This window comes from Oncorhynchus mykiss, chromosome 25, assembly GCF_057628025.1.
Source record: "Oncorhynchus mykiss isolate SJ-2025 chromosome 25, ASM5762802v1, whole genome shotgun sequence".
NCBI classification, from domain to species: Eukaryota; Metazoa; Chordata; class Actinopteri; order Salmoniformes; family Salmonidae; genus Oncorhynchus; species Oncorhynchus mykiss.
The window spans coordinates 39777409-40037362 of record NC_143046.1 but is presented as its reverse complement, the minus strand read 5'-3'; the positions used below and the strand labels follow the sequence as shown (position 1 = coordinate 40037362).

The following is a 259954-nucleotide window of genomic DNA, read 5'->3' as shown; positions in this document are numbered from 1 at the left end:
GAGATCCTGGTGTGTTCCTTGTTCCTTGTTCTTCATGATGCTCTCTGCGCTTTTAACGGACCTCTGAGACTATCACAGTGCAGGTGCATTTATACGGAGACTTGATTACACACAGGTGGATTGTATTTATCATCATTAGTCATTTAGGTCAACATTGGATCATTCAGAGATCCTCACTGAACTTCTGGAGAGAGTTTGCTGCACTGAAAGTAAAGGGGCTGAATAATTTTGCACGCCCAATTTTTCAGTTTTGGATTTGTTAAAAAAGTTTGAAATATCCAATAAATGTCGTTCCACTTCATGATTGTGTCCCACTTGTTGTTGATTCTTCACAAAAAAATACAGTTTTATATCTTTATGTTTGAAGCCTGAAATGTGGCAAAAGGTCGCAAAGTTCAAGGGGGCCGAATACTTTCGCAAGGCACTGTACATTGAGTGTACAGAACATTTCCAAGACAGATTAACCAGGTAAATCCAGGAGGAAGCTATGATCCCTTATTGATGTCACTTGTTAAATCCACTTCAATCAATGTAGATGAAGGGGAGGAGACAGGTTAAATGATTTGTAAGCATTGAAACAATTGAGACATTGATTGTGTACGTGTTACATTCGGAGGGTGAATGGACAAGGCAAAGTATTTCAAGTGCATTAGAACAGGGTAGGATAGAGTAGGTGCCAGGCGCACCGGTTTGAGAGTGTCAAGAACTGCAACAATGCTGGGTGTTTCACGCTCAACAGTTTCCCGCGTGTGTGGGGGGTTGCAGCTCAATGTTAGGAAGGTGTTCCTAATGTTTTGTACACTCCGTGTAAGTTCTAAGATTGTACTGTCTATTCCCACAGAAACATCATTACAGTATGGTATATGAACTCATACACAGTGGACCAAATAGGAATGATTGACAAGCCGTTCCAGTACTGTTTCGGCTCCAATCCCAATTCACTAGCAGCATCCCAATCCGTGGTACATTACTGCATGGTGCTTCAGCCTGCGGCGGGAGTGGTGGGATACGGGATAAGACGACAGAGCAGCAATGGCCTCATGTGCAGATTATTCCTGCAGTTCAAATGGGATTACCATGTACGCAGATTGTAAACGTGTGTCGCCGCGCCATTGAATTGTGCACAGACAAGACCACATCCTGTCACATGGTTGTGGTAATTATGGTTGTCATGCAGTATTCTGAACAGGTTGGGTTCTGTTAAACACTGAACGAGGATCTCATTATTAGCTGTGCTGTTGTTTGTTCAACGATTTGTCATTGTGGATGTTTGTCTTTTCGTTTGTATTGCTTGTAGCGCACAAGAGAAGGGTTTTCCATTCAATCTTTTTAGTGATGTGACTTCTAAAGGGTAATTGTCTTGGTATTCTGCTCGGAGTATTAAAACGGTTGCCTTGAGAGGTTAAAACCTTGAGATGTTAAGTATGTGCGCTAATCTTATACAATAGCAAAAGTACCACTATTTTCCATATGGCATCATAAATACAATTTTTTTTAGGTAAAGAATATAGACATTTTAGTCACAGGGGTAGGTTTGGTTTGGTTCCTTAGAACTACCTCTACCCACAGACAACCCTCTCCCAGCAGCTCCTATCCTTCCTGTTTGAAACAAGCAGAGGCTCCATCCGCTTTCCTTAGGATTTAAGCCTGTTTTGAAATTCCTCTTTGGATTTGCAGGCAGCGCAGACATAGCTTTTGCTTTCCGCCCCCACACCCCCCTCCCCCTCTCTACCCCCCCCCCCCCCCCCACCCCCACCTCCTCCTTTATTTTTCTCACTCCCCTCCTCCACCCCCTCCTTCTCCTCCACTCCTCTCTCAGCCTACTCTGCAGATGTTTTGGATATTTCTCAGAAGGGGAATGGTGCCCGTTGCCAAGAACCAGAATGCTCCTCTGTGTTACAGCAGCACCATGGCCCACTGGTGACAGAGTGGGAAAAGATGTTGCCACAACATTGGAGTGACACTAGAGCAACATTGGCCTATATCGCATAAACCAAGCATACAGAGAGTTCATGTAGTGGTCAGTGATCACCCACCTTTTCTGAGTCAAGATCACTTTAAACATGACTTAAAAACATAAGCCTATGCAACATTAACCATTTAAAAACATAGGCCATAGGTCCAATAATTTGTCACTACATATTGGTTATGCTTGAATTGCCCTGCCAAATGTTGTTCTTCTCCGACCGTTTTGAAATGATATTTTTAAGTTTATATGATCACACTGGGAATAGATAATTTGTTGTATTTCTTGTGAGGCACAGCCGTGAGCATAATGATTTGCTTTTTTATACTGGACTGATGGCCGGCATCTGATGGCCAGTCTGAGGGGATGGAGGGAGCAGTGGTGAGGCTGCCTCTCACCCGACTCACCGTCCCGCCGCTCACCGTCCCTCCGCTCACCGTCTCGCCGCTCACCGTCCCTCCGCTCTCCCTCCGCTGAGAAAAGGGGATACTTCCAGCTGATGGTGAGACTCAAGTCGCACCGCATTATTTCTGCCTCTGGCACCAATTCATGTTGTTACTCCTATGACCAGAGAAAGTGAAATATTCCTTGATATAAAAAAAGACACAAGCCGCGCTAATAATAACAACGCAAGCATATCGAAACATTTTTCTATATTCATTCATTGCAGCTGCAGTGCTGGTTGTAGTGTGAGTGGAAGTGGGGAGAACGCATGTTTCATGGCTTATAAAAGTGTTGAACAAAGTGTTGATAGTGCTGAATAACAACTTAAACATGATCTTGCTCATAAAAAAAGCAGAGTTCTATCTTCAGATACATGAAATGGTTCACAATGTGAAGGTGAAATTACAGAGGAGGAACTTCTTGACGCAATTAAAGCCTTTAAGTCCGGGAAAACTCCAGGGCTGGATGACATACCAGTTGAGGTATTCCAAACCTTTTTGATATACTCAGAGGACCGTTATTAGCATGTTTTAACCACTCCTATGTAAATGGTAGTTTATCAGACACTCAACAAGGTCTGATTTCATTATTACTGAAACAGGATACAAGTGGGAAATATAAAGATCCAGTCTAATTAAAAAAATGGAGGCCCATTACACTTCAGTGTTGTGATGCAAACATTCTAGCAAAATGTATAGTGCATAGAATTGTGAAGGTATTGTCGGACATTATTCATTTTAATCAGACGATCATGAATGATCCATTGGCGATAATATAGGCAAGTACTGGAAACAATAGAACATTATGAAAAATCAGGGAAACCAGGCCTGTTATTCTTAACAGACTTTGAAAAGGCTTTTGATAAAGTATGACTGGAGTTTATATATAAATGCCTGGAACATTTCAATTTTGGAGAATCTGTTAGAAAATGGGTTAAAATCATGTATGTGTAAAATTTTAAATAATGGCTACTTCTCAGAAAGTTTTTAAATGTAAAGAGGAGTAAAACAAGGTTGTCCACTATTGGCGTATCTATTTATTATGACCATCAAAATGTTAGCTGTTAAAATAAGATCCAACAATAATACCAAGGGATTAGAAATGCAGGGCTTAAAACAAAGGTGTCATTGTACGCTGATGATTCATGTTTTCTTTTAATCCCTTTATGTTTTCTTGGATCGATCCACAGCCTCATAGAGGATCTAGATAACTTTTCTAACCATTCTGGATTACAATCAAATTATGATGAGTGTACGTATTGGATCACAAAAAAACATAACTTTTACATTACCGTGTAGTTTACCAATAAAATGGTCTGATGGTGATGTGGATATACTCAGTATACAATATCCCGAAATAAATAAACCATCTCACTCCAATACATTTTTATAGAAAATTAGCAAAAATAGATAAACTCTTGCTACCATGGAAAGGTAAATACCTTTCTATTTGTGGAAAAATCACCCTGATGAACTCTTTAGTCATATCCCAGTTTACCTATTTGCTTATGGTCTTGCCTACACCTAATGATTTTTTGTATTTTTATTATATGAGAAAAAATATTCAAAATTAAACGGGCCTATTTATTTAATGAAAATGAATTCAGAAATGATTAAATATTAAAGCATTAGACCTCTCACTAAAAGCTTCAGTCATACAAAAATTATACTTAAATCCAAACTGGTTCTCTAGCAAATTAGTAATAATGTTCACGAAAGGCCTTTTTCCCTTCATTCAGATTACAACCTCTCACTTTCAGTTATTGGAAAAGGAAATAATCTATCAAATATCGTTATTTTTAAAACAAGCCATATAAAGTTGTTTGCAATTTCAATTTTATCCACCAGAAAAGACAGAACAAATAATACAACAAATATTGTGGTTAAACTCATATGTACTCATTGAGCATCCTGACCGGTTGCATCATTGTCTGGTATGGCAACTGCTCGGCTTCCGACCGCAAGGCACTACAGAGGGTAACGCCAATACATCACTGGGGCTAAGCTTCCTGCCATCCAAGACCTCTATACCAGGCGGCATCAGAGGAAGGTCCTAACAATTTTCAAGGACTCCAGCCACCCGAGTCATAGACTGTTCTCTCTGCTACCGTATGGCAAGCGGTACTGGGGCAGCAACTCTAGGTACTAGAGGCTTCTAAACATCTTCTACCCCAAGCCAAAAGACTCCTAAACATCTAATCAAATGGCTACCCAGACTATTTGCATTGCTTCCTCTTTTACGCTGCTGTTACTCTCTGTTTATTATCTATGCATATTCACTTTAATAACTCTACCTACATATAAATATTACCTCAATTACCTCATCTAACTGGTGCCCCCTCACATTAACCCCTGTATATAGCCTTGCTATTGTTGTTTTACTGCTGCTCTTTAATTATTTGTTACTTTTATTTATTTATTTTGTATTTTTGTATTTTTTTCTAACAACTGCATTGCTGTTTCAGGGCTTTTAAGTAAGCATTTCACTGTAAGGTGAAAACCTGTTGTTTTCGGCTCATGTAACATTTTTATTTGATTTTATTTGATTTAAAAAAAAACATATTTTGAATAAAATAACAAAGTATAATCTTTGTAAATTATATCATAAATACAACTTGTGGAGTTGTCATACATGCAGCTAACTAAAACATATGGAAATGTCTGCTCTACCCAAAATTACAACCAACCAATTGCAGCATTACCGCAACAAATGGAAGAGGAAAGTGGAAGGGGTAAAAAGTAATGAACTTGTCTGTCGGCCCTGCATTAAAGACCAAAATTGGTTAAAGAAAATTGTGATAAATAAAAAAAGTATTCCAGTTTCATTTAAGGACCAAAAATTGACAAAATATAGACTGCAAAATAGTTGGGAAAATATTTTTGACGTACCGATTCCATGGCACATGGTTTATGAGCTGGTACGCAAAACGACGCTGGATTCAAAACTTTTGAATTTTTCAATTTAAATTATTATACAGAATTCTTGCAACCAACAGAATTGTATTTATATGGGGGATACAACCTTCCCAGCTCTGCAGACTTTGCTGCGAAGAGGCAGAATCATTAGATAATTTGTTTTTGCTACTGTCCATATGTAGCTTGTTTTTTGGTCACAGGTCCAGGAATGGCTGAAGAATTGCAATATTTACCTGGAGCTAACCCTGCAGATGGCACTACTGGGTGATCTGAAAAGTCATAGTCAATCGATCAATAACATAATACAACTTTAAGAAAAAATAGATATTTTCAATTTACATTCTGTAGAAACAATGACAATAGAAAGGTTCAGAACTTTTGTGAAACATCACAGCACAGTTGAAAGATGCATGGCAAATAGAAATCCAATATGAATGGTGTTAAGAGATAGGTGGGAGGGGTTGAATGGAGCTACAAGTTGGGACTAATAACAACTAATAACAGTAATACATGAAATATATGTATTTTTTAAGACATGTATATTTGCAAAAAAATATATGGGGGATTGGAATAGATGCAGATAATTACATTGATAAAAGCTACAGTCTATCTGCAATATTAAAGCTGATCTACCCACTAAAAATAAATAACAATAATTAAAACACTGCCTTCCTGGCGTTAGGGCTGCTAACTACAGTGCCTTGCGAAAGTATTCGGCCCCCTTGAACTTTGCGACCTTTTGCCATATTTCAGGCTTCAAACATAAAGATATAAAACTGTATTTTTTTGTGAAGAATCAACAACAAGTGGGACACAATCATGAAGTGGAACGACATTTATTGGATATTTCAAACTTTTTTAACAAATCAAAACCTGAAAAATTGGGCGTGCAAAATTATTCAGCCCCCTTAAGTTAATACTTTGTAGCGCCACCTTTTGCTGCGATTACAGCTGTAAGTCGCTTGGGGTATGCCTCTATCAGTTTTGCACATCGAGAGACAGACATTTTTTCCCATTCCTCCTTGCAAAACAGCTCGAGCTCAGTGAGGTTGGATGGAGAGCATTTGTGAACAGCAGTTTTCAGTTCTTTCCACAGATTCTCGATTGGATTCAGGTCTGGACTTTGACTTGGCCATTCTAACACCTGGATATGTTTATTTTTGAACCATTTCATTGTAGATTTTGCTTTATGTTTTGGATCATTGTCTTGTTGGAAGACAAATCTCCGTCCCAGTCTCAGGTCTTTTGCAGACTCCATCAGGTTTTCTTCCAGAATGGTCCTGTATTTGGCTCCATCCATCTTCCCATCAATTTTAACCATCTTCCCTGTCCCTGCTGAAGAAAAGCAGGCCCAAACCATGATGCTGCCACCACCATGTTTGACAGTGGGGATGGTGTGTTCAGGGTGATGAGCTGTGTTGCTTTTACGCCAAACATAACGTTTTGCATTGTTGCCAAAAAGTTCAATTTTGGTTTCATCTGACCAGAGCACCTTCTTCCACATGTTTGGTGTGTCTCCCAGGTGGCTTGTGGCAAACTTTAAACAACATTTTTTATGGATATCTTTAAGAAATGGCTTTCTTCTTGCCACTCTTCCATAAAGGCCAGATTTGTGCAATATACGACTGATTGTTGTCCTATGGACAGAGTCTCCCACCTCAGCTGTAGATCTCTGCAGTTCATCCAGAGTGATCATGGGCCTCTTGGCTGCATCTCTGATCAGTCTTCTCCTTGTATGAGCTGAAAGTTTAGAGGGACGGCCAGGTCTTGGTAGATTTGCAGTGGTCTGATACTCCTTCCATTTCAATATTATCACTTGCACAGTGCTCCTTGGGATGTTTAAAGCTTGGGAAATCTTTTTGTATCCAAATCCGCCTTTAAACTTCTTCACAACAGTATTTCGGACCTGCCTGGTGTGTTCCTTGTTCTTCATGACGCTCTCTGCGCTTTTAACGGACCTCTGAGACTATCACAGTGCAGGTGCATTTATACGGAGACTTGATTACACACAGGTGGATTGTATTTATCATCATTAGTCATTTAGGTCAACATTGGATCATTCAGAGATCCTCACTGAACTTCTGGAGAGAGTTTGCTGCACTGAAAGTAAAGGGGCTGAATAATTTTGCACGCCCAATTTTTCAGTTTTTGATTTGTTAAAAAGGTTTGAAATATCCAATAAATGTCGTTCCACTTCATGATTGTGTCCCACTTGTTGTTGATTCTTTACAAAAAAATACAGTTTTATATCTTTATGTTTGAAGCATGAAATGTGGCAAAAGGTCGCAAAGTTCAAGGGGGCCGAATACTTTCGCAAGGCACTGTATGTAGCGCAAAACGGGAAAAGGGGGGAGGGGGTTGGAAGAGGCTTAATCGTGTTTTTTTTTTTTACAGAACTGTTTGGTGATTGACTAGGGATGCCTCACTGGTTGGTGACCACTGACGTAGGGGTTGCCAGTAGTGTGAAATGGTGTGATTAGGGCAGAGCTACCTGGTGACATGGACCACCTTCTGCAGAAGTAAGCTCCTACCCCCAATTGTTTCGGAATTCAAATCCCATCAGGCACCAAACTGAAGGAAATTCAGGGGTAGTTCGACTAGTCCAACTGGGATTCAAACCCAGGTCTGTGAGAGTGTCTGCCCACCTCCATAGCCATTAAACCCCAGAGTCTCTATCCTCTTGACAAGGTTGCTAGGTGATGTACTAAGGGGGCTACAATACTCCATCTATTTATTTCATTGACCTTTATTTGACAAGCTAAGTTGATTGAAAAATGCCGTCTCATTTACAACAACAACCTAGGGATGAATAGATGAGATATGGGTTGAATTATGAAGTAAATGATGAACAGCCCATTTTAAAGACTGTAACTGACTGAAACGGTCTTCATGTTTAGTCAATATTTAGTTTTGGAGGGATGCCTTTGGAATTCAGAGATGTAGGGAGATGGGAATATTAAATCGGACAAGGTTGAAATCAAACCAAACTTCACATTCACAGAAAAAAAATTATATTTGCTCCCATCCTTCATCTCACAAGCATACAACAACTGTCTGCAGATGCGGACATAGATGCATACATGCACACAAACGCACACAAAAACAACAACTCTCACCTCTTTGACACTTGGACAGATACACATACCACATACACATACCACACATATCCATACTTACAACACAGATTCTCACGTAGGATTTATAAAGCATCAAATAACCACAACATTCTGTACTTGACAGCCCAAAGACCATCAGCCAAGGTAGGGAATGACAAAGTCATCATGCCCATTACCCCTGACTTAGATCCCCCAATTTCATCCATTTGTATGATAATAATACAAGATGTAGTTAGAAGTAATTCAAGGCCTTCAACCCCCCCCCCCCCCCCCCCACCCCCCACCCTCTTAAAACAAAATGGACCTTTGCGCCTCTGACATCATTGAGCTGCCAGTAGACCCTGATTTTTTTCATTGAACTCAGAACAGAGGTGGGCCAACCAGCTTGTTGCTGCTGAGGTCTATTCCTAACAGTGCCCAGGTGTGACACTGGAATGGATAGATGCTTGAATGGGAGCCAACAGCTTCCAGCAATTCACATCCAAATCAATGCATGAGCCGTAGCATTATACAAATGGTTCTCCAGCCAGATCTCGATTCTCAGTGGGTTCCATCATGTACATATGTGAAGGTGGAGTGATTTTGTGTGTGTCTCAAAAGGCATTCCCTATATAGTGCACTAGTTTTGTCCAGGGCTCTGGTCAAAAGTAGTGCATTATAAATAGAATAGGGTGTCATTTGGGACATATGCTTCTTCTCTAGCCTCTCTGGACTGATTTCCGTTTCACTTTGACTGGCTTTTCTCCCAAACTGAGATGAGTGAAAAGTGCAACAAACTTGGGGGTTTCTTTCTGCTTTCCTAGTTCCCAACGTGCTGCTGTATCAGCCCGAATTTGCCTATTTATAAAAAGACCTCCCACAGAATATGAATACCAGCAAAAATGCAAATGAGCTCAACAGAATTTATTATTCTGCATATGCTCGGAAACAAAAGGCTTTGGAAAACGGAGAGAGAGAGGGGGAAAAAAAGTGAAACGACGCTCCACTCCTCTCGCAGAAAAAAAGCAAGCGAGAGAAAGGGAGAGAAAAAAAGACAAGATTCCCGGGCCCTGGGTTTTTCGCGATGGCATCCTGTGTTCTTGGATGTGTTGTTGCCATGGCAACTGTAACTTGGTGACCTCGTTATTTCTGCCTAATCCAGCGCTGAAATTATGGTTGCTCCACCCTTTTGCCTGGCTGACTTGATAACATAATCATTGCAAATGAGGCAGGGGAGGAGAAAAAAAGAAAAGAAAATGCAGCAAAACATTTGGCCCAGCATTGACAGAGCTATATCATGCAATATCATAGACTACAGAGACGCCACATAATAACAGCATTCAAGCTCACCATTTTCCAAAAAAAACCTTTGTAGCTAGTTATAATTGGAGGTTGTTTTGGCCTGATAAGGTGTGGTACTGTATGATGCATGGGTTTAGCTTATTGTTGTGATCGAAACAAATCAATTGCTAGTGAAAGTCTAAACACCCCTTGCACAGTCTTCACATTTAGCTGCCTTTAAATGTTATCTAAAAAGGAATTACATTTGATTGTTTTTCCTATGGATATCCAAAACCTACTCCATATTTTCAAAGTGAAAGCAAAATTCAAAAAAATATTCCAAATGAATAAAATTCTAACAATAATGTATTGTTCTTGTATGTCTTCACATCCCAGAATTATCACTTGGTGGAAGGATTGTTGACAGCAATTACAGCTGGGAACCAGCAATTACAGCTGGCATCATATATCTATTATTTTCTGTCAAACGATTTTTAAATGGTTATTCCTCAGATCTTAAGGTTCCTTGGAGAACTCTTGCCTGATAAATAATCTTTGACATACGTGTGGAGGTCTGGACATGGCATCTACAGTTCTTCAGAGTTAAACAATTCTGAAGATGTGTCCCTTTCATAGCACTCAGCAAATTGTCCAGTATTAGCTAGTGTTGAACATTTCTAGTGTTGATTCAAGAGTTCATTAACACTGCAAAGAGTTAAATTAACACTCAGTGGTGTTAAAAAAAAACAGTGTTGTTAATAACCAGAGTTGAAGCAAAACCACGTCCATCATTATCATATTTCCCAGAATGCTCTACTGCAGGTTGATTTTCAACATAGTTTGTTTCAATATCATGTTTTTGCATTTCTATTGAGTGATTCATTTATCTTATGCTACTCAAGCATGAATAACATACATTTTTCAAAATTATTGCAATCTGTTACTTGGCCTTATTGAACCTGTTACTGAAATGGTTGTTCCAGGTTAGATGTTTAAGGTAGTCTCATATCTTAGTATCCCCAACCCGGCAGTCTGAATGCAGGTGATTTTTTTTCCTCCAAAATGTTGGTTATCCACACTCTGGTTGGATACTCATAGGATTTACACATCACTTTGCAAGCCAGCATAATGTGATTTGCAGGCCTGATGAGGCCTGTACAGTGCCTTGCGAAAGTATTCGGCCCCCTTAAACTTTGCGACCTTTTGCCACATTTCAGGCTTCAAACATAAAGAATATAAAACTGTGTTTTTTGTGAAGAATCAACAACAAGTGGGACACAATCATGAAGTGGAACGACATTTATTGGATATTTCAAACTTTTTTAACAAATCAAAAACTGAAAAATTGGGCGTGCAAAATTATTCAGCCCCCTTAAGTTAATACTTTGTAGCGTCACCTTTTGCTGCGATTACAGCTGTAAGTCGCTTGGGGTATGTCTCTATCAGTTTTGCACATCGAGAGACTGACATTTTTTCCCATTCCTCCTTGCAAAACAGCTCGAGCTCAATGAGGTTGGATGGAGAGCATTTGTGAACAGCAGTTTTCAGTTCTTTCCACAGATTCTCGATTGGATTCAGGTCTGGACTTTGACTTGGCCATTCTAACACCTGGATATGTTTATTTTTTAACCATTCCATTGTAGATTTTGCTTTATGTTTTGGATCATTGTCTTGTTGGAAGACAAATCTCCGTCCCAGTCTCAGGTCTTTTGCAGACTCCATCAGGTTTTCTTCCAGAATGGTCCTGTATTTGGCTCCATCCATCTTCCCATCAATTTTAACCATCTTCCCTGTCCCTGCTGAAGAAAAGCAGGCCCAAACCATGATGCTGCCACCACCATGTTTGACAATGGGGATGGTGTGTTCAGCTGTGTTGCTTTTACGCCAAACATAACGTTTTGGATTGTTGCCAAAAGTTCAATTTTGGTTTCATCTGACCAGAGCACCTTCTTCCACATGTTTGGTGTGTCTCCCAGGTGGCGTGTGGCAAACTTTAAACAACACTTTTTATGGATATCTTTAAGAAATGGCTTTCTTCTTGCCACTCTTCCATAAAGGCCAGATTTGTGCAATATACGACTGATTGTTGTCCTATGGACAGAGTCTCCCACCTCAGCTGTAGATCTCTGCAGTTCATCCAGAGTGATCATGGGCCTCTTGGCTGCATCTCTGATCAGTCTTCTCCTTGTATGAGCTGAAAGTTTAGAGGGACGGCCAGGTCTTGGTAGATTTGCAGTGGTCTTATACTCCTTCCATTTCAATATTATCGCTTGCACAGTGCTCCTTGGGATGTTTAAAGCTTGGGAAATCTTTTTGTATCCAAATCCGGCTTTAAACTTCTTCACAACAGTATCTCGGACCTGCCTGGTGTGTTCCTTGTTCTTCATGATGCTCTCTGCGCTTTTAACGGACCTCTGAGACTATCACAGTGCAGGTGCATTTATATGGAGACTTGATTACACACAGGTGGATTGTATTTATCATCATTAGTCATTTAGGTCAACATTGGATCATTCAGAGATCCTCACTGAACTTCTGGAGAGAGTTTGCAGCACTGAAAGTAAAGGGGCTGAATAATTTTGCACGCCCAATTTTTCAGTTTTTGATTTGTTAAAAAAGTTTGAAATATCCAATAAATGTCGTTCCACTTAATGATTGTGTCCCACTTGTTGTTGATTCTTCACAAAAAAATACAGTTTTATATCTTTATGTTTGAAGCCTGAAATGTGGCAAAAGGTCGCAAAGTTCAAGGGGGCCGAATACTTTCGCAAGACACTGTAAACTATGAGTTTCAAGACACTGTAATAGGATCAAATGAAGGCCTCAAAAGAAGGTTTTATGAAATATGTATTGTATTATCTTAAATAATACCATTTCAATAACAACATTTTGTCTTAGGTTCTCACTTGGTGAAGGCCACGGGGCTGAATTTGAATGAATACAACAACCATGTCTCTGTCACTAGCAAACACAGTCATGGGTGGTACTGGTAACTCTACAATCCACTCACAAGTCACCCTGGGAAATATGCAAATAAGGCTTGAAAGCCGGGTTTTGGATTTTTTTAAGGTTCTTCAAAGAACCATCACATTTATGGATCTTCAGAGACCCTAAAATGGTTCCCCTATGGCATCGTTCTCAATAACCTTATGGTTCCAACTTGTGCCTTCACTGTGACAATTACACAAATTTGAATGGCAAACACAGACCAGAATGGCTTTCCAAGAAGTGTTGAGTGTTCTTGAACTGTCCAGTCTCAGTTCTGATTTAACTTTGCTTGAAAATCTGAGACAAAGTTGAAATATTGCTGTCTATCAATGATTCCCAACCAAATTCACTGAGCTTGAGCAATTTTTACAAAAACAATGGAAATACAGTGCATTCGGAAAGTATTCAGACCCCTTGACTTTTTCCACATTTTGTTACGTTACAGTCTTATTCTAAAATGTATTAAATCGTTTTTTCCCCCTCATCAATCTACACACAATACCCCATAACGACAGCTAAAAAACCTGAAATATCACATAAGTATTCAGACCCTTTAATCAACACTTTGTTAAAGCACCTTTGGTAGTGACTACACAGGGTAATGTCGCCAATCACTGCCCTGGGACATTGGGATATTTTTTTGGGACCAGAGGAAAGAGTGCCTCCTACTGGCCCTCCAACACCCCTTCCAGCAGCAGTTTGTCCCCAATCTAGGGACTGACCAGGACCAACCCTGCTTAGCTTCAGAGGCAAGTCAGCAGTGGGATATGCTGCTGGTTCTTGAGGACTTCAATGCTGCGGAAATGTTTTGATATCCTTCCCCAGATCTGTGCCTCGACACAATCCTTTCTCGGAGCTCTACGGACAATTCCTTCGACCTCATGGCTTGGTTTTCACTCTGACATGCACTGTCAACTGTGGGACCTTATATATAGACAGGTGTGTGCCTTTCCAAATCATGTCCAATCAATTGAAATTACCACTCCAAACAAATTGTAGAAACATCTCAAGGATGATCAATGGAAACAGGACGCATCTGAGCTCAATTCCGAGTCTCATGGCAAAGGGTCGGAATACTTATGTAAATAAGGTATTTATGTTTTTCATTTTTAATACATTTGCAAACATTTCTTAACAACCTGTTTTCGCTTTGTCATTATGGTGGTATTGTGTGTAGATTGCTGAGGAAATGTATTTTTTTTTTTATAATCCATTTTTCAATAAGGCTGTAACGTAACAAAACGTGGAAAAAAGTCAAGGGGTCTGAATACTTTCCGAAGGCACCGTATTTTGCCCGAAGAGTTGTGCATAGTTGGTAGAATCTTCTTCAAAATGATTCACAGCTGTAATGGCTGGCGAAGGTGCGTCCACCAGGTATTAACTCCGGGGTGTGAGGACATATCCAATCAAGACATCTTTGTTTTTGACATTTTTTATTCAAAATATTGTATAATATTTGAAAATGTGGACTAGGTTGTGTAGACCTGTAAGAATAAAATCTAATGTAATCCCTTTTAGATTAGATTGTACGGCACCAAAATGTGAATACTGTGCAAGGGGTGTGTAGACTTCCACTAGGCACTGTATACATTATTCATTTAGCTTGATGATGACTAGGTGAAACATGCCATTTAAAAAAAAAATATGAGTTGTGCCTCAAGCTGTAGGACACAAAGTTTGTAAGTTCGCAAAGTACTGCAGTTTCGTCTCACTTACACAATGTGGAAAATAATACATAGGCTTACTGTACACAGACGTGCGCGCACACACACTTAAATGATTAATTTAGACATTTGATTACATTCAGTTATCAAATAGGCCATAGCGCGCGAGGAGTATTTTGAAAATGTATGCTCCTTTGAAATAAACATGGAAACGAATATACAATCTTCAGTCATGCCTTTTTTAAATAATTCACCAAATATACATATTACTATTGGCATATCTCACTATTCATGACCAAGACACACTTAAGCTACATATTCAAAACTATCATTATTCTGGTATTCTGTTGCATACATTTACATGAATAATGAAGGATGATGGCCCCTGAAGTCAAGATTTGAAGAAGTGCTCTTGTTGTAGAATTCATGTATGAACATGAGGCTACATGTCTTTGAAAATGATATTAATGCCCATTAATTTAAGACAAAAAATATTTTAAAACAACTACCATACATAAAGGGCTAAAGCTTAAACTAAAAAATTCAGAAATTCATATTTATGGTTTTCAGTCCAGTGGTGACATAGGAAAGCTACATTTAACATTATATTCTATTCAAAATGGGTTGTACTGTGCATGTCTTGTAAAATAAAACGAACCGCCTGTATCAAAAAATGACCTGGGTTTGAAAAAAGAGCAAAACTATTATCCCATTCCCCAAACTAGCGCCCCCTTTCTCAGACCTTATACACAGGATCTGTGTGCTTTGGAGAAGATCGAAATGAGATACCTATGTTAGGGTGTAGGTGTGTGTTTGTGCACATGAGCATGCGTGTCTGTGTGTGTTGGTGTGTGTGTGTCTGTGTGTGCATGCATGCTTGTGTGTGTTTGCATCTCGCGCATGCTTGCGTGACGGGGCGGACATGACAGGGAAGTCTGTGCTTCCAAACTAACCTCTTTCAAAATAACCTCTTAGGGAACAAGGGCATCTCTTGGACCTCCAAAACATTCTGGACACTCCACTCCCATTCCATAGTAGGGGTCATAGTGGGAGAAAGATGGATGCCATTGCTAAGCCCTTTAGCAGACCAGAGAGGACCATGCACACAACTCCCAAGAGGCTTATCTTGGGTCCCATACTGTAGCTACTAGCTAGTCTCAATCCGGTCACAGCATCAAATCACCGCCCCCCCCCCCCCCCCCACACACACACACACATGACCTGGATTCCACTGGCTTGTTGCTGTGCTGTTGGATAGACGGGCAGGCAGCATCCCAAATGGTACCCTATTTTCGATGTCGTGCACTACTTTTGACCAGAGCGCTATGGGCCCTGGTTAAAACTAGGGCACTACATAGGGAATAGAGTGTATTAGGGATGCAACGCAGAGTTCAAGCTCTGAAAACAAAATGGCTACAGCAGACTCCTATTTCGGTTGTATGGTTGTATTGTTGGTTCATGGTTTATTGTTTTTTTGTCATTTTGAGACCACATTGTTACAACTAGCTACATTAAAAAGTGTTGTGTACATTGCACAATGGTTGTACAATGGTTGTTGTAGTGCTGGGTAGATTCTGTAATGGTGTTTCCATTTTCAAAGCCTATTGAGGTCGTCATTATACATGTCGTATTGGTGGATGACTTCAACTCAAGAGGACTGAGCTACTGAGCGTTTCCACTTCTACAGAGTTTGCTCTTGATTGTTCCCAGTAGGAATAGAATGTGAAAAGTAGAAAAAATATCTATATTAAAGATGCATAAGGTTTTATTTATTGTCTATACGTTCTCCTCTGGCGACGGTGCATCTGTAAATATGGCTCTTAAAAACAGGCACTGTGTTAATTGCAGACCGCTGAACTGTCAGGTAAAAGTGGCACCCTCCTAACCCACCCTTCACCTTCCCCCAAGCTGAGCTTGTTATGACAGCCGTCCCCACCATCTCCTTACCATCACCATATTAATAACAACTCCTATTGTCTCTAACGTCTTCATCCTCTTCACCCCTCCAGTAATGGGACCTGTCAATGTTTGGGAATCAAGTGGCGGTTTTGGTGGTCTCTCTTTTTTGACAGGGGTGTAAGTATTAACTTACTGCCTCAGGCATATTCTCTCCAAATGGCACTGTTATGTGAGCCAAGTGCCCTCCACATTTAGCTGGGCCAAGAGGGGTGCGGAGAACTAATGTCCTTAATTGTCTTAACTGCGTCTAGAGACGTTTGGAACCTCTGAAAAACTGCAGTAGGACAACTGACTGCAGTGACAGCTATTATAATCCAATTTCTAATTTAACTTAGGAAAACCTCAATATGAGGTGTGATTCAGTGCTTTTTTTTATTGCATACTGTCTAGCTATATTAATAACTCTGTGTGTATTAGGTATTTGTTGTGAAATTGTTAGATATTACTTGTTAGACATTGCTGCTCTGTTGGAACTGGAAGCACAAGCATTTCGCAACACCCGCAATAACATCTGCTAAAACACGTGTATGTGACCAATGACATTTGATTTGATTGACACCTTCTGATACAATGCGTTATATGTCAATCCTATTTTTTTTTTCATTGTAACTCCACCCCCAAAAAACAATATTTTTGTATTTATTTAATTAGTTGTCAATCCTTTTTTTAATGGTAACTCAACTCAAAAACAGTTTTTTTTTGTCATTTATTTTATTAGTCCATTGCAAAACACAGCATCACGTGATCCAAAATGCATAATACGGGACAGATCTCTGTGTTTTGAAAGTTACATATTTTGAAAACTTGACTGCTGACATGCAAAGCATTTTTGAGACTATGTCAACAATGGACTAATGAAACAAATACAAAAAAGATTGTTTTTGGCTAAAGATTTCCTTTAAGGCTTTCCAAGCATTGAGTCATAATTCTATGCTATCTGTTGCATGACGACACGCTCTGTTATTGTAATAAAAGCAGACCTTACATTCGACCTAAATATGACAACATCTGGTAATATGACGTGTGGGATACATGTAACAGCTTACGACAAAATCCTTTCAACCCTAAGGGAAGTGCAATCTGGTTGATAAGACAGGTAATAAATGTGTCTTTGACAAATAAGCCAACACGACGAGGAGTGCACACCAAGCACGAACCAGTGCTGCCATTGTGATCCTGTTCTTAGCTGTCATGTCATTCCATTTACGTGCTACATGTCATAGGCTACGTGTGCATTCAAGTGACACTCATACGTCAAAGATTTGCCTTGGCTATCAGCGCTGTGTATTTCTTCCTTCAGTGGGGTACAGTGTACATTCTATGGTTGCTTCCTAAGGATAAGAGGTGAACACAACGTTGGTACAATAGGTTTTGAGATGGTATTCTCCTTGCATACATATCACAACTAACCAAATGGAAGACAACCGAATATGAGCCAAATAGTGAAATTAAATCAGACAGAAGTCCTATTTTGATTCAACTCTGCGAAACCTTTCTGTAAGGGAATATATGCTGCTTATGTACCGAGTGTAATTATAAGAAACAGCAGGAAGTATTCAAGGTATTCAAGAAAATAAAAGTCGATCAATTCTCACCCTGGGCCACTATTTATTGACGTAAGGTCAATTTAATTACCGGGAAATACTTATCATGCACATTTTAATTACGTTACCTTACCTTAAACAGTCCGGCTAGGACGTAGCACCATCTAGCGTTGGACTACGGGGATATAAACACTGAAGGCATACCTCTCCTATTTAGGGAAACTAACTCAATAGACTTTAAAATTACTAAAGCCACATCGAAACTGTGCAGAGATGTGATGGACATATGTTCATAGTTTCCTGATGAACTGTGCACAGTCTTAACTGTCCAGCTTGCTAATAATCAATCACTAGAGAGTCAGGGAGCGTAATTTATTTATTTTTAAATCCAAAAACGATGCTAATAATCAATCCCTAGAGAGTCAGGGAGCGTAATTATTATTATTTTTTAAATCCCAAAACGATGGATAGGACTATTTTTAGGCTAATTTTGACAGTAAGGGATATATAACACATTTTCAGTGCAGCCCTCCGGACCTCGTTGAAGACCGAATGGGGCCCCTGGAGCCAAATGAGTTTGACACCCCTGCTGTTAAACATTAGACTACTGGGGTAATCTGATTTCAAAGTGAGTGACCGTTCATAATTGCTTTTGCAAGAGTAAGGATATAGTAATACTCTATGTTACAGCTTCAGCTATTATTTGATCATATTATCAATACTACAAATATTCCTGTACAAGGATAATTGCTATGAGTAATTTCAGGTTAAACAGGTTAAACATACTGTATACAGTCTTCATTTTGTCTATTTTACCCAAGATCTTGTTTTCGTAGTACTCTGTAGAAAAAAAGAACACTCCCTCTAAGAAGTGCCTGGGAGTAGGCAGATGTGAACATCAGAGGCATCAGCCACCCCCCCCCCCCCCTCTCTCACGTAACACGTGTGCGCTTAGGTTTTTAGGTTCTCAGAGGTAGTGGAGGGGTCTAGTCCCATGCAGGTCATATAACTGTGTAGCAGGCTAACCACTACCATCTGTCCTCACATTACACACATGCACACCCCACCGCACTCTCTCGGGGCTCAATGGCTTCCACGGCGCCCTACCATTTGAGACATGCCCTCCCCTCTCTAACCCTGTCGCCACCCCCCAATAACAGCAACATTTAGAAGGGGATGGGAAAATGGGGCTGGAAGGTGGAAAGGGGGTCAGTTTAATCCAGACATTTATTTCCAGGGGTTTGTTTCAGGCCTTTGGTGGTGGAAGAGGCTCAGATGAGACCCTAGTGAAACCCCCACCGCGAATGTTCAAATTCTGTTCTATGACTGGTGTCGCTAACAGGGCTCTCCAACCCTGCTCCTGGAGAGCTACCATCCTGTAGTTTATCATTTCAACCCTAATCTAGCGCACCTAATTCTAATAATTAGCTGGTTTATAAACTGAATCTGGTTAGTTACAATGGGGGTTGAAGTGAAAACCAACAGAAGGGTAGCTCTCCAGGACATGGTTGGAGAGCCCTGCTAAACGGTGTATCTTCATATCCTCCATGTCCATCTTGTGGAGAGGCCATAAAACAGCAAGGTGGTCAAAACTGCAATAATGTGTAGCATATGATATCAGCTAAAATGGCCATAGAAATGTATTCACAATGCCAAGTTTTAAAACTGAGTGGTCACACAACTGTAAGTCCACTTTAGTCTTGCGAGCTAGACACCTTAACCTCGATCTCCATCTTCCTATCTTCCTCATCGAAAACAAAACTATGATCTCACAAAAGTAAGGAAGAAAACACCCAGGAGTTTCATCTCGGCAAATGCAAATTTCCCGTTCCCTCAACGAAAAATGGGAAACCATCCATTTCAACCATTCTATTATGATAGATGGACTTTTCTAGTCCTTCCACTCTAAATAAATAAACCAAACAATAACCCATTTATATATATATATTACTCTCGTTCCGTCAACCTATAAATCGTCCTATCGGTTTAGCGGATATGTGCGAATTCAAATTTACCCTAGGACATTTATTAGGCCTTAGGCTAAAACGCTGCTGTTTCTCATAGTGAGCTGCAGGAGCTACAGTTATAAGGCCTGGGCCCTGGTGATGACACACACCATAATAAATCACAACGCTGAAGAGAACAAGGAGGTGGTGTTCAGTCCCTCTGATACGTACTTATGCAGGGTGGCGGGGCAATTCATCTAGGCGTATTGTGTGAGGGCCCCCAGGCACATTCAACACGTCCCGGCAGCATACATTAGTTCCCATGATGTTGTAGTGCTATAGAGTGATTGCCCATGGGAATACATGGAGCCATTGTTTATCACAGAAAGCGCTTCAGCTGATCGAAGATACCTGCCGGTGATAGCTCCTTGAACATGAGAGCGACACGGACTATCTTCTCATAATGCTACCAATGCTATTGCTCTGTGTAATGTGTGGTAGGCCTATGGGGGCCAGCCGTTGTGTTCTGTCATACAGTGTACAAAACATTAGAAACACCTGATCTTTTCATAGACTGACCAGGTGAATGATAAGATCCATTATTGATGTCTCTTGTTAAGTCCACTTCGGTGTAGATGAAGCGGAGGAGACAGGTTTAAGAAGGATTTTAAAGCCTTGAGACATGGAATGTGTATGTGGGCCATTCAGAGGGTGAATGGGCAAGACAAAAGTCATTTGAACGGGGTGTGGTAGTAGGTGCAAGGCGCAACGGTTTGAGTGTGTCAAGAACTGCAACGCTGCTGGGGTTTTCACGCTCAACAGGTTCCTGTGTGTATCAATAATGGTTCACCACCCAAAGGACATCCAGCCAACTTGACACAACTGTGGGAAGCACTGGAGTCAACATTGGCTAGCATCCCTGTGGAACGCTTTCGACACCTTGTAGAATTCATGCCCTCACAAATTGAGGCTGTTCTGGGGGCAAAAGGGGGTTGCAAGTCAATATTGGGGAGGTGTTCCTAATGTTTTGTGCACTCAGTTGTTCTTAGTAAGGATATTCACTGATCAGTCGTTTTATCAGCAGCCTGGGGTTATAATATGAAATGAAACCAAGAAACTTGAATCTATAATGAACTTTTTTTTTTTTAAGGAACCGTAATGGAAATCAGTCTCTGATTTTGTGATATTCCAGTCACATTTTTATACTGTGTATGTATTTCTTTCAACTGGCATATAAAATCAATCAATAAATCTCAGACTTTCAGTGGAGCCCATTTATTGTATGTTGCCTTTTCTTCATTGACTTCTGTTTTCGGCCAAATTCACTCATATGTTGTATGTGTTAACATTACTTTATAGTTACTTTTGTGACCAACACATTTACACAGGCAGCCCACTTCTGATCTTTTTCTATTACTTGGTATTTTGACCAATCAGATCAGCTCTTTTGCCCATAATTGGGCAAAAGATCAGAATTGGGCTGCCTGTCTAAACGCACTCATATTCCCTTAGGCACACAACGGCTAATTTGACTGGTGAAGTGAGTTGTTATCCAGGGGCACCACCTGGTGGTGAAGGCTATAGCATGTCACTGGAAATGACCATGCACTAGAACAAGTCAAACAAGGCAGGTGAAGAATTTACTGTAACTGGTCTCCAACCCCATTCAAAATGGTATGTATTTAATGGAAGGCAAATAAGTCTAATTATAACCAGTTAAATTCAATGAAATATATTATTTGGGGGTAGGGGTGGGCAGGCATTAAATCAGGATTTCGACAGTGGTGAAACTGCTACAAATCCATAATCCCCAAAATGTGTTGCTTTTCTATGATTGTTTTCAGCAGATGTGCATTAGATTTCCACTGTTTAAAGTACCAAGGTTACGGTGATGTTGTAGTATCTTGATTGTCTCTCACATATAATTAAATCAGATTATGATTCATATGGAGTTTTATTCAAATTGAGACCGAGGAATAAAACCACATCAAAAGACACAAAAATACAAACAATTTGTTATGAGATACTGATAATAGTTCTTAGAGGGAACATCTTCAACCAAGCATTCATTCCCTCTTTCTCCCTGTGACTCATTTTAACCCCCCCGACCTGCCCTATCACCATCTCTCCCAACTATCCCGCTCAACTAGCCCTCCCTCCCTCTTTCTCCCTGTGACTCATTTTAACCCCCCCGACCTGCCCTATCACCATCTCTCCCAACCATCCCACTCAACTAGCCCTCCCTCCCGCTCTCCCTGTGACTCATTTTAACCCTCCCTCCCGCTCTCTCATTGTCTATCTCTCCCTCCCTCTCCTCTATTGCGTGGGTAGTGTCTGTGTCTTGCCTCCCACAGTAGTGAGCTGCATCAGACTGCCCGATGCTGGACGATCTGCACCAGTGGCCCAATTGAAGAACGTTCTGGAAGACAGAAAAATAAGACTGAGAAAATAAGAAAATTAAGAGGATGAGACTATGGAGATAGTGTTGGCTAATGTTTAACTATATAAAATAAAAAGTGTTAAACAAAACAATATGTATTTTATACTTGAGATTCCTCAAAGTAGCCACCCTTCGCCTTGATGACAGCTTTGCACACTCTTGGCATTCTATTAACCAGCATCATGAGGTAGTCGCCTGGAATGCATTTCAATTAACAGGTGTGCCTTGTTAAAAAGTTAATTTGCCGAATTTCTATCCTTCTTAATGCGTTTGAGCCAATTAGTTGTGTTGTGATAAGGTAGGGTTGGTATACAGAAGATTTGGTAAAAGACCAAGTCCATATTATGGAAAGAATAGCTCAAACAAGCAAAGAGAAACGGCAGTCCATCATTACTTTTAAGACATGAAGGTCAGTCAATGTGGAACATTTCATGAACTTTAAAAGTTTCTTCAAGTGCAGTCGAAAAAAACATTAATGTGCTTTGATGAAACTGGCTCTCATGGGGACTCCACAGGAAAGGAAGACCCAGAGTTACCTCTGCTGCAGAGGATAAGTTCATTCGAGTTACCAGCCTCAGAAATTGCTGCTCAAACAAATGCTTTACCGAGTTTAAGTAACAGACACATCTCACCATCAACTGTTGAGAGGAGACTGCGTGAATCAGGCCTTTGTGGTAATTTGCTGCAAAGAAAACACTACTAAAGGACACCAATAATAAAGAAGAGACTTGCTTGGGCCAAGAAACACAAGCAATGGACATTAGACTTGTGGAAATCTGTAATTTGGTCTGATGAGTCCACATTTGAGATTTTTCACTCCAACCGCCGTGTCTTTGTGAGACGTAGAGTAGGTGAATGGATGATCTCCGCATGTGTGATTCCCACCGTAAAGCATGGAGGAGGTGGTGTGATGGTGCTTTGCTGGTGATTTATTTAAAATTCAAAGCACACTCCACACCACCTCCTCCATGCTTCACGGTGGGAATCACACATGCGGAGATCATCCATTCACCTACTCTACGTCTCACAAAGACACGGCGGTTGGCTATCACAGCATTCTGAGGCAATACACCATTCCATCTGGTTTGCGGTTAGTGGGACTATCATTTGTTTTTCAACAGGACAATGACCCAACACACCTACAGGCTGTGTAAGGGCTATTTGACCAAGAAGGAGAGTAATGGAGTGCTGCATCAGATGAGCTGGCCTCCACAATCACCCAACCTTAACCCGGTTGAGATGGTTTGGGATGAGTTTGACCGCAGAGTGATGGAAAAGCAGCCGACAAGTGCTCAGCATATGTGGGAACTCCTTCAAGACTGTTGGAAAAGCATTCCAGGTGAAGCTGGTTGAGAGAATGCCAAGAGTGTGCAAAGCTGTCATGAAGGCAAAGGGTGGCTAATTTGAAGAATTGATTTGTTTAACACTTTTTTGGTTACTACAGGATTCCATGTGTCATTTCATAGTTTTGATGTCTTCAATATTATTCCACAATGTAGAAAATATAACAATGAAGAAAAACCCTTGAATGAGTAGGTGTGTCCAAACTTTTGACTGGAACTGTAGATACAGTATCTCTCTGTGCCTCTTAGTGTGTTTTGAGTTATCCTGTTAGCCAATTACCTATTTCAACAACAAATGATCATGAGCTAGCCTATTCCAGTGATGTAGTCAAGTCACTAAACCTCGAGTCCGAGTTGAGTCCTAAGTCCCTTATGTTCGAGGAAGAGTCCTAGTCAGAGTCTTTATACTCGAGTCACGAGTTCCTTGTTAGTGCTAAAAGTGAGACCTACTGTATTGAACATTGGTAAGGCTAGGAGCTACAGTAGCTATTCAACATGTGCCGTTGTAGCTAGCATGTTGAATTATGCAATGGAGAGAGACTTAAGAAAATTACATTTTATTTGTCACATGCCGTGAATACAACAGGTGAAATGCTTACTTACAAGCTCTTTAATTAAAAAAAAAAACAATACAGTGCCTTGCGAAAGTATTCGGCCCCCTTGAACTTTGCGACCTTTTGCCACATTTCAGGCTTCAAACATAAAGATATAAAACTGTATTTTTTTGTGAAGAATCAACAACAAGTGGGACACAATCATGAAGTGGAACGACATTTATTGGATATTCCAAACTTTTTTAACAAATCAAAAACTGAAAAATTGGGCTTGCAAAATTATTCAGCCCCCTTAAGTTAATACTTTGTAGTAAATATTTTTGTATCCAAATCCGGCTTTAAACTTCTTCACAACAGTATCTCGGACCTGCCTGGTGTGTTCCTTGTTCTTCATGATGCTCTCTGCGCTTTTAACGGACCTCTGAGACTATCACAGTGCAGGTGCATTTATACGGAGACTTGATTACACACAGGTATTTATCATCATTAGTCATTTAGGTCAACATTGGATCATTCAGAGATCCTCACTGAACTTCTGGAGAGAGTTTGCTGCACTGAAAGTAAAGGGGCTGAATAATTTTGCACGCCCAATTTTTCAGTTTTTGATTTGTTAAAAAAGTTTGAAATATCCAATAAATGTCGTTCCACTTCATGATTGTGTCCCACGTGTTGTTGATTCTTCACAAAAAAAATACAGTTTTATATCTTTATGTTTGAAGCCTGAAATGTAGCAAAAGGTCGCAAAGTTCAAGGGGGCCGAATACTTTCGCAAGGCACTGTATATATATATATATATATATATATATATATATATATATATATATATATTTTTTTTTAATTAAAACTTATAAATTAAAGTATGAATTTTTTAAAATAAAATAACAATAACAAGGCTATACAGTGCATTCGGAAAGTATTCAGACCCCTTGACTTTTTCCACATTTTGTTAGGTTACAGCCTTATTCGAAAATGTTTTAAATAGTTTTTTCTACCTCAATCAACACACAATACCCCATAATGACAAACCAAAAACAGATTTTTAGAAAATGTTGCTAATTTATTAAAAATAAAAACCTGACATTTACATAAGTATTCAGACCCTTTACTCAGTACTTTGTTGAAGCACCTTTGGCTGCGATTACAGCCTTGAGTCTTCCTGGGTATGACGCTACAAGCTTGGAACACCTGTATTTGGGGAGTGGCTCTCATTCTGCTCTGCAAATCTCCTGATGCTCTGCCAGGTTGGATGGGGAGAGTTGCTGCACAGCTATTTTCAGGTCTCTCCAGAGATATCTGGGCTCTGGCTGGGCCACTGAAGGACATTCAGAGACTTGTCCCCAAGCCACTCCTGCATCGCCTTGTCTGTGTGCTTAGTGTCATTGTCCTGTTGGAAGGTGAACCTTTGTCCCAGTCTGAGGTCCTGAGTGCTCTGGAGCAGGTTTCCATCAAGGATCTTTCTGTACTTTGCTCCGTTCATCTTTGCCTTGATACTGACTAGTCTCCAAGTCCCTGCCGCTGAACAACATCCCCACAGCATGATGGTGCCACCACCATGCTTCACCGTAGGGATGGTGCCAGGCTTCCACCAGATGTGACGCTTGGCATTCAAGCCAAAGAGTTCAATCTTGATTTCATCAGACCAGAGGATTTTGTTTATCATGGTCTGAGAGTCTTTAGGTGTCTTTTGGCAAACTCCAAGTGGGCCGTCATGTGTCTTTTACTGAGGAGTGGCTTCCGTCTTGCCACTCTACCATTAAGGCCTGATTGGTGGAGTGCTGCAGAGATGGTTGTCCTTCTGGAAGGTTCTCCCATCTCCACAGAGGAACTCTAAAGTTCTGTCAGAGTGAACATCAGGTTCTTAATCACCTCCCTGACAAAGGCCCTTCTCCACCGATTGCTCAGTTTTGCCGGGCGGCCAGCTCTAGTAAGAGTCTTGGTGGTTCTAAACTTTTTCCATTTAAGAATGGAGGCCACTGTGTGCTTGGGGACCTTCAATGCTGCAGACATTTTTTGCTACCCTTCCCAGATCTGTGCCTCGACACAATCCTATCTCAGAGCTCTACGGACAATTCCTAAGACCTCATGGCTTGGTTTTTGCTCTGACATGCCTTGTCAACTGTGGGACATCATATAGGACAGGTGGGTGCCTTTCAAATCATGTCCAATCAATTGAATTGACCACAGCTGGACTCCAAGTTGTCGAAACATCTCAAGGATGATCAATGGAAACAGGATGCACCTGAGCTCAATTTCGAGTGTCATAGCAAAGGGTATGAATACTTATGTAAATAAGGTGTTTTTTTTAATATATTTTTTTATACATTTGCAAACATAAAAAAAAAAACGTTTTCACTTTTTTGTTATCAAATCAAAGTTTATTTGTCACGTGCACCGAATACAACAGGTGTAGGTAGACCTTACAGTGAACTCTTACTTACAGGCTCTAATCAATAGTGTGAAAAAAGGTATTCGTGTGTGTGTGTAGGTAAGTAAAGGAAGAAAACAATAAAAATACATTTGAAAACAGTAGCAAGGCTATATACATATACAGACGGTTAGTCAGGCTTATTGAGGTAGTATGTACATGTAGGTATGGTTAAAGTGACTATGCATATATGATGAACAGAGAATAGCAGTAGCTTAAAAAGAGGGGTTGGCGGGTGGTGGGACACAATGCAGATCGCCCCGGTTAACCAATGTGCGGGGGCACTGGTTGGTCGGGCCAATTGAGGTAGTATGTACATTAATGTATAGTTTAAGTGACTATACATAAATGATAAACAGAGATTAGCGGCAGCGTAAAAGAGGCGTTGGGGGAAGGCACACAATGCAAATAGTCCGGGTAACCATTTGGTTACCTGTTCAGGAGTCTTATGGCTTGGGGGTAAAAACTGTTGAGAAACCTTTTTGTCCTAGACTTGGCACTCCGGTACTGCTTGCCATTCAGTAGTAGAGAGAACAGTCTGACTGGGGTGGCCGGGGTCTTTGACAATTTTTAGGCCCTTCCTCTGACACCGCCTGGTGTAGAGGTCCTGGATGGCAGGAAGCTTTACCCCAGTGATGTACTGAGCCGTACGCACTACCCTCAAGTGCCTTGCGGTCGGAGGCCGAGCAATTGCCGTACCTGGCAGTGATGCAACCGGTCAGGATGTTCTCGATGTTGCAGCTGTAGAGCCTTTTGAGGATCTCAAGACCCATGCCAAATCTTTTTAGTTTCCTGAGGTGGAATAGGCTTTGCTGTGCCCTCTTCACGACTGTCTCGGTGTGTTTAGACCATTCTAGTTGGTTGTTTATGTGGACACCAAGGAACTTGAAGCTCTCAACCTGCTCCACTACAGCCCGTTGATGAGAATGGGGGCATGCTTGGTGCTCCTTTTCCTGTAGTCCACAATCATCTCCTTAGTCTTGGTTACGTTGAGGGATAGGTTGTTATTCTGGCACCACCCGGCCAGGTCTCTGACCTCCTCCCTATAGGCTGTCTCGTCGTTGTCGGTGATCAGGCCTACCACTGTTGTGTCGTCTGCAAACATAATGGTGGTGTTGGAGTCGTGCCAGGCCATGCAGTCGTGGGTGAACAGGGAGTACAGGAGGGGAGTGAGCACGCATCCCTGGGGAGCTCCAGTGTTGCGGATCAGCGTGGCAGATGTGTTGCTACCTACCCTCACCACCTGGGGGTGGCCCGTCAGGAAGTCCAGGATCCAGTTGTAGAGGGAGGTGTTTAGTCCCAGGTTCCTTAGCTTAGTGATGAGCTTTGAGGGTACTATGGTGTTGAATGCTGAGCTGTAGTCAATGAATAGCATTCTCACATGGGTGTTCCTTTTGTCCAAGTAGGAAAGGGCAGTGTAGAGTGCAATTGAGATTGCATCATCTGTGGATCTGTTTGGGCGGTATGCAAATTGGAGTGGGTCTAGGGTTTCTGGGATAATGGTGTTTATGTGAGCCATTACCAACCTTTCAAAGCACTTCATGGCTAGACGTGAGTGCTACGGGTCTGTAGTCATTTAGGCAGGTTGCCTTTGTGTTCTTGGGCACAGGGACTATGGTGGTCTGCTTGAAACATGTTGGTATTACAGACTCAATCAGGGACATGTTGAAAATGTCAGTGAAGACACCTGCCCGGAGCACATGTCTTGGTAATCCGTCTGGCCCCGCAGGCTTGGGGATGTTGACCTGTTTGAAGGTCTTACTCAAGGCTACGGAGAGCGTGATCACACAGTCGTCCGGAACAGCTGGTGCTCTCATGCATGCTTCAGTGTTGTTTGCCTCGAAGCAAGCATAGAAGTTATTTAGCTCGTCTGGTAGGCTCGTGTCACTGGGCAGCTCGCGGCTGTGCTTCACTTTGTAGTCTGTAATAGTTTGCAAGCCCTGACACAGACGAGCGTCAGAGCTGGTGTAGTATGATTCAATCTTTGGCCTGTAATGACGCTTTTCCTGTTTGATTGTTCTTCGCAGGGCATAGTGGGATTTCTTGTATGCTTCCGGATTAGAGTCCTGCACCTTGAAAGCGGCAGCTCTGCCCTTTAGCTCAGTGCGCATGTTGGCTGTAAACCATGGCTTCTGGTTGGGGTATGTACACACAGTCACTGTGGGGACAACATCTTCGATTCACTTATTGATAAAGCCAGTGACTGATGTGGTGTATTCCTCAATGTCATCAGAAGAATCCCGGAACATGTTCCAGTTTGTGATAGCAAAACAGTCCTGTAGTTTATTCATCTGCTTCATCTGACCACTTTTTTATAGACCGAGTCACTGGTGCATCCTGCTTTAATTTTTGCTTGTAAGCAGGAATCAGGAGGATAGAGTTGTGGTTGGATTTACGAAATGGAGGGCGAGGGAGAGCTTTGTACGCGTCTCTGTGTGTGGAGTACAGGTGATCTAGAATTTTTTCCCTCTAGTTGCACATTTAACATGTTGATAGAGATTTGGTAGAACTGATTTAAGTTTCCCTGCATTAAAGTCTCTAGCCACTAGGAGCGCTGCCTCTGGGTGAGTGGTTTCCTGTTTGCTTATTTCCTTATACAGCTGACTGAGTGCGGTCTTAGTGCCAGCATCTGTTTGTGGTGGTAAATAAACAGCCACGAAAAGTATAGCTGAGAACTCTTTAGGCAAGTAGTGTGGCCTGCAATTTATCACAATATACTTCAGGCGAGCAAAATCTAGAGACTTCCTTAGATTTCGTGCACCAGCTGTTGTTTACAAATATGCACAGACCGCCCCCCCCTTGTCTTACCGGAGTGTGCTGTTCTATCTTGCCGGTGCAGCGTATATCCCGCTAGCTGAATATCCATGTCGTCATTCAGCCACGATTCCGTGAAACATAGGATATTACAGTTTTTGATGTCCCGTTGGTAGGATATTTGTCGTCGTACCTCGTCTAATTTATTGTCCAATGATTGCACGTTGGTGAGTAATATTGACATAACGGCAGCTTTCCTACTCGCTTTCTGCGGGTCCTGACGAGGCATCCGGCTCTTTGACCTCTGTACCTGCGTCGCTTCCTCTTGCGAATAACTGGGAAGTTGGCCCTGCCGGGTGTTTGGAGAATATCATGCGAATCTTGCTTGTTGTTGAAAAAACTCTTTGTCTAATCCGAGGTGAGTGATCACTGTCCTGATTTCCAGAAGCTCTTTTCTGACGTAAAATACGGTTGCAGAAACCTTATGTACAAAATAAGTTACAAATAAAGTGAAAACCCCCCACATAATAGCACAATTGGTTGGGCGTCCGTAAAACTGCTGCCATTTCTTCCGATGCCTATCTGGAGAGCTATGGGCTATTGTGTGCAGATTACTGAGAATATATATTTTTGAATCCATTTCGAACAACGCTGTAATGTAACAAAATGTGGAAAAAGTCAAGGGGTCTGAATACTTTCCGAAGGTACTGTATACAGGGGGTACCGGTACCGAGTCAATGTGCAGGGATACAGGTTAGTCGAGGTAATTGAGGTAATATGCCCATGTCGGTAAGGGTAAAGTGACTATGCGTAGATAATAATCAGTGAGCACCAGCTGTTTCTGACAACAATGTCACCAATAGTCAAGTCTGAGTCCAAGTCGTGCCTGGCCATGCAGTCATGAGAGAACAGGGAGTACAGTCCGAGTCATCACTGGTTGAGTCAGAAAAAAAAATTGTAACTTGAGTCCGAGTCAAGCCTGAGTCCTGGACTCGAGTACTACAACACTGGCCTATTCACACGTCAGTCAACATTCATACTCCAGTCCATCAAGCGGACATTTGAGAAGCAGCAGAGACTGTATCAAAGGGTTAATTGAATTGCCCTCTCCCATTGCTTCTATTTATACTTCCTGACCCTCATCTGTTTCTACTGTTAATCTGCAGGGTTAATGACATCCAACTATTCTGGGATTATAAAAAATCCCATCTAATCTCTACCATGATACAGAGGAGAGACTGGAGACTCAGCGGTCTGTGTCTAAGGTTACATGAATAGAGGGACACAAACTTTAGAGGCTCCATACGCTAGCTTAGAATAGACCCACAAAAAAAAGTATAGCTCATTGATGTTGGTGTATGTTAATTACAGTATATCGTTAACATTGCATATACAACACATTTGGGAAAATCCTGAAAAGAGGATATGTAAGTAGTCGAAGCCAAAAGTATCCAAGTAATTTAAGATTGGAGATAATTAGTTAATTGATATGTCCATCAAATTCATATTATTTTTTTTATCACATAACAGTATTATTCAAACCAGACATTTGGCTCTACATATCTTTTGGCAAGGTGTTGATTTTAACAATATAATTGAGTAGGCTATTTTCCAGCATTGCCATCTTCTGGCGAAATATTGGTATACACCAATTCCCTTAAAAATAAAAAGATTGTCTAGAATTATAGTCATATACTGATCAAGAGATGCATGTTCTTAACCCTGGAATACATCGAATGATGGCCTTAAAGCATAAATATACTGTACATTTCAATTCTAAGTTTGAGATCAACTAAATTTCAGATAAAACAAACAGTAACGTAAACAACCCATCATCCGCCACATCACACTCACTCTGAAATGTACTCCAGCGGTGTCCAGGAACCAAAGTCTGCATCAGGCATGAACTTCCTGTTCATCGGCGTATCCAAGGTTACCCTGTGTAATTAAGTCACATGACAGTGATCTGGCAGTGGTGGGAACTGACCCGAGGCCTGAGGATCTGGCCCTGGACTGAATGTAACAGCCCCATGTAAGCCCCTTGTCTACATATTAAAACGCATTAGCAGAGCTAAAGCGTAGAGATGATATCTCTGTTGATTTATTTACTGCCAGCAAGCATCCAACAACCTCTGATTTCACTGTTATATTTTGAGATGAGCAAGAGAATTGCTACATAAACATTTACACACGTTGAAATATGATTTTAGATATCTATTGTATTAGTTGCATGTTTGAATGTGCACAGTTGCAGTCTACAGTCTTTCTTGTGTGTGTGCACAGTTGCAGTCTACGGTCTATTCAATCTGCACAGTTGCAGTGAGCAAAGCAACCCTCATCCTATACGTATTGGTAGTGCAGAAGAACTGCAAGTCATGGGGGTAATGCTAACCATATGTGACAGCTATTAGTAGCCTGGCAGGTGGCCTCAGCCCAACCTCATGTAATTGGAATGTACCATAACAGAGCCCTGAGAATATTGACAATAAAACTCAGATACAGGCTTCTCATCGTGACATTGCAAAAAAAGTGCTTTACATGCATCAGTTAATCAATGAAACTGTGTAAACAGATGAGGTGAATACAAGAGCGACTGAGCGAGTCTTCTTCCTTTAGGACAGGCAACCCTTTTCGATCCTCCCAGACATTGAGGCCAACTACACCTACAACTGTGATGAAATAAACAATTTCCTTATTTTCATTATTTACCCTTTGACCTCTGTTTCTGCAAATAAATTAAACTCCCAACAACCTTCTAATGAGGGCAGGGTTTTCCTATTCCTAATTAGTAAATAAACTTGGCAGGCGATCAGATGACTCACGGTAGTATGGCTACAGCCACACCTCCAGGGGGCATCCCACTGTCTTCTCCGGCTAGACTCTGACAGAGCTGGTGGACTGCTGCCTTGGCCATGCCATAGCCCACCATGCCTGAGGAGAGAGAGAGAGAGAGGGATGAAGAGAGGGAGGGTGATATAGGAGAGATGGTTGGATAGGTGAGTTGTCATTTATACAAACAGCCAAATCAGATAAGCAGAAAAAAAAACACCAATAAATCTCACCATTATAACAAGGGACATGAAATATACACAATAAGTGTTACAAAGTAATACACAGTACCAGTCAAACGTTTGGACAAACCTACTCATCACAGGGTTTTTCTTTATTTGTACTATTTTCTACATTGTAGAATAGGGAAGACATCAGAACTATGAAATAACACATATGGAATCATGTAGCAACCAAAAACGGTTTAAACAAATCAAAATAATTTTGTATTTGAGATTCTTCAAAGTGCCACCCTTTGCTTTCTTGACAGCTTTGCACACTCTTGGTATTCTCTCAACTAGCTTCATGAGGTAGTCACCTGGAATGCATTTCAATTAACAGGTGTGCCTTGTTAAAAGTTCATTTGTGGAATTTCTTTCCTTCTTAATGCGTTTGAGCCAATCAGTTGTGTTGTGACAAGGTAGGGGTTGTATACAGAAGATAGCCCTATTTGGTAAAAGACCAAGTCCATATTATGACAAGAACAGCTCAAATAAGCAAAGAGAAATGACAGAGTATCATTACTTTAAGACATGAATGTAAGTCAATCCGCCACAGGAAAGAAAACCCCAGAGTTACCTCTGCTGCAGAGGATAAGTTCATTAGAGTTATCAGCCTCATAATTTGCAGCCCAAATAAATGCTTCACAGAGTTCAAGTAACAGACACATCGCAACATCAACTGTTCAGAGGAGACTGCGTGAATCAGGCCTTCGTGGTCAAATGCAAAGAAACCACTCCGAAAGGACACAAAAAAAGAAGAAGAGACTTACTTGGACCAAGAAACACGAGCAATGGACATTAGACCGGTGGAAATCTGTCCTTTTTGGTTCTAACCGCAGAGTCTTTGTGAGGTTCAGTATAAGTGAACGGATGATCTCTGCATGTGTGGTTCCCACCGTGAAGCATGGAGGAGGAAGTGTGATGGTGTGGGGGTGCTTTGCTGGTGACACGGCCAGTGATTTATTTAAAATTCAAGGCACACTTAACCAGCATGTCTACCACAGCATTCTGCAGTGATACGCCAGCACATCTGGTTTGCGCTTCATGGAACTATCATTTGTTTTTCAACAGGACAATGACCCAACACCCCTCCAGGCCGTGTAAGGGCTATTTGACCAAGAAGGAGAGTGATGGAATGCTGCATTAGATGACCTGGCCTCCACAACCACCCGACCTCAACCCAATTGAGATGGTTTGGGATGAATTAGCCCGCAGAGTGAAGGAAAAGCAGCCAACAAGTGCTCAGGATGTGGGAACTCCTTCAAGACTGTTGGAAAAACATTCCTGGTGAAGCTGGTTGAGAGAATACCAAGTGTGCAAAGCTGTCATGAAGGCGGCTAACTTGAAAAATCTCAAATATATATATATATATATATATATATACACTTTTTAGGTTAGTACATGATTCCATGTGTGTTATTTCATAGTTGATGTCTTCACTATTATTCTACAACGTAAAAACAAATGTCAAAACAAAGAAAAACCATGGAATGAGTAGATGTGTCCAAACGTTTGGTACTATATGTGATATTACAAACATAGTATATTTTGAGCTCACCAGCTGAGGAAACTATGATGTAACATACATTCACAACACATTTCCTGTTCATATACTATGGACAAATATTCCAGGTGCTTTTGGATCCCAGACTTTGCCCATTACAGTTGTATTGAGAGATGACTGCTTGTTCCACAAGCATGCTTTTGACTTCCCTTCAATGTTTGTAGCATCTGGAAACAATACGCAGCATTTTCCACTTAGAAACACTTCTTTGAAGAATGTAATATGCTCTCCCCACCCTCATATAAAACAGTGGAGGCATGCCACAGCTACATTTGAAGAATGGACCAATGGGAGAAAGGGGTGGAGAGTTAGCTCTTCCTTAAAATGGTTGTTCTGTACTACTAAAATGAACTGGAACATATTTGAAATGAAATGGAACACATAGTCTTTCGTTGGGGGAGACTGTCGTATTTGATTGCATAGATGTGCTCCAAATTGCGTTAGGATGGTTCATAGGAAGTGTGCTTAGAATCTATTACCCCAAAGAGGATTAACAGACTTGTGTGCTGAATCACCCAAAGTTAAATCAATGTTATTTGACAGTTCAACCTCTCTTTTAAATCTAGGGTGAAGGATAAGGGTCATAGGGTGCTCACATGGTTAACTAACCTCAGTCTTTAACCCCAAATCAACCCATAATCTTTTAGTCCACAATGTAGCTTACTTTTCGTCTGCCTTTGTAAGACTAAGACACCACTGGAACCCAAACTGCCCAAAGGCAGTATATCAATATTGAGAACACAGTAAATCAGACTCATAAGTAGCTGGTAAAGTATTAAAGCTAAAATAAAAGTTTAAATATAAGCACAGATAACCCCTAAACACATGCAATCTTTAAGCACTACTTCTGTCTTCCACTGTCTTGTTTTTTTTTGTCAATAGTACAGAGCATTTGTATTTTGAATAGGCCTAAGGCAATCAATGTTTGATAAGGCACGGGGGAAATGCTTTACCTACATTATAAAATGAAAAGTAGTTTTAAAAGACGTATTTCTAAAACTCACACACTTCACCTAAAGGCAGCTCTGAGCATTACCTGAGGGGAAATACTGTAGAACCTTTTTTAATACAAATAAATACTGGCATACAGATGAGTTAAACGATAGGAACATCCCCAAATAATATTAGACATACCACTGTCAAAATAAACCATCCCCCCTCAGGGAAAACTCTGCAATTTCCTGGCCTTTGTCTAGATTAGCACTAGATGCTACATTGCAATAAGAGAACAGCACAGCACACTCTAACCATGTCCACATGTGAAGAGGCCCAAATTCTGCTGACTCATTCTCCTCCCCAATCTGACAGCCAATGAGAGCGGGAGCTCGGTAGCGACTGCCAATCAGGGATTTTAGGTGCCCTAATGTCATGAGTTGTATTGTTGTCAGGGTCATCATATGGGTAACACACCACACAGGGAATGGCATGGGTGCTTGGTCCTATAGGTACCTTCACATGCACACAGGGTCTAAAATATCAGACAGCATTGTGTGAAAAAACATAGTAGGAAGAATCTCTCTCCTCATAATTGTTCGACGTCGTGAAATATCACTATGTAGATCATATTAAACATGCTACTAATATTTTAGTTCCTACGTCATAGGCTTATTTGTACCCACGGGTTACAGGTTTCACAAAGTGCTTGATGACACAAGCTGCTATTTGTTTTGGCTGCTTAAATCGTGACGACAGTAGATGTATGCCAAAGTCCCTCGGACATCAAAGTCTGAATGAAACGGTGGTCAGAACAGAGGCACAATCTAACAGGCCCAGCATGACAACATTACAAGAGAAAATATAATGCATTTAAATTACAATGCCAGTAGAATATTTTAGAACACCAGAAGAATAGAATACCAGTAGAGGTATGTGGCATCTTACCACTAGTGCCACTCAGTGATGCTTTAGCCCCAGCCAGAGTCAGCAGCCCCCCTTGTTTCAGGTGAACAGCAGCCAGGTGGCTAGAGATGGTAGAGGTCCACACACTCTGCTTCCACATCATGTCTGTGTTTTTGTACAAGTCTAAAACATACATACACAAGAGAACATTTTGTTTGAGGAGCAACATGGTAATAATGAAGGACCATGTGACTAAATAGAACACTATACAATGGCACGAACAAACATCCCCGTTGAGAATTCAGCCTAAGGGGAAATTGGTTTTAAACTATTCATATCAGTGTGTGTTCAAAATTAACTGATGATATCTCAGGGAAATGCTGTTGAACTCTGACCTTTTGAGCTGCAATTTCCTCCTGCCCATCCACCTGCCACACACAAGATGGCATCTACTTTCTGGTCCCCTAGCAACTGTGCCACATCTGCTGTCACCTGCAGCAAAGAAGAAAACCGTCTTATTTGAAAGGGCAAGACTCTGTTTTGCTAATATAACATTTGATTTGAATATATATTTTATCATTTGGAATGTCACCACTTCCCGTGTTTACAATTCGTTGACATCCAGCTGCCACAACGAAGAAATCAATTTAACCTAGCATTTTAAAAATACACATTCAATACGGCAATGAATATAATAGACCCCTATAGACCTATGCAATAGCATAACCATGGAGTACAGTTTCCGATCGTGGCATAGAAATTACGGTATGTATCCAGCGTTTGGCAAATGGAAAGTCAATGATCGTTTCCCTTGATACCGGATCATTCACTAAGCCAAAACTGTCAACATCACAGAGGGAGCAGGTGAAAGCGCGTTCCTCCTACCTGCCCCGCTTGCTCGGTAAATGACTCGGATAACTTCACCAGCACGTTCGCGTTTGCCTCCTCATTGGCAACGATATCGATGCTGGCTACCCACTATTGTTGGAAAAGAAAGAAGCAATTGAAAATAGGATGATGGCATCGAACTATCCTGCAAAGTAGGCTATTTATTCAAAATGCAAGTGATGATATGTTTTCTGAAAGTTCTGGGCTGGCATCGTTCAACGTTAAATGATGACACTTTCATATGGATGAATAGAGACAATACTTACCATAGCATCTACTTAACATGTGGTTATTGCAAATAGACACTGTGGCAAGCAACAGCGCACACTATTTAGTATTTGTATTCTTTATAAAAAAAACAACTATAGTACGCTACTCACCCATCCTTTAGATTTGAAGTGCTGAACAATTTTGCTACCTAGTGCGCCTCTTCCTCCGTAAACGAGTACCCGATTGGCAGCCATGCGTTCTTTACTATAAGCTTTAGCAATGATGATTATTTCACAAAACGCAACAGCTACCACAGACAGAAATATATATATATATATAGGGAGAGAGAACGGGCGAGACAGAAGGAAAAAAAGAAAGAGTTACACCCACCCACAAGATTTAAAGAGACACACTCAGCACATCAAGAGGCGGATCCTCTAGTTCACATATGTCAGAGTCAAGGCCCGCGGGCCACATCCGGCCCGCAAGAAGGTTTTTTACGGCCCCTGGGATGATCTTGATTTATTATTAGAACCGGCCCGCAGCAAGCCGGCAGCCCGCAGATCTTTTACACGCACCAATACTACATTTCCCACAATGCAAAGGTGACGCACCGAGCAGTAGGCTGCTTCATTTCAATATTTATTGGCACAGCAGTCGTCAGCATCACAGTAAAATTAACTTTCAGATACCCATCAAAAATGGCAAAACGGAAGGTGGATACTGAGAACCGGGGGTTTCAAACAAGGTGGGAGTCGGAGTATATGTTCACGAAGGTAGCTGGAAAACCTGTGTGTCTTCTGTGTGGAGAAAGTGTGGCGGTACTGAAAGAGTATAATCTGAGACGACATTATGAAACGAAACACGCGGACAAAAACAAGAATATGGACATGGAACAAAGGCTACAAAAGGCAGAGGAATTAAAACGAGGCCTCAAATCTCGACAGGCTCTGTTCAAAAAAGCCAAATCACAAGGCCAGGCTGCTGTCAAGGCCAGTTTTATTTTGGCAGAAGAGATCGCTAAATCAGCCCGGCCATTTACGGAGGGGGATTTCATCAAAAACTGCATGATTAAAGTTTGTGACGAAGTTTGCCCAGAAAAAAGGCAACTCTTTTTAAATGTGAGTCTGAGCAGAAACACCATTGCCGAGAGAGTAGACCAGTTGTCCATCAATCTAAAAGAGCAGCTTGTGAAAAAGGGAAAAGATTTTATTGCATATTCCTTGGCTGTGGATGAGAGCACCGACATTTCTGACATTGCCCAGTTGTCAATTTTCATCCGCGGAGTGGACTCCAACCTAAGCGTGACAGAGGAGTTTTTGGCTTTACGTCCTATGCATGGCACAACTACGGGGCATGATTTGTATGAAGAGGTGTCAAGATGTGTAAATGAGATGGAGCTGCCTTGGGAAAAACTCGTGGGTTTGACAACCGACGGAGCACCTGCGATGTGTGGACACAGGAGCGGACTGGTGGCGAAGATACGGGAAAAGATGCAAGAGGAAAACGCGACAGGTGAGCTGACAGCTTATCATTGTATCATACACCAGGAAGCGTTGTGCGGTAAAGCCTTGAAAATGGAGCATGTAATGAGCATCATCACGCGCACAGTTAACTTTATCAGAGCCAAAGGTTTGAATCACCGCCAGTTCAAGGCATTTCTGACGGAGTTAGAAACGGAGCATGGTGATTTGCCTTATCACACAGAGGTGCGATGGCTAAGCCAGGGAAAGGTGCTTCAAAGATGTTTCGAGCTTCGTGAGGAGATTTGTCTGTTCTTGGACAGCAAAGGGAAAGACACAACACAACTCCGAGACGAAATGTTTCTGTGTGAAATGGCTTTTCTGTGTGACATTACGAGTCATCTGAATGCAATAAACTTGCAGCTGCAGGGTCGGGATCGTGTCATCTCTGATATGTACAGTACAGTGAAGGCATTTAAAACCAAACTGACTCTGTGGGAGACGCAGATGCGGAAAGAAAATTTGAGCCACTTTCCCAGCTGCCAGACCATGAAAGAGAAGCTCTCTACCAGTGCGTTCCCGAGCACACAGTTGGCTGATAAAATAGGTATGCTTGCCGCTGACTTTCGACGCCGATTTGCTGACTTTGAAGCACAAAAAAGCAGGTTGGAACTGCTCGGTAACCCATTTGCTGTTGACGTGGAAAGCTCACCACCAAACCTCCAAATGGAGTTGATTGACCTCCAATGCAATGATGCACTGAGGGCAAAATATGCGGCAGTGGGTGCTGCGGAGTTCGCCCGTTTCCTCCCCGGCACAATGCCCCAGCTGCGCATCCAGGCTGCTCAAACGTTGTCTATGTTTGGCAGCACATACCTGTGTGAACAACTGTTTTCTTTGATGAACCTGAACAAAACATCACACAGAAGTCGACTTACTGCTGAACACCTCCACTCAATTCTGAGGATTTCTTCAGCTCAGAGCCTTACCCCGAACATTGATGAACTTGTGGAAAAGATGGGACACCACCAAGTATCACCCTCAACCTCAAACAAGTGAACATTACTGTGCAATCACATATTTAGAGTTTTTACTCAGTTCAAGTTTAAAAGTTAAAATTTAATATTTGTTTTCACTGCATGTTACTTCTCCTTAAACAAAGTGTTGTTTTTGATTAATAGATTTTTGCACTTTATTTTTTTGTATTTCAATCCAATTATATTTTAAAAATATTTCAGTTGAGTGGATGATAGAAAATTGCTATTATTGTTTTTTCTTTGAAGTAAATTTAGCCCACTTTTGCTAAAATAGAAAATATAGTCTACTGATGGTGCCTTGAATACCGGTTTCTTTCATTTAATGTTCATGTTATGGGGATATTTATATAAAGGAAATTTGTCTTTTGTGTCTGTTGAAAATTAAAGATTACTGACAGAGCCATAAGAAAATATTGCTTTATTTATCTGATCATATTGTAATATATTTGTTAGGTTTTCAGTAGGTTCAATTAGGTTCACTAGACTATATGCGTCATTTAAAAATTTTTCAATGAACATTCGAACAGTCCGGCCCTCGTCTTGTAGCTGATTTTTTTATTTGGCCCTCCGTCCATTTGACTTTGACACCCCTGCTCTAGTTCAATAGTGTTCTAAATTAGTTAAAGACTGTTCGAAAATTCTGAGTGCATAGGTTACACCATAATGAAAGTCAGTGGAGGGGTTGACACTAATAAGTGCCTTTAAAATGACACATGATTAACATGATTTAATGTAATCAATACTAATCATGAGTATGGGTTAATTGATACCAGGCTCCATCCAACATGCACAAAGAAAGCCACTGCACCGTGACAAACTGTGAAATTGATCATGCGTTTAATCCAGTGGTAAACACACACGATTATGTGTGAACTTATGTATTCAGATAAAAATCAACATACAGTATTTGGATACAGTAGCAGTGAGACAGCAACATCTTATGACACCGGCTTGGCCTGTGTGGGAACACGTCCTAGTCATCCTGAGTACAGCGTGTCGGAATCTGTCACAGCAACACAGCTCATCGTAATGTCATCAAAGGATTTTCATGCTCTGGGATATCCCTCACAGTCAAACATACTAGATGTATCATTGCACGCTGATGGCGTATGGCCTAGCTTCTGCAGTAAATTGCACATCCAAGGAATACACATTTGAATCAACACCAGAAAATGAGGCCGCAAAATTCCAAATGTTTATTCGCATAGACTAGTACTTGATCTCACGTCGCTTTGACCAGGTAATGTCTGTTACGACACATCCAATGATGGTATGAAAGCATTTCCCCATGCATTTTTCTATGATTTGTGCCGTTATTAAATAGCATGTGGTTTTTGTAGGATGCACTATTACGCAAAGTGATGATTATGATGTTGAACACACTGCTCAAAGGGAGTTGATCATTGTAGTTGCACTTCTTGACTTCAGCTATTGTTAGGAGCAGTGGCAGAACTAGAGTTTTATACATGGGGTGGCCCGGGGGTGGCCAAGGCTACTACATAGACCATGACAGAAAATGAGTGTGTAACCCTAACCTGGCATCTAAGGAGCATGAGTGAATACTATGATTGCTGATTAGAGGGAGAAGTGATAACTCACTGAACCCGGAGTTCTTCAATGTGGCAAAAGGGTTACTTCACTAGAATTCTTTAACATACTATGAATAGTCAGTGTCTCTACCTCGGAACTGCAGCTAAATTTCTTTGTCTCTCTCTCTCTCTCTCTCTCTCACACACACGCACACACACACACACACAGTACTCACATACTGGAGAGACTTGGGTCCCTCTGTTTTCATGAATATATAATCTGGGTCTATAAGTGTTGAACATCTAAAATATTTTCAGAAAATTAAGCTCAAGCACCAAGGAGATAAGATAGCATTTGTGTGTTACATAAATTGCACAGTTTATTTACAAAAAGTACATTTACAAAAAAAACACACTGCAATTTGACATACCAGGTATCAAGTAGAAATGGACTTGAAAAATAAAAATAATTTTGGTGTCCATCAATATTACAAACTTACAGTATCATATTTATTCTAATATATATTATGTTAACTAATAGCAAAGATTTTTGGGGGGAATTGGCCTAATCAAGACCAAATTAAATCTGTGTGAGATGATACCCTTTGGATTTATCATTTTAGAATGTCAGTGTACTAGCTAGTACACAGTGCAGATTTTAATCATGACCAGAGGGACTGCCAAAGTGTCAAATTATCCTAGGTAGATTTAAAACAGCATAATTCTGCGGTTCTGGTGAGAACTGGCAAAATGTTTCACAAACTCATCCATGTTGAGGGTGTGTGCCCTCCTTGACTCAACACTGAGAATTCTGAGGTGACTTAACCTGTCATCAACCATTGTTGTCCTAACCTGGGTTTTAAATCAGTTTTATAGCTGAAGCACTGCTCTGAAGCACTGCAACACTCTCGCAAGAAGCACTGGTGTAACAACAGAAATCTTACAAAGTGGAAATAGCACATGGAAGACCTCTTTCTAAGGTTCTAGAAACACAACCAAGTCAAGGAGAGTAGACGGTCTGTCCCTTCCACTTGTCTCTCTCCTATCAAGAAGCCGCTTGGTTTGATGAACCTCGTGTTTGAGGTCCTCTAAATGTGACTCAAAGGTCTGAGCAAAGGCAAACAGAGGCTCCTCATTCAAGAATGTTGTACTCTTTGGGGTGAGAGACTGGACCCTTTGCATTATCTTCCAATTCTTCTATGAAAAAACCGCCTCTGCAGCTCAGCTGTGAGACTGTCGAGCAGCTGATAAAAGAGAGCTCTTTGGAAGCTCTCACCATCACGTTGGTCACTATTTTCATGTCCTACAGGGCTCATCATCAATGAGTCGTGAAATCTTAAGCTTGTTTTGGGCTGTCTTTCACACACTGTTCGTACACTTATTTTGCAGTGCTCTGCAATCTCTTCAACCTCTTTCCATAGTTCTCCATAGTAACCCTCACTTCTGTAGTCCTGTAATGTGTCTGTAAGGGCACCTACTAGATCTACAGCCCTTCCGGGTTGGCATCACCAGGCACTTTACAAAAGGTAACCAAGAGCCCTATGAAATGTAAATCTATCTGAGAAAGAAGGCCCCTTGCCTACACTGATGTATCACCCCTATTTTTCAAGTGTGATATCCTGTAGCACTCTCGGAACTGCTGGAAGCCTGTCCCTCAGATTATGGCATGCCATGTATCTACATGCCCACCTTACATCCGTAAGTCTCTGTAGTTCCCTGGGCTGCTGCTGTGGATACAGCTCTTTCTGAACTGCAAGCCACTTGAGATGAACGTACGAGCCAGATACAAAGTTCTAAAGCTTCTGCAGGAGAGCAAAAAAGGCACTGATTTTACAGCATCGACAAGAACCAAATTCAAACAATGATCATTGCAGTGCACATGAAATGCATATGTTGCACTGTTTTTAATCCGTGCAGACGCACCAGAATGCTTTCCGCTCATGACGGCTGCACCGTCATAGCCTTGCACCACATTAATATTTCTGTCGTCCAGACCATGTTTTTCAAGGCTAACATGTTTTTCAAGGCTGATATCTCTCCCTTTCTTTTCATGTTTAATTGACCCTATGCAAAAATAAGACCGTCTGTGGTTACATCTAAACATCCAATTGCCCACATTTTAGTCCAATCTCAATCTTAATTACAAATCCTCATTATCATAACTGTTCCTTAAAAACAACTACCAGCCTAAATTACTAGTTAGATCATGGCTAGCCCTACTCTGCAGTAAGTAACTTAGCTAGCTACACTTTCTTACACCTTTACGATAGCAAACAGGCTATCTGAAAATTGTGGTAATCTTTTGAGTAACGTCAACAGATTGATAGTAACAATTGTTCGTTTTGAGTTCAAGTACGAAAATCTAACTGAGTAAATGGATTTCCAATTGCTGAAGGTTAACTTTCTGAACAGTGACAGCGGTAGCCTACTAGTTACCCCACATTAGCTAAACATTCGTATACTGTAACTTATGACACTGCACTGTATATGCGTGTATTACTAGCACAGGTGTAAACGTAATGTTAGGCTAAATTGGGAACTGTTCTCTCTTATGTGATTAACTGTCTGTTAATGGAGCCAAAGGTCTAACATGAACTTACACAGCGACTCAACTTTCGTAAAAGTTGTTCAGGAAACCTAAACCCGATGCTTAACCTTAAAACTTACTTCAAATATGATGCTTTCGCCAATCGTGAAAAGAGCTCGTGGAGCTGTGGAAATATTCTCTCTTCTTATTCTTATTCTTCTGTATCTCGCAACCAACATTAATACTCTCTCTTCCTCGTCCTCGATTTGAAAAGGTCCAAATAAATGCTTCTTTCAACAAGAGGTGAAATGAGAAGTCATTCAGCGAATTACATTTTGGGGTGGCACCCCGGACACCCCTCTGGCTCCGCCCCTGGTTTGGAGGCCGGCTTAGCTGGTTTCCCTTCGACCAGACATAATTTATCAAGGTGTCGATGAAGGCCGAATTCACCATTACTATCAATGCTGCTTCCCCGACAGTTATATACCCCAGAATCCACATCTGCTTTGGTTCCTATTATCATGCTCAACGTGCCTCCATCCTTCCTCTCCATCTTATCAAAAGCGCGGGTAACAGTCTATTTCTGCTTTAGCCAAGCCCTGCGTCATCACAACAACTAAAGCACAAACAGACTTCCACCCAGGCTATCATTCATCCAAGTTAAATAGCCTTATGTGGTTGTCAGTAGGCTTAAGTCTGGACACACCGTTAAAGGGTCAATTAAATGGACAATCATTTGATATGACACCACTTCTTCAGTTTGACCACTAGATGTCATCAAAAGACATTGATACAATTATTCCGAATGTAAGCACAATATGGATTTCAGGATCAACAAAGGCAAACAAAAAGTGTTAACTCTCAAGTTAAGAAGATATAAAAATGGCCTCAGGGATCTAATGACTTAATTTAAAAAAAAAAGTGTATAACCTTTTCCAGTTTGATAGCTTTTGTCTTATGCTGACATACTATACATTTACCAAGCATTAGGCCCTACCAGTTTTATAGATTTTATACATTTACTAATAGATAGAAATCTGTCAAGCTAGTTAGGCCTACAGCCCAATGGCCCACGGGTGAATTGACCTCTCATATTGTGAGGTAGGCTGTCGCAGAAAGGAGGCAGACAAGGGAAGCCGGTGCAAATCCCCACAATGAATATCTCAAAACATATTAACAGCCAAGGAGGGGAATGAGCTGAGGAGACAGTGGCGACAGTGCAAGATATATACAACAAAGATAACAAACAGGATGTTGAAACAATAACCAACTGACATGAATTCTATAATACAATATTTTCTTTATTTCCCCATAAAACTAAAATATATATATATTTTTAAGGAACTAAGTCCGGCTTTAAACATACTCTTAAAAGTTGTAATAGTAGAATGCACAAGGTGCAATTTCGAAATTGGGTAGTGAATCATCAGTGTCATTGTCATGTTAGTCATTGCATACCTTATGTACAAGCTATGTATAACTTGTCAGAAATGCCCAGATCAACTAGCCCATGTCAGCTAACGTTTTTTATTTCGTTTTTTTTAGCCCATAGATTTTGTTGTAATTTATTTTGTCACTTAAATATCACATGAATACAAATTAGACATGGCAAGATGTATAGAATTGCAAGAAAATTGGCTTTAAAACTGCAACATTTTCTTTCCACCCCATGACAAAATGTGTAGAATTGCAGGAAATAAGCTTTAAACATGCATCATTCTGTCCACCAACAAAATGGTTGTGATCAGTTTGTGTCATGAACAGTGTTCCGTAATGCTGGAATGGGGCCCCAAGTGAAAAGGTTTGGGAACGCCTGCCCGAACACACAGACCTGAAAATCATAGTTTACAGGCCACATCACATGTGTTTACAGGCCACATCACATGTGTTTACAGGCCACATCAGGCATGCAAGTCACATTATGCTGGTTTGCAAAGTGATGTGTAATTCCTACTGGAATCCAGCCAGTGAAGATATCCAAAATTCAGAATGACAACCAGGAATACAATGATATGAGACTAACTAAAGCATCTAAACTGGGAAAAAAAACATTTCAGCAACGTCCAACTTACAGATTGGAATAGTTTTGAAAAATTCATGTTATTTATAGTTGAGTGGCATGAGATTAATTAAATGCAAAAACATAGATATTGAAACAAATAATACTAAAAATCAACTTGCAAGAAAACATGCTCGGGAATATGATAATTAACCCCCCACCTAACTTTAAAGGTTCTTTATCAGGCAAGAGTTCTCCAATGCTTTTTTCAAAGCACTACTGATCCGACTTAATGTGCCGATGCAAAATGCTTTATTTTAATTTTATTGAACCTTTATTTAAACAGGTAGGCTAGTTGAGAACAAGTTCTCATTTACAACTGCGACCTGGCCAAGATAAAGCAAAGCAGTTCGACACATACAACAACACAGAGTTACACATGGAATAAACAAACATACAGTCAATAATACAGGAGAAAAAGTCTATATACAGTGTGTGCAAATGAGGTAGGATAAGGGAGGTAAGGCAATAAATAGGCCATAGTGGCAAAATAATAAAAATTTAGCATTAACACTGAGTGATAGATGTGCAGAAGATGAATGTGCAAGTAGAGATACTGGGGTGCAAAGGAGCAAAAAAATAAATAACAATATGGGGATGAGGTAGTTGGGTGGGCTATTCACAGATGGGCTGAGTACAGGTGCAATGATTGGTAAGCTGCTCTGACAGCTGATGATCAATGTTAGTGAGAGAGATAATAGACTCCAGCTTCAGTGATTTTTGCAATTTGTTCCAGTCATTGTCAGCAGAGTCCTGGAAGGAAAGGCGGCCAAAGGAAGAGTTAGCTTTGGGGATGACCAGTGAAATATACCTGCTGGAGCGCGTGTTACAGGTGGGTGCTGCTATGGTGGCCAGTGAGCTGAGATAAGGCGGGGCTTTACCTAGCAAAGACTTATAGATGACCTGGAGTCAGTGGGTTTGGCGACGAAAGCGGGGGCCAGCCAACGAGAGCCTACAGGTCGCAGTGGTGGGTAGTATATGGGGATTTGGTGACAAAATGAATGGCGCTGTGATAGACTACATCCAATTTGTTGAGTAGAGTGTTGGAGGCTATTTTGTAAATGACATCGCCGAAGTCAAGAACCGGTAGGATAGTCAGTTTTCAATTAAACTTTGTCTAAAGGTAAATCTGAAACTGCACAGTAACATGCCCTTTGTAATGTCACCACTAGGTGTCAACGTTAGCATTTGTCTTGAGTAGATTTACTACTGTGTTTACAACAGTCAAAGGTCATATAAACAAGGGTCTTTCTAAAAAAAATAATGGGGCCAATGTGTGACATTGGGATCAACATTTCAAAATGGTTTAAATGTAAATTAAAATAACATATGTAAATTGGCAAATAACACCACCTATACAACAACATAGCAGGATAAGCATAAGCAGGATTCATGCTGACTGGCAAGTCAAATTCAAAGACTTTAGGGTCTTTTTCAATAACTTTACTGTACTTTTCAAGGACCAATGTTATACAAATGTATAATTGTACAACACCCTTCAATTAAAGCGGCGGGGAAAAAAACAACAAAAGTGGCCACGTCGCCTACAAAAACTGGTCAAAAATGACATCACAGATCATTATAAGGGAGCAGAAGAACATATACATTGGCTACAATAATTACAAGGACTTGTCGAAGAGCAAATTTCCAGGTAGACCTACAGTATTCCAGTATTTTCATTTCTGAGCTCCAAATTCAAGTTCAAGTAGGTTACTTCCAGCCCCTTGTATTTGGCAGGTGTAACATGGAAAACAGAATGTATTTCTCATGTTATTTCATTACCAGATCATAGTGTGAATAAACCCACTAGGCCATGTGATTTGTTGTCATTTTATCAAGAATAATTAACAGGAAGAGCGTTGCTCAAAAAAATAAAGGGAACACTTGAACAAGACAATGTAACTCCAAGTCAATCACACTTCTGTGAAATCAAACTGTCCTCTTAGGAAGCAACACTGATTGACAATAAATGTCACATGCTGTTGTGCAAATGGAATAGACAACAGGTGGAAATTATAGGCAATTAGCAAGACACCCCCAATAAAGGAGTGGTTCTGCAGGTGGTGACCACAGACCACTTCTCAGTTCCTATGCTTCCTGGCTGATGTTTTGGTCACTTTTGAATGCTGGCGGTGCTTTCACTCTAGTGGTAGCATGAGACGGAGTCTACAACCCACACAAGTGGCTCAGGTAGTGCAGCTCATCCAGGATGGCACATCAATGCGAGCTGTGGCAAGAAGGTTTGCTGTGTCTGTCAGCGTAGTGTCCAGAGCATGGAGGCTCTACCAGGAGACAGGCCAGTACATCAGGAGACGTGGAGGAGGCCGTAGGAGGGCAACAACCCAGCAGCAGGACCGCTACCTCTGCCTTTGTGCAAGGAGGAGCAGGAGGAGCACTGCCAGAGCCCTGCAAAATGACCTCCAGCATGCCACAAATGTGCATGTGTATGCTCAAACGGTCAGAAACAGACTCCATGAGGGTGGTATGAGGGCCCGGCGACCACAGGTGGGGGGGTTGTGCTTACAGCCCAACACCGTGCAGGACGTTTGGCATTTGCCAGAGAACACCAAGATTGGCAAATTCGCCACTGGTGCCCTGTGCGCTTCACAGATGAAAGCAGGTTCACACTGAGCACGTGACAGACGTGACAGAGTCTGGAGACGCCGTGGAGAACGTTCTGCTGCCTGCAACATCCTCCAGCATGACTGGTTTGGCGGTGGGTCAGTAATGGTGTGGGGTGGCATTTCTTTGACACCAAATGCGCATCCAACAAGTATTATGCATAATAATTAAACAATCACGTCAATGACAGTATTCGATTTAGGTTTTAAGTATCAATGCAAAGGGGACTCTTTTGGTGAGAAGCATTTGATTGTTCAATCTTATTTATTACTATAGATTTGTGTGCCCATGAAAACTGCTTTCACCAACATAAGGAGGCACAAGATGTTACACTGCATTTCTGAGATTTCTATACAAAAACTGTCCGACAGCTCGATCCAGGGTTCAAGTTCAATGTCTATTTTAACTGATTAATGCTTAATCTATGATATGAATACAACTTACACTGCCATAACTTCAAGGACAGAAAAGTAATGTTTTATGTCACACAATCTTGGACAAATCTGTCAAGACACCAACCATGATTTGTAATTTATTAAGGACCCCCATTAGCTGCTTCCAAGTCAGCAGCTATTCTTACTGGGGTTCAGCAACATCAAGGCAGTTTATATACAATTTCAATCATTACATGACATTACATAACACATTTCACAACATTAAGTGTGTGCCCTCAGGCCATTACTTTACTATTATATACTTTATCTGCAATACAAAATCCATGTATACATGTGTGTAGAGTGTGTGTCTTATCATGTGTATGTGTAAGCCTGTGTCTGTGCCTGTGTTTGTTTCAGTCCCCACTGTTCCATAAGATTTATTTTTATCATTTAAAAAAACAAATCTGATTGTACTGCTTGCATCAGTTACCTGATGAGTAATAGAGTTCCATGTAGCCATGGTTCTGTGTAGTACTGTGTGCCTCCCATAGTCTGTTTTGGACTTTGGGATTGTGAAGAAACCTCTAGTGGCATGTCTTGTGGGGTATGCATGGATGTCCGAGCTCGGTGCATTCAGCCTGTCGACACTTCTTACAAAAACAAGTACTGATGAAGTCAATCTCTCCTCTACTTTTAGCCATGAGAGATTGATATGCATAGGATTCATGTTAGCTCTCTTTGTACATTTAAGGGCCAGCTGTGCTGCCCTGTTCTGAGTCAATTGTAAAGTCCCTCTTTGTGGCACCTGACCTCACAACTGGACAGTAGTCCAGGTGTGACAAAACTAGGGCCTGTAGGACCTGCCTTGTTGATAGTTTTGTTAAGAAGACAGGGCAGAGCTTTATTATGGACAGACTTCTCCCCATCTTAGCTACTGTTGCATCAACATGTTTTGACTATGACAGTTTACTCTCCAGGGTTACTCCAAGCAATTTAGGCTCCTCAACTTGCTCAATTTCCACATTATTCATTACAAGATTTAGTTAAGGTTTAAGGTTTGGTGAAGGATGCTTTCCAAATACAATGCTTTCAGTTTTAGAAATATTTAGAAGTAACTTATTTCTTGCCACTCATTCTGAAACTGACTGATTTTACTCACTGTAGTAACTGATGTGTATATTGTTGCGTCATCGGCATACATAGGCACACAGGCTTTAGAGCCAATGACAGGTCATTAATAAAGATTGAAAAAAGTAAGGGGCCTAGACAGCTGCCATGGGGATTTCCTGATTCTACCTGGATTATGTTGGAGAGGCTTCAGTTAAAGAACACCCTCTGTGTTCTGTTGGACAGGTAACTCTTTATCCACACTATAGCAGAGGGTGTAAAGCCATAACACATACAGTACCAGTCAAAGGTTTGGACACACCTTCTCATTCAAGGGTTTTTCTTTATTTTTTTTACTATTTTCTACATTGTAGAATAATAGTGAAGACATCAAAACTATGAAATAACACATGGAATCATGTAGTATCCAAAAAAGTGTTAAATAAATCAAAAAATATTTTAAATTTGAGATGCTTCTAATTAGCTACCCTTTGCCTTGATGACAGCTTGAATGAATAGGTGTGTCCCACCTTTTGACTGGTACCATACGTTTTTCCAGCAGTAGACTGATTGATAATGTCAAAAGCCGCACTGACGTCTAACAAATCAGATCACACAATTTTTTTAATCATACATTTCTCTTAGTCAATCAGCGGTCATTTGTGTAAGTGCCATGCATGCTGAAAGTCCTTACCTATAAGCGTGGTGCAATTATGTTGTCAATTTCTCTGTAAAATATCATTTTTAGGCCTCCTGGGTTTTTAGGCCTCCCGGGTGGCGCAGTGGTTAAGGGCGCTGTACTGCAGAGCCAGCTGTGCCACCAGAGACCCTGGGTTTGCACCCAGGCTCTGTCGCAACCGGCCGCGACCGGGAGGTCTGTGGGGCGACGCACAATTGGCCTAGCGTCGTCCGGGTTAGCGAGGGCTTGAACAGTAGGGATATCCTTGTCTCATCGCGCACCAGCGACTCCTGTGACAGGCCAAGGTTGCCAGGTGCACGGTTTTTCCTCCGACACATTGGTGCGGCTGGCTTCCGGGTTGGATGCGCGCTGTGTTAAGAAGCAGTGCGGCTTGGTTGGGTTGTGTATCGGAGGACACATGACTTTCAACCTGGGTCTCTCCCGAGCCCGTACGGGAGTTGTAGCGATGAGACAAGATAGTAGCTACTAAAAACAATTGGATACCACGAAATTGGGGAGAAAAAGGGGTAAAAATTCAACAAAAAAAAAATATATATCATTTTTATCAGGTCAAACACCAGTTTATTAAGGGTTAGTAACAGGCTGATTGGCTGGCTATTTCAGCCAGTAAAGGGGGCTTTACTTTTGCTTCCCTCCAGGTCTGAGGGCACACACTTTCTTGTAGGCTTAGATTAAAGATATGTCAAATAGGAGTGGCAATATTGGCCGCTATTATCCCCAGTAATTTTCCATTCAAGTTGTCAGACCCAGGTGGCTTGTCATTGTTGATAGACAACATATTTGTTGCTACTTCTTCCACAGTCACTTTTCAGAAATCACAATTACAATGCTTGTCTTTCATAATTTTCAGTTATACTTGGATGTCTAGTGTCGGTGGCATGCTGACATGTCATGCCTAAATATGCTAATATTGCCAATAAAAAAAGAATGAAAGTAGTTGGCAATATCAGTGGGTTTGTGACGAATGAGGCATTTGATACAATGAATGATGGAGCTTTTTTGCCAAAATGTTTACTTAAGGTGCTCCAAAGTTTTTACTATCATTCTTTATATATTGTATCTTTGTTTCATAGTATAGTTTCTTCTTTTTATTCAGTTTAGTCACATAATTTCTCGATTTGCAGTACGTTCGTGCAGCCAGACCTATTTTCCCTTCCTTTGGCCATACAGCTTTAAATAATATTTCTGCAGCATTAGTATAGATGTGATCAAGGTGTCATTGTGATTGCTGACACCCCATTCTTCCAGTAACTGTGTGTGTTTTTTTTATGTTCAGTGTACATTTTGCATAGAGTTGTATGGTTAGTTAAACTTTGAAATCAATGTTTTTTGTTTGGCATACATTTTAAGTGAAAAATCTGAATCTCAGCACAATTCCGTTACTCTGGGATTACCCAGGATCTTAATTTCATCACCCTGTTGCAGGAGAACTTGAGTATTTGAGGTTTAAGTTTGTAATTTCCAAGTCTTTTTTTGATTGTGGGTTCTTAGCCAGACCCAATAAGAGGTAAGTTTAATTTTCTTACCTTTTTCCTTTGTAATATTATATATTTCTGGAATAAGATAAGTATTTCCTGTATATCATTCTTTCTGTTTAAATTGTGTTTTAAACCCGACCAATAAGAGCCCGACCAATAAATTGGCTGACCAATATTATCGGCATATATTAGCCTTTAACATAAATATTTTTGTCAGCCTTTATTCCACAAATAAAGCACCAATATTATATACATAGAATTTTAAAAAGAAGTCTGCTGATTTGTGGACATTTTTAATGCTTGCCTGCGTTGAACATCATTCAGCCCTAGGTCACAATGTGAGAAAGAGTAGGCATGGTGGTTTGACAGTGACCAACTTGTCACAGCCATCATATTTTAATAAGTACATTTATTTGTTATTTTTCCAGGTAAGTTGACTGAGAACACATTCTGATTTACAGCAACAACCTGGGGAATAGTTAGAGGGGAGAGGAGGAGGATTATTAGGTGACCGTGATGGTTTGAGAGCCAGATTGGGAATTTAGCCAGGACACCAGGGTTAACACCCCTACTCTTACAATAAGTGCCATGGGATCTTTAATGACCTCAAGAGAGTCAGGACACCCGTTTAACGTCCCATCTGAAAGACGGCACCCTACATAGGGTAGTGTCCCTAATCACTGCCCTGGGGTATAGGGATATTTTTTAGACCAGAGGAAAGAGTGCCTCCTACTGGCCTTCCAACACCACCTCCAGCAGCATCTGGTCTCCCAGCCAGGGACTGACCATGACCAACCCTGCTTAGGAATTGGTTTTCAATAGCGGAGATTTGAAAACTTACTGTATGTCTGTTTCAATATTGAAATTCGATCTCCAGCTGTCCCATAGTAGTGAAAGTATAGTGGTCAGACAGGCAGGCAGCTTTTCTCAGCCAGTCGAAATCATGAATCAGCATTATTTTTATGGATATATACAAAGAAATGTCAATAGAAAACAGGTAAAACATAATTAAATGCAGCTAGTTTGCAATCTGTCCAGCTTCAGTTTGAAGGGATTGTGTTAGCTGTGTTGTTGGCTAGCTCCTCTGAACAATAGTGTCCTGACGAGAACCCATTTTCTATACCAGGTGAAATTGAGCGTCATTAGCTCATTGTTGTGGATGTATCCAAATAAATGTCACTAGAAAACAGCTTAAACAAATGCAAATACAGCTCTTTTGCTGTTATTCTGGTTGCACTGTTTGACGTGACTGTAAGTTAGCCGTAGTTGGCTAGCTAGCCAGCAAGGGATAAGAACATTGCCAGACAGTATGTCAATAGAATATTTAGAACGAACGACTGCGTCGCATCCATAGATACAGAACAGAAAGGCTTAACGACTGGGTCTCTGGTAACCAAAGACTTGTGTTGGAACTTTATCTTGTGGAAGGATGGAAAAGTATGAATACATTTGACTTTGTCTCGGGCCTAACGCCCATGCCAATGTATCCTCCAAACACTGGCTTCTCGGGCATTATCACTTAAGCATAAATGATTTCAGCCATCAGCTAATGCCATTTGCAGTTGAAATCCATAGCCAATATATGTTGTATTGAATAACAGTCTAATGTACATCAGGGTTTTGTAAGAACACATTGTCCTAATGAACAGCTAGCTTGTGCTTGTCATAACGTACTCTCATGGTCCATGCTATCCGGGTCCTTGGTACGTCCCTACACCATTGAAGTTGACATTTAAGATAGTTAAGATTAGGGTAAGGGTTAGAGCTAGGGTTAGTAGACAGTTAGTTGAAATATCACTGATAATCTGTAGAGCATCTTACAGATGGACTTTCCAAATAAATGTGATACTGGATTTACACCAGGTAACGGAATTGTGGTTCCTGATCTGTACTACACAGAAATGCATAATTATGGATATGAATGTCATTCTCTTCATCTGGATGTAGCCTAAATATGTACATGATGGTATAAATATGCACAATCCTCCTTTGCACATTTGGGTATTATTCTACACACTATTATTTTGTTATTCTTTTTAATGAGCTCTGCCCCTAAACAAGATCACATTGGGTTGGGCTGGATCTGACCAAATTTGAACCAATCATAGACATCTATGTTTCACAAGTTTGGATATCAGAGTACAGCACAGTAGAGCTCAATAGAGTGAAGCACAGTACAGCACAGCACAGTTGAGTAGAGTTCAGTACAGTACAGTACAATAGAGTACAGGAGAGTACAATTAAGAACATAGTTCAGTACAGTATAGTACAACACAATACATTATAGTGTACTCAACTCTTGTGTTCTACTTGTGAACCCAACTGTGGTTTTTAAACGGAATTTCGAGTTTCAATCACTTAATAATTCATAAACAAAATGTATATCAGTAAAAACACTAACTAATTGATAATAAATGTTTACTTCTGTGAACCTTTATTATCCTCCCTCCTCATGAGAGAGAGAAATCTTAAAGATATGTATGTTTTTGGTAATGGAATTTCAAGGCAATGTTCCTTAAACTTAAAGAATGCAGAAACATGTTGATTTTTCTTGGCAGGGTTCTTTACTTGAACATTATTGTATTTTAATGTATTTTTAATACCTTTTAAGACTTTCTGGTAGATATTTTCTAAGACCCCTTTTCCATCCTAATTTTTAGGATGGAAAATGGTTGAAAAATGTGCATATGCCTTACTTCCACAAAAATATGGAATCTTAGTTTTCATTTGACACCCACATTTACATGTTCTTATGAAATTCACCTGTTGGTTCTCATGGGTCCTTTTGTTTACATTGAAATGACATCTGTAGAAAGAGATGAGTCTCCCAAAGCTGCTGTGGGATAAAAGTAACTTGCCTGGATAAGGCTGGATGACACTGTGGCTGAGGGGTTTGCAGGGGACTGCAATGTGATCAGAGATAGAGAGGGGGAAGATTCCAAGGAATAAAACAAATTCCAGTGGGTGCTCTATCAGAGTGGGAAAAATAGAAGAAAAATGGTGGGAAAAATGGAAGAAACAATTAAAAGGGAAGAGGGAAATCAAATTTTGCGTTGGAGCGACAGAAATAGAAAGCTGAGAAAATATGTTTTGTGAGTGTATGGTAGTGACTTGAAATTAAAGAATGCTGTAAAATAAACACAATGATTCATTAATGTCACTCGATTGTCATGGATAAATGCATCTACATTGCATTTTTTTTATTTACAGGCAAAAAGTTCAATGTGTACATCGTTACACAAATGATTCAAGATTAAAAGTATTTTAAACTTTTTTTCCTGAGTGTTTTGATTTAGTTAAAAGGTTTCAGTTAGGAAACCACTTTGACAGCTGCCTGCTTTTGACTTTATTCTGTCTGTATCAGATTGTATTTTACAAACAATGAATAAGGCAAATAAAGTGGCAGCTTTTGATGTTTTATATCAGTGGACAGAAGCCTATATTAAAGTAATCTCACTTTTAAAAGTTAATATTCTCTTAACTCGTACCAAAATAAGGATGTTGACTCATCCTTTACTCATATATGTGTCTGAAGCATGAATTGGAAAAAAACACTTAAAAACCCCACCTCAAACTTGTATCTCAAAATTACCGTTTCAAAAATGAATGCTACTTCCATATAGAGGATGATGTCATCCTCCTGAGGAGGAAGAGCTAGCCAATCAGCGTTCCACTTGCATTCATTTTTTTCACCTCTACGGGATTGGTGACCCCCCCCCCCCCACCCCCCCACGGGATGGTTGAGCTGATGTGCACTAATGTGATTAGCATGAGGCTGTAAGTAACAAGAACATTTCCCAGGACATAGACATGTCTGATATGGGCAGATTTACAGATTGTCCAATTTACAGTAGCTATTACAGTGAAAGAATACCATGCTATTGTTTGAGGAGCGTGCACAGTTATGAACTTGAAAATGTATCAATAAACCAATTAGGCCCATCTGGGCAGACTTGATACAACATTTTGCTGCCATTTTTACAACACTGACAATGTGTTTTACAACACATTTTTACAACACTGCTGCCATTTTCATCTGGATCTTCGCAACTAGCTAACCGCAATCCCGGGTGACTACCCCTGGCTAGCGTTTCCATCCCGGAGCAAGCACCAATTAGCCTGAAGCTAGCCCGGCCAGTGCTCCTGTGCTACCACCGAAGCCCACTCCTGGGCTACAATATCCAGACCCCCTCTACTGCCGGGGCACGGAACACTGCCGATCCTCTACGACTGGAATACCAACTACTTCTCTGATAGAGTTCAGTGTGTCGAATCGGAGGGCCTGTTGTACGGGCCTCTGGCAGTCTCTATCGGGATGCCACAGGGTTCAATTCTCGGGCTGACTCTCTTCTCTGTATACTTCAATGATGTGGCTCTTGCTGCTGGTGATTCTCTGATCCACCTCTACGCAGACGACACCATTCTGTATACTACTGGCCCCTCTTTGGACACTGTGTTAACAAACCTCCAGACAAGCTTCAATGCCATACAACACTCCTTCCGTGGCCTCCAACTGCTCTTAAATGCAAGTAAAACTAAATGCATGCTATTCAGTCGATCACTGCCCGCACCTGCTCGCCAGTCCAGCATAATTTCTCTGGGCGGCTCTGACTTAGAATACGTGGACAACTACAAATATCTGGGTGTCTGGTTAGACCATAAACTCTACTTCCAGACTCACATTAAGCATCTCCAATCCAAAATTAAATCTAGAATTGGCTTCCTATACCGCAACAAAGCATCCTTCACTCATGCTGCCAAACATACCCTCGTAAAACTGACCAAATCAAATGTATTTGTCACATACACATGGTTAGCAGATGTTAATGCGAGTGTAGCGAAATGCTTGTGCTTCTAGTTCCGACAATGCAGTAATAACCAACGAGTAATCTAACTAACAATTCCAAAACTACTACCTTATACCCACAAGTGTAAAGGGATAAAGAATATGTACATAAAGATATATGAATGAGTGATGGTACAGAGCGGCATAGGCAAGATGCAGTAGATGGTATCGAGTACAGTATATACATATGAGATAAGTATGTAAACAAAGTGGCATAGTTTAAAGTGGCTAGTGATACATGTATTACATAAAGATGCAGTAGATGATATAGAGTACAGTATATACCCTACATTATTTATCTCATTTGTATACGTATGTAAACATTATATTAAGTAGCATTGTTTAATGTGGCTAGTGATATATTTTACATCAATTCCCATTATTAAAGTGGCTGGAGTTGAGTCAGTGTGTTGGCAGCAGCCACTCAATGTTAGTGGTGGCTGTTTAACAGTCTGATGGCCTTGAGATAGAAGCTGTTTTTCAGTCTCTCTGTCCCAGCTTTGATGCACCTGTACTGACCTCGCCTTCTGGATGATAGCGGGGTGAACAGGCAGTGGCTCGGGTCGTTGTTGTCCTTGATGATCTTTATGGCCTTCCTGTGACATCGGGTGGTGTAGATGTCCTGGAGGGCAGGTAGTTTGCCCCCGGTGATGCGTTGTGCAGACCTCACTACCTTCTGGAGAGCCTTACGGTTGTGGGCGGAACAGTTGCCGTACCAGGCGGTGATACAGCCCGACAGGATGCTCTCGATTGTGCATCTGTAGAAATTTATGAGTGCTTTTGGTGACACGCCAAACTTCTTCAGCCTCCTGAGATTGAAGAGGCGCTGCTGCGCCTTCTTCACGATGCTGTCTGTGTGGGTGGACCAATTCAGTTTGTCTGTGATGTGTATGCCAAGGAACTTAAAACTTACTACCCTCTCCACTACTGTTCCATCGATGTGGATAGGGGGGTGTTCCCTCTGCTGTTTCCTGAAGTCCACAATCATCAACATAGTTTTGTTGACGTTGAGTGAGGTTATTTTCCTGACACCACACTCCGAGGGCCCTCACCTCCTCCCTGTAGGCCGTCTCGTTGTTGTTGGTAATAAAGCCTACCACTTTTGTGTGGTCCGCAAACTTGATGATTGAGTTGGAGGCGTGCGTGGCCACGCAGTCGTGGGTGAACAGGGAGTACAGGAGAGGGCTCAGAATGCACCCTTGTGGGGCCCCAGTGTTGAGGATCAGCGGGGTGGAGATGTTGTTACCTACCCTCACCACCTGGGGGCGGCCCGTCAGGAAGTCCAGTACCCAGTTGCACAGGGCGGGGTCGAGACCCAGGGTCTCGAGCTTGATGACGAGTTTGGAGGGTACTATGGTGTTAAATGCTGAGCTGTAGTCGATGAACAGCATTCTCACATAGGTATTCCCCTTGTCCAGATGGGTTAGGGCAGTGTGCAGTGTGGTTGAGATTGCATCGTCTGTGGACCTATTTGGGCGGTAAGCAAATTGGAGCGGGTCTAGGGTGTCAGGTAGGGTGGAGGTGATATGGTCCTTGACTAGTCTCTCAAAGCACTTCATGATGACGGAAGTGAGTGCTACGGGGCGGTAGTCGTTTAGCTCAGTTACCTTAGCTTTCTTGGGAACAGGAACAATGGTGGCCCTCTTGAAGCATGTGGGAACAGCAGACTGGGATAAGGATTGATTGAATATGTCCGTAAACACACCAGCCAGCTGGTCTGCGCATGCTCTGAGGGCGCGGCTGGGGATGCCGTCTGGGCCTGCAGCCTTGCGAGGGTTAACACGTTTAAATGTTTTACTCACCTCGGCTGCAGTGAAGGAGAGTCCGCATGTTTTGGTTGCGGGCCGTGTCAGTGGCACTGTATTGTCCTCAAAGCAGGCAAAAAAGTTATTTAGTCTGCCTGGGAGCAAGACATCCTGGTCCGTGACTGGGCTGGTTTTCTTTTTGTAATCCGTGACTGACTGTAGACCCTGCCACATACCTATTGTGTCTGAGCCGTTGAATTGCGATTCTACTTTGTCTCTATACTGACGCTTAGCTTGTTTGATTGCCTTGCGGAGGGAATAGCTACACTGTTTGTATTCGGTCATGTTTCCGGTCACCTTGCCCTGATTAAAAGCAGTGGTTCGCGCTTTCAGTTTCATGCGAATGCTGCCATCAATCCACGGTTTCTGGTTTGGGAATATTTTAATCGTTGCTATGGGAACGACATCTTCAACTCACGTTCTAATGAATTCTCTCACCGAATCAGCGTATTCGTCAATGTTGTTGTTTGACGCAATACGAAACGTATCCCAGTCCACGTGATGGAAGCAGTCTTGGAGCGTGGAATCAGATTGGTCGGACCAGCTTTGAACAGACCTCAGCGTGGGAGCTTCTTGTTTTAGCTTCTGTTTGTAGCCAGGGATCAACAAAATGTAGTCGTGGTCAGCTTTTCCGAAAGGAGGGCGGGGGAGGGCCTTATATGCGTTGCGGAAGTTAGAATAGCAATGATCCAAGGTTTTACCAGCCCTGGTTGCGCAATCGATATGCTGAAACAATTTAGGGAGTCTTGTTTTCAGATTAGCCTTGTTAAAATCCCCAGCTACAATGAATGCAGCCTCAGGATACATGGATTCCTCGACTTCGGTGATGTCATCTATAAAATAGCCTCCAACATTCTACTCAACAAACTAGATGCAGTCTATCACAGTGCCATCCGTTTTGTCACCAAAGCCCCATACACTACCCACCATTGCGACCTGTACACTCTCGTTGGTTGGCCCTCGCTTCATACTCGTCGCCAAACCAACTGGCTTCAGGTTATCTACAAGTCTCTGCTAGGTAAAGCCACGCCTTATCTCAGCTCACTGGTCACCATAGCAGCACCCACTCGTAGCACGTGCTCCAGCAGGTATATCTCACTGGTCACCCCCAAAGCCAATTCCTCCTTTGGTCGTCTTTCCTTCCAGTTCTATGCTGCCAATGACTGGAACAAACTGCAAAAATCTCTGAAGCTGGAGATTCACATCTCCCTCACTAGCTTTAAGCACCAGCTGTCAGAGCAGCTCACAGGTCACTGCAACTGTACATAGCCCATCTGTAAACAGCCCATCTATCTACCTACCTCATCCCCATACTCTCCTTTGCACCCCAGTATCTCTACTTGCACATTCATCTTCTGCACATCTACCATTCCAGTGTTTAATTGCTATATTGTAATTACTTCACCACCATGGCCTATTTATTGCCTTAACTTACCTCAATTGCACTCACTGTATGTAGACTTTTTGTTTTCTTTTGTTCGAATGAATTATTGACTGTATGTTTCGTCTATTCCATGTGTAACTCTGTGTTGTTGTATGTGTCGAATTGCTATGCTTTATCCTGGCCAGGTCACATTTAACTCATTGTCTCAGTATTAACAGGTATCCAATAGGTTATAGGTTATAGGTTATAGGCCACAGGTGTGCAATAAACTATTAATGAATATAGGCTATATGACAATAAGATCCAATTAAATGATTGGAAAGCATGCTCCAGAATGACTAGTAAGTATTTTTTAACCTCCCGCTTTGGGCTGGAAGTGCCAATGTGTGGTTCATACATGCATAATCTATGAACTGAATTACTGTCTTACCTCAATTAGAGATTAAATAGTTTGAAAGCGACTGTTTACTGGAAGATGTGCGGGACCATTTCCCCTTCATTTTCTCCCACGTGGACCAGCCCCCTAGCAATTTGAGTGACAGCTACCAAGATGCACACACAGCAGAGTATGAGAGAGAGTAGCCTCGTTTCACTGCCAAAAATCAAATTAAACCATCTAGTTTTCAGAGGAATAACAACACAATGTCAAATACAGGTAGCCTAGTCAAATAATATACATCCAATCACATTAACCGTTACTCTCTAGCGGGAAACCTTCACTCTTGCACAGACACTTAGAAGCAAACATGACAATTTGAAAAATAAGACACGGGAGTTTATTGAGCGAGAATAAAGATGACTTTGGAGTAGTAAGACATGTCTAAAAGCAACATATACTATTAATAAGAAGGGGCTAGAAGCATCTTATATGGTGAGCTACTGAGTGGCTAGGACAGGCAAGACCCATACTATTGTGGAGGACTTAATTCTTCCTGCTGCCGCGGATATGGCTGGGACAATGCTGGGGGAAAAGGCCAAAAAAACTATACAGACAATGTCTTCATCAAACAACACTGTTTCACGACGCATCAGTGACATGGCAGGAGATGTTTTGAAACAATTACTGCTTCGCATACAAACCAGTGAATTATATGAGTTGCAGCTGAATGAGTCAGTTTACAGGACCTGGCACAGCTCCTGGTATATGTCCGTTATGTTTATGGGTGGTCAATTAGGAAAGACATCCTCTTCAGCAAACCACTGGAAACCAGGACAACAGGAGAGGATATTTTTTAAAGTACTGGACAGCTTTGTGACATGAAATGGACTTTGGTGGTCAAGATGTGTTGGGATCTGTACTGATGGCGCGAAAGCCATGACAAGGAGACATAGTGGAGTGGTAACGCGGGTGCAAGCAGTTTTTCCCAACGCCACTTAGGTACACTGCAGCATCCACCGAGAGGCTCTTGCTGCCAATGGAATGCCTGATAGCTTGAAAGACGTTTTGGACACTACAGTGAACAAACCTTTGTTAATAACAAGGCCCCTGAACTATTGTGAATTTTCTGCATTATGCAATGATATTGGCAGCGACCATGTAATGCTTTTACAACATACAGAAGTGTGCTGGTTAGGGGCAAAGTATTGACACATTTTTTTTTTAAATTGAGAGACAAGCTTAAAGTTTTCTTCACTGACCACACGACTGGGCTTTCTGGATGGTGTTTCTTCTCTCCTGAATGATCTGAATCTAGGATTACAGGGACTCTCCACAACTATATTGAATGTGCGGGACAAAATTGAGACTATGATTAAGAAGTTGGAGCTCTTTTCTGTCTAACAAGGACAACACACGGTCTTTACGTCATTGTAGGATTTTTTGTGTGCAAATGAACTCAAGCTTACGGACAATGTCAAATGTGAGATAGCAAAGCACCTGAGTGAGCTGGGTGTGCAATTACGCAGGTACTTTCCCGAAACGGACGACACAAACAACTGGATTCGTTATCCCTTTCATGACCTGCCAACAGTCCACTTACCGATATCTGAACAAGAGAGCCTCATCGAAATTGCAACAAGCGGTTCTCTGAAAATTGAATTGAATCATAAGCCACTGTCAGATTTCTGGATAGGGCTGTGCTCAGAGTTTCTTGCCTTGGCAAATCGCTCTGTTAAGATACTGATGCCCTTTGCAACCACATACCAATGTGAAAGTGGATTCTCGGCCCTCACTAGCATGAAAACTAAATACAGACAATGATTTAAGACTGAGACTCTCTCCAATACAACCCAACATCGCAGAGTTATGTGCATCCTTTCAAGCACACCCTTCTCATTAACCTGCGATGAGTTATTCACCATTTTTGAGGAACAAATAAAGTTTTATATGTAAGATGGCTAAATAAAGAGCAAAATTATTGATTATTATTATATTATTTTTTCTAAGAGCTCTTTGTCACTTCCCACAAGCTGGGTTGTGACAAAAACTCACACTCATTCTTATGTTTAATACATTTATAGTATAGTGTGTGTGTGTGGCAGGCTTACAATGATGACAAAAAACAACATTTGAGAGTGCTCTGACCCTGGTGCTAGAGGGGGTATGTAGCTGTTATAGAACAAAAAACAGATTACTTTGTGTGTGTGTGTGTGTGTGTGTGTGTGTGTGTGTGTGTGTGTGTGTGTGTGTATGTGTGCATGTGTGTGCATTTGTGTGTTTGCATTTATGCGTCTCTGTGTGCATTGTGCGTCTCTGTCTCTGTTGATCACTACCAGCTCTCATTGCTTGGGTGTTCAAATCCTGTTGCTTTTTCAACATCATTCCGATTACAAACGTGCTTGGATCACGTTTGCATAAGTTTATCCTAGAATCACCCCAGCCCACATGTGGGCCTTCTTCTCTACTTCAAAATGTATTGTTTACTTGATTCTCCTATTGTTTCTTAGAATGCCTTCGGACGTTTAGCATCAGGGCAGCTAGAGCTTATTAACTGACCCAACTAATATAAATCATTATTTTTGCCTCTCTCAGACTCTCGCCGCCCAGGCTTGGTGGAAGGATATCCAGCCTGTCAGCTGAGATGAGTGGGCTCTGTTTGAATTGTGGTGCCCTGAGACTGGACTTCTATTTACAGCTGGTGAGTAATGATTTCTCTTTCAGGCAGTTTCCAGGGACTGGAAGTGGAATCGAGCGAAGGTGTTTCTCCAACTCGCCCAAAACTTCAGAAGTCAGTGTCAACTCCCATGGTAATGTATCACTGCCAAGTCAGTGCCCCGTCTTAATTTGAAGTTTGGGCGATGTCTCATTTGGGTGGAGAAGACATTTATAAAGCATCTCAGAGATGGAATGGTCACAGGATCAGCCCCCCCCCCCTTCCATATAATTGTACTAATTCTGATCTAAAACAGGGATCGGCAAAAACAGGCCAAAAATTTTATTTAATTGTCATTTTGTGTTACTTATTTGTTACACTTACTCTAAAAATTGAGAATAAACAAATGAGTTGGGACACATTATTTTTAGTTGTCTAATAATTGTGCACACTTATATGTTCCCCTGAGAAAGACAAAACTTTTCCTTTGTTAAACATTCAGGTCTGAGGTTCAGTAACATTTTTGATTGACTGAGAGCATTGTGTTTGCTCAACAATAAAATGAATCCTGAGGAATACAGGTTGCCTAATATTTGTGCATGCAGTGTACATAACAAGTTGGAAATTGCAAATTCAACAATAAGTGGTTTGGAAGGAATCAGTGGCTAACTGCAAGACTTGCAACGCAATCACTATTTTACTTCCCCCGCCTGCTATTCGGTGGAGAGGGTGTGTGGTCCAAGTCTGGGTTTAAGGGTCTCTTTTCCAATCTTAAAAGGATAAACATACACACACACCACCATGGGCCAGAAAAGGTTGAATACATTGGCCATGGTGTCAATCCAGCATGACTTCTGCCGCGTTCAAAACAACTGGAACCTCGGAACTGGGAAGTCTCAGACTTCAGTGAGTTCAAGACAACTGGGGAAAAACAGGCTCCGACTGGGAAAATACAGCTCTTTCTAGAGCTCCGACCTGAAGATCACTGACGACATGATTCGACTTTGTTTTTTCAGAGTCCACAATTGTCTTGAAAGCACCATCATGTGAATGCCAGACTTTTATGAAAAAGTTTAATGACAAAATTTGCCCACAAGAAGGACTGGTGCGCCACCTTTCTGTTCAAGTGAGAGAAGCTGTCACGCCCTGGCCATAGAGAGGCTTTTATTCTCTATTTTGGTTAGGCCAGGGTGTGACACGGGTGGGCATTCTATGTTCCTTTTTCTATGTTTTTGTATTTCTTTGTTTTTTTGTATGGTTCTCAATCAGGGACAGCTGTCTATCATTGTCTCTGATTGAGAACCATACTTAGGTAGCTCTTGCCCACATGGGTTTTGTGGGTAGTTAATTTCTGTTTAGTGTGTGTTGTTTTGCATTTTAGTGTTCAGTTTCGAATAAACATGACGAACATGTACCACGCTGTACTTTGGTCCTCACCTTCTTCCACCAACGGCCGTTACAGAAGCACAACAAGTTGAGTCCAAAAATGTGATATATGCTGCTGCAGAAATGATGTAATATGCCAGGGAGATATGTATACTGTAGCTAAGAAAGTAATACTAAGTATATGTTGTGTAGTAAGCTGTTAGAAGCACATGTGCCTAATAATTGCTGTAATGCAGCAAACATTTTTTTTTAGGGGGAGTTTGCCCCACGAAGATTTACATACTAAAATTGCTTCTGGACTGCGTGTATTGAGAGTTCTCTAAAGACCATTGGTTCCAGACAGATATACGTAAGAGTATACCCAGCTCGATTTCACCTATTTTTTTTTCTCTGATTTGAATGTGAGCATGTAACATGAATCTGTTACTTTTAATATTTCTATCTACATTTCTCCTATAATCCCTGCCTTGTTTCATTCGGAAATATCAATAATAACTGTTTGACCTTAGGCCCTCTAATCCCCGTTACCTGTGTGTGACTCTGATTCTGTAGCTTATCATATTAGTACATAATTTTGCCATTTTGCCTTAAATCGACATCGTTGCCAGGGAACAGTTGTTGTGGGGGTTACTTTCCTTGCACAAGGGCAGAACGGCAGATTTTTCAACTTGCCGGCCATGGGATTCATGCAAGCAAGCTTTGGGTTACTGTCCCAACGCTCTAACCAGTAGGCTACTTGCTGTGCATTATAAGGCACTAAAATACCTTATGGCTTCTTGTAATAGCCAATAAAAATGATATTTCGACAAAGACAAAGGTAACTCATAGAAAGTGTTACTTGTAAGTGTAATAAAGGCCTGACCCTTAGAGCTTTGTAGTGGAGTCGAGAGGTCAAAATGGAAGCTGACCTGCTGAGAAGTTGGACTGATCTACCATCATTCTCTTTCTTTTTACACAATCCTCTCAGAACCATAAGTGTCAACACAGTCTGAGTGCGGTGGTCACTCCCATGTGCCAAGGCCTGGTAATTCAGCCTGCCACAGTGGGTGTAGCCTAGGTTGACAATGCAATCTGGAGCTTTGCAGAACACTTGGAACGTGATGGAACGTGAAACTCCATTCACAAAATCATCAGTGGCTACTTTTACCAACCACTGACTATGCATGTACCATGTGACACATTGGGTTTTATTAGAGTACCATCACAATCCTTCTCCAAATAAGAGACAAATAAGACTTGATTATTTACCTACTCAATATCCGAAATTATCATTCTTAGTTGTTATTGACATTGACATATTTCCCTTGTTTTCTCCTATACCGTATTTCACACATGTATATACTGTCACGACTTCCACCGAAGTCGGGTCCTCTCCTTATTCGGGTGGTGCTCGGAGGTCGGCATCGCCGGTCTTCTAGCCATCATCGTTCCACTTTTCATTTTCCATTTGTTTTGTCTTGTTTTCCTCACACCTGGTTTCAATCCCCTCAATCACTTGTGTATTTAACCCTCTGTTCCCCCCCATGTCTTTGTGTGGGATTATTTATTGTTTCATAAATGCGCACATTACGCTGGTTACGCTGGGTTATGTCAACCCGTATTGTATTTCGTGTTCATTGTGCAGTGTATTTTTTGGTTCACCTAAATAAAAGGCTCTGTTTGCTACGCAATATCTGCTGTCCTGCGTGACTCCCTTACAGCCATTTACGCATACCTAACATACACAGTTGAAGTCGGAAGTTTACATACACCTTAGCCAAATACATGTAAACTACATTTCTCACAATTCCTGACATGTAATCCCCGTAAAAATTCCATGTCTTAGGTCAGTTAGGATCCCCACTTTATTTGAAGAATGTGAAATGTCAGAATAATAATAGAGAGAATAATTTATTTCAGGTTTAATTTCTTTCATCACATTCCCAGTGGGTCAGAAGTTTACATACACTTAATTATTATTTGATAGCATTGCCTTTAAATTGCTTAACTTGGGTCAAACATCTTGGGTAGCCTTCCACAAGCTTCCCACAATAAGTTGGGTTCATTTTGGCCCATTCCTCCTGACAGAGCTGGTGTAACGGAGTCAGGTTTGTAGGCCTCCTTGCTCGCACAAGCTTTTTCAGTTCTGCCCACAACTTTTCAATAGGATTGAGATCAGGGCTTTGTGATGGCCACTCCAATACCTTGACTTTGTTGTCCTTAAGTCATTTTGCCACAACTTTGGAAGTATACTTGGGGTCATTGTCCATTTGGAAGATCCATTTGAGACCAAGCTTTAACTTCCTAACTGATGTCTTGAGATGTTGCTTCAATATATCCACATAATATTCCATCCTCATGATGCCATCCCTCATGATGCCAGTCCTGTCATGTATTGTCATGTTGTGTCTTTCTGTCCTTTCCTTTCACCCTGTCTCCCTCTGCTGGTCGTATTAGGTTACCTTTTCTCCCCCGCTTTCCCCCAGCTGTTCCTTGTCTCCTCTTGACTACCTCGTCACCCCTTCTCCCACCTGTTCCCCTTTTCCCTCTGATTAGTCCCCTATATCTCTCTCTGTTTTTGTTCCTGTCCTTGTCGGATTCTTGTTTGTTGTGTTTCATGCCTGAGCCAGACTATCGTCATGTTTGCTGTAACCTTGTCCTGTCCTGTCGGAATCTGCCGGTCTATCTGAGCCTACCTATGTTTGGTTATTAAAGAAGCTCTGTTTAAGTTAGTTCGCTTTTGGGTCCTCATTCACTCACCGTAACAGAAGAATCCGACCAAGAATGGACCCAGCGACTTCGGATCCTCTCCACTCAGCCGTCGAGATCCAGGGAGCGATGCTAGGCAGACACGAGCAGGAATTGTCTGCTGCTCGACATGCCGTTGAGACCCTGGCCACCCAAGTCTCCAACCTCACAGAACAGGTTCACCATCTCCGCCTCGATCCACCGGCCACTTCCAGGGCTTTCGAATCTCCGGAGCCCAGAATCAATAACCCGCCGTGTTACTCTGGGGAGCCCACTGAATGCCGCTCGTTCCTCACCCAGTGTGATATTGTGTTTTCTCTCCAGCCCAACACTTACTCCAGGAGCACTGCTCGTGTCGCCTACGTCATATCTCTCCTTATTGGACGGGCTCGTGAGTGGGGCACGGCAATCTGGGAGGCAAGGGCTGAGTGTACTAACCAGTATCAGGACTTTAAGGAGGAGATGACACGGGTTTTTGATCGATCTGTTTTTGGGGAGGAGGCTTCCAGGGCCCTGTCTTCCCTATGTCAAGGTAATCGATCCATAACAGACTACTCTATTGAGTTTCGCACTCTTGCTGCCTCCAGTGGCTGGAACGAGCCGGCTTTGCTCGCTCGTTTTCTGGAGGGTCTCCGCGCAGAGGTAAAGGATGAGATTCTCTCCCGGGAGGTCCCTTCCAGCGTGGATTCCCTGATTGAACTCGCTATTCGCATTGAGCGACGGGTTGATCTTCGTCACCGAGCTCGTGGAAAGGAGCTCGCGTTCTCCGTTGCCCCCCTCTCCGCATCACTACCATCTTCCTCTGCCGGCTCGGGAGCTGAGCCTATGCAGCTGGGAGGTATCCGCATCTCGACTAAGGAGAGGGAACGGAGAATCACCAACCGCCTCTGTCTCTATTGCGGTTCTGCTGGTCATTTTGTCACTTCATGTCCAGTAAAAGCCAGAGCTCATCAGTAAGCGGAGGGCTACTGGTGAGCGCTACTACTCCTGTCTCTCCTTCAAGATCCTGCACTACCTTGTCGGTCCATCTACGCTGGACCGGTTCGTCAGCTTCCTGCAGTGCCTTAATAGACTCTGGGGCGGAGGGCTGTTTTATGGACGAGACCTGGGCTCGGGAACATGACATTCCTCTCAGACAGTTAAGGGAGTCCACGGCCTTGTTCGCCCTGGATGGTAGTCCTCTCCCCAGGATTCAGCGTGAGACGCTACCTTTAACCCTCACTGTTTCTGGTAATCATAGCGAAACCATTTATTTTTTGATTTTTCGTTCACCTTTTACACCTGTTGTTTTGGGCCATCCCTGGCTAGTTTGTCATAATCCTTCCATTAATTGGTCTAGTAATTCTATCCTCTCCTGGAACGTCTCTTGTCATGTGAAATGTTTAATGTCTGCTATCCCTCCTGTTTCCTCTGTCTCTTCTTCACAGGAGGAGCCTGGTGATTTGACAGGGGTGCCGGAGGAATATCACGATCTGCGCACGGTGTTCAGTCGGTCCAGGGCCACCTCTCTTCCTCCACACCGGTCGTATGATTGTAGTATTGATCTCCTTCCGGGAACCACTCCCCCCCGGGGTAGACTATACTCTCTGTCGGCTCCCGAACGTAAGGCTCTCGAGGATTATTTGTCTGTAGCTCTTGACGCCGGTACCATAGTCCCCTCCTCCTCTCCCGCCGGAGCGGGGGTTTTTTTTGTCAAGAAGAAGGACGGGTCTCTGCGCCCCTGCATAGATTATCGAGGGCTGAATGACATAACAGTTAAGAATCGTTATCCGCTTCCTCTTATGTCTTCAGCCTTCGAGATCCTGCAGGGAGCCAGGTTTTTCACTAAGTTGGACCTTCGTAACGCTTACCATCTCGTGCGCATCAGGGAGGGGGACGAGTGGAAGACGGCGTTTAACACTCCGTTAGGGCACTTTGAATACCGGGTTCTTCCTTTCGGCCTCGCTAACGCTCCAGCTGTCTTTCAGGCATTAGTCAATGATGTCCTGAGAGACATGCTGAACATCTTTGTTTTCGTTTACCTTGACGATATCCTGATTTTTTCACCGTCACTCCAGATTCATCTTCAGCACGTTCGACGTGTCCTCCAGCGCCTTTTAGAGAATTGTCTTTTTGTGAAGGCTGAGAAGTGCACTTTTCATGCCTCCTCCGTCACATTTCTCGGTTCTGTTATTTCCGCTGAAGGCATTAAGATGGATCCCGCTAAGGTCCAAGCTGTCATTGATTGGCCCGCCCCTAAGTCACGCGTCGAGCTGCAGCGCTTTCTCGGCTTCGCGAACTTCTATCGTCGTTTCATCCGTAATTTCGGTCAGGTGGCAGCTCCTCTCACAGCCCTTACTTCTGTCAAGACGTGCTTTAAGTGGTCCGTTTCCGCCCAGGGAGCTTTTGATCTCCTCAAGAATCGTTTTACATCCGCTCCTATCCTTGTTACACCTGACGTCTCTAGACAGTTCGTTGTCGAGGTTGACGCGTCAGAGGTGGGCGTGGGAGCCATTCTTTCTCAGCGCTCCCTCTCTGACGACAAGGTCCACCCATGCGCGTATTTTTCTCATCGCCTGTCGCCGTCGGAACGTAACTATGATGTGGGAAACCGCGAACTGCTCGCCATCCGGTTAGCCCTAGGCGAATGGCGACAGTGGTTGGAGGGGGCGACCGTTCCTTTTGTCGTTTGGACTGACCATAGGAACCTTGAGTACATCCGTTCTGCCAAACGACTTAATGCGCGTCAGGCGCGTTGGGCGCTGTTTTTCGCTCGTTTCGAGTTCGTGATTTCTTATCGTCCGGGCTCTAAGAACACCAAGCCTGATGCTTTATCTCGTCTCTTCAGTTCTTCAGTAGCCTCCACTGACCCCGAGGGGATTCTCCCTGAGGGGCGTGTTGTCGGGTTGACTGTCTGGGGAATTGAGAGGCAGGTAAAGCAAGCGCTCACTCACACTCCGTCGCCGCGCGCTTGTCCTAGGAACCTTCTTTTCGTTCCCGTTCCTACTCGTCTGGCCGTTCTTCAGTGGGCTCACTCTGCCAAGTTAGCCGGCCACCCTGGCGTTCGGGGTACGCTTGCTTCCATTCGCCAGCGTTTTTGGTGGCCCACCCGGGAGCATGACACGCGTCGTTTCGTGGCTGCTTGTTCGGTCTGCGCGCAGACTAAGTCCGGTAACTCCCCTCCTGCCGGCCGTCTCAGGCCGCTTCCCATTCCCTCTCGACCGTGGTCTCACATCGCCTTAGATTTTGTCACCGGACTGCCTTCGTCAGCGGGGAAGACTGTTATTCTTACGGTTGTCGATAGGTTCTCTAAGGCGGCTCATTTCATTCCCCTTGCTAAGCTTCCTTCTGCTAAAGAGACGGCACAAATCATCATCGAGAATGTTTTCAGAATTCATGGCCTTCCGTCAGACGTCGTTTCGGACAGAGGTCCGCAATTCACGTCTCAATTTTGGAGGGAGTTTTGCCGTTTGATTGGGGCTTCCGTCAGTCTCTCTTCCGGCTTTCACCCCCAGTCTAACGGTCAAGCAGAACGGGCCAATCAGACTATTGGTCGCATCTTACGCAGCCTTTCTTTTCGCAACCCTGCGTCTTGGTCAGAACAGCTCCCCTGGGCAGAATACGCCCACAACTCGCTTCCTTCGTCTGCGACCGGGCTATCTCCTTTTCAGAGTAGCCTCGGGTACCAGCCTCCGCTGTTCTCATCTCAGTTCGCCGAGTCCAGCGTCCTCTCCGCTCAGGCTTTTGTCCAACGTTGCGAGCGCACCTGGAAGAGGGTCAGGTCTGCACTTTGCCGTTATAGGACGCAGACTGTGAGGGCTGCTAATAAGCGTAGAACTAAGAGTCCTAGATATTGTCGCGGTCAGAGAGTTTGGCTCTCCACTCAGAACCTTCCCCTTAAGACGGCTTCTCGCAAGTTGACCCCGCGGTTCATTGGTCCGTTCCGTATTTCTCGGGTCATTAATCCTGTCGCAGTTCGACTTCTTCTTCCGCGATACCTTCGTCGCGTCCACCCGGTCTTCCTTGTCTCCTGTATTAAGCCCGTTCTTCGCGCCCCCGCTCGTCTTCCCCCCCCCCCCCATCCTTGTCGAGGGCGCACCCATCTACAGGGTCCGCAGGATTTTGGACATGCGTCCTCGGGGCCGTGGTCACCAGTACCTCGTTGATTGGGAGGGGTACGGTCCTGAGGAGAGGAGTTGGGTTCCCTCTCGGGACGTGCTGGACCGTGCGCTGATCGAGGATTTCCTCCGTTGCCGCCAGGTTTCCTCCTCGAGTGCGCCAGGAGGCGCTCGGTGAGTGGGGGGGTACTGTCATGTATTGTCATGTTGTGTCTTTCTGTCCTTTCCTTTCACCCTGTCTCCCTCTGCTGGTCGTATTAGGTTACCTTTTCTCCCCCGCTTTCCCCCAGCTGTTCCTTGTCTCCTCTTGACTACCTCGTCACCCCTTCTCCCACCTGTTCCCCTTTTCCCTCTGATTAGTCCCCTATATCTCTCTCTGTTTTTGTTCCTGTCCTTGTCGGATTCTTGTTTGTTGTGTTTCATGCCTGAGCCAGACTATCGTCATGTTTGCTGTAACCTTGTCCTGTCCTGTCGGAATCTGCCGGTCTATCTGAGCCTACCTATGTTTGGTTATTAAAGAAGCTCTGTTTAAGTTAGTTCGCTTTTGGGTCCTCATTCACTCACCGTAACAAGTCCCTCCTGCAGCAAAGCACCCCCACACAACATGATGGTGCCACCCCCGTGCTTCACGGTTGGGATGGTGTCTTCGGCTTGCAAGCCTCCCCCTTTTTCCTCCAAATATAACGATGGTCATTATGGCCAAACAGTTATATTTTTGTTTAATTAAACCAGAGGACATTTCTGCAAAAAGTATGATCTTTGTCCCCATGTACAGTTGCAAAGCGTAGTCTGTTATTTTATGGTGGTTTTGGAGCTGTGGCTTCTTCCTTGCTGAGCGGCCTTTCAGGTTATATTGATATAGGACTTGTTTTAGTGTGGATTTAGATACATTTGTACCTGTTTCCTCCAGCATCTTCACAAAATCCTTTGCTGTTGTTCTGGGATTGATTTGCACTTTTCGCACCAAAGTACGTTCATGTCTAGGAGACAGAACTGCATCTCCTTCCTGAGCGGTATGACGCCTGCGTGGACCCATGGTGTTTATACTTGCATACTATTGTTTGTACAGATGAACGTGGGAACTTCAGGCTTTTGAAAATTGCTCCCAAGGATGAACCAGACTTGTGGAGGTCTATAATTGTTTTTCTGAGGTCTTGGCTGATTTCTTTTGATTTTACCATGATGTCAAGCAAAGAGGCACTGAATTTGAAGGTAGACCTTGAAATACATCCACAGGTACACCTCCAATTGACTCAAATTATGTCAAATAGCCTATCAGAAGCTTCTAAAGCCATGACATACTTTTCTGGGATTTTCCAAGCTGTTTAAAGGCACAGTGTATTTAGTATATGTAAACTTCTGACCCACTGGAATTGTGAAACAGTGAATTATAAGTGAAATAATATGCCTTACTTGTGTCATGCACATAGTAGATGTCCTAACCGACTTGCCAAAACTACAGTTTGTTAATTGTGGAGTGGTTGAAAAACGAGTTTTAATAACTCCAACATAAGTGTATGCAAACTTCCGACTTCAACTGTATATGCAAGGCATTAATTGCCAATATGATTAACTGGTGCAATACCTGGGTGAGATGGGTATTCTGAGCACATATGTACCATGATACACACCGGTCATGGAGAAATTGTTATATAGAGGGTTTCCACTTATTTCCGACCATAAATCTCACTTTACATTCATTTGTCTATGGCAATGACATGGTTGGCATATGGGGCTGTATGACTATCCATGAGCATCATGTTTGATTATGGTGATACTGTGGGGCAAAAAAAGTATTTAGTCAGCCACCTATTGTGCAAGTTCTCCCACTTAAAAAGATGAGGCCTGTAATTTTCATCATAGGTACACTTTAACTATGACAGACAAAATGAGAAAAAAAATCCAGAAAATCACAATGTAGGATTTTTAATCAATTTATTTATAAATTATGGTGGAAAATAAGTATTTGGTCACCTACAAGCAAGCAAGATTTCTGGCTCTCACATACCTTCTTCTTTAAGAGGCTCCTCTGTCCTCCACTCGTTACCTGTATTGATGGCACCTGTTTGAACTTGTTATCAGTATAAAAGACCACAACCTCAAACAGTCACACTCCACACTCCACTATGGCCAAGACCAAAGAGCTGTCAAAGGACACCAGAAACAAAATTGTAGACGTGCACCAGGCTGGGAAGACTGAATCTGCAATAGGTAAGCAGCTTGGTTTGTAGAAATCAACTGTGGGAGCAACTATTAGGAAATGGAAGACATACAAGACCATAAGACCATAATCTCCCTCGATCTGGGGCTCCACGCAAGATCTCACCCGTGGGGTCAAAATGATCACAAGAACGGTAAGCAAAAATCCCAGAACCACACGGGGGGACCTAGTGAATGACCTGCAGAAAGCTGGGACCAAAGTAACAAAGCCTACCATCAGCAAGGGCATTGAAGATGAAACGTGGCTGGGTCTTTCAGCATGACAATGATCCCAAACACACCACCCAGGCAACGACGGAGTGGCTTCGTAAGAAGCATTTCAAGGTCCTGGAGTGGCCTAGCCAGTCTCCAGATCTCAACCCCATAGAAAATCTTTGGAGGCAGTTGAAAGTCCATGTTGCCCAGCAACTGCCCCAAAACATCACTGCTCTAGAGGAGATCTGCATTGAGGAATTAGCCAAAATACCAGCAACAGTATGTGAAAACCTCATGAAGAGTTACGGAAAACGTTTGACCTCTGTCATTGCCAACAAAGGGTATATAACAAAGTATTGAGATAAACTTTTGTTATTGACCAAATACTTATTTTCCACCATAATTTGCAAATAAATTCATAAAAAATCCTACAATGTGATTTTCTGGAATTTCTTTCCTCATTTTGTCTGTCATAGTTGAAGTGTTACCTATGATAACAATTACATGCCTCTCTCATCTTTTTAAGTGGGATAACTTGCACAATTGGTGGCTGACTAAATGCTTTTTTTGCCCCACTGTATATATGTGACACTTCCTGCAAATAACATAGCTCTTTTGGCATGAATATTGACCATGTTTGGTGACTTAAAAGAAATGTGTATTTTAATATGCCTGTATGCCTAAGCCTTCTTAGCCTGGAATTCAAACAGAATTGTTCTGTTTCATTACTGTTTCAAGATGGTTAAGGTTCCAGGCTTAAAAGGTGATACACGGTCAATCTGCCTCTGCATTGGCCGTGCAGAATTTACGGTGATATGGACTCTGCAAGAGTCAGGGTATTCATACTTGCGCTTCGCCAAGCAGTGCAGAGCTGTTGTGAAGGAAGTTGTCAAGGAGTTTGTGTTAATGCAGGACCTCCCGCCCTCCCCTACCGTCATCCAATCATGTCAATGCGAAGATATACATAGCTCTCTCCACATTGTTTCAACATTTGAAAGGCGCACTGCGATGAGTTACAGAGCTCAATTTGGCCTCTGCGTGCCTCCAGGTGCTTCACAATTGCGTCACACCATCCATAAGGTGCCTCCGACCACATTTTAGGATCAAGCGTAAATTGTCTCTTACCCTATCAATGTATTGGAGATGAATTCAGCTTAATTTACATTGAAGAGGTTATGTGTGCTTAGTAGAATAAAATGAAAGAATATGCCTTTATGACACTGTTCAGTTTATAAAAGGAAAGAAAAGTTGAACCAGCTGATAATGTGTATATCGATGAAAACAGATTATTGCATTGGTATGTATTTGGAGGACCACCATATTTGTCATAACCTTGTCTGTTCGTGGATGACGCTTGCTTGCAGGACTTGATTGACGGATTTCAGTGACTCAAAATTCTAAACAGTGGGAAGGGTGACATTCGACAGCCCCCAACTCTTTTCATCTCAGTCAAGGACAATTCATTCCAGTGGATGGGATCAGTCGAGGCAGATTGTTTATCTTCACTTTCGCGCTGGAGATTACTGCTGGGCTTTTGATTGGTTATTCCTGTGACTGTATGTAAATCGGATCCGGACGCATCCAGTAGGTGGTGGCTTGTGCTTCAGTGGCACAGGAGACGATCCAGAGAGGTTAGACCCGCAGCTTCTAACGGAGCTGTCCACTCCTCTGGTGGTGCTGAACGTCAGAGATTCGCTCTTCGTAGCCTACCCGATGGTTGATGGTATTCGAAAAGGATTTACAGACTTCACGTTTACAAACTTATAGGCAGGCTATTGTGTGGATGTCGAGTTACAATCGGTGGATTTGATCGGACCAGTTTGACATATAGTTGTTGTGAACTACTGTTTAAAAAAACAATCTCGTTCGGATTATCCTTCTGGATGGTTTGCGTCTGGACATACAGGTAAAACACAATATACATAGATATTCATAGTGTTTCTATTGTTAAATAACACAAGTAAAAGGTGGAATGTGAATAGAAAAACAAACCATATTCCACTGAAAGTGCACCTTCCATAAAAGTGTTTCATTTAGCATCGAACTGCAGTTTAATCGACATCAAAGACAAATCCCTCCGTACAACTCTTCTCCATCACCGGAAACATGTAATTTTATTCAAAGCATATATGTATCGGGGTTGTCATTTAGTTTACTTACTTGATAAAGCTAAGCTATGCTTTCTGAACTGTAGGCAATACAACTGCATCAGTTGATGGCAATGAAGTTGCGAGTGGAGTGCATGCTTTTTGTAAGTGCGCTATAGGTGACTGCGCTGCTAGAATGCCGTGATGAGTAGCCTAGTTCTGAAACGAAATCAATATGTTTGGGAATGAATATATATATATATATATTTGGGAATGGCAGGGACGCTCCACTCCGGTGCCTAGTATTTAGTATTTAGCGTGTTATTCTTTAGCAGGCAAATCCTTGTTACACTGTTAGCGGCGGAAGGATTACGGGATACTCGAGTTTTTTTCCACCCGCTCTCTCTCTGCGCGTGACTCGTTTGGCTTTATAGAGACTGCGATGGACATTCATTTTATTTGTAAATTCTCCGCTACTCTGAATGGCTGTGTACTGTATCTTCTCGAGCGTAGATGTAGGACTTTAGTCCCGTTAAGTCTTCAAGTCCGACTGGATAGTGTTATCGATTTGAATAAACTCCTACATTTTTTTAAAACTCTGAAATTGAATTCAAATTGACTATTTGTTGATAAATGGGTTGATTGGAGAAAATCTAACCAATGTGTTTTTGTATTGTCTGGCAGACCTAATGACCCCTTTTACTTCTCTCAGGCCCCTTGCGATCCAAACTTGAAGATAACAGTCGTTAGAAACCTTCCATGTGAGATGTACCTTGATTCACATTCATCTGAAGGTGCTGAACATGGAGAACTTGCGTTCAACAGTCCCTCAACCAGTTGGGCTATTACTATTCAAGCATCGCCCATGCTGTCCACTCACCCTGTATCGATTCGATTTTTTTAAACATCAGAGGGGAACAACACCTCTTCTGTCTAAATCCGAGAGAATTTGACACACACACACACACGTTGACATAAAAATGCTGAGGCACACACACACACTTTGACATAAAAAAGCCAAGGCATTGATGGAATCCCCACAATACATTTCTCAGTAGACCGGCATAACCTGCAATAACAACGAAAATGCATATTTTACAATAAAAATGGAGTGACTGATACCCCATAAATCCATTGGAAATGGCACTATATGTAAATGGCTAAACGCCGACGTTCTGTACATTACCTTGGAAATAATGGATGACGCAGCGGGACAAGGCGGAGCCAAGTCCTTTTTCGGAGTTTATATTTCCAGGGTAACGTACAGAACCGAGGCGTTTCACCCGCTTATACCAAAGTTGCCAAAGAAAACAATATGAAAGTACACATTTACCGCTATCATTTAAAAAAAAAGCTAATTCATACTTTCTCATCAAACCCAGTCGTTTGTTCGATTAGTTCGATATTTATGGACGCAACCCATTTGTTCGTTATTTATGTCCCGTTGCTATGCTCAGTGGCAACCTAGTGGTTCTGGGCCGACTCCGGCTGAGAGTCGGGGCATTTGGATGAGAGTCAGACTCGGCCGACGTCATGTGGCCGGAGTCTGGGCCGCCTTCGGCAGTATTATTTATGGCTACTATGAGGGGATTGAGCTAGGGCCGATTCCGGTCTGAGTTGTCTGGCCCAAATGTATTACTTGGGGCTCGGGCCGATTCCGGTGTGAGTTATCTGGCCCAAATGTATAACTTGGTGTTTTGGCTGATTGTGGTTACTCTCCGGCAGATGATTACACGGGCTGCTTTATATATTTAACATTTCATTACTTATTTATTTTTCCATACTTTGTAATTGCTTTTGTGATCAAAAAAACAAAAACAAACATTAAATTCTTTAAGAGTCCTGTTTAAGTAGTATTTTAGTATTTTGATACTTTGTGCAGGGAAATTGATTAGCATTAAACTTTGGATGGGGCCAACTGAGTTCAGCAGCTGTCTAAGACGCGGCATCGCAGCCAGCACGATACCAGTGCTGGCTGCTACTGGGAGACACATGAAACGATGCACAATTGGCCCAGCATCGTCCAGCTTAGGGGAGGATTTGGCCGGCCGGGATGTCCTTGTCCCATTGTGCTGTAGCGACTCCTGTGGCGGGCCAGGCGAATGACCGTGTCAGCGGTGTACGGTATTTCATCTGACACATTGTTCATCCGACACATTGGTGCTGCTGGCTTCTGGGTTAAGCATGCATTGTGTCAAGAAGCAGTGTGGCTTGGCGGGGCTGTGTTTGAGGAGGCATGGCTCTCGACCTTCACCCCTCCCGAGGCTGTACGGGAGTTGCAGCGATGGGACAAGACAATTGGATATGACGAAAAGAGGGTAAAAAATAAATAAATACAATAAAACATTTTTGGGGTGGATGGGTATAATTTGTATGTATAAAATGTATAATAGTAATATTTTAAATTACTAAATCGGGTCATTTTGTATACATTTATTTAAAATAGCATGGGGCCGCTTTTGGGGGGATTCCAGGTAGACGGCTGAATTCCGGTAGAAGGAAATTGCCCAATGTATATTCTGGGCCGATTCTGGGCAGTTATTCATTTTATTTCCGGGCCGAGTCCGACACCCGATTCAATCAGTTCCGGCCCGCCGGAAGAGGGCCACTTCTGGGCCGATTCCTCATTGCTAGCTGGGAACGTATCCCTTGTTTGCTAGCTAGCCAGCTAGCTATGGCCAACACGTTCACGATCTCTGCAGCCAGAATAACAGCAAAGTAGCCGTTTCTATTGACATTCATTTTGAGACATCCATAACAATGCCTGATTTTGCCTGGCATAGCTAGAAAAGTTTGCCTTCTCGCCAGGACACCCGACAGTGTTCATTACGAGGAGATCGCACTGCATATCAAACACTAGGCTAGAAGCCTGCTAAATAGTTTGTTGATAGCAAACCTGCCAAAATGGCTACCGAATTAAAAAATACCACTTGCTGAAAACAGCTGGTGAAACTAGAAACATGGGAGGATTTGACAGCATAGCTTCACTTGTGTCATGACTGCAACATTAGGGAGCAGAGAAATTCATGTTCATCACTTACAATGTTACATCATCAGATGCTCCAAAAAGATGTCTCTGCAAAAACAAATCAATCCTAGCTAGCTAGCAAAGTTTTTCCTCCTTGGATCTGCGTTTACAATGTCTCCAATTTCAGTTTGTGTAGTTGTTGGTTTAGCTTTTTGTAACTTTGTAGCAAGTATGGTCTGCATGTGTAGGCACATATTGCGTCATGATTGCAAGGTGTCCCGATATCTTTTCCAACGGTCCCGTTATCTGGTTTTAATTTATGTCCATTCTAGAAAGCACTTCTTCCCGATCAGAAATGAGTATTCAACAATGCTGTGGTATAAGAATAATAAGAATATATGATAGCTAGGCCACACTGAATCCCATGCATTACAAACAGACATGAATACTTTATCTGGGCATGTTAATGCCTGGTTTAATAAACCAACCAAAACTGCAAGCCTCACCATCTGCCACTCCAGGCAGACTCAACCAAACGATTTTGAGCCCAGGTGTGATTACAAAACCTTTCAGCCAAACATTATCCAACTCAGTAGGACATTTTCTATTTGAAAGAGGCATTTTTCACACGTTTTATTTTCCGACCTAAATGTACCCAATTAAATTTGTTTAGCAACAGGTATGAGATTGTGCCGGGGGAAAAGGTTCTCATATTAACGGAACAGCAGGAATTAATGTGCACTCCGCCTCTCATTACAATGACTTCAAGCACCCTGGGGACCGAATCGACGCGTGCTCATTTGCTAGACAAAGTGGCTCATTTCTTTCTGTCCTATTGTTACAATTTAAAAAGAACGATCCTAGATCAGCACTTCTATTTTGAAATGTATGAATACAGCCCCTGGAAAATGGATTAAGATTAGATTGAGATTAGAGAGCAGACAGAGGTACTCTGGCAATGTGTTGCACATATATTGGTGTTGGAAAGGTAATGGATGAAATATGAATGGAATACCACAGTGTTGGAGTAAACGTTTTGTAAATACTTGTATAATACTGTACCCTGATCCTCAATGCTTAATCTGTCTGGGAAACATGCCAAAGTGTTTAGGTTTGAGGGGTTAGGGGTCAATTGGGAATTTAGCACTTGTTGTGATTGATTGCAGCAGAGTCCTCAGTTCTAGTCATGTCTGGCAAATCTACGTTAGTGCACAGCGGGTTGGGACAGGCGTTTGGGTTTGATTTGAGATTCACCACTATTCATGGCTATAGCTATTTTATGGGCTGTGAGAAATATCTTATCGACTTTGAATGGCTTTGTCTCCATTAGGTCTATGATACCAGTGAACACACAGACAGTGGGCTAGTCTAGCCTAATATTGCTAATGTAGCACAAATAGAGGGGTAGCTACAGACGAGGGCGTTTACAATCTCGTTAACATGTTAGCACTTAGCTTAGTGAGTGATTAGGAACCCAATTGTAATAGTATGGTTCAATATTTCTTGTTTTTTATTTAAAGTGCACTTCATTGTGGCACAGCAATGCTATATGCCCATAGTGTGGATTTTTGCCATTTTGCCTGAATCTCAGCCATGGCAAAATGCTTTCATTAGTGTAACAGTATCGCCATTTGAAAGATACATTACGGATGTAAACGTGACATGTATAATATAGGCGCTCAAGCTGTTTGCTGTGGGCAGTACTGTCACGTGTACTCCCTCTCCGGCCTCTAGGTCATCAGGCTGCTGTCACCATCTTCAAGCGCACCAGCGCCTCACGACACTCACCTGGACTACATCCTATCCTTGATGGACTTCCCTATATCTGTCTCTCCCCTTGGTTCTTTCCTCAGGTGTTATTGATTCAGTTTTATGTCGGTGCATTGTTTGTGTTTCGTGTTTATTGTTTTGTTTCTTTATTAGAAAAGTCACTCCCTGTACTTGCTTCCCGACTCTCAGCCCGCTCGTTATAAGGGCCGTGTCTTTAACGCTGTGGGGTTGATCCTTCTGGTCTTAAAGACAGATGGTCAGGTCACTTATCTAGTTCATCAACAGGGTGGTTGAGGGTTAACGGTTTAACGAGTTATCACAAGCTCGCCCACTGTAGCTGTGTGGTAATCCTGTGTGTACAGCAGAGTGTGTGTGTGCGCGCGTGTGTGTGTGTGTGTGTTCATGTCAACGTATGTGAGGTTACGGGGGTTGAGATCAAAACACTAAGTGTTATTGTCTTTGTGGGTTGCTCTCTGGTTATTATGTGGGAGGAGTCTGCCCATGCATTGCACTTTAATGGACACACAGGTCACAGTTTGCCCCACATCACAGCATGGGCCAAGTGTGGCCACATTGTTCTGGTCCTCCTTAGATAACATCGCTGTGTTAATGTAATGTTGTGTAGCAATTGAGGAAAGCCCTGCTTCTATTGCCCTGAGATTTCACATTCGTTTCATTGTCCAGTTCTTCAGTTCTTCTCTCAGCTATAGTTATAGAGAGAATGTCATGGGATTTTCTTGTATCTACAGTACAATATTTAAGTGATAATGCCGGAGAAGTTGGTGTTTGGAGGATATATTGGCACGGGTTTTTTTTTTTTTTTACCTTTATTTAACCAGGCAAGTCAGTTAAGAACAAATTCTTATTTTCAATGACGGCCTAGGAACAGTGGGTTAACTGCCTGTTCAGGGGCAGAACGACAGATTTGTACCTTGTCAGCTCGGGGATTTGAACTTGCAACCTTCCGGTTACCCGGTTACTTCCGGTTACTAGCCCAATGCTCTAACCACTAGGCTACCCTGCCGCCAATATATCCCCCATAATGCTTCTCAGGCATTATCACTTATACAACGGGTTACCACCATATTCAAATAATGATTGACATATTTTAATGAAAAACTTTATTTTGATTCGTTTATTCATACTGTTTCATCCTTCCACAAGATATAGTCCCAACACAAATCTAGGGCTTGTATCCAGGCTGGCTGGACGTTCTTTCTATCAGTTTGGTTGCTAGAGTCGCGACCCAGTCTTTTGTTCTAAATGCTCCATTTGTCACACTGGCTGGAAATGTTCTTATCCCTTGCTTACTAGCTAGCCAACTATGGATAACTTATAGTCACGTCAAAAAGTGCAGCCAGAATAACAGCAAAGTAGCTGCATTTTTCGTTTGTTTAAGCTGTTCTAGAGACATTTATTTGGATACATCCATAACAATGAGCTAATGAGGCTCGATTTCACCTGGTATAGAAAATGGGCTCACTCGTCAAGACACTGTTGTTCAGAGGAGCTAGCCAACAACACAACTAACACAATCACTTCAATCTGAAGCTGGAAAGACTGCAAACCAACTGCACTTTGTTTCATTTGACCTTTTTTTCAATTGACATTTCTTTGTATATAGCCATAAAAATGATACCAGCTGATTCATGATTTAGAGTGACTGAGAAACGCTGCCTGCTTGTCTGTCTCGTCCTGACTCCCTTCACGTTCATTACTATGGGACAGTTGGAGATCGAATGTCAGAGAGACAGACAGCAAGGTTTATACAAATCTCTGCTGTTGAAAACTCAATGTTAGTCTAAAATAAATTTGAGATAATGTCTAGATTCATTTTATAGTGGTGATGAAGTTTATAAATTGCTTGGCTGGGCTGATGAAATGGTGGATTGCGCGGTCAAATGGAACAGAGTAAATAGGCATTTTAATATAATAGATTTAGACGGTGGTAACTTGTGGAATAGGCACCGGCTGGAATGCTGTTTTAACCAATCAGCATTCAGGATTAGAACCACCATTGTATAAATGAGCATAGATGATTGCAACGATCCCACTGGAGGCGTGACATACATTCATTCCTTTGATACATGGATTGTTATTGTTCCCAAGGCCAGTGACTGAAAACGTTATTACAGGTGGTTGTCCAAAGCCAGTTGAATAATGCAACACTCTCTGAGGATAAATTGGGTTACATTTGAATAATTAATAGCAAGTCATTGATCACAGTGTAAGACCAAGAAAAGGTAGACTTGCTAGATCAAAGAAAGACTGCCAGTCTGGTCGTATACTGAGGGGAACACACCTTGTTGGATGTTCTCGAAAATGATTAGCTAGAAACCTTTGAAAAGCGCCCGGGCTTGGAAGTCCCACTGAGAGCAAAGCAGACAGCTAACTTGGAAAACACTGGAGACTCATTACAGTGCAATGAGTGACCAGCTGAACTCTCTTTTACCTTTTAACTCCTACAGGCTATGAGGCAGCCATATTGTTTTTGTCTTTTTTCGCCCACTTGTCACCAACAAAACCCTTTGTCTCTCAAAAAGCAAACCATGGAGAGTTTTATTATTCTAAATGGCTTGTAGTGCATTCATATCCAGTGCCATAAAGTATAATGAGACTTCTAGTACATTGAATGGTGCTTTTATAAAAAATTGAATTGACGGTAATGCCTTGCTGATGCATTCTGCTGGTGGTGCTGAGAGCTGAGAGACAGTCACTGCTGAGCCTCTCAATCATTGAAATCCCACATTTCATTTTCAAGTGTTTATCTTCTCAGGATATGGACTTCCTAGGATGATTTATAAGGGATTACGTTTTAAGAGTGATTTAGTTCGGAGGGCTTTGTCGCCACAGTGTTACGTGTTGATGTGATCTAAGCATTCCTCTGTGCTGGTTTATTTGAATACATTTGACATTTTAGTAATTTAGCAGACACTCTTATCCCAGAGCGACATACAATTTCTGCATTCATGTTAAGATAAAGATATGTGGCACAACCACACATCACAGTCATAGTACGTAGATGTTTCCTCAAAGTAGCTATCAGCAAAGTCAGAACTTGTAAGGGGGGAAAAAGTCAAGTACGAGTGTTCGTTTTTATTTTACTTGGAGAATAGAGGGTAACTTTAGTTCATGTAAGGATACTGTAAATAGTTTGAAAACAGTTAAATTTATCTGTAAGAATGTTTTTGTTTTGTATGTGCAGTTGATAGAAGGCTGGCTTTCTTGAAAGACAGACTGATAGGCATGCCAGCCAGCCGTGTGCGCACACACACACACACACACACACACACACACACACACACACACACACACACACACACACACACACACACACACACACACACCAAGGGATTTAGGGGGAAAGATACAACACACAAAGCATAAGTTCAAAGCTCAATGGGATCACATTTAATTGGGATGGATACCTGAATGAAACCAGATAGCAGCCTCATAAAAAGGATTTGGGATAATAAATAATTCTGATGCAACATGTAGACGACAAATGCACACAAGGGCCTAACTCCTCGCTCATTTGTTATCTGATGGTGCGAGCGTGCGCCGGTGTTATCCGCCTGGCTCATCTGTTATCTGGTGGGGCGAGTGTGCGCCGGCGTTATCCGCCTGGCTCATCTGTCATCTGGTGGGGCGAGCGTGCGCCGGCGTTATCCGCTTGGCTCATCTGTCATCTGGTGGGGCGAGCGTGCTCCGGTGTTATCCACCTGGCTCATCTGTTATCTGGTGGGGGCGAGCGTGCTCCGGTGTTATCCGCCTGGCTCACCTGTTATCTGGTGGGGGCGAGCGTGCGCCGGTGTTATCCGCCTGGCTCATCTGTTATCTGGTGGGGGCGAGCATGCTCCGGTGTTATCCGCCTGGCTCATCTGTTATCTGGTGGGGGCGAGCATGCTCCGGTGTTATCCGCCTGGCTCATCTGTTATCTGGTGGGGGCGAGCGTGCGCCGATGTTATCCACCTGGCATTTGGAAGATGTGTTCCTTGTGTAATGAGTCAGGGATATTTATCAGCTGTTCGGTGTCCACTTTAGGACACCCTAAGCCCTAGCCCCTCAGAGGGTGAGGCCTTTTTCGTGAAGGTTAAGGCCTTTTAGGACATCCTTGGCCTCAAGCCTCACGGCTAACCCCTCACAAAGGTTGGTGAGAGGGCGAGCGTGCAACGCTGTTCCATCCATCGGGCATTTGGAGGCTTTGTTCCTCACAAGGAGGGGTGAGGCATGAGGCATGAGGCTGGAGGTTGAGGGTGTCCTACGTCTGTCCCTAGGCCAGGATTAGTCTTCTGGTTCCTCTCTTATCCTTTTAAGATGGGCACGTGACCAAGAGTTTACATGGCTTCGGTCATGTGACCATTGCTAGACTTACTGGAAAGACATTGATAATTGCCCTCTAGGTAGAGGGGGAAGAAAAATAATAAATAAATATGTTTTATTGTCACATACACCAGCTACGTAGGTGCAGTAAAATGTGTTGTTTTACAGGGTCAGACATAGTGGTATGGTGTCCCTGGAGCAAATTAGGCATAAGTGCCTTCCTCTAGACCACATCGACAGATTTTTCACCTCGTCGGCTCGGGTATTCAAGCCAGTGACGTTTTGGTTACTGGCCCAACACTCTAACCGCTAGGCTACCTGCCACCCTCAGGGATAGTCTATATGTGTCTATGTCCCCAATTGAAAATAATACTACAGTTTATAATAGAATACTACATTACTTACTATAGAATTAAGGTAGTAAACTGCAGTATACTGTAGAACACTATACTGCACACTGTAGTATCCCAAGATCATGTGTATTACTTACTATAGAATGTTGTACTATACTGTAGAATACTATAGTAAATACTACTTTATTATCCCCCCAAAAATACACTGTAGTAAATACTACAGTAATGTCTGCAAAAACACTACACTTTTTTTTAAACTATAGTGAATACTATACAGTATACAGTATTTAATTTGGATATACCCTTCACATTCCCCTCACCCTTATCTCGATTTGTGCAACTCATAAGAGAGACACATACATGCGAAGTATAGATCATATTGTGTTCCAAACAGGTGATAGAAAGGAGCAGAAACGCTGGGCTTGGAAATGTTACATTTGAGTTCCGTCAGTGTAGTTTTCTTGATGCCGTATGAGGGAGGCAACACAAACCACTTAATGCAGTGTCTGATGAAGATCAGAGAAGGATTGTACCTTCAATGTAACGTGGGACCATAACTATTGAGAGTTGTTTCGTCTTCTGCAGCATCAAAACGTTATAATTACACCGTTTAAAACATCCCAGATGTGCCCTCCGTCATGTTCAGATTACTGACAATCTAAAGGCTGCAACTGGGCCGAATCCGCATTAGTTGTCAGAGAATGCGAGTCAGGCTTTGAAAGCAACACATCCCACGAGAGGGACACTATTTCTACCCATAGAGTCAAATAAACATCTGTTGTCATGTCCATGGAAATTAATAGTTTCCAAGTAACAATGACATGTCGACATGGAAATGTTCTATTTTACTCCGCAATGCTTTTTATTTTTGGAAATATATTGAGATATTTGAGGCTCATGTTTTTTCCATATGTAGTCAGGGGGACACATTGGTATTGGTGTAGACTTCCCATAGGAACCATGCATACATTGCCTAGAGGCTGCAATTTGCAACACATGATCTATCTCTCAAGTATATGGTATGTGGCAAAGTAATTATGCTAAGCAGCCATTTGAGTTATATATGTTCTGTGTGTTCTGACGGGTGGAGTGTGAGGAATATGAAATGAAGGAACAGACAATTTGCAGGTAGGCTAAATGAAATCATTGGGTTTCCGATGTGAAGTAGGTTTGCTGATAGACACACAAGAGAAGGGACAAGTTTGGGCACCATAATCGGGAAATATAATACTTTTTTCCCCCACATCTGTGAATATCAGTGGGTTTATTGTCTGTCTTCTATGTGTAGGTTGTTAGGAGAGAGAACAAGACACCAAAATAAGCTCAACTCCTGTGAGAGTTACAAAGTTAAGAGCACAGCGGTAGGGCAAAAGGCTCGGTGTTGCTTTGAAACTGAAGGATCTAGGCTACAATGCAGTCGGGCAGACGGCAGTAAGAGAAGTGCCATGATAACTTTCGGAAAGAAGACGTGGGATATTGTTTGTGTGGCAGACACACAGCACAGCAGATGTTTCCAATGTGGAAGACGTCTTGGAGACAGACAGCAGTAACTCCAACCCGGAAATTGATCCACACAGAAATACTGCTGAGCATGCTTAAAGAGGTCTGCTTTTGCACCTGGGGGTTTGCATCTGTTTAAATTGAGTTTAAACGTTCGAAAATATGAGTGGGGAGGAGTAGGAGTGTAGAGCACTGGAACTGGGCAACTTATTTTCCTGGTCTGGTCACATGGTCAAGAAATTCTCTCTAGTCATCACACAAAGCACAACCATAGCATAGCTGCACATGTAGATCAACATAGACTCATAAACATGTAGTATATGAAGTCAGGTTCACTTAGAAGGCAATCCGCCTCTTTGTATTTAACTAGGCAGGTCAGTTAAGAAGATAGTCTTATTTACAATGACGGCCTACACCGGCCAATTGTGCGCCACCCTACGGGACTCCCAATCACAGCTGGTTATGATACAGCCTGGATTTGAACCAGGGTGACTGTAGTGACACCTCAGGCACCGAGATGCAGTGCCTTTGACCGCTGCGCCACTCGGCAGCCCAGCTCTTAGTAATGTCGGCGGAAGATAACCTCCCTCTGTGTTTTACAAGTCTCAAACCGCATGTGCCATACCGCCCCTTTCAGTCTCTCTCCCTTTGCTCCCCACGCAAACACCCACTGCTCTGAAGCCTTGTGATGCTGTCTCTCAAATGCAGCCCCCTTGGTTGATTTAAAAGCAGATGTGGGTTTTACTTGAAAAGGTTTGCACTTCGTTTGCCATCTTTGTGGAAGAAATCAAATGTTAATGAAGTTGGGACAGCTGTACTTTCATTGGGCATAAAAAGAAACATAAGTGATCTTATTCAAACCCAAGCCCTCTAACAAATGTATTGGTTCAAGTCAGGAATACACTTGATATTATACTGCACAAACCAGTGGCGTACAACAAGAATGATCCATACTGCCATGATGATTCATTTATTATATCAATGAATCCTCTAACCAGCAACCACAGTATTACCATATCATCACTAAGTTATGAGTATCAAGGGATATACAGGCTTACGCAACATATTATGACATTGGTGGCGGATGAAGTGAGTCTCCCCCACAATCATTTATTATTATCATTGTATATTGATGTATGTTCTCCACTGCAAAACATGACAGTAGGAAAATAAATATACGTTCACAATGATATGCCTCAGTCTGTGACACAAGATCCAAAATAAATGCCGTTCCATTTAACAATTCGACACCAGTGGGAAACAGTAGATTTTGATGCCACTGGCAGACCTAGACCTGGGTTCAAATACTATTTAAATCTTTCATATACTTTTAGCGTTTTCTTTAGCCTGCCTGGAGTGTCATATGGGTGGGGTTTACACTGGCTACTGTTCTAGTGGTTCCATTGCACCAGACAAGCTAAGTCAAGCCCAACTAATGTATTCAAAATGATCTCACATAGTATTTGAACCCAGATCTGCTCTGTCCTCAAACAACAGAGAAAGAGTGGCATCGTCAGCACAGGGACCAGCAAGTGCAGAGGAAGCCAACAAGTCACAGGCACACAGTATGAACACTTCCTTGTCTTACTACAGCCGATTTTGGTGACACATTGTTTTTGTGAATTTGACCCTTCACCTATGGGAACAAGCACTGCCAGTGTTGTCGAGATATGTCTACTACTCAGAGCAACCGGAGAGCGGGGTCACACCCATGATGTCAGTTGTCCTACGCTTGCGGTGTGAGGAGGACTTTAAAGCAGAAAAAGGAGAGGCGGAATTGTAGACCGGTGACTCCAACGCCTGTTGTCTTTCTATGTTTCCTGCATTATCTGGCCCACAGAAATGGCTTTTTAAGGAAATGATGACTGTTTCTCAATGATGTTTGTTTAATTGGCGCCGTGCCAAGGTCGAACTTGTTTTCACACCGTGTAATGGATAATTGAAGGAGAGTTATATTCAGTGTGGCGTTATTGCTTTAAAAGATAGGAGCCCTTTTCCAGTGTGAGGTATTCACTGCCACTATACCTTTATGTAAATAGCATTTGGATGTAACTGATGAAAAGGATTGAATTAAGCCATACTTTCTGTCTCACAGTTGAGTTGATTGTATTGGAAGTTGTACTGCTGTACAGCTACCTAATTAATGTTTAATTAATGCAAAATCACCGCCTTAATGATCCTAATACATCGACTCCTTTGCCTTCCTTTATCTTTACTTTCTCTTGATGCCCATTTCCATTTAATTGATTCCAAAGCAGATCTGATCTTTTGTTGCTGATTGTGAGGCACTTATTGATAGCATTAGTTTAAACCAATGACAGATTTGTAGTGTCCATTTTCTACGCTAATAGCCCCTTGGTTAATGTATGGTCTCAGCCCCCCAACTGATATTGAACTGTAGCCACGTCGAAGGGCTCTGCCGAACTGCTCACTATTTTTTTTCATTTTTTTATTGTTGACAGGAACAGACCAATGAGGACATCCAGATGGTGCTCGCTGGCGTTCTTGTTGGGAGTGGTCTCCCTCGGAGTGGGAGTCATTGAGGGGAGACCGGGCAAGGAGGAGGGATTCGGTCCGCCACCGTATCGACCTGTCATGAGGTTCCGACATAAGGTATTGATTTCCTTCCTCTTCCATTAGCCTTTTCGTAACAAGAGATCTCTGCAGCGTTGCCAATTATGAAGCTAATCACAATGGAGTTTTCCCAGAGTGCATCGAGCAACTTTGTTAAAACGTTTTTTTTCAGGCTCACAAAAATACAGTGATTTATTACTGGTGTTTTGCCAGGGAGACTTGAGCATCAAGTTAACATAACATTTTGAAATTTAGCGGAGGAGAAGGGGAAGTTATCAAAGGGGGCATTAAATGCTAAAAGTGAATTGGCTTTTTAGAAAAACGTACAAGTTGAAAGTGTAATTGAACATTTATCGTCTCGACAGCGCAGGCCTAGCTCTGCAAGCACAATCAGATTCCAAGAAAAAAGTATTTCCAAAGCACTAACAAGCTTTCTCTCTCCCCCACTCTCTCTTTCATACTTACAAAGACGAGGGTTGTGCGATATCCATATTACGTAATAGATCAATTATGTCCAATTGTAATGGATTATACTTTGGCAAAGGAAACCGTTTGATGGGCACACACACTCTCTTTTGTCTGCAGGCATTTGTGTGTGTGTGTGTGTGTGTTTCCCCCCAACACACATTTACTGTAAATCCCCCATGCATTGGAATACACTCTCCTCAGCCTCTCTGTAAGCACAGAGATAAAAACTTGCCCATTGATTTCCATATTATACCCCATTACTTTGAGCCAGTCTTCTGCCATCTCCAAATAGAGACTTTATCCTTTTTCTGCTTAGAGATTCTTTCAATTAGCTTAATTCATGTTGGCATGTGAATAAAAAAAAAGAGAAACAATGGTCATTTTAAGCCCAGGATCAGTGTTGATTATGACATTGTGTGAGAGAGAACAAGAGTGAGAGAGAGAGAGAGAGAGGAAGTAGGAGGACAGATGGTGTGAACAGAACTTGAGACCGGCTAGTCGGCTACCCTGCGCCAGAGGCTGGAAACTGTCTGTAGACCGACTCGAAGGTCACATTGGCATGGGAATGTTTTAAAAAAAAGCCTAATATTGGCAATGTTTTCATTAATGTGGAACATGTTGTGTTCAGAGTGGCTTAGGAAAAATACAAGTATGGACAGTTCTGGGCATTGCTGTGCTGCTTTTTTTGAGACACAGTTATTTATAGAAGTGGTGCCAACGCATATGCAAATGCCTCTACATTTGTTACATTGATTTAGACAAGGTCACACGTGTATCTTCAAGTAGGAACGGACTCTAATCTACACTCTTCCAAAAAAAGGTGCTAAGCAGAACCATATTCTTTGGTTTGTCCCTGTAGTGGAACCCTTTTTGGTGCTGGTTAGAACCCTTTGCAGAGGGTTTTTACCTAAAACCCTCTATGAAGGGTTCTTCAAAGAACCCCCTGTAAATGGTTCTACCTAGAACTCTGAAGGGTTCTTCTCTATGAACGGTTCCACCAGACTTATTAGCCTTTAAAATGAAACTCTTTATGACAATACATTACATACAGTGCATTTGGAAAGTATTCAGACCCTGAACTTTTTCCACAATTTGCTACGTTACAGCCTTATACTAAAAGGGATTTTTTTCCCTCGTCAATCTTCACACAATACCCGATAATGACAAAGCAAACAGGTTTTTAGAAATGTCACATTTGTGACCGACCGACTCGATTCGGTCTTACGTAGCAACATTTTAAATTGTGTTTATTTTATTTTATATTGAATAAAAGTAGAATCAGCCCTATAAAATGGTATATCATACACTACAGTTGAGGAACAATGGGAAAGTAATTCTGCTTTGAAAGTTGATAAACTTGTAAACTCACTTCTGAGAAAATTAGCTCCACCCATCTCTTTAAGGATTCACATGTGAGACTATGTACTAAACAACTAATGATTTCAAGACTAAAGGCTGGTTTATACTATGGATGTGTTCGTAAATTTAATCTGGAGGGCAGAGAGTGTGCTCTGGGCGTTTCGTAAACGGTCTCGGAGCGTTCAGAGCGCACACTGGATGCTCTGGCTGAGGAGTAGAGTTGATCCGAGCGTACTGACCTAACAACAGCAGTCGAGCACCCAAGCTAACTGGCTATCGTTGGCTAGCTTGCTAGCTACTCCCAGACACAAATGAGAGAACAGCTCACTCTGACCATTTTACTCGCCCTAGCAGAGCTGGTTAGGCTGCTTTTTTAAAATGTTATTCAGAGCGTTGGTGACTGCAACGGTGCTGCTGGCAACAATTGAATTTCTTTTTTTTGCCAGCTTTTACTGACACCGGCCATATTCAACAGGTTTTGAGCGTTAGTAAATTCGTCAGTTATTCTGCGCTCTGGCACACTCAGACGAGAGTGCTCTGAAAAGGGAGTAGATAGCCAAAGCTATCTGTCGCAGTGACATTATAAATATTCTCTTGAAAAATCTTTCAATGTCCATTTATTTTCTAAAGCAAGCAGTGTATATTTTCCTACACTCTTAAAAATAAAGGTGGAAGTTGGATCCAAATAAAGTTTTTAAGAACGATTCCTTTATGGGATCCATTTTATAGTCTCTGAAGAACCATAAATGGGATGGTTCTTTGAAGAACCCTACACAAATCCAAAGCCAGAAATGTTTTGGTCCTCCAGGCCCGGAATTGAATCGCCCTGCTGTAGGCTTTAAAGCAGCAATCAGTAGTTAAAACCAAAACAAAGTGCCGCCCCACCCCTGTTTTGGTAAAAAGCTGAGGGGTGAGGCTGGTGAAATTAAACCACTCACAAATTCATAGGTAGAGCTACGGATGCGAGGACTGACAGAACATTATATAGATAGTTTGAACCATGTTTTGAGGCTGTACAGTGCATTCGGAAAGTACTCAGACCCCTTGACTTTTTCCACATTGTTACATTACAGCCGTATTCAAAAATGGATTCAATTATTCACACAATCTATACACAATACCCCATAATGACAAAGCAAAAAAAACATTTTTTTGTTGTTGACATTTTTGCAAATGTATTAAAAATAAAATACAGAAATGCCATATTTACATAAGAATTCAGACCCTTTGCTATGACACTCGAAATGGAGGTGCATCCGGTTTCCATTGATTAACAACTTGACTGAGAGTCCACCTGTGGTAAATTCAATTGATTGGACATGATTTGGAAAGGCACATCTGTCTATATAAGGTCCCACAGTTGACAGTGCATGTCAGAGCAAAAACCAAGCCGTGAGGTCGAAGGAATTGTCCGCAGAGCTCCGAGACAGGATTGTGTCGAGGCACAGATCTGGGGAACGGTAACAAAAAATTCATGCAGCATTGAAGGTCCCCAAGAACACAGTGGCCTCTTTCATTCTTAAATGAAATGTAGCAACTGCAGATTGCTCCTTTAAGCCTTATTTGCATATTTCTCAATTTTAGAGTTACCAGTACCACCCATGGCTGTGTTTGCTAGTGACAGAGACACGGTTGTTGCATGAACAAATTTTCACCAAATGAGATCGTAGTTTAATATGTTGTCATTAAAATGGTATTACTTAAGAGAATATTTTGAGGGCCTAGTTTTACCCTAACACAGTGTCTTGAAACACATAGTACAAGAATCCAGCCAAGAGTTTGGAAAACCAACATTTAGCATTTTTATTCACCTGAATTCAGAATTACTAGGACAAGAGACTACCTTAAACATCTCAACTGGAACAACCACTTCAGTAACGGGTGCAATAAAGTCCAAGTAACAGATTGTATTTTTTTTTTTACAGTATATTCCAGTAGCAAAAGATGAATTATTAATCAATCAATGTAAATACAAAACATTGATATTGAAACTAACAATTCTAAAAATCTATCAGCAATAGAGCATGCTGGGAAATATGATAATGATGGGCGTGGTTTTGGTTCAACTCTGGTTATTAACGCCTATTTGCTGTGTGCTATGAAAGGAACACATCTTCAGGCCGTAGATGCCACGTCAAGAACCCCACACTTCACCCTAAGGTTCTTTATCTGGCAACAGTTCACCAAGGAACCTTAAGAGCTGAGGAAGAACCATTTAAGAACCTGTATTTTTTTTCAGTGTAGGTATACCACTTTAAACTGCGGGACATTAACTGCACTGGCCATATAATGACTTCATCAATCACGTTCTCAGCAGCAGGACTGAACAGCTTCTGCTCTGCTGTCTACTGCTCAGCACTCTCTTTCTCTGTCACCTGTCTGTCTCTCAGAATTAGGCTGTGGCTCATGCTAAACCATTGTGTAGTTTAGTGAGCTGCACATTATGATGATAAGCAGTACAGACTTGGTTTCAAATACTATTAATTTCAAATACTTTATGTTAAATTGAGCTCGCTTGGCTTAACGGAACTATTAGAGAAGTTCCACAAGAGCAAATCTCAACCCACCTGGCAGAAAGTCAGGCTAAAATTAATGTAGCTGAAAGATTTTAAATCGTATTCGAACCCAGGTCTGGTCAGTAGGACTTTCTATACTTTAGATAATGGCCCAATAACCAACCATTCATCCTGGACACTCCTTCAAATGTAATGAAATTTGATTTTTTTTTAAATATTCGGCTATGCATGCCTCTGGCGAAAACGAGTAAAGAAAAAATTCTTTGCAATAATCACAGATATTTTCTGGCTGGCAAACATAATAGGTCCCACATTTAATTTTCTCTGAAGGCCCAACTCCCTTATCACTTGGACACACAGGCTGGTGTAGATCACCAAGAGAGTACCACAAGGCTCAATGCTAGGCCCCACGCTCTTCTCAATTTACATCAACAACATAGCTCAGGCAGTAGGAAGCTCTCTCATCCATTTATATGCTGATGATACAGTCTTATACTCAGCTAGCCTCTCCCCATATTTTGTATTAAATGCTCTACAACAAAGCTTTCTTAGTGTTCAACAAGCGTTCTCTACCCTTAACCTTGTTCTGAACACCTCCAAAACAAAGGTAATGTGGTTTGGTAAGATGAATGCCCCTCCTCCCACAGGTGTTATTACTACCTCTGAGGGTTTAAAGCTTGAAGTAGTCACCTCATACAAGTACTTGGGAGTATGGCTAGACGTTGCACTTTCCTTCTCTCAGCACATATCAAAGCTGCAGGCTAAAGTTAAATCTAGACTTGGTTTCCTCTATCGTAATCACATCTCTTTTACCCCAGCTGCAAACTAACCCTGATTCAGATGACCCTCCTACCCATGCTAGATTACAGAGACAAAATTTATAGATCAGGTGCTCTCGAGCAGCTAGATGTTCTTTACCATTCGGCCATCAGATTTGCCACCAATGCTCCTTATAGGACACATCACTGCACTCTATACTCCTCTGTAAACTGGTCATGTCTATATACCCATCGTAAGACCCATTGGTTGATGCTTATTTATAAAACCCTCTTAGGCCTCACTCCCCTCTATCTGAGACATCTACTGTAGCCCTCGTTCTGCCAGTCACATTCTGTTAAAGGTCCCCAAAGCACACACATCCCTGTTCCTCTTTTCAGTTCGCTGTAGCTAGCGATTGGAACGAGCTGCAACAAACACTCAAATTGTAGTTTTATCTCAAACTCTTCATTCAAAGACTCAATCATGGACACTCTTACTGACAGTTGTGGCTGCTTTGTGTGATGTATTGTTGTCTCTACCTTCTTGCCCTTTGTGCTATTGTCTGTGCCCAATAATATTTGTACCATGTTTTGTGCTGCTATAATGTGGTGTTGCTACCATGCTGTGTTGTCATGTATTGCTGTCTTGCTATGTTGTTGTCTAAGGTTTCTCTTTATGTAGTGTTGTCTCTCTTGTTGTGATGTGTGTTTTGTCCTATATTTATATAGTATTTATTTTTTATTTTTTATCCAGGCCCATGGCCCTGCAGGAGGCCTTTTGCCTTTTGAAAGGCCGTCATTGTAAAAAATGATTTGTTCTTATTAACTGACTTACCTAGTTTAATAAAGGTTAAATCATTTAAAAAAAGATTCCATGTTAAAGTTGTCCCCGTGAGTGCAAATATCAAATCAAATTGTCACATGCGTCAAATACAACAGGTATACAACGGTAGACCTTACCGTTAAATGCATACTTACAAGCCCTTAACCAAACAATGCACTTCAAGAGTTAAGAAAATATTTACTAAATAAACTAAAGTTAAATATGTAATAAAAAGTAACACAATAAAATTACCTAACAATAACGAGACTATATACAGGGGGTACCGGTACCGAGTCAATGTGCGGGGGTACAGGTTAGTCGAGGTATTTTGTACATGTAGGTAGAGGTAAAGTGATTATGCATAGATAACAAACAGCAAGTGACAGCAGTGTAAAAACAAAGGGGGGAGGGTCAATGTAAATAGTCCGGGTGGCAAATTAAGTAATTGTTCAGCAGTCTTATAGCTTGGGGGTAGAAGCTGTTAAAGAGCCTTTTGGACCTAGACTCTCTTAGCAGTGAGAACAGTCTATGACTTGGGTGACTGGAGTCTTGGGCCTCCCTCTGACACCGCCTAGTATATACTGTTCGGTCCTGGATGGCAGGAAGATTGGCACCAGTGATGTATTGGGCCGAACACACTACCCTCGGTAGCATGTTACGGTCGGATGCCGAGCAGTTAACATACCAGGCGATTATGCAACTGGTCAGGATGCTCTTGATGACGACCTTTTGACGACCTGGGGACCCATGCCAAATCCTTTCAGTCTCCCGAGGGAGAAAATGTGTTGTCGTGCCCTGTGGGCACTATGGTGTTGAACGCTGAGCAGTAGTCAATGGACAGCATTCTCACATTGATGTTTCTTTTGTCCAGGTGGGAAAGGGCAGTGTGTAGTGCGATTGAGATTGCGATTGAGATCTGTGGATCTATTGGGGCGGTATGCCAATTGCAGTGGGTCTAGGGTTTCTGGGATGTTGGTGTTGATGTGAGTCATGACCAGCCTTTCAAAGCACTTCAGAGCTACCGACATGAGTGCTACAGGGTGGATTTTCATTTAGGCAGGTTACCTTTGCATTCTTGGTTACATGGACTATGGTGGTCTGCTTGAAACATGTAGGTATTACAGACTCGGTCAGGGAGAGGTTGAAAATGTCAGTGAAGACAATTGCCATTTGGTCCACACATGTTCTGAGCACATGCCCCGGTAATCCGTCTGGCCTGGCGGCCTTGTGAATATTGACCTGTTTAGAGGTCATGCTCACATTGAGCATGATCACACAGTCGTCCGGAACAGCTGGGGCTCTCATGTATGCTTCAGTGTTGCTTGCCTTGAAGCGAGCATGAATGGCAATTAGCTCATCTGGCAGGCTCACGTCACAGGGCAGCTCGCTGCTGGGTTCCCCTTTGTAGTTCGTAATAGTTTGCAAGCCCTTCCACATCCGACGAGCGTCAGAGCCGGTGTAGTTGGATTCAATCTTAGTCCTGTATTGACGCTTTGCATGTTTGATGGTTCGTCTGACGGCATAGTGGGATTTCTTATAAGTGTCCAGATTAGTGTCGCTCTCCTTGAAAGCAGCAGCTTTAGCTTGGTTCAGATGTTGCCTGTAATCCATGGCTTCTGGTTGGGATATGTACGTAGGTCACTGTGGGAACGACGTCATCGATGGACTTATTGATGAAGCCGGTGACTGAGGTGGTATACCTCTCAATGCCATTGGATGAATCACGGAATATATTCCAGTCTGTGCCAGCAAAACAGTCCTGTAGCGTAGCATTCGCATCAACTGACCACTTTTGTATTGAGTGAGTCACTGGTACTTCCTGCTTTAGTTTTTTGCTTGTAAGCAGGAATCAGGAGGATAGAATTATGGTCAGTAAATATGGTCTAGAGTGTTTTTCCCCCTCTGGTTGCGCATGTGACATGCTGGAATATGAATATTCAATGAGAGTGAGGAGTAAATTAGGCCCCGGACCTGTCTTACTTATGAAACTGATTGGAAGTATTTCTCTAGGATCCCTCCATTCTCGCAGTCATTTTTGGATTTTGTGGTGGACAACAATATGTAACCAAAACTATATGTTTAACAGCAGAGATGCATAATCTGCTTTTGCTGTGGAACAGATTCCAAGTATTCTCCCTATTCTCCACACTCATTTGAGGATTTTAGAACAATAGACAGTGCCCTCCATAATTATTGGGACCATGAAACTTTGGTTCTATACTCCAAACGTTTAGATTTGAAGTTGAACAATGACTATGAGGTAAATGAGCCAGCTTGAACCCCCCCCCCCCCCATTTTAGGGCACCAAAATTATTGGTCCAAATTCACTTATTGTATGTGTATTAAAGTAGTACAAATCTAAATATTTGGTGCCATATTTATATCACACAATGACTACATCGAGCTTGTGACTTGATGGATGCATTTTCTGTTTGTTTTGATTGTGTTTCAAGTTATTTTGTGCCCAATAGAAATGACATTGAAGTGACATTTTGGAATCACTTTTATTGCAAATAAGAATAGAATATGTTTCTAAACACATGATATTTGTGCTTCTATAGTTATTCACAATGAATTCAGGATTATCCGTAATCATGGTGGCATCCGCATTAATGTAGAAGTGTTTAGAAACATATTCTATTTTATTTTACAATAAAGGCGACACCAAAATGACACAATACATTATTTACCCTTCATTTCTATTGTGCACAAAATAATCTGAAACAAAACCAAAACAAACAGAAAATGCATCTAACAAATTTGTAAAGTCACAAGCAATGTTCCCTCTAAACTGTGGTGTGCAACTGCCGCTGTCAGCCCGCACAGAGAAGCATGAGATTGAATTTCCCCCTTAGTTAACACTATCAACGTTTCGCTCTACTGTGGGAATTGTGATCGAATCAACGCAATATTAGCCACATTCAATGTAACATACCGAAACAAAACGAACTATGCAAGACTTAGTATGCAAAACTAACTGTGCAAGATATTTTTTTGTAGGCAGAGCACACTGGAGGAGGATTCTTTTGCATTGACAGGCCTGCTCAAGCCCAAACTCTATGCAGACCGGTGCACCATAACCAATTAGATCTGCAGTAGGCCTAAATTCAAATAGTCATTGCCATATATGGATCTGTGCCATTCACTTTGAACTGGACTATGTTTAGGCTACAGTGTGAGCGGTTCAAGTAGATGGGCTTGTTCTGAGATCAGAGCGAGAGCTGCATGTAGCTACTTCTGCACATTTGTTCATATTCTTTGCTAGTTAGTGAGTTATTAGCCCAGTTAGAGCATATTTCTATTCAACAATGGGCAGTGGTACTACTTAAGAAGTTTTCTGGGGGTATCTGTACTTTACTTTACTATTTATGTTTTTGCTAACATCAACTTTTACTTCACTACATTCCTAAAGAATATAGTGTACTTTTTACTCCATACATTTTGACACCCAAAAGTACTTTTTACATTTTGGTCCTCCCTAATGCCTCTGATCTGGCGGACTCACTAAACACAAATGCTTCAGTTGTAAATTATGTCTGAGTATTGGAGTGTGCCTCTGGCTATCTGCCAATAAATAAATAAATAAAATACAATTGAGCCCCCTGGTTTGCTTAATATAAGGAATTTGAAATGGTTTACACTTTTACTTTTGATACTTAAGTACCTTTCAGCAATTCCATTTACTCGTGATAGTTAAGTATATTTAAAACCAAATACTTTTAAAAACTTTTACTCAAGTTGTGTTTTACTGGGTGACTTTCACTTTTACTTGAGTCATTTTCTATTAAGGTATCTTTACTTTTACTCAAGTATGACAATTAAGTACTTATTCCACCACGGACAATGGGGGAGTGGTTGCTTCTAACAAGAGCACAACCATCTTTGAAAAGTTTCAGGTAAAGAGCTTTTTATGTCTTAAAGGGGCGGTGTTGTATTTTGAGACGGTCTTGAATAAGCTAAGTAGCCAATAGGAAGAGTGTATTATCATTTGTCTAATTCTCTGTAATAATGGTATGGGAATCATAATGCATTTTACGAAGTGGTTTCTTGCATCAAACACAACATTTCCAGTCACCTCCTTGTCTGACGGACAAGTGGATAAACAGGCAAGTGTTTTTATTTTATTAGGCAAGTCAGTTAAGAACAAATTCTTATTTACAATGACAGCCTAGGAACAGTTAACTGCCATGTTCAGAACAATAGATGTTTACCTTGGCAGTTTGGGGATTTGATCTTGCAACCTTTCAGTTACTGGACCAATACTCTAACCACTAGATTACCTGTCGCCTCATAATGCATGTTTTTTTTTTCAAACATCTCATAGGCCCACATTGAACATCACACATTGGCTGCTACTGTAGGCTGAATAATAGAACAACTATTTCAACTTTAAAATGTTATGGGATGTGTTTTTCTCCATTGCTTTTCATGGTAGACCACTCTGGTAGGCCTACATAAGGCCTACATACTACTTGGCCATTGTTAAAACTGTAGTGTAAAGGTGTTTGCGCAGAAACTTGGCTCAGTGCCCAAATTTTTTAAGCATTGGTCACAAGCTTAATGTAGTCATTGCGTGCTATGAATATGGGACCAAATACTTAACTTTTGGCTACTTTAAGTGAATTTGTCCCAATACTTTTGACCCCTAAAATGGGGTTAAACGGTTCACTAAATAGGGATGGAAATACCCTCAAATGAAAGCTGACAGTCAGCACTTTAACCCCATAGTTATGGTTTGATTTCAAATCCAAACTTTTGGAGCATAGAGCCAAAAGAAGAACATAAATGCTTCACAGTCCCAATAATTATGGAGGCCACTGCATAATCACATCTATGTTAAGTTTAATATCGGCGAGACATTCTTTTCTGTTGTGGACTTGCCTTTTATTAATATAATATCCAATATGAGTTATGGCCGCAGTAGACGTGTAGAAGCTGAGTAGTAAAATGAATCCTGATCTGTTATGATAAATTAACCTATCGTTGCCAGAGTGGTGTACCCTATCCTCTGTATGCTCTGACTTTGTGCTGAGCGGGCCCAACATTGTCGCTATGACTTTCATTATACGGAACGTGATGCTAACACGCTAGATTAATTGCATCATTGATGCATATTGATGACACGATCCCACTCTGGAACATTTGTGTCAGAATTCTAAATGGGAATTATTTGTCGATTCATCATGTTGATGAAGTAGCAATACCGTAGTAGACAGTATACACGGGCTACCTTGTATTCGTTAATCACGGTGTTCATACAGTTTTTTTGCGCTCTTCTACCTTGAATGTCATCAAGTTGGATTGGAATTGTCCTTTGAAGCTCAATTGAATTCTAAAGATCCAATTTTGCGCTCTGAAAGGATGTCACATATGAACAAAACCGTGAAGGCCACTCCAACAAGAACACTGGAAATACCCCCCTTACATGTTAATTCAAATTGCAGCCTTGTCAATGGTGACATAAGGCCTCTATAAATAGAGATTGGAGAGAGTTGGGTATAGGATCCCATCTCCATTATAATAAAGCAAAAGCCTACACACATAAGTGGGCGCAGGAATAAAACACTGGAGCAGCGTATCTGGTGTGCAAGATTTTCTTCTGTTATTATCCAGTCTTTTTTTTGGGCTCAGCACCAGTGGAGAAATGTAGAATTGGTGTGTATCACGCACAGTCTCTCCATTCTCTCCCTTTACTGACATCCACATATTGAATTACCCTGCGATGAGCACAACTCCATGATAAAACAGATTAGCTGGACTGTCGGTGATACTTTTGCTAAATAGAAAAGTAACTCTCACAAAAAGGAATGAATGTACTTTCCTCTCTGTTAAAATGCATGCATTAGCTAGGTGCCTTAATAATGGACACAGAGAAATGCCATTACAGCTTTTGCCTATCGTACAATTTGTCTTGTGGGGATAGAAAGGTAAGCTTGGTTTAGTTGTCCAACAGGTCTGTGAGAATGTATGGCGCATTATAATAAATTCCTAACTCAAGTCTTTTTCATACACCTTGATGTTTGTCTTGTTGAGGTTAATTGTTTTGAGGGGAGTCAAGGACCATCCACACACAACCGCATGTCAAAGAGGTTCAATTTTCTTACAAAAGTGCACTTAACGTTATAATTGTTGTGTGGTGAGGTATTTGCATTGTATTGTAGGCCACAACAAGACGCAGCAAAGACCTTGTACTTTTATTCCTTTTCCTTGCCTTTGCTCAGCCTTGGATTAGGAAAGAGCCAAGGTCGATTGGGGCCAACGGGTTGGAGTGAGATGGTATTCTGTCATAACACTGCTTGTGCTTTGTTTATGACATTAGAAATAAGCTTTGTCCCCATTAGCCTCCACTATAGAGACCACTTCCAACAACCTGGACTCAGGGGTAGGCATAACATAGTAAAAGTAATCCGTGACACTCCAATTAGTATGATATGTTACGTTTCGTGTGGTATGTATTCATTTGTGGGTGTCCGTCATTCATTTCGTATGATATGCTACGAATTACAATTCGTATGATCCCTTATGAATTACAATTTGTGGTGGCTAACGTTAGCTAGGTGGCTAATGCTAACATTAGCTAGGTGGCTAACGTGAGTTTGCCTAGGGCTTAGGATTAGGGGTTAAGGTTAGGGTTAAGGTTAGGAGTTAGATTAAAGTGTTAAGGTTAGGGTTAAGGGAAGGGTTAGCTAACATGCTAAGTAGTTGCAAAGTAGTAAGTTGTTGCTATTGCGCAAAAATGCTATGTTGTCCGTAATGAGATTTGAACACGCAACCTTTATGTTGCTGGACGTTCGCTTTATCTGTTTGCCTTACAGCAACTGATTAATGAACCGACCAGGGTCTGTCCTTCTACCCAAACCGTCATTGACCTTGTGTTGTTGTCGGATAGATCAATGATAACAAACAGTAGGGTTGTAAACTATGGGCACACTGATCATTCCATCATTTTCTGTCATAGGAAGGTCCAGAAAACTGTTTTGAATTGTCATAACTCAATAAAAATGAGGTCTATGAAGAACTATAGTGCAGATACTTTTGTTAATTGTTTGAGCAAATTTGACTGGTCTGCTGCATTGAAATGTAACGAGGTGGAAAATGACTGGGGCAATTTTAAATCATTGTTTTTAGATGGTGCAAACAAGCAGGCTCCAGATAATTGTTTTATTAAGCAAAGAGCAGAATCATGGATAAACAATAACATTTTAAAGGCAATTAAGTGTAGAAATGATCTGGAGTTCAGGACATCCAGGGCAGATTATGTTTTTATAGACTATAAGAAATTAAGAAATTAGGTTTAACAGGATGATAGAGAAGGCCAAGAAAGATTATTTTAATGACAAAATAGTTTAGAATAGGATCAATCCGAGTACATTATTTATGGAAGTGTCTGAAGCTATTAGGTCACAGTAACAAATTAAAGACCAAAGCTCGACATTTTAGCTTGGACATTAGAGGAAAGGTTCATTCAGACAAGAACATGGTTGCAGACAGTCTGAATAGCTATTTTACAACTATAGCTAATACATTTGTTCGCAAGGAACCTTATCAATTAGGTTGCTATGGGGAAAGTCAAGTCCAACAATTTTACTCACAGCAGGGGATTCAAGTACTATAAATGCTATTTCATTTGAAAGTGTCTGAGTCAACTGCGCTGAAGAAGCTGAAGGGAACTTCCAAAGCAACTGGCCTTGACAGTTACTAAGGGACGCTGCGGTAATTATCACCCCCTGTGTAACTCACATTGTAAATCTGTTATTTAACTTGTCCCCCCCCCCCCCCCCCCCCAGTGAAATAAAACTAGCAAGGGTCATTCCTCTATATAAAAAAGGGAATAAGTTAGATCATGGAAACCACTGGCCTGTCTCAATCCTGTGCATTTTATCGAAGGCCATGGAAAGATTATGTTCGAACAGATTGACAGTTACATTTCCTTATATAACCTACTATATGAGCTCCAATCTGGCTTTAGGAAATCCCATTCCACCAACACTCGCCTACTATATTTAACTGACCACATCAGAAAGGAAGTAGATGGAGGGAACATTTTGTGGTATTGTTATGTTAGATCTCCAAAAGGTGTTTGATACAGTGGATCATGAGATTCTGTTAATCAAACTAAGAGCCATGGGCTTTAACAACGTAGCCGTAAAATAGGTTAGCTCTTACCGGCAAGGAAGAAAACAGATGGTGGATGTGGATGGGACCCTGTCTAAATCCAAAATCCTGAACTGCAGGGTACTCCAAGGGAGTCTTCTGGGTCCACTTCTCTATCTGTTATATATAAATGATCTGAAATCTGCCTTTACATGTGACCTTTTCCTCTATGCATATGATTCTGAACCGTTGGTTTCCCATAAAGACAAAAATGTGGTTGAGAAAGCCCCCAGTGCTGAACTTCTGAATGTCAGTAAATGGCTATATGATAATAAGCTGTGATTTCACCTTGGAAAAACAGAGTCCATCTTGTTCGGGTCCAAAGTGAAACTGAGGAAATCCCCAGATTTTAAGGTGGTAGTAGGTGAATAGTAGTCACAGCAAAACACTTAGTTAATTATCTTGGATGTGTGCTAGATAACCATCCTGACAAGGGAGAGCATGGAACAAAATCTCCAAAGTGAACCATAAAATGTGGTTTCTGGCAAGAACCTCCAAATATCTGGATAGGAATACAATGGTGGCATTGGCTGGGGGCTCTTGTTCAGTGCCACTTTGACTATACGTACCTGGTACAATAGTGCCCCCAAGATCATTTAAAAATAAATTGCAGACATCTCAGAACAACTTAGTCAGGGTTATTCTTAAACTACCAGCACTTACTCATCTTGACTATTCTCACTTTGAAAGCTTTTGTTGGTTCAAAGTGGAGAATAGTATCACAACTCAGGAAATGAGCAAGATGCAGACACAGGAGGTTGATCGATCGATACTCAGAATGTGTATTATACAAAGGGGCAGGCAAAGGGCAGGTCGAGGGCAGGCAGTGGTTCATAATCCAAGGCAGGGTCAAACAGGGACAGAACGGCAGGCAGGCTCAGGGTCAGAACAGGCAGAAAGGTCAGACTAGAAAAATGAACTTGAGAGCAGGAGAAATGGGAAATATGCTGGTAAGACCTGACAAGGCAAGACGAACTGGCAACAGACAAACAGAAAATGCAGGTATATGTAATGGGGAAAAATAGGAGACACCTTGTGCGGGGTGGAGACAAGAACAAGACAGGTTAAACAGAGGCGTGACAGATAGTCTTTCAGATGAAATTGTGTCTTGTACCTCAGATTGTTCAGAATATGGACCCCAGGTAGCTAAGTAACTACTTTAACTTGGTCCAGGATAACCATAACTATTCCACTAGAAGGAGTCAAACTGACGTGGTTCCTTTTAGATTTAATAGTGGTATGGGAAAATAAACTTTTTGGAATTTGAAACTTATAACCTCTAGGTAGTTTCAAGATCTCACTGAAAAAATTGCTAAATAGTAGCATGTCTCAAAAGTGAGTCAAAAGTGAGTAAGATTATAATTTGTTGCTGAGAAGGAAATGCCTGGGATAGCATATGGTCTGCCTTTTGGTGCCTGTTGTTAATAGTCATTGAGACAAGGGAGATGTGCCTGTCCATAGTTGGTTATTAGGAAATGGAACTGTACTAATTATCTCATGCTATGAAACAAACAATTGTGTCTGTCATTGTCTGTCATCCCCTCCAAAAGGACCACAATGGAAATAAGATTTTCAACTTTGTGTTATCTTTGATGATTTTCTTAAATTGTATGTGGAGGCGTCACTGGCTGGAGCACCCCTATGTATGTATTTAAAAAAATGTGTCTAATCAATAAAATCAATCAATCAATCAACCATACCAAATGTAACATATCATACTCATTTGAGTATCCCGGATGGAAGTTTACTCTGTTACGTCTAATCTATGAGACCAGGCTACGTCCAATCTATGAGACCAGGCTACGTCCAATCATACAGAGCCATTCAGCTTATAGTATGGAGCTTTATCTCTGTAGTCATTGTCATCGTCAGCCAATTGGCTGCCTTGTCCATGATGTCATTCCACAAATGCCCAAATGAGTGTGTATGGATGGGCATACCACATAACAAAAACATTTTCTAATTGTATTCCTTCTCAAGAATATCCTTTGTCCATATAAATTAAAGTCTATTAAATAACCAATAGATAAGGGAATTGTCATTTTACTCTGGTCGTCCTTGAATGTCTTTCAGAGAAAAACGACTTTATTGAGAAATGTACTTAATATACCTGTGATATGTGGTTGTCTCACTTAGCTATCTTAAGATGAATGCATTAACTGTCACTCAGAATAACTGTATCTGCTAAATTATGAAAATGTAAATGTAATAGGACAACCAAAATATATGGTTCTAAAACAACAAAGGATTTATTTTTATTTTTTATTTTTATTTTTTACATACGTTTGTTGTGAAGTTATCTACTGTACCGGTTGTGGCATCACAAAATGGAGGCAAGGAGAGGGAGGCTGATGAGAGCAACAACCACCATGTGCTGGCCTGTCCACATGGCAAATCTAGATTAGAAGCAGATAAGCCGACAGAGAGGGGGGGGGGACTAGAGAGAGAGAGAGAACCAGAGAGAGAGAGAGAGAGAACCAGAGAGAGAGAGAGAGAGAGAACCAAAGAGAGAGAGAGAGAGAACCAGAGAGAGAGAAGAGAGAGAGAGAGCAAGAGAGAGAGAGCGAGAGAGAGCGAGAGAGAGCTCAAAGTCGTTGAGGTTGAAAGGCAAGCTTTAGTGAAACAGTGTCCCTTGAATACCGAGAGTGGAGCAGTGTTGTGTGTGTGTGTGTGCGAGCCTGTGTGTTTAGTTGTGTGTGTGTGCTAGTGATGCGCAGGTCAGCTGTTTGTTAACCCGCACCCGCCCGCAATTACTAATAACCCTTCTGCAACCACGACTATATGTGATCATGTGAAATTCTGAGGCCGCTACCCGACACTAACCCTCTAGCTAATATAGAAAAATGTGCTGTATACAGTCAGAGATGGCAGAACGATTTTTTGACAGGGGGTGCAGGATTTTTTAAAGCCTAATTTTGACATGTTTCTGCTTAATTTCTGAAATGTTTGTAGGCTATTTGTTAGTCAATTTGTCTACACATAGGAAAGATTTGTATGCAACATTTTCAAATGACATCAGTTTGATCAGTTTTATGGAAATGAAAAGCTGTGAAAATGATGCATATTTAATGTGGTTGAAATACTATCAGCTTTTATAATGCTGATAAAGATGGCCCATTTACAGAAAGGGCTTAACCATGCACTAGCACCTCACTAGCATCTCAGTGCTAGAGGAGTCACTACAGACACTCTGGTTCAAAACCAGGCTGTATCACAACCAGCCGTGATTGGGAGTCCAATAGGGCGGTGCACAATTGGCCCATCGTCGTCCGGGTTAGGCCGGGGTAGGCCATCATTGTAAATAAAAATGTGTTTTTAACGGACTTGCCTAGTTAAATAAAATACAAAAATACCTTCGTTCTCTCAAGATGCTGAAAGAAAGAAATCATATTTCTCCACTCCTGTTCCACTGTCAAAATGTACACTTGGTGTATCATTTTACTGCAATAAATGCTTGATTCGACAGGAGTTAATATCATATTAGGCGATGTTGTCATGTATTGTCATGTTGTGTCTTTCTGTCCTTTCCTTTCACCCTGTCTCCCTCTGCTGGTCGTACTAGGTTACCGTTTCTGTCCCTCTTTCCCCCAGCTGTTCCTTGTCTTCTCTGACTACCTCATTCACCCCTTTTCCCACCTGTTCCCTTTTTCCCTCTGATTAGGTCCCTATATCTCTCTCTGTTTCTGCTCCTGTCTTTGTCGGATTCTTGTTTGTGTGTCTCATGCCTGAACCAGACTATCATCGTGTTTGCTGCAACCTTGTCCTGTCCTGTCGGAATCTACCTGTCCATCTGAGCCCACGTGTGTTCATCATTAAAGAAACTCTGTTTGTTAATTCGCTTTTGGGTCCTCATTCACGCACCTGACAGAAGAATCCGACCAAGAATGGACCCAGCGACTTCGGATCCTCTCCACTCAGCCGTCGAGATCCAGGGAGCGATGCTAGGCAGACACGAGCAGGAATTGTCTGCTGCTCGACATGCCGTTGAGACCCTGGCCACCCAAGTCTCCAACCTCACAGAACAGGTTCACCATCTCCGCCTCGATCCACCGGCCACTTCCAGGGCTTTCGAATCTCCGGAGCCCAGAATCAATAACCCGCCGTGTTACTCTGGGGAGCCCACTGAATGCCGCTCGTTCCTCACCCAGTGTGATATTGTGTTTTCTCTCCAGCCCAACACTTACGCCAGGAGCACTGCTCGTGTCGCCTACGTCATATCTCTCCTTACTGGACGGGCTCGTGAGTGGGGCACGGCAATCTGGGAGGCAAGGGCTGAGTGTACTAACCAGTATCAGGACTTTAAGGAGGAGATGATACGGGTTTTTGATCGATCTGTTTTTGGGGAGGAGGCTTCCAGGGCCCTGTCTTCCCTATGTCAAGGCAATCGATCCATAACAGACTACTCTATTGAGTTTCGCACTCTTGCTGCCTCCAGTGGCTGGAACGAGCCGGCTTTGCTCGCTCGTCTTCTGGAGGGTCTCCGCGCAGAGGTAAAGGATGAGATTCTCTCCCGGGAGGTTCCTTCCAGCGTGGATTCCTTGATTGAACTCGCTATTCGCATTGAGCGACGGGTTGATCTTCGTCACCGAGCTCGTGGAAAGGAGCTCGCGTTCTCCGTTGCCCCCCTCTCCGCATCACTACCATCTTCCTCTGCCGGCTCGGGAGCTGAGCCAATGCAGCTGGGAGGTATCCGCATCTCGACTAAGGAGAGGGAACGGAGAATCACCAACCGCCTCTGTCTCTATTGCGGTTCTGCTGGTCATTTTGTCACTTCATGTCCAGTAAAAGCCAGAGCTCATCAGTAAGCGGAGGGCTACTGGTGAGCGCTACTACTCCTGTCTCTCCTTCAAGATCTTGCACTACCTTGTCGGTCCATCTACGCTGGACCGGTTCGTCAGCTTCCTGCAGTGCCTTAATAGACTCTGGGGCGGAGGGCTGTTTTATGGACGAGACCTGGGCTCGGGAACATGACATTCCTCTCAGACAGTTAAGGGAGTCCACGGCCTTGTTCGCCCTGGATGGTAGTCCTCTCCCCAGGATTCAGCGTGAGACGCTACCTTTAACCCTCACTGTTTCTGGTAATCATAGCGAAACCATTTCTTTTTTAATTTTTCGTTCACCTTTTACACCTGTTGTTTTGGGCCATCCCTGGCTAGTTTGTCATAATCCTTCCATTAATTGGTCTAGTAATTCTATCCTCTCCTGGAACGTCTCTTGTCATGTGAAATGTTTAATGTCTGCTATCCCTCCTGTTTCCTCTGTCTCTTCTTCACAGGAGGAGCCTGGTGATTTGACAGGGGTGCCGGAGGAATATCACGATCTGCGCACGGTGTTCAGTCGGTCCAGGGCCACCTCTCTTCCTCCACACCGGTCGTATGATTGTAGTATTGATCTCCTTCCGGGAACCACTCCCCCCCGGGGTAGACTATACTCTCTGTCGGCTCCCGAACGTAAGGCTCTCGAGGATTATTTGTCTGTAGCTCTTGACGCCGGTACCATAGTCCCCTCCTCCTCTCCCGCCGGAGCGGGGTTTTTTTTGTCAAGAAGAAGGACGGGTCTCTGCGCCCCTGCATAGATTATCGAGGGCTGAATGACATAACAGTGAAGAATCGTTATCCGCTTCCTCTTATGTCTTCAGCCTTCGAGATCCTGCAGGGAGCCAGGTTTTTCACTAAGTTGGACCTTCGTAACGCTTACCATCTCGTGCGCATCAGGGAGGGGGACGAGTGGAAGACGGCGTTTAACACTCCGTTAGGGCACTTTGAATACCGGGTTCTTCCTTTCGGCCTCGCTAACGCTCCAGCTGTCTTTCAGGCATTAGTCAATGATGTCCTGAGAGACATGCTGAACATCTTTGTTTTCGTTTACCTTGACGATATCCTGATTTTTTCACCGTCACTCCAGATTCATGTTCAGCACGTTCGACGTGTCCTCCAGCGCCTTTTAGAGAATTGTCTTTTTGTGAAGGCTGAGAAGTGCACTTTTCATGCCTCCTCCGTCACATTTCTCGGTTCTGTTATTTCCGCTGAAGGCATTAAGATGGATCCCGCTAAGGTCCAAGCTGTCATTGATTGGCCCGCCCCTAAGTCACGCGTCGAGCTGCAGCGCTTTCTCGGCTTCGCGAACTTCTATCGTCGTTTCATCCGTAATTTCGGTCAGGTGGCAGCTCCTCTCACAGCCCTTACTTCTGTCAAGACGTGCTTTAAGTGGTCCGTTTCCGCCCAGGGAGCTTTTGATCTCCTCAAGAATCGTTTTACATCCGCTCCTATCCTTGTTACACCTGACGTCTCTAGACAGTTCGTTGTCGAGGTTGACGCGTCAGAGGTGGGCGTGGGAGCCATTCTTTCTCAGCGCTCCCTCTCTGACGACAAGGTCCACCCATGCGCGTATTTTTCTCATCGCCTGTCGCCGTCGGAACGTAACTATGATGTGGGAAACCGCGAACTGCTCGCCATCCGGTTAGCCCTAGGCGAATGGCGACAGTGGTTGGAGGGGGCGACCGTTCCTTTTGTCGTTTGGACTGACCATAGGAACCTTGAGTACATCCGTTCTGCCAAACGACTTAATGCGCGTCAGGCGCGTTGGGCGCTGTTTTTCGCTCGTTTCGAGTTCGTGATTTCTTATCGTCCGGGCTCTAAGAACACCAAGCCTGATGCTTTATCTCGTCTCTTCAGTTCTTCAGTAGCCTCCACTGACCCCGAGGGGATTCTCCCTGAGGGGCGTGTTGTCGGGTTGACTGTCTGGGGAATTGAGAGGCAGGTAAAGCAAGCGCTCACTCACACTCCGTCGCCGCGCGCTTGTCCTAGGAACCTTCTTTTCGTTCCCGTTCCTACTCGTCTGGCCGTTCTTCAGTGGGCTCACTCTGCCAAGTTAGCCGGCCACCCTGGCGTTCGGGGTACGCTTGCTTCCATTCGCCAGCGTTTTTGGTGGCCCACCCGGGAGCATGACACGCGTCGTTTCGTGGCTGCTTGTTCGGTCTGCGCGCAGACTAAGTCCGGTAACTCCCCTCCTGCCGGCCGTCTCAGGCCGCTTCCCGTTCCCTCTCGACCGTGGTCTCACATCGCCTTAGATTTTGTCACCGGACTGCCTTCGTCAGCGGGGAAGACTGTTATTCTTACGGTTGTCGATAGGTTCTCTAAGGCGGCTCATTTCATTCCCCTTGCTAAGCTTCCTTCTGCTAAAGAGACGGCACAAATCATCATCGAGAATGTTTTCAGAATTCATGGCCTTCCGTCAGACGTCGTTTCGGACAGAGGTCCGCAATTCACGTCTCAATTTTGGAGGGAGTTTTGCCGTTTGATTGGGGCATCCGTCAGTCTCTCTTCCGGCTTTCACCCCCAGTCTAACGGTCAAGCAGAACGGGCCAATCAGACTATTGGTCGCATCTTACGCAGTCTTTCTTTTCGCAACCCTGCGTCTTGGTCAGAACAGCTCCCCTGGGCAGAATACGCCCACAACTCGCTTCCTTCGTCTGCGACCGGGCTATCTCCTTTTCAGAGTAGCCTCGGGTACCAGCCTCCGCTGTTCTCATCTCAGTTCGCCGAGTCCAGCGTCCCCTCCGCTCAGGCTTTTGTCCAACGTTGCGAGCGCACCTGGAAGAGGGTCAGGTCTGCACTTTGCCGTTATAGGACGCAGACTGTGAGGGCTGCTAATAAGCGTAGAACTAAGAGTCCTAGATATTGTCGCGGTCAGAGAGTTTGGCTCTCCACTCAGAACCTTCCCCTTAAGACGGCTTCTCGCAAGTTGACCCCGCGGTTCATTGGTCCGTTCCGTATTTCTCGGGTCATTAATCCTGTCGCAGTTCGACTTCTTCTTCCGCGATACCTTCGTCGCGTCCACCCGGTCTTCCATGTCTCCTGTATCAAGCCCGTTCTTCGCGCCCCCGCTCGTCTCCCCCCCCCCCCCCCCCCCCATCCTTGTCGAGGGCGCACCCATCTACAGGGTCCGTAGGATTTTGGACATGTGTCCTCGGGGCCGTGGTCACCAGTACCTCGTAGATTGGGAGGGGTACGGTCCTGAGGAGAGGAGTTGGGTTCCCTCTCGGGACGTGCTGGACCGTGCGCTGATCGAGGATTTCCTCCGTTGCCGCCAGGTTTCCTCCTCGAGTGCGCCAGGAGGCGCTCGGTGAGTGGGGGGGTACTGTCATGTATTGTCATGTTGTGTCTTTCTGTCCTTTCCTTTCACCCTGTCTCCCTCTGCTGGTCGTACTAGGTTACCGTTTCTGTCCCTCTTTCCCCCAGCTGTTCCTTGTCTTCTCTGACTACCTCATTCACCCCTTTTCCCACCTGTTCCCTTTTTCCCTCTGATTAGGTCCCTATATCTCTCTCTGTTTCTGCTCCTGTCTTTGTCGGATTCTTGTTTGTGTGTCTCATGCCTGAACCAGACTATCATCGTGTTTGCTGCAACCTTGTCCTGTCCTGTCGGAATCTACCTGTCCATCTGAGCCCACGTGTGTTCATCATTAAAGAAACTCTGTTTGTTAATTCGCTTTTGGGTCCTCATTCACGCACCTGACAGATGTGAGAGGTTATAGACCTATAGTCAGTATCCACATTTCAGGTTGACTACTATTCCATTTAACCCATCTGAACAGTGCAGTTCCCTTGACGTGACATATTTGACATATTTGAAGTCCCCGTCTTGTGACTGTTGAATTTCTTTGTAGAGCACCTCACAATCATCACACAGAACATAGCCGGCAATGCTATCATCCTCTTCTACCACTTCACCAAATCTTTCCCAAATATTACTGCTCTGGCCCTCCCCTCTCTTTAATTCAACTCTCCAACTCTCTTAACGTTTTCTGCCCAAGTTACCAAAAAGCATTTGCTGATTTTCAAGTATTTGGCACGCAAAGTCTACGGTTAAGCCCTAAAGCTTATAGGTTTATGCACTAATGCCAGATAAAAACAATGAAAGAAAAACCTAAATGTAGCCTGTAGATATGAATTGCACAAAAAAAATGTATGCAATGTTTTCTCTTCTTTTAAACGGCCCGCCACATACCACCTTCCACCAAATGTACACACCTGCATAGTCACAGACACACACGAACACACTCGCTGATAAACAACAACAAAAAATGAATTTGTAGGCCTTATGAACCAGGAGTGTCAGTTGGGTTCACAGTGATTTTATTTGAAGGTCTATGTCCCTAGTTGGAAAATGTGTGATAGCAATGGTAGCTTACTGTGTGTTATCACTCTTTCTTTCATCCCCACATCCCATTCATTTTTCCCATAGGGATTTGACCCTATGACAAACAGTGTTAGTATACATCAAGGCATTGCTCACGTATACCCTTTAATCATATCATTGGATACCTTTGATTCACAGTTATCCACCAGACACATATTCAGGTCAGCAGAACCTTGACCTTTGACCTCTAGGGGCATAATCAGAAGTAAATGTATGAATTACTTTAAAATTGATACATTTTAAACTTTGATTGACAAGTGGTTCTGAAAGGTCATGCAATTACCTTTAAAACGATATACAATATAACTCACTTTGTAAGCACCAGCTACAACTAATGCTTAAAAAAATGTCCATATTGGGCCATTAACATCAGAGCTGGGGCAGCTGTCTTTTTGGATTATGACTTTGGTGATAGAAGCATCAAATTGCAAACACAGAGCTAGAACAGGTTTCTAAAAAGATTTCTAGATATCCGGCCATCACAGGACTCACACATTGACCTACATTCCATTGATTTAGGTAAGTCCATTGGGGACTTACATGAAAACAGGCATTGTTCTATAGCTTCCCTGTGCATGTTACCATGTCAATCTGTATGTTAGATACGATGAATGACAAGTACAGTAGGCTATCTTCTGTGTGGTGTCAGTCAGAGAAAAGAGAAACGCTCTGCTCTCGTTGTCGACTTTGGACCTGTTACGCTGTGTGTTCATTTCATAATTACCACCCTGCCAGTAGCTGGAATACAAAAGGAAGGAATCTCCACATTGAGGATAAGCAATGGAGACTGCGCTGGTGGAATGGAATACTTACCCCATTCCTATTTGCGGTCTTCAACAGCCGGCGAATAGCCGTACATGGTGGCACTACTGTAAATGTGGACCTTCTAATTCGCCATAAGGGTCCTATACCGTAGTATAACCATGATTCACTATGATTCACCATGATTCACTAGCCCTCTGGAAGTACCCTCTTTGAACCTTTAAAGGCACCCCTTTACGGAGATACGGCACCTCTTAGCTTTTCACTGTCGAACACACGGCGTATGTTATGTTCTCCAGTGAGTCGGCAGTAACTTATGAATATGAAAAACGTAGCAGAAAAGACAAGTGGTCACCGCAACTATACGACACAATAAACATATTCTCAATTTGTATCCTTCTCTCCTCAATAGACCTTCCTCAATAGCCACCTCAATTTAGTGCTTCATCCAGTAAAATCAATGCATAGGCATTCGACCTGAACCCCCTCATATCTGTAGCAGGGGGTTAAGATTCCACCCGTAAAAGTGAAATTGCTCTTGGTGTTGTTGCTCTGTTGGCTTCATTACTTTGATGGGCGTGTGATTGTGTTGTATCTCACGACTTTGTCTTTCTGTTTGTTTTTTGTTTCCGCAGGATGGGCTCCCAGGGAGTTTGGAGATAAAGGGTATGTCTCCGTTATTCATTTCTTCCTCTCTCTCTCACCATACCTGTTTTTCTTTCACTTCCATGAATGTTATTGTAGAGGTGACAGTTATTGGGTAGTTGAGTAAAACGGTTGACAAATTAAACAGTTAGATAACGCACATTTCCATTGAATGAACAAGGAACATTCTGAAAAAAATCAACAGGCTTATGTTGTTTCTACGAAAAAGGATTTCAGAAGTTTAAAAGGAGAACCTGTGTGGTTGGTGGAGTGTGTTGCAATAACTTTGTTTCAAGAAGTCTACCAGTAGCCTTGGCTTGTGCGAGCTGGAACAGCTCATAAGGCTGGAGACTATCTCCTGTTTCTATAGCGTGAGGCAGCTTGATGTACAAGTACACCCCCTGGACAGGACACTAATATATTACAGCCTCTTACCCCCAATCTACACTATGTGAACAAAAGTATGTGGACACCCCTTCAAATTGGTGGATTCGGCTATTTCAGCCAAACCCGTTGCTGACAGGTGTATAAAATTGAGCACGCTGCCATGCAATCTCTATAGACAAACATTGGCAGTAGAAGTGCCTTACTGAAGAGCTCATTGACTTTCAACGTGGCACTGTCATAGGATGCCATCTTTCCAACAAGTCAGTTCGTCAAATTTCTGATGTGATGAATGACGTTTCACCATTTGGCAGTCCGACGGACGAATCTGGGGTTGGCGGATGCCAGGAGAACGCTACCTGCCCCAATACATAGTGCCAGCTGTAAAGTTTGGTGGAGGAGGAATAATGGTCTGGGGCTGTTTTTCATGGTTCGGGTTAGGCCCCTTAGTTCCAGTGAAGGCAAAACTTAACGCTCCAGCATACAATGACTTTCTAGACGATTCTGTGCTTCCAACTTTGTGGCAACAGTTTGGGGAAGGCCCTTTCCTATTTCAGCATGACAATGCCCCTGTGCACAAAGCGAGGTCCATAAATGGTTTGTCAAGATCAGTGTAGAAGAACTTGACTGTCCTGTACAGAGTCCTGACCTCAACCCCATTGAACACCTTTGGGATGATTTGGAACACCGACTGAGAGCCAGGCCTAATCGCCCAACATCAGTGCCCGACCTCACTAATGCTCTTATGGCTGAATGGAAGCAAATCCCTTCAGCAATATTCCACCGTCTAGTAGAAAGCCTTCCCAGAAGAGGCTGTTATGGCAGCAAAGGATTTGGGAATGTGATGTTCTACGGGCAGGTATCCACATGCTTTTATACCCTGATGAAGACAGCTTGTCTGTCAAAACGTTGAACATAAATATTTTTGCATCTGAGCTCCTAGAGTGTGCGGCTCTCCTTTATTTTTTTAAGTGTTCCACTCCGCTAGCCAGCACCTCGCCTAAATAGGTGTGCGCTTCTTTCGCCTCTAGATTGTCCACATACTTTTGGACATGTAGTGTATCTCCTTCATGCTCTGTGCCAAGCAGACACTCATCAGGTCCAATTTTTACAGTCTTTGGTATGACTAGGCCAGAGATCGAACTCACAACCTTCCTCAGGGCAGACACTGTAACCACAAGGGAACCTGTACATCAATAAGTTGTGGAAGATGAGAATCCTTCGCTGGGATATATCGACCAAATTGTTGGGAAGGGGAATTGGAGGTAGAAAAAGCACTTTTGCTTCACTGTGAGCAAAATGTCCCGACACAGGCAAGATAAGTAAGAAGTAAACAGGCTATCAAGACTAACATACTGTATTTACTGTTCTGGAGGTGTGTTGCAGTACGTACCACACACTGGTGGAACGGAATCGGAGTTCAGATAGTACTGCATACCTTTCAAATGGTGTTTGCCTGGCTGGAGTGCTAGATGGGTGGGGTTTGCTTTGTCTGGTAAGCATTTGAAAGATACTATTTGAACCCAGGTCTGATAGAAATCCACTAGTCATTCCAAAAGGCTTCTCTTTTAGGTTTGTACAAAGTACTTCAGAGAGGTAGAACATGAGTCAAACCACTGAAAGGGAATCTGCTCCCTCTGCCTTGCATGAAAGAGACTATCCTATCTACTTAGGCCATCAACGTGGATGTCTATCATTCACTGCAGTGTTGACCCCTTCTCATCTCTTTGAGGAGGGAAGGTGTGCAGAGTAAGCCCGGGGATTTGAATCTCAGGGAATGAGTTTGTCTTTCATATCCCGCTTGTCATCCTCAAAAAAGTGAATAATTATATGAGCAAACTAAATAAAAGATTACCATCAGGGGTAATGACATATATAATTCATTCTTTCATGGGTTATTCCATCTTCTCTTATAATGATACTTGTTAAAACTTTAGGCTACTAAAACTGGTATGATGGTTTATTTTACTTACAGTACCAGTCAAAAAATGTGGACACACCTACTCACCAATTTGTCTTTATTTTCACTATTTTCTACACTGTAGCCACCCTTTGCCTTGATGACAGCTTTGCACACTCTTGACATTCTCTTGACATTCTCTCGCTTCATGAGGAATGCTTTTCCAACAGTCTTGAAGGAGTTCCCACATATGCTGAGCACTTGTTGGCTGCTTCTCCTTCACTCAGGCCATCTGATGCAGCACTCCCTCACTCTCCTTCTTGGTCAAATAGCCCTTACACAGCCTGTAGGTGTGTTGGGTCATTGTCCTGTTGAAAAACAAATGATAGTTCCATGAAGCGCAAACCAAATGGGATGACGTATTGCTGTAGAATGCTGTGGTAGCCATTCTCGTTAAGTGTTCCTTGAATTCTAAATATATCACTGACAGTGTCACCAGCAAAGCACCCCCACACCATCACACCTCCTCCTTCATGGTGGGAACCACACATGCAGAGATTCTGTTCACCTACTCTGCGGGAAAGAAATCTCAAATTTGGACTCATCAGACCAAGCAAGTTTCTTGGTCCAAGCAAGTCTCTTCTTAATGGTGTCCTTTAATACTGCTTTCTTTGCAGCAATTTGACCATGAAGGCCTGATTTATGCAGTCTCCTTTGAACAGTTGATGTTGAGATGTGTCTGTTACTTGAACTTTATTTGGGCTGCAATTTCTGAGGCTGGTAACTCTAATGAACTTATCCTCTGCAGCAGAGGTAACTCTGGGTCTTCCATTCCTGTGGCAGTCCTCATGAGAGCCAGTTTCATCATAGTGCTTGATGGTTTTTGCGACTGCGCTTGAAGAAACGTTCAAAGTTCTTGAAATGTTCCGCATTGACTGACCTTCATGTCTTAAAATAATGATGGACTGTTGCTTCTCTTTGCTAATTTGAGCTGTTACCGAAGTATGGACTTGGTACAGTATTTTACCAAATAGGGCCTTTCTTCTGTGTACCACCCCTACCCTGATTGGCTCAAATACATTAAGGTAAGAAATTCCACAAATTAACTTTTAACAAGGCACACCTGTTAATTGAAATGTATTACCTCACAAAGCTGGTTGAGAGAATGCCACGAGTGTTCAAAGCTATCATCAAGGCAATGGGTAGCTACTTTGAAGAATCTCAAATATAAAATACATTTTGATTTGTTTAACACTTTTTTGGTTACTACATTATTCCATATGTGTTATTTCATAAAAAAATAGTAAAAAATAAAGAAAATCCCTGGAGTGAGTAGGTGTGTCCAAACTTTTGACTGGTACTGTGTATTACATGTTTTAAGCATGTATGGGTCGTTATAATGTCTTATTGCAAGGCTTATTGACAACTGACTTAAAATCGCTGTTATTTAATCAGGAACATTAGGAGATAATCCTGCAATGTTATAAAGGTGTAATATCCACTTCTGACACGTCTTACAGTGCATTATAACTGCTTCATAATGCATTATACCTGTCAGTGTCAAGTGTCACCAATACTTTCAATGTTATTATACAGACTCATAGATACAGTAGTAGTGTATATCAAGCCCAAATCACACTATATTTTGTACATTACTTACACTACATGACCAAAAGTTTGTCGTACATACATACATCTGATTCCAAAATCATGGGCCGTAATATGGAGTTGGTCCCCCCTTTGCTGCTATAACAGCCTTCACTCTTCTGGGAAGGCTTTCCACTAGATGTCGGAACATTGCTGCGGGGACGTGTTTCCATTCGGTCATAAGAGCATTAGTGAGGTCGGGCACTGATGTTGAGTGATTAGGGCTGGCTCGCAATCTGCATTCCAATTCATTCCAAAGGTGTTCGATGGGGTTGAGGTCAGTGCTCTCTGCAGGCCAGTCAAGTTCTTCTGATCTCAACAAGCCATTTCTGTATGGACCTCGCTTTGTGCACTGGGGCATTGTCATGCTGAAACAGGAAAGGGCCGTCCACAAATCGTTGCCACAAAGTTGGAAGCACAGAATAGTCTAGACTTTCATTGTATGCTGGAGCGTTAAGATTTCCCTCCAATGGAAATAAGGGGCCTAGTCTGAACAATGGCAGATTTGTCCGTCAGACTGCCAGTTGGTGAAGCGTGATCCATCGTTCCAGAGTATGAGTTTCCACTGCTCCAGAGTCCAATGGCGGCGATCTTTACCCCGCGGGTTGCTCAGCTATGGAAACCCATTTCATGAAGCTCCCGACAAACAGTTCTTGTGCTTACGTTGCTTCCAGATGCAGTTTGGAACCGAGGACAGACGATTTTGCAGGTCAGAAATTTGATTAACTGACTTGTTGGAAAGGGGGCATCCTATGACGGTGCCACGTTGAAATTCACTGAGCTCTTCAGTAAGGTCATTCTACTGCCAATGTTTGTCTGTGGTGATTGCATGGCCGTGTGCTCGATTTTATACACATGTCAGCAACAGGTGTGGCTGAAACAGCCGAATCCACTAATTTGAAGGGGTGTCCACATATTTAGTGTATTTTTCTGTAAACGTCAATACTTAAAAGAGGTGTTGCATTCCCCAGCAAGAAAACCAAATAATATCGCTGAAACAGAAGGGGGAACTAACAAAGAGTCACTGATAACTAAGTTGAAACAGGTGGGGTTTTAAGAGGGGTTCTGAAAGACACTCATGGGGGTGTCCACTGAAAGTTAACTAGTAACAACAACTGGACACCCACCATGAGTGCCCCATAAATTTGCCCAAGAAGTAGCAAACAAACGAAAAACCCACACCAAACCTAATGACAGAAAGTAAACCAAAAAGGTGAATAAAAAACAAAAGCAGGGAAGAATCAGGTTGTTTGTCTGGAAATCAAAATAGGGAGCTCTAACTAAAGGTGTTTAACCCTCCACATCTCTCAAGACAACTGCAGCACTGGGCCAGCCACTCTTAAATAACATCTGGGCTAGCCAGGTGAAATACCTTCCCACTAACGAGATGGACAAGCCAGTACAGGTGTAACATATACTGACTAACGAGGTGGCACCCATCGTTGCGCTCTACGTGCTAATGTGCTCTACGTGCTGAAAGTCTAACCTCGAAACGTAAATGGAAATACCAAAACCTGTAACAGAGGCCAACACACAGGTGATAGAGAGTACCTCTAATATCTCCTGTGCACAACATTACCCTGGCACTTAATCGTCCACCAATGTGGCACGAGACAACACAATACTACGGCATGACAAATGTCTTAGTGCTCTCCCACGGTGTCTGACAGATCCATCTCGTCTGACACTTTGTCACCTTTGTAATGTGGAGAACCTTCAACACGCACGCACACACGCGCGCGCACACACACGCACGCACGCACGCACGCACACACACACACACAGTCAATGTCAGGAGGTAGAAAGGTGATGCAGTGACCAAGATTTCTGCCACTAAGTGTTATGCAGGGTTGGTAATGGATGTCTCTCAATTTTTTCTCTCCACCTCGGGAAGGTCAAAGCTGAAATTGTAGAGGGGGCATTATCATAAAGGGCGGTCCCCAGCTGTCGGCTTCGATTCGGTTTTATGAACCCTTCTTTGGCATCCTGGCATCTCTATACTGGTACCCCGTCTAATTCCAGATTGAATTCAAATGTCTGGGAGTCCGACGGATGAATCTGGGTGTGACAGATTCCAGGATAACGCTACCTGACCCAATATGTAGTGACAACTGTACATTTTGGTGGAGGAGGAATAATGGACTGGGGTTGTTTTTCATGGTTCGGGCTTGGCCCCTTATTTCCAGTGAAGGAAAAGCTAAACACTCCAGCATACAATGACATTGTAGACAATTCTGTGAACTTTGTGGCAACAGTTTTGGGACGGCCCTTTCTTGTTTCAACATGACAATGCCCTCATGCACAAAGCGAGGTCCATACATACATTTTTTTGTCGAGATCGGTGTTTAAGAACTTGACTGTCCCGCAGAGAGCACTGACCTCAACCCCATAGAACACCTTTGGGATGAATTGGAACGCCGACTGCGAGCCAGGCCTAATCGCCCAACATCAAGTGCCCGTCCTCACTAACACTCTTGTGGCTGAATGGAAGCAAGTCTCCACATCATTGTTCCAACGTTGAACGTCTTCCCAGAAGAGTGGAGGCTGCTATAGCACCAAAGGCGGGACCAACTCCATATTAATGCCCATGATTTTGGAGAAAGATGATTGACAAGCAGATGTCCACATACTTTTGGTTATGTAGTGTATCGCTGCCATGTTTTAAGTCATGCCCCCGTCCGTCCTTGACTTTTCCTAAATCATTTAATTTAACAAAAGTATGTTGGAAGAATTTCAATATCACAAACAGAATTTGTGTTATAAGTAGTTTTTAGAGGATGTCATTTTTGTCCCCAAGTGCCACAAAGTGACTTTTTCAAATCCTCCTATAGAGTCACATGCAGGTAAGATTTGGGAAGGCCCTTAGATTTTTTTTAAATATCAGAAAGAGCCGATTGAGGTTTCCAAAACACTTACCCAAATAAATCTCAGAATTGAAGGGGTTAGCTGCATTTCATTGCGCTCCGTGTTTGGAGCAGATAGCCTACGGCAACATGAACTAATGAAAATGCTATATTGTTTTTTTAAATAATAATGTTCGCTCACAGTATACTGACGTTACCCAAGACCTTCTTAAACACAACCAAAGGATCATTTGAAATGTATTTATTAGACTGTTAGAATGTTTGAGTCAAAATGACTGCTCATTGGCTTAAAGGGGGGTCCCGTGAGGCCCGATTTGTCTAGCGTTCATGGTTATTTGAAGTTATGAACAGTGCAAAACAGGAAGTTAAAACCTTTCGTATTACTTATTGCTATAGCTAGTGCTAAATTGGATCAATTGGGATATGCAAATATTTTTCAGGTCAAATGTGTAGTCAAATCCAAAGGAATTAATCAATTGTTATGGTGACCTTATATGCCCTAGCTACAATATTTTGAGACTCCAGTTCAATCTTCAAAACAGTAAGTTAAGAGTAATTGGATAGACATAACATATCATCACAGTACACAAAGTCAGTTTCTATGCATGCTGTTGTCTCACACATTTTCAGACTGACAGATTGTTATATATTTTACATTTAGTCATTGGTTCGTGGTGCACATAAAAGAAATTAAGGACAGATTCAGAATAAACCAAAATGATGTCGGGCTGGAACGGACAAAAATGGACAGAATACACCCATCTCATGCCAGAACGCAGTGTAATCGGAGTACCAAATGAAGCCTGGGACCATATCAATATCTCTGGCTGTTCGGCTTGGTACAAAATACCTTGGGATGTTGTCAGGAAAATGCCATTTGCAGGAGTAAATAGGCTATCCCAACTTACAATATTGAAAAGCTGGTGGAACGTACATTTCAGATATACATTATGTCCCAACTGCATGACATTTGGCGCATTCAAAGCCATGCTGTGGTACTATTTGGAACAACAACAACAACAAATCTGAACTGGAAGTTGCAGTTACTCCCTGAATAACAATCAGAGAATCCTCTCGGTTTGTTGCTGTGTCAAATGTAGTTTACCTTCTGTTTTGAATTCTACATAAAAGCAGACATAGTTTTTTTTAAGTTACCTGAAATCAGAGTATACATTCCTCTATCTGTACTACCATCTGTACAACAAGTAACAACTTTGATATAATGATATTATCCTGTTACTTTGTATGCTCAGCATTACCACTGCCACCACATCCCAACCCTACCCCAGACTCTGGTACATTTGAATAATTCAAAGGTTGCAAACATTATCCCCTAAATTGTATATTAATCCTAAAATGATATGCCCCCGCCATGAGACTGGGTTACACTTTTAATAACTTTGCAGCACAGCAGTATGTAAGAGCGGAACATTGAACATTTTGCAGTGCACTGCACTTTCCTCTGACAGACTTATTGGCAGGAAGACTCCCTGTTGTTTTAATCACATCCCACAGTCTCCCAATGAGTTAAAATGTAATAGCTTCCATAAGTCTTAATCAGGTTACCGGGAATTAAGATTCACAGAGTGTAGTATACTTTTATTAGCACTCCGTTATGGAGAGAAGTTGAGAAATCGCCTGAAGATATACTGAGCAGTAAAGAGGCCTGGGGTAAGAGTTGGATGATGTAAGGCGCTCTCATGGACAACAGTGACTCTTTGACCGACAAAAACCCTAGTGGACAGATGGGCATGTCCTAAATACTAGTTAAAGCTGCCTCAATAGCTTGCCTTCTCTATCTGTAATGTACACACAGTAGCTCGTACTGTAGATGCACTTGAAAAATCCTTGTGAATCAAACCATACATTTCCAATGGTCTTGTGGGAGACACATGTGTGGTCAACGGGATAATATGAAAAATCTGAATGAATGCTAGAGTGAATGCTAAAGACGAATGCTACAGTGGCTAATGTTCCGATCATAGTAGGCCAAAGGTCACCTTCATCAGAACTATTCCCCAAAAATATGGTTTGACTGATATTTCCTTATTTAAATCTCTATTGTAACCCCAGGATAGGATTCACTCTACATGAGAAAAGTCAATATTTGCATTTGTTGAATATTCATGGGTGTGAATCCGGTACAGGAGGGACTGTACACTTTAAACAAAAGGATTCTGTGTTTCTAAGGTAATGTGTGCAGGGAGATTACATATTCATTGAGAATGGGATGGTGTGTGCATAGACATGAAACTAATTAGCAACTCTCGAGGTGTTTTTCAAACTTCCTGGAAATTTCACATGGCAGAATGAGTGTTGAAATGCAATTGTTGCTGTTGACAAATCAAGCTTCGATTGATAGCCATTATCATCTTGCTGACTGACTTTCTCATCGTTATATGGTGTCCATATTAGGACAGCCTAATAATAGGAGTCAGGGCAACCCCTCTCATTTTGGGGGCCCTACAGAAAATGTAGAATGCCTTATCTCCGCCCAATTGTAAAAACAATATTTTTTCTCTCTAATTTTGCCATTTGGGAGATTTTTTATTTAAAAAAAAACTAATTTCATGCAATTCTTCAGATTTTGCAATTGGGCGGAGATAATTTAGAGTTTTCAAAGGTAATATCCTATAATTCTACACATTTTGCCATGACTTTTGACTAAGTAACTATGAAAATCCACTGGGTAAAATGGGTCCATATCAGGGGATATCTTTACATGTAATGTTGTTGATATTCTAGAGCAGTGGTCACAAACCTTTTTTGAGTCGAGATCACTTTCTGAGTCTCAATGCAAGCTGAGATCTATCGTTCCTTTTTTATTTAATTTTTTACATTACTTAAACTATGTCAGCCAATGCAACATTAACCTATTAAAAACAGTACAGTCGTAATTAGGTTAGGCCAGTAGGCTATTGGCCCAAAACATTATCGCTGTATATTGGATTTGCTTGAATTGCCCTGCTGATGCATTGTTGTTCTTCTCAGAACGTAAAAAATCTCCCTTTTCTCTGCTGACACTGACCAAAAAGGGACTCCTTTTTCCAGCTGATGGCAAAACTTGCACGGCATTTTTTCTGCCTCATGCACAAATTCATGTTGTTATTGTTATGACTAGAGACAGTGAAATATTCCTCGATATTAAAAAAGACCCAAGCAGATAACAATAACAACTCAAACCTATTGATACACTCTCCTACTTATTCATTGCAGCTTAGTGCTGGTTGTAACGCGAGTGGAAGCAGGGAGAAGGCACATTTTATGGATTATAAAAGTTTGAATAGAAAGTGTTGACAGTGCTGAGTAAAAACTTAAACATTCGTTGACAGTCTCTGTCTCTAGTCGTGGTTTTAAAAGTTAAGAAATCTTACAGTATCACCTTTGCTGTAGCTGCAGGCATGATAATCTGAGTCATCCGATTGGCCAGCGGTAGACCTATAGTGCCCTTGATTTTCTCCCTCCAGGCCCGCTGGGAAGGGAGTTTATACCTTCAAACGTATGAAATCATTCCAAATGGGAACACGTCGCCTACCCGGCGCTCGGGGCAGCTGAATCGGGTGCACCTACTGCCAACACCGCGAGAGGAATTAAAAAAATAGGAATGCAAGACCTATCAGTGGGTTTTTTACAGAAATGTTTGGCGATCGACTAGGAATGCTTTGAAGATCGACCCGTCGATGGCTATTGACCAGTTGGTGACCACTGTTGTAAAGAATACAGACCATTTCCAATGCATACAGTATTTTGAGTTTTATGGATATGCACCATATCCTGACACTCTGAATCCAGATGTGTCTTTTAGACATATATGATATTGGGATTACTCCGAATTACCACACATGGACATTTCCAAATGCCGGATATGGACTCATTCCATATCCAGAGATTTGTGAAATCCTATTTCCTCTCTTCCTGTTGACAAAAACTGACTATATACATAGCACATCTGTGTTTTCTCAGCACATTCAAGATAGGAAGCTACTGTATATTAAGTCCAGATATGCATCTCTTGGCTGTGTTCTTGATATGCTTTTGATATGCTGAAAATAAGAACGATTTCTGATGCAATTCTGAGTTTTCAGCATAATAATCAATAATACATTTTGGATTCCCTCCAGATATCATACATGGTATGGCCGGACATTAACTCATTAGATATCCTGAAATAGGCCAATGTGGACATCTTATTACATCTTCTTTTTTTTTTTTCTAGGTTGACAAATACTGACAGTATAGTATATTTCCTCAGCACATACAATGCATATGCTCTTGGCTGAGGGCCATATCAGGATTTTGATTTGCTAAATAAGGACAATTTCTGATGTGTATTTGAGGACATGCTCAATAATTTGACAAATATTAAGTCCATATCGTTCTTTTTTTTTTTTATTCCCTCTGTTTAAATGCATGAGCAAAGTTCCAACTGTCATTGTTTTATTTGGGCAGCTCAAAATAGTTGGGGCTGAATTGATGGGGCTGAACTGGCAATGTAGAAACAAAGAAGTGAGAAGCTGAACTGACAATACCGCAAAGAAGTTAATGCTAAAGCGAGTAGCTAGTTTGAGATGTTGTATTTATCTTAGTAACTGGAATCAAGAACATTAACTCATTTGGCCAGTGGCCAGTAGGGCTAGCTAGCTAGGCTCGATAGGGAGGTAAAAGTTACCTGGTAGCTTAGCTAATTTAGCTAGGAACCTAGCTAACAAATAGCAACATTACCTTCCCCTTTTTTTTTTACCCCCTATCAAACATCAAGGTAACAGCTAATGTTTGAAAACATTTAGACAGATTTTGTATTACTGGTTAATATAAGCTAACTAGCTAACGAGCTGCTCACTAGTTAACTATTAACTTGGCTAGTCACAATTAGTTTTTTTCGTCATGAATGAAGCAGGCAGACTAATGTTAGCTACCTTGTGGTATGATGAATATTTTATTGCAATATTGACACAATTTAGATTTATGCATTGAAAGTTTGGAGTTTATCACAGACCAACACTCTGCCCCCACGTTGGTTCTGGACTGTGAGGGACCGCCGCTGACCACCCAATCTGCCGTCATCTCATTGTCCATTATATCAAACAGGGCAGGCAGGGATATTAACATTGAGAGTGCGCAACTGTAAAAATAAAAAATAAATGTTTTTCAAAGTTTCAAAGTTTGGCCTACCTTTGCATCTTTCCAGAAAACACGTGTTGTGATTGGAGCTCTGGATTTGCTATGCTGCATTCTTAAAATAGAAATATCAGAGATGTTCCTTGGAGATTTGATTAAATCTGATGATGCTTGCCTTTCCATGCCTTGTATAGCCTACTTCTGAATATAGTGCAAATGTATGCTCAGATATGTCACCTTCACGTGTTAATGACAACAGATATGATACATTTCTGAAAACATGTGGATTATTTCATGCCTGAGTAGAAAGGCTTAAGTATGTCAGATTGTGACACATACTTGCTTACAAATATAGAAGCGTGTGCACGTGCATCATGTGTCTTGAACATATCTCAACCCCAGATATCTCCCTGGGCTCATACGGTAGCAGGGAGATTTCGGAGGCTGGATTGGAGAAATGTAGAAACTGTCCTGTTACGGAGCATATCCTAGCCCCGTATATGAAATGAAGGACATGCGTATATGGATCAGGTTTACTCCTTTTATCCAATAAAATGTCAGATATCCGGAAATATATAGATAAAGACATCCCATGATGTTGACCCTTTTTGACCAGTGATCAATGGGGGCCCCCTTTAGGTCAGGCCCACTGGGCCAGTGCCCTGCATGCCCGTTTGGCTTAGATGCTACAAGGCTTAGATAGCTGGCTAGACTACCTTACTAGCAATCCAGCTCAAAAAATGTGGCTAATTGAGTGACTGTGAATGACTGACATAAGAGGAAAACTGCAGATGCACTACCAAATTTCGAAATTACACCTTGTGTGTTCAACTTTTCTAACTCTCAACAATAAGTTGAAACCCCGACAGAGCCCCCTAGCGTTAGCGGGGCCCCATATGCAGCGCTCCAATATTAAGGAAGTTTCGAGGTTCTGCTCGCCTGATTTAGAATAGCTCATGATAAGCCTGTAGACTATACTATTTGCCAAGAGAGTTTTCATCTATATTTTTCTTAACTGTCTACTTACCACCACAAACTGATGCTGGCACTATGACCACACTCAACGAGCTGTATAGGGCCATAAGCCAACAAGAAAATGCATATCCAGTTCCAGCGCTCCTATTGGACGGTGATTTTAATGCAGTTAAACTGAAATCTATTTGACCTTATTTCTACCAGCAAATCACCTGTGCAAATAGAGGGGGGAAAAACTCTAGATCACCTTTACTCCACACACAGCTCTCCATTTGGCAAATCTGACCATAACTCTATCTTCCTGATTCCTGCTTACAAGCAAAAACTCAAACAGGAAGTACCAGTGACACGCTCAATTCGGAAGTGGTCCGATGAAGCGGATGCTAAGCTACAGGACTGTTTTGCTAGCACAGACTGGAATATGCTCCGGGATTCATCTGATAGCATTGAGGAGTTTAACACATCAGTCACCGGTTTCATTAACACGTGCAGCGACGACATCGTCCCCACAGTGACCGTACTTATATATCCCAACCAGAAGCCAAGGATTAAAGGTAAACATCTGCACTGAGCTAAAGGCTAGAGATGCCGCTTTCAAGGAAATAGACACTAACCCAGACGCTTATATGGAATCCTGCAATGCCCTCCGATGAACCATCAAACAGGAAAAGTGTTAATACAAGACTAAGATCGAATCCTGCTACACCTGCTCTGATACTCGTCGGATGTGGCATGGCTTGCAAACTGTCCCGGATTACAAAGTGAATCCTAGCCACGAACTGCCCAGTGACACGAACCTACGCTCGCATAGAGGCAAGCAACGCTGAACCATGCGCGAGAGCATCAGCTGTTCTGGAAGACTGTGTGATCACGCCCTCCATAGCTGATCTGATTAAGATCTTTAAACAGGTTGACATTCACAAGGTGGCACAGCCAGACGTATTACCAGGATGCATACTCAGGGCATGTGCTGACCAGCTGGCAAGTGTCTTCACCAACATTTTTAACCTCTCCCTGACCCAGTCTGTAATACCTACATGTTTCAAGCAGACCACCATAGTCCCTGTGCCCAAGAACGCCAAGGTAACCTGTCTAAATGACCCCTGATCACTTACATCTGTAGCCATGAAATGCTGGTCATGGCTTACATCAACTCTGTCATCCCAGACACCCTGGACCCACTCTAATTTGCATGCCGCCCCAACAGATCCACAGATAATGCAATCTCTATTGCACTCCAACTGGATCCTGGATTTCCTGACGGGCCGCCCCCAGAATGTGAGGGTAGGCAACAACACATCCATCATGCTGACCCCTGACACAGGGGCCCCTCAGGAGTGCGTGCTTAGTCCCATCCTGTTCACCCACAACTGCATGGCCACAAACAACACCATCATTCTTATTGACAATGACGGCCTAGGAACAGTGGGTTAACTGCCTTGTTCCGGGGCAGAACAACAGATTTTTACCTTGTCAGCTCGGGGATTCGATCTCTAACCTGCTGGCTACCTGCCCCCCCAATGATGACACGACGGTGGTAAGCCTGATCACTGACGACAAAGAGACAGCCTATAGGAAGGAGGTCAGAGACTTGGCAGTGTGGTACCGGGACAACAACCTCTCCCGCAACATCAGCAAGACAAAGGAGCTGATCGTGGTCTATGTGAAACGTAGGGCAGAGCATGCCCCCATTCACAACAATGGGTCTGTAGTGGAGCGGGTTGAGAGCTTCAAGTTCCTCGGTGTCCACCTCATTAAGGATCTATCATGGTCCAAACACATCAACACAGTTGTGAAGAGGGCATGACAACACCTCTTTCCATAGACTGTTCTCTCTGCTGCCGCATGGCAAGTGGTACCGATGCACAACCAACAGGACCCTGAACAGCTTCTACCCCCAAGCCATAACACTTTTAAACAAGACTGCTAAATAGCTAATCAAATGGCTACACGGACAACCTGCATTGACCCTTTTTTGCTCTAACTTTCTGCTCTGACTCTATGCACACACATACTTACACTGACACCCCAACACACACACACACACACACACACATCTCTGAAGCTAAGCAGACCAACCTTGTTGGTCCTTGGATGGTAGACCAGGTGCTGCTGGAAGTGGTGTTGGAGGGCCAGTAGGAGGCACTCTTTCCTCTGGTCTAAAACAATATCCAATGCCCCAGGGTAGAGATTAGGGACATTGCCCTGTGTAGGGTGCTGTCTTTTGGATGGGATGTTAAATGGGTGTCCTGACTCTCTGTGGCCACTTAAGATCTCAAGGCACTAAGAGAAGGGATGTTAACCCCAGTGTCCTGGCTAAATTCCATCATGGCCACCTTATCATCCCCAGCTTCCTCTTGGCTCATTAATCTCCCCTCCTCTTCCCTGTAACTATTCCCCAGGCCGTTGCTTTAAATGTGTCCTCAGTCAATTTCCCTGGTAAAATTAGGGTTAAATAAAACATTTATAAAACACATGTACACACACCTACACACATCACATACGCTGCTGCTACTGTCTATTATCTATCCTCTTGCCTAGTCACTTTACCCCTACCTATATGTATAGTACATACCTACCTCAATTACCTCATACCACTGCACATCGACTCTGTATTGGTACTCCCTTTATATAGCCATGTTACTTTTGCTCATTAGTTTTATTCCTTATTCACTGTGTATTTATTCCTCGTATCACTACTTCAATTTTTTATTTCATTTTTTATCTTATCTTTACTCTGCATGGTTCGGAAATGGACCCGTAATTAAGCATTTCACTGTTACTCTACACCTGTTGTCTACGAAGCACGTGACAAAAACATTTGATTTGATTTTATTACATCTATAAGATCAAACAGACCAAGAGGTTTCGAAGACCAAGAGGTCTACTTTTAAGTGATGATACTCTTTGTATGTTGACACATGTACATTTCTGGCCAACGACATCAGGCGAACGATGTATGGGATTAAACAAAGATTCATTATTCATTATCATTACTCTCAGTGATCAACGAAGGACTGTGGTAGGACTACTTACAATGGAGGCCATACGGATGGATTGGTGATAAGGTTCTATTCACCCCCTCCCCACTGAAGGTCAACACTGTAATTATCTTGAAGGACGACCCTAGATTTTGGCCAATAATTCCCCCCATAAATGCATTATTTATCTTGGCACCAAGAGTAGATCAGGATTCAAGCTTTAAAATTAGTTCTTAAGTAGCTAGACTTAGCGACACAACTCCGTGGCTGAGAGGGCGAGAATCACGTTTCTGTAATTCTACAGTGGTTTTAGTCGAATGTCTATTCATAAGCATTCCTCAAGAGGAAATATCTCAATTCACTCTCTCCAAAGTTGGATTAGAATGGCCACGAAGACAACATAGTTGTGGTGAAATGAAAGTAGGGAGCTGTGCAAAGATCTTGCGTCACGAGAGATGAATAAGGCTCTTAGGTATGTAACTCCTCATGTACCCCCCCCCCCCCCATCCCCCTGATTATGCTCCTAAACTCATTTTTTGTGATTATTATAAGGCACCTGCTGAGCATAAATACAAAGATCCAAATGACGGAGTCGGAACACATGTTCCTGGTTGTATAACCCCAGTCCCTACAGGAGCTTAGTTTTCTCGCCTTCATCTCATCAGTAGTCATTCTGTGACTCATTTGTTTCTCGACACATGGATGTTTCCCTCCAAAATAAGTAATATTCCTTGGGCGATTCTGACAAGGCACTAATCCATTTATGCATTCACAATGCTTTTGACTTGGGGCAGTGAGGATGCAGACAACCATAAGGGCACTTGGTTCTACATCCTGCTACTTACTGTATCTATAAATTAATCAACAGAGAAATCTAGGGATAAATAAATAGGTAACCCTCACTTTTTCAAGTTCATCTCCCTTTATCTTCCTATCTTAATGGCTGCATCCTTGCCCATCTCAAGGCAAAGAGCAACGGACAGAACACTTAAAGTTTTTTATTTTAAATTCTAAATAATGAATGACCGGATTGGATTTGTGCTCATCCTATCGGCAGCACTCTCTGTGTCGTCTGGACTCCTAGAAACTGCATTAAAAAAGAGCGGACAACATTGCAGGCTCTCACTTTTTCTTAGGTCGCCTCTGGCTTTTTGAATAGATGCATATTTAATTTCCCTTCTGTTTTTTTTCCCATTCAGGTCAATGGTTATGGAAGTTGTTTGATCCAACAAGAAACAGTTACCACCCAAGGATTTTTTGTTTTGCCTTTTCAAACACACCTCTGTCAATCACCTCTGTTTGTTTTTTTGCTTGACATGGCTTCAGAGTCTTGCAAGGCTAAAGCCTGACAGTCATGTCTTCTATGTGTTCTATTTCAAGATAACACTGGAAATCAGAAATGCTGGAAATCAGAAATTATTTGTATTTGACAGAGGAAAAGCTTCAAGTCTAATACAACCTTGTTTTTTTGTGAACTTTAACCCCCCCCCCCCCCCCCCCCCGAACGCAACCTCCCCTGCCCTCCCCTCCCCTACAATGACCAACAACACCCCCCCGTACCACCCCTTTCTGTGGGCCTGAAAGCAAAGAAAAGTCTAAATGAATATATCTAATTGGCTTGTATTCAAGATTCAAGGTCCTATCATCATTAAGTATGCAAAACATTTTATATTTTAATTCATGCACTTAAAAATCTATTTTGTAACTTTGCCCCAGAAGCATCTAACTGCAGCGCACTCCCACATCATATGAAGGAATGTGCCTACCTGATTTAGGGGACATAGTGAACAGTTTGGGCCAGTTTCCTTGGTGTTAAATACAGTCTGTGAATAAAGTTCAAATGTATAAATTAATGGTTTGGATTACAGGATGCCAAGGTCATATTTATTCATATTCTGTTCCAATTAAAGGGTTGTTCAGATTCAATCTGTGAACAATACTTTTTTAATGGCTAGCTCAGAATATGAGCTTTCCAAAAGGTGTTTATATATTATTGAGATCAGTTATTTTGGGAGCCCATCATTGGATGGTTCAGTAGTTGAGTTTTCCGAGGGACTCCATACGCCAGCATAGAAAAAGGGAATTGTCTGGTAATGTGTACGTACTGTATCTTTCAAATCTTGGAATGTTCTCAAACCATTACTGTCCATGATATCGGTAAGGATACAGATTCCACATTTGAGCAATTAGGGGGATGCAAAAGGTCACCCTCCAGATCACAAGGCATTATTGTGAAATATTCGGGCATGGGCATGCCATTTTCATTCTATTGTCTTTCAATTTTGCGGCAAATAGTAATTGTGCAAGCAATAATAGGGCCAAAGCATAGTTTACATCGTTTAAGGGATATATCAGTGAATACCACCTCTTCCAAGGCAATAGGAGACACCATATTTCTCTCTATAGTAGGCCAGAGGGCAGAAGAATCTTATCTAAACCAATTTAGGATTGGGCGAAATGCTAGTGCCTGGAAATACAATTTAAAGTTTGGTACGGATAGTCATCTTACATCTGTCCCTCTTTGTAAATGTGCTAATTTTAAAACTTCATCTGGGATCATTTACCTTGCCATATATATTTTCAAACCGCACTATGATTTTTTTTTTGCCAATATCCAGAAGGGTGAGCCATGGGAAGCATTGAGGTACATAAATTCAGCCGTGGCAATATATTCATTTTGACAATAGATATTCTGCCGGTTAAAGAAACAGAGATATTATTTCATGAACTGAGGTAGGAATGAAATTATTTTAGCATTCTGTTAACATTTCTGGCAATGGTTTAATCTAAGGAAGGAACCTTAGCTACTACCAAATATTTATAATGGGAAAGGATTGGAGATGGGGTCCTCCATTGGGTCTAGAGAGGCATTAGGGCTGATTTGGTAAGATTCATTTATCAGAATTGATCTATGATCTTCATTGCGTTTGAGAGCGATTGGGATACAGTTGAAGTCGGAAGTTTACATACACCTTAGCCAAATACATTTAAACTCAGTTTTTCACAATTCCTGACATTTAATCCTAGTTAAAATCCCTGTCTTAGGTCAGTTATGATCACCACTTTATTTTAAGAATGTGAAATGTCAGAATAATAGTAAGGAGAATGGTTTATTTCTGTCAGATGTGTGCGTACTGGTAGTGAAGTCAGGTGCAGGAGAGCAGAGATTTGTGAACAGGCGCACACTTTATTTAGGCAAAAGTGCAAAACGTGTAAAACAGTCACAAGAATTATGTTTAATAATAAACCTCTTCATGAAAATAACACGAAAAAAGCAAGCCAGTCTGGCTCATCAACAATACACACGTAACACAAACAATCTTGCACAAAGACATGATTGGTAACAGAGGAATAAATACATGTAGATTGATTGGGGAATGAAAACCAGGTGTGCAGGGAACAAGACAAAACAAGTGGATACATGAAAAATGGAGCGGCGATGGCTAGAAAGCCGGTGACGTCGACCGCCAAACGCCTCCCAAACAACGAGAGGAGCTGACTTCGGCGGAAGTCGTGATAATTTCAGCAATGATTTTTTTTCATCACATTCCCAGTGGGTCAGAAGTTTACATACACTCAATTAGTATTTGGTAGCATTAACTTGGGTAAAACGTTTCGGTTAGCCTTCCACAAGCTTCCCACAATAAGTTGGGTGAATTTTGGCCCATTCATCTTGACAGAACTGGTGTAACTGAGTCAGGTTTGAAGGCCTCCTTTCTCACACACGCTTTTTTTAGTTCTGCCCACACATTTTCTATAGGGTTGAGGTCAGGACTTTGTGATTGCCGCTTCAATACCTTGACTTTGTTGTCCTTAAGCCATTTTGCACAACATTTGAAGTATGCTTGGGGTCATTGTCCATTTGGAAGACCCATTTTCGACCAAGCTTCAGCTTCCTGACGTCTTTAGATGTTGCTTCAATATATCCACATAATTTTCCATCCTCATGATGACATGTATTTTGTGAAGTACACCAGTCCCTCTTGCAGCAAAACAGCCCCACAACATGATGCTGCCACGGTTGGGATGGTGTTCTTCGGCTTGCAAGCGGTCCCTTTCTCCTCCAAACATACCGATGGTCATTATGGCCAAACAGTTCTATTTTTGTTTCATCAGACCAGAAGAGATTTCTCCAAAAAGTATGATCTTTGGCCCCGTGTGCAGTTGCAAACCGTAGTCTGGCTTTTTTTTGGGCGGTTTTGGAGAAGTGGCTTCTTCCTTGCTGAACGGCCTTTCAGGTTATGTCGATGTAGAACTCGTTTTACTGTGGATATAGATACTTTTGTACCTGTTTCCTCCAACATCTTCACAAGGTCCTTTGCTGTTGTTCTGGGATTGATTTGCACTTTTCGCACCAAAGTATGTTCATCTCTAGGAGACAGAACGCGTCTCCTTCCTGAGCGGTATGATGGCTGCGTGGTCCCATGGTGTTTATACTTGCGTGCTATTGTTTGTACAGATGAACGTGGTACCTTCAGGCGTTTGGAAATTGCTCCCAAGGATGAACCAGATTTGTGGAGGTCTACAATACTTTTTCTGTGGTCTTGGCTGATTTGTTTTGATTTTCCCATGATGTCAAGCAAATAGGCACTGCGTTTGAAGGTAGGCCTTGAAATACATCCACAGGTACACCTCCAATTGACTCAAATGATGTCAATTAGCCTATCAGAAGCTTTGAAAGCCATGACATCATTTTCTGGAATTTTCCAAGCTGTTTAAAGGCACAGCTATCTTAGTGTATGTAAACATCTGACACACTGGAATCGTGATACAGTGAATTATAAGTGAAATAATTTGTCTGTAAACAATTGTTGTAAAAATTACTTGTGTCATGCACAAAGTAGATGACCTAACCGACTTGCCAAAACTGTAGTTTGTTAACAAGATATTTGTGGAGTGGTTGAAAAACAAGTTTTAATGACTCCAACCTAAGTGAATGTAAACTTCCGACTTCAACTGTACGTTGTCTAGATACAGTAAAATATTGTCTGCATATAATGGGGCTCCCGAGTAGCGCAGTGGTCTAAGGCACTGCATCTCAGTGCTAGAGGTGTCACTACAGACCTTGGTTTGATTCTAGGCTGTACCAGCCATGATTGGGAGTCCCATAGGGCTGCACACCATTGGCCCAGCGTCGTTGGGGTTTGGCCGGGCTAGGCCGTTATTGTAAATAAGACTTTGTTCTTACCTGACTTGTCTAGTTAAATGATATATATTTTTGATGAAGTGATCAGTCGATTTTAGGAAATTTGGTGTTATTTCCTTCGTTTGACGAATTGCCTGGGCCAGAGGTTCCGTGGATAATAAGAATAGCAAAGTCAAAATTGGGACCGCTTCTAGTGATTCTGAATGGAGCTGAGCAGATATAGTTTTTTAAAACTATGGCTGAGGGATTGGCATATAGTATTTCAATCATATTAACGAAATGGGATCCAATTCCCATATGTTACAAGACAGACCAGAGATATGACCATTCTAGTCTACCAAAAGCTTTCTCTGCATCGAGAGATATGCAGCCCAATGAGCTGTTGTGTCTGATGAAGCATCTAAGATACGTAATAGTCAACAGAGGTTATCTGAGGATAAGAGCTTTTTAACAAACCTGCTTTGGCCTGTGTGGACCAATTTGGGTAAGTAAGTTTTAAGACGGGACGACAGTATGTTAGAAAACTGTTTAATATCTGTGTTTATCAAAGATAAGGGGAGATAGTGAGAACACTGGTTGGCATACTTACCTTTATTGAATAAAAGCCAAATTAGTGCTGTATTCACATCTCTCCCAAATGTTATTTTGTGAATGGCTGTGTTAATAATTTTGAGTAATAGTGGACCTAATTGATTCAGAATTTATACCGTTCCATCCAGGTGTTTTGCCTTTATTTATGCTATCCAATGTCCATTTGAGTTCATTAAGAGCGATTTAGGCTCCCAGCGAGGTGGCTTCCTCTTTTGAGGGTTCTTAATTATTTTTTAGAAAGGACTGGTTTGGATTTACAATCAGAGGTGTACAGTTCTTTACAGAAACGGGAGAATCTTTGATTAATTTGGGTTCTGATGGTAAATTCCCCCGTTTCAGATTCAATAGTTGCTGTTACTAAGATTCTAAAGAACACACCGACTCAGACGCAAAAAAACACAACATGTGACATGTAGCATGCTCTTGTGTTCTTTTGACACACCATTAACAAGCTGTTATAATAGAACAAACACAACCCATCCTCAAATGAACTAATTCCACATCATAATATGAACACATTACTGGGACATGTGTTTCTGTCCCCTTCGACCAGAAAACCAGCGGTCAAAAAGCCAAAAATAAAAACTGTACCAAAACTCCCCAAGATATCGTATGTCACCAAACACACACTGTGGCTAGCTGCCACCAGCAAGACAACTTAATGTTATGTGAATTAACACTGGGAGTAGTGTTAGGAGTTGACAATTAGTCAAGCATGGCACACTCTGACAAATAGGACCATTTACTGACATGGAATGAGGGATGCATTCTAATATGGACACACTGAGAGAAAAGCATGGGCCCCTATTGACTGATCAGGCCAAAGAGATTAATGGGATGGAAAGTTCAATCCTGGTTGAGTGAACGTGCAGTTGGATTGCACAAACAGCACCTTTACACACCCAATTGTGTGCTTTGGTCTAGAACAGGGGACTAATGCTCACTTGCAGTCAATCGATTGGCTGAGCACGCTTGGATAGGTTTAGCTTGTTGTGCCGACAGCAGTACTTTCCTGTTGAATACTTAGTTATCTCCCAAGACAACCTGTTTCGGTTCAGGCTTCACTTGTGAGCTACATCGAGAGGAACCCGAAGGCCTATGTGATGGAGTCATTTACATGGAAGGGCAACATCACATTTTTTTTTGTAACTTTTTGAGGCTGCTTTAAATGGCGGCAAAAGCTTTTGCGCCTTAAATCATCACTTATTAAACATTTTCATTAGTTGTTTAATCAACACTAACAAGCACAATACATCGTCGCAATTTTGCAATTACTGCAATGTAGGTTGTGATGAGATGGACTTCAAAACACCTTTTTCAGAGTGTAAGCTTTGGTGCCAATACAACTTTTCAGAAACTTCATAGGCTACAACTTTGTACAACATCGGTACTATTGGAAAATGTTGAGCGACAACCTTGCAACAACCCTCTGATCATCTCCATTGTGAAGCCGTGACTACCTATTGGATGCATTCCTAGCAAGGTTGTGTTGGCAGAGAAACGACATTCAAATATTTGGGAATCTTTCTCCCACAAAGAAGTATAGGCCTATCCAAGTCACTGAGGATTTGGACAGATGCATCACTCTATTTGAAATGAAGGTACGGTAGCAAAAGGTTTAAGCGTGTGTGTGTTTTTTTTTTATTGTTCCAAAAAATGTCATGAGGCATCTATATTGAACCATGTTTTAACAGTTGGGCGTCACTCAGCTCCGAGCAAGTCTGTGCCTACATATGCTTTTAGTAACAATGGGAGACCACTGGCACTGCGTTTAGCCTACCATTTTGTGTAATCAAAGCAATTACGTCTTGATCCTAGAGCTTTTAAAAATAGAAATTCACTATAATTGTCAATTTTTTTCCCCCAGTCAGTATTTAATTGTATAGATTGACAATTACATACCGCAGGTAAACCCACGCTCAACATGAATTCATTCATATGTGTCTCTAAAAGTATGTACAGTATTTCTCCATCTTCCCTACATCTCCTTTCCATATTGTGGGACTCAATATTGTACAAAAGTACATTTGTTTTGGTAAATACATTTTTCTGTCCCCTCGTTCAGAACACAATAGAATGAACTTTGCAATAGGTTCACTGAGGAAATAGTCCACTGTCGAGAGATGCTAACTAAGATTACAAATCATGTCCGACTAATTGAAAATAACATTTGGTTTAAAGTATCACTCTGTCTTAAACAAGCCATACAAAGCTGGTTACAATTTCAGTTTTATCTTCCAGAAAAGATATAACAAATATTACAACAAATGTTATGGTTAAACTCAAATATACTGATGAATGAAAAAACATTGTTTATGGAAAAATGGTTTAAAAATGGTGTTATACTTATTAATGACATTATGAATGGAAGGAGTTATGTCACATATGCAGCTATCGGAAATATACGGGAATATCTGCTCAATCCTAATTTACAGCCAACTAATTGCAGCACTACCACAAAAGTGGAGGAGGCAAGTGGAAAAGGGAGAAGGTAGGGAACTTGTTTGCCCGCCATATATTTAAGATACAAATTGGCTGAAAGGAACTGGCATAAATAGAACAATATACCAGTTTCATTTGAGAACAAAAATGTTGACAGCTGTGCCATACAGGTTCAAAATAAATGGGAAGATATTTTCAATATACCAATTCCATGGCACATGGTTTATGAACTGGCACAAAAAACGACACTTGATTCAACACTTAGTTTTTCCAATTTAAATGATTATATAAAATTCTTGCCACCAACAGAGTGCTATATACATGTAGTTTCCCCCTGTAGTCATATGCCCTGCAATGCAGTGATGTAAGAATAGAGCCAACAACCTTCTTGTGATTTCTGAGCAGGGGGGTCCTTTCTTTAGTATTTATTCATTAATTATTCATGTTAAAGTCTTTCTCAATACAAAAATGACACAAGTGATTAGTGATGACACACTGGCGAGAACTAATCAGGCTTCTCTCTTCTGCCTAAAACACTCTTATCAGGTTTTAATTAAGCCTATGTGGAGGAATGAATTACAATTGTTCGGGATTGAAAGGGAGCAGGTTAAATGACACCGGCCTGCCACCGTGAATATATTACTCTTTGTTTCCATGACAGCAGGTATGCTAGTAAAAATACACAGTCTTTCCTGCTAGCGCTAATGTTAATGCTTTTCTCGAGTGCAGACACCTTTCCGGTTTTACCCACTTTCTACGTAGGCCGCTTCTCCATAGACCGTGGTGCAACTTTCAAGGAACTAATCCAAGCGGGGTGACTTGTGGCGAGCGAGTCGTGTTGTGCGTCGTGTCATGTAAAGTTTTTTTTGCGTTGTTTAGTGTGCTGTTGATTTAGACTTGCATCATCTTGTTCTCGCACGTGCGTCTTCTGGGGAATCTTAACTCACCACGGTGAGATGAGCTGAGATGATCTGAGAGCTTCCAAACTGTTGTTTACTACACTCCCGACTTTCCCCAAGGACTCAGAGCCGCTGTTACGAAAACATCACATGGGCCGGGTCTTGCATCCTGGGTTTATGGAACAAATGGAGACGGCAAATGGGATATTGTTGGGGAAAAAGCATGCATTGTATATCTGAGAGAGTGCTGTAAATAGCATGCTTTGGGGGCATGCTTATGAATGTGAATGGGAGCGAGTCAGTTAGATTCAGCTTTGTAATGGGTTTGAAGGCTTCAGATTCAGAAAGGCATCGCAAAGAGAGTAAGGTGGAGCATACCGAAGAGGTAAATGCTTCTGGTAGCCACAAGGCACTAGATATTTATGTATTATAATGATTTAGCAAAGTATGATGCAACGGGTGGTGCACATGGACATAATTGAGTTTTCCATCCTAAATGCTTTCATGTTTGAACCACTGCAATGTCATTCTGGTTATGTCTTTTGAGTCCATGTAACTCTTCAGAGTTATACACGACATGCATCTCATTATGAATACGTAGAAGGGCGTTGCCCTTCAAAACTATGTACACTGGGGTCAACATATGTTCAAATCAACTTTTATTTTATTTGTCACATGCTTCATAAAACAACAGGTGAAATGCTTACTAGACCATCAGACTGAGCACATGGGCTGAATATATCTGACACTCACTGTATCCCAGTGAGCATGACTTATTTTTCCCTGGTTAACAGTCATTTCCACTGTTGTTGTTGCCTTCAAATCAAGACAGTTCCCTGTGAACTATCCATGCATTTTGGATGCAGCAGAACATCTACGCAACTCTATCTGTCCATCCGTCTTTCTGAAAATCGTCCTCATTGCTGTACAATACAGTTATGAATAATGAATGAACATTTTCCAAGTGAACATTCCAAAGAAAATAGTTTTTTCATCGGATAAAGCCAGCAACAATTACAAATGCAGAAACGCTAACTAGCGCCCAGAATCGGATACTCCCTCCCTCCCGCCGCACGCCTCTCACTTTGAAACGGCTAGTCATCAATAAACAAATCATTGCACAGAATTATTCATTTGTCTTTGATGTCACTGGATCACCCAGAGACTGGGTGTGCATACCAATAACCAACTCCCTCTGCCCTTCTATGACCCCCGTCAGTGGCGTTTGGGCACCTTACTGTGCAACACAAAGTCACATTGAATAATCATTATGCCACCCCACCGAGGGGGATAAATAAATCACAGCGAACCATGGCCATTGATTGGCTTGAATCAGGCCACAATGTAGACACTTGTATCGTTTAAATCCTCCCTGACAGATAGGGGATAATACACCCACGGGGAGTCGCTACCAGGGTGACGAAGCCTCTTTACGAGTGGTTTGTTTGTTACTGTATTCAGGTTCCCTGCCAACGGATTCCCTCGTTGACCAATGAGAGTAGAGTGTTTTTATTTCCCTCTATAGCGGGGTTTGTTTATTAGAACACCGTGTGCACCTTGTGGGGCAGATGCATTGGTAATTGTAAAGAAGGCATCTGAGGCACTGAAACATCGTACCATTAGGATGCACCACTCCTTATTCAATGGCCAATACTAAAGCTCAAAGATGATTACAGAGAAGAGTATGGTAGCCCCTTGTTTATACTTTGATCCTAATGTATATATTCATGTTATATAGCTCACTACAGCAGTGGATTGTCCGATAAATATAAACATTTCAAAATAGTGGTGGATTTGTGAAAAGTAGGACTGCGCTCAATACATTGTGTATACACATTTTTCTTCGTACTTTATTCACAATGCTTTTAGCTTACGTAGTGAAATGGTGCCCTGATAATTATTGAGGTAGACAACCAAAAAGCAACATAAATAGACCTAGAGCAGATAAATTATGCTTATTGAGTGAATCTTCCCATCATTTCAGTGGCCATCATTAGTCCCAGTGGGATTGTTTTTCCAGCTTTGGTGGCCATGTTCTTATTCCCCTTGAGCAGTGCTAATTATACTGTGATATTTGGGGGTCCCTATTAATTTCATGATGATTTCATCTGACTGTCAAACAAATCACTCCAAAAAGTAGGCTACTTACGTACATTCGTCAACACCAAAATGATTCCAGCATCCAAAAAGTGCACTGTGAAGTGTGAAACCGCCATTTGATTAATGGAAGGAGATTTCTGTTACAAAACACCAAAAAGTGTAATTACATTCAGCGATTGTCATTAGGCCTACACTCTTGTAGCCTGAATTAGCCTAAGTGATGCATCTTGCTGACAAATTAACCTTTTTTTGTAAAAAGAAAAGTCAAGAACACCTGAAACAGAGCTGTGTCCGTCCCGAGCTCATCGGTGCGGGAAACTGAGTGCCCAGCTGAAACAATGTTTCTTGCGAAAGCTTAAGCCAGACAGAGAAACAAATAAGGAAAAGTAATTTGCACACTGCCCTTGAGAGTGATTCCAAAGGGCAATGGAACTGGTGGATAGGGGACCTAAGAGAGAGCAACCTTCCGTTTGAGACCCAACACATTTGGTACGGATGAGAGGTTACCGTGCTTCTTGCCCTGTCAAGAATACTCACTGGTGTGAAGGTTGACTTGTTAAACACACGATAACTCACTGCCTGAAAAGTAGTACAAAATAATATAAAACACACATTTTTGCCTCAATGCGAGATTTACTTAAACCTAGACAGTTACTACAAGTAAACTTCAAAAGCTTTTCAAACTCTGACTATCATCTTATTACCTTTCTAGTATCTGATGTTAATGTTTTTACATTCTTGTATAACCTGCCATGGGATCTTAATTTGATCACCCTGTTGTTGCAGGAAATGCAAACTTGTAGTGTAATCAAGGTTTAAAAGGCTTCTAACGTTTGAAGTTTCCATTTAAAAATGTCAGACTTGATTTGCCCTCACTAAAAATCTATCAACCCCTACAACAAAAATGTATATGAATTATAATCCACACAATAATTCAAATTTCCTGTTGTTGCATGATTATTTTTATTCTGTGAGAAACAGGTCAAATTAAGATCCCACAGCTGTACTTTAAGCCAACTTTCAAACTCTAACATACTATCGTCCTATTAATCTTATTATTTTCTGATTTTAAACATTTCTTTATTTGTGTTTTCCTTGCAGGGTTTATGGGCCATAACAAGGGCTTCCAGAGTCCTTGTGAGCACAAGTACTGTGGCCTTGGGCGTCACTGCGTGGTCAACCATGAGAGTGGTAAAGGGGAGTGCAACTGTCTGGACCGCTGTAAACCACACTACAAACCGGTGTGTGGCTCGGACGGCAAGTTGTATCAGAACCACTGTGAGCTCCACCGTGCCTCCTGTCTGGGTGCACAGAGAATTACTATCATGCACAGCGAGGAATGCTTCTACAAAGGTAAGAATTACATCTCATAACTTCATAAAATGTCTGTCATGGAATGTGCAAGATCATATTATGGGGTCAAAGCCACATTGTTCAGAGATCTTCTGTGGTGTATGTTCCCTTTATGCAGGAGCAAAGTAGTTACAGGAGATTCGTTTTATCTTCTTTATGCACTATACTCTTTGAAAAAAGGGTTCTTTGGCTGTCCCCATAGGATAACCCTTTTTTGGTTCCAGGTGAACCTTTTTGGGTTCCATGTAAAACCCTCTGTAGAAATGGTTCTACCTGCAACTAAGAAGGAAAAAGGGTTCTTCAAAGGGTCCGCCTTTAAAACTTCTTCAGGATCGGATGAGCAAACGTAGGCTAATGCGATTAGCATGAGGTTGTAAGTAACAGTAACATTTCCCAGGACATAGACACATCTGATATTGGCAGAAAGCTTCAATTATTGTTAATCGAGCTGCACTGTCCAATTTACAGTAGCTGTTACAGTGAAAGAAAACCATATTATTGTTTGAGGAGAGTGCACAATTTTGAACATGAAACGTTATTAATAAACAAATTAGGCACATTTGGGCAGTCTTTTATACAACATTTTGAACATAAATGCAATTGTTCTTTGGATCAGTCTAAAACTTTCCACATCCACTGCTGCCATCTAGTGACCAACATCTAAATTGCACCTGGGCTGGAATAATACATTATGACCGTTCTCTTGCATTTCAAAGATTATGGTACAAACAAAATACAAAATAACTGTTGTTTTTCTCTTTGTATTGTCTTTTACCAGATCTATTGTGTTATATTTTCCTGCATTCCTTTCACATTTCCAAATACGTCAGTGTTTCCTTTCAAATGGTACCAAGAAAATTCATATCCCTGCTTCAGGGCCTGAGTTACAGGCAGTTTGATTTGGGTATGTCATTTTAGGCAAAAATTGAAGAAAAGGGGCGGATCCTTAAGAGGTTTTAAGGTTCTTGATAGCCCCTTTTCCTATAAGAGTCTAAATTAGAGCTTTGGAGAAGCCACCAGAAATCCTGCAGTTCTCAGTAATTCATATCTTACGCAGAATGTTTTTGCTGTTAGAAAAATGGTTTTGTACAGTGATGGAGCCATCTCTCACTTTATAAACCTGATACAACATACAGTAGCTACTTCTTGTACCCTGCTATCTCTATTAGTTTCTCAGTTGGTGCAGAGCATTGCTTGTTTTTATATCATGAGCAGGTGGTAATACTGTACACACCAATCCTTTGATTTCCCCAGAGAATTTTAGATGCTCTGGAACATTGATTGTACAAAGACACCAATTACTTTTCCTGTATGGTAAAAAATGGGCTTTTCATAGGTGTCGACCAGGGATACTCAAGTACTATTTGAGAAGGTCCAGTCACAAAATAATCCTAGGTGGCAAAGGTCCGGATGGACATTGTAATTTATCGGCTTAGTAACAAACCACCACCTCGCAACACATGCGACCTCAAAGCCCAACCGAGTATTAACCCCGTTCTGGGTCCGGATCTGGTCCGTGGTCCGCCAGTTGAGTATGTAGGGTGTATACCATGGGTTGGGTCTCAATAATATCTTTGTTTTTCCTGAAGTGTGCACTTGTTCACTACTTTACACAAATCGAAAAGCATCGGAGTGGTGTAGGCAAGGACTAGTGGGAGTTTCCACCTTCTTATACCAGTTATTTCCTTTCAAATCAGTGAAGGGAAGTAAACAAGTGCACACTTTGGGAGGAAGGCGAGATGATTGGTACACATGACAAAGCTATGTGATTTCTTATAATATTAGTGAGAGAAACATTGGTTTACCTGGATTTCTGGGAAAAAGAGTTTTAACGTGCCTTTCCTTTTGCTGGATGCACAATTGCATGGTACCATTGCAAGCAAACTGCTGCTAGTGAGTTGTCACGCCACATGATAAGCTACACAGGAGAATAGGAATACAGTGAATGTAAAACTCATGTTTCCCATTTTCCATCACAATTATTAGTTTGGAATTGGAAGAATAATATAATCAAAGATGGTTGTACATATTGCGGAACAAAAGAGCCCATCATAGAACTGCTTATAAAAACCCTCCGCAATGAAAGTATGATCACTTTCCTCCCATGCATGAGTCTGAGGCAAATTCAGCCAGGGTAGGGCCGTGTCTGCATGCATACGCAAAGGGTACCAATCCCTTTCATCCCAATCAGACAAAGACATTTGGATCAATGATCTGTCCCTGGTTGTCTGATGCTCTAATCAACTTCTCCATGTGTCCTGTCTGGTCAACCTTCAATCCTAGCCATCTGAAAATCAAGCCTCAATCAATGAGCATTCATAAGTGGGATTGTGATATTTGACCAACGTAGGCGGAATCAATACAAGATCAACATGAGCCAAATCAAAAAGACTCTCGGCCTGAAAATGGTTTCTTTCAGTCGCTCTTTGTCTGTGCCCAGAATTGTATTTTACAGTGACTGATTTGTAATCAATTTCTTATTCGATGTGAGCAGCATAGGCACTGCTCGTAGACCTGTTGGTCCTATTAGAGCCCTCTCCTCTTTAAAATATTCATGGCCCCTTAAAAGCTTTGTTTTTCTCTCTAGAAATAGACTGCAGTGTTACTGCACTTCTAGCCACTTCCCTCTATTCCATTAGTATTTTCCCTGATAGGGCAAAGCCCTAATGTTTACAACATTTGTCTTTCTTCCACATTAGTGCCCGCGTAGGTCTTGGCGGCAAGCAACTGCAGAGGATTTGTTCATTGCAGCGCATACAAAAGTCACAGTTAAAATGGTGGGAAATAGATAATTGAGGCAAATGTGTAGTGGGGCTTACTGCTAGAATCCAGACATAATTATAACGTGTTATGATTGGGGGTTATTAGTGGTGAAATGGAATGTGCCTAAATGTCATTTTATAAAACATGTCATTCACATATTTATAGACCACGCAGTCCCTGATTTCAATTTACCTTGAGTTAATGGGCATAAATACTTCCTTAGTGTAATGGTGATTTCCAATCATTTCAATATCACTATAAAAAAAAAATCCCTTTTGGTAGCGTCAATGTAAATGGGGACGAATTCAGGTTCAGCCATTTCTATAAAATGATGTATAAAACCTGATTACTATATGGAAAGGGTTCTACATTGAACCCAAAAGAGTTCTACCTGGAACCAAAAAGGGTTCTTCAAAGGGTTCTCCAATGTGACAACCGAAAAATCCTTTTAGGTTCTACATAGCACCTTTTTTTCGAAGAGTGCATGGACCGACCAAATCAGAGCATGTAGTTCTTGATATCCAACATGACCCCTACTGTCTTTACACCCTTGGCAAGGAAATTAACCAATTGAACTTTTTCGTACTTAAATCACAAGATCAGTATCTATGTTTCAATGAACTTGTCCAGTAATTTTTTTGTTGGCTTTAAATAAAAAAAAAATACAAAAGAGATGCCACAATTACCTGCTAGGGTGAGTTTCCATTTAACTATCTTGTTCCGATAACAGTTGGACATATTGACATCACAGAAACCTAGTGTTGAATAAAACAGTAGTGGTTGAAGTGTTTCCATCACCCATTTAGGCAAATTGCACATTAATAAATTGGTGACCGCCTGTATGCCTGCCCACCTATCTGTTTCATGTCTCAGCAAAAGCCCGCAAGGCAATAACTGACTAATATTTGCCATATTCTAATCATTTTCATGTGCCAACGTATCGCCACGGTTCGTGCCATGGTGATACTTGCACTCCTGTAGATCTGAAGTAATTGGATGGTGAAACTTGCATCAAACCAACCAGAAAAGCAAGGTGAAGCAATTCAAGCATTCTTGAAAGTCAGGACAATCCTTGTCCTGCAAAGAAACATTGTTTTTATAGTTGAAAAAATTCATTTTCCAAGCAGTAGGCAATCATCGGCAGTCATCATTTATTTGAAGAAAAAAAAACATTTCCATCATCATTTGACGCATGAAAGAAAAATCCACGCCTGTCGAACGGATAGAAATGATGTTGAACGGATAAAAATAATTCTCATATATCTTCCATTTCCATTACAGATGTCGCAAATAAAATATTTGTGACATTGTTATTGTTGTGTCTGGCAGACACGGACCATAGACCCAGTAGGCTCACACTAATGCCATGCTAATGTCACAGTAAGACAAGAAACAGACATCCAGGCCTCAAAAAGACTTAAGTGAAGTTGCAAATGCCAGATTAAGTTGATAGAGGGACAATTAGTACCAGGGGCTTGGGTTGCCTAGCAGCAATGATTGTTTTCAAATGTGAGAAGAAAAAAACCTGCTAGGGCTCTTTTGAGTTGGTCTCAGCTTAATTAGTACATGTGGAAATGGACAGCCTCTATCTGCACAGCACTCTCTCGCTCTTATCTCCTAGGAAGGACAGGATAAAAAATGACAGCCAATGCGTTGACTGAAGGTTCTCATTAGGCCTTTGGATAACACATGACCCCCGTCTACTCCCCCCCCCCCTCCCTCCCCTCCCTCCTCTGCTGCTCGGAAACCGAGTCGGGATTGGATTTGATTGAAATATGAGTGGAGAACAAAAGCTTGTCCAATCCAAGGGGGAAGTTTCGTGGATGGAAGCAGGGCAATCTCAGCAGCCGACAATTGACACCACCATAGACAATTAACAATGAGGTCCTGGCATTCCAGCCAAGTGCTCTCTGTGCTTCAGAAACACATTCATGTACCAGTAGGATGAGATGTTTAGTTTGTGTTGTTGTTTTCACGTGATAACCAATGATGTCACTCATCCAGAGCAAGAATTTTTGACTATTTGGATGTTGAGTAGTGATATAGCATATCCGTGTGATTTCAGTGTGCCTAGAAAGACAAAGACAAAGGTTTAAGATGAGCCTAGGATACCTTAAGGTAGGAGATGCTTAATTACAATACCCTAAGGAGTATTTGGGTTATGAATGTCTTGTATGCGACTAGGGAATGGAGTCAATCAAACATGCATTGCATTAACCTGCAACTGCAGAGAAAGTCCCATGTTTCCTGCGCGACACAGATGCACTACTTTAATAAAACCAAAATACTGTAAGTTGTTTGGTCTCGCCCATGTAAGGTTGTTTTATTAATCAAATGCTTTTGCATATGTCTATAGGGGGAAATGTGCAACATCTTCCGAGTCTCACCTTAATTGTGTATGTTTTCACACTGTTATTGAGTACTTTCTTTTATAAGATTTTCCCTCCAGGGAAATTAACAGTGAGTTAGTACTCGTGGTGCTCTCTGCGTTTATTTATATTCAAGAAATACAATTTCACGTCAACTATATGTATGCAGAGGAAGCAATTAAGGTTTCAGTGTTTCATCTCGCTTCAAAATCCAAAATGAAATGTTGTTTAGAAACAGAAATAGTCCGGCAAAAGTGGAATAGTTTGCGCCAACATCCAGTCAACTGTTCATGTTATCTGTTGCTAGGTTTGTGGTGATATGGACTGAGTTCTCTTTGGAAATATAGTGTCTCAATTATTTTTTTTTTTAAATGTTACTATCTCTCAACAAATTGTTTTGCTGAACTAACAAAAAATCTCTACCCGTCGAGCTCTTTAACATATTGGAAGTCATTTATCATACATAGTAAGTCTTCTTCTTTTTTTTATCATAGTACATAATCTCAAGTGCTGAATCTTTGTTTGAATATCCATATGTTTCATTCAGGAACCAAGTTTGATTCTTCTGATAGAAGACATCTGTTCCACTTTTGGAGGATCACTGATTTAAATGAGCATAAATGACTGGGCTTTCCTCTAAAAAGTATTTTTATGTTGTTGAGGGAGACATTTAATGTAACAATTCAAAGTCCATGAATACAAGAGACACATCGTGATTTCCTATGTGCAGTGAACGATAGATCACCTTTACAAAACAGGCAGCATCTTAATTTATAATCAGCGAATACGCGGAAAAAGAACATATTTTGTCAACCACAACCTACAGTGTTCCGATGGCCTTCACAGTGTGCCTCACAACAAAACCCTTCCCTGGTGGCCTGCCGTACGTCAGAAAAACATGTTTATGAAGCCATCATGGCATCTTTTCCCAGGAGACCTTCTATCTAAATGAGGTCTCTGTGCTTTTCAATTCTAGTGAGACGACAGTGGGATTTGCCTGCCTAAAACCTCAGAAGTAAGACCTCAGAAGCCCTGTGCGCACTTTCTTTTTTTAATGACTAGGCTTGGCACGGATGCAGCGACCTCCACGTGAGACACTGGGTGTGTCAGCCCCCCCCCCCCCCCCCCCCCCCCCCCCAACCCCATAAACCTGCATTGTTACCGGCAGAAAGGCTCCTCATTAAATCCTGACCTGTGTATCATTACGTTTTCAAAGGCTATGGGTGTAAATCAACCCCCAGGGTCTGTCTACATGCCAGTTTTGATGCAATTTACCTACAGTATGAATATGTATCTCAATGCTCCATTTTTAAATGTTTGTGTGGTTGCGCTACAGTGTTTAAAAGTGGCTAACAGTTCGATGCTAAAGAGCACTAACACTCCGAGTAGTCGAGGTTAAACGTTCCGGCTCAAATCCAGACAGATTATGAGGCTCATCTGCTGTATATCAAATGAATGATGCAGGATCAGTTTGGTGCATGTGTAACTAAGAACAGCACACACAGGCACATTTGAGAAAAGATAGAGATGCTAAAGTACCCTCTTGCCTTGAAATCATACAGCACAAGTATTTCTGTATGATGGTGTTACTCAAATTCTGCTTCAAAAAAGTCTGCCGCCAGTCAACCCTGCATTTGAAAAAAAAAACTCACACAAATGGAAAATGAAAATGTTTGCTTTTGGTTTTAAAATTATTAAGAAATGCAGTGAGTATTGGGACAGTGACACATTTTTAAAAAATTGTTATGGCTCTGTACTCAGCTTTATTTTGAGAGTATTTTCATCCATAACAGGTGGACCGTATAGAAATGACAGCACTTTCTGTAGTCCCCCCATTTTAGGAGCCAAAAGTGTTGGGACAAATTCACATCTTTAACCTTTATTAATTTATTTAACCTTTATTTTACTAGGCAAGTCAGTTAAAAACATCGTTTTTTTTTACAAGGACGGCCTACCCCGGCCAAACCCTCACAAATTGTGCACAGCCCTATGGGACTCCCGATCACAACCGGGATCGAACCAGGGTCTGTAGTGACGCCTCTAGCACTGTCATGCAGTGCCTTAGACCGCTGTGCCACTCGGGTGCCACTTATACTGTATGGTTATTAAAAAGTAAACTATTTGCTCCCATATTCATTTTAACAGACACTCTTATCCAGAGCGACTTAAAGTAAGTAGTGAGTGCATACATTTTCAAACCCACAACCCTGGCTTTGTAAGCGCCATGCTCTACCAACTGAGCCACTCGGGACCACGCAATGAACACATGCAACAAATACACGCAATGAATACATCAAGCTTGTGACTACAAATGTGTTAGATGCATTGGCTGTTTTTTTTTGGGTTGTGTTTCAGATAATTTTGTTATCGTTGTGAACAGAGTGCCCCATGATGGGGGTGAGGTTATGGTATGTCCAGACATAAGCTACAGACAATGAACACAATTGCATTTTACCAATGGAAATTTTCAACAGAAATACTGTGGCAAGATCCTGAGGCCCATTTCTTTTAACCTGTTTGGGATAGGGGGCAGCATTTTCACGTTTGGATGAAAAGCGTGCCCAGAGTAAACTGCCTGCTACTCAGTCTCAGTTGCTAATATATGCATATTATTTGGATATTTGGATGGAAAACAGTCTGAAGTTTCTAAAGCTGTTTAAATGATGTCTGTGAGTATAACAGAACTCATATGGCATGCGAAAACCTGAGAAAAATCCAACCAGGAAGTGGGAAATCTGAGGTTTGTAGTTTTTCAACTCTTGGCCTATCAAATACACATTGTCTACGGGGTCAAATTGCACTTCCTAAGGCTTCCACTATATGTCAACAGTCTTTAGAACCTTGTTTGATGCTTCTACTGTGAAGCATGCATTTCCTAAGGCTCATAAGGGCTGTTTGATGTCAGGTGTCTGGCAGAGTGCCATGAGCTCGTGACGCACGTTTATGTGAGAGTTAGCTTGAGTTCAATTGCATTTCTGAAGACAAAGGAATTCTCCGGTTGGAACATTATTGAAGATTTATGTTAAAAACATCCTAAAGATTGATTCTATACATCGTTTGACATGTTTCTACGGACTGTAACGGAACTTTTTGACTTTTCGTCTGCTCGTGCATCATGAATTTGGATTACTGGGCTGAACGTGCGGACATAAAGATGAACTTTATCGAAACAAATGAAACATTTATTGTGGAACTGGGATTCCTGGGAGTGCATTCTGATGAAGATCATTAAAGGTAAGTGAATATTTATAATGCTAATTATGACTTCTGTTGACTTCAACATGGCGGATATCTGTTTGGCTTGTTTTGGTCTCTGAGCACCGTACTCAGATTATTGCATGGTTTGCTTTTCCCGTAAAGTTTTTTAAAATCTGACACAGCGGTTGCATTAAGGAGAAGTATATCTTTAATTCTGTGAATAACAGTTGTACCTTTAATCAATGTTTATTATGAGTATTTCTGTAAATTGATGTGGCATTACTGAACGTAACGCGTCAATGTAAACTGAGATTTTTGGATATAAATATGCACTTTATCGAACAAAACATACATGTATTGTGTAACATGATGTCCTATGAGTGTCATCTGATGAAGATCATCAAAGGTTAGTGATTAACTTTATCTATATTTCTGCTTTTTGTGACTCCTCTTTTTGGCTGGAAAAATGGCTGTGTGTGTTTTTGTGACCTGGCTCTGACTTAACATAATCATATGTTGTGCTTTCGCTGTAAAGCCTTTTTGAAATCGTACACGATGGGTAGATTAACAAGAAGTTTATCTTTCATTTGCTGTATTGGACTTGTTAATGTATGAAAGTTACATATTTCCCCAAAATATTTTTGAATTTCGCGTGCTGCCTTTTCATTGGAATGTTGTCGAGGGGTGCCTAGCCATAAGAAGTTGTAAGGTATCTGTGACTAACAGGTAAATAAAGGATAAATAAAAATAAATAAATATAAGATGCACATCTATATACATTTATTTCAATTGACTGATTTTCTCATATGAACTGCAACTCATTAAAATCCTAGAAATTGTTGTGTTTATAGTTTTGTTCAGTATACATTCATGTGGATACTGCCATGATAATAGATAATCCCTAATGAATTGTGAATGATGATGATTGAGAAAGTTACGTACAAATATCATCCCCCCCAAAATACTAACCTCCCTTGTTATTGTAATGGTGAGAGCTAAGCATGTCTTGGGGGTATTATATTTGTGCAGTGCATTTCGGTTCTGAGAGGCCTGGGATTGAAGGAAAGTCAGTCAGTAATCACAGTGCCATATTAGTTTAGATGAACTTAGAATGAAGCTATGTCATGATTTGTAAAATACAAATAGTACCGAGGTTGTCAGATTTTTTACAAAAGGGGACATTTACACCCAAGGTTTATCAGCAATGAAATCAATCACTTTTAGTCACTCTCCGATGTACAGTTCATGATCTGAGCAGTTAGTATGTTTCAGCAAAGTCACAGGAACATCTATGAGGGAATTTATGCAGTGAGTAATGGAAGACCAGACATGGGGCTTTTAGTAGGTTCTGAATTGCTGTTAACAGGAGGAAGATCAGTAGTGTTGAAAAGTTGTAATTTCAGTCGTAAAGAGTATTCAGGTGAGCTTCCCAAACAGGGAAGCTTTTTTTTGCTGTGATAATAGATTTAAATAGTAACCTAGGTAACATCGAGGGACATGATCCCATTTCTACTACTGGGACTCTAAGATCAATATTCTGTGTGTTGGAATGGAGCTATCAAGTTCAGTATAGATTTTCTTGTCTTTTATTGCTCTTCATTTGGCTTTTTCTGAGATCAGAAACAGCGCATAATGATAGGAATATCACTGGATGGCATAGCCAGCCTTTCTTATTATGGCAAAATAAAGACAGATGCTGTAGGATGACGTTGCAGATTTATTGCATAGCTTTGGGGACAAGGAATGGCCCGTTTGTCAAAAATGTATATGCTAAGAGAAATTTGCATTCAAATGATCTCATTTTTCTTTGTCTAGTCCTCTGCAGTCACGTTCATGTACTAAAGACTGACCAACTACCTGTCGGTGTCGGACCTGGGTCATATGCATGTGTCCAGACTGTTATTCCATTGAGTTAAAGTCTAGGAATTAGCTTGGGGAGCTAATATGTTTCTTTAGGAGAATGCTTCTTTAGGTCTCAGTCAAGGTTAGCCATCATGTGACGGTGAGTTTAATCCACTTAACCACCTCCGCTACTCTGGCCTAGACATGCTAGTGGAGTGTAAGGTTGAGTCGACAATCCATCACTTTCCCAACCATAAAGCGATGCTAAGGGCCTTAGACATGCTCTTCCCCCTCAGTCCATGCCAAAGCCTGCCATACACTTCCAGGAAGAAGATTACCAGCTTTGACAGAGTCAGTACGATATCCCCCCTTTTTATATTCTTCAATTCATAGAAGTAAAAACTCACTGTCATGTGTTGCATCAAAAGTTGAAAAAAAATCAGCAATGTTCTTTGGAAGGTAGCCTACCCACAGACAATATAATAACTTAATTTAGGAACGGGGAAGAGGAGTGTTTCATAGGATGTGTTTTATTTTATTTGCCAGCCTTTTCTTTTGGAATGTAGTTAAAGTTGTGCAAACAAACAGTTTATGTAAGACTTGAACTTAAAATCAAATCAAATCAAAAAAGAATTGTGACATGCTTCGTGAACAACAGGTGGCAGCCCTTATGGCAGCCCTTATGGCTTGGGGGGTAAAAGTTGTTCAGGGTCCTGTTTCTTCCAGACTTGGCGCATCTGTACCGCTTGCTGTGCGATAGCAGAGAGAACAGTCTATGACTTGGGTGGCTGGAGTCTGACAGTTTTTAGGGCCTTCCTCTGAAACCGCCTGGTATAGAGATCCGGGATGGCAGGGAGCTCGGCCCCGGTTATGTACTGGGCCGTACGCACTACCCTCTGTATCGCCTTGCGGTCGGATGCCAAGCAGTTGACATACCAAGCGGTGATGCAGCCAGACAAGATGCTCTCAATGGTGCAGCTGTAGAACTTTTTTTGCCAAAACCTTTCAGCCTTCTGAGGGGGAAGAGCCATAGTCGTGCCCTATTCACGACTGTATCGGTGTGTGTGGGCCATGATAGATCCTCAGTGGACACAGAGGAAATTGACGCTCTCAACCCGCTCCACTATAGTCCGTCGATGTGAATGGGGTGGGGGGGGGGGGGGGGGGGGGGGGGGGGGGGGTGCTCGGCCCTTAAATATTTACTTCTTGTTAATCCAACTACGTTGTCAGATTTCAAAAAGACTTTACGATGAAAGCAAACTACGCGATTTATCTGAGAACATCACCCAGCAGACAAATCATTACAAACAGTAACCAGCCAAGTAGACGAGTAACAAAAGTCAGAAATAGTGATAAAATGAATCACTTACCTTTGATGATATTCATATGGTTACACTCACAAGACTCCCAGTTACCCAATAAATGTTTGTTTTGTTTGATAAAGTCCCTCTTTATATCCAAAAACCTCCGTTTTGTTAGCGCGTTTTGTTCAGTAATCCACTGTCTCAAACAACATCCGGTGAAATTGCAGAGCGTGAAACTCAACAAAACAGAAAATCTCATAATAAACATACATAAAATATATAAATGTTATACACCAGTTTAAAGATAAACTTCTTGTTAATCCAACCACTGTGTCATATTTCAAAAAGGCTTTACGGCGAAAGCAAACCATGCGATTATCTGAGAACAGCGCCCAGCAGACAAATCATTACAAACAGTTAGCAGCCAAGAAGAGGAATAACAAAAGTCAGAAATAGTGATAAAATTTGATGATTTCAAATGACTGCACTCCGAAGATTCCATGTTACACAATAAATGTTCATTTTGTTCGATAAAGTCCCTCTTTATATTCAAAAACCTCCGTTTTGTTGGTGTGTTTTGTTCAGTAATCCATTGAAAAAAAGCGCGATCACAACAGACAGACGAAAAATAAAAATAAAAACATAAGAGTTTGTAGAAACATGTCAAACAATGTTTAAAATCAATCCTCAGGTTGTTTTTGTCATCAATAATCAATTATATTTCAACCGGACAATAGCTTCGTCAATAGAAAAGGAGAAACAAGAAAGGCGCGCTCCCAGTCATGCGCTGGACTCATGTCTGGTATTTCCACTGTCCTCTCATTGAAAGTGGTGTTTCTCCCTCATTGTTCAGAGTAAAAGCCTGAACCAATGTCAAAGACTGGCCACATGTAGTGGAAGCCATAGGGATCGTGAACTGGGTCATAAGTCTTTGTATGGTGGATAGGCTTTCAATGGAAAAACAGGCATTTCAAAATAATAGCATTTCCTGGATGGATTTTCCTCAGGTTTCCGCCTGCCATATCAGTTCTGTTATACTCACAGACATCATTCTAAAAGTTCTGGAAACAGTTCTATCCACCTCTACCAATTACATATATATCATCGCTTCTGGACCTGAGTAGCAGGCAGTTTACTTTGGGCACGCTTTTCATCCAAAATTCCGAATGCTGCCCCCTACCCTAGTGAGGTTCAAGGTCTTACATCGGCTATGGAGAGAGTGATAACAGATTTGTCTTGAACAGCTGGTGGTCTCATTGTTGTGTTGTTGTGTTGAATTGAATTGAATGGATATTGGACTGGGGGGGGTTTGAGAATTTGAAAAGCACTCAAATATTTTATAGCAATGCTTAAAGTCCTTAACTAAGATGTTAGGTACAGTGCTACCCAAGCTCTACTGTTCATCCAGAAGTCTTCAAGTGGGTATTTCAGAGGACCGCTGCATCAGAGTGTACCCACGCGTTCACCACTTTAACCACAGGGCAATCACAGTTGTATTCCCATTGTGATGAAACATATTGCTAGATTGAGGTTGGGAAAAAAAATGTTTTACCCCTAGCTATTCAGAACTCTACACATCCACACATCGAGGTGCGAGGACTCAATCAACACATCACAGGGCCAAATAAAATCATAAAGCACACAGTCAGATGATTCAGTGCATTCCGTGTGAGATGAAAAGCAATAATGATGAACATTTCACTTCAGAGGTTCTGGCCTTGTTTACGCACCGTCTATCTCCTTCCATTTATGCTGTCCAGCAGGCCATCTAACCAGGCTAGGCCGCTCCCACGTTTAGGAACCACCTCACAGAAGCACGTCACATCAATTGTAAATGCACATTAAAAGCCTGGGCTGCATATACACCCGTGTGTCAATGCTGCTTATTGTACGTGCGAAGTGAAACATGACAGAAGCCCCGCTGGTTTCACTCTTAAGACAAACAAATAACCATTGTCTTTGATTGGTGCGTGTATTTACTGCAGGCTAAGCATCAAAGCCTGCCCTTATTCTTTTCATGTTCATTTTGTACCTAAAATGGGCAATTATTCCATCAAACATGCGTGCAGAAAGTTGGAGGGCAGACACAAAACAATAACATGCCAAATTTGCCATTTAGACTTCTATTGATGCTGTGGCCCTCTGATGTGCAGAATAATATGTTGACATAATGGAAATGTCATTATTTGATGTTCACTGAAAAATAATACTGAAACAGGTGATTTTTTTATGAATAATTTTGAAAGGCAGGGAAGGGTATTCATTTCATTTATGCTTTGCTGGTATGTATGTGGTAATTGACTAGAGAATGAAGGGCTACTGTACAGTAAGTATATCTGCGAAATGTCATTAACCAGAAAGTGTCGTGGAAAAATCATACTATTGGTACTTTTGATAAATATGTTTTGGTACAAAATGACATTGCTTTGCCAAACTAGGAACTAACACAATTGTCCAAATGTCCTTTTTATTTGTCCGTGGTGAGAATACCTGCAGAGCTATCCATCTTAACACATTTCCTTTGAAATACCTGAGGTATTCTCACGAATTTATCAGCTTCAATTGCAAAAATAGTTTCCAGTTCTCTGTTTCTCTCTTCCTCTATCCCCCTCCCACTCATTTTCTTGATTTTATCCTCACTGAACAATTTGGAGAAATAAACCAAACAATTGCTGCCAAGATTGCTTGAAGCTGTGTCTTGAGTTGAGTGAGAGAGGGAGAAAAGGAAAGAGAGAGACAGAATGGTGTGTCTGAGTGGAGTTTAGAGCGTTTGATTCTGCAGAAGTGTGTCGTAGTATAAAAACACAAACCTCAAACTATGTACAGTACATCTACCCCCAAGCTTGATGACACAGAGAAATGCATTTAATTTGTGGACACTGGCTACTTCCTCTACCAGGACATTTATCTCAAGGCACTGTAAAAGAAACTCTGATCGATATTGTATAGAGCGCAGCACAAGCCCTTTGATTTGCCACTGTAATCGCCCCCAATAAGAAAATCAACGTTGAGGAAAGAAAAAGAAAAGAAAAGTTGAAGATCCCTTTTAAATATCGAAAAATCAGGATCAAATACCATCTGATCCTGGATCTGTACCTAAGGGCCTCTCCTATGAGACTTTGGTCGAAGATCGCCCCCCCACCCCACCCTGAGTCCTCTATCAGTTTGAATGAGGGCCCCGCCAAGACTGTCTGTGCGAAAATGACTGAGCGGACTGCCAATACCGCAGATTACATCATATATCAAGGCCAGTCAGATTTCACACAAACCATCAGTAAGAGCAATGCACATTTTGGACACAGAATAAATATTGGCTGACCCATAAGCCCCAAGCCAATGTGTTACGTGTGTATACTCTTAAAGCCCTCGAGAGGGTGATGTCCAAGGTGAACAAGGATGTACCGCAACCAACTTGGACTTTGAATATTGATGAATTGGAACTGTTTCAAACATATTCATTCATACTGATCTTCTCTTCACGGTATTTAACACCACTTTTCAGTCACTGTTTGATACTCGTTGAACTCTCTATATAAACTCACAATTCCCCGGGGAACTGATATTTGTAACCCTTGATAGCCTTCATCTCGATCAATACGGAGCCACAAGAGAGTACTGTATAATCTTTATTTGACTCATGTCTGTAGTTCCCTGGTTGGGTTCAAAAGGTGATATGGTTGTTGGTGTGCTGTACTGTACTGTGCCCTGTCTGTGACCCTATTGGGGATTGATAGTAGCCTCATAGAAGATCTCTTCATAGGAGCTGTAATCCGATGTGTACTGCGAGCCATCAGAGGACAGAGAGGCTATGTTCACATCACATTTGTGTTTGAAAAATAAAGATTGTACAGTGTGTAAGAACCCTGGTATTTGTCTGGTTATCAGAAAATGTGTGCCCATGAATGTCTCTGTGTGTGCAAGAGTTTCTGTGGTCTGGGTGTTCCCTGACAGTTGCACAGTTAAAATAACTTAATTTGACCAGTCACTGTAGAAAACAGTGTGGGGGGGGGGGGGTTTGGGGGGCTTTCAATTAGGGTTATCCCACCTACCATCTTTCCAGTAGTCCGTATATAGATATGGTCCTCTGGTGCTGATTTGATCTGTATAACTGTGTTATAGCTCTAGATCTTCTTCCTGAGCCTTGAGGTTGGTTGTCCTCCATCATGTCAACATACCTCGCCACCAAAGGAGTTTAGCTGTACCTAATGAACAACAGGGGGATCAGCCTGTGCCTGTAAACGGAATCATACACAACACCACACTCTCTGCCCTCTCAAACACACACTGCCCTAGAGAGCTACAGCAGCCACGAGGCAGCACTTGGCGTTCTGAACTAGTTAAGACTGGCAGATCTAAAGGAAGGAATCCCTACTTCCTTTGCTGGGCTTGTTGTATGTGTGTTTGATAAATAATTTGAGTGGATCGATGCAGAGATGGCAATGTTGAAACATGCTGTCCATGGAGTATGGGGCAGTGGAGGATCCTCAGAGGAGGAAAGGGAGGATCATCCTCCTCAGGGAATTTATTAAAAATCTAAATAGTGAAAAATTCATGAATGTAGTTCTGTCCTTGAGCTGTTCTTATCTAATGATGTTCTGTATTATGTCATTCTGTATTATGTTTCATGTTTTGTGTGGACCCCGGGAAGAGTAGCTGCTGCTTTTGCAACAGCTAATGGGGATTCTAATAAAATACCAAATTATTATTTTGAACCTTTTTAGATAAAACTATAGTAAACAGTGGTGGGAAAAGTACCCAATTGTCATACTTGAGTAAAAGTAAAGATACCTTCATAGAAAATGACTCAAGTAAAAGTGAAAATCACCCAGTAAAATACTACTTTAGTAAAAGCATTTGGTTTAATATACTTAAATATAAAATTAAATGTAATTGCTCAAATAGTTTGTGCCTTGTGAGGATTAGGTGATGAGTGGCTAATCTGCCTTTGCCATCCATACTGTTAGCTAATGTTCAATCACTGGAAAAGAAATGGGACAAACTGAAAGCACGTACAGTATGCCCTACCAATGGGACATTAAAAACTGTAATATCTTACGTTTTACATAAGCTGGTGCACGATATCTAAGGAAGTATCGAGGTTTTGCTCGCCTGAGGTGATAAGCTGTAGACCACACTATCTGCCTAGAGAGTTTTCATCTGTATTTTTCATAGCTGTCTATATACCATCACACATCGATACTGGCACTATAACTGCACTCAATGAGCTGTATTCTGCCATAAGAAAACAGGAAAACGCTCATACAGAGGCGGCGCTCCTAGTGGCCGGGGACTTTAATGCAGGGAAACTTAAATCTGTTTTACCTCATTTTTATCAGCATGTTAAATGTGCAACCAGAGAGAAAAAAAACTCTAGACCACGTTTAATCCACACACAGAAACGCGTACAAACCTCTCCCTCACCCTCAATTTGGCAAATCTGACCATAATTCTGTCCTCCTGACTCCTGCTTACAAGCAAAAATGAAAGCAGAAGGCACCAGTGACTCGGAAAAAAGTGGTCAGATGAAGCAGATGCTAAACTACAGGACTGTTTTGCTATCACAGACTGGAATATATTCCGGGATTCTTCCGATGGCATGGAAGAGTACACCACATCCGTCACTGGATTCATCAATAAGTGTATCGATGATGTCATCCAGTGACTGTACGTACATACCCCAACCATAAGCCATGGATTATAGACAACATTTGCACTGAGCTAAAGGGTAGAGCTGCCGCTTTCAAGGAGCTTCAATGCCTTCACTGACATTTTCAACCTCTCCCTGTCTGAGTCTGTAATACCAACATGTTTCAAGCAGACCACCATAGTCCCTGTGCCCAAGGTAACCTGCCTAAATGACTACCGACCAATAGCACTCATGTCTGTAGCCATGAAATTCTTTGAAAGGCTGGTCATGGCTCGCATCAACCTCATTATCCCAGAAACCCTAGACCCACTCCAATTTGCATACCGCCCCAACAGATCCACAGATGATGCAATCTCTATTGCACTCCACTGCCCTTTCACACCTGGACAAAAGGAACACCTATGTGAGATTGTTATTCATTGGCTACTGCTCAGTGCCCTCAAAGCTCATTACTAGCTAAGGACCCTGGGACTAAACACCTCCCTCTGCAACTGGATCCTGGACATCCTGACAGACCTACCCTTACCCCCCAGCTGGTAAGGGTAGATAGCAATCCGCCAAGCCCTTCAGGGGTGGGTGCTCAGTCCCCTCCTGTACTCCCGGTTCACTCATGACTGCACGGCCAGGCACAACTCCAACACTATCATTAAGTTTGCCGATAACACAACAGTGGTAAGCCTGATCACCGACAATGATGAGACAGCCTATAGGGACGTCCGAGACCTGGCTATGTGGTGCAAGGATAACAACCTCTCCCTCAATGTGGTCATGACAAAGGAGATGATTGTGGACAACAGGAAAAGGAGGATCGACATGCCCCCATTCTCACCGACGGGGCTGTAGTGGAGCAGGTTGAGAGCTTGAAGTACCATGGCATCCACATCACCAACAAACTAACATTGTCCAAGAACACCACTAGTGTTGAATAGAGTACGACACTACCTATTCCCCCTCAGGAGACTGAAAAGATTTGGCATGGGTCCTCAGATCCTCAAAGGTTTTTACAGCTGCACCATTGAGAGCATCGTGATGGGTTGCATCACTGCCTGGTATGGCAACTGCTCAGCCTCTGACCGCAAGTCACTACAGAGGATAGTGTGTACGGTCCAGTCCATCATGGGGCCAAGCTTCCTGTCATCCAGCACCTTTATATGAGGCGGTGTCAGAGGAAGGCCTTAAAAATTGTCAAAGACTCCAGCCACCCTAGTCATAGACTGTTCTCTCTGCATGGCAAGCGGTACCGGAGCACCAAGTCTATGTCCAAGAGGTTTCTAAACAGCTTCTACCCCCAAGCCATAAGACTCCTGAACATCTAATCAAATGGCTACCCAGACTTTTTGCATTGCATATTACCTCAATTACCTCGACACCGGTGCCCCCTGCAAATTGACTCTGGCCGATACCCCCTGTAAATAGCCCCGCTATTGTTATTTACTGCTGCTCTTTGATTATTTGTTATTCTTATCTCTTACTTTTTTTTGTATTTTCTTTAAACTGCATTGCTGGTTAAGGGCTTGTAAAGTAAGCATTCCACTGTAAGGTTGAATTGAATTTGGCACATGTGACAAATAAAATTTGATTTTTGATTTGAATATACTTAAGTACAAAAGTAAAAGTATAAATTCATTCAAATTCATTATATTAAGCAAACCAAACAACGTCATTTTCTTGTTTTTGTTACGTACAGTGCGTTCGGAAAGTATTCAGACCCCATTTCTTTTGCCACATTTTGATACGAGAGAATGCCAAGAGTGAGCAAAGCTATCTTCAATGCAGAGGGTGGCCACTTTGAAGAATCTCAAATATAAAATATATATTCGATTTGTTTAACACTTTTTAGGTTAGTACATGGTTCCATGTGTTTTTTCATAGTTTTGATGTCTTCACTATTATTCTACAATGTAGAAACTAGTACAACCCTAGAATGAGTAGGTGTGTCCAAACTTTTGACTGGTACTGTATGTAAATGTGATATTTCAATTTGATATGTTCTATAAATTTGCAAGCATTCCTAAAAAAAATGTTTTTTTTCATTATGGGGTATTGTGTGTAGATTGATAAGGGGGGAAAAACAATTGAATCCATTTTAGAATAGGGCTGTGAAGTAACAAAATGTGGGAAAAGTCAAGTGTGACTGAATACTTTCTGAATGCACTGTATAGCCAGTGGCACACTGCAACAATCAGACATTATTTACAAATGAAGCATGTGTGTTTAGTGAGTCTGCCAGATCAGAGTATGACCATGGATGTTCTCTTGATAATTGTGTGAATTGCATTCATTCATTCAAAATGTAACGAGTACTTTTCAGTGTCAGGGAAAATGTATGGAGTGAAAAGTACATTATTTATTTTGGAATGTAGTGAAGTAAAACAAAAAGTTGTCAAAAATATAAATAGTAATGTAAAGTACACATACCCCAAAAACTATTAAGTAGTACTTTCAAGTATATTTACCTAAGTACTTTACACCACTAATACTAAATACATTCACATGTCACCAAAGAATTGATTAAAACACTGTTTTGCAATGGTCTACAGTAGGCTCAGAAGTTGGCTCAGAAGTTGGCTCAGAAGTTGGCTCAGAAGTTGGCTCAGAAGTTGGCTCAGAAGTTGGCTCAGAAGTTGGCTCAGAAGTTGAACAGTTTTGAACAAATTTATTTCTTCCAAAATTAAGGAGAAGCGAGAGAGAGAAAGAGAGAGAAAGATATATTTCGTAGTATATATTTTTTTCACTTTATCTTTCACTTACTTAGCTACCATGGAACGCAGCTAGCTAGTTTGGTCTTCTCAAACACCCAGCTCAATCAGAGAAGGACGCTATGTTAGCTAGCTGACTATGGTTATCCAACACTGGAAGTCAAGGTAAGCTTTTGGTTTTATTTAATTTATTGTCACTGGGGCCCACCGGTGTAACTCCTAAACTGCTCGCTGCTGACGGTACACTGTACTACATGATTCCAGTGGGTTTACTTACGTGTTAGTTCTAGTAGCTATGTTGACTTGACGTTAGCTAATATGGTGACAATGATGAAGGCTGTGTGTAGCAGGTAGCGGTCATGATATGAAGGTTTTGCTTGGAAATGTTTTTTTTTGCCTCGTCACAGACAGCTGATGTGTTGTGCACTGAAGTCCATAAGATAGATGCAAGAAGTAATTATATATACAATGAGCTGTTTGAATGTGGCTGCTATGAATGTGAACTGTGTTTGCTTGTGATCAGTGGTGTGTGTATTCATTGTGCCGATAAAAAAAAAATATATATCTTAAACAGAAGCAATCGCAACGAAACAGGGATAGACATACCTTAATTTGTCCAATAGAAACTCTCGTTTGCAACTGTTGGTCTAATGATTATACCGTAGATCAGCTGAATGCAGGCAAGAGTGTGCAACACGGTATTGAATATGACCTGTCTGTCACCTTGATTACTCATAATTCTCTCGACTTGTGCGTAGATCAGTTCACGTTGTAAACTTTCATTCATAGGCTAGGTTGTAGCAACCTCATGATGGGAACAGGTAAAATTTGAGTATCATGTAGTAGCCTAAACCTATCCATGTTACATTGAGCTTGGTGAATGGAGTATGAATGCCAGTCATGTAATCTGCTGTAATAGCGCAAAAAAAATAATATCCCCCTTTGTCTTAAACGACACGGACAGCCACTGGTATGGGGGTTATGATTAAAATGGGTTTGGTCTTCTAAATCATGGAATAACGATGGAATGTGAATGTATTTCAATAGCACCGATGAAAACATATTGTTTTCATAGAGATCCAATGGAATGTGAATCCCGCAGCGGATACATAATTGGAACAGTTTTCACTTTGCGAAGAAAAGGTGAGGGGACACTAAAATGCCTAAGAGCTGAGTTTAGCTAATTAGGGAGGGAGTGTATTGGCCATAGAATTAGGAATTAGAGTACTAACAATAATGTAATAGGATCTCTATGGTACTGGCTCTCTAAAGCTAGTTCTTAGAGAATGAGTAGATTCAAGACTCCTGGCAAATAATGATCTCCTCAAAGGTTGGGGTATGTGTGTGTGTGTGTGCACGAGCGTGCGCTCGTGTGAGTGTGTGCGTGTGCGTGAGTGTGTGCGTGTGCGTGTGCGTGTGTGATTGAAGATAAAGGAATGGAGAGGAACAGTGGGCCCAGCTCACAGGAGTGAGAAAAGCAAATTAGAGGTGCAACTGGGGGTACCAATACACACTGGGAGGTAGCGGTAAGGTGGTAAAGAGACAGAGACAGACAGAGACAGACAGAGACTGAGCGAAGAGAAGGGCTACAGACAGAATAAGAATATTTTTCACCTGGAGCTCAGTGAGGTATCAACTACACCGCTGTTATAGCTGGCAAAATCACAGGTTGCAATGGATCGTTTCATTTGATCTGGACTCTGATAGCTAGCTTGGTTGCTAGAATGAGAATGTTCTATGTCCAATTCGGTGTAGAATGTCTATAGGAATATACAGAGTCTAATTCAATGCATTGACTTGCATCTCAGAAAAACAGCAAATCGGTAGTGGGCTGGCTACGGCTGCGGTAATACAGTCCCCCGGCTCGGCAGAGCAGCTGTGGGGAGTTTGCGGCCCACTGCCCAGAGATCCATTTCGGATCCAGTCAGGTGTTACACCAATGACACCTCTAGTTGGTCTTTAAGATAGCAATCAGTGACCTTTGATTTGGGTAGCCGAGTTGTCACGCCGTGGTGATTTGATGTATGGTGGGGCGGAGGCAGTACCTGGCGGATAGGGGGGGAAACGGGGACGGGGACGGGGGGGGGGGGGGATGTGACACAAGCTATTCCGCTGAGCAGCCTCTTTCCTCTTTCTCTACATAAATAAAACAGCAATACTTTTTGAGCAGGGGACAGAGTTCAGCGGCATTCACCGTCCCTTTAACAGTGAACTGTGGTTTGGGGTGAAGTGGATGTTTAATCTACCCTTAATGAACTGTCTCATTGCAACTCTTCCCCGTACATACATCATATCCTGTTTACGCTTTGTAATAATGGCTGACAGATCTATATGAGGGTTGCAAAAGCCCCTTGGCTAGAATTTAAAGTGATATTCTCCAAAACAATGGTAAAAAGGGATCATGTCAGTTTGGATTCAAGGCTACAAAGGCTCAATCCTCAAGGGCCATAGTACTGCTGACTTTTATGTCCCTCTAGCCTGATCTGTTTATGTTTCTAATTTAGACATAGGTTTCACACATTTGGTTACCCGTGTATTATACAGTGTCTTAAAGGCAAAGGATGAAAACCAACGTACATGACGGACCTTGAGGACCAGGACCCATATTCATAACACGTCCTAGAGTAGAAGTGCTGCTCTAGAATCAGTTTCACGTCTTTTATCATTATGAATGGACCTGGTCCTAAATGAGCACTGAATTGTTTACTGTACAAATTGACTTTGAAAATGTTTCTTTCTGTGTACAAAATGTGTAGCAGAAATATGCTAAAGAGGCATGTAAAAAAGCAGGGTACACTGTAATCCATGGATCGTTGTTATCGATCCCATGCGATTACAATGCGTAATGTGTAACTCTGTATGTAATATTGTTAAGTCAGGTTGTGGGGAAGTAATGACAAATTATTGCAATGCTTTGCCACTTGATTTAAAATATAAACGCAATATGTAAAGTGTTGGTCCCATTTTTAATGAGCTGAAATAAAAGACCCCAGACATTTCCATATGCACGAAAAACGTATTTCTGTAAAATGTTGTGCACAAATTTGTTTACATCCCTGTAAGTGAGCATTTCTCCTTTTCCAATTGACAGGTGTGGCATATCAAAAATCTGATTAAACAGCATGGCCATTACACAGGTGCACCTTGTGCTGGGGACAAGAAAAGGCCACTCTAAAATGTGCAGTTTTGTCACACAACACACTACCAAAGATGTGGCTTCCGGCTTCTTCACCTGCGGGATTGTCTGAGGGGAGGGGGGGTAAGGCAGGTTTCTGTCTCTAATAAAGAACTTTGTGTGGAAAAACTCATTCTAATTGTCTGGGCCTGGCTCCCCAGTGAGTGGACTTATGCCCTCCCAGACCTCCATGTCCCTGCCCATTCATGTGAAATTCAACGATTAGGGCCCAATGACTTTATTTCAATTGACTGATTTCCATCTATGAACTGTGACTCAGTAAAATATTTGAAATTGTTGCATATTACATTTATATTTTTGTTCAGTATAGTTGATGTATTGACAACTCAAACATGTCAATTGGAATAACATGAATAAACGTATTAGTTTCAAATCAAATAAGCAAGAGACTAAAGCCGTGAATGGACCGTCAAATGATGATCTATCATATATTCTCCAGAGAGCTGTACAGCATTAGTTTAAAAATGATTTAATTTGAATTGATTGATCTTAACCGCTCGCAGATAAAAATGACATTGCGTCTCTTCTCCATCTTATCGTTTTCACTGGGACCCTCTTTTTATCTATCATTGCGGGAATGAAAAACAAGAATGACTTGACAGAACAAAGAAAAATGAATTCCTTCAGATTCGCCATGCAGCAAAGCCATTGCACAAGGCATGATTCCATGATTCAGCATTAGGACCACGACTGTTGTGAACAATTACTCTGTTTGATTGCTATATTCTACTCTGCTGTCAACAGTAATACCTCTGTGGCGTGGGGCTCTCGTGATGGATCCAAATCGTATCCTTCAACCCCTTCTGGCCAATATGCGTGCGTCTGCTCGCCCATATATTCTCATCCTCGAATGGGGAGCTGACCTGCAAATTATTTCACCAGTCCATTACAATTAATAACACGCTTTCGTGCTTAGCGAGCCACTTAGCGTCACACCCGCCTGACGTGACCAGAATATTCTTTTTTTTTTAAACAATGTCTGAATGGGAGTCCGTGGCGGCGGTGGAGAAAAAAAAATCCCCATCAGAATGGCCAGTCAGCCATGGCGACGGCTTTTACATGGAGTCTCTCGGGCCTCGAGGAGTGGTCACACGTTTCCGACATGAACAATGTTGCCGGAGTTTGCATTATACAGAGGCACTCCAGGGGGACAGAAGTCTCTCCGGGAGTCTTTTTTGCACTTCCCGAATGCATCGCCGAAGAGATGTTTCAGAAAGCCTTGGTTGAAATTGAAACTAACTTACTTTATCCAGTATTTCGACCCTCGTCAAGTTTGCTTGTGGTTGTAGCAAACATGAACAATTTGATTCTCGCAGGTGTTGATCAAGTTGGTTGAATGTAGGTTTTTTTTTCCATTCGAGACGGATTCCCAGCCATTCGGAACACACTGTATTGAAGAGATGCACTCACCAAGCCGTTTGAGTGTTTCACAAAGAATTTAGGTAGGGGTTAACAACGGCACTCTTCTCACAACATAGCCGAAGCACTAGACACTATACTAGTCTAGCAGACATTATGAGTGGCTGCCATTCTTTTCAAAGCGCCCTACTTGACAGCTTAAGTATATCTTTTTTAGTTTGTTTTAGAAAATAGGCTGCCGAGGCTGTTGAATGAATGCTCAGTAATTGTACGTGTACCTGTATGTGTGCGTATTTTATAGAAAGAGAGAGAGAGTGTGCGAGTGTCTGTCCGTAAGAGTGTGTGAGTACGTGCCTGCAGTGTGTGCGTTTGTATTTACGTGTGTGTGTGTGTGTGTGTGTCTGTCCCTGTGTGTCCAGGGCTTTTGATAACACTGACCTTCATATCCCCTGGGCTAGGGCTAGCAGCCATTTATCTTTTATTCATTCGGCCATTTCTGAGGCAGCTTTTCTGTCACCAAGGCTTGTCAAAACAGAGGCCATTTCATGATGTGCAGCGCTTGGCAGCAAAATGGTGCACAGTCACACCCTGTAGATGGTGATGCCACAGTCCTGGAGAGGCTTTGTCTTGAGAGGACTCTCTGTCACTAATTGTGTTATGCCACTGTCGAGAACACCTGTCTAAAGCAACTCGAAACATTCCCTCAAACTTTCTTTCCTGCTTTAGTATTTTATTTCTGTCTGGGGGAAGCAAAGTCTACTCAGGTGTAGTTCACAACAGCCAACAGAACTGTCACTACAGAACTGTCACTAACACTTCTCTAGATATTAGAAAAATAAGTTTTACAATATGTCATACATTGGAATGACAAGTTCCAGTCATTATTTTTGCTCGTAACTCTTCTATGCTGAATATTTCATGCAGTTGACTCTTTTGATGTCTGCTTTTTGGTGGTGGATTGCAAACACAAATCATCATATTTTCTCTTACTGTTGGTGTTTTGATAATGAATTCGCTCACAACTTCCATCATTGCCAACCCACACAACACTACAAGTTATGAAAGTGTTAAACTTAATATTCTGCATGAACAGAGACTCATATTCTGCAGACAGGGGCATCATGTACCCGTTATTTCAGAAGGGGCACAAATGTTTGGTTAGTTTTGGCTCTGTACTCCAGCACTTTGGATTTGAAATGATACAATGGGTATGCGGTTAAGGTTCAGACTGTATTTTCATCCATATCGGGCGAACCGTTTAGAAATTACAGCACTTTTTGTACATTGACCCCCCGCCCCATTTTAGGGTACCAAAAGTATTGGGACAAATTCACTTACGTGTATTAATTTAGTAAAAAGTTAAGTATTTGGTCCCATACACACAATGACTACGTCAAGCTAGTGACTCTACACATTTTGGGGATGCATTTTCTGTTTGTTTTGGTTGTGTTTCAGATTATTTTGTGCACAGTAGAAATGAATCATCCTTATTTAACTAGGCAAGTCAGTTAAGAACAAATTATTTTTTACAATGACGGCCTACCCCGGCCAAACCCTGACGACGCTGGCCCATCAAGAAGGAATCAACAGGCAACATAGCTTGATCAAATGAATTTACAAACATATCTCCTGCGGGTGCTGCCCATCACCAGCAGCTAAAATCAAATCAGATGCTGGGTGTGTCACTTGACACTCTCTCCTTCTCCACTAACAATACTAGTCATGTTCCACTGCTTAGACGTTGCATGCATCAACTAATGGTTGCGTGCCACGTCATCGACTGTGTCATCGACTGAGATTGCTATAACATATGATGTGGTTATCTGATAGGAAAAATATGGTCCGGTTAGTGTGCCCCATCTGCAAAAGCACACTTTTTATAAATAATTTTGATCAAATGTGGGCTTAAATTTTTTTTATTAAATTATTTAACCTTTCTAGGGGAACCCCTCCACAACATTCTGCTGAGATATGTAACTTTCACACATTAACAAGTCTAATACAGCAAATGAAAGATAAACATCTTGTTAATCTACCCATCGTGTCTGATTTCAAAAATTCTTTACAGCGAAAACACAACATATGATTATGTTAGGTCATAGCCAAGTAAAAAAAAACACAGCCTTTTTTGCTTCCAAAACATCCGGTGATTTTGCAGAAATACTCATAATAAACATTGATTAAAGATACAACTGTTATTCACAGAATTAAAGATATACTTCTCCTTAATGCAACCGCTGTGTCAGATTTCAAACAAACTTTATGGAAAAAGCATAATCTGAGAACGGCGCTCAGAACCCAAAACAGCCAGAGGAATATCCGCCATTTTGGAATCAACAGAAGTTAGAAATAACACCATAAATATTCACCTTTGATGATCTTCATCAGAAGGCACTCCCAGGAATCCCAGTTCGACCATAAATGGCTGATTTGTTCCATAAAGTCCATAATTTATGTCCAAATAGCCACTTGTTGTTAGCGTGTTCAGCCCAGTAATCCATCTTCATGAGGCTTGAGCATTTCGTCCAGACAAAAACTCGAAAAGTTCCATTACAGGTTGTAGAAACAAGCCAAACGATGTATGGAATCAATCTTTAGGATGTTTTTAACTTAAAACATCAATAATGTTCCAACCGGAGAATTCCTTTGTCTTCAGAAAAGCACTGGAACGAGAGGTAACTCGTCATGAGACCAAGGCACTCTGCCAGACCACTGACTTAAAGAGGTCTCATGAGCCCCTCCTTTATAGTAGAATCCTCATTCAAGTTTCTAAAGATGGTTGACATCTAGTGGAAGCCGTAGGAAGTGCAACTTTATCCATATCTCAATGTGTATTCGGTAGGCCAATCTTTGAAAAACTACAACCTCAGATGTCCCACTTTCTGGTTGGAATTTTTCTCAGGTTTTCGCCTGCCATATGAGTTCTGTTATACTCACAGACATCCTTCAAACAGTTTTAGAAACTTCAGAGTGTTTTCTATCCAAAACGAATAATAATATACATATATTAGCATCTGGGACAGAGTAGGAGGTCGTTCACTCTGGGCACGCTATTCACCCAAAAGTGAAAATGGTGCCCCCTATCCCAAAACAGTTTAACATCTGAAAATAAAATAAAAACAGGAGAAATTTGAGATGTTAGTGTCCTTGTACCTCCTATGGGTATGACATCTCTGGGTGTGCACATTGGCTTTATATGGGCCTCACTTTACATGATTAAGCCATTTTAACTTTTTCTCTCTTGTTGTTGTTCCTCAGATGACAACTGCAGACTGAGTGACTACCGGAGGTTGAAGACCAAAATTCTGAACCTGCATGACCAGCGATACATGGAAACTGGCAACCATGGGGGCCACAAAGAAAACATGGCCACCAGAAAGAAGCTGGTCGACCTTCTGTTTAAGCGCTTTGATGCCGATGGTAGCGGGAGAGTAGACAGCAGCGAACTATCACAGGTGAGGAGGCCGGGACTTGGATGTCACTAAGTGTTTGAAAGAAAAAGGGAAAAACCAACGAAACATTGTGTTTACTACACACCAAGGAGTAGGGAACTATCACAGGTGAGGACACGAGGGTGGACAATAAAGCCACAGTAAATGTCTCTCACATGTCAGTAGCCATGCCATCACACCCTTCCCTGAAATGAAGAAAGGGTCAACAAACAGAACCTTAACATTGCCTTTACTATAGCCTGCTAGGAATTTACTATAGGAGCCATCTTGATGTAATATTTTCAACATTATTCCCTTTTCAGTTGGTCTTTGCTTCAGAAAGCGAGGCGACTAAGAAATGTAATAATCCAGGTCAAAGGAACGTTCCGCTCGTGGGTAGAATGTCGGCTTTGACTGTTACGGCCCGGAAAAAGTGTGGTTGAATATGGAGTATTGTGTGACTTTCATGACAAAGGAAGACATTTTTATGCATAATGAATTTATGTTTCGCAATACCCGAGGACTGGTTTATATCCCATGCATTTAAATAATTGAATAAGTAAGCAACCACTGCTGGTTTAAATAACCTTTCAACTGCTCTCAGTTTCATATTAATATATCCAGTGGCACTCTGATTACTCCTGTCTCTATTAGACTGATGTGAGATAGAAAACAAGCTTGATTCATATTCTTATGCATTCACTCTTTTGAATCCAAAGTGCCCCATTTGATTACAGCCAACAACTCTGATATTTAACTATAAATATATATATATATATTTACATAACAGCAACGCTTTCAGCTCGGGGATGGGAGCATAAATCGACGAGCAGCGGGCGAAATACATAACGAAAGAGAAATTGTAGTGTTGTGTTGGGCTTTATTTGACTATGCAAATATTCCCTGTTGATACATTGGTAAGTTGCTTCAGGTAGTTACCATGGGTACCAAAAGTATTACATTACGGATGACACTAAGGGCTAGACACAAAGCTATGAGCCATCGTCTATCCAGGTGTTTTAATGTCAAAGTCTGTCCACAAACATCCACTGCGCAGATTGAGTCACGCCATGCTGGTTTTAAGTCATTCCTCACAGAAAATGCTAAGGTCCCTCTTAATCCTTGAAACATATGGCAGTGGTGACACAGTACATATACAGTACAAACTGGTATTACATGCAGAATATGTAGTAGCTATTCTAAGCCCACTGTTTTTGTCTTGTCTACAAAAGCACTGCGGTCATTCATTCTGAATATCAGACGTTGACACAATTGACCTTAAACTATGCCACATCTCAAGAAGTCCTCAAACTATGCCACATCTCAGAGGTCCTCAAAACTATGCCACATCTCAGAAGTCACTCATGGCCCGGAATTCAACCACTGAAATCCTAAATTCTTCGCTCTTCTTGTTTTGCCAGGTTAAATTATACAAATTTGACGTGACCAATCATTTCAGCCCTCATTTATGAGTTTTCCATTTGTGTATTTGTTAATTGTAAATAAGAATTTGCTCTTAACCGACTTGCCTAGTTAAATAAAGGTTAAGTAAAATACATAAAATACATAAAGTTAATGGGGTGTTAATTTGACACGGACTCTGGCAGCATTCCAAACACAATGTGAATAATTTAGTTCAAAGGTTAAGGCTTGGTATAGATTGTGCGCGCGTGTGTTTGTGTGTGTTCAATATGTGTGTGCATGCGTATGTGTATGTCTTCAGATCTGAGTGGAAGAAGGGTCAGGTGGGTACACTCTATCTTCAGACACTGACCCCGTTCTCTATGTTGACGCAATCAGATAGTGTCGATTCCTCCGGTACATCAAACCCGAACATCAACTACAGAGCAAGGTAAAGATGGTTTGATTTCTAGCCGGGACATAAAACATTTAAGAGATGGTGTGAGAATCATCAAAGACTGTGGTGATTCACAGCCCCCTCTAATATTACCATCTCCCTAAATCAATCCGTCCGCCATGGGGTGGTTCAGAAAAGCAGGGAATACTTTGGAATGCCCTGTTTTTTTATAACACTTTCTCTGAACCAACTGTGTCTAATGTATTATGAATGCATTCAATTGCCAATTCTTATAAATTGTCTTAAAGGATGGGTACACTTTTATGAGTGCTTATAGCAAGTGTTGTAATGTACTGTGAAGTGATAGAGGTCAATGGAAATACATTTCTGGTACTTTATCATGCACAGATGGCTTTAAGGACGTTTTTGAAATCAACATACGAGGTTGAATCATCACAAACATTTTGATAATTCTTTATAGTTTACACTTGTAGTTCAGTAAGAGTTCAGAAAGCATAGGCAAAGTTGCAAAGAACAAGACATACTTGATGATGATGCATTAGGCAGCAGTGCTGGGGAAGCTACTCTGAAATCATAGTTGACCAAACTACCAATTACTTCACACTAGAAGAAGTTAAGCTAAACAAAAGCTACTCTTAATAAAAATATTGTTAAAAATTATATAGTTTTCAAGCTACCTCAGGAAATATGATCATATCTAAATCTGAAATGTCATAGACGACAAATTGCAAAAACGGTTTCAAGTGAGAATTAGGCAGGTCTGAAGCTGAAGAATAAAATAAATTATTGCCTATTTCTCCATTATTTTCTTCTCTTTTTGCCCCAAAAAGTAGTGTAGTTTCAGTAGTTAGTTATACCGTTACATGGCAAAAAGTAATTCTCCTCAGAAAACACTACCAAGATTTGAATTGTGTTCAACTTCCACCAAGCTACTGCAAAATACAGTCGTTCACTACTTCCCAACACTGTCATATTTTGTCAAGCTTCATGACAGCTGATCTAGAATGATGGATGAGTGAAAGTCAGCCTGACCGTGAGATACTGTAGATCCAACTTGTCATATTTCAAACCATATATAAAACATAACAAGAGAGTCTTTGCAGCATGAAAAGGGGTTTCCTCGGGATAATACTATTTACTTCCAGAAATAAAAGATCTATAGACTATCTAGGACAAGGTAAGACTTAAAGAGTAACTTTAATGTAAAAAAAAAATAAAATAAAAATAAATAAAAAATTCAGCGAAAAACAGATGTTTTAGGCTTAGTTATAGTGAAACACGTCAATGCTGGTCTTCATTGTGATAGTTTGTTGCAAAAGTGATATATTTTGGTCTTTTAGTAGTAAATCTAGCTCTTATTGACCCTAGCGGTTGGGAATGGATCGACGCAGGAGATAAGAAGCAGGTACAGGAAGGGAAGGGAAGGGAAGGTTTAATAACTGACGGACATGGAACAGGAACACGTAACAACAATTCATGCGGACACAGGGAACACCACCGAGGAACAGACAGATATACAGGGGCAATCAACCACTTGAAGGAGACCAGGTGAGTCCAATGAGCGCTGCTGCCTGTAATGATGGTGACAGGTGCGTGTAAAGACGGGTAGCCTGGCGCCCTCGAGCGCTAGGGAGCGGGAGCGGGAGCAGGCGTGACATCTTGAGAAGGTGCCTCTACGCCAGGGATCATCTAGATGTTTTCGCAGGCCGATCTTTTCTTGAACGGATGGTCAGGGGGCCTTGAACATAATTACAAATAATTTGTAATTAGAATTTGAAACAATTTGTAGAATGCAAATGGACCGGACCGCAAGAAGCCCAAACAGATATAATGACTAAAACATAAGAATTTCACGTCATCTCAAGGGAGGGGTTCAGTATGAAATACACTCTCTTCTAGATGTGCTGGGTGGTACCACCTCAAGGCTAACTATACAATTAGGTGACAGCGCACCTTATTTGGCAATGGTCTTGGTAAGTGGAATGTGCCATTATATTTTGCATGATGCTTCCTTGACTAGACTACTGACGTTCCACAAAATTCAAAATTCTATGTTTTTGCTTGCCGTTTCATACGAATGTATGTGCTTTTACGAATACAAAGAAAATAAACATGTAGGCTATGTAGATTCACATTTATATCAGTAGCTACATCCATCACAACAAGAAATAAATGACAATGGTGGTCATGTCAAATTGTAGTATTTTTTTCTTCTTCCAAACGCTATGATTGATTGGTGGCTTAGTCTGTTATGACAGTTGGTTTACAGTTCAATGGTTGTGAGTTTAAATCCCACATCGAGCAGAAATAATGTATTTACAATGTTCATCCCATGCCCACACACTTCTAATTGTGAAAAGTGAAAGCATACAGTGGGGCAAAAAAGTATTTAGTCAGCCACCAATTGTGCAAGTTCTCCCACTTAAAAAGATGAGAGAGGCCTGTAATTTTCATCATAGGTACACTTCAACTATGAAAGACAAAAAGAGGGAAAAAAATCCAGAAAATCACATTGTAGGATTTTTTATGAATTTATTTGCAAATTATGGTGGAAAATAAGTATTTGGTCAATAACAAAAGTTTATCTCAATACTTTGTTATATACGCTTTGTTGGCAATGACAGAGGTCAAACGTTTTCTGTAAGTCTTCACAAGGGTTTCACACACTGTTGCTGGTATTTTGGCCCATTCCTCCATGCAGATCTCCTCTAGAGCAGTGATGTTTTGGGGCTGTTGCTGGGCAACACGGACTTTCAACTCCCTCCAAAGATTTTCTATGGGGTTGAGATCTGGAGACTGACTAGACCACTCCAGGACCTTGAAATGCTTCTTACGAAGCCACTCCTTCGTTGCCCGGGCGGTGTGTTTGGGATCATTGTCATGCTGAAAGAGCCACGTTTCATCTTCAATGCCCTTGCTGATGGAAGGAGGTTTTTACTCAAAATCTCACGATACATGGCCCCATTCATTCTTTCCTTTACACGGATCAGTCATCCTGGTCCCTTTGCAGAAAAACAGCCCCAAAGCATGATGTTTCCACCCCCATGCTTCACATTAGGTATGGTGTTCTTTGGATGCAACTCAGCATTCTTTGTCCTCCAAACACGACGAGTTGAGTTTTTACAAAAAAGTTATATTTTGGTTTCATCTGACCATATGACATTCTCCCAATCTTCTTCTGGATCATCCAAATCTTCAGACGGGCCTGGACATGTACTGGCTTAAGCAGGGGGACACGTCTGGCACTGCAGGATTTGAGTCCCTGGCGGCGTAGTGTGTTACTGATGGTAGGCTTTGTTACTTTGGTCCCAGCTCTCTGCAGGTCATTCACTAGGTCCCCCCGTGTGGTTCTGGGATTTTTGCTTACCGTTCTTGTGATAATTTTGACCCCACGGGGTGAGATCTTGCGTGGAGCCCCAGATCGAGGGAGATTATTAGTGGTCTTGTATGTCTTCCATTTCCTTATAATTGCTCCCACAGTTGATTTCTTCAAACCGAGCTGCTTACCTATTGCAGATTCAGTCTTCCCAGCCTGGTGCAGGTCTACAATTTTGTTTCTGGTGTCCTTTGACAGCTCTTTTGTCTTGACCATAGTGGAGTTTGGAGTGTGACTGTTTGAGGTTGTGGACAGGTGTCTTTATACTGATAACAAGTTCAAACAGGTGCCATTAATACAGGTAACGAGTGGAGGACAGAGGGGCCTCTTAAAGAAGAAGTTACAGGTCTGTGAGAGCCAGAAATCTTGCTTGTTTGTAAGTGACCAAATACTTATTTTCCACCATAATTTGCAAATAAATTCATTAAAAATCCTACAATGTCATTTTCTGGATTTTTTTTTCTCATTTTGTCTGTCATAGTTGAAGTGTACCTATGATGACAATTACAAGCCTCTCTCATCTTTTTAAGTGAGAGAACTTGCACAATTGGTGGCTGACTAAATAGTTTTTTTGCCCCACTGTACCTGCTGTGAGAGGGATCCCTCTGGTAGTAATTGTAGGTTTTTATACAGTACCCAAGACCAATCTGTGAGTTTCTTTGACAATTGAGAATATAGCTGCGTAAATACTGCAATTTCGGGTTGGACTGAATTGAGCACCTAATCTTCATATTCAAGGTGATGACTGCATTTTTCTTCCCAACACAATAAATGTGAGTCCACATTTCAAAGATGTATTTTGCATCCAATGGGGGATTTGAACTTCCACTGCAAGTGGCTTTAGTAAGAAAAGGTTGGGATCAGGTACAATTATGTTTACCCACCCCAAAATGAATATTAATAGCAATTCCCCCAACCCACAACTTCTCACCTGAATGCATTTTTTGTTGTTGAAGGGATTGGACAAGGAATGAAATTGGGCTTGAGAGTTAAGCTTTTAATGTAAAATTGAGTTGAGGTTAGAAACATCATTTTCAAGTTTGTCGTCATTGTTATGTCTGCAGAGATGATCAAATCTGGGCTGGTTTTTAGGATGGCACCTGTTCTCCACTAAACCATGTATTGTACACACAATTTACACCTCAGTGGGTCTTCTCCAGTGTAATTGAATGCACATTCACCTACAGTGTCACACAAAGAAATGCATTCAGGTCTTACTGACATTGGAAAACAACACTGGAGAGGTTGTGATATTTCTCTATTTCAATCATCTTATTACTGAGGAATCAATGTCTTCTTTGACGTGCTATATTTAGACAGAGAACTGATTGTGTTGCATTGCATGCTCTATGCTGTAACATTAGAAATCCCAGATCCTCGAGTGGTTCCCAGTTTCGGAACCCCCCCAAAAAAGGAGACAGCGGGGGAAAAAAGTACAAGAAAAAAGAAAATCCCAGACCCAGAAAAATCCAGGCCTAGACTTAGGTTTAACTGTAAGTTATATACGGGCCCACTTAAAAGGCAAGGTCTAAATGCATTTTTCTGTTGCAGGTCATCAAGCAGGAAGGTCTGTCCAAGGATGTCTCTGAGTGCACCCTGTTTGACCTTCTCAAATACAACGACATCAATGACGACGAGCACCTGACAAAGGACGAGTTCTACACAGCTTTCGGTGAGTGACAGGACCAGTCCAGAGTGGATTGTCCACTCTTTTTATTTTCTACACATTACCATCTACTTTTTCCTGCTTGCATTTTCTTTGGCAAGGAAATTCAAAGAACCATACATTCCACAGGTTGTGTTGACTTGACCAATAGACATGACATGCTTTCAAGCACATATTGCTAAAAGCCTTATAACAAATCTATGCCTTTATGCAACAGCACAGTGGATAAAACTGTTAGCCATGTTTACTCTACACTATTCTATACATTCCTATACAATAGTTACCATGGGTTGGTTGCAGGTAGGCAATTCTTTCTTAATTTTTTTATCTCGGGCAATACAATTCCCAGTTGAGATACAGCAGTAGCCCCCGGCTCTCTCTGTCTATGTTTACCCGCCATCCCCCCATGCCAATAGGATGTTAATAATAACTCAAACAAGTGACCATCACTATGCCGGTAGCTCTAAACAGAATATGCAAGGCTTTTCTATGGTCCTTATTATTTATTAGCACAAGGTTCTGAAACCTGGATCAACTTATTATCCTTAGGGGAACTATAAAAGTAAATGGAGTGTAATTTAGTTTCAATTAGAGTTGACATTGATGATATCTCGTTGAATGGCTAGACACTTGTCCTCATCGGTAGAACTCTCCATCTGGGAGATTTAAACCTCATCATAGACTACTTAATGGCGCCAGATGAGATGGCTGCCATTTACGGGCTCCTAACCAAATGTGCTATTTTATTTGTTTGTTTTTTCGCATTGTTTGAAATAATTTTGTTGCTGCTACTATCTCTTGTGACCGAAAAGAGCTTCTGATGAACATCTGAACATCAGAACAGCGATTACTCAACTCGAACTGGACAAAGATTTTTTCTTTAATGAGTCCGACGTAAAGGATATACTTTTTGACGAGACAAGGCCCAAATCCCCGTCATCCTCATGAAAAAAAGGTTTGAGAAAAAGAGGGAGGAGGACTGGGTGACTTGTAAGAATTCGCCGACGAGCAGGGAAACCACCGCTACACAAACAGGAAGATCTACAATTAAGACTATCCTGCCAAAGGGACATTAAAAACTGTAATATCTTATGTTTCACGGAGACTTGCCTAAATGACGACACAAATAATATAGAGTTGGCTGGCTTCTCTGTGCATCGGCAGGACAGAGCAGCTACGTCTGCTAAGACGAGGGGCGGGGATGAGTCTCTATATGTCAATAACTGCTGGTGCGCAATGTCTAATATTAAAGTCTCACGGTATTGCTCACCTGAGGTAGACTACCTCATGATAAGCTGTAGATCACACTGTCTAAAAAAAGAGTTCTCATCTATATTATTCGTAGCCATTTATTTACCACCACAAACCGATGCTGGCATTAAGATCGCCCTCATCGAGCTGTACAAGGCCATAAGCATCCAGAAGCAGCGCTCTGAGTGGCTGGGGACTTTAATGCAGGCAAACTTAAATCCGTTTCATCTCATTTCTACCAGCATGTCACATGTGCATCCGAAGATAAAAAAAAAGCTTTACTCCACATCACAGAGATGCATACAAATCTCTCCCTCGCCCTCCATTTGGCAAATCTGACCATAATTATATCCTCCTGATTCCTGCTTACAAGCAAAAACTAAAGTAGGAAATACAATTGACTCGCTCAATACGGAAGTGGTCAGATGATGCGGATGCTATGCTACAGGACTGTTTTGCTCGCTCAGACTGGAATATGTTCCGGGATTCATCCAATGGCATTGAGGAGTATACCACCTCAGTCACCGGCTTCATCAATAAGTGCATCGATGATGTTGTCCCCACAGTGACGGTACGTATATATCCAACCAGAAGTCATAGATTCCTGGCAACATCTGCACCGAGCTAAAGGCTAGAGCTGCCGCTTTCAAGGAGCGGGACACTAATCCGGAAGCTTATAAGAAATCCCGCTATGCCCTCAGACCAACCATCAAACAGGCAAAGCGTCAATACAGGACTTAGATTGAATCCTACTACACCAGCTCTGACGCTCGTCATATGTGGCAAGGATGGAAAACTATTACTGACTACAAAGGTGACGCGAGCCTACCAGACGAGCTAAATGCCTCTTATGCTCGCTTCGAGGCAAGCAACCCTGAACTATGCATAAGAGCACCAGCTGTTCTGGACGACTGTGTGAATATGCTCTCCGTAACCGATGTGAGCAAGACCTTTAAACAGGTCAACATTCACAAAGTCGCAGGGCTAGATGGGTTACCAGGACCTGTACTCAAAGCATGCGCGGACCAACTGGCAAGTGTCTTCACTGACATTTACAACCTCTCCCTGACTGTACGAATGTGTTTACATCTCTATTAGTGAGCATTTTTCCTTTGCTAAAATAATCCATCCACCTGACAGGTGTGGCATATCAAGAAGCTCATTAAACAGCACATTACACAGGTGCATATTGTGCTGTGAACAATAAAAGTTTGCTTTAAAATGTGCAGGTTTGTCACACCACACAATGCCACAATAGTCTCAGGTTTTGAGGGATTGTGCAATTGGCATGCTGACTTCAGGAATGTTCCCCAGAGCCGAGCCTGTCTTCCAAGTGGGTGGGCCCATGGCTGCGCCCCTGACCAGTCATGTGAAATCCATAGATTAGGGCCTAACGAATTTATTTAAATTAACTGATATCCTTATATGAACTGTAACTCATTAAGATTGTTTTAATTGTTGCATGTTGCATTTATATTTTTGTTCAGTATAGTCCTTTACTTTGCTATTTCGCTGAAGTTTAAAACTACTTGTGTGGTTGCCAGATATACACTGAACAACTATATCTATATTCTTGAAAAATGTATCCTAACATGGCAACCCGTAGTGAGAGATGGGTAAATGCAGTAGTTTATATAGTCAGTCAATGTCGCTGTATAAAACTAGACACAGAGCAAATAGTGAAAGAGCTAAAACCAAACCCTCAATCTCTAGTACAACATAATGATGTAAATTAATCTTCACCGAACTAAGAAACACTAACACATATTGTGCTACCTTTTCTTGCTAATTCCCTTTCTCAAATCATCCCAGTCTGACATTTCCAACTGGCTCAATATCCTCTGACATTTCACTGGGGTTGACACGTCACGGCTAGAAAAATAATGCATAATGAATTTCCCAGTAAAATTGGTCACTCATCAGCACTTTGTATGTAAAGCATGTCTAGGTGAGACAAGAAAAGTTACAAGAGTAAATGGCAAACTGGCATAGTATTTTTTTTGTCTTGTTCCTCTCCTAGTCAGGCTTAAGCGGGGGAGTAGTCCTTCAGGCAAATCAAATCAAGAAAGGATACGGGTAAAATCTGTGGAGAGCTCAACATCCTTGAAGAGCTCTGATGCACTAGCTCCAACTACTCACTTTTTTTAGCTTTCCCCCCAAGCTTCTTCAGGCTGAAACTGAAAAAGAAAAGGAAATGTCTTTCCTCGTTGGCTAAGCATTCATCTTTACCTGTCTCTTTTCCTCTTCTTTTCAATTGTTTTGTCTTTCTTTCTCCCCCTCTGTGCCTGCTGGTGCTTAAGATTATTTTACTCAGTAAATACTCATGGCAAATAGTGCTGAGCGATTTTGAGGTTGGTTTCGGTTAGATTATTACAAAATATGAAACAATTCATAAAAGTCATGATAGTAGTGACTGCCCATTACTGCTTATCACTTACTAGCCAACATTTATTCACATGACTTTACTTTAATAAAATATATCAGTTGTTTTGTATATTTCACTTGTTTTATTTGATTACTTTATTATTTCATTTCAAGTCATCATCTCTATAGAGCTGCCTCCTATGCTGTTTGACAAAATCAATATTTTGTAGTTCAAAGTAAACAACGCATACTTTTATGAATATAAACTATCAATCACTTAGATCATGTATTTTCATGTATCACCTCACAATCGAACATGAATCTCTCTTCGGGAGCAGTCGTAAAATAAACATTGTGGTCATTGTAGTTCATTCCCACGTTTAATGATGTGAACTATACTGAACAAAAATGTTAATGCAACAATTTCAATGATTTTACTGAGTTACAGATCATATAAGGAAATCAGTAAATTGGATGCACTGCCAAATTTTCTAAAACGTTTCCTGCAGTCGTAGTACCAAAACTTGAGACATCTGTGGCATTGTATTGTGTGACAAAACTGCACATTTTAGTGTCCTTTTATTGTCCCCAGCACAAGACGTTATATGTGAGTGAATGTTAAAAAAAAGAAGAAGATTTTTTTATATACAAATAGTTGGTGAACCACAATGATTGTTTGGTGAACCACAATGATGGCGCTGTCTAACATTACTTGAGATAGTGTAGCACTTGTCTTAACAACAAATCTAAATGTTATTTCAGTCCTATGCACACATTTAAAATCGAATACCTTAAATTCCCTCGAATAGTAAATATGTTGATTCAGTATATTTAAGCAATAAGGCACAAGAAAGTGTGGTATATTTTTATTTTTTATTTAATTTATTTCACCTTTATTTAACCAGGTAGGCTAGTTGAGAACAGTTCTAATTTACAACTGCGACCTGGCCAAGATAAAGCATAGCAGTGTGAACAGACAACAACACAGAGTTACACATGGAGTAAACAATAAACAAGTCAATAACACAGTAGAAAAAAAGAGTCTATACACATTGTGTGCAAAAGGCATGAGGAGGTTGGCTGTAAATAGGCCATAGGAGCGAATAATTACAATTTAGCAGATTAACACTGGAGTGATAGATGAGCAGATGATGATGTGCAAGTAGAGATATTGGTGTGCAAAAGAGCAGAAAAGTAAATTAATAAAAACAGTATGGGGATGAGGTAGGTAGATTGGGTGGGCTATTTACAGATGGACTATGTACAGCTGCAGCGATCGGTTAGCTCAGATAGCAGATGTTTGAAGTTGGTGTGGGAAAAAAAAGTCTCCAACTTCAGAGATTTTTGCAATTCGTTCCAGTCATAGGCAGCAGAGAACTGGAAGGAAAGGCCAAATGAGGTGTTGGCTTTAGGGATGATCAGTGAGATACACCAGCTGGAGCGTGTGCTACGGGTGGGTGTTGCCATCGTGACCAGTGAACTGAGATAAGGTGGAGCTTTACCTAGCATGGACTTGTAGATGACCTGGAGCCAGTGGGTCTGGCGTTGAATATGTAGTGAGGGCCAGCCGACTAGAGCATACAGGTCGCAGTGGTAGGTGGTATAAGGTGCTTTAGTAACAAAACGGATGGCACTGTGATAAATTGCATCTAGTTTGCTGAGTAGAGTATTGGAAGCTATTTTGTAGATGACATCTCCGAAGTTGAGGATCGGTAGGATAGTCAGTTTTGCTAGGGTAAGTTTGGCGGCGTGATTTTGGATTGGAGATGTTTGATATGAGTCTGGAAGGAGAGTTTACAGTCTAGCCAGACACCTAGGTACTTATAGATGTCCACATATTCTAGGTCGTAACCATCCAGGGTGGTGATGCTAGTCGGGCGTGCAGGTGCAGGCAGCGAACGGTTGAAAAGCATGCATTTGGTTTTACTAGCATTTAAGAGCAGTTGGAGGGCACGGAAGGAGTGTTGTATGGCATTGAAGCTCGTATGGAGGTTAGATAGCACAGTGTCCAAGGAAGGGCCAGAAGTATACAGAATGGTGTCGTCTGCGTAGAGGTGGATCAGGGAATCGCCAGCAGCAAGAGCAATAACATTGATATATACAGAGAAAAGAGTCGGCCCGAGTCGGCCAATACGCCACGGCTAAGGGCTGTTCTTAGACACGACACAAAGTGGAGTGGCCATATACCACAAACCTCCAAGGTGCCTTATTGCTGTTATAAACCGGTTGCCAATGTAATTAGAGTAGTAAAAATACATGTTTTGTCATACCCGTGGTATACGGTCTGATATACCACGTCTGTCAGCCAATCAGCATTCAGTACCCGAACCACCCAGTTTATAATTAGCAATATAGTACCATTTTGTGAATAACAGCAGGAAATGCAGAATGAGCCTATAATCCCAATGAAAATGACACCTGTCTTACAAATCATATTTTAATTGTCACATGCTTCATAAACAACAGGTGTAGACAACAGTGAAATGCTTACTTACGGTCCTTCCCAACAATGTTTTAATTTTTTTCTTTCACATTTATTTAACCAGGTAGGCCAGTTGAGTTCTCATTTACAACTGCGACCTGGCCAAGATAAAGCACAGCAGTTAGACAAAAACAACAACACAGAGTTACACATGGGATAAACAAATGTACAGTCAATAACACAATAGAAAAATCTATATACAGTGTGTGCAAATGTAGTAAGATTAGGGAGGTAAGGCAATAAATAGGCCATAGTGGCAAAATAATTACAATTTAGCATTAACAATGGAATGATAGATGTGCAGATGATGATACATATACTGGAGTGCAAAAGATAAAAAAATAAATAACAATATGGGGATGTGGTAGTTGAAGATGGGCTGTGTACAGGTGCAATGATCGGTAAGCTGCTCTGACAGCTGATGCTTGAAGTTAGTGAGGGAGAAATAGGTTTCCAGCTTCAGTGATTTTTGAAATTCGTTCCAGTCATTGGCAGCAGGGAACTGGAAGGAAAGGTGGCCAAATGAGGAGTTGGCTTTGGGGATGACCAGTGAAATATACCTCCTGGAGCATGTGGTACGGGTGGGTTTTGCTATGGTGACCAGTGAGCTGCAATAAGGCGGGGCTTTACCTAGCAAAGACTTGTAGATGACCTGGAGCCAGTGGGTTTGGCGGCGAATATGAAGCGAGGGCCAGCCAACGAGAGCATACAGTTCGCTGTGGTGGATAGTATATGGGGCTTCAGTGACAAAGCGGATGGCACTGTGATAGACTACATCCAATTTGCTGAGTTGTGTGTTGGAGACTATTTTGTAAATGACATCGCCGAAGTCAAGGATCGGTAGGATAGTCAGTTTTACAAGGGCATGTTAAGCAGCATAAGTGAAGGAGTCTTTGTTGCGAAATAGGTAGCCAATTCTAGATTTAATTTTGGATTGGAGATGCTTAATGTGAGTCTGGAAGGAGAGTTTACAGTCTAACATGACACCTACAGTGCCTTGCAAAAGTATTCATCCCCCCCTTGGCGTTTTTCCTATTTTGTTGCATTATAACCTGTTATTTAAATGGATTATTATTTGAATTTCATTTAATGGACATACATAAAGTTGTACAATTAAAAAAAATTAACTTGTTTAAAAAAATAATCAAAAATGTAAATGGAAAAGTGATGTGTGCATATGTATTCACCCCTGTGCTATGAAGCCCCTAAATAAGATCTGGTCCAACCAATTAACTTCAGAAGTCACATAATTAGTTAAATAAAGTCCACCTGTGTGCAATCTATGTGTCACATAATCTGTCACATGATCTCAGTATACAGTTGAAGTCGGAAGATTACATACATCGTAGCCAAACTCAGTTTTTCACAATTCCTGACATTTAATCCAAGTAAATATTCCCTGTCTTAGGTCAGTTTGGATCACCACTTTATTTTAAGAATGCGAAATGTCAGAATAATAGTGGATAGAATGATTTATTTGAACATTTTATTGCTTTCATCACATTCCCAGTGGGTCAGAAGTTTACACTGCCTTTAAATTGTTAAACGTGGGTCAGAAGTTTCAGGTAGCACGCTCAAGTTTTCAGTTTTTCTGTCTTATTTTTTGCCTGTTTCACAATAAAACATATTTTGCATCGTCAAAGTGGTAGGTATGTTGCTTAAATCAAAAGATACAAACTCCCCCAAAATCCATTTAAATTCCAGGTTGTAAGATAACAAAATAGTAAAAATACCAAGGGGGGTGAATACTTTCGCAAGGCGCTGTAGGTATTTGTAGTTATCCACATATTCTATGTCAGAACCGTCCAGAGTATTGATGTTAGTCCGCCGGGGTGTGCAGGCGGCGATCGGTTGAAGAGCACGCATTTACTTTTACTTGCATTTAAGAGCAGTTGAAGGTCAAGGAAGGAGTGTTGTATGGCACTGAAGCTCGCCTGGAGGTTTGTTAACACAGTGTCCAAAGAAGGTCCAGAAGTATACAGAATGGTGTCGTCTGCGTAGATGTGGATCAGAGAATCACCAGCAGCAATAGCGACTTCATTGATATATACAGAGAAAATAGTCGGTCCGAGAATTGAACCCTCTGGCACCCCCATAGAGACTGGCAGAGGTCCAGACAACAGGCCCTCTGATTTGACACACTGCACTCTTTCTGAGAAGTAGTTGGTGAACCAGGCAAGGCAGTCATTAGAAAAACCGAGGCTACTGAGTCTGCCGATAAGAATATGGTGATTGACAGAGTCGAAAGCATTGGCCAGGTCGATGAAGACGGCTGCACAGTACTGTCTTTTATCGATGGCGGTTATGATATCGTTTAGTACCTTGAGCATGGCTGAGGTGCACCCGTGACCAGCTCGGAAACCAGATTGCACAGCGGAGAAGGTACAGTGGGATTCGAGATGGTCAGTGACCTGTTTGTTGACTTGGCGTTCGAGGACTTAAGAAAGGCAGGGCAGGATAGATATACGAGATTGGAGTAGCCAGGAGGAAGGCATGGCCAGCCTTTGAGAAATGCTTGTTGAAGTTTTCGATTATCATGGATTTATCGGTGGTGACCGTGTTACCTACCCTCAGTGCAGTGGGCAGCTGGGAGGAGGTTATCTTGTTCTCTTTGGACTTTACAGTGTCCCAGAACTTTTTGGAGTTAGAGCTACAGGATGCAAATTTCTGCTTTCCTGACTGACATACATTAATGGTTATACAAGACTACAAGATTCACGAACGGATGTGAATACGCAGTACCAACAGTTCATGAAGAAATAAAAACCAAGGCTTATTTGATAAAAGACCAAACTTCTGGAAGACGGGACATTCTTGTAACCTAAGGAGTATTGTGAAACTCTTCTACAATGCTTTATCCTGTTAGAATTGGTTCCAATTTGCAAAAATGCAATTTGTCATCGATTTAAGTTAGAAAGGAGGTGAAATCCTCCTGTGGGTTTTGTTATGCCCCATTTGGCTATTATCTCAGTACCTCAAGTGGTATTGAGGATATTTCCTGAAAAAAAATAAGGAAAAGCTTTTTTTTTCTCAAAACTTTTCAAATCTTCCAAATACATTAACACATTCGGGAAAAACCACACTTTTGGAGAATGAGACATGTATTATGGATCAAATTTAACAGCACTCACTGAAGCTAGTGAGCAGAATGCTCTGCAGAAGCTTATCGTGAGAAAGCATGAGGATCCATGAATTGTCATTGTGCAGCGAGGGATAAATAACCCAAGAGTCGTCTTCATTTTTACTAGCAGCATACCACTCTACATCCCACTGCTGGCTTGCCTCTGAAGCTAAACATTGTTGCCCCTGGTCGATCCCTGGATGGGAGACTAGATGCTCCTGAAAGTGGTGTTGGAGGGCCAGTAGGAGGCATTCTTTCCTCTGGTCTAAAAAAAATATATATCTCAATATCCCAGAACATTGATTGGGGACATTACCCTGTGTAGGGCACTGTCTTTCAGATGGGATGTTAAACGGGTGTCCTGGCTCTGGGGTCACTAAAGATCCCATGGTACTTATCATAATACCATGTGACTTCAGTGCGTTCAAATCAACTGGGAACTGACTGGGATAAATCGTTTTGAACGGTCATTCAATTCTGAATTCCAACCCGGGCCTCTTTCTAGAGCTCTGACCTGAATATCACTGATGTCATGATATTTCTGAGTTCCCAGTTGTTTTGATCATGTAACTTACCCGGGTGTCCTGGCTAAATTCCCAATCTGGCCCTCATGGCCACCTAATTATTCCCAGCTTCCAAGTGGCTCATTCGCCCCCCCCCCCTCCCCTGTAACTATTCCCCAGGTCGTTTCTGTAAATGAGAATGTATTCTCAGTCAATTTACTACAGTAAAAGGGTTACTTAAATAAATACAAATGCAGGCATGCAGGCCCAGGAAGCAACCCGTCTTTGTCTGCTGCTGCCCAGAAGGAGACAAGGCTGTCGCCTTTGATAATCTAACTATGATCGATAGTAAAGAACCAGAGTTTCAGTAAACCTTTTTTTTTTCCTATCTCTGCAAATCCACACGGAGATCCAGAGATTATGAAGCCCATAAGAGTAGGTCAAATAAAACAAGAGAATAGGACGCTCAGATCTTTATTACGTTCTAAATGGATAATTCTTGAACTGTTTACTCTACCAGCGCAAATGACTTCAAATCGCTGATGTCAATGTGGTTTATTAGATGATATGACATTAACTGGTATTACCCTCGACTTCTAGAACTTGGCCCACCCGGATCACCTTTCCCAAATGGCACCCTAATCCCTAGTTATGCACTATATAGGAAGTCGGGCGCCATTTTGGACACAGCCTTAGACTGTGCAATGCCCCAAGGGCCTCCCACTCAGCAAAACAGAAGTGACATGTTTCGCCTGTCGCCCACCATCACCCTCTGGATCGATACTTCAGCCACTGACTGACAGTCAGCCAGAAGGAAAATAAAGCATGTACACCACCAGCTGTTTCCCCTCTCCTCATCTATTCAGACGTGCTTGATACTGAAATCAAGACATAGCGAAACAGTGATGCCTGCTGCCTTGCTACTTTAACAGCCCCCACGCCCTAACGTTAAGGTGACATTGAATGTGCAGTATGTGGATGACGTCTTTAGCCTTATCTGTCCTATACCTGATGTATTCAAGGATGACACTACATGAAACTATCTGTAGTGTGGCAGGCTTCATTTATATCAGAAGCTTGATCTAATTCAAATCCATTACTCCTGGAAAGATATTTACCTTACTTTTTATTTTTTTTAAATATGGGACGGAGTCAATGAATTATGCATAGACGTTAGTGTCTTATCTTTAACAGTGACAAAAAAACTTCGCTGTGCTTTGAATATTCCACAAAGCTGTATGCCAAACAGGCACACATCCTAAATAGTTCACCAAATAGCTACCCCGACTATCTGCATTGACCCTTCTTGACTCAACGCACACACACTGGACTCTACCCACACAATCACACTGACACTCCAGCTCATACACACACACACACACACGCTGCTGCTACTGTCTATTATCTATCCTGTTGCCTAGTCACTTTACCCCTACCTATATGTACATATAGTATCTACCTCAATTTCCTCGTAACACTGCTTTGTACTCAGCTTTGTACTGGTACCCCCATGTACTGTATATCTATCCTGCCCTGCCTTTCTTAAGTCCTCGAACGCCAAGTTAACAAATAGATCACAGACCATTTCGAATCCCACCATACCTTCTCCGCTATGCAATCTGGTTTCCGAGCTAGTCACAGGTGCACCCCAGCCACGCTCAAGGTCCTAAACGATATCATAACCGCCATTGATAAAAGAGAGTACTGTGCAGCCGTCTTCATCGACCTGGCCAAGGCTTTTGACTCTGTCAATCACAGCATTCTTATCGGCAGACTCAACAGCCTTGGTAATAATGACAATTACAAGAATACTGAATGAACACTTTTATTTTAACTTAATATAATACATAAATAAAATCAATTTAGTCTCAAATAAATAATGAAACATGTTCAATTTGGTTAAAATAATGCAAAAAGTAAAAGTGCAATATGTGCCATGTAAAAAAGCTAACATTAAGTTCCTTGCTCAGAACATGAGAACATATGAAAGCTGGTGGTTCCTTTTAACATGAGTCTTCAATATTCCCAGTTAAGAAGTTTTAGGTTGTAGTTATTATAGGAATTATAGGACTATTTCTCTCTATACCATTTGTATTTCATATACCTTTGACTATTGGATGTTCTTATAGGCACTATAGCTTTGGCAGCCTAATCTCGGGAGTTCATAGGCTTGAAGTCATAAACGGCGCAATGCTTGAAGCACAGCGAAGAGCTGCTGGCAAACGCAGGAAAGTGCTGTTTGAATGAATGCTTACGAGCCTGCTGCTACCTACCACCGCTCAGTCAGACTGCTCTATCAAATATCATATCATAGACTTAATTATAATATAATAAACACACAGAAATACGAGCATTAAGTCATGAATATGGTCAAGTCCGGCATCTATATTTTCGAAAGCAAAACGTTTATTCTTTCAGTGAAATACGGAACCGTTCCGTATTTTATCGAACAGGTGGCATCCCTAAGTCTAAAAATTGCTGTTACATTGCACAACCTTGAATGTTATGTCATAATTATGTAAAATTCTGGCAAATTAATTACGGTCTTTGTTAGGAAGAAATGTTCTTCACACAGTTCGCAACGAGCCAGGCGGTCCAAACTGCTGCATATACACTGACTCTGCTTGCACAGAACGCAAGAGAAGTGACAGAATTTGCCTAGTTAAAACAAATGCATGTTAACTAAATATGCAGGTTTAAAAATATATGCTTGTGTCTTGATTTTAAGAAAGACATTGATGTTTATGGTTAGGTACGTATTTTGAATGCGCTTGTTAAATCATCACCTGTTTGGCGAAGTAGGCTATGATTCATTGATCACGCTGGTAGCCTACTGGTTAGAGCATTGGATTAGTAACGGGAAGGTTGCAAGATCGCGTCCCTGAGCTGACAAGGTAGAAATCTGTCGTTCTACCCCTGAACAAGGCAGTTAGCCTACTGTTCCTAGGCCGTCATTGATAATAAGAATTTGTTCTTAACTGACTTGCCTAGTTAAATAAATAAAAATGCAGGACAAGCTAGATAAACTAGTAATATCATCAACCATGTGTAGTTAGCTAGTGATAATGTTAAGATTGATTGTTTTTATAATATAAGTTTAATGCTAGCTAGCAACTTACCTTGGCTCCTTGCTGCACTCGCATAACAGGTAGTCAGCCTGCCACACAGTCTCCTCATGGAGTGCAATGTAATCGTCCAAAAATGCTGATTACCGGTTGTTATGAAAACTTGAAATCGGCCATAGACGTTAGTCTTCCTCCTCCTTCCTGTCAATGTCGACAAACAGACCAACAGAAAGACAGACAAACAGACAGAAGTGAAGCATTTCCATGAAAACAAACACACTGGCTTCATCCCTCTTGAACATTTCAAGGCTCTTGTCAAGGAGGGGTGAGTTGTTGACATGCTCACATTCGGAACGCAGTCTAGAGAGGTATGCAAGTATTGGAGCAACATTGTACTTTAAACACACCGGTGCTATTAAAGAACCCTCCTGTGGAGCTAGAAGGCAATTACTTAATGCATCCCTGGACACTCGGCTGTGTGTTGAACTCACTCCATCTCGCTTTTCATCAGTCTGCTGTTGATATGGCTCAGCGGCACACCTTAATCAAACATGCCTTTGAGACACACACACACACACACACACACACACACACACACACACACACACACACACACACACACACACACACACACACACACACACACACACACACACAGACAGACAACACCCACTTGTCTATCGCTCAATATTATTCACTGTTGTGAACCGCATGATAAGGAATAGGTGCTCACTTGAAACAAAATTGACTTCAAGAAGTAGCAAATTGTTTTAAACAAAATGGACTTCAACAAATACCAAATAGCAAATGATACACATGGGAGCATCAGAAGGAGCGGCATGGGTAAGAGAGGCACATACTCCAAATCATCATCGCCCCCCTTAAGATAAACCCCAATACCAAATACACCTTTGATTTGGAGCATTTTTCTCAATGCCTTTTTCACAAAGTAGTTTGAAATTTGTCCAATTAGAATGGTCTTCAGCCATGTTGAAAACTGATGTGTGGTCAGTCCCATGAGGTCAGTCCCCAGCTGCTCTGAAAATAAGGCCCCACGGTCATTTATTTTACCTTTATTTAACTAGGCAAGTCAGTTAAGGACAAATTCTTATTTTCAATGACGGCCTAGGAACAGTGGGTTAACTGCCTGTTCAGGGGCAGGACGACAGATTTGTAAGGTAAAATAAAGCTCAGGGATTTGAACTTGCAACCTTCCGGTTTCTAGTCCAACGCTCTAACCACTAGGCTATCCTGCCAAAAGTAATCAGCAAGACCATTTGCTCAACTTTTACAGGCTTCGCTCACATTAATAACCTTGGAGCAGAGGTTTTTATTTCAATTGGCCTTACATTCAGTTTTCTTTCTGAAGCTTCAAGTCTCGTTCAAAGTATTACTGGTATTGGCAAGGTTGTTCATATCTGCAGACACTGATATTGGAGCAGGTAATTAAGTCGAACTAACCCTGCTATCAGTCTAGGGAAGCCTATACCCAAGTGGAGTGACTTAGGGGTCGTTCAAAAGTATGTAACAGTACTCCATAATATATATAAAAAAAACAGCAGTGGTGGGGATACACCCAACAGGACTGATGACACCTCTTTGAAAATGCTGTGCCACAAGTATAAAATATATGATGGAGGGAAAGCACAAGAGAGGGAAAGAGAAAGAAACAGAAAACGAAAGGGCTAGGTGAGCAGGGGAGTCGCTAAACGTCAGTGGGTAGCTATTTATCTCTTGCCTGCCCCTTTGGCTACTACACTTCCTGCAGCCCCAGTTATTTTCCTTGACAAACACTGTTCCTCTACTGTGCCATAGGTGATTTAGACTCCGGTGGTGGGCATGGACCACCATCCCATTATGGGAACAGTCGGAGAGAAAATGAAAAGCCAGACCCAGCCTATTAATCACTAATTACAGGCTGGATGTTGAAGGTTCGGTCCCTCCCAGGAGAAGAGCCATGGAAGTCCAAAACAAGACGAAAGGAGCAGCCAGGCCACTTGCCTATCTGATAAATCAGAGGCCAAAGAAGGTGAGCCAAAATGTCCAGCAGCCCGTGCTCCAGTTGGACCTATAAGGAATTGCCCATTCTGTGACTTTACATTCAAATAGTTTTCCCTGCGACGGTATGATGATGATGGAGCTCGCCGGCTGGCAATTGATCTTTTTAAACTCCCCCATAACTTCCCCCGTTTCAATCCCCCCGAGATTGCCTGTGAATCAACTTTATCGCTCGGAGCGCATTTCCAAAGCATTAAGATACAAGGGACACGTAATTGAATGGTTAGGGAGGATATTATTGGAGGAGATCTTCTGGGTATATCCCGTCACTATAAAGCCTGCTGGGTTTTGAAACGTCCATGCGTCGTGTTTACCGTGATGTTATCAGGGTTGTTTTGCCAGCAGTGTCGACGGGTAGGAGGATCATAATAGAGCCAGGGGTAGGAAGCTCCCACTTGGATGTTGTATTGTTTGTGGAGTAGGATGTCCGTTGTAGGCATCTGAATTTGTTTACGTGATATTGGCCCGACAGAGTTCAGTGAGCATGTCAAAAGATGTCAACCTTTTGCATGTCAACCTTTTGCTCTCGGAAACCATATTTATTTTGAATATTTTTGATCAACAGTGTGTTTATGTCATCTTTAAACCCGTATGACAATATTAAATCCTTGTATGAATCTCGATCTGCTTCTAGGAAAACATCAAGTTACTTTTTTTTTTATCTCGGCTGTGTCCAATAAACCCGGAGCTGAACTCTGAAAATGAGTTATTTCATTGTTTACAAACTCTTAACGTCACAATAGATTAAGTTTGCACTCAATCATTTGTAATAGATTCTACCAACTTTGTACAACTCTTAGTGCAACATATATCCATTGATTGGGTTGTGGGTCATTAATGGACAACTATATTCAAACATTGTCTCTGATTTTTACGCCGATTTACGCCGAGACTGGACAATTCAGGAACACTCAACACCTATTGGAAAGCCATTCTGGTGTATGTTTGGCCTTAACATTTGTGTATTTGTCCCGCTGAAAATATAACTATCCCAAGGTTAGTTATTCAAAAGGGATTCATCCAACTTTTTATCTGAACTTTGCTCTTTTCATGTTTCTTTCATCTTGACAAACTCCCCAGTCCCTGCCAGTGACAAGCATACCCATAATATGATGCTGCCACCACAATACTTTCAAATACAGAGGTTCAACAGCATTGCATTCACTCCACAGTGCTGACCTCTATGACAAAATGAAAAGAGAAAAGCCTGTGTATAAAAATCCACAAAAAAGCATCCATTCTGTTTCCAACAAGGTCGTTAAGTAATATACAGCAAGTAAATAGACATTTTGGCCTAAAAACAACTGGCTTGGGTTAAGCACTATACAACACATCACAGAGTGAAACCCTCTGTATTTTCTAATATTGTGGCGGCATCATGTTATGGGTGTGCTTGTTATAGGCAGGTACTTGGGAGTTTGTCAGGATCAAAAGAAACATGAAAGGAGCAAAGCCCAGGTAAAATATTAGAGGAAAACCTGTCTGTCTTCTGAAAATCTGACCCTATATAATATAGTTTTTTTTTCTTCATAGGGACAGATTTTAATACTGAAGACACACCAGAATGGCTTTCCAAGATGTGTTGAGTGGTCCTGAGTGGTCCAGTCTCAGGCCCGACTTACAGTGCCTTCAGAAAGTATTCATACCCATTGACTTGTTCCACATTTTGTTGTTACAGCGTGAATTCTCACCCATCTACACACTATACCCCATAATGGAAAAGTTAAATAATGTTTTTTAAATTCTTTGCAAAATTCTTGAAAATTAAATACAGAAATATCTAATTTGCATACTGTAAGTAATCACACCCCTGACATGTTAGAATCACCTTTGGCAGAGGTTACAGCTGTGAGTTTTTCTGGGTAGGTCTCTAAGAGTATTGTGCAATATTTGCACATTATTCTTTAACAAATTCTTCAAGCTCTGTCAAGTTGGTTGTTGATCATTGCTAGACAGCCATTTTCAAGTCTTGCCATATATTTTCAAGCCTATTTAAGTCAAAACTGTAACTAGGCCACTCAGGAACATTCAATGTCATCTTGGTAAACAACTCCAGTCTATATTTGGCCTTGTGTTTTAGGTTATTGTCCTGCTGAAAGGTGACTTTTTATCACAGATACAGGACGCCTGTATCTTTGTATTAACTGAGTGTATTGATACACCATCCAGTTCATCGATGCTCAAAGGTATATTCAATATGTTATTTTTTTACCCATCACCCATTAGGTGCCCTTCTTTATGAAACAAGCACCTCCCTGGTCTCTGTGGTGGAATCTATGTTTGAAATTCATTGCACGACTGAGGGACCATACTGATACATGTGTGGGGTACAGAGATGAGGTCGTCAGTCAACTTATTAGGTAAATTGTTAAGCACATATTTACTCCTGAACTTATTTAGGCTTGCCCGTAACAAACGGTTTGAATACTTATTGACTGAAAACATTTCAGCTAATTTGTAAACAATTACAAAAACATAATTCCACGTTGACATTATGGGGTATTGTGTGTAGGCCAGTGACACAACATTTCAGTTGAATAATCCATTGTAAAGTCAGGCTGTAATGCAAAATGTTTTGGAAAAAGTCAAGGGGTGTGAATACTTTCTGAACACACTGTAAATCTGTATTTGAATCTTGCTGTGCATCTATGACTCCCAAGCAAATTTACTGAGCTTGAGAAATTTGGAAAAAAATGATTACAGTAAAACTTGCCCAAAGAGTTGTGCAGAGTTCGTAGAATCTTATTCAAAATGATTCACAGCTATAATGGCTGCCAAAGCTCCATAAATCAAGTATTAACTCTGGGGTGTGAAGACATTACGCAAACATTTTCCACCATTTTTTTTTTTACTTTGAAAATGTGGACTAGGTGGTGTAGATCTATAGGAAACAAATCTAATTGATACCCTTTCGAGATGTAAGGTTAAGGCAGCAAAATGTGAAAACTTAGAATGAAGTGTGTAGACTTCCACTAGTATGTCCTCGTGTGTCTTGGATTTAGTGATCCACAGTGGAATTTCACAAAGGACAAAACATTGTTCCAGGACAATCGTATGCAATCCTCTCTCCATGAGAAACATCTCCCAAGAATTCTTGAAACAATGTAGAAGTGGAATTGTACATATTCATGACTTAGCTTCACTTAATCTTGAAAAGAGAAATCCTGTTTTAAGTTATTTCGTGATCTTTTAAACCATATAGTAATACCGGACACACATTGCTTGGAGTTATGAACCATTTTAAAGCATTAGTCAATACAATCTCGACTCAGGGCAAGAAGTGCAGCAAGGTATATCTTTATTTGTGTTTCCTACAGAATTAGGTGTCTGCAGTCTTCAAGCATTGATCATATGGGGGTTATTCCAGTTCAGGAATCACATAAATGGTACAGACACAACAAACAGATTGACTTAGAAGATCGTTATGTATGAGCAAGACTTTTGCTAAGAGGTAACCTACACCACATGGAGAGTTTAGCCTAATTCCAGCTCATTAAATCAAAGTGGTCGCATATACCAATTTGCAGATGTAATCACAGGTGCAGTGAAAGGTTTATGTGTCTAGCTCCAACAGTGCAGTAATACCTAGCCATGCAAAATGATTCACACATAATCCAAAAAGGTAAAAAAATAAAATTAAATTGAGAAATATCAGAACGAGCAATGTCAAGAGTCTGGAATATACATTTAAATCGGAAAGTATTCATACCCCTTGACTTTTTCAGCCTTATTACAGCCTTATTCTACAATGGATTCAATAAAAACAGTTCCTCGTCAAGCTACACACAATACCCCATCATGACAAAGCAAAAACATGTTTTTATGTACATGGGGCAGCAGTCTCTAAGGTGCAGGGTAGAGTGCCGGGTGGTAGCCAGCTAGTAAAAGTCACTAAGGTTCAGAGCAGGGTACTGGACGGAGGCCGGCTTGTGGTGGCCTGGAGATGGAAGCTGTTCATCAGTCTCAGGGTCCCAGCTTTGATGCACCTGTACTGTCTTCCCCTTCTCAGTTGTGTTTCGGTGCGCTAAGCTAATTGCTAGTCTCCGGAACTGGGCTTTTCTTTCATTAGGTTTTTGTATTTCATGCTCTCAGGAGCAGAACAAATTGAGTCAGTGTTTCCTTTTGCTCTGTTGCTCATTAGCCCAAGAGGAAAATTAAAAGGCTCACACTAGTTACAAATCTAGTTACATAACAGAGTTAAAGGGATGCTTGGGTAACAGATTTTTTTTTCATTCATTGTCTCATTGAAGAACTGGAAGCGTAATAGCCGCTAACCATCGACACCCTTACTGGCCACACACAAAAGTTCTCTGTTTTTCCAAGATGTTTTCTGTGCCTTGAGTCCCTTGTAAACGAAAAACAAGTTAACATTAACATACATATATATATTTTTAATAAAGGCTGTAGATTTATGGCAGCGTCATACAGCATATTGTTATAGAATAATATGCTTTCAATAGAGCAATCAGTGACGATAGCAATATGTGGAGGACTGGGGTTTCTTTTGGTTTGCCGGTGCATTTCAAGTAATCTCTTTATGTAAATATTACATAAATATGGTGGCATTGTGGGAAATTGAATAGAACACCCACAATCCCTTTGGAAAAGTCCACATGATAATGTGGATAGCTAGTTGGGTGGATGAAATCCTTGGAGATATGGGGATGGTTTAAATTAAATGTACATTAAACCTCTTGTTTACTCAATGTTTTTACATAGCTCCTAATGTCATACATTTCTTCTTGATGTATGAACTCATTATGTTTCCCCTATGCATATTTTTACCAGGAAACAAACAATATCATGCAGTAATGCTGTGCCTTGCCAACAAAACACTGGCTAATTGAGACTCTTTCTGTCTATTCTACTTTTTTCAGCTTGATTAATTCAAAGAATGTGCACAAACACACTGCGCCATAATCACTCTGCTTTTCAGTGTGCTGTGCTCACACACACAAAACATAAATGTGCGTACTTCTTTGATATGTGGAAGTGAATACATGCACACACACACACACAGCTAACCTTTTGGGGTCGTACAATTCAGTCCCATTCAAAATCCTATTTTCATTCATCCCTAACCCTAACCCTTAACCCAAAAACCGAACCTTAACCCTAACCCTAACCCTAGCTCCTAAACCTAATTCTAACCCTTACACTAATTTGAACCTTAACCCAAAACCAACACACACACACACACACACACACACACACACACACACACACACACACACACACACACGTTTGAATTCTTACATTTAAGCACCCTGGTAGAACAAAAGTGGCTGTGGCAACGCTCTCTATGACTAACGGGTGATCTAATTACCAGCTGGCTTTCTTTCTTTACAGAAGTGTTCCAGCTCACCCTGCCCGATGACCAGAAATTGAGGATCACCACGGTAACCGTTGGCCAGAGTGCCATCCTGACTTGTGCAATCACAGGGGAGCAGAGACCTCCCATCATCTGGAAACGCAACAATCAGGTTCTCAACTTGCTGGATCTGGAGGACATAAATGTAAGTGGTGCCTGCAGCCTCACCTGAAATACAGCTGAACTTCTAGTTTTGTAAGACACACACACACACACACACACACACACACACGCTTTCTTTGAGGTTGACCTAGAGGTTTTGAACAACATTTTGGGTTTGACAGTTATTCAGTCTGCTTAGAGGGATACCAAAGGGGTTCAACTCCAATGGGGAAGCACCTATTTTTACTTCCCGCTGAGCGTGTCATCGTCTCTGACATTGTCTGTGTGCTGAATCTGCCGGTAGTCCCCGACAACCACCATGTCGCTTTCATCCTTCTTCAAAGGCAGGACACTTAGAGACTTGAGGTTCAGTGAGTCACCAGGCAACACTGCCCACTCTCTACGTTCTCCCCCTTCAGGGTTGGCCAAGCTATAGCTGACTCGACCATGCGTAATTGAGTCAACACTGTCGCATTAGATAAAGGCGGTCCAGCGAAGCCACTAATGTCACATTAAATGTTGATGACCTTTTAAACTGTGTAAGGAATTGCACAGCTGCCGCCAATCATCACCGAGCACCATCATCCCTGGGATCCGATTTCTGTCCCAACTGTTTCCAAGCGCTTCAGCTTCTTATGATCCTCCATTTACATGAAGAATCTTCTTCTTTCTTGGCCCCGTCCATCGCCGACTCTCCAAGGTGCTTGATGACTAGCATGTGAATGCAGGCGCACTGACATCCCCCCCTAGTCCCCTCTATAATAAATGATTCATAATTTTGTACGGCAAAATGACATGGGAATGCATCAAAACAAGCCTATGCCAAGTTGGATTAAAGTGAGTGAGCTAGATGTAACTCTTGGGTAAAGTAACGGCCTTGTCAGGTCAAGTTAGGTCGACTTCGATGTCATTCGGCTCGGTGTATGGTAGATATTTTCTAAGACTGTTTTATTTATTTTACTCGCTCCATGTGGGCAGCATCGGGCAACCGCTGAAGACATCCAATGGAGTTCAGAGGCTTTGCAACCTGAAGGGGGGTCTTTGTTTCTTCCTCTTCACATAGAATAACTTATTTCCCTGTTGAATGGAAGGAGAACCCTTTTATTGTTAGCATCGACATACAGTTAGTTGATATCAACTGTTATTGTACTAACTGGTTCCTAATACGATGTGCTGTGGTGTAGTAGAAAACCAACCTTACACGGCGTTGCGGTGTTACGGACTGTAACAGCTCAATTGAATTGGACACTACACTGTACTGTATGTGCACTATTTAAATTCAGTCACGGGCTAATGAAGTCAAGTTGGGATACCTTCGCTCTGTTCTGTTAGCGTCAGTTTCCGTGCCATTCAGGTTAACTGTATTCTGCCCACCGCTTGCCTCAGTGTGAGCGCAACTTTGATCCCGGTGTCTGTCAGCTTTGGATTTATTTTCCTGTAGTCGTCTTAACAAGGTTGTCCCTGACCTTGGGCAGATGATTACCGCATATGGCCTATTGTTATGAACAGCCCACCAGCCATGAGAACAACAAAAGACTCAAGAGATTGTCGTTTAGTCTAGTTAGTTAGTCAGTCAGACAGTCATTTCTTACTAAACATAAAAGTGTCTGTACCAAGTGTTTTATCACTAACTAGACTAAGTGAAATATCAAGCAAAAACCCAAAACCGGTTTACCCTAGATTATTTATTGCCCTTAGTCTTGTGGCTAATTGCCAACAGAGTTGTTCATAGCAAAGTGAGTGGATTTATACACACCTGGTGTTCACCAACCCCCTCTGTGAAGGCCAATTATCCAATTTCACCAAAGTTTCTGTATAATTGTGCCTTTTAATATGCCAAGGCCTGAACTGCCAACACTAATTGGAGTTGTACTTCGGTAAATGGATTTCTAGGATTTACACTGTCTCATTTAACAGACCACTTCCCTTTAAGAATGGGTGTTATTTAAAAAATAAATAAATCTGTCAACAGCCCGACTCAGTGAATCCCACATTAATCCTAATGGTGTGCTCTTATTATGGAGTTCAATAGAGCCGGTTTCCATTATGACAAAGCAGCTTACTCTAATCCCATGAATACGACAGTTGCTGGGCATTGCATCATCATCCTCAGCTGTTGGCTGGTATTAGGATGCTCCAGACAGGAGAGGGCCGAAGCATGATGAAGACTGCAAGGATGAGTGCTCTGCTTGGGAAAGTATCTACATTGAGTCTTGTGTCTAGACTGCCTACTCTGCACGTTCGACGTAGAAGCTTAAGGAATTTATGTGGAATTGTAATAGAGGAGAGAGGAGACAGTATGTCTCGGTGCTGTACTTATCTTGAGAGTCTTGGTTCGCCCTGATCAAGGGTTTATGCGTATTGTGGTTTATCTCCCAATGTTCAAGGGCCTATTGTACTGAGTGGGGTAAAGCAGCTAGGATTTTAATCTATATAGGCATACTTTACACTGCATGTACAGTACTAGTCAAAAGTTTGGACACGCCTACTCATTCAAGGGATTTTCTTTATTTTTACTATTTTATACAAGGTAGAATAATAGGGAAGACATCAAAACTATAAAATAACACATATGGAATCATGTAGTAACCAAAAAAGTATTAAACAAATCCAAATATATGTTATATTTGAGATTCTTCAAAGTAGCCACCCTTTTTCTTGATGACATCTTTGCACACTCTTGGCATTCTCTCAACCAGCTTCATGAGGTAGTCATCTGGAATGCATTTCCATTAACGGGTGTGCCTTGTTAAAAGTTCATTTGTGGAATTTCTTTCCTTCTTAATGTGTTTTAGCCAATCAGTTGTGTTATGACAAAGTAGGGTTGGTATACAGGAGACAGCCCTATTTGGTACAGGAAAGGAAGACCCAGAGTTACCTCTGCTGCAGAGGATAAGTTCATTAGAGTTACCAGCCTCAGATATTAACTGCACCTCAGATTGTAAAACAGACATATCTCAACATTAACTGTTCAGAGGAGACTGCTTGAATCAGGCCTTCATGGTCAAATTGCTGCAAATGACACCAATAATAAGAAGAGACTTGCTTGGGCCAAAAAAAGACCTTTGGTCTGATGAGTCCAAATTTTAGATTTTAGATTCCAACCGCTGTGTCTTTGTGAGACGCAAAGTAGGTGAATTAATTATTATTATTATGGAGGAGGTGTGATGGTGTGGGGGTGCATTGCTGGTGACACTGTCTGTGATTTATTTAGAATTCAAGGCACACGTAACCATCATGGCTACCACAGCATTCTGCAGCGATACGCCATCCCATCTGGTTTGGGCTTAGTGGGACTATCATTTATTTTCAACAGGACAATGACCCAAAACACACATTCAGGCTGTTTAAGGGCTATTTGACCAAGAATGAGAGTGATAGAGTGCTGCATCAGATGACCTGGCCTCCACAATCACCTGACATCAAACCAATTGAGATGGTTTGGGAGTGGAGGAAAAGCAGCCAACAAGTGCTCAGCATATGTAGGAACTCCTTCAAGACTGTTGGAAAAGCATTCCAGGTGACTACCTCATGATGCTGGCTGAGAGAATGCCAAGAGTGTGCAAAGCTGTCATCAAGTGTGGCTACTTTGAAGAATTTAAAATATATTTTGATCTGTTTAACACTTTTTTTGGTTACTACGTGATTCCATATGTGTTATTTCATAGTTTTGATGTATTCACTATTATTCTACAATGTAGAAAATAGTAAAAAAAAGTAGGTGTGTCCAAACTTTTGACTGGTACTGTACATGTTGAGCTATAAGACTGCTCTATTCGCTATAAATACTCCAATTCATATCGTAGGAAACACAAAATGCATGAAATAAATTAAGCTGTGTGATGAGTAGTGTAACATGGTGGAAAGCGTGCCAACTTCTGATAGTTGCCATTGCCTGCTTTATATGTTGTGTCATGTCTTCCTTCAAAGTTAACCTTTACTCAAGTCTTCCTTTTAACTAACATCTAAATGTTTCATTTGTGTTCTTTCTCCCCAGCAGATCCCAACACAGGTAGGTTTTTATCGGAACTGATGTCATCCACAACAAAAAAGCCCACAAAGCTAATGAATTCCCTGTCATGGATACATCCGAACTTGACATCATATTGAAGAAGTCGGCTTATACACCTGGCCTCACATGTCCTGCCCTTTATTACGGTCACTTCTCCCGCCCTGTAGATGCCAATGAGACAGTTCCTTGGTGTTCTTTAAGAGGTCAGCTGGTCATACAAAGGGTTGCTGGCAGCCCTTTTTTTTCCTATCAGGATTGCCTGTAAATCTTCTTCCTTTTCCTCTTTTTGCTCCTCTGTCTCACCGTCTCACCTTCCCTCAGCTATGTCTGAGGGGTGGAGGGGGAAGGAGGGGTGGAGGAAGGGTGCGGGGTCGATCGCCTCCAGTGCCTCTAGTCCCACCCCTCTGAGTTTCATTTCTTCCCCATTCATTTTTCATTTAGAAGGGTGACACAATATGCTTTCCGCAGAGGGGCCAAAACGTGCCATCAATTCCCTTCACACAGCGACGGTATGATGATCCGGCACAGCCCGAGTCTCACAATCTCATACCTGATCGCTGTTTATTTGGTCATAGAGGTTGTACCTGCCACACATGGTGGCCCATGCCTATGCTTTATAGCTGTCTTGCAGGTCTATGTAAGGGACGACATGTACTGACTCTGAAACCGAAACAATGCCATCAGACATGATTGGAATTCTAATTGAATTATGACAAGAAACACAGATTTGCTATCTTTCTTCAGGTCTCTCTGGGTTCCCAGCAAGGAAAGCTGCTTAATCAAATTAGAATGAATACATTTTTATCAACTAACTGAAGTAAGAAAAACTCCCATAAAAAATATCAAATTACTGTGAAAGTACAAATGTTGATAGGTATTAAATGAGGAAGTGAATTTAAGTTATTTCCAGATGGATTCATTAGCTTTGGGGCTTATTTCAATGTACTGTAACAGCAGTATTCTTTTTTTATTACATTTTTAAAAATGTTCCTCTTATTCAGCATCTAAACTCAGCAAAAGAAGAAACGTCCTCTCACTGTCAACTGCATTTATTTTCAGCAAAATTAACGTGTAAATATTTGTATGAACACAAGATTCAAAAAATGAGATATAAAATGAAAAAACCACAGCCATGTGACTAACAGAAATGGAATAATGTGTGCATCTCCTCCTCATGGACTGCACCAGATTTGCCAGTTCTTGCTGTGAGATGTTACCCCTCTCTTCCACCAAGGTACCTGCAAGTTCCCAGACATTTCTGCGGGGAAGGGCCCTAGCCCTCACCCCTGATCCAACAGGTCCCAGACGTGCTCAATGGGACTGAGATCCAGGCTTATCGCTGGCCATGGCAGAAACCTGACATCCCTGTCTTGCAGGAAATCACGCACAGAACGAACAGTATGGCTGGTGGCATTGTCAAGCTGGAGGGTCATGTCAGGATGAGCCTGCAGGAAGGGTACCACATGAGAGAGGAGGATGTCTTCCCTGTAACGCACAGCGTTGAGATTGCCTGCAATGAAAACAAGCTCAGTCCAATGATGCTGTGACACAACGCCCCAGACCATGACGGACCCTCCACCTCCAAATCGATCCCGCTCCAGAGTACAGGCCTCATTGTAACGCTCATTCCTTCGGCGATGAACGTGAATCCGACAATCACCCCTAGTGAGACAAAACGACTCGTCAGTGAAGAGGACTTTTTGCAAGTCCTGTCTGATCCAACGACGGTGGGTTTGTGCACGTAGGTGACATGGTGTCGGGGATGTCTGGTGAGGACCTGCCTTACAACAGGCCTACAAGCCCTCAGTCCAGCCTCTCTCAGCCTATTGTGGACAGTCTGAGCACTGATGGAGGGATTGTGCATTCCTGGTGTAACTCGGGCAGTTGTTGTTGCCATTGTGTACCTGTCCCGCAGGTGTGATGTTCGGATGTACCGATCCTGTGCAGGTGTTGTTACACGTAGTCTGCCACTGCGAGGACAATCAGCTGTCCATCGTGTCTCCCTGTTGCGCTGTCTTAGGCGTCTCACAGTACGGACATAGCAATTTATTGCCCTGGACACATCTGCAGTCCTCAGGCCTCCTCATGCCTCATGCCTATGCCTAAGGCATGTTCACGCAGATGAGCAGGGACCCTGGGCATCTTTCTTTTGGTGTTTTTTCAGAGTCAATAGAAAGGCCTCTTTTGTGTCCTAGGTTTTCATAACTATGACCTTAATTGCCTACCGTCTGTAAGCTGTTAGTGTCTTAACGACCGTTCCACAGGTGCATGTTCATGAATTGTTTATGGTTCATTGAACAAGCATGGGAAACAGTGTTTAAAACCCTTTATAATGGAGATCTGTGGAGTTGTTTAGATTTTTAGGAATAATCTTTGAAAGATACGGTCCTGAAAAAGGGACGTTTCTTTTTTTTTTGCTGAGTTTATTTATTTTCACCACCAGCTTGATCATGACACAGCAAACATTACATTTGTTTCAGTTGTTTACCATGACCTTGGTAGCCTCACAGATTGGCTTGCCATTTGAAATTGCGCAGTGAAACTTGTATTTTGTGTTGCATTCATGTAAAAAGAAAAATAATAATTTACATCCTCTCATTTTGCTCTTTTCAGTGATTACTCATAATGGCGTTTTCAATTGATTATGCTCAACACGACGAACATCAGTTCACATTGACTTGTTATTCGTACTTTCTTGTTTTCCTTATTTTTCCTTATATGTGTGTTGTTATCGTTAGATAGGAACTTAAGCATTTTGGTGCACCTGCGATCTGCAAGTCTGTGTACGGGACCAATAAACATTGATTTGATTTTGATTTGATTACCATAACATTACAGACAGACTTACTTCACCCTACCTCGGTTTTAAAACTGGCTCAACTATAGGTGAATTTCAGCCCCAAAACAAAAGACAAAGCAGTTTTTCATAGTTGCTTCCTGGACATGTTTTTGGTAAGATGCAGTGCAGGTTTCTCTTTTCGTAAAAGATAATACATAGAAATGTTCAAGTGTAACTTTACTCCTATCACATGTCGTTAAGGACCCAGTATTGGGTATTATGGTGGCAGGCATACAAAAAACAATAATTGGAAGATTATTGATGAACAACTGCTTGTCTTTGATGGAAATGTATGTCACAGTGTGCTATTATTGATCATGTCCTCCTTCTCCCCAGTTTTCCTTTGCTGCTTTACAAAAGTTCCAATAACATCAATTCTCTCTGCTGCAAGCCCCACAGCCATATTTGCCTGAGCACATTTTGCACATTCTCAAAACATTTTCATTTTCAGATCTGAATATCATTCATACTGAGGTGAATTCAATTTTGAACCCCATTCGTTTTTGTTGTTGTTGTTGTCCCACACAGCCATTGTGACGTCCCTCTTTCTTCTTCTGCAGGATTTCGGAGATGACGGCTCATTGTACATCACCAAGGTGACCACCACCCATACAGGGAACTACACCTGCCATGCTGACGGGTACGAGCAGCTCTCGCAGACGCACACGCTCCAGGTGAACGGTAAGCCGCCGCCTCTGCTCGGCGGGAACAGAATGGTACACTCTCGCACTTCCTTCCGCAGCTGTGTCACAGCCAAATGCCTATCCACGCCAAATGCTGTTAAATCACACTTGAGAGTGCGCCTGGATAGTTTGACACGCCACCATTGAGACAGAGATGTGTGAGGTGAAATTAAATGCTTACGGGGCTGTCAAGTTTTCTTTTTTTCTCTTCTAAATACGCAGAAAGGAAACTGGGAATGCGACATGAGCTTGTTGAGAGTGTTGTTTTGGATCTATAATTCTATCAGGATTATCACTCAGTCAGATTTAACGAATCAAATAGCCCTTAGTTGTGTGAAAATGCTTTCAAGTGTTAGATTTGTAATTGGAAAGGGGGCCATGTCTTGTCGATGCCATTTTCATGTTAGAGACATTAGTTGAGGCACGCAGGAAAAGATGGTACTGCTGTCTTATAACACTCACGGCTGCCGAATTTCTGACAGAAGGACAATCGTTTGAAACAGACAGTTTCCATTAACGATGACCTTAAAGCACACACAGTATCACTCACAGTGTAGTTAATGATAATGTATCGCTTTAATTGGTTGAAAAACAAATTGGCTGGCCCGGGTAAATGCAGCCTGGCAAATGATTTTGGAAATGGATGGGGCGAAAAAGTTCATCTTTGTGCTAACAGCCATCAGGGTTCACTGATGGCCTTTCGCTCAAATTATGCGTCAAAACATTGAAAAAACTCACATCAGAATTGTCAGGGGATAATGTTCGCCTTTCTTTGGAACTACAGTTCAGGGTTCGGTCTAAAAATACCACCTTTTGATTACCACTGCAGTTTATTATATAGAAATGCACAAGGGCATAAGTATATGACGTGTGAAAACTGGAAGAAATGCATTTCATTATAGACAAATGCTTATGTATTTTATTTGACCTTTATTTAACTAGGCAAGTCAGTTAAGAACAAATTCTTATTTTTATTATGCATAGCTGCTTGAGTAATGGAAAACAACTGATTACAGCCAGATGACTCAGCAAAATCTCCCCTCTACAGGCTTTCCATATGTTATTACATGCTTATTACATTGATTACTATCATAGGCTTTTTAGACAAGTTAATCAGCACTGAGCAATTGCGGTGACAATTTGTGAAAAAAAGCCACATTGAGCATTATTCTTGTGTCCGGGGCTGTTCATGTTCGAACTTGGTGTATGTGTACGTATTCACGTAAATTGTATCCCTCGACTTGGTGAAGTTGTCTTTCACAGTCTTGGTCCTCATTGGCTGTAGGGATGTAGAGCATCCGTGTATGGTTCCCTCTCTCTGATGTTTGGAAACCTCCATGGGTGGCCCAGAGCTAGCTGTGAGAACAGGCAGGAAGAAAGACTAATCACTACGCAGAGAAAAAGTGTTTTCCGTGGTGGGCGGCCAGAACACTCCGACAGCCCCGATAATGGGGCTTGCCTTGGTCGTGATGCTTGAGATGAAACACAGAGGGCAGGGGACTCACAGGGGCTACGAGTCAATTTGGTGAAAAGTTGAATGTCTGAAACCACCCTTGAGTGTGCTGGCAAGGCTGTCCCCTGAAGGGCTATGTGTGTGTGTGCCTGTTTGTATGCGTGCATGCCTGTGTGTATGCGTGTATGTCCGTGTGCATGCATGCATGCATGTGAGTCTATGTGTGTATTAATGTGTGTGTGTTTTTTTGTGGGTATGTGTGTGTGTGTGTGTGTGTTTGTGTGTGTGTGTGTGATACACACACTTCCTTTGCCACCAGTGCTGAAGGGAGACTTGCTGTGTGATTGACGGCAGGCTGGGGAGTTTTATGATGGAGCTGTCAACCCTGCTGTGTCCTATACTCGTATCACTATGTCTCTTGTCACTCCTAGGAAGACATCAGGCTACAACACGTCTCCAATTCTGTCTGAATTTAGTTTTGAGTGTGAAAACCGCTATGACTATATTTCACTTTGTGCCTGTCCGGAGCTAAAGGAAATGGTGATTCGAACATGAACAAGAAGTGTTTTTACAAATGCATGCACAGTGGAGGATTGAGGCATTTTGGGAGGGAGGGAGGAAGCACCAAGCCACTCACATGAAAATTAGAAGTGTTTAGAGAAATATATATTTTTTTTGTTCTAGGTTAATAAGACCTTGATTAACTTATATACAATGTGTGCTGACGGTAGTATATCAATTGGAAGTGGAACGGTGGAGTCTAAAGGCCGTCACTGTGTAAAGACGGCATGACCTCCAAAATGGTCTCCTAATCAAATCAGATCTAACGTTATTTGTCGCGTGCGCCGAATACAACAGGTGTAGACTTTACCGTGAAATGCTTACTTACAAGACCTTAACCAACAGTGCAGTTCAAGAAGAAGAACATATTTACCAAGTAAGCTAAAATAAATAAAAAAGTAATAATAAAAAGTAACACAATAAGAATAACAATAACGAGACCCATGACAAATCTTTTCAGTCTCCTGAGGGTTGGAAAATCGTTTTTGTCGCGCCCTCTTCATGACTGTCTTGGCATGTTTTGGACCATGACAGTTTGTTGGGGATGTAGACACCAAGGAACTTGAAACTCTCGACCCGCTCCACTACAGCCCCGTCGATGTTAATGGGCGCCTGTTCGGCCCCGCCTTTTCCTGAAATGGTATTGATGTAACCGGTGGGAATCCGCAACATTAAACCATCGTTTTTATGACGCTTGACATAAAGAGTCAAACAACATTTTAAACTATGCATTTAATGGATTTTAGTGGTGTTATTTCTGTCAGCTGGCTTCCTTTATCTTACACCTGCTATGGCTCGTTCCGGTTGGTATGTTTGGCATTGCTGGGTGGCATACCTTCAAGCTGAGGCATGTTGTAGGCAGCAGGTTCTAGGAACCAGAATGTTACTGGGAGCAGATGGCCATGGCACTAAATCACTCTCCAGTCTCACACTCACCTGGCTGGCCAAAGGCTTCCTCTCCCTAGTCAAGCCCACAGGAAATAGTCTCTGTAGCCAGTGGCATTTCCTCTTCTCTCTCCTATGCCAGCCTACCAGGGTAGCAAGGTAGAAATCTTCTCTGAAGCCTTGATGTCACTGCTCTTTATAAGTGTATTTGAATCCTTAAGAGTCTATTGATGCACCTGTATGTCAATCTAAGTAACATAATAAGAACATCCCAATCAAAATACGGTCCGTTTAGGCATCCTCCTATGGCGGCCTTCCACATCTGCGGTGGAAGGTGGTCAAGCTACAGCGGTGTTTGTCAGACCATGAGACAATCCCACAAAAATGTCTTGTCACGAAAACGTCTGTAACGTCCGAACGGTTTGGCCCACAAACAGACACTGTATGATTTTTTTTTTTTTTACGGTGTTGAATATTATTATTTCACTTTTTGATACCTAAAGGGGTCCTAAAATTCTAAATCAAATCGCAAATTGATCCGTGGTATGACCATCTTCAAACAAATCCATATTTTAGCTTAGGCTTTTAGAGGTTAAATGGTATTACTGGTATTGTTTTTACCTCTATTTTAAAGTGGGTCAATAGGCCATAGATTTGGGCCACATTTGCTGTGAATCAAATGTCAACGACAGGATAGCATGTCGGAGTGGTCTAATGTTCCCAATTGACCTCTATCAGGTCATTACTCTTAAATTCAACAGGGAAAGTGAAGTACAGAGAAACATACGGTCACGAGCTGCCATATGGCCTTTGTTTATAAGGATTCCTCCACATAAAATTACAACAATATTGGAGGTGCACTTAATGAGTCAATAGTGCATTGACACACATTGATTAACTTAAACCTTGTAACTCATTTTTCAACAATGAAAATCATTTTTCAGCACTCTTTGACCTTAGTATTATGACAATCTGCCTTAGAATGTGCTATCCATTCTAAGGATTATTCAAATATATTAGTTAGATTTTGTACCACGAAATATGCTAACCAGTTATAGGGGCCCTGCATAAAGAACTATGTCATAAGCAATGCATAAAAATGACTCTTGTCAAAAACTGCAGGTTGGAATTCTGTGTCTATTGCTTATAAATGCCTGAACATTGCTTATACATCTCCTATATCGAACACATCTTAAGTAAAGTTGTTAGATAAAAAGTTGTGCCTCTTCCTGCAGCTCCTTTCCCCCTCATCCCCGTGCCTGACAAAAGATTGCCCAAAATCAATGGTCGCCCAACAAAATCAATGGCCAGCCCCACCGAGGTTCCCTCCCTTATTTATCAAGCTGATTTGTTTGGGTGGCGCGGATCTCGCCGAGCACACCAATGTTTCTAATGGCATTCAGCATATGCTGGAAATGCACTTGATCCTATTGATAGTATGTTAATGCAGAGGTGAGAAGTTAAATGGACTTGGCAGACACCCTGAAAGAAAACTTCTTATCCAATAAGGCTGCCTCATTCCTCAAAAGCCCCGTCATTTTCAAAAAAGTGTGTGTTGGCCTACATTCATCTTTTCTCCTCTTCCTTCTTCCCACAATGCAGTTCCTCCCGTCATCCGCGTCTACCCAGAGAGCCAGGCACGGGAGCCAGGGGTGACGGCCAGTCTCCGGTGCCATGCTGAGGGTATCCCCAACCCACAACTGGCATGGCTGAAGAATGGCATGGACATCGCTACCAAGCTGTCCAAACAGCTCACCCTGCAAGGTGGGTTCCATCTAGTCGCAGGTGGGGAATAGTGTTAGAAATTGGATCAAGCAACGCTGGCATACATCTGGGTCATGTTCAGTAGGGTATACCGAATCAAAATGTTTTGCAACCCAAGTGGAAAATATGTGTTCTTATTGGAGAAGTTAAGTTAGTACCTCCCAGTTTCACTCCATTTCAAAATGTTTTATTCTAGTGTCAAAATTGACTACAAAGTGGAAATTGGGTGATTTTGGTTATAAAGTCAGTCTCGTCCAAAACGGAGTTTGGAACACAAGGGGTAGATGAAGGTTGTGTTTTGATTTGACAATGTCCATTTTTCCACTAACATGGGGTGAACAGCTGCGGTGATTGCGCTCTATCCAATAGCATAGACAGTGAGACAGGCCTGCCCAGCAGCTCCGACTTTGTTTACATAAGACGTCACGCACTTTCTTACTTGAGAATTACTGCACCAAACACCCTAGTTACATGTAAAATTGCACAACTAAAAGATCCTCAGCAAAAACGTCAACATTTATTGCACATTTCTTGAGTTACCTTAGATTCATTCTGGTGATTTTAAGGAAGTGAAACAGGCTTCCGCGTCTACGGTGTCTCATGGGGGACAAACATGAAATCGGTCAGGAAACACTCCTCCAAGACTGAAATGTCATTTTTGTTTCCGAGCAACAGAAAAACACATGTGCCAATCGGCGTGTTCAGTGGCTCTTCTTAGTGCTGTTGGTGTGACACCAAAATCATTCCCCAGATGGGCAGACACCCTACCATTAGCGACAACTAGATCAACACAGTACACAATGACAACCCACTACATGGCGCAACTTTGCAAGGTCTCCCATTTTGACTTTTTCCAATCCTGTTAAGACCCCTCACTCTCCCGTCTCCTATCCTGTTAGTCTCAGTTATGTAATGGGGTGACTTTGATCAAAATTGGCAAACATACTCTTAAGTGTCACTGGCAACACACAAATTGTATTTTATCTGCATGTGGCCACACTTACTGACAGTGTCTGTGTGCGTGTGTGTGTATACGTGCGCCCGTCTGTCTGTGTGCGTGTGTGTCTGTGCGCGTCTGTCTGTGTGCTCATGTTTTCTTTTGTGTCGACCAGCTAACGGAAGCGAGGTGCACATCAGCAACGTCCACTTCGAGGACACAGGGGCGTACACCTGTATCGCCAAAAACGATGCCGGGGTGGACGAGGACATCTCCTCCCTGTTTGTGGAGGATTCGGCGCGCAAGACCCGTATGTATAAGTCATGATGTCTCCTTTGCGTGTGTGTATCCTTCCCTGGAGATAATGGAGACGCGCGGCTCAAAACATTCAATAATTCATCCAGTCACTTGTTAATAGTTTATAACAAATTGAATAATAGAACTTCAGCTAGAGAAATGATAGATGGCTACACACAATATTATTGTCTCCTATCTAGTGGTTTGGTGGTTTGGCTATGGAGGCTAATGGTTGTCATTAGTAACAGGGTACCTATGGCAATGTCTGTGTTGTTTATTTTTTTTATCTTAGATTCTTATTTAATTGAGAGAGATTTGCACTGATGGTCCCGTCATCAAAAGGCGTGTGAAATTAATTCAGCTTTTTGAGGAAATGTTTGGGTGGCCCTACGGAACAAAGTAGAATTGTGATACAAGTACGTGTTCAGAACAGACACAGTCCTATTCATCATGAAACTTTCCAAAATGTAAAAAAAAAGAAAAAAAAAGAGATCAATCCCTGATTAGCAAACCACGTTGTCACTAATCCTCTTCTCTCCTAATAAGGAAGGCCAGACTCTAGTGGATTACGACACCCAGTGTCATCATTGAAAGGGAGAAATGATGGCACTGGGTGGCATTTTATCTCCATGGCAATTTCCTAACGTCCACAAGGGGCACCGCGAGTGTCTATTACCATTTAGTAGGCGTGTTGGCAGTGGGGTTGAAGATGGGCTTAAACCGCGAGCTACGGCTCAGAGGATTGCGGGTTCAATCCCGGTGCTTGGCACTCATTTTGTATTTTTTGTTTTCCTGCTTTAACCCTATCCCAAACCTTAACTACTCAGAATGAATAACTGAACTTAGGTTTCAGTTTCAATTTTGCACAGTTTGACTGGCAGCTAAAATAGGGCCAAAAATATTCTGTAATTAAAACGGTATGCACACTCTTTAATCTATAGACGGCTCCACATGCCATAATTAAAACGGTCAGCCATGCCACATCTCTGTTGCTGCAGTTACGGGGAGGGATGGTGTTTTATTTGGAGCTTGTGTTGTAGTAACAGCACGTAAAAAGCAAACAGAGCAACTCTAACTCTCAAGTCACTCACATGTCCCCTTCGATGATGCATTAGGTTTAGCTGCTGTCCCAGCGACAGTGACACACTCCACGTGCCGTCACACATCACAGGATCACTCAGAAGTCAGTCAGTTGCCTCCTTTGAAGATTTGAAGCCACCGAGTATGATGAAACTGCTCAGGGGTTTGACACACGCACTGGTGACCATTTTGGATCATCCCCAACCCAGAGAGCATACTTACTCTTGGGTCAGAATTCTGTCAGTCTCCTTCTTTGAAGCTTTGAATTCACTGTGTATGATGAAACTGCTCAGGAGGTCTGCACACTTGTGACCATTTTGGATCCACAGCCCATAGTCAACATCAAAGAGATAGCAGCGTGGATGTTGAAATAGTCCACCACTACATTATAACCACCCAGCGGCACCCCAATGCATGTTTGACCTCGTCTGGTCTCCCCTTATTACCCCTGTGGACTGTCTACTTATCCAGGAGCTCAGCTTGCTCTGCTAGACCGCAATGCAGACTGCCTCTGGTTGCCTCTCTAGCCCTGAGGCTATGTTAGTGCTCTTAGTCAGTGTGTAAGCTGAAGCGCCGCTGTGCACGACTGATGCATCCCACCACTCTCTCTCTTCTGCATGAGAGAGAGAGAGAGAGAGAGAGAGAGATAGAGAGAGATGTCAACAACTGCAAGGTGATACACAGTCACAATAGACAGTTGAGCACATTTTATGTTTTGTACAAAATAATGTATTATATATACCCTAATTAACCTAAATTCACTGTATTACAGCCATCACTGGAAAGTGATGTAGCCTTACAGTAGGGTATGGAACATCACTTTGTTTATGATGTACTGTAGCCTACTTTCTTATATCCGTATATTAACATAGACTTGTGAAAGACACTTGTAATCAGCTGATGCATGTGATATATGGTCCATGTGAACTGCCCTTCATATAACCAGTGTAACTTGTGTCCCTGGGCTGGCTAGCTTTAACCTTAGCCAAGCTATTCCTAGACATCTCTTGTCTCCCTCTTCCCTCCCGCCCTCCCTTCCTCACCTCCCTCCGTCCCTCCCTCCCATTGGATAGCTGTCTGCTGTGCCTCGGTGGCTGTCGATCCCTCAATGACCTCCCATCTTTACTGGGAGCGGTACAACCTCAACCCCTTTGGCAGTTGGAGCCGTGTGTGCACTTTCAACTCAATGCTGTCGACCATCGTTTGCTAGAGCTCCTTCATATCGCCCTTTATGTTTTCAGGTAGATGTGATGTCACACCACATGTTATATTTGAATTTCTCCTGTCCACTATTGTCACGTGTGAGTTTTCACTCGTGCAAATGGCTCAGTAGGCTGCATGGTTCATACATCAGGTATCTAGTACAAAATAAACACAAGTATCTTGGCTGCCTTATTCAACACGGTGTTGATAGATTGCTGAAGTAGTTATAGTAACACCAGTGTGAGAAACGTGATACTCTGAGCGAAGAATGAACCCCACTCAGTGGATTCACCTTGAGCTCATTCAAGGTCAGAAACCTGCTTTTTGCCTCCGCGAGAGTCAGACGTTTTTATTGAAGCTGTTGGTGCAATTCATCACCGTCAAAAAAAGCGCGCAGACAATATTCAGAGTGCTCCTTTAAGAGTCAACGCCAGGGGTTGTGGGTTCGATTCCCACGGGGGGACCACTACAGAAAAAGTTATGAAATTGTAGGCAATCACTACTGGATAAGAGAGTCTGCTAAATTACAAAAAAATTGTTATAATCATCTGACAAGAACTGGTGCTCAGCTGGCATGAATATCTGCCCTGCATTTAAAAATGTCCGCCAATTATTTCTGGAGCGTGTGCCTTGGTCAAAACATAGAGAGGGACATGTGCCTACAGCCTAAGCATTGTGAGTACTGTGTATATGTCAACATGAGTGTGTGTGTATCAATATCTCGCTCAACGTCCCTAAAGACAAAGGAGCTGATCCTGGACTACAGGAAACAAAAGGTCGAAAACGCCCCCATTCACATCAAAGGGGTTGTAGTGGAGTGGGTCTAGAGCTTCAAGTTCGTTGGTGTCCACATCACTGAGGACCGATCATGATCCAAACACACCTCTTCCCCCTCAAAAGGTTAAACAGCTGCACCATCTTGACTGGCTGCATCACTGCTTGATATGGCAACTGCTTGGCATCCGACGGCAAGGCGCTACAGAGCGTAGTGCGTACGGCCCAGTACATCACTGGGGCCGAGCTCCCTGCCATCCATGACTTCTATACCAGGCGGTGTCAGAGGAAGGCCCTAAAAATGTACTCCAGCCAAGTCATAGACTGTTCTCTCTGCTACCACACGGCAAGCGGTACCGGAGCGCCAGGTTTGGGACCAAAAGGCTCCTGAACAGCTTCTACCCCCAATCCATAAGACTCCTGAACAGTTAATTAAATGTCTACCCGGACTATTTGCATTGACCCCCTTTTTTTTTGCATTGACTCTCTTGCACTGGCTCTATGCAAACTCACTGTACTCTACCCACACACTCACACTTACTACACTGACACTCCAACACACACACACACACACACACACACACACACACCCCACACACACACACACTCAGACTACATATGCTCACACACACAAAACACACACACACATATGCATATTGACGCCACACACAAACACACACACACACATTTTAAAAATGTTTTAACTCTGCATTGTTGGGAAAGGGATCGTAAGTAAATATTTCACGGTAAAGTCTACACCCGTTGTATTCGGCGTGACAAATACATGATTTTGATTCGGGGTGTTTAGGTGTGTGTGTGTGTGTGTCAACGTGTGTGTGTGTGCGGGCATGTTTGTGTGTGTGTGTCAATCGATGCCCATCACATTCGATCACATCATGCTTTCACACTGTGTTGGCCACGGTTCACAGTCCCTATGCAGAAACCTAAGCTGTGTGGCCAGCAACAGCAGTGTCATGGCCTGTCTGTCTGGCTGTGGGTCTGCAGGGGCTCCATTGTGAAGCGTTTGTAAGGCCTATGTATGCCACCCTTGAGCATGTGTCAAGCATGTACTGTATGGTGCGTTAGGGTGTGCAGGCTTTTGTTGCAGCCAAGCACTATCACACAAAATTCAACAAATCCTTGAGCTCTTAGTTGAATCAGGCCTTGTCGGGTATTGTGAATGGGAGAGCGACAGGCTTTTGTTACGGCCCAACACTACCTTGACAATTTCAACAAATCATCAAGGCCTTGAATCAGTTGAATCAGCTTCATAGGACATTGCCAATGACTTGCGGTGTATTGTAATGCCAGTGTGTGACATTATGACGACTCGGGGAAGGCTGTCGGAGACCTGCACTTTTCTCCCTGACGTAAATATACATTAAATGATTAAAAAAGTATAGTGAGGCTATAATTCTAAAAGTAAAGTTTCCATCACTGGGAGTCTTAACAGCTTGCTGTCGGGAAAGTACTTATTTGAAACCATCTAAAACATTTATCCTGCTTTTTCTCCTGACGAGGTAAAATCACATGGGTAGCTCCACACTTCTGTCTCACCAATTACTTGCGCTTTTGAATTTTTCAAGGATTTTCCCCTCCCAGGATTAAATCGTTGGCTATTTTTTTCTGTTAAAAGATGATATACTATCCCCCCAGTAGTCAGTTCTCTCCACAGAATTCCACCTCCAATTATAGAATAGTCTTACACCTTTGAAGAATTCCATTTCGGTATTACCCGGTATAGTATGGCTGGGTTGTTTCTCAATCCAGCTAAAGTTATCCTTCCAATAATGAAGCGTCCTTATATCGGCAGGATTAAGCTTTTAAACACAACTGCAGCAAAATAAAAACCTGGTTGAACATTAATCCCTTTACAGCGTTTCATGGAATTGGAACAGGAAGAATTGAAGTTGATGTACACTTAAGTCGATGGTGATACAGCATAGTTGTTGGTGGGCAAATATTGTCAACATTCCATTTTGTTTGTGTGTGTGTGTCTCTGAACTGATTTGTCATCTTTGCCTGGACGATCACATTCTCTAAGCTCTTTGTGTGGCATTTTATTAACTCGTATTTCAATCTTTCCATAACCTTCTATCTATCCATCCATAACTGATGTATCATGGTCAGACCGTGAAACAGGAATGTTAATGAATCCAATTGAAATCTGTGTCGTCATCATGTCAATAAAGCCAGGCAGTATTTGGACAAAGGTATTTATAACCAGCTATAATTAAAACATATCCTCTGTCTCAATTTTACTATGCTGCCAGGTCAATTTGCATAACAACTGACACACACAGCAGACACAACGTGCCAATGTTGCCAGGCGACTCAATCCCAAACACAGGCTGATAAATCCAATGAATCACAGTGGGAGAAGAATAAAGAGAGGAAGACACCCAGGGTGATTGTGTTGCGAAGCGTATTTTCATTTGCATCTGCCGACCTAGCTAAGTTGGGGATGCCTGGCATCACCTGTTAATTCAGTCAGTAAGTCTGCTAGCTGCGATGTCAGGATGTTCCAATCCACAGGCACTGTGCCCAAATTTTGCAGCTGTGTGCCCTTGTAAGCAGAGCAAGTTTGTGTTGTAACCTTGCTGGTGGGAAGGTGTCGTTATGTGGGGAATGTGGAGTCCCGGCATAGTGAACCCCGCCGCAGCTGAAAGTGGCGCCTAGCTGTTTTATAATATGGATGACGAATATGATTTATGTGCCCCTTGTATGTTTTAGAACGAGCGCAATCTTTCTGCCCTGTGATGAATAGCATCATATTAATGCGTTATTGGAAAAGACTTGGGCGCCAAGACCTCATCTCATAGCCTTCCGCCCTTCCTCCATTTTCCCCAGCAGTACCAATTTGGCGCTTTTTTGAACACCACCAGAAACTGGAACAACTCAGTGTTCCCCTGCCACTCCCCTTTTTCTTTCCACGCTCGTCTTTAATCTACAGCAGTTCTCTGTGTAACTTGAACTCAGTTCTTTTAAATGAGACCAAAAATGTATGCACGAGCGCAAGGGAGTGGGACTTGACACAGCACTTTTGAAAGATGAGGCTAACAGGTCTGTTTTGCCACGACCAAAGCAATGGCACAACTGCTTTGGCAGCTATTTGTATTGATCTGTCTCTACTCTCTCCACACACCAGAAGAGAGGGTGAGAGAATGAGCAGCATCAAAAGAGGGAAAGATTAGAATTGGAGCTGAATTGGGGCCCACGATTGGTTTGCCAACAGCCAGGAAAATGGAAGATGGAATGGAAACAGGGGGTTGTGGGATGGATGAACGATAGGAGAAGGTCGTCGTGCTTATACGGTGGGAAAATCAGGATATACAAAACAAAATGGGGCTGCTATTTGCATTTTGCTCCTGAATAGCAAATCGAACATTTTCCTGTGATAGGCCGATCTCACTCAGTACGCAGGCTCTGAGTGTTCATCGATTTTTGTGGCGAAATGAGCACGTCTTTTTAAGAGGCATATCATTCTCAACTCAAAAGGCTCTGAGGGCTTTGCAGGGTTGTAATTCCAGGTCATGCATTACATTTGCTTGGTTGGTATGCAGCTCAAGTTTCCAATTTCATGTAATTAGTTGTCTCAAAGTGAATTTCATGACAATTACGGCATTTTTAGTTAGGAAAAACATGTAGCCCCTTCAATGACCTATGGAACTCATCTACGCTGGAGATATGTGTAGACTTTTAATGATAACTCTAGTAATAACTAATACATAAAACATATACTAATTGACAGATAATTACCTGAGGCGTACCTTTATTTTATTCAATATCTTTCATTGCATGTGGTACATGCTTTGGCGGTATAAAACACAGAGGGCTTTTTAGGTGGGCTAACAACAAAACAGGAACAAACAAATGCTTTTTGTTTGTATGTATTTACAATATACCATCTGGATTGTGTCTCACCCTGAAGTGTTTGGTATTCAATTATTCTAAAACAGAGGGTTTTCTATTGATTGGTTGTTGCAATAAGTATCAAAGAGACGGTTTTCTTCAAACAGACATTTTGTTTTGTTTAAGTCGGTATGTGAATTCTTACAAAGGGATAACCATTAATTCCACAGTAATGCACTCTCTTTGTCTTTCTTTTCTTGTCATCCCATTCAGTGGCAAACATTCTGTGGAGAGAGGAAGGTACGTTGGTATTTTAAACCATTTGTTGACTCTCATGTTATACAGTCGATTACTATAACATGTTATAAAGCAGATCAAATGATTTTGATTGACACAATTTCAATTGACATGTCAAGCTGTCCTCATATAGACACCGTTTGTTTGTATAATGTCCGTTTCTAACGAACATCTAACAATAACTGGGTCCGTTTTCAGTTATATTGAAGTAGCTAATTTCCTACCTACTCAACTGTTACATTTTAACGGTGCTGTACATCGTGCTCCATGCCATTTAACATAGTAGTTTGTTGTTAACCTTGTAATAAAACCTGTCTGACTTGTAACAAGGTTGCATTTCTCGCCAGGTCTTGGAATTGCCAATATGTTCTATGTGTTTTACGAGGATGGTATCAAAGTCATCCAGCCAGTGGCATGTGAGATCCAGAGACATATAAAGCCCAGTGAGAAACTACTGGGACTTCAGGTGAGACTTCTTCCACAAGAGAAACACATCCAGTGCATGTAGCATTGTAGGGCTACTGCTAGCAGATTAGCTGTTAGCTAATTAGCATTATTAGCTTGAGGACCAACCACCTAGAAGTACGATTCCTTCAGGTGTAATGCCTTTTAACAGAAACACTTCCTCTTCATGTATCACTGTGCTCGGTATAGAGGGCTAGCCTAACAAATTAGCTTTAGCTAGCTGTTAGCTAAACAGTGTTCATATAATTAGCTTAGGACCGACCACCTGCTTCGGTATTATCAACACTTTGATAATTATTTGTGTATTTCACATTTGATCTTGCAAACCTGTCACAATCTTTTATTCAATGAAATGGTTGCGTCTCATAACAAATGGGGAGTTGATTGTCTCTCGTCACTACTGTTTCTCATATATTTGATTAAGTGAAAAGATCATGCACTTCTGGAGGGTTTGTCAACTCCCAAAAGTCTCTCTCGCAAGTCAGGCTCCTCGTTGAATTGCCGTTTTGACGTCAAAATGGTTCTCACTCTCTGCTGCGTCTTCCATTTTGAACCAGCGTATTATTCAAAGCCGGTCGCTGATAGATGCCCCTCAGATTTACACATGTACTCAAATGGGTGCATTCCTCCTTTCTACCTTTCACCAAAGAGCCTTTGTTTATTGGACAGCTGTTATGTGCGAAGGCGAGCCATGAATGCACAACGATCAGGCCCCAAGCTCCTCGGAGAGACGACATCTGTATTAGGATATCAATAACGGGGAACTCTATGGCAGCAGCACAAGCTCTGTCTACAAATAATTTTGTGTGAGTATGTGTGTGGCGTGTCTGTGTGGGTACTACTGGACAGAGAGGATGACTTTCAGAGGGAGGCGAAGATAGACTACTGTTGATTTGCCAGTGTATCAAGACCATTCTGGAAATGGCGCTCACATCTCACATTCTTGATTGATCATTCATGGTAATGACCCAATAATTAATTATTCTTAAGCGTTATATGGGAGTATTACTGTGATACACAGCCAGCTGAAGAAGCGATGCTGTTCGAAATTCAGTGGCGAGGCAGATACATTTCCTGAGGCAGGAAGCAAGGGGGGCTAAAGAACAGGGATGTTTAGGTTGAAGGATTGTGTTTGTCGTGTCCAAGGCTAAGAACTAGTCTTGCTCATACCACAAAATCAAATATGATCTTGGTATGTTACAGAGCCCAAATTGTCCTCACCCGACAACCTTTCCAGCATGTTTTCTATACTTCTAAAGCTTTCCATTCGATCCAAGGGCAATGTTGGTTGAAAATAACACAAGTTTTTCTTCTGCCTACCTGACTAGGGTTTTGCACATGCTCAGTTGCGACTTACTGCAGTGTTGTCTACAGGAGGGTAGAGGTAGAGTCTCTGAGGTATTCAGTCTCCAGATGGCTTCTGCTTTGATAAAGTGGCAGAAATTAAAAAATATGACTACATCCCAGAGTTTTAATAGTTTCCTTTACAAACATGTCCATGAAAATGGAACTTTGTTTATCTCGTTGACTGCCAATTCTGGGATTTAAAGTAAAAGGTCTAACAGCTACAGTTGCCATGTGATGACACAAACATGAGCACCCACATGAACAGAAGCCTTGAATTACGTGTAGTATTGGCATGATACATTGGCAAATCAACAGTAGATTATCTTCGCCTCCCTCTGAAAGTCATCCTCTCTGTCCAGTAGTACCCACACACAAACCAACAGCCACAGACACGCCACACACACGCACGCACACACACACACACAATCCGCCATTCACAGTCTCCACTGGATGTCAGAGTTAAGGTTTCACACCTCTTCCCCGAGATTATGGGGCCCGCGGCGGTGTGGCGATGTGTGACTTCTACCCCCCTTCTGTGACAGTAGGACGCGAGTGAGTTCGTCCTCCTAAGGCCATGGCACAAACCAGGCCATGAGGCCTCAAACAAATCTTCCCTTAGTTCAAGAACAGAGAACAGACGCTGGGCTGAGCCAGGCTCACAGGCCACGGGAGGGGACAGGGAGCGAAGAAAGGGACATAGCAGGGGATAGAAGGACAGAGCATACTATGGTATAAATACTATAGTATTCACTGTAGTGTTTTTGCAGACTTTATTGGAGTATTCACTGTAGTATTTTTGAGCACTATTGTAGTATTTACTATAGTATACTGTACTATACTGTAGTTTTTATAGTTTATAATAGTATAAATACTGTAGTAAAAGAAAAGTGTAGTATATACTTAAGTAAGTAAGTATACTGTAGTATTTACTGTAGTGTTTTTGATGACTGTACTTTTTTTGTGGACTGTAGTATAATATAGTATTTACTATTGTATTTTTGCAGATATTACTGTAGTGTTATTATCTTGTATATAGAAGTAGAGGCTTTCTCCTTCAGGAAACCTACTGGAGAAATATTAAAAAAACATTTACTATAGTATTGTAGAGTATACTACAAAATGCTATAGTAAGTACATGATTGAGCGATACTACAGTGTGTAGTATAGTATTCTACAGTATACTACAGTTGACTGTAGAATTCTATAGTAAGTATTGTAGTATTCTATAGGGAAGTAGTATTTTTTTCATGTGGGCAGGATGCCAACGTTAGCCAGGTTGAGGGCTGTGGATATAGGGTTTCAGAGTGTAGGACCGTGGTGGATTGCACACGGGCAATAGGGAGATTGTGTGTGTGTGTGTGTGTTCATGTTGCTGTTGGGATAAGAGAGACTTGGACTTGGAGTTAGCTGATAAGGGAATGACTCGAAGACAACAAAGGGGAAGAAAGGAGATAAAGATAATTTGTTTTTTAATGTGTCATTTTGATAAATGTTGCACAATACATGTATTAACTGTGTGTGTGTGTTTTATTTTCAGGCTGAGGTTTGCCCCAAGTCAGTAGGAGAGGTCAAGCAGAAGTGTGTGTGGTCATCAGCAGTTAACGTGAAGGACAAGTTTATTTATGTCACACAGCCAACCTTGGCCAGAGTGCTTGTGGTCGACATCACGTCTCAGAAGGTTGTCCAGGTAATTTCGGCCACGAAAATTGGATAATCAAGATCAGCTTCCCCTTTGGACAGGTCCTGCTGTGGAGTGTTATGAGTACCGGTATGCAGTAAACACAATAACGAACCATACATACGGCATCCATTAGGAAGACTCTTAGTTGTCATACGAAACAACACATGTCCAGTAATAGGCTACAGTACACAGCAATGTGTGTAATGTTGTATTGTTTAAAATAAATAGCTATTCTGCCTTTTTCATATCTGCACTCATTCTCCTTCACTCTGAGTTAATATTGTATTTCTCCAAGCCTCGACTCGGAAGGACCTGGAATATTTGTTTCACTATTTCAATGACATTTTTGATCTGCACTTTTTTGAATCTGGAACAATTCATAAAGCAAATGTTGTTTTTCCGAACATCATTGAACAAATTACGAACTTGATGAGTCTGAGAGGCTTACACTATTCACTACAGCTGACAATCATTTAGCACTCTAGCTATTCTGGTCAAGGGATGGACACAGACTTTTTCACAAACCCTCAGTTGAGTCAGACTTCATTTCGATACAAATGCACCGAACTTTAGCAACTCAATTATTTTCTGTGATATAGATTTGGATTTTGTTGTTTCCAAAGTCTTTTCCATCAACCGACCTCTGGTCTTTGTATGGCTTCTTAAAAAAAAAAAATGACATCCTAAAAAAAAACAGTGAAAGCTGTTCCCGTTGCTCAGATAGATACAGGTGATTGTGTTACGTACTTCACCTCCTTTTACAGCCAGTATATAAGCTTATCAGTGGTGTAGTGGAGGGTAAACACACATAACCGTTGTTTACGCGCTTTTTATTTACACACAAAATTCCTTGAAACCGTAAAGAGTTGCTTTATTCACCGCGAACGGCGATCAGTGTTTATCCACCTATTCTTTTTTTTTATTATTTTTTTTTACCAATGTTGACCATGACATCGCAAAAAAGAATGTCGGCCTGACATCATTGCAGTTTTGCCTGCTGGGAATGGTTAAACCCATGATGAACCAAAAGGCTCCAACGTTCTTACAGTAGGAGAGTACCTTGAGCAGAGCAGGATGTGTATGTGCTGGGTTAAAAAGGTTTGTGCGTCTCGGAGTAAAAGGACTCCGCATGGGGGCCAGAAGGCGCCCAATTTCTGCTGCTGAAGGCTCCCTAGGGTCAAACCGGTAGTCAGGTTGTTGCGCTGGCGACCATCACAGGCTCATTATTGGGTCACCTGGAGGCCTGGCTTAATTACTTTAGATGAGCTAACGCTAATTAGCCACCTGATCCTCGCTCAGCTCTACCAAGGAAAGGAAAAAGGGGGTGGGGGGGTAATTTGGGTGTCTCAGTTTATTTACTCATCTTCTCTTTTCGCTTTCAAAATTGAGTTGTACTTTATATTGACTGTCCTGCCACTGTATTGTATGGATCATCCATCAACTTTACAATTTTGTATTTAAATAGAACATCAGCATACTGGATTGATTCTGTCTAATTCATAGCATATCCACTGTCACAGACACAGATTAGGTACATGTGAATATGGAGGGAATAATACTGTCAAGTCCTCGAGAGGCGGAAGTTGCCGGAGAAGAACAACAACAATGTCCACACCTATTCCATCTGATTACTACATGCTCAGAGATGAGTTATGACTCAACACATCTCTCATATCTCCTTGTACGATAAATCCCCTCGAGTTGTTTACTCTCACAGTAATACCATGCACTTTAACATGAAGCAGCCAGGTAAAATGCTCCATTAAGATTTTTACGGGGAGAAAAAAAACACTACTTCACCTTCCTTCAGCTTGTTTTGGTGTCTGCTCTAATTTCTCAGAAAGAAAGAAAATAATTGCTTTTTTGTGCCAAGCTAGGTGTAAAAAGCTGTGTTGTTGTGTTGTTTTTCTCACTGTGTGTTTTCTACTGTCAATCCGCACCCGAGTGGACATAATGCATGAGTGCCACACACATGACTCATCCGTCGGAGCCGGCTGGAACACATCGTAGCCAGGTGTCAAGGAATGGATACGGATTGAAAGCAATTACTTCGGTGTTGTCGAGCAATTGCCCTGTCACCACTCGATTTGAGAAGCCGCTCCACGTCCAAACACCTCATACATAAAAAAGGTCGAGCCTCCCCTTTTGTCTCGTTCAAAAGGGAAAACTTGACTCTTCCTGTCAAATCCAATGCATTAGCGAACAGGGAAAGTTGTGATATGCACCCCGCCGAGCGTCAAAGGGTATATCTGTCTAAGAACCGTGTTGAATGGTCCTGATTTGCCCTTTAAGTGCAGACCTGTCTTCAAATAGTTGTGCTTGCCTCAAGCTGCGCTTGATTGCGCTTGCCTGATGTGATGGAACCAATGGAAAAGTCCCAAAAGTGCAAACCCTGTCCACCTGGCACTCCAGGAAGGCTAAGGCAAATGATCGGACTGGGTAAGTAGTGTGCTATTTAAGGTTTGTTTTTGTGTGTGTGCTCTCAGACGGTGAGCACAGACCCCTACCCGGTGAAGCTGCAGTATGACAAATCCCACGACCAGGTGTGGGTCCTCAGCTGGGGAGACATGGAGAGAAACTTTCCTACTTTGCAGGTAACTGTTTGACATCACAATGAAATGCACCACATAGAGTAGTGTTACGTGTTTGTCTTGATACTAATGATCTATACAAGTGGGTCTATGTATGTGAAATAAGCAATATTTAGTTTCAACTCACTGTTTAATGATGTACTATTTTATGTATTATGATATGGCATAAAAAACACTTGTGTTGTGACATTTTCGGAACACTACTATGCATTACTATGCATTACTATTCTTCCAATGGGATACATTATCAACTATCAATCCAAGTTTGGTCAACAACCCTTTCCCAAATGGCACAGTACTAGGTGGCCTTTTCTGTTTATAGTTCAATACAAGTTATTAGCCTGCACGGCTTTTGGATTGTTCGGAGGTTCCAGTCTCTTCAGTGCATTGCGGCATAATTAAGGCTAGCCTTTCCTGTATGCGCACACTGGTACAAACGCACACAGAGGACCTCTCCTCCCAGTGTGAGTTCATGTCAGAAGCGATGCAGGAGGCAAACACAGTGAATAATTCACGAGGGCCGTGTTAAATATCTCCCCCCATCTTCTCCTCCTTTCCCCTCCTCCCCCTCTCCTGGTGTGGTGCTAGGTGATCAATCAGGCCAGCGGGAGTGTGTCCCACCATACCGTCCACACCCAGCCGGTTGGCAGACGCTTTGATAGAGTGGAGGATTTCTTCATTCCTGCCGCCAGCCTCATCATTAATCACATCAGGTACGTCAGTGTCGGTATGTGTGTGTGTGTGAGAAAGAGAGTCAGAGTGTGTTCGTTTGTGGGTGGGTGGGTGGTTGTGTGTGCGTGAGAGAGTCAGTGTGTTTGAGTGTGAATTTAAATACAGACACCCCCCCACCTCCTCGAACCACGCCCTCCTGCCTTCTGAAAAGCAGGGGGAGGTGAGTTTACTGACCCACTGCTCGTCAGCAACATATGCAGAGCAGATCGATTTGGTGCCTGAGCTTTTGACGGGCACTCACCGAGACTCAGTCCCGAGCTGCTGACACACTGAGGCTTAACTTGATACAGAAGGCCTAGCGCAATACCAAACGCTTAGCTGGAGTTGAAGTTGTGGAGAAAGCCAAGTGGCAAGCTGGATGTGTCTGGGATTTAAGGATGTTAACAGACTCCCGGAGAGTTGCATTCGCAAGCCCTAGTTGTAATTAGGTCGACTAAGACTTGTCTGATAGGGTTGCTAAAAAAACATGGAAGGTACTGAGAATGTACACTACCGGTCAAAAGTTTTAGAACACCTACTCAATTAAAGGGTTTTTCTTTATTTGTACTATTTTCTACATTGTAGAATAATAGTAAAGACATCAAAACTATGAAATAACACACATGGAATCATGTAGTAACCAAAAAAAGTTTTAAACAAATCAAAATATACTTTATATTTGAGATTATTCAAATTGCCACCCTTTGCCTTGATGACAGCTTTGCACACTCTTGGCATTCTCTCAACCAGCAGTCACCTGGAATGCATTTCAATTAACAGGTGTGTATGGCCCAATGCAGGAGATGAGAAGCAGGTACAGGGAGTGAACCATTTAATACAGATGGACATGCAACGGAACAGGGACAGCGTCTGGACATTAACACGACACGACAAACAATGCTACTACCGGGAACAACACAGAGGAGCAGACATATATTCAGGGGCAATCAACAAAGTGAGGGAGTCCAAGTGAGTCCAATGAGCGCAGCTCGGCGTAATGATGGTAACAGATGCGTATCATGATGGGTAAGGAGGGGGAGTGAGAGCAGGGCATGACAGTACCCCCCCCCCCCCCCAGCCGGATGGGCCGGCTGAAGCATGACGTGGGATGAGAACCTGCCGAGCCAACCGAGGCAAGGAAAGCTCTCGAGCCAGCTATGAAGTGACAGCCCTATGAGCCAGCTTAGGCATTGGCGGCGGAATCCAAGCCCGACGTCACCAAAAAAACAAGAAAACTCATGGACCGGCTGAGGCATCCGAGCCCGACGGGCCGGCTGAAGCATGACGTGGGATGGGAACCTGCCGAGCCAATCTGGGCAACCTCTCCAGCCAGCTAGGGCATGACAGCCCGATGAGCCAGCTTAGGCACCCCCGGTTCCATCGGAGGCAGCCCCCAGGTCCGACGTCACCAACAAAACAAAACCCTAAAAAACTCCCTGAAAAAACCCAACGCAGGAGATGAGAAGCAGGTACAGGGAGTGACCCATTTAATACAGACGGACATGCAACGGAACAGGGACAGCGTCTGGACATAAACACGACACGACAAACAATGCTGCTACCGGGAACAACACAGAGGAGCAGACATAATATATACAGTACTGGGCAAAAGTTTTAGGCAGGTGTGAAAAAAATGCTGTAAAGTAAGAATGCTTTCAGAAATAGACATGTTAATATATTATATTTATCAATTAACTTAATGCAAAGTGAGTGAACAGAAGAAAAATCTACATCAAATAATTGGTGTGACCACTCATTCAAAACAAAACAGCATAAATTCTTCTAGGTACACTTGCACAAAGTCAGGGATTTTGTAGGCATATAGTCAGGTGAATGATTAAACCAAACAGGTGCTAATGATCATCAATTCAATATGTAGGTGGAATGTGCGTGTGGAAATTTGAAATGGACGTTATGGAACTCCCTTGTGTGTTTCGCCATTAAATGTGGCGAATTATACATTTGCATCTGTTGGCCATCCAGTAGCCTATTAATGTATATGCCATTGTAGGCTACGGTAGGCTACCATTTGATACAATAAATATGTTGAAATGACTATTTCACTTGAGTCATTGCTACTCAAATTGTGTGGCTTGTGTAGCCTACCTTGAGCTGGCAAACTAAATACTCCATAACTTCAGTGTATTGTGGTAGCCTTGTGTTATTATGGAATAATTATTGGCCGTGTTTAATTAATTCAATGGGAAGTTATCAAAGCTCTATCGAAATTGTCAATTAGTTATTACACCACATTAGAGAGACGTAACAGTCAGTCAGATGAGGCTACAGATCAAGATAATCAATGGCATGTTGTTGACAAGCATATACAGTTCATATTCATATTATTCATATTTAATTCAGTGATTGAAATGACGACCTCATTCTCAAATCGCCTCGCTATTCATGTTGAATAAATTAGTCTGTTAATTTGAACTAAGCAAGCTGCTAAATTGTTCAGTTTACATATTGCTTACATTTCAGATAGTCTACTGTAGCCTGAAGACTATCTAAATAAGATGTAGGCCTATCAGGGGCTATAGCCTCCCTGCATCTAAGTGCACTCAGGCTATCCGGAAGGCCAATGTTAGTTACTTTAAGGAGCTGTTCTCTCTCTGTGGGTCGAACCCCAAGAAGTTCTGGAAAACGGTTAAAGACCTGGAGAATAAACCCTCCTCCTCACAGTTGCCCATGTCCCTTAATGTTGATGATGTGGTTGTTACTGACAAGAAGCATATGGCTGAGCTCTTTAATCACCACTTAATTAAGTCAGGATTCCTATTTGACTCTTGCCCACCCAACATTTCCTCATCTCCCACCCTTTCTAATGCGCCTATCCCCAATGTTTTTTCCCTCTTTTTCCCCTGCCCCGCTACAAAGTTTCTCCCTGCAGGCAGTCACTGAGTCCAAGGTGCTACAGGAGCTCTTTAAACTTGACCCCCCAAAAACATTGGGGTCAGATGGTTTAGACCCTTTCTTCTTTAAGGTCGCTGCCCCTATCATCTCCAACCCTTTTAACCTGTCTCTCCTTTCTGGGGAGGTTCCCATTGCAGCCACGGTTCGTCCTTTATTTAAAGGGGAGATACATTTTTATTAGATTTTTTATTTAACCTTTATTTAACTAGACAAGTCAGTTAAGAACAAATTCTTATTTACAATGACGGCCTACATTTTACCCCAGCTGCCAAACTAACCCTGATTCAGATGACCATCCTACCCATGCTGGCATGGGGAGACATAATATATAGATCGGCAGGTAATGGTGCTCTCGAGAGGCTATATGTTCTTTGCCATTCGGCCATCAGATTTTCCACCAATGCTTCTTATAGGACACTTCACTGCACTCTATACTCCTCTGTTAACCTCTCTGGGATTTGTGGGAAGCTAGCGTCCCACCTCAACAACAGCCAGTGAAATTGCAGGGCGCCAAATTCAAACAACAGAAATCTCATAATTAAAATTCCTCAAACATAGTAGTATACACTATCTTAAAGATAAACTTCTTGTTAATTCAACCACAGTGTCCAATTTCAAAAAGGCTTTACGGCACACCATGCGATTATGCTAGGACAGCACTAGCCACAAAAAAACAAATAGACATTTTCCAGCCAAGGAGAGGGCTCACAAAAGTCAGAAATAGCTATTTAAATTAATCACTAACTTTTGACGAGTTTCATCTGGTGGCACTCCCAGGACTCCATGTTACACAATACATTTTCGATTTGTTCATAAAGTCCCTCTTTATGTCCAAAAACCTCAGTTTAAATTGAGCGGTATGGTATGTTCAGTAATGAATTGTCTCAAATAACATAGTCTTAAAGATAAACTTTTTGTTAATCCAGCCACTGTGTCAGATTTCAAGAAGGCTTTACGGCGAAAGCAAACCATACTATTATCTGAGGATAGCACCCCATCAAACAAACACAGACAATCATATTTCATCCCACCAGGTGCGACACAAAACTCAGAAATAACGATATAATTCATGGCTTACCTTTGAAGATCTTCTTTTGTTGGCACTCCAATATGTCCCATAAACATCACAAATGGTCCTTTTGTTCGATTAATTCCGTCGTTATATCTCCAAAATGTCAATTTATTTGGCGCGTTTGATCCAGAAAAACTCTGGTTCCAAATCGCGCAATATGACTACAAAATATCTCATAAATTACCTGTAATCTTTGTCCAAACATTTCAAACAACTTTCCTAATACAACTTTAGATCTTTTTTAACGTAAATAATCGATAAAATTTAAGACGGGATAAACTGTGTTCAATACCGGAGGAAAACAAGGTGGAGCTTGCTTTCAGATCACGCTCCTCTATCAAACAGTACACTTCACTCGACCCTCGTTCTGAACAGGGCTACTTCTTCATTACACAAAGGAAAAACATCTACCAATTTCTAAAGACTGTTGACATCCAGTGGAAGCGATAGGAACTGCAAGCAACTGCCTAGATTCCCATTGAAAACCCATTGAAAAGAGAGTGATCTCAAATAAAAAAATCCTGGTTGGTTTGTCCTTGGGGTTTCGCCTGCCAAATAAGTTATATTATCAAACAGTTTTAGAAACTGTGTTTTCTATCCAAATCCACCAATTATATGAATATCCTAGCTTCTGGGCCTGAGAAATAGGCAGTTTACTTTGGACACGCTTTTCACGTGAAAGTCACTTTACCCCACCTACATGTACAAATTACCTCGACTAACCTGTTCCTCCTCACATTGACTCAGTACCGGTACCCCCTGTATATAGCCTCGTAATTGTTATTTTATTGTGTTACTTTTTATTAAATTTTTTACTTTAGTTTACTTAGTAAATATTTTCCTATCTCTTTCTTGAACTGCATTGTTGGTTAAGGGCTTGTAAGTAAGCATTTCACGGCAAGCATTACACCTGTTGTATTCGGCGCATGTGACATACGATTTGAGAGAGATTTTGAGATCCTCTGTCCGAATTTCATCACTCAAACTCTCCTGCCGGATTTATCTATAGTTATGCGCATGCGCAAAAGGTAATTTATTTACAATTATATATGAGGTTCGAGCCCTGAATGCTGATTGGCTAAAAGCCATGGTATATCAGACCATGGGTATGACAAAAATAACTTTTTTCTGTTGTAATTATGTTGGTAACCAGTTTAAGCAATAAGGCACCCTGGGGGTTTGTGGTATACGGCCAATATACCACGACTACAGCTGTATCCAGGCACTCCGCATTGTGTCATACTTAAGAACAGCCCTTAGCCATGGTATATTTGCCAAATACCATAACCCCTCGTGCCGTATTGCTTAATAACAGTCAAATGAGTTAAACCGACATCCATTGATGGAAAATTATCTGGCTAGTTTAATAAGAGTGAATTATCTTTTCTTTTGAGACATATTCAAATTTGTTTATTACTTCATGTCGTAGTTTGCAATAATTATTATTTTGATGAAAATCGAATTTTGCTTCTAACGTCGTTACGTCGATATTCCTTCTTAATTGGCTTAATGTTATGGAAAAAAGGTTTATTGTATGAATGTCTACATGGAATCTACATTTAGTCCACAAATAGACTTTAATCTATGACCATTCATTTTGCCCTAGGTGTACTCAATTGAACCTCAATTGATAGGTAGGCAGACTGCCACCCTTTAGGTCAAGCCATGCCCACTCTGGATAGCTCAAACTCAATCAAGCGCACTTATTGATAGCTTTTCGTGCGTAAGAACTCCCTTAGCCTCAGGCAAGATCAATCCATTGTGGATGTGCCCAACAACTCCACCAAACCAATATGCGGTCAGTGCACCTCATAGCCCAAAACAGGAGTCTCAGTGCACTGAACATCACAATATACAAAGGCTTTGGAGGCTTTTAGATTTATCAGGAAAAACCATCCAGGGGCTTTGGGGAGCTGCGAATCAATGCCAAGGATATGGCATTGTGCACAAGGACTTTTTAAACACCCTATTCCTTTGAAACGTCTGATAACGCAGCTTAAAAGAGCCCTTGATTGTGCTCTTAGGGCGCAAACATCTATTGAATGTTTTTGCTGACTCTATTATAGAGGTCTTGGACTTAAATTCCGGTCCAATCTTTTGTACTGTTGTTTCTACCTCGCTTGGTGGGGAGTCGACAGTGGTGAAAGTTTTGCTGGCTGTGTTGTATGTCATGTTTTTACACTTCTGTCAGTGACTGAACGATGGAAAATAAGAGTAGATCTTACAGTGTTCATATGGATTTGAACATGGACGTATACAGTCCTTAGCCTTCCTTCATTTTACAGTAAGTAAGTGCCGCCATTCTTACATAAACATGGACCTTTGTCTATAACTCATCTATATCTTACAGTATTTCAAAGCAGCATAATGCATTTGGCAGGTCAGCCGAGCAGTACACTAGTAAGGTTTAGACCAATGATATCTAGGATGTAAACTCTGAAAGCTTCAACAGGCCTTTGTAGTTTTAGCAGTAGGGTTATTGCCGTGTGCACGGTACTGAAAGCTGGCTTATGTTAGGTAACAATACATCAGCAAGTCAATGCAATGCATGAAGTGTGAGAACGTTATTTAAAATGTGATTTTAATTTTCATGTTGGAGGATGGTTTAACATAAATGGCATATGGACTTGATGATACATTCAATAACCCGCACATAACACATTCATAAGTAGTGTGCGCAAACATTTCTTACATGCTTATGTCAAACACCGCAAGTTGATGCTTTCATTATGTTACAGTTCTGAAATTATACATTTGTGGTGGTAGATAGAAGCATTTCATCTATGTTCATGTCAAATCAAATCAAATTGTATTAGTCACATGCTCCGAATGCATCAGTAAAATACTTACTTATGAGCCCCTAACCAACAATACAGTTTATAAAAAAAATAAGAATAGGAAAATAAAAGTAACAAGTAATTGAAGAGCAGCAGTAAAATAACAACAGCGAGACTACATACAGGGGGTACCGGTACATCTGTCGGGGCACCGGTTAGTTGAGGTAATATGTACATGTAGGTAGAGTTATTAAAGTGACTATGCATAGATGAAAGCAACAGAGAGTAGCAGCGGTGTAAAAAAGGTGTGGGGGGTGTGGGCAATGCAAATAGTCTGGGTGGCCATTTGATTAGATGTTCAGGAGTCTTATGGCTTGGGGGAGTCTTTGACAATTTGTCTTTGACAATGTTTAGGGCCTTCCTCTGACACCGGCTGGTAGAGGTCCTGGATGGCAGAAAGCTTGGCCCCAGTGATGTACTGTGCCGTACTCTGCCTTGCAGTCGGAGGAGGAACAGTTGCCATGCCAGGCAGATATGCAACCATGCTCTCAATGGTGCAGCTGTAGAAATTTTTGAAGATCTGAGGACCCATGCCAAATAATTTCAGTCTCCTGAGCGGAAATAGGTTTTGTCGTGCCCTCTTCACGACTGTCTCGGTGTGCTTGGACCATGTTAGTTTGTTGGTGATGTGGACACCAAGAAACTTGAAACGCCCCGTCGATGAGAATTGGGGTGTGCTCGGTCCTCCTTTTCCTGTAGTCCACAATCATCTCCTTTGTTTTGATCACGTTGAGGGAGAGGTTGCTGTCCTGGGACCACACGGCCAGGTCTCTGACCTCCTCCCTATAGGCTGTCTCGTTGTCGGTGATCACTGTTGTGTCATCGGCAAACTTAATGATGGTGTTGGAGTCGTGCCTGGCCGCGCAGTCATGAGTGAACAGGGAGTACAGGAGGGAACTGAGCACGCACCCTGAGGGGCCCCTGTGTTGGGGATCAGTATGGCGTATGTGTTGTTACCTACCCTTACCACCTGGGGGCGGCCCTTCAGGAAGTCCAGGATCCAGGTACAGAGGGAGGTGTTTTGTCCCAGGGTCCCTAGCTTATTGATGAGCTTTGAGGGCAATATGGTGTTGAATGCTGAGCTGTAGTCAATGAATAGCATTCTCACATAGGTGTTCCTTTTGTCCAGGTGGGAAAGGGCAGTGTGGGGTGCAATAGAGATTGCTTCATCTGTGGAGCTCAGACAGGGAGGGGTTGAAAACGTCAGTGAAGACACTTGCCAGTTGGTCAGCAAATGTTCAGAGTACAAGTCCTGGTAATCCGTCAGGCCTTGCGGCCTTGTGAATGTTGACCTGTTAAAAGGTCTTACATCGGCTGCGGTGAGCGTGATAACACAGAACTGCTGATGCTCTCATGCATGTTTCAGTGTTACTTGCATCGTAGCAAGCATAGAAGTTATTTAGCTCATCTGGTAGGCTCGTGTCACTGTGCAGCTCTCGGCTGTGCTTACCTTTGTAGTCTGTAATAGGTTGCAAGCCCTGCCACATCCAACGAGCGTCGGAACCCGTGTAGTATGATTCGATCTTAGTCCTGTATTGACGCTTTGCCTGTTCGTTGCAGGGCATAGTGGGTTTTCTTATAAGCTTCTGGGTTAGATTCCTGCTCCTTGAAAGTGGCAGCTCTACCCTTTAGCTCAGTGAGAATCTTGCCTGTTAATACATGACTTCTGGTTGGTGCATGTCAATGCACTTATTGATGAATCCAGTGACTGATGTGATGTACTCCTCAATGCCATCAGAAGAATCCTGGAACATATTCCAGTCTGTGCTAGCATCTGCTTCTTCTGACCAATTTTTTATGGACCAAGTCACTGGTGCTTCCTGCTTAAATGTTTTGATTGTAAGCAGGAATCAGGAGGATAGAATTATGGTCAGATTTGCAAAAATGGAGTGCGAGGGAGAGCTTTGTACGCGTCTCTGTGTGTGTTGTAAAGGTGGTATAGAGTTTTTTTTTCTCTCTGGTTGCACATTTAACATGCTGATAGAAATTAGGTAGAATGGATTGAAGTTTCCTTGCATTAAAGTCCTCGGCCACTAGGGGCGCCATCTCTGGATGAGCGTTTTCCTGTTTGCTTATGACGGTATACAGCTCATTGAGTGCAGATTTAGTGCCAGCATCGGTCTGTGGTAATATGTAGACAGCTACGAAAAATACAGATGAAAACTCTCTAGGTAGATATTGTGGTCTACAGCTTATCATGAGATACTCTACCTCAGGCGAGCAAGACCTAGAGACTTCGTTAGATATCATATATCAGCTGTTGTTTACAAACATACATAGGCTGCTGCCCCGTGTCTTACCAGAGACTGCTGTTCAGCCACTGTCACTGATTCCTTCCAAACCACTCATTGTTGAATTTGCGATTTCCAACTTGTTGTGTAATGTTTATGTCCAATGGCTGATGAGCACCAATACGTTTTATCTATAATTTCTCTTCATTATTTCTATCACTGTGACAAGGATTTGCCAGTACATTGTCGACTTCATGATGATGACTGCTAGCTAAGATTTTGAAAGTGTGATGTTGACATGATCAGTCCAATGAAAGCTACTGTACATATATCGTGATTTGACGTCATTTTATCTGTGGCCAATGACCTTGAGCCTTCTTAGATGGGCTCTTCTAATGTGGCAGCACCCAAACTCTATGGCAGCACCCAAGGGGCTAGAATTTTCAAAGTCTACCGTTAGACTTGGCGGTGATGTACAGTGTCTCCATGAGTGACAGAACACTGAGCCAATCACGGCGCAATGCTCCATATTTTTCTGCTGGCTTGCCCCACCACCACAGAAAGCACTGAGCTAGGCTGAACACCTTCATTTTGGAGCTGCCTTACTCAAGAAAACAAAACAGAGACCATGTTTGTATGCGGCTTTATCAACTCAATGATATATATATATTTTTTCTTTACTTTGTTTGCAAACTTTACAAGCAAAGCCAGCCCAGATGATACTTTTACTGTTCATAGAGAATGTATTCATGCCAAAATAACAAGCAAAACAGGCAAGCTCAAAAATGTGAGGCTTAAAACAGGTCCCACCTGCCCTGAATGATGGGTCACCACTGAATTTAACAAGTAAATATTCAACCAAATGAATGAATGAAGCCTATTACAGAGAAAACATCCTTCTTTTCCTCTGTTTACGAATTGAGTTCAGGTGGACCAGAAAAGCTAACTCCTGCCTTATTATAAGGTATGCAAGAAAAACTACAGCAAAGTATACAGCTCATAACTCAACACACAAGTGTTACTTTTCACATAATTGCACAGTATTTGTAAAATCTGTATAGTGTACCGATAAAGGGAGGCATGCTGAAAACAAAACAACAAAAGGCAACTCGCAATTTATATTTTGCTCAATGTGTTTACAAGCAAAGCCAGCCCAGATTACACTTTTTTCTGTTCATAGAGAACGCAAACAAGCCCATATTTATTTTTCTAACAAACTTCAGCACTACTCATTTTTTAGCAAAAATAAGGCTGAAGGCAAAACTGTCATATTGACCTTCATATATCAAGTACTCTGCTTTGTATCACTGTAGATGTGCTCCATTCACTGATCTGTTTTAATGTACACATTTGTAGAGAGTAGGGACATTTATCATGGGGAGTAGGGATGTCCTAAAATGTATACCATACAGGTACAGGTACATTCACATAGCACTTGATGGTATTTACAGTTGCTTGCACTAACATAGTACTCCTTTCTCCCTATCAGGAGTCCACCCGCAACATCATTTTTACTTTCCTTTTTTCTCATTCTCCCATAGATCAAATTCTAGTTATTTTCACTAACTGTGTTAGCTTTGAATTAATTTCGCTCCCTGTGGGTGTGCTTTTTTTTTTTACTTGAAGGTGCTTGTGTTGGGATCAAAAGCTCCCTGGGAAGAAATCCTGTGGATTTCGATCATTCTAGACACTCACAATTACACAAAATCCAAGAGTATTTATATATCAAAAGATAAAAGGCCATGGTAATGGACCATGCAGACCCTCCGATTTCATGACCCAATGCAGCACCTGGTAAACGTCCACGATCTGTCCCATTGATGTCCAAGTCCCCAGCCCTAACGCCTCAAATGGTTGATACAATCTCTGGATCAATGCTAAACTTCACAGTGCTGATAATGTGCTCCATCACTCTCTAACAGTAATTTTCTGTCCACATGAACAGACAGTGGGGGTGTTTAAAATCACATAAAAGAAGACGGATGATACCGAGATTGAAGTGCATGTCAGGATTGATCAGACAGCATTCAGATGTAATTTTGCCATGTCGGCCCCTCACATTCTCCCTCCAGTCTTGCATATCAGAATTGGAACGTGTCATTATCCCTCCTCTTTAGATTTTTTATGTATAATATAGTATTTTCAATGATTAATATGCCCATGGAAATCTATTACTGTGAAGCATAGGGCAGACGATTTCAACTCAGCTTGCTGAGATTGCTCATCTGAGGCGATAAGAAAATGGCCACTGAAATGTGAAAAGACCGTATCCACCCCTCTCTTCTTCTCAAACCAATCCTAAGGCCGTTTCTTTGAGGAACTGAAATACTGTAGCTAAGAGAGTCACACACCCAAGTCAATTCAGAGTATAATAATAGGAGAGGGGATGCAAATGGAAGTCCCTGTCACTGTTAAGATTTTAATCACAGCATGAGCGGGGAAAATGTGCAACTATTCAATAGTCGTGAGGAAACACTTATCTTATCTCAAAAATCATATATTTAATTCTACTCTCCACAATTGTAAATGTAACTGTAGTCTTCGTGAAGGTTGGCTTTAATTCTAATGTAGCACCACTATGAATTGTGAAGTCCGGAAGCAAAAGCAAATTGATTCAAATCTGTAGGTGTAATGTGCAACATGAATTAATGACTTAATTAATTAATTAATAAGCATAAAATACATTTTAAAGTATACATTTTTTGTGTCGACCCTCAACAGTACTTCTAATGGTTTTATATGTCATAAAAACGTGAACAAGTATACTAACATTCCAAATATATTTTCTCTCTGTCTAGATTTGGAATCGTCATCCACAGAAATGAACCGGCGCTTCACAAGATCGACCTGGAGACCACATCGTCAGGGAAGAACATCAGCCTGCTCAAGTACAACTGCATTCCCAAGTCCCTGGCTTTCACCCACCTGGGAGGCTACTACTTCATCAACTGCAGGCCTGATTCCACGGGCGCCACCCAGCCCCAGCTCATCGTAGACAGTGTGACAGACTCCGTGAATGGACACAATGGGGACGTCACCGGCACCCCGTACGTGTCTCCGGACGGTCACTACCTGGTCACAGTGGACGACCGCAACGGCTTGATGAGAATCCAGCAGATCACGGTGCGCGGGGAGATCGGCGAGCCCTTCGACATCCACACCAACCTTCACCTGTCTGATGTGGCCTTCCAGCCGTCGTTCACCGAGGTCCACCAGTACAACGTCTTCGGAAGTTCGGGAAGCCAAACGGACTCTTTATATGTCGAGCTGAGCACAGGCAATGTGAAGATGATCAAGAGTCTGAAGGAGGCCACCAAGACTTCCGATTGGCCATGGAGCAGTAGAAACCGCGTGATGACCGGCAGTGGACTTTTCGGACAGTACCTCATGACCCCGTCAAGGGAGTCTATTTTCATCCTGGACGGTCGTCTCAACAAGCTCAACTGCGAGATCACTGATGTCGTCAAAGGCAACGTAGTGACGTGGGTTGGCGAGTCGTAGGCCGGTCTGTGTTTAGACTCGTCCTGTGTTATTATTAAGGTACAGTTGCACTGAATTTGGTTGCAGATACATAATTTATTGGGTGTGAAGAAAAACGTAAGCAATTCTCAAAACCAAAATTCACAGATCAAAATCGTATTGGATGTTGGGAACTTCATAAAAAAAAAATAGGGAGTGATTTGTTGGCGTTGTTTACTAGCCGAGTTGAAATCTTGGTGGTTCCACAATATCTTCTAGGGGATATCAGTTAAAATTAGACAAATTAGAGTCATTTTAGCATTTTTCGATTGCAAGTCTTGCTAATTCAATTGGATGGACGTTTTTTGATAATCACGTCAACTGGCGTCTCGCTAAAAAGAGGGAGAAAATAGGTCTAGACTATCCTCCTCTGTTTTGTCTACTCCCGTTCCATTTTTTTCCTGTGCCTTGAAGGAAAACAAACTCCAAAAGAGAAATTCACATAATTATTCCCATTGCGGCTGCAGATTACACCTTCTTCTCTTTGACCCTCCTTCATGGTGAGAGATTCTCCAAAAATCCATGTCTCTCGTCTTATTTTCATCTCGGACCGACGTGGAGCCCATTCTGGGCTAATTAAAATGAGCTCTTGCTGAGACCCCGTCTCGTTTGAAGTGGAGATAGAGAGATTGAGTTGTCCATTATGATGTAGTGCTGCTTGGTCACCTTTGATCTCTGAGAGTCTTCAACAGAGCTAGTGATTTGAATGTGATTTCGTCCAACAATCCAAGTCTCAATGACAATGTTAATAGATTGATCCGTCTTAATATTTGTGGGATAAATTCATTAAAGTTTCACACTTTGATTCACAAGGTCAATGTGTGTGTGTGTGTGTGTGTGTGTGTGTGTGTAGAAAAATATTCAAATTTGAAGAATATCCCTGGCCCAAAAGGAGTCATAGTATATAATAGAATGTACTTACATATTGTCAGTCAATTTTGGCAAAGTTTAGCAATTGGATATGTATCATTACAGTGAAATAAAGAGAGATTTGTTTAGTTGGAAGTGGATTTGTGCAGTTGTAGAGAATAGAGGCCCTATGAGCTGTGTGGGTCTAAGGAGAATATAGAGAGAGACCTTGGTCTATAAGCTTCAAATGTGAGTCACATTTCTTTTCAAATGCTACTTGGCAGAACGTAGTTGGATGAATCAGTTGTACCTATGAAACCTGGCAAGTATGTGGCCCGTTGTGCTTAGGACACAAGTTCTTTCCTCAAAGGACACATTCTATGCATTTTCACCATAGCACTCTAACACAAACACAATGAGGAATATGTTAATGTATTATTTTTCAAATCTAATGTTGGACCTCTGGTTCGTTATGGACAGGTCCATTTTATGTTCCCAATTAAGATGATACATTTTTATATAATTTTATGTTTTGTTTTATTTGGTCAATTCAATTTCAATTCATCAAAAAAACAAAAAAAGATATCACATTTTGTTTGGTGTTGCCCCTTGATACCCATAGGACTGTACTGATTACCTGTGACTTGACTTATTGTTTTCTGTATATAGCAGCAGAGTTGACTGAGTTCCTTAACATGGAAGTTTTCATACAGTTTTTGAGGGCTCTGTTCATTATTTTGAGTGCATATGCACCCACCTTTCAAGAAACGGAAAAGAGCACCATTGTCATCTTCGCTATCCTTGACCAAGTACATTGTGATTTCACCTACTGAGACATTGTAGTTTTCATTATAGCCCTGTGCTGTTTGTTGATTCATGTGGTTATTATTTATGTAGAGAATACACACTTCACATTTTACCTGACAATAAAGTCTATACTTCCTTTCTGTGGAAAATGTGTTTCAAACATGGTTTCAGGCCACACTCTACTAACGCTGTTGAAAAACCAGGTTCAACACAGTTCAGAGAAACCTCTTCGGTAATGCTTCTGTTGCTGACAATAGCCTGTGTTTATACCTGGTTCTAACATTTGTCCTTTCTCTTGATATTGTCCACATTCTCACATTTTCAGACAGGTGTAGACAATTAGAAGATGCATTGTGATCTGATTGTGATCAGCTCTTCCTGACCACCTCCAGAGGTAGTCAGGGACCCATTGTAACTGGATATCAATCAAGTGAAAACAGATCTGGATGGTCAAACCATTTAAATCATAGTTATACCGATCTCTAAAATCATTGACAGGTAGCACCATTGACTTATAGCATCCATAATTGTTTTAAAATCAATACATTCATATTATTTTCAAAGAATATCTGTCAAATAATCGGCGTACAGGGAGGTAACAGGAAATCTGGTCACAATGCGGACACAGTGGATGGATAAGAGACACAATTTACTACCATGTGTAGATATAACAGGCTACAAAGTGTGCACAATCAGAATGTGGATAAGATCAGGACAAAGAATGCATGTTAGCACCAGGTATAAATGAGGCTCATGACATTCTGAGAATATGAACATATCTCTGAACTTTCTTGAGTGTCATTTTGAAAGAGCTTTGGAAATTTCATTTGAACGACCCCTATATTGATTCAGCAGTTTCTGTCACTCTTACAAAACTAATTCCACACCCAATCGTGTCTGCTTGAGATTAAAGGAGACCCACACAATGTGGGTGTGCTGATACATAACTTAGTGATGGGCACTTCACATAACCATGATTTTATTTTTAAAAAATGCGATCATCATTAGAAATTGCAATCGCTATTAAAAAATGATGTGTAATAGTCAGTGACGGGGAGTAGTGAACAATATGTAATTCAACTAGCAATGGAATTACATGTAGTTGTAGCTTGGTGGTAGTTGTACTAAATTCAAATGATGGTTGTGTTTTCATTATTTAATTACTTTTTTGACATGTAGTGGTGTAGCTAACTTCTGGAACTACAATTACTTTTTTGCAAAAGTAAACAAGATTTCCTTTCTTTTTCAGGAAGACCAGCATAATTTTCACTTGAAACAGTTTTTATGTTTTAATAGACAAAATTACACATGATGTTAACATCTGACTCCAGGGTGATCTTTCTTGCAATTTGTAGTCTATGACATTTCAGATTTAGATATGATGATTTTTCTCAAAGTAGTTTGGATGTAGTGAACTACTTTTTCAAAGTAACTATAGTTAAGTAAACTACACTGAACAAAAATATAAATGCAGCAACATGTAGTGTTCGTCCAATATTTTCATGTGTCACGTTGATATGAATGATTCGGGAGACAGACGCAGGAATGCGTAATCGTTTTTTTTTTATTGTACCCAAATTACGGCGTGCCACGGCACGGGACGAAGACCAGACAAACACTATACAAAACACAGGGTAGAAACCCAAAACAAAAGAGCGAGGAGGAATAAATAACACACGCACACAATGATTAACACACGGGACGAGACCCGTAATCATCAATGGCACAGAAGCCAAAACACACAGCACAGGTACTCACATGCACCAACAGACATTGTAACAATAATCGTCAGGACAATGGTGAACAAAGGGCATACTTATACAATTACTAATCATTGGGAATGGGGACCAGGTGTGCGTGATGACAGTTCCAGGGATCCGCTGAAATAAAAGATCCCAGATATTTTCCAAACACACGAAAAGCTTATTGTGCTGGGGATAATAAATGGCCACTCTAAAATATGCAGTTTTGTCACACAATTTTTGCACACAGATGTCTCAAGCTGTAAGGGAGCGTGCAATTGGCATGCTGACTGCAGGAATGTCCACCAGAGCTGTTGCCAGAGAATTGAATGTTCATTCCTCTACCATGAGCCGCCTCCAATGTCATTTTTGAGAATTTCGCAGTACTTCCAACCGGCCTCACAACCGCAGACCACGTGTAACCACGCCAGCCCAGGACCTCCACATCCAGCTCCTTTACCGGCAGGATTGTCTGAGATCAGCTATGGGTCTTACTTCCGTCAAGATGTTTAAGGACATAATTAAGAAGAGTGACAGTTACATCTTTCACCCCTGTCCTGACTGCAATGGGTCTAACTGGTCCTGAACCTTGGCCATAATCTCACCCTTAACAATATGTTCAAAGTTGTTCATGGTCAGTGAGGAAAGGGCTACATGCAACAATTTCAGGTTTCTGGTCCACGCCCCTACCTTTTGTCTGTGACCAACAGATGCATATCTGTATTCCCAGCCATGTGAAATCCATAGATTAGGACCTAATACATTTATTTCAATTGCCTGATTTCCATACATGAACTGTAAGTCAGTAAAATCTTTTAAATTGTTTGTTACGTTTATATTTTTGTTATTTTACGATTATATGTTTCTTAAGGGTAGCTTTAGTGTAGCTTAACTTGTTGTAGTGTGAAGTAATTGGTAGCTTGGTAAACTATATTTTCAGAATAGCTCTCCCCAACACTGGTAATAGTGGACAAGTCAATTGCATATAAAGCGAGTAACAATCAGAGAGTATAAATAATGAGTGAGAGATGACGACTGATGCAAATAGATTTTTTTCTTCTTCTTGCATTTACGTTAGATATTACGTTTAAGGAATACAGTGCCTTCAGAAAGAATTTACACCCCTTGATTTTTTTCCACATTTTGCTGTGTTACAAAGTGGGATTAAAATGTATTTACAAAAAATACTCTACTGTCAATACATGTTAGAATCACCTTGGCAGCAATTACAGCTCTGAGTCTTTCTGGATAGGTCTCTAAGAGCTTTGCAAACCTGAATTGTACAATATTTAACCATTATTCTTGAAAAAATGATTCACGCTCTGTCAAGTTAGTTGTTGATTATTGCTGACTGGCATTTCCAAGTCTTACCGTAGATTTTCAAGCTGATTTAAGTCAAAACAGTAACTAGGCCACTCAGGAACATTTAATGTAATCTTGGTCAGCAACCCAATTGTATATTTGGCCTTGTGTTTTAGATAATTGTCCTGCTGAATGGTGAATTAATCTCCCAGTGTCTGTTGGAAAGCAGACTGAACCAAGTCTTGCTCTAGGATTTTGCCTGTTCTTAGCTTTTTTCCATTTATTTGTATTCTAAAAAACACCTTGCCGATGACAAGCATACCCATAACATGATGCAGCCACCACCATGCTTGAAAATATGAAGAGCGGTACTCAGTGATGTGTTGTGTTGGATTTTCCCTCAACATAACGCTTTGTATTCAGGACAATTTTTTTTTTTTTGCAGTATATAGCCTTATTGCAAACAGGATGCATGTTTGGGATTTTTTTAAATTCTGTACAGGCTATACTTCTTTTCACTCTGTCATTTATGTTAATAAGGGTTCCCGAGTGGTACAGCGGTCTAAGACACTGCATCACAGTGATAGAGGTGTTACTACAGACCCTAGTTTGATTCCAGGCTGTATCACAACTGCCCGTAATTGGGAGTCCCATAGAGCGGCACACAATTGGCCCCACATCATCTGGGTTTGGGTTTGGCCAGGGTAGGCTGTCATTGGAAATAAGGATTTGTTCTTATATGACTTGTCTAGTTAAATAAAGGTTAAATACATGTTTTAAATAAATAGTGTTGTGGAGTAGATCCATCCTCAGTTTTCTCCTATCACAGCCATTGGGTTCATGGTGAAATCTTTGAGCGGTTTCCTTCCTCTCTGGCAACTGAGTTAGGAAGGACACCTGTATCTTTGTAGTGACTGGGTGTATTGATACACCATCCAAAGTGTAATTAATAACTGGACCAGGCTCAAATTAATATTCAATATACTTTTAGGTGCCCTTCTTTGCGAACCACTGGAAAACCTCCCTGGTCTTTGTGGTTGAATCTGTGCTTGAAATTCCCTGCTCGACTGTGGGACCTTAAATATGGTTTTTGTATGTGTGGTGTACAGAGATTGGGTAGTCATTTTAAAATCCTGTTAAACGCTGTTATGCAACTTTTTATGTGACTTGTTAAGCACATTCTTACTCCTGAACTTAGGCTTGCCATAAGAAAGGGGTTCAGTACTGCTTGACTGAAGACATTTCAGATTTCATTTTTTATGAATTTGTAAACATTTATAAAAACATAATTCCACTTTGACATGATGTGCTATTGTGTGGAGATCAGTGACACAAAATCTCAATTTAACACATTTTATTATCAGTCTTTAACACAACAAAATGTGGAAAAAGTCATCAAGAGGTGTGAATACTTTCTGAAGGCACTTTACCGGCTTGCCCTACCTGATAGTGCCAGTCCCCAGCTAGCTAACCCAGGGACATCCACGTTTCTCACATTGCTGTATGTCATATAGGTCACACTATGATGTTCAAAGCCATTCCAAGGAGTTTCGTAGCCTAGCTTCAGTTTCCACCCTGTCCATTTAGGTTTTCCGTATTGATCCGTGGTGATTAGGCAAGCCCGTGCCTCATCACAGATCGCCCATTCCCGCTGCCACACTTCCCTTCACCCAGCTGATAAGCCCCAGCTAGTTTTTCCTGACAGACCAAATTTGCATTCCTCTCTAACTCGGTGAGACTGATACATTACATTAATAGTCTCCTTTACTCGATCCCTATAATAAAAATGCCAGGAGAATACATATCTCGGTGGGCGAAACGAGGTGGCTGGAAGTGCCTTAAATGATCTATTGTCAAGCCCTTCATCTTCCAGTGCATTGCCACATGGGTGGAACTCTCCCCTCCCCTCCCGGTGTCAAATGTAGTATTTTAATTATGTTCCAGGCCTGGGCACTAGTAATGCCTCACTTCTCTGTCCATCCCGCATCAGGGCTGATGACTGATCGAGGCCACCATGTGTGCTGTGCTTTGGGCCAGACCTGAATACTCATACATTTCACCCAACGGTCCCCTCTCTGCCTTCAATTCCCACGCTTTAACACTCACTGGTTTTCTATCTCTCTGAATGTCTGAATGGAATCAACAGCATTCAGTGGATATTTTCTGCATTGATTGGGTGTAAGGGTTGATTGGGGTCGGTTGACATCAACAAAGAAATGAATTGGTTCCTACTTAATTGAAAACCAACTAATCAATGTGCATATTGATTGATCAATTTCTGCAGTATAACATCCTCAGTTGTGTGCAAAATTCGTAGTCAGTGTGTGTCTGTGTAGTGTCTAACCTACTAAATAGATCGATAGTCAACAGGGTGCACCCATTGGCATCTTAACTGGCTGTGTGAACACTCCCCTTAGCTTGCCCCGTGTCAAACTCATAGTAGAGACTCACTGGGATGTTGGAAGGATATGACACGTATCAGCCAGAGCCCTGTGTATGTGATAAGATGGTGGCGGCGTCACACCTTGTCTCCTTTGGGCCCCATTGTCATGCTGAGCCTGCTGTTATTTAGTCGGGCATGACACCAGGGCCGCGCTAGGTGAGTGAACACACATCAGTGCACACACAGCCACCTTTTCGCCTCGGAGATGCACTGGAGTGATGCTGCAAGAGATAAAGAAGCCAAGGATCCGTCTACAGCCAACCACATTCCACCCGTCTGCTCTTTGTTTACACTACATGTTTTTAAGATGGCGGCAAATGGATTCTCCTCCAGGGTCAGATTATTGCATCTATTATACTTTTTATATCAACAAGCATTGTTTTAGATTGTAGACTAATTCAATACGGGCATTAACAGGCACTAGGTCTCCCTTGGGAAAGGCTTCTTCTGACCTCAATGGGTCTTCCTGGTTAAATAAAAGTGAACTAAAACAGTATGCCTTTTGATAACACTATATTCACAAAATGGCAACAAGAGAGCACATATAATAACCAAAAGCCGAGTCGGGAGAAGAGGTGAGGACACAGTGGCAGCGTGCATTAAAGACTCAAGAAATTACAACTAAACCGCATACCTCTCCCCTCCCATCATCCTGGCTAATGTGCAAATCTCTCAGACGTAAAACAGACAAACTTGCAAGCCAATGTTAAGTGATTATCCGATTACAGAAAATCCTGCATTCTGGCCTTCACTGAGTCGTGGCTGAAAGAGCAGGACCGGGACGCTGATTTAGAAATCGACGGCTTTTGGGTGCCTGTACGTCAAGGCTGGGATGCAAAAACGATGGGCAAAGCACAAGGCGGAGGGGTCTGCCTCTACGTGCTCATACGTGAGAGTGTGACCCAGATATTGAACTTTTACTCTCACTTCAGCCCTTTTGCTTACCACAGGAGTTCCCCCCAAAATCTCTGTCACATGCATCCTAGAGCTAACGTGGACAAGACGACGGACACCATCTCCCGGACCGTGCGACAGTTACAGAGCATCTCTCCCCCATGATGCTCCGCATCTTGTTATGGGTGACAATAATCGCTGTTCGCTGAAAAAGTCTCTCACTCACATCTACTAATACGTCACTTGTCCTGCGAGACCATGGTCAAGTGTTGGATTTGCGTTGTCGGACAGTAGAGGGGGTGAAGGAATCCATCGTCTGAGGTCCAATAGGCTCGTCTGACCATAATACTGTTTACGTCATTCCCACAGACAAACCTGTCCTGAAGAGAGGCCGCGTCAAAGCGAAGGCACGTTCCGGTGTGGATGGCTGAGTCATCGAAACGTACACAGAACTGTTTTGATAAAACTGACTCGGCCATGTTTTACTAGCTCCTGCACCGACCTGGATTCATTGACTGGCACTGTGACCAGTTCTGTTTCATTCTGTGAGAATTAGGTGACACCTCCAGAAATCGTGCAAAAAATTCCCAGATAACAAACCTTGGGTAGCCAAATCACTCAAACTATAACATGAAAAATATCCCTTTTCACCAGCGTAGGGGAGCACATAAAACGAGTAAAGAGGGAGGTTAAACGGGTTAAGTTGAAGTATAAAGACAAGGTGGAGGCTGAACTGAGTAGAGGCAACTCCTGTTCTACTTGGAGGGGATGACATCGACGGTTGAATTGCAGTTTAGAGCTGGGAAGATAATTAATAGACCAATGACGACTTTTACCTACGGTTTGACACCCATTTTTTTAATGATGAATTAACTGGTTTAAGGGAGTGATGATGTTGGAGGCAGAGTGTTAAAAACTCACTGGCATATTTTCCTCCATCTTCCAGCTGTCACTGCAACAGCAAAGGATACTGTACTGAATCAAAATATAAACGTAAAGTGTTGGTCCCATGTTTCATGAGATCCCATACATTTTCCATATGCTCAAAAAAATGTATTTCTCTCAAATGTTGTGCACAAATTTGTTTACAACCCTGTTAGTGAGCTTTGTCCTTTGCCAAGATAATGTGTCCACCTGACAGGTGTGGCGTATCAAGAAGCTGATTAAACAGCATGGTCATTACACAGGTTCACCTTGTGCTGGGGACAATAAAAGGCCCATCTAACATGTGCAGTTTTGTCACACAAAGATGTCTCAAGTTTTGAGGGAGCTCGGAATTGGCATGCTGAATGCAGGAATGTCCACCATAGCTGTTGCCAGAGAATGTAATATTAATTTCTATACCATAAGCAGCTTCCAATGTTTTAGAGAATTTGGCAGTACGTCCAACCGGCCTCACCACCGCAGACCATGTTTAACCACGCCAGCCCAGGACCTTCACATCTGGCTCCTTCACCTGCGGGATCGTCTGAGACCAACCACCTGGACAGCTGATGAAACGGAGGAGTAGTTCTGTCTATAATAATGTCCTTTTGTGGGGAAAAACTCATTCTGATTGGCTGGCTCCCCAGTGGGTGGGCGTGGCTCCCAAGTGGGTGGGACTGCTAGGGGATAAGGGATAGGCCCACTGCGCCCCTGCCCAGTCATGTGAAATCATTAGGATCTAATGAATTCATTTAAATTGACCGATTTCCTTATATGAACTGTAACTCAGTAAAATTGTTGAAATTGTTGCATGTAGCCCTTTCCTCGCTGACCTTGAACACCTTTGAACATATTGTTACAGGTGAGATTATGGCCAAGGTTCAGGACCAGTTAGACCCATCGCAGTTTGCTTAAAGGGTCAGGACAGGGGCGGAAGGTGCAACTATCACTATTCTTAATTATGTCCTTAATCATCTTGAGGGTAGTAAGACCCACGGCTGACTGCTATTTGTTGACTTCTCTTCAGCTTTTAATTGTATACAACCATGTCTTAGCAGAGGGCTGTTGTCCAATTCAGATCATGACTTTAACACGGTCAGCTGGTTTTAAAACCTCAAAAGGGTGAGAGTCAACAGTTCCCGACCCGGCACACTATATTCCTTCACTGGTTCACCACAAGAGTGCATCCTTTCCCATCGTGTTTGCACTGTACACTAATTAGTGTCAGAGTAATCATGAAGCTGGGCACATTATTACGTTTGCAGACAACTTGGGTTATCGTGAGTCTTTCACAAGATGAGGAGATAGGCCATGGCCCAGTGGTGGAAGAGTTCGTTGGATGGGGGTGTGGCAGCTCCTACTTAGAACTCAATGTCAAGAAAGCCAAAGGATATGACTATTGATTTCCAGCTCCCTGCCACCTATGCAGATTCTGATAGATGGTGAGCCAGTGGAGACCGTTGATCAACACAAATATCTTGGCACTTTCCTTGACAGCAAACTGAGTTTCGAGGCGAAGGCGGATGCTATCTGTGCAAAAGGGAAATCAGCGCTTGCGCTTCCTGAGGAAACCCTGCAGTTTCAGGGTGGAATAAGACGCACAAGTCATACGTAGGGGCGCAATCCATTTAAGGAACTCTGAGCATCCCTTGTTTGATGAATTTATGTTGCTTCCCTCAGCGTGCAAACACAAGCTCCCTAAGTTCAAACCGAATAGGTCTGAACTCACCTTCATGCCACCTGCTATCAGCTTTCTCAATAAGTAGAAATACTGTTAGTTGAGTACATATTGTTTTTACTACGTGCTGCAAAATGAATGGCCCACAGGGAATAATAAAGACTCCTATTCTTATGAGACAAAACTTGGATAATGGCTTGAGAGAAGTACAGGTGTCTGTGCATCGGCCATTGCTCATCTCTCTAGTTATTGAACAACACACCCAGCACCGTGTTAATTGTGACACAAATCAAGAAAGCCTGCTTTGCACTGGGACATGGGCCCACAATTCAAAACACCGGAACAGCGATGAACACAGACATGGCTCGTAGCCAGGGAGTCATGGAAAATGTCTCCCATGCATGTGTGCCACTGGAGTGGATGTGTTCACAGTGAAGGAGCAGATGTGCTGCCACTCTCACTGGTTAGCAGATGTGGAGAAGGTGTGTCCAGCCCCTGATGAGCTACACTGGAGAGGAGGAGGAGGAAAACATCACGCAGCTCTCACAGAGGCGGACTGGCACGCGCGCGCGCACGTGTGCACACACACACACACACACACACACACACACACACACACACACACACACACACACACACACACACACACAAAGGGCCAGCTGGATGGCTGGAGTGCTACAAAGAGGGAGTGAGCAATGTGGTTTGGCATGAGTAGGAGCATAATAGGATGTACCTGACTGAAAAGCAAAAGGAAACACACAACCTGAATGGTTACTTATTTTCTTGCTAGCTGGCATTGGCCATAATCAGTCAAAGCAATTCCTTGTGGCATTGTGAATGGATAAGGAACAATTAAATGGGGAAAATGTTGTGATGGAAAAATAGGGAGTGACAGAGCAACATTTGATTGTGTGATAAAGGAATAAGTTGGGGGTGAATTAATTAACATTCAGCCCAGCATAGCTGTCAGATGTCTCTGTGCTGTTTGCCATGGCAACAAGATTTGTATCTCCCTAAAGTCTCCTCACCAAAGAAAAGTCTTCACTTTGGCAAGGAGAATAGAATGGAATAGAACTTATTTTGACGATGTCTCAATCAGAGGAGGCTGGTGGGAGGAGCTGTAGCAGGACGGCTCATTGTAACGGCTGGAATGGAATAAATGGAACTTAGTCAAGCATGTGGTTTCCAAATGTTTGATGTGTTTGATACCGTTCCATTAATGACAGTCCAGCCATTACAATGAGCCCATCCTCCTATAGCTCCTCCCACCAGCCTCAACTGGCCTCAATATAAGTTTGTTTTTGCCATGGTTAGAAATCAAATTTTCGGCAGCACAATAATAAACAGGTTATTTTCTGAGACTATGCTCTATATACACAGGTGAATTGAGAAAGCAATTCCAATGCAATGGAGCGAGCAAGCTTATATTTCCCCAATAACCCATCCCCACCAGAATGCCTGTAACACATTTTTCAACACACATTGTCTACCCACAACCCTCTTTAAAATCCAGTTCTCTCCTGGGACTTGAGACTCGTCTGCATCAAATGTTCTTTTTGCCTTACATTATATGCCTTTCGTTCCAAAACACTATACGGTGCTTGCAAAAGTATTCAGACCCCTTTGGATTTGTTCACATTATGTTGTGTTACAAAATGGGATTAAAACGGATTACAATTGTCATTTTTTCCGTCAACAATCTACACAGATTACTCTGTAACGTCAACGTTTTTAATATAAATCTAAAAAATCCAGAACTAACATGTAGTTGTTGCATAAGTATTCAGCCCCTTTGTTTGGGCAAGCCTAAATTAGCTCAGGAGTCAAATGTGGCTTAACAAATCACATAAAACGCAATGCCATTGTACAGGAGTGGGATACCATTCCACAGGCCAAAATCAACAGCTTTGATCAGCTCTTATGTGGAGATGTCACACTGCATGAGGTGTGTCGGTCACACCTGATATTGACTAGTTTTCTGATCCACGCCCCGTACCTTTTTGTAAGGTATCTGTGACCAACAGATGCCTCCTCTGTGTGAAATCATAGGGGTTGACATGATTTTGGAATGACTAACCTTTTTTTCTGTCCCCCATACATACTGTACAACATCTGTAAGGTCCCTTGGTCAAGTATTGAATTTGAAGCACAGATTCAACCACGAAGACCATGGAGCTTTTCGAGAGCCTCATAAAGAAGGGCAGTGGTTGGTAAATGGGTAAAAATATCTCCTTAAGAATATCTCTTGAAGAATGGTCAAGTTAAAAGCTGTGCAGCTGTAAACCACCCAGACAAATCAAAGATACAGTCGTCCTTCGGAACTGAGATATAGGGACTGGAATGAAACTGCACAGGAATGTCACCATGAGGCCAAGCTACACAGTTCAATGGCTGTGGGTGGATCCACAATATTGTAGTGACTCCATCTGCAAATATTTGGCCGTTTTTTCCTGGAAGAAAAGAAATGGGCCGACAGGCAAAATCCTAGAGGAAAACCTGCTTCAGTCTGTTTTACACCAGAGACTGGGAAAACAATTCCCCTTTCAGCAGGACAATAACCTACAACACAAGGCCAAATCTACTCTGGAGTAGCCAGAAGACAGTGAATGTTCCTGTGTGGCAAAGTTACAGTTTTGACTTAAATCTGCTTGAAAACCTACGGAAAGACTTGAAAATGGCTGTCTACCCCTTATCCCCAACATCTCGACTGAGCTTAAAAAATAAAATAATAGGCAAATATTCCACAATCCAGGTGTGCAAAGCTCTTATGGACCTACCCAAGACTCGCACCTGTAATCAATGGCAAAGATGTTTTGACTTTGGAGCTGAATACTTATGCAACAACTATATTTTAGTTATTCAATTCTTTATTAATATATTTTTTTTACATTTCCTTCCGCTTTGACATTACAGAGAATTGTGTAGATTGTTGACAAATAAAATGACAATTAAATTGATTTGAATCCCACTCAGTACCAACATAAAATGTGAAATGTGAAATCAAACGGGTCTGAATACTTTTGAAAGATACTCTATATACAGAACCAATCAAAAGTTTGGACACACCTACTCATTCAAGGGTTTTTATTTTTTGCAATTTTCTACATTGTAGAATAATAGTGGACATAGAAACTATGAAATAACACATATGGAATCATGTAGTAACCAACAAAGTGTTAAACAACTCAAAATATATTTAATATTTGAGATTCTTCAAAATAGCCAACCTTTGCCTTGATGACTAATTTGCACACTCTTGGCATTCTCTCAACCAGCTTCACTTGGAATGTTTTTCCTACAGTCTTGAAGGAGTTTCAACATATGCTGAGCACTTATTGGCTGATTTCCTTCGCTTTTCCTTCACTCATCCCAAACCATCTCAGTTGGGTTGAGGTCGGTGATTGTGGAGGCCAGGTCATCTGACGCAGCTCTGCATCACTCTCCTTCTTGGTCAAATAGCCCTTACACAGCCTGGGTCATTGTCCTGTTGAAAAACAAATCATAGTCCCACTAAGCTCAAACCAAATGGTATTTTGTTTCACTGCAGAATGCTGTGGTGGCCATGCAGGTTAAGTATGCCTTGATTTCTAAATAAATCACAGACAGTGTCACCAGCAAATCATCCTCACACTATCACACCTCCTCCTCCATGCTTCACGGTGGGAACCACACATACGGAGATCATCCATTCACCTACTCTGCGTCTCACAAAGACACTGCAGTTGGAACCAAAAATCTCAAATTTGGACTCATCAGACCAAGGACAGATTTCCACCGGTCTAATGTCCATTGTTCATGTTTCTTGGCCCAAACAAGTCTCTTGTTCTTATTGGTGTCCTTTATTAGAGGTCTCTTTGTCACGGGATACTAGGAGTGGTGGGTTGGAATCAGGCGCAGAAAGCAGGGTTCAGTATATCGTAAATTTATTCTCCGGCGAACAAAACGGTCACGCCAACATACAGGGCGCATATAATAGACCAGCCCAAAACACAGGACCAAATAGACCGGAGAATACACATATGAAAACCACCATTCAACAGAGTAACAAAAAACAATCCCGCACAAAACAAGGGTGGGACAACCTACTATATATAAGGACGCTAATTAAACAAAAATACACACAGGTGAAACTAATAAGACTAAACCAACAGACAAACGAAAAAGGGATCGGTAGCGGCTAGTAGGACGGTGACGACGACCGCCGAGCACCGCCCGAACAGGCAGTGGTAAGATGAAGCAGATGCTAAACTACAGGACTGTTTTGCTATCACAGACTGGAACATGTTCCGGGATTCTTCCGATGGCATTGAGGAGTACACTACATCAGTCTTTATCAATAAGTGCATCAAGGACATCGTCCCCACAGTAACTGTACGTACATACCCCAACCAGAAGCCATGGATTATAGGCAACATTTGCACTGCGCTAAAGGGCAGAACTGCCACTTTCAAGGTGCGGGACTCTTGGAAGCTTACAAGAAATCCTGATATGCCCTGCGACGAACCATCAAACAGGCAAAGCGTGAATACAGGGCTAAGATTGAATCATACTACACCGGCTCCGACGCTCGTCTTATGTGGCAGGGCTTGCAAACTATTACAGACTACAAAAGGAAGCACAGCTGCGAGCTGCCCAGTGACACGAGTCTACCAGACGAGCTAAATCACTTCTATGCTCGCTTCGATGCAAGCAACACTGAGGCATGCATGAGAGCATCAGCTGTTCCAGACGACTGTGTGATCATGCTCTCCGTAGCCGACGTGAGTAAGACCTTTAAACAGGTCAACATACACAAGGCTGCGGGGCCAGATGGATTACCAGGACGTATGCTCCGGGCATGTGCTGACCAACTGGCAGGTGTCTTCACTGACATTTTCAACATGTCCCTGACTGAGTCTGTAATACAAACATGTTCCAAGCAGACTACCATAGTCCCTGTGCCCGAGAACACAAAGGAAACCTGCCTAAATGACTACAGACCCGTAGCACTCACGTCTATAGCCATGAAGTGCTTTGAAAGGCTGGTAATGGCTCACATCAACACTATTATCCCAGAAACCCTAGACCCACTCCAATTTGCATACCGCCCAAACAGATCCACAGATTATGCAATCTGTACTGTACTCCACACTGCCCTTTCCCACCTGGACAAAAGGAACACTTATGTGAGAATGCTATTCATTGACTACAGCTCAGTGTTCAACACCATAGTGCCCTCAATGCTCATCACTAAGCTAAGAATCCTGGGACTAAACACCTCCCACTGCAACTGGATCCTGGACTTCCTGACGGGCCGCCCCCAGGTGGTGAGGGTAGGTAGCAACACATCTGCCACGCGATCCTCAACACTGGAGCACCCAAGGGATGTGTGCTCATTCCCCTCCTGTACTCCCTGTTCACCCACGACTGCATGGCCAGGCATGACTCCAACACCATCATTAAGTTTGCAGATGACACAACTGATCACCAACTGATCACCAACAACGACGAGACTTCCTATAGGAAGGAGGTAAGAGACCTGGCCAGGTGGTGCCAGAATAACAACCTATCCATCAACGTAACCAAGACTAGGGAGATGATTGTGGACTACAGGAAAAGGAGGACCGAGTATGCCCCCATTCTAATCAACGGGGCTGTAGTGGAGCAGGTTGAGAGCTTCAAGTTCCTTGGTGTCCACATCACCAACAAGGGCACAACAAAGCCTATTCCCCCTCAGGAAACTAAAAAGATTTGGCATGGGTCCTGATATCCTCAAAAGGTTCCACGGCTGCAACATCGAGAGCATCATTGCCTGGTCCGGCAATTGCTCAGCCTCTGAGGCACTACAGAGGGTAGTGCGTATGGCCCAGTACATCACTTGGGCTAAGCTGCCTGCCATCCAGGACCTCTGCACCAGGCGGTGTCAGAGGAAGGCCCTAAAAATTGTCAAAGTCCCCAGCCACCCCAGTCATAGACTGTTCTCTCTACTACCGCATGGCAAGCGGTACCGGAGTGTCTAGGACAAAGTCTAGGACAAAAAGGCTTCTCAACAGTTTGTACCCCCAAGCCATAAGACTCCTGAACAAGTAATCAAATGGCTACCCAGACTATTTGCACTGTGTGCCCCCCCAACCACTCGTTTAAGCTGCTGCAACTCTCTGTTTATCATATATGCACAGTCACTTTAACTACACATTCATGTACATATGTACATACTACCTCAATAGGCCCGACCAACCAGTGCTCCCGCACATTGGCTAACCGGGCTGTCTGCGTTGTGTTGTTACACTACTGCTACTCTCTGTTCATCATATACTGTATGCATAGTCACTTTAACCATATCTACATGTACATACTACCTCAATAAGCCTGACTAACCGGTGTTTGCTACTGTATATAGCCTCGCTACTGTTTTTCACTGTCTTTTTACTGTTGTTTTTATTTCTGTACTAACCTATTGTTCACCTAATACCTTTTTTTTCACTATTGGATAGAGCCTGTAAGTAAGCATTTCACTGTAGGGTCTACTACACCTGTTGTATTCGGCGCACGTGACAAATAAACTTTGATTTGATTTGATTTATTTGGGCTGCAATTTCTGAGGCTGGTAACTCTAATGAACTTATCCTCTGCAGCAGAGGTAACGCTAGGTCTTCCTTTCTTGTGACGGTCCTCATGAGAGCCAGTTTCATCATAACGCTTGATGATTTTTGTGACTGCACTTGACGAAACTTGCCAAGTTCTTGAAATTGTCCACATTGACTGACCTTAATGTCTTAAAGTAATGATGGACTGTCATTTCTCTTTGCTTATTTGAGCTGTTCATAATATGCCATAATGTGGACATAATAGCCCAAATAAGGCTATCTTCTGTATATCACTCCTACCTTGTCACAACACAACCGATTGGCTCAAACGCATTAAGAAGGAAAGATTTTCTACAAATGAACTTTTAAGAAGGCACACCTGTGAATTGAAATGCCTTCCAGGTGACTACCTGGACAGAGAATGCCAAGAGTGTGCACAGCTTTCATCAAGGCAAAGGGTGTCTACTTTGAAGAATCTCAAATATAAAATATATTTGGATTAGTTTAACACTTTTTTGGTTACTACATGATTCCATATGTGTGATTTAATAGTTTTTATGTCTACACTATTATTCAACAATGTAGAAAATAGTAAAAATAAAGAAAAATCCTTGAATGAGTAGGTGTGTCCAAACATCTGGCACTGTACATGTATTTGTTTAAAATCACTTGATGGTTTAATTTCAGAGAGACAAATATTTTTATTTTTCATTTCTGAATGCTATATGTGTGCCTCACTCTCAGAGAAATAAGTAGCACTTTTAGGTTTTACACAGTCGAATGTCGTCGAAAGTAACAAATAACTACATTTTTAATAAAGAACTGTGCAAATGATACATTTGAAACATTTCCATTTGGCATTTTAGTCATTCAGCAGATGCTCATATGCAGAGCGACATACAGTAAGTGCATTCATCTTAAAATAGCTACGTTAGGTGAGGAAACCACATATCACAGTCAAATATACAGGATATGAACATTCCATTCCAGCTAAACGATGGATATTAAAAACATTGGTGGATATAGCTTTTTGGAAATTAACTCTTCAAATATTAGATCAGAAATATCACCCACACAAAGGTAAAATGTATTGCCCTGTTCCGCAGTCGAAAACATGGCATCTTGCATGCAATGAATTACAGAAGCGCGTATCTTGGCAATCAATTAGTGAAACACGATGAGAGACGGTGCATTGGCATTTAGCAATTTAAGACAAAATAACTGAAGCAGAATTTTGTACGGTGTTGTTTTGTAGTTATTAGGGTCTTCCTAAGAAGATTCCCTGACATTTCCATTGTCATTACAGACAAATACAATTGACAGATTATTAAAGTGACATTCTCACTCACCATATAACAATTAGTCCATCCTTGTCAGCCCTGTAGGCATTCATTGGCTAATGTATGCACTTTATTGCTTATTTCCACACACTGTATTTCCAGCATTAGGCAGAAAGAGATTGAGTAATTCATTATCACCAGCAACAAATACATAAGTAAACTACAAGGAAGTTGCTCGTCACCGGACAACATGGAGGACACCATTTGGGTTCTTTGTTGCATGTGAATCACTATTTCCTGAATTACGACTCTCTAGGGATGTACGCAAACGTGTTGCGCTTTCCCTTTCTTTTTATTTACATTCCACCACCAGACAACTTATCTTAAATTACTAAACAGAGAATGCATTTACAGAGATAATGAGAAAAGTGAGAAACAAGCTCAACTTCACATTACCGGTCAAACACTACACGCCGATACTCAAATCCCTGATTTACTTCTCTCTCCATTCACCCACACCTGGAGCAGGACATGAATGCGGAATATGTCTTTAAATATTGTGCAATATATTGAAACTGTGAAAACACACGTTTACGCAATGCATTATTTCTGAATAAAGGTTTTAGCTCAGTGAAAATGGTATTAGACCTACAAGGTACATGTCACACTTACTTTACATGGTGTGTTTACAAGATAATTTTACAGTTAATTTAGTGCAGGCTGCTGTTTCCTGCGTTTTGTCCTCTTTATTGTTGACCTCCTGTTGAACTTTAACCTCCTGTTGAACCCTTAGCTCTCCCTCACCTGACTCCCAGAAGGGGTTTCCATCCCCACCTTTCACTCCTCTCCCTTCTGTCACTCACACTCTCTCTCTAGAGCACCGCCATGAGATACTGAAGGCATGTATATATATATATATACAGCGGGGAGAACAAGTATTTGATACACTACCGATTTTGCAGGTTTTCCTACATACAAAGCATGTAGAGAGGTCTGCAATTTTTATCATAGGTACACTTCAACTGTGAGAAATGGAATCTAAAACAAAAATCCAGAAAATCACATTGTATGACTTTTAAGTAATTCATTTGCAATTTGGGAACAATTGCAACTCTCACTAATGAGCTATTGGGATATTACAATGCATTTAGCATGCGATATTTGCTGAATTAATTGAATTTGAGATTTGTGAAGTAAAGAGGAGCCATGTACATTATAATTCTTAATTCAGTAGTTTAGTCGGGCATGAAATCCATTTTTATTTTCTTGAAAAAAAAAAAAAACTCTGGATTCCATTTGGGAATTTCGAGGGAATGCACCTGATCATGTCGTCATGAATGAATGTAACAGAGTTTCACTGCAGAGCATGTAGGCAGAGGGAAAATGCTAAAGGTCAATATAGATAGATAGACTGCAGAAACTCACTTCCTCTGAATATAACTCTCATAACTCTCATGGTCAGTGAAGGCTTTCAAATATATAAGTTCACCCCGGAACACATATGCAAACACACCGAGGGTCTAGAGAGCACTGACATGTCACTAGGTATGACATGTCACTAGGCCTCCTCCAACCTTAAGATATACTATGATGCTGCAATGCTATCTTGTGCAATACCGCAGCAGTATATCAGATCATTTGGAAGGCAATCTGAAATCTACTGCCTTCATCAGTCACACAGATATACAACCCTAGACGCACTGTCATAGTTTGTATGACTTGCAGCATCCGCTTTGCCCTGCAAAGGTTGCCTCAGCTGATCAAGAATCCTTGAAGTCCAAGAAGGAGTTTGGAAGCACTGCAGTAACAGGGTAGCTAGCCTAAACTCTGCTCTCACGTGATTGGCCAGGGATGTTGGCAAATTCTCAGCTTACTCAACAAATACAGTAGATGCAGCTGACCCTATGCATGTTAGCTCTCATGGGAATGAGCTGAATACCCCCTCTGCCTTTAAATCTCATCGGACACTTTGGCTAATGCATCTAAATGTATGAAGTAGGACTTAAAAATGTACACTATAGACATTTGGGTACAGGACTCGTGTCCTGACATTCTGGTTCTCTCGGAAACATGGTTAAATGGTTCTGTCTCTGATAAAGACATTGAAGAAAGTGATTACAATGTATTTAGATTACATAAAGGGGGAGGAGTAGCCATAAATGTCAAAATGTAAAATCGAATTTCACTGCGTCCCAATCTTAAAATATTTATGTTCCAAATCAATTTTTTAGCTCAAATGTATTTGTTGATAGAATTTACCCCCCCCCCCCCCCCCCCGCTGCCATGGCGGATGCTGTTGGTGCTTTATCTGAGTGTTTAACACCTTTTCTGTCCTCAGAGTTGGACATTTTAGGGGATTTTAATCTGGATTGGCTATCCCTGATCAATATATGAGTATATGCATGACTTTAATCAGACTCGATTGCTATAAAAAAAAAAATCCCCATGATAAATGTGAAACACCCTGTTAACACCTCATTGATGTATTCATAAATTGCTAATAACCCCCATAAATAAACATTTGCATTGGATCTCAGTGATCATTCTCCCACAGTATGTAACCATACGCAAACTCATGTATAAAAATATATGTACATACAGGGGCTTCGGAAAGTATTCAGACCCATTGACTATTTCCACATTTTGTTACGTTACAGCCTTAATAGAAAATGGGTAACATCTACAAAAAAGATCTCGTCAATCTAAACACAATACCCCATAATGACAAAGCGAAAACAGTTTTTCAGAAAGTTTTGCAAATGTATTAAAAATAAATAAAAAACAGAAATACCTTATTTACTTTCAGACCCTTTGCTATGAGACTCGAAATTGAGCTCAGGTGCATCCTGCTTCCGTTGATCATCCTTGAGGTGTTTCTGCCACTTGATTGAAGGGCTGGGTTGAAATTCTAACAGTACATGGCCAAGATGTTCAAATGTTCATAGACGACCAGCAGGGTCAGCAGGTCAGCACCTCCGGAGTAAATGTCAGTTGGCTTTTCATAGCCGATCATTCAGTTAGAGAAAGCAGGTGTCATGTAGATTGACATTGCTATGTTTTCATGTATAAATCTTAAGAAAAAAATCCCAATAAAGATCTGCCAATTTAAAATAGGGACATCTGTTTTTTGCATTGGATCTGCCTCAATTCACCGAATCCGCCAGTGTCGCTTTTCTCATCTGCGATGAAAGGTGGCAGGACGAGAGCGGTGTTTGTCAGACCATGAGACATCCTGAAAATTGGTCTTCTCACAAAAACATCTGTAGCACCCGAACGGTTTGACCTGGAGACTTTTATGACCACTCTATGCCTAACCAAAAAAGGAGTAAAATATGTGTAAAATAAATGAGATATATATATATAGAACCAGTCAAAAGTTTGGGCACACCTACTCATTCATGTTCTTTATTTTTACTATTTTCTACATTGTAGAATAATAGTGAAGACATCAAAACTTTGAAATAACACATATGGAATCATGTAGTAACCAAAAACTGTTAAACAAATTAAAATATATTTTAGATTCTTCAAAGAAGTCACCCTTTGTCTTGATGACAGCTTTGCACACTCTTGACATTCTCTCAACCAGCATCACCTGGAATGCTTTTCCAACAGTCTTGAAGGAGTTCCCACATATGCTGAGCACTTGTTGGCTGCTTTTCCATCACTCTGCGGTCCAAGTCATCCCAAATGATCTCAAATTAGTTAAGGTCTCGTGATTGTGGAGGCCAGGTAATTTGATGCAGCACTCCATCCCTCTCCTTCTTGGTCAAATAGCCCCTACACAGTCTGGAGGTGTGTTGGGTCATTGTCCTGTTGAAAAACAATTGATGGGATGGCATATCACTGCAGAATGCTGTGGTAGCCATGCTGGTTAAGTGTTCCTTGAATTCTAAATAAATCACAGACAGTGTCAAACCATCACACCTCCTCCATGCTTCACCGCCGGAACCACACATGCAGAGATAATATGTTCATCTACTCTGCGTCTCACAAAGGTATGGCGGTTGGAACCAAAAATCATCAGACCAAGGGACACATTTCCGCCAGTCTAATGTCCATTGCTCGAGTTTCTAGACCCAAGTAAGTGTCTTGTTCTTATTGGTGTCCTTTCGTAGTGGTTTCTTCGCAGCAATTCGACCATGAAAGCCTGATTCATGCAGTCTCTGAACAGTTGATGTTGAGATGTTTCTGTTATTTGAAATCTGTGAAGCATTTATTTGGGCTGCAATTTCTTAGTCTGGTACCTCGAATGAACTTATTCTCCACAGCAGAGGTAACTCTGGGTCTTCCTTTCCTGTGGCGGCCCTCATGAGAGCCAGTTTCATCATAGCGTTTGTTACTGGCTCTCCCCACTTCCG

At 41.8% G+C, this 259954-nt stretch overlaps 2 protein-coding genes, 1 long non-coding RNA gene and 1 pseudogene across 8 annotated transcripts; 1 reads left to right on the top strand and 3 right to left on the bottom strand.

Annotated features, from left to right (window-relative positions):
* Positions 1-21737: 21737 nt before the first annotated feature.
* Positions 21738-43721, bottom strand: LOC110505140 (dihydropteridine reductase). 6 transcript variants are annotated; one of them, XM_090219819.1, is made up of 7 exons: positions 43566-43720; positions 36657-36749; positions 36167-36263; positions 35790-35954; positions 32141-32249; positions 31173-31256; positions 21738-22221 (listed from the first exon to the last, which is right to left on the bottom strand). In XM_090219819.1, the coding sequence occupies exons 1-7, from the start codon at positions 43662-43664 to the stop codon at positions 22119-22121; spliced, it is 750 nt and encodes a 249-aa protein (XP_090075945.1). In that variant the 5' UTR covers positions 43665-43720; the 3' UTR covers positions 21738-22118. The 6 variants fall into 6 exon arrangements, with proteins under 6 accessions (XP_090075945.1, XP_090075947.1, XP_021439812.1 ...); XM_090219821.1 differs by having other exon boundaries at positions 35814-35954; positions 43566-43717; XM_021584137.3 differs by lacking the exon at positions 43566-43720 and adding an exon at positions 37040-37305 and having other exon boundaries at positions 35814-35954.
* Positions 43722-74446: 30725 nt separating this feature from the next.
* LOC110505137 (follistatin-related protein 5) lies at positions 74447-238913 on the top strand. Its single transcript, XM_021584136.3, has 16 exons — positions 74447-75366; positions 88924-89074; positions 113709-113739; positions 141867-142118; positions 169754-169950; positions 176673-176793; positions 196981-197147; positions 204516-204636; positions 209140-209301; positions 210414-210548; positions 217718-217744; positions 218089-218207; positions 221091-221240; positions 223721-223828; positions 224414-224538; positions 236388-238913. The coding sequence occupies exons 1-16, from the start codon at positions 75344-75346 to the stop codon at positions 237088-237090; spliced, it is 2592 nt and encodes an 863-aa protein (XP_021439811.1). The 5' UTR covers positions 74447-75343; the 3' UTR covers positions 237091-238913.
* On the bottom strand, positions 202497-203352 carry LOC149971989 (uncharacterized; annotated as a pseudogene).
* LOC110505139 (uncharacterized) lies at positions 205557-210034 on the bottom strand. The gene is made up of 3 exons (XR_002470694.3): positions 209842-210034; positions 209102-209312; positions 205557-205994 (listed from the first exon to the last, which is right to left on the bottom strand). It is a non-coding gene; the product is annotated as an uncharacterized LOC110505139 (long non-coding RNA).
* Positions 238914-259954: the final 21041 nt, after the last annotated feature.

What these genes read in the sequence shown, in the direction of transcription:
- LOC110505140 (XM_090219819.1), bottom strand. Translation starts at nt 43,664, where the DNA reads ATGTTGGTTGCGAGATACAGAAGAATAAGAATAAGAAGAGAGAATATT. An exon ending in TTACCGAGCAAGCGGGGCAG is followed by an intron (nt 36,264 to 36,656) that starts GTAGGAGGAACG and finishes TCTTTGCTGCAG; the next exon opens with GTGACAGCAGATGTGGCACA. An exon ending in GATGCCACATACCTCTACTG is followed by an intron (nt 32,250 to 35,789) that starts GTATTCTATTCT and finishes CTCTCTCCTCAG; the next exon opens with GCATGGTGGGCTATGGCATG.
- LOC110505137 (XM_021584136.3), top strand. Translation starts at nt 75,344, where the DNA reads ATGGTTTGCGTCTGGACATACAG. An exon ending in AGAAACTACTGGGACTTCAG is followed by an intron (nt 218,208 to 221,090) that starts GTGAGACTTCTT and finishes TTTTATTTTCAG; the next exon opens with GCTGAGGTTTGCCCCAAGTC. An exon ending in CGTCTCAGAAGGTTGTCCAG is followed by an intron (nt 221,241 to 223,720) that starts GTAATTTCGGCC and finishes GTGTGCTCTCAG; the next exon opens with ACGGTGAGCACAGACCCCTA.